We start from the raw sequence: 288,358 nt of genomic DNA, 5'->3' as shown, positions 1-288,358 counted from the left end.
GCTGCGGAAACTACTACTGGTCTTCCAGGAATCGATCAAAGCATAGACGGTTTCAGATATTACTCCCATGGACTAAAGTCAGAATGGTGCCTGTAGTATTGAATTCCGATGCAATTTCTGTGTTCCAGCAACAGTCCGAAGGTCCACAAGGTACAGGAAGCCTCCAGCTGCGCTTCGGAAACTACTACTGGTCTTCCAGGAATAGATCAAAGCATAGACAATTTGAGACAGTACTCTCATGGACAAAAGTCAGAATGGTGCCTGTTGTATTCACTCCCGACACAGTTTCTGCGTTTCAGCAACAGTGCGAAGGTTCACAGATTACAGCAAGCCGACAGCTGTTCTTCGGAAACTACTACTGGTCTTCCAGGAATCGATCAAAGCATAGACAGTTTCAGATATTACTCCAATGGACAAAAGTCAGAATGGTGCCTGTATTATTCAATCCCGCTGCAATTTCTGTGTTTCAGCAACAGTCCGAAGGTCCACAGATTACTGGAATCCTCCATCTGTGCTTGGGAAACTACTACTGGTCTTCCTGGAAAAGGTCCAATCATAGACAGTTTGAGACATTACTCCGATTGACAAAAGTCAGAGGGATGCCTATTTTATTCAATCCCGGTGCAATTACCGTGTTACAGCATCACTTTGAAGGGCCACAGAAAACAGAAAGCGTCCAGCTGTGCTTCGGGAACTACTACTGGTCTTCTGGGAATCGATAAAAGCATAGACAGTTTGATACAATACTCCCATGGACAAAAAAAACAATGGTGCTTGTTGTATTCAATCCCGATGCAATTTCTGTAATTCAGCAACAGTGCGAAGGTCCACAGATTTCAGGAAGCCTCCAGCTGTGATTCGGAAACTACTGCTGGTCTTCCAGGAATCGCTCAAAGCATAGACAATTAGAGACAGTACCCCCATGGACAAAAGTCGGAATGGTGCCTGTTGTATTCAATCCCGATGCAATTTCTGTTTCTCAGCAACACTGTGAAGGTCCACAGGATACAGGACACCTAAAGCTATGCTTCGGAAGCTACTACTGGTCTTCCAGGAATCGATCAAAGCATAGACAGTTTGAGAGAATACTCCCATGGACAAAAATCAGAATGGTTCCTGCTGTATTCAATTCCGATGCGATATCTTTGTCTCAGCAACAGTGCCAATGTCCACAGCTTACTGGTAGCCTCCAGCTGTGCTTCAGAAACTACTACTGGTCTTCCAGGAATCGATCAAAGCATACACTGTTTGAGACATTACTCCCATGGACAAAAGTCAGATGGTTCCTGTAGTATTCAATCCCGATCAGATTTCTGTGTCTCAGCAACAGTGCCATTGTCCACAAATTACAGAAAGCCTCCAGCAGTGCATCGGAAAATACTACCGGTCTTCCAGGAATCGATCAAAGCATAGAGCATGTCAGATATTACTCCCATGGACAAAAGTCTAAATGGTGCCTGTAGTATTCAATCCCGATGCAGTTTCTGTGTTTCAGCAACACTGTGAAGGTCCAAAGATTACAGGAAGCCTCGATCTGTGCTTCGGAAACTAATACTGGTGTTCCAGGAATCGATAAAAGCATAGACAGTTTAGACATTACTCCCATGGACAAAAGTCACAATGGTGCCTGTTGTATTCAATCCCGATGCAATTTCTGTGTTTCAGCAACAGTCCGAAGTTCCACACATTACAGGAAGCCTCCATCTGTGCTTCGGAAGCTACTACTGGTGTTCTAGGAATCGATCAAGGCATAGACAGTTTGAGAAATTACTCCCATATACAGAAGTTAGAATGGTGCCTCTTGTATTCAATCCCGATCCAATTTCAGTGTTTCAGAAGCACTGTGAAGGTAGACAGATTACAGGAAGCCTGCATCTGTACTTCGGAAACTACTACTGGTCTTCCAGGAATCGATCAAAGCATAGACAGTTTGAGACATTACTCCCATTGTTAAATGTCAGAATGGTGCCTGTTTTATTCAATACCGGTGCAATTTCCGTGTTTAAGTAACACTCTGAATTTCCACAGAATACAGGAAGCGTCCAGCTGTGCTTCGGAAACTACTACTGATCATCCAGGAATCGATCAAAGCATAGGCAATTTGAGACATTACTCCCATGGACAAAAGTCAGAATGGTGAGTGTTGTATTCAATCCCGATGCAATTTCTGTGTTTCAGCAACACTGTGAAGGTCCACAGATTACAGGAAGCCACCAGCTGTGGTTCGGAAACTACTACTGGTGTTCTTGGAATCGATCAAAGCATAGACAGTTTGAGAAATTACTCAAATGGATAAAAGTCAGAATGTTGCCTGTTGTATTCAATCCCGATGAAATTTCATTGTTACAGAAACACTGTGAAGGTCCACAGATTACATGAAGCCTCCATCTGTTCTCCGGAAACTACTACTGGTCTTCCAGGAATCAATCAAAGCATAGACAATTTCACATATTACTCCCATGGACAAAAGTCAGAATGGTGCCTGTAGTATTTAATCCCAATACAATTTCTGTGTTTCAACAACAGTCCGACGGTCCAAAGATTACAGGAAGCCTCCAGCTGTGCTTCGGAAACTACTACTGGTCTTCCAGGAATCGAGCAAAGCATAGACAATTTCAGTTATTACTCCAATGGACAAAAGTCAGAATGGTGCTTGTAGTTTTCAATCCCGATGCAATTTCTGTGTTTGAGCAACAGTCTGAAGGTTCGCAGATTACAGGAATCCTCCAGCTGTGCTTCGGATACTACTACTGGTCTTCCAGGAATCGATCAAAGCATAGGCAGTTTGAGACATTACTCCCATGGACAAACGTTAGAATGGTGCCTGCTGTATTGCATCCCGATGCAATTTCTGTGTTTCGGCAATCCTGCGAAGGTCCACAGATTACACGAAACTTCCAGCTGTGCTTCGGAAACTTCTACTGGTGTTCCAGAAATCGATCAAAGCATAAACAGTTTGAGAAATTACTCCCATGGACAAAAGTCAGAATGGTAATTGTTGTATTCTATCGCCATGCAATTTCTGTGAATCAGCAACAGTGCGAAATTCCACAGATCACAGGACAATTCCAGCTGTGCTTTATAAACTACTAGTGGACTTCCAGGAACAGATCAAAGCATATACAATTTGAGACATTACTCCCATTGACAAAAGTCAGAGGGGTGCCTGTTTTATTCTACCCGGTGAAATTTCCATGTTTCAGCAACACTCTGAAGCTCCACAGAATACAGGAAGCGTCTAGCTGTGCTTCGGAAACTACTACTGCTCTTCCACTAATCGATCAAAGCATAGAGAATATCAGATATTACTCCCATGGACAAAAGTCAGAATCGTGCCTGTAGTAATCAATCCCGATGAAATTTCTGTGTTTCAGCAACGGTCCGAAGGTCCACAGATTACAGGAAGCCTCCAGCTGTGCTTCGGAAACTACTACTGGTCTTCCAGGAATCGATCAAAGCATAGGCAGTTTGAGACATTACTCCCATGGACAAAAGTCAGAATGGTGCCTGTTGTATTCAATCCCGATGTAATTTCTGTGTTTCGGCAACACTGTTAAAGTCAACAGAATACAGGAATCCTGCATCTGTGCTTCGGAAACTACTACTGGTCTTCAAGGAATCGATCAAAGCATAGGCAAATTGAGACATTACTCCCATGGACAAAAGTCAGAATGGTGAGTGTTTTATTCAATCCCGATGCAATTTCTGTTTCTCAGCAACATTGCCAATGTCCACAGATTACTGGATGCCTCCAGCTGTGCTTCGGAAACTACTACTGGTCTTCCAGGAATCGATCAAAGCATAGACAATTTTAGATATTATTCCAATGGACAAAAGTCAGAAAGGCGCCTGTAGTATTCAATCCCGATGCAATTTCTGTGTTTCAGCAACAGTGCGAAGGTCCACAGATTACAGGAAGCTTCCAGCTGTGCTTCGGAAACTACTAGTGGTCTTCCAGGAATCGATCAAAGCATAGACAGTTTGAGAAATTACTCCCATGGACAAAAGTGAGAATGGTGCTTGTTTAATTCAATCCCGATGCAATTTCAATGTTTCAGAAACACAGTGAAAGTCCTCATATTACAGAAAGCTTGAATCTGTGCTTCGGAAACTACTACTTGTCTTCCAGGAATCGATCAAAATATACACAGTGTGAGACATTACTCCCATGGACAAAAGTCAGAATGGTGCCCGTCGTATTCGATCGCGATGAAATTTCTGTGTATCAGCAACAGTGCGAAGGTCCACAGATCACAGGACAATTCCAGCTGTGCTTCGGAAACTACTACTGGACTTCCAGGAATAGAACAAAGCATATACAATTGGAGACATTACTCCCATGGACAAAAGTTAGTTTGGTGCCTGTTGTATTCAATCCCGATCCAACTTCTGTGTTTCAGAAACACTGTGAAGGTCCACAGACTACAGGAAGCCTCCATCTGTGCTTCGGAAACTTCTACTGGTCTTCCAGGAATCGATCAAAGCATAGACAGTTTGAGACATTACTCCCATTGACAAAAGTCAGAGGGGTGCCTGTTTTATTCAATCCCGGTGCAATTTCCGTGTTTCAGCAACACCCTGAAGCTCCACAGAATACAGGAAGCGTCCAGCTGTGCTTCGGAAACGACTACTCCTCTTCCACTAATCGTTCAAAGCATAGAGAATATCGGATATTACTCCCATGGACAAAAGTCAAAATCGTGCCTGTTGTATTCTATCCCAGTGTAATTTCCGTGTTTCAGCAACACTCTTAAGCTCCACAGAATACAGGATGCGCCCAGCTGTGCTTCGGAAGCTACTACTGGTCTTCCAGGGATCGATCAAATCATAGACAATTTCACATATTACTCCCATGGACAAAAGTCAGAATGGAGCCTGTAGTATTGAATCCCGATGCAATTTCTGTGTTTCAGCAACAGTGCGAAGGTCCACAGATTACAGGAGGCCACCAGCTGCGCTACGGAAACTATTACTGGGCTTCCAGGAATCGATCAAAGCATAGACAGTTTGAGACATTACACCCATCGACAAAAGTCAGAATGGTGCCTGTTTTATTCAATCCCGATGCAATTTCTGTGTTTCGGCAACATTGCGTAGGTCCACAGATTACCTGAAACCTCCAGCTGTGCTTCGGAAACTACTACTGGTCTTCCAGAAATAGATCACAGCATAGACAATTTGAGACAGTACTCCCTTGACAAGAGTCAGAATGATGCCTGTTGTATTCAATCGCGATGTAATTTCTGTGTTTTATCAACACTCTGAAGGTCCGCAGATTTCAGGAAGCCTCCAGCTGAGCTTCGGAAACTACTAGTGGTCTTCCAGGAATCAAAGCATAGACAGTTTGAGAAATTACTCCCATGGACATCAGTCAGAATGGTGCCTGTTGTATTCAATCCCGATGCAATTTCTGATTCTCAGCAACAGTGCCAATGTCCACAGACTACAGCAAGCCTCCAGCTGTGCTTCGGAATCTACTACTGGTCTTCCAGGAATCGATCAAGGCATAGACAATTTCAGATATTACTCCAATGGACAAAAATCAGAAAGGTGCCTGTAGTATTGAATCCCGATGCAATTTCTGTGTTTCAGCAACTGTGCGAAGATCCACAGAGTACAGGAAGCTTCCAGCTGTGCTTCGGAAACAACTACTGGACTTCCAGGAATAGATCAGAGCATAGGCAGTTTGAGACATTACTCCCATGGGCAAAAGTTAGAATGGTGCCTGTTGCATTGAATCCCGATGCAATTTCTGTGTTTCGGCAACATTGTGAAGGTCCACAGATTACAGGAAGCCTCCAGCTGTGCTTCGGAAACTACTACCGGTGTTCCAGGAATCGATCAAAAACATAGTCAGTTTCAGAAATTACTCCCATGGCCATAAATCAGAATGGTGCCTCTTATATTCAATCCCGATGCAATTTCACTGTTTCAGAAACACAGTGAAGGTCCACAGATTACATGAAGCCTCCATCTGTGCTTCGGAAACTACTACTGGTCTTCCAGGAATCGATCAAAACATAGACAGTTTGAAACATTACTCCCATTGTTAAATTTCAGAAAGGTGCCTGTTTTATTGAATCCCAGTGCAATTTCCGTGTTTCAGCAACTGTTCGAAGGTCGACAGATTGCAGGAAGCCTCCAGCTCTGCTTCGGAAAATACTACTGGTCTTCTAGGAATCGATCAAAGCATAGACAGTTTGAGACAATACTCCCATGGACGAAAGACGTAATGGTGCCTGTTGTATTCAATGCCGATGCAATTTCTGTGTTACAGCAACATTGCGAAGGTCCACAGATTTGAGGAAGCCTCCAGCTGTCCTTCGGAAAATAATACTAGTCTTCCAGGAGTAGATCAATTCATAGACAATTTCAGATATTTCTCCCATGGACAAAAGTCAGAATGGTGCCTGTTGTCTTCAATCCCGATGCAATTTATGTGTTTCAGCAACAGTGCGGAGGTCCACAGATTTCAGGAAGCCTCCAGCTGTGTTCCGGAAACTACTACTGGTCTTCCAGGAATCGATCAAACCATAGGCAGTTTGAGAAATTACTCCCGTGGACAAAAGTGAGAATGGTGTATGTTGTATTCCATCCCGATGCAATTTCAATGTTTCAGAAACACTGTGAAGGTCCTCAGATTACAGGAAGCTTGCATCTGTGCTTCGGAAACTACAACTTGTCTTCCAGGAATCGATCAAAGCATACACAGTATGAGACATTACTCCCATGGACAAAAGTCAGAATGGTGCCTGTTGTATTCTATCCCGGTGTAATTTCCGTGTTTCAGCAACACTCTTAAGCTCCACAGAATACAGGATGCGCCCAGCTGTGTTTCGGAAGCTACTACTGGTCTTCCAGGAATCGATCAAAGCATAGACAAGTTCACATATTACTCCCATGGACAAAAGTCAGAAAGGTGCCTGTAGTATTCAATCCCGATACAATTTCTGTGTTTCAGCAACAGTGCCAATGTCCACAGATTACAGGATGCCTCCAGCTGTGCTTCGGAAACTACTTCTGGTCTTCCAGGAATCGATCAAAGCATAGACAGTTTCAGAAATTACTCCCATGGACAAAAGTCAGAATGGAGCCTGTAGTATTGAATCCCGATGCAATTTCTGTTTTTCAGCAACGATCCGAAGGTCCACAGATTACAGGAAGCCTCCAGCTGTGCTTCGGAAACTACTACTGGTCTTCCAGGAATCGATCAAAGCATAGACAATTTCAGTTACTACTCCAATGGACAACAGTCAGAATGGTGCCTGTAGTATTTAATCTCGATGCAATTTCTGTGTTTCAGCAACAGTCCGAAGGTCCACAGATTACAGGAAACCTCCAGCTGTGCTTCGGAAACTACAATTAGTCTTCCAGGAATCGATCAAAACATAGACAGTTTGAGACAATACTAACATTGTTAAATGTCAGAATGGTGCCTGTTTTATTTAATCCCGGTTCAATTTCCGTGTTTAAGCAACACTCTGAAACTCCACAGAATACAGGAAGTGTCCAGCTGTGCTTCGGAAACTACTACTGGGCTTCCAGGAATCGATCAAAGCATAGGCAATTTGAGACGTTACTCCCATGGACTAAAGTCAGAATTGTGAGTGTTGTATTCAATCCCGATGCCATTTCTGTGTTTCAGCAACACTGTGAATGTCCACAGATTACAGGAAGCCTCCAGCTGTGGTTCGGAAACTTCTACTGGTGTTCCAGGAATCGATCAAAGCATAGACTGTTTGAGAAAATATTCAAATAAACAAAAGTCAGAATCGTGTCTGTTGTATTAAATCCCGATGCAATTTCATTGTTTCAGAAACACTGTGATGGTCCACAGATTACATGAAGCCTCCATCTGGGCTTCGGAAACTACTACTGGTCTTCCAGGAATCGATAAAAGCATAGACACTTTGGGACAATACTCCCATGGACAAATGTGAGAATGGTGCCTGTTGTATTCTATCCCGGTGTAATTTCCGTGTTTCAGCAACACTCTTAAGCTCCACAGAATACAGGATGCGCCCAGCTGTGCTTCGGAAGCTACTACTGGTCTTCCAGGAATCGATCAAAGCATAGACAATTTCACATATTACACCCATGGACAAAAATCAGAAAGGTGCCTGTAGTATTCAATCCCGATACAATTTCTGTGTTTCAGCAACAGTGCCAATGTACACAGATTACAGGATGCCTCCAGCTGTGCTTCGGAAACTACTTCTGGTCTTCCAGGAATCGATCAAAGCATATTCAGTTTGAGATATTACTCCCATCGACAAAAGTCCTAATGGTGCCTGTTGTATTCAATCCCGACGCAATTTCTGTGTTTCGGCAACACTGCGAAGGTCCACAGATTACACGAAATTTCCAGCTGCGCTTCGGAAACTTCTACTGGTGTTCCAGGAATCGATCAAAGCATAAACAGCTTGAGAAATTACTCTCATGGACAAAAGTCAGAATGGTGCCTGTGGTATTCAATTCCGATGCAATTTCTGTGTTTCAGCAACAGTCCGAAAGTCCACAGATTACAGGAAACCTCTAGCTGTGCTTTGGATACTACTACTGGTCTTCCAGGAATCGATCAAAGCATAGGCAGTTTGAGATATTACTCCCATGGACAAAAGTCCTAATGGTGCCCGTTGTGTTCAATCCCGATGCAATTTCTGTGTTTCAGCAACACTGCGAAGGTCCACAGATTACACAAAATTTCCAGCTGTGCTTCGGAGACTTCGACTGGTGTTCCAGGAATCGATCAAAGCATAAAAAGTTTCAGAAATCACTCCCATGGCCAAAAGTCAGAATGGTGCCTGTCGTATAACATCGCGATGCAATTTCTGCGTATCAGCAACAGTGCGAAGGTCCACAGATCACAGGACAATTCCAGCTGTGCTTCGGAAAGTACTACTGGACTTCCAGGAATAGAACAAAGCATATACAATTTGAGACATTACTCCCATGGACAAAAGTTAGAAAGTTGACTGTTATATTCAATCCCGATGCAATTTCTGTGTTTCAGAAACACTGTAAAGGTCCACAGAATACAGGAAGCGTCCAGCTGTGCTTCGGAAACTACTTCTGCTCTTCCACTAATCGTTCAAAGCATAGAGAATATCGGATATTACTCCCATGGACAAAAGTCAAAATCGTGCCTGTAATAATCAATCCCGTTGCAATTTCTGTGTTTCAGCAACGGTCTGAATGTCCGCAGATTACAGGAAGCCTCCAGCTGTGCTTCGGAAACTACTACTGGTGTTCCAGGAATCGATCAAAGCATAGACAGTTTGAGAAATCACTCAAATGGATAAAACTCAGAATTGTGCCTGTTGTATTCAATACCGACGCAATTTCATTGTTTCAGAAACACTGTGAAGGTCCACAGATTACAAGAAGCATCCATCTGTGCTTCGGAAACTACTACTGGTCTTCCAGGAATCGATAAAAGCATAGACACTTTGAGACAATACTCCCATGGACAAAAGTGAGAATGGTGCCTGTTGTATTCAATCCGGAAGCAATTTCTGTTTCTCAGCAACAGTGCAAATGTCCACAGATTACAGGATGTCTCCCGCTGTGCTTCGGAAAATGCTACTGGTCTTCCAGGAATCGATCAAAGCATAGACATTTTCAGATATTACTCCAATGGACAAAAGTGAGAAAGGTGCCTGTACTATTCAATCCCGATACAATTTCTGTGTTTCAGCAACAGTGCCAATGTCCACAGATTACAGGATGCCTCCAGCTGTGCTTCGGAAACTACTTCTGGTCTTCCAGGAATCGATAAAGCATAGACAGTTTCAGAAATTACTCCCATGGACAAAAGTCAGAATGGTGCCTGTTTTATTCAATCCCGATGCAATTTCTGTGTTTCGACACCATTGCGTAGGTCCACAGATTACCTGAAACCTCCAGCTGTGCTTCGAAAACTACTACTGGTCTTTAAGAAATAGATCACAGCATAGACAATTTGAAACAGTACACACTTGGACAAAAGTCAGAATGATGCCTGTTGTATTCAATCCCGATGCAATTACTGTGTTTCATCAACACTCTGAAGGTCCACAGATTTCAGGAAGCCTCCAGCTGAGCTTCGGAAACTACTAGTGGTCTTCCAGGAATCAAAGCATAGACAGTTTGAGAAATTACTCCCATGGACAAAAGTCAGAATGGTGCCTGTTGTATTCAATCCCGTTGCAATTTCTGTGTTTCAGCAACAGTCCGAAGGTCCACAGATTACAGGAGGCCTCCAGCTGCGCTACGGAAACTACTACTGGGCTTCCAGGAATCGATCAAGGCATAGACAGTTTGAGACATTACACCCATCGACAAAAGTCAGAATGGTGCCTGTTTTATTCAATCCCGATGCAATTTCTGTGTTTCGGTACCATTGCGTAGGTCCACAGATTACCTGAAACCTCCAGCTGTGCTTCGGAAATTACTACTGGTCTTCAAGAAATAGATCACAGCATAGACAATTTGAGACAGTACACCCTTGGACAAAAGTCAGAATGATGCCTGTTGTATTCAATCCCGATGCAATTTCTGTGTTTCAGCAACACTCCGAGGCTCCACAGAATACAGGATTCGTCCAGCTGTGCTTTGAAAACTACTAATGGTCTTCCAGGAATCGATCAAAGCATAGACAATTTCAGACATTACACCCATGGACAAAAGTAAGAATGGTGCCTGCTTTATTCAATCCCGGTGCAATTTCCGTGTTTCAGCAACACTCTAAAGCTGCAGAGAATACAGAAAGCGTCCATCTGTGCTTCGGAAGCTACTACTGGTCTTCCAGGAATCGTTTAGACCATAGACAATTTCAGCTATTACTCCAATGTACAAAAGTCAGGATGGTGCCTGTAGTATTCAATCCCGAAGCAATTTCTGTGTTTCAGCAACAGTCCGAAGGTCCACAGATTACAGGAAGCCTCCAGCTGTGCTTCGGATACTACTACTGGTCTTCCAGGAATCGATCAAAGCAAAGGCAGTTTGAGACATTAGTCCCATGGACAAAAGTTAGAATGGTGCCTGTTGCATTCAATCCCGATGCAATTTCTGTGTTTCATCAACACTCTGAAGGTCCACAGATATCAGGAAGCCTCCAGCTGAGCTTCGGAAACTACTACCGGTGTTCCAGGAATCGATCAAAAACATTGGCAGTTTGAGAAATTACTCCCGTGGACAAAAGTCAGAATGGTGCACCTTGTATTCAATCCCGATGCAATTTCTGTGTTTCAGAAACACTGTGAAGGTGCACAGATTACAGGAAGCCTCCATCTGTGCTTCGGAAACTACTACTGGTCTTCCAGGAATCGATCAAAACGTAGACAATTTCAGATATTACTCCCATGGACAAAAGTCTGAATGGTGCCTGTAGTATTCAATCCGGATGCAATTACTGTGTTTCAGCTACAGTCCGAAGGTCCACAGATTAAAGGAATCCTACAGCTGTGCTTCGGATACTACTACTAGTCTTCCAGGAATCGATCAAAGCATAGGCAGTTTGAGACATTACTCCCATGGACAAAAGTCAGAATGGTGCCTGTTGTATTCAATCCCGAAGCAATTGCTGTGTTTCGGAAACACTGTGAAGGTCAACAGATTACAGGAAGCCTCCATCTGTGCTTCGGAAACTACTACTTGTCCTCCAGGAATCGATCAAATCATAGACAGTTTGGGACATTACTCCCATTGTTAAATGTCAGAATGGTGCCTGTTTTATTCAATCCCGTTGCAATGTCCGTGTTTGAGCAACACTCTGAAGCTCCACAGAATACAGGAATGGTCCAGCTGTGCTTTGGAAGCTACTACTGGTCTTCCAGGAATCGATCAAAGCATAGACAATTTCAGATATTACTCCAATGGACAAAAGTCAGAAGGGTGCCTGTAGTATTGAATCCCGATTCCATTCCTGTGTTTCATCAAAAGTGCGAATATCCACAGATTACAGGTAGCTTCCAGCTGTGCTTCGGAAACTACTACTGGTCTTCCAGGAACAGATTAAAGCATAGACAATTTTTAGACAGTAGTCCCATGGACAAGAGCAGAATGATGCCTGTTGTATTCAGTCCCGCTGCAATTTCTGTGTTTCATCAACACTCTGAAGGTCCACAGATTACAAGAAGCCTCCAGCTGTGCTTCGGAAACTACTAGTGGTCTTCCAGGAATCGATCAAAGCATAGAAATTTTGAGAAATTACTCCCATGGACAAAAGTGAGAATGGTGCCTGATGTATTCAATCCCGATGCAATTTCAATGTTTCAGAAACACTGTGAAGGTCCACAGATTACAGGAAGCCTTCATCTGTGCTTCGGAAACTACTACTTGTCTTCCAGGAATCGATCAAAGCATACACAGTAGAGACATTACTCCCATTGACAAAAGTCATAATGGTGCCTGTTGTATTCAATCCCGATGCAATTTCTGTGTTTCGCAAACACTGCGAAGGTCCACAGATTACATGAAACCTCTAGCTGTGCATCGGAAACAACTACTGGGGTTCCAGGAATCGACCAAAGTATAAAAAGTTTGAGACATTACTCCCATTGTTAAATGTCAGAATGGTGCCTGTTTTATTCTATCCCGGTGCAATTTCTGTGATTCACCAACACTCCGAAGCTCCACAGAATACAGGAAGCGACCAGCTGTGCTTCGGAAACTACTACTTGTCTTCCAGGAATCGATCAAAGCATAGGCTGTTTGAGACATTACTCCCATGGACAAAAGTCAGAGGGGTGCCTGTTTTATTCAATCCCGGTGCAATTTCCGTGTTTCAGCAACACTCTAAAGCTCCACAGAATACAGGAGGCCTCCATCTGTGCTTCGGAAACTACTACTGGTCTTCCAGGAATCTATCAAAGCATATACAGTTTGAGACAATACTCCCATGAACAAAAGTAAGAATGGTTAGTGTTGTATTCAATACCGATGCAATTTCTGATTCTCAGCATCAGTGCCAATGTCCACAGATTACAGCAAGCCTCCAGCTGTGCTTCAGAAACTACTAGTGGTCTTCCAGGAATCGATCAAACCATAGACAGTTTGAGAAATTACTCCCATGGACAAAAGTGAGAATGTTGCCTGTTGTATTCAATCCCGAAGCCGTTTCACTGTTTCAGAAACACTGTGAAGGTCCACAAATTACAGGAAGCCTCCATCTGTGCTTCGGAAACTACTACTGGTCTTCCAGGAATCGATCAAAGCATAGACAGTTTGAGACATTACTACCATTGCTAATGTCAGAATGGTGCCTGTTTTATTCAATCCCGGTGCAATTTCCGTGTTTCAGCAACACTCTGAAGCTCCACAGAATACAGGAAGCGACCAGCTGTGCTTCGGAAACTACTACTTGTCTTCCAGGAATCGGTCAAAGCATAGGCTGTTTGAGACATTACTCCCATGGACAAAAGTCAGAGGGGTGCCTGTTTTATTCAATCCCGGTGCAATTTCCGTGTTTCAGCAACACTCTAAAGCTCCACAGAATACAGGAGGCCTCCATCTGTGCTTCGGAAACTACTACTGGGCTTCCAGGAATCGATCAAAGCATATACAGTTTGAGACAATACTCCCATCGACAAAAGTATGAATGGTGCCTGTTGTATTAAATCCCGATGTAATTTCTGTATTTCAGCAACAGTGCGAAGGTCCACAGATTTCAGGAAGATTCCAGCTGTGCATTGAAAACTACTACTGGTCTTCCAGGAATCGATCAAAGCATGGACAGTTCGAGACAATACTCCCATGGACGAAAGTCAGAATGGTGCCTGTTGTATTCAATCCCGATGCAATTTCTGATTCTCAGCAACAGTGCCAATGTCTACAGATTACAGCAAGCCTCCAGCTGTGCTTCGGAAACTACTACTGGTCTTCCAGGAATCGATAAAAGCATAGACAATTTCAGATATTACTCCAATGGACAAAAGTCAGAAAGGTACCTGTAGAATTGAATCCCGATGCAATTTCTGTGCTTCAGCAACAGTGCGTAGGTCCACAGCGTACGAGAAGCTTCCAGCTGTGCTTCGGAAACTACTACTGGTCTTCCAGGAATAGATCAAAACATAGACAAATTGAGACAGTACTCCCATGGACAAGAGTCAGAATGATGCCTGTTGTATTCAATCCCGACGCAATTTCTGTGTTTCATCAACACTCTGAAGGTCCACAGATTACAGGTAGCCTCGAGCTGTGCTTCGGAAACTACTACTGGTCTTCCAGGAATCGATGAAAGCATAGACAGTTTGAGAAATTACTCCCATGGACAAAAGTAAGAATGGTGCATGTTGTATTCAATCCCGATGCAATTTCAATGTTTAAGAAACACTGTGAACGTCCACAAATTACAGGAAGCCTCCATCTGTACTTCGGAAATTACTACTAGGCTTCCAGAAATCGATCAAAGCATAGACAATTTGAGACATTACTCCCATCGACAATAGTCAGAATGGTGCCTGTTTTATTCAATCCCGATGCAATTTCTGTGTATCGGCAACACTGTGAAGGTCCACAGATTACAGGAAGCCTCCAGCTGTGCTTCGGAAACTACTACAGTTTTTCCAAGAATCGACCAAAGCATAGGCAGTTTGAGACATTACTCCCATGGACAAAAGTCAGAGGAGTGATTGATTTGTTCAATCCCGGTGCAATTTCCGCGTTTCAGCAACACTCTGAAGGTCGACAGAATACAGGAAGCCTCCATCAGTGTTTCGGAGACTACTACTGGGCTTACAGGAATCGATCAAAGCATAGACAGTTTGAGACATTACTCCCATCGACAAAAGTCAGAATGGTGTCGGTTTTATTCAATCCCGGTGCAATTTCCGTGTTTCAGCAACACTCTGAGGCTCCACAGAATACAGGAATGGTCCAGCTGTGCTTTGGAAACTACTACTGGTCTTCCAGGAATCGATCAAAGCATAGACAATTTCTGATATTACACACATGGACAAAAGTCAGAGTGGTGCCTGTTGTATTCAATCCCGATGGTATTTCTGATTCTCAGCAACAGTGCCAATGTCCACAGATTACAGCAAGCCTCCAGCTGTGCTTTGGAAACTACTACTGGCCTTCCAGGAATCGATCCAAGCATAGACAATTTCAGATATTACTCCAATGAACAAAAGTCCGAAAGGTGCCTGTAGTATTGAATCCCGATGCTATTTCTGTGTTTCAGCAACAGTGCGACGGTCCACAGAGTACAGGAAGCTTCCAGCTGTGCTTCGGAAACTACTAGTGGCCTTCCAGGATTCGATCAAAGCGTAGACAGTTTAAGAAATTACTCCCATTTACAAAAGTGAGATTGCTGCCTGTTGTATTCACTCCCGATGCAATTTCAATGTTTCAGAAACACTGTGAAGGTCCACAGATTACAGGAAGCCTCCAGCTGTGCTTCGAAAACTACTACTGGTGTTCGTGGAATCGATCAAAGCATAGTCACTTTGAGAAATTACTCCCATGGACAAAAGTCAGAGCAATTATACATGACTGAGCTTAAACTGACACACAATATTTTTTGCGCAACGCAATCTGACTTTCAGTAATCCCCACAAAAGAATGGCCCTGACTAACATTAACCTATACCTTTCACAAATCACTTACCTCACAAAAATCTTCGTTACTCGAACTTCTGCAATACAGCGAGCGCCCCTACTGCCAACTAAATAAAAGATTCATACTACTGAAGGCAATAACTACTGATAGGGATAGTTAGCGAATGAAAGATTTTGATGGAGAACAAACAATGTATTTACCTTAATAGTCATAATATATATAGCAGTTCACGACATCCAGTCTTACAAATTTCAAAACTCCGCCATCTGTCTCCCCACATCCACCACTGCTAACGGCTCACCTCCAACTGCGCAACGGTACGCGCCGCTAACAGCCAACTTCCCAACACTACAATGGCGACTATTACAACAATGCCAACCAGCCACTGATTGCACACAGCACAGCCAGTGATTTTCATACAGAGCGTTATGTGAAGGTCCACAGATTACAGGAAGCCACCAGCTGTGGTTCGGAAACTACTACTGGTGTTCTTGGAATCGATCAAAGCATAGACAGTTTGAGAAATTACTCAAATGGATAAAAGTCAGAATGTTGCCTGTTGTATTCAATCCCGAAGCAATTTCTGTGTTTCGGCAACACTGTGAAGGTCCACAGATTATAGGAAGCCTCCACCTGTGATTCGGAAACTACTACTGGTGTTCGTGGAATCGATCAAAGCATAGTCACTTTGAGAAATTACTCCCATGGACAAAAGTCAGAATGGTGCCTCTTGTATTCAATCCCGATGCATTTTCACTTTTTCAGAAACACTGCCAAGGTTCACAGATTAAAGGAAGCCTCCAGAACTGCTTCGGAAATTACTACTGGTCTTCCAGGAATCGATCAAAGCAAAGACAATTACAGATATTACTCCCATGGACAAAAGTCAGAATCGTGCCTGTAGTAATCAATCCCGAAGCACTTTCTGTGTTTCAGCAACCGTCCGAAGGTCCACAGATTACAGGAAGCCTCCAGCTTTGCTTCGGAAACTACTACTGGTCTTCCAGGAACCGATCAAAGCAAAGGCAGTTTGAGACATTACTCCGATGAACAAAATAGAATGGTGAGTATTGTATTCAATCCCGATGCACTTTCTGTGTTTCAGCAACACTGCGAAGGTCCACAGATTACAGGAAGCCTCCAGCTGTGCTTCGGATACTACTACTGGTCTTCCAGGAATCGATCAAATCATAGGCAATTTGAGACATTACTCCCATGGACAAAAGTCAGAATGGTGCCTGTTGTATTCAATCACGATGCAATTTCTGTGTTTCAGCAACAGTCCGAAAGTCCACAGATTACAGGAAGCCTCCAGCTGTGCTTCGTATGCTACTACTGGCCTTCCAGGAATCGATCAAAGCATAGGCAGATTGAGACATTACTCCAATTGACAAAAGTCAGATTGGAGCATCTTGTATTCAATCCCGAAGCAATTTCAGTGTTTCAGAAACACTGTGAAGGTCCACAGATTACAGGAAGCCTCCATCTGTATTTCGGGAACTACTACTGGTCTTCCTTGAATCGATCAAATCATAGACAGTATGAGACATTACTCCCATTGACAAAAGACCGAATGATGCCTGTTGCAATCAATCAAGATGCAATTTCTGTGTTTCATCAACACTCTGAAGGTAGACAGTTTACAGAAAGCTTCCAGCTGTTCTTCGGAAACTGCCATTGGTATTCGAAGAATCGATCAAAACATAGACAATTTGAGACAAGACTCACACGGACAAATGTCAGAATGGTGAGTGTTGTATTCAATCCCGATACAATTTCAGTGTTTCAGAAACACTGTGAAGGTCCACAGATTACAGGAAGGCTCCATCTGTGCTTCGGAAAACACTACTGGTCATCCAGGAATCGATAAAAGCATAGACAGTTTGAGACAATACTCCCATGGACAAATGTCAGAATGGTGCCTGTTGTACTCAATTCCGATATAATTTCTGTGTTTCAGCAACAGTGCGAAGGTCCACAGATTACAGGAAGCTTCCAGCTGTGCTTCGGAATCTACTACTGGTCTTCCAGGAATCGATCAAAGCATAGACAATTTCAGGTATAACTCCAATTGACAAAAGTCAAAATGGTGCCTGTAATATTCAATCCCGATGCAATTTCTGTGTTTCAGCAACAGTCCGAAGGTCCACAGATTACAATAAGCCTCTGGCTGTGCTTCGGATATTACTACTAGTCTTCCAGGAATCGATCAAAGCATAGACAGTTCGAGACAATACTCCCATGGACAAAACTCAGAATGGTGCCTGTTGTGTTCAATCCCGATGCAATTTATGATTCTAGGCAACAGTGCCAATGTCCACAGATTACAGGAAGCCTCCAGCTGTGCTTCGGAAACTACTACTGGTCTTCCAGGAATCGATCAAAGCATACACAGTATGAGACATTACGCCCATTGACAAAAGTCTGAATGGTGCCTGTTGTATTCAATCCCGATGCAATTTGTGTTTCTCAGCAACAGTACCAATGTCCAAAGATAACAGGATACCTACAGCTGTGCTTCGGAAACTACTACTGGTCTTCCAGTAATCGATCAAAGCATAGACAATTTCAGATATTACTCCAATGGACAAAAGTAAGAATGGTGCCTGTAGTATTCAATCCCTATGCAATTTCGGTGTTTCAGCAACAGTCCGAAGGTCCACAGATCACAGGAAGCCTCCAGCTGTGCTTCGGATACTACTACTGGTCGTCCAGGAATCGATCAAATCATAGGCAGTTTGAGACATTACTCCCATGGACAAAAGACAGGATGGTGCCTGTTGTATTCAATCACGATGCAATTTCTGAGTTTCAGCAAGAGTCCGAATGTCCACAGATTACAGGAAGCCTCCAGCTGTGCTTCGTATACTACTACTGGCCTTCCAGGAATCGATCAAAGCATAGGCAGTTTGAGACATTACTCCAATGGACAAAAGTCAGATTGGTGCATCTTGTATTCAATCCCGAAGCAATTTCAGTGTTTCAGAAACACTGTGAAGGTCCACAGATACAGGAAGCCTCCATCTGTATTTCGGAAACTACTACTGGTCTTCCAGGAATCGATCACATCATAGACAGTTTGAGACATTACTCCCATTGACAAAACACCGAATGATGCCTGTTGCAATCAATCAAGATGCAATTTCTGTGTTTCACCAACACTCTGAAGGTAGACAGTTTACAGAAGGCCTACGGCTGTTCTTCGGAAACTGCCATTGGTATTCCAAGAATCGATCAAAACATAGACAATTTGAGACAAGACTCCCACGGACAAAAGTCAGAATGGTGAGTGTTGTATTCAATCCCGATGCAATTTCAGTGTTTGAGAAACACTGTGAAGGTCCACAGATTACAGGAAGGCTCCATCTGTGCTTCGGAAAACACTACTGGTCTTCCAGGAATCGATAAAAGCATAGACAGTTTGAGACAATACTCCCATGGACAAAAGTCAGAATGGTGCCTGTTGTACTCAATCCCGATATAATTTCTGTGTTTCAGCAACAGTGCGTAGGTCCACAGATGAAAGGAAGCCTCCAGCTGTGGAACGGAAACTACTACTGGTCTTCAAGGAATCGATCAAAGCATAGACAGTTTGAGACACTACTCCCATGGACAAAAGTCAGAATGGTACCTGTTGTATTCAATCCCGATGCAATTTATGATTCTCTGCAACAGTGCCAATGTCCACAGATTACAAGCAGCCTCCAGCTGTGCTTCGGAAACTACTACACATCTTCCAGGAATCGATCAAGGCATAGACAATTCCTGATATTACTCCAATGGACAAAAGTCAGAAAGGTGCCTGTAGTATTGAATCCCGAAGCAATTTCTGTGTTTCAGCAACAGTGCGAAGGTCCACAGATTACAGGAAGCTTCCAGCTGTGCTTCGGGAACTACTACTGGTCTCCGAGGAATCGATCAAAGCATACGCAGTATGAGACATTACTCCCATGGACAAAAGTCAGAATGGTGCCTGTTGTATTCAATCCCGGTGTAATTTCCGTGTTTCAGCAACACTCTGAAGCTCCACAGAATACAGGATGCGCCCAGCTGTGCTTCGGAAGCTACTACTGGTCTTCCAGGAATCGATCAAAGCATAGACAATTTCAGGTATAACTCCAATTGACAAAAGTCAAAATGGTGCCTGTAATATTCAATCCCGATGCAATTTCTGTGTTTCAGCAACAGTCCGAAGGTCCACAGATTACAATAAGCCTCTGGCTGTGCTTCGGATACTACTACTGGTCTTCCAGGAATCGATCAAAGCATAGACAGTTCGAGACAATACTCCCATGGACAAAACTCAGAATGGTGCCTGTTGTTTTCAATCCCGATGCAATTTATGATTCTCAGCAACAGTGCCAATGTCCACAGATTACAGGAAGCCTCCAGCTGTGCTTCGGAAACTACTACTGGTCTTCCAGGAATCGATCAAAGCATACACAGTATGAGACATTTCTCCCATTGACAAAAGTCTGAATGGTGCCTGTTGTATTCAATCCCGATGCAATTTGTGTTTCTCAGCAACAGTACCAATGTCCACAGATTACAGGATACCTACAGCTGTGCTTAGGAAACTACTACTGGTCTTCCAGTAATCGATCAAAGCATAGACAATATCAGATATTACTCCAATGGACAAAAGTAAGAATGGTGCCTGTAGTATTCAATCCCTATGCAATTTCTGTGTTTCAGCAACAGTCCGAAGGTCCACAGATTGCAGGAAGCCTCCAGCTGTGCTTCGGATACTACTACTGGTCTTCCAGGAATCGATCAAATCATAGGCAGTTTGAGACATTACTCCCATGGACAAAAGTCAGAATGGTGCCTGTTTTATTCAATCACGATGCAATTTCTGTGTTTCAGCAACAGTCCGAATGTCCACAGATTACAGGAAGCCTCCAGCTGTGCTTCGTATACTACTACTGGCCTTCCAGGAATCGATCAAAGCATAGGCAGTTTGAGACATTACTCCAATGGACAAAAGTCAGATTGGTGCATCTTATATTCAATCCCGAAGCAATTTCAGTGTTTCAGAAACACTGTGAAGGTCCACAGATTACAGGAAGCCTCCATCTGTATTTCGGAAACTACTACTGGTCTTCCAGGAATCGATCAAATCATAGACAGTTTGAGACATTACTCCCATTGACAAAACACCGAATGATGCCTGTTGCAATCAATCAAGATGTAATTTCTGTGTTTCACCAACACTCTGAAGGTAGACAGTTTACAGAAAGCTTCCAGCTGTTCTTCGGAAACTACCATTGGTATTCCAAGAATCGATCAAAACATAGACAAATTGAGACATTACCCCCATGGACAAAAGTCAGAATGGTGAGTGTTGTATTCAATCCCGATGCAATTTCAGTGTTTCAGAAACACTGTGAAGGTCCACAGATTACAGGAAGGCTCCATCTGTGCTTCGGAAAACACTACTGGTCTTCCAGGAATCGATAAAAGCATAGACAGTTTGAGAAAATACTCCCATGGACAAAAGTCAGAATGGTGCCTGTTGTACTCAATCCCGATATAATTCCTGTGTTGCAGCAACAGTGCGTAGGTCCACAGATTACAGGAAGCCTCCAGCTGTGGAACGGAAACTACTACTGGTCTTCCAGGAATCGATCAAAGCATAGACAGTTCGAGACAATACTCCCATGGACAAAACTCAGAATGGTGCCTGTTGTATTCAATACCTATGCAATTTATGATTCTCAGCAACAGTGCCAATGTCCACAGATTACAGGAAGCTTCCAGCTGTGCTTCGGAAATTACTACTGGCCTCCCAGGAATCGATCAAAGCATACGCAGTATGAGACATTACTGCCATGGACAAAAATCAGAAAGGTGAGTGTTGTATTCAATCCCGATGCAATTTCTGTGTTACAGCAACACTGTGAAGGTCCACAGATTACAGGAAGCCACCAGCTGTGCTTCGGAAACTACAACTGGTCTTCCAGGACTCGATCAAAGCATAGACAGTTTGAGAAATTACTCCCATGAACAAAAGTGAGAATGGTGCCTGTTGTATTCATTCCCGATGCAATTTCAATGTTTCAGAAACGCTGTGAAGGTGAACGGATTACAGGATGCTTGCATCTGTGCTTCGGAAACTACTACTTGTCTTCCAGGATTCGATCAAAGCATACGCAGTATGAGACATTACTCCCATGGACAAAAGTCAGAATGGTGCCTGTTGTATTCAATCCCAGTGTAATATCCGTGTTTCAGCAACACTCTGAAGCTCCATAGAATACAGGATGCGCCCAGCTGTGCTTCGGAAGCTACTACTGGTCTTCCAGGAATCGATCAAAGCATAGACAATTACAGGTATAACTCCAATTGACAAAAGTCAGAATGGTGCCTGTAATATTCAATCCCGATGCAATTTCTAAGTTTCAGCAACAGTCCGAATGTCCACAGATTACAGGAAGCCTCCATCTGTGCTTCGGAAACTACTACTGGTCTTCCAGGAATCGATCAAAACATAGACAGTTTGAGACAATACTCCCATGGACAAAACTCAGAATAGTGCCAGTTGTATTCAATCCCGATGCAATTTATGATCCTCAGCAACAGTGCCAATGTCCACAGATTACAGGAAGCCTCCAGCTGTGCTTCGGAAACTACTACTGGTCTTCCAGTAATCGATCAAAGCATAGACAATTTCAGATATTACTCCAATGGACAAAAGTAAGAATGGTGCCTGTAGTATTCAATCCCTATGCAATTTCTGTGTTTCAGCAACAGTCCGAAGGTCCACAGATCACAGGAAGCCTCCAGCTGTGCTTCGGATACTACTACTGGTCGTCCAGGAATCGATCAAATCATAGGCAGTTTGAGACATTACTCCCATGGACAAAAGACAGGATGGTGCCTGTTGTATTCAATCACGATGCAATTTCTGAGTTTCAGCAAGAGTCCGAATGTCCACAGATTACAGGAAGCCTCCAGCTGTGCTTCGTATACTACTACTGGCCTTCCAGGAATCGATCAAAGCATAGGCAGTTTGAGACATTACTCCAATGGACAAAAGTCAGATTGGTGCATCTTGTATTCAATCCCGAAGCAATTTCAGTGTTTCAGAAACACTGTGAAGGTCCACAGATACAGGAAGCCTCCATCTGTATTTCGGAAACTACTACTGGTCTTCCAGGAATCGATCACATCATAGACAGTTTGAGACATTACTCCCATTGACAAAACACCGAATGATGCCTGTTGCAATCAATCAAGATGCAATTTCTGTGTATCACCAACACTCTGAAGGTAGACAGTTTACAGAAGGCCTCCGGCTGTTCTTCGGAAACTGCCATTGGTATTCCAAGAATCGATCAAAACATAGACAATTTGAGACAAGACTCCCACGGACAAAAGTCAGAATGGTGAGTGTTGTATTCAATCCCGATGCAATTTCAGTGTTTGAGAAACACTGTGAAGGTCCACAGATTACAGGAAGGCTCCATCTGTGCTTCGGAAAACACTACTGGTCTTCCAGGAATCGATAAAAGCATAGACAGTTTGAGACAATACTCCCATGGACAAAAGTCAGAATGGTGCCTGTTGTACTCAATCCCGATATAATTTCTGTGTTTCAGCAACAGTGCGTAGGTCCACAGATGAAAGGAAGCCTCCAGCTGTGGAACGGAAACTACTACTTGTCTTCAAGGAATCGATCAAAGCATAGACAGTTTGAGACACTACTCCCATGGACAAAAGTCAGAATGGTACCTGTTGTATTCAATCCCGATGCAATTTATGATTCTCTGCAACAGTGCCAATGTCCACAGATTACAAGCAGCCTCCAGCTGTGCTTCGGAAACTACTACACATCTTCCAGGAATCGATCAAGGCATAGACAATTCCTGATATTACTCCAATGGACAAAAGTCAGAAAGGTGCCTGTAGTATTGAATCCCGAAGCAATTTCTGTGTTTCAGCAACAGTGCGAAGGTCCACAGATTACAGGAAGCTTCCAGCTGTGCTTCGGGAACTACTACTGGTCTCCGAGGAATCGATCAAAGCATACGCAGTATGAGACATTACTCCCATGGACAAAAGTCAGAATGGTGCCTGTTGTATTCAATCCCGGTGTAATTTCCGTGTTTCAGCAACACTCTGAAGCTCCACAGAATACAGGATGCGCCCAGCTGTGCTTCGGAAGCTACTACTGGTCTTCCAGGAATCGATCAAAGCATAGACAATTTCAGGTATAACTCCAATTGACAAAAGTCAAAATGGTGCCTGTAATATTCAATCCCGATGCAATTTCTGTGTTTCAGCAACAGTCCGAAGGTCCACAGATTACAATAAGCCTCTGGCTGTGCTTCGGATACTACTACTGGTCTTCCAGGAATCGATCAAAGCATAGACAGTTCGAGACAATACTCCCATGGACAAAACTCAGAATGGTGCCTGTTGTTTTCAATCCCGATGCAATTTATGATTCTCAGCAACAGTGCCAATGTCCACAGATTACAGGAAGCCTCCAGCTGTGCTTCGGAAACTACTACTGGTCTTCCAGGAATCGATCAAACATACACAGTATGAGACATTTCTCCCATTGACAAAAGTCTGAATGGTGCCTGTTGTATTCAATCCCGATGCAATTTGTGTTTCTCAGCAACAGTACCAATGTCCACAGATTACAGGATACCTACAGCTGTGCTTAGGAAACTACTACTGGTCTTCCAGTAATCGATCAAAGCATAGACAATATCAGATATTACTCCAATGGACAAAAGTAAGAATGGTGCCTGTAGTATTCAATCCCTATGCAATTTCTGTGTTTCAGCAACAGTCCGAAGGTCCACAGATTGCAGGACGCCTCCAGCTGTGCTTCGGATACTACTACTGGTCTTCCAGGAATCGATCAAATCATAGGCAGTTTGAGACATTACTCCCATGGACAAAAGTCAGAATGGTGCCTGTTTTATTCAATCACGATGCAATTTCTGTGTTTCAGCAACAGTCCGAATGTTCACAGATTACAGGAAGCCTCCAGCTGTGCTTCGTATACTACTACTGGCCTTCCAGGAATCGATCAAAGCATAGGCAGTTTGAGACATTACTCCAATGGACAAAAGTCAGATTGGTGCATCTTATATTCAATCCCGAAGCAATTTCAGTGTTTCAGAAACACTGTGAAGGTCCACAGATTACAGGAAGCCTCCATCTGTATTTCGGAAACTACTACTGGTCTTCCAGGAATCGATCAAATCATAGACAGTTTGAGACATTACTCCCATTGACAAAACACCGAATGATGCCTGTTGCAATCAATCAAGATGTAATTTCTGTGTTTCACCAACACTCTGAAGGTAGACAGTTTACAGAAAGCTTCCAGCTGTTCTTCGGAAACTACCATTGGTATTCCAAGAATCGATCAAAACATAGACAAATTGAGACATTACCCCCATGGACAAAAGTCAGAATGGTGAGTGTTGTATTCAATCCCGATGCAAATTCAGTGTTTCAGAAACACTGTGAAGGTCCACAGATTACAGGAAGGCTCCATCTGTGCTTCGGAAAACACTACTGGTCTTCCAGGAATCGATAAAAGCATAGACAGTTTGAGAAAATACTCCCATGGACAAAAGTCAGAATGGTGCCTGTTGTACTCAATCCCGATATAATTCCTGTGTTGCAGCAACAGTGCGTAGGTCCACAGATTACAGGAAGCCTCCAGCTGTGGAACGGAAACTACTACTGGTCTTCCAGGAATCGATCAAAGCATAGACAGTTCGAGACAATACTCCCATGGACAAAACTCAGAATGGTGCCTGTTGTATTCAATACCTATGCAATTTATGATTCTCAGCAACAGTGCCAATGTCCACAGATTACAGGAAGCTTCCAGCTGTGCTTCGGAAATTACTACTGGCCTCCCAGGAATCGATCAAAGCATACGCAGTATGAGACATTACTCCCATGGACAAAAATCAGAAAGGTGAGTGTTGTATTCAATCCCGATGCAATTTCTGTGTTACAGCAACACTGTGAAGGTCCACAGATTACAGGAAGCCACCAGCTGTGCTTCGGAAACTACAACTGGTCTTCCAGGACTCGATCAAAGCATAGACAGTTTGAGAAATTACTCCCATGAACAAAAGTGAGAATGGTGCTTGTTGTATTCATTCCCGATGCAATTTCAATGTTTCAGAAACGCTGTGAAGGTAAACGGATTACAGGATGCTTGCATCTGTGCTTCGGAAACTACTACTTGTCTTCCAGGATTCGATCAAAGCATACGCAGTATGAGACATTACTCCCATGGACAAAAGTCAGAATGGTGCCTGTTGTATTCAATCCCAGTGTAATATCCGTGTTTCAGCAACACTCTGAAGCTCCATAGAATACAGGATGCGCCCAGCTGTGCTTCGGAAGCTACTACTGGTCTTCCAGGAATCGATCAAAGCATAGACAATTACAGGTATAACTCCAATTGACAAAAGTCAGAATGGTGCCTGTAATATTCAATCCCGATGCAATTTCTAAGTTTCAGCAACAGTCCGAATGTCCACAGATTTCAGGAAGCCTCCATCTGTGCTTCGGAAACTACTACTGGTCTTCCAGGAATCGATCAAAACATAGACAGTTTGAGACAATACTCCCATGGACAAAACTCAGAATAGTGCCAGTTGTATTCAATCCCGATGCAATTTATGATCCTCAGCAACAGTGCCAATGTCCACAGATTACAGGAAGCCTCCAGCTGTGCTTCGGAAACTACTACTCGTCTTCCAGGAATCGATCAAGGCATAGACAATTTCAGATATTACTCCAATGGACAAAAGTCAGAAAGGTGCCTGTAGTATTGAATCCCGAAGCAATTTCTGTGTTTCAGCAACAGTGCGAAGGTCCACAGATTACAGGAAGCTTCCAGCTGTGCTTCGGAAACTACTACTGGTCTTCCAGGAATCGATCAAAGCATACACAATATGAGACATTACTCCCATTGACAAAAGTCAGAATGGTGCCTGTTGTATTCAATCCCGCTGCAATTTGAGTTTCTCAGCAACAGTACCAATGTCCACAGATTACAGGATGCCTACAGCTGTGTCTCGGATACTACTTCTGGTCTTCCAGGAATCGTTCAAAGCCTAGACAGTTTGAGATATTACTCCCATGGACAAATGTCAGAATGGTGCCTGTAGTATTGAATCCCGATGCAATATCTGTGTTTCAGCAACAGTCCGAAGGTCCACAGATTACAGGGAGCCTCTAGCTGTGCTTCTGAAACTACTAGTGGTCTTCCTGGAACAGATCAAAGCATAGACAATTTGAGACAGTACTCCCATGGACAAAAGTCAGAATGGTGCCTGTTGTATTCAATCACGATGCAATTTCTGTGTTTCAGCAACACTGTGAAGTCCACAGATTACATGAAACCTCCAGCTGTGCTTCGGAAACTACTACTGGTCTTCCAGGAATCGATCAAAGCATAGACAGATTGAGAAATTACTCCCATGTACAAAAGTCAGAATGATACCTCTTGTAATCAATCCCGATAAAATTTCAGTGTTTCAGAAACACTGTGAAGGTCCACAGATTACAGGAAGCCTCCATCTGTGCTTCGGAAACTACTACTGGTCTTCCAGGAATCGATCAAAACATAGACAGTTTGAGACATTACTCCCATTGTTAAATGTCAAAATGGTGCCTGTTTTATTCAATCACTGTGCAATTTCCGTGTTTCAGCAACACTCTGATGCTCCACAGAATACAGGATGCGCCCAGCTATGCTTCGGAAGCTACTATTGGTCTTGCAGGAATCGATCAGAGCATAGAATATTTCACATATTACTCCCATGGACAAAAGTCAGAAAGGTGCCTGAAGTATTCAATCCCGATACAATTTCTGCGTTTCAGCAACACTGCCAATGTCCACAGATTACAGGATGCCTCCAACTGTGCTTCGGATACTACTACTGGTCTTCCAGGAATCGATCAAAGCATGGGCAGTTTGAGACATTACTCCCATGGACTAAAGTCAGAATTATGCCTGTTGTATTCAATCCCGATGCAACTTCTGTGTTTTGGCAACACTGTGAAGGTCCACAGATTACAGGAAGCCTCCAGCTGTGCTTCTGAAACTACTACTGGTTTTCCAGGAATCGATCAAAGCATAGACAATTTCAGATATTACTCCCATGCACAAAAGTCAGAATGGTGCCTGTAGTATCAATCCCGATTCTATTTCTATGTTTCAGCAACAGTGCGAAGGTTAACAGTTTACAGGAAGCTTCCAGCTGTGCTTCGGAAACTACTACTGGTCTTCCAGGAATCGATCAAAGCATTGACAGTTTGAGAAATTACTCAAATATACAAAAGTCAGAAGAGTGCCTGTTGTATTCAATCCCGATGCAATTTCAGTGTTTCAGAAACACTGTGAAGGGCCACAGATTACAGGAGGCCTCCGTCTGTGCTTCGGAAACTACTACTGGCCTTCCAGGAATCGATAAAAGCATAGACAGTTTGAGACAATACTCCCATGGACAAAAGTCAGAATGGTGCCTGTTGTATTCAATTCCGATATAATTTCTGCGTTTCAGCAACAGTGCGAAGGTCCACAGATTTCAGGAAGCCTCCAGCTGTGCTTCGGAAACTACTACTGGTCTTCCAGGAATAGATGAAAGCATAGACAATTTGAGACAGTACTCCCATTGAGAAAAGTCAGAGTGGTGCCTGTTTTATTCAATCCCGGTGCAATTTCCGTGTTTCAGCAACACTCTGAAGGTCCACAGAATACAGGAAGCGACCAGCTGTGCTTCGGAAACTACTACTGATCTTCCAGTAATCGATCAAAGCATATTCAGTTTGAGACATTACTCCCATGGACAAAAGTCAGAAAGGTGAGTGTTGTATTCAATCCCGATGCAATTTCTGTGTTACAGCAACACTGTGAAGGTCCACAGATTGCAGGAAGCCTCCAGCTGTGCTAAGAAACTACTACTGGTGTTCCAGGTATCGATCAAAACATAGACAGTTTGAGAAATTACTCAAATAGACAAAAGTCAGAATGGTGCCTATTGTATACAATCCCGATGCAATTTCAATGTTTCAGAAACACTGTGAAGGTCCACAGATTACAGGAAGAATCCATCTGTGCTTCGGAAACTACTACATGTCTTCCAGGAATCGATCAAATCATACACAATATGAGACATTACTCCCATTGACAAAAGTCAGAATGGTGCCTGCAGAACTGATTCCCGATGCAATTTCTGAGTTTCAGCAACACTGTGAAGGTCCGCAGATTACAGGAATCCCCCAGATGCGCTTCGTAAACTACTAATGGTCTTCCAGGAATCGATCAAAGCATAGACTGTTTGACAAATTACTCCCATGGACAAAAGTGAGAATGGTGCCTCCTGTATTCAATTCCGAAGCATTTTCAGTGTTTCAGAAATACTGTGTTGTTCCACAGATTACAGGAAGTCTGCATCTGTGCTGCGGAAACTACTACTGGTCTTCCTCGAATCTATCAAAACATAGACAGTTTCAGACATTACTCCCATTTTTAAATGTCAGAATGGTGCCTGTTCTATTCAATCCCGGTCCAATTTCCGTGTTCCAGCAACACTCTGAAGCTCCACAGAATACAGGAAGCAACCAGCTGTGCTTCGGAAACTACTACTGGTCGTCCAGGAATCGATCAAAGCATAGACAATTTCAGATATTACTCCAATGGACAAAAGTCAGAAAGTTGCCTGTAGTATTCAAACCCGATAAAATTTCTGTGTTTCAGTCACAGTGCGAAGGTCCACAGATTACAGGAAGCTTCCAGCTGTGCTTCGGAAACAACTACTGGTCTTCCAGGAATAGTTCAAAGCATAGACAATTTGAGACAGTACTCCTATCAACAAGAGTCAGAATGGTGCCTGTTGTATTCAATCCCGATGCAATTTCTGTTTCTCACCAACAGTGCTAATGTCCACAGATTACGGGAAGCCTCCAGCTGTGCTTCGGACACTACTTCTGGTCTTCCAGGAATCAATCTAAGCATAGACAGGTTTAAATATTACTTCCATGGATAAAAGTCAGAATGGGGCCTGTAGTATTGAATCCCGATGCAATTTCTGTGTATCAGAAACACTGTGAAGGTCCACAGATTACAGGAAGACTCCAGCTGTGCTTCGGAAACAGCTACTGGTCTTCCAGGAATCGATCAAAGCATAGACAATTTCAGATATTACTCCAATGGACAAAAGTAAGAATGGTGCCAGTTGTATTCAATCCCTATGCAACTTCTGTGTTTTAGCAACAGTCCGAAGGTCCACAGATTACAGGAAGCCTCCAGCTGTGCTTCGGATACTACTACTGGTCTTCCAGGAATCGATCAAATAATAGGCAGTTTGAGACATTACTCCCATGGACAAAAGTCAGAATGATGCCTGTTGTATTGAATCTCGATGCAACTTCTGTGTTTCGGCAACACTGTGAAGGTCTACAGATTACAGGAAGCCTCCAGCTGTGCTTAGGAAACTACTACTGGTCTTCCAGGAATCGATCATTGCATAGACAGTTTGAGACAATACTCCCATCGACAAAAGTAAGAATGGTGCCGGTTGTATTCAATCCCGATGTGATTTCTGTGTCTCAGCAACAGTGCGAATGTTCACAGATTAAAGGAAGCCTCCAGCTCTGCTTCGGAAATTACTACTGGTCTTCCAGGAATCGACCATAGCATAGACATTTTCAGATATTACTCCCATGGACAAAAGTCAGAATCGCGCTTGTAGTAATCAATCCCTATGCAATTTCTGTGTTTCAGCAACAGTCTGAGAGAACACAGATTACAAGAAGCCTCCAGCAGTGCTTAGGAAACTACTACTGGCCTTCCAGGAATAGATCAAAGCATAGACAATTTGAGACAGTACTCCCACGGACAAAAGTCAGAATGGTGCCTGTTGTATTCAATACCGATGCAATTTCCGTGTTTCTGCAACATTGTGAATGTCCACAGATTACAGGAAGCTTCCAGCTGTGCTTCGGAAACTACTAGGGGTCTTCCAGGAATCCATCAAAGCATAGACAATTTTAGTTATTACTCCAATGGACAAGAGTCAGAATGGTGCCTGTAGTATTCAATCCCGACGCAATTCCTGTGTTTCAGCAACAGTCCGAAGGTCCACAAATTGCAGGAAGCCTCCAGCTGTGCTTCGGACACTACTACTGGTGTTTCAGGAATCGATCAAAGCATAAACAGTTTTAGAAATTACTCCCATGGACAAAAGTCAGAATGGAGCCTCTTGTATTCAATCACGAAGCAATTTCAGGGTTTCAGAAACACTGTGAAGGTCCACAGATTACAGGAAGCCTCCATCTGTGCTTCGGAAAATACTACTGGCCTTCCAGGAATCGATCAAATCATAGACCGTTTGAGACATTACTCCGATTGACATAAGTCAGAATGATGCCTGTAGTAATCAATCAAGCTGCAATTTCTGTGTTTCATCACCACTTTGAAGGTAGACAGTTTACAGAAATCCTCCAGCTGTGCTTCCGAAACTAACATTGGTCTTCCAAGAATCGATCAAAACATAGACAATTTGAGACATTACTCCAATGGACAAAAGTCAGAAAGTTGCCTGTAGTATTCAAACCCGATAAAATTTCTGTGTTTCAGTCACAGTGCGAAGGTCCACAGATTACAGGAAGCTTCCAGCTGTGCTTCGGAAACAACTACTGGTCTTCCAGGAATAGTTCAAAGCATAGACAATTTGAGACAGTACTCCTATCAACAAGAGTCAGAATGGTGCCTGTTGTATTCAATCCCGATGCAATTTCTGTTTCTCACCAACAGTGCTAATGTCCACAGATTACGGGAAGCCTCCAGCTGTGCTTCGGACACTACTTCTGGTCTTCCAGGAATCAATCTAAGCATAGACAGGTTTAAATATTACTTCCATGGATAAAAGTCAGAATGGGGCCTGTAGTATTGAATCCCGATGCAATTTCTGTGTATCAGAAACACTGTGAAGGTCCACAGATTACAGGAAGACTCCAGCTGTGCTTCGGATACTACTACTGGTCTTCCAGGAATCGATCAAATAATAGGCAGTTTGAGACATTACTCCCATGGACAAAAGTCAGAATGATGCCTGTTGTATTGAATCTCGATGCAACTTCTGTGTTTCGGCAACACTGTGAAGGTCTACAGATTACAGGAAGCCTCCAGCTGTGCTTAGGAAACTACTACTGGTCTTCCAGGAATCGATCATTGCATAGACAGTTTGAGACAATACTCCCATCGACAAAAGTAAGAATGGTGCCGGTTGTATTCAATCCCGATGTGATTTCTGTGTCTCAGCAACAGTGCGAATGTTCACAGATTAAAGGAAGCCTCCAGCTCTGCTTCGGAAATTACTACTGGTCTTCCAGGAATCGACCATAGCATAGACATTTTCAGATATTACTCCCATGGACAAAAGTCAGAATCGCGCTTGTAGTAATCAATCCCTATGCAATTTCTGTGTTTCAGCAACAGTCTGAGAGAACACAGATTACAAGAAGCCTCCAGCAGTGCTTAGGAAACTACTACTGGCCTTCCAGGAATAGATCAAAGCATAGACAATTTGAGACAGTACTCCCACGGACAAAAGTCAGAATGGTGCCTGTTGTATTCAATACCGATGCAATTTCCGTGTTTCTGCAACATTGTGAATGTCCACAGATTACAGGAAGCTTCCAGCTGTGCTTCGGAAACTACTAGGGGTCTTCCAGGAATCCATCAAAGCATAGACAATTTTAGTTATTACTCCAATGGACAAGAGTCAGAATGGTGCCTGTAGTATTCAATCCCGACGCAATTCCTGTGTTTCAGCAACAGTCCGAAGGTCCACAAATTGCAGGAAGCCTCCAGCTGTGCTTCGGACACTACTACTGGTGTTTCAGGAATCGATCAAAGCATAAACAGTTTTAGAAATTACTCCCATGGACAAAAGTCAGAATGGAGCCTCTTGTATTCAATCACGAAGCAATTTCAGGGTTTCAGAAACACTGTGAAGGTCCACAGATTACAGGAAGCCTCCATCTGTGCTTCGGAAAATACTACTGGCCTTCCAGGAATCGATCAAATCATAGACCGTTTGAGACATTACTCCGATTGACATAAGTCAGAATGATGCCTGTAGTAATCAATCAAGCTGCAATTTCTGTGTTTCATCACCACTTTGAAGGTAGACAGTTTACAGAAATCCTCCAGCTGTGCTTCCGAAACTAACATTGGTCTTCCAAGAATCGATCAAAACATAGACAATTTGAGACATTACTCCCATGGACAAAAGTCAGAATGGTGCCTGTTGTATTCAATCCCAAAGCAATTTCTGATTCTCAGCAACAGTGCCAATGTCCACTGATTACAGCAAGCCTCCAGCTGTGCTTCGGAAACTACTACTGGTCTTCCAGGAATCGATCAAAGCATAGACAATTTGAGACAGTACCCCCATGGACAAGAGTCAGAATGATGCCTGTTGTATTCAATCCCGATGCATTTCTGTGTTTAATCAACACTCTGAAGGTCCACAGATATCAGGAAGCCTCCAGCTGTGCATCGAAAACTACTACTGGTCCTCCAGGAATAGATCAAAGCATAGACAATTTGGGACAGTACTCCCATGGACAAGAGTCAGAATGATGCCTGTTGTATTCAATCCCGATGCAATTACTGTGTATCATTAACACTCTGAAGGTCCACAGAATCCAGGATGCCCCCAGCTGAGCTTCGGAAACTACTAGTGGTCTTCCAGGAATCGATCAAAGCATAGACAGTTTGAGAAATTACTACCATTGACAAAAGTGAGAATGGTGCCTGTTGTATTCAATCCCGATGCAATTTCAATGTTTCAGGAACACTGTGAAGGTCCACAGATTACAGGAAGCCTCCATCTGTGCTTCGGCATCCACTACTTGTCTTCCAGGAATCGATCAAAGCATACACAGTATGAGACATTACTCCCATTGACAAAAGTCAGAATGGTGAATGCAGAACTGATTCCCGATGCAATTTCTGTGTTTCAGCAACACTGTGAAGGTCCACAGATTACAGGAATCCCCCAGATGCGCTTCGTAAACTAGTAATGGTCTTCCAGGAATCGATCAAAGCATAGACTGTTTGACAAATTACTCCCATGGACAAAAGTGAGAATGGTGCGTCCTGTATTCAATCCCGAAGCAATTTCAGTGTTTCAGAAACACTGTGATGTTCCACAGATTACAGGAAGCCTTCATCGGTGCTGCGGAAACTACTACTGGTCTTCCTCGAATCTATCAAAACATAGACAATTTCAGACATTACTCCCATTGTTAAATGTCAGAATGGTGCCTGTTCTTTTCAATCCCGGTGCAATTTCCGTGTTCCAGTAACACTCTGAAGCTCCAAAGAATACAGTAAGCGTCCAGCTGTGCTTCGGAAACTACTACTGGTCTTCCAGGAATCGATCAAAGCATAGACAATTCCAGATATTACACCCATGGACAAAGGACAGAATGGTGCCTGTAGTATTCAATCCCGATGCAATTTCTGTGTTACAGAAACAGTGCGAAGGTTCACAGATTACAGGAAGCCACCAGCTGTGCTTAGGAAACTACTACTGGTCTTCCAGGAATCGATCAAAGCATAGACAGTTTGAGACAATACTCCTATCGAAAAAAGTAAGAATGGTGCCGGTTGTATTCAATCCCGATGTGATTTCTGTGTCTCAGCAACAGTGCGAATGTTCACAGATTAAAGGAAGCCTCCAGCTCTGCTTCGGAAATTACTACTGGTCTTCCAGGAATCGACCAAAGCATAGACAATTTCAGATATTATTCCCATGGACAAAAGTGAGAATCGTGCATGTAGTAAACAATCCGTATGCAATTTCTGTGATTCAGCAACAGTCCGAGAGTCCACAGATTACAAGAAGCCTCCAGCTGTGCTTAGGAAACTACTACTGGCCTTCCAGGAATAGATCAAAGCATAGACAATTTGAGACAGTACTCCCATGGACAAAAGTCAGAATGGTGCCTGTTGTATTCATTCCCGATGCAATTTCCGTGTTTCTGCAACATTGTGAATATCCACAGATTGCAGGAAGCCCCCAGCTGTGCTTCGGATACTACTACTGGTCTTCCAGGAATCGATCAAAGCATAGGCAGTTTGAGAAATTACTCCCATGGACAAAAGTCAGAATGGTCCCAGTTGTATTCAATACCGATGCAATGTCTGTGTTTCGGCAACACTGCGAAGGTCCACAGATTACACGAAACCTCCAGCTGTGTTTCGGACACTAGTACTGGTGTTTCAGGAATCGATCAAAGCATAAACAGTTTGAGAAATTACTCCCATGGACAAAAGTCAGAATGGTGCCTGTTGTATTCAATCCCGATACAATTTCAATGTTTCAGAAACACTGTGAAGGTCCACAGATTACAGGAAGCTTCCAGCTGTGCTTCGGAAACTACTAGTGGCCTTCCAGGAATAGATCAAAGCATAGACAATTTGAGACAGTACTCCCATGGACAAAAGTCAGAATGGTGCCTGTTGTATTCAATCCCGATGCAATTTCTGTGTTTCTGCAACACTGTGAAGGTCCACAGATTACAGGAAGCTTCCAGTTGTGCTTCGGAAACTACTAGTGGCCTTCCAGTAATCGATCAAAGCATAGATAGTTTGAGAAATTACTCCCATGGACAAAAGTGAGAATGGTGCCTGTTGTATTCAATCCCGATGTAATTTCAATGTTTGAGAAACACTGTGAAGGTCCACAGATTACAGGAAGCTTGCATCTGTGCTTCGGAAACTACTAGTTGTCTTCCAGCAATCGATCAAAGCATAGACAATTTCAGTTATTACTCCAAAGGACAAAAGTCAGAATGGTGCCTGTAGTATTCAATCCCGACGCAATTCCTATGTTTCAGCAACAGTCCGATGGTCCATAGATTACAGGAAGCCTCCAGCTGTGCTTCGGATGCTACAACTGATCTTCCAGGAATCGATCAAATCATAGACAGTTTGAGACATTACCCCGATTGACAAAAGTCAGAATCTTGCCTGCTGTAATCAATCAAGATGCAATTTCTGTGTTTCATCACCACTCTGAAGGTAGACAGTTTACAGAAAGCCTCCAGCTGCGCTTCAGAAACTGACATTGGTCTTCCAAGAATCGATCAAAACATAGAAAATTTGAGATATTACTATCATGGACAAAAGTCAGAATGGTGCCGCTTGTACCCAATCCAGATATAATTTCTGTGTTTCAGCATTAAGTGCGAAGGTCCACAGATTTCAGGAAGCCTCCAGCTGTGCTTCGGGAACTACTTCTGGTCTTCCATGAATCGATCAAAGCATAGACAGTTTTAGATATTACTCCCAAGGACAAAAGTCAGAATGGTGCCTGTAGTATTGAATCCCTATGCAATTTCTGTGTTTCAGGAACAGTGCGAAAGTCCACAGATTACAGGAAGTCTCCAGCTGGGCATCGTAAACTACTACTGGTCTTCCAGGTATCGATTAAAGCATAGACAGTTTTTGAAATTACTCCCCTGGACCTAAGTGAGAATGGTGCCTGTTGTATTCAATCCCGAAGCACTTTCAATGTTTCAGAAATACTGTGAAGGTCCACAGATTACAGGAAGTCTCCATCTGTGCTTCGGAAACTACTACTTGTCTTCCAGGAATCGATCAAAGCAGACACAATATGCGACATTACTCCCATTGACAAAAGTCAGAATGGTGATTGTTGTATTCAATCCCGATTCAATTTCTGTGTTTCGGCAACATTGCGAAGGTAAACAGATTACATCAAACCTCCAGCTGTGCTTCGGAAACTACTACTTGTGCTCCTGGAATTAAACAAAGCATAGACAGTTTGTGAAATTACTCCCATGGGCAAAAGTCAGAATGGTGCCTCTTGTATTCAATCCTGATGCAATTTCAGTGTTTCAGAAACACTGAGAAGCTCCACAGATTACAGGAAGCCTCCAACTGTGCTTCGGAAACTACTAGTGGTCTTCCAGGAATCGTTCAAACATAGTCAGTTTGAGACATTACTCCCATTGTTAAATGTCAGAATGGTGCCTGTTTTATTCAATCCCGGTGCAATTTCCATGTTTCAGCAACACTCTGAAGCTCCACATAATACAGGAAGCGTCCAGCTGTGCTTCGGAAATCACTACTGTTCTTCCAGGAATCGATCAAAGCATAGACAATTTCAGACATTACTCCCAAGGACTAAAGTCAGAATGGTGCCTGTAGTATTCAATCCCGATTCCATTTCTGTGTTTCAGCGACCCTGTGAAGGTCCACAGATTACAGGAAGCCTCCAGCTGTGCTTCGGAAACTACTACTGGTGTTCCAGGAATCGATCAAAGCATTGACAGTTTGAGAAATTAGTCCCATGGACAAAAGTCTGAATGGTGCCTGTTGTATTCAATCCCGATGATATTTCTGTGTTTCAGCAACAGTGCGAAGATTCACAGATTACAGGATGCCTCCAGCTGTGCTTCGGAAACTACTACTGGTCTTCCAGGAATCGATCAAAGCATAGACAATTTCAGATATTTCTCCCATGGACAAAAGTGAGAATGGTTCCTGTTGTATTCAATCCCGATACAATTTCTTTGTTTCAGAAACACTGTGAAGGTCCACAGATTACAAGAAGACTCCAGCTGTGCCTCATGAACTACTACTGTTATTCCAGGAATCGATCAAAGCACAGACAGATTGAGACATTACTGAAATTGACAAAAGTCAGAATGGTGCCTGTTGTATTCAATCCCGATGCAATTACTAAGTTTCAGCAACACTGTGAAGGTTCACAGATTACAGGAATCCTCCATCTGTGCTTCGTAAACTGCTACTGGTCTTTCAGGAATCGATAAAAGCATAGACAGTTTGAGAAATTACTCCCATTGACAAAAGTCAGAATGGTGCATGTTTTGTTCAATCCCAGTGCAATTTCCGTGTTTCAGCAACAATCAGAAGCACCACAGAACACAGGAAGCGTCCAGCTGTGCTTAGGAAACTACTACTGGTCTTCCAGGAATCGATAAAATCATAGACAATTTGAGACATTACTCCCATGGACAAAACTCAGAATGGTGCCTGATGCATTCAATTCCGATGCAATTTCTGTGTTTCAGCAACAGTGCAAAGGTAAACAGATTACAGGAAGCCTCCACCTGTGCTTCGGAAACTACTACCGCTCTTCCAGATATAGATCAAAGCATATACAATTTGAGACATTACTCCCCTCCACAAAAGTCAGAATGGTGCCTGTTGTATTCAATCCCGATGCAATTACTGTGTTTCGGTACAGTGGGAAGGTCCACAGATTACCGGATGCCTCCAGCTGTGCTTCGGAAACTACTGCTGTTATTAGAGGAATCGATCAAAGCATAGACAGATTGAGACATTACTCAAATTAACAAAAGTAAGAATAGATCCTGTTGTAATCAATCCCGATGCAATTTCTGTGTTTCAGCAACATTGTGGAGGTCCACAGTCTACAGGAAGACTCCAGCTGTGCGTCGGAAACTACTACTGGTCTTCCAGGAATCGATCAAAGCATAGACAGTTTGAGAAATTACTCCCATGGACAAAAGTCAGAATGCAGCCCGTTGTATTATATCCCGATGCAATTTCTGTGTTTCAGAAACACAGTGAAGGTCTACAGATTACAGGAAGCCTACAACTGTGCATCGGAAACTACTATCGGTCTTCCAGGAATAGATCAAAGCATAGACAATTTGAGACATTACTTCCATGGACCAGTGTCAGAATAGTGCACGTTGAATTCAATCCCGATGCAATTTCTGTGTTTCAGCAACACTGTGAAGGTCCACAGTTTACAGGAAGCCTCCAGCTGTGCTTCGGAAACTTCTACTGGTGTTCCAGGAATTGATCAAAGCATAGACAGGTTGGGAAATTACTCCCATTGACAAATGTCAGAACGGTGCGTGTTGTATTCAATCCCGCTGCAATTTCTGTGTTTCAGAAACACTGTGAAGTTTCACAGATTTCAGGAAGCCTCCATCTGTGGGTCAGAAACCACTACTGCTCTTCCAGGAATCGATCATATCATAGACAGTTTGAGACATTACTCCCATTGATAAAAGTCAGAATGGTGAATGTTTTATTCAATCCCGATGCAATTTCCGTGTTTCAGCAACACTCTGAAGCTCCACCGAATACAGGAAGCGTCCAGCTGTGCTTCGAAAAATACTACTGGTCTTCCAGGAATCGATAAAAGCATAGACAGTTTGAGACAATACTCCCATGGACAAAGGCAGAATGGTGTCTGCTGTATTCAATCCCAATGCAATTTCTGTGTTTCAGCAACAGTGCGAAGGTCCACAGATTTTAGAAAGCCTCCAGCTGTGCTTCGGAAGCTACTACAGGTCTTCCAGGAATAGATCAGAGCATAGACTGTTTGAGACAATACTCCCATGGACAAAAGACAGAATGGTGTCTGTTGAATTCAATCACAATGCAATTTAAGTGTTTCAGCAACAGTGCGAATGTCCACAGAGTACAGGAAGCCTCCAGATGTGCCTGAGAAACTACTACTGGTCTTCCAGGAATCGATCAAAGCAGACACAGTATGCGACATTACTCCCATTGACAAAAGTCAGAATGGTGATTGTTGTATTCAATCCCGATTCAATTTCTGTGTTTCGGCAACATTGCGAAGGTCCACAGATTACATGAAACCTCCAGCTGTGCTTCGGAAACTACTACTTGTGCTCCTGGAATTAAACAAAGCATAGACAGTTTGTGAAATTACTCCCATGGGCAAAAGTCAGGATGGTGCCTCTTGTATTCAATCCTGATGCAATTTCAGTGTTTCAGAAACACTGAGAAGCTCCACAGATTACAGGAAGCCTCCAACTGTGCTTCGGAAACTACTAGTGGTCTTCCAGGAATCGTTCAAAACATAGTCAGTTTGAGACATTACTCCCATTGTTAAATGTCAGAATGGTGCCTGTTTTATTCAATCCCGGTGCAATTTCCATGTTTCAGCAACACTCTGAAGCTCCACATAATACAGGAAGCGTCCAGCTGTGCTTTGGCAATCACTACTGTTCTTCCAGGAATCGATCAAAGCATAGACAATTTAAGACATTACTCCCAAGGACTAAAGTCAGAATGGTGCCTGTAGTATTCAATCCCGATGCAATTTCTGAGTTTCAGCAACATTGCGAAGGTCCACTGATTACAGGAAGCCTCCAGCTGTGCTTCGGAAACTACTACTGGTCTTCCAGGAATAGATCAAAGCATAGACAGTTTCAGATATTACTCCATGGACAAAAGTCAGAATGGTGCCTGTTGTATTCAATCCCGATTCCATTTCTGTGTTTCAGCGACACTGTGAAGGTCCACAGATTACAGGAAGCCTCCAGATGTGCTTCGGAAACTACTACTGGTGTTCCAGGAATCGATCAAAGCATTGACAGTTTGAGAAATTAGTCCCATGGACAAAAGTCAGAATGGTGCCTGTTTTATTCAATCCCGATGCAATTTCAGTGTTTCAGAAACACTGTGAAGATCCACAGATTACAGGAAGCCTCCATCTGTGCCTAGGAAACTATTACTGGTCTTCCAGGAATCGATCAAAGCATAGATAGTTTGAGACACTACTACCATGGACAAAAGTCAGAATGGTGCCTGTTGTATTCGATCCCATTGCAATTTCTGTGTTTCAGCAACAGAGCGAAGGTCCACAGATTACAGGAAGCTTCCAGCTGTGCTTTGGAAAGTACTACTGGTCTTGCTGGAATAGATCAAAGCATAGACAATTTGAGACATTACTCCCATGGACAAAAGTCAGAATGGTGCCAGTTGTATTCAATCCCGATGCAATTTCTTGTTTCAGCAACACTGTGAAGGTCCACAGATTACAGGAAGCCTCCAGCTGTGCATCGGAAACTACTACTGGTGTTCCAGGTATCGATCAAATCATAGACAGTTTGAGAAATACTCCCATGGACAAAAGTCAGAATGGTGCTGTTTTATTCAATCCCGATGCAATTTCTGTGTTTCAGCAACAGTCCGAAGGTCCACAGATTACAGGAAGCCTCCAGCTGTGCTTCGGAAACTGCTACTGGTTTCCAGGAATCGATCAAAGCAGAGACAGTTTGAAATATTACTCCCATGGGCAAAAGTCTGAATGGTGCCTGTAGTATTCAATCCCGGCGCCATTTCCGTGTTTCAACAACACTCTGAAGCTCCACAAAATACAGGAAGCGTCCAGCTGTGCTTCGGAAACTACTACTGGAATACCAGAAATCGATCAAAGCAAGGACAGTTTGTGACAATACTCCCATGGACAAAAGTCAGAATGGTGCCTGTTGTATTCAATCCCGATGATATTTCTGTGTTTCAGCAACAGTGCGAAGATTCACAGATTACAGGATGCCTCCAGCTGTGCTTCGGAAACTACTACTGGTCTTCCAGGAATCGATCAAAGCATAGACAATTTCAGATATTTCTCCCATGGACAAAAGTGAGAATGGTTCCTGTTGTATTCAATCCCGATACAATTTCTTTGTTTCAGAAACACTGTGAAGGTCCACAGATTACAAGAAGACTCCAGCTGTGCCTCATGAACTACTACTGTTATTCCAAGAATCGATCAAAGCACAGACAGATTGAGACATTACTCAAATTGACAAAAGTCAGAATGGTGCCTGTTGTATTCAATCCCGATGCAATTACTAAGTTTCAGCAACACTGTGAAGGTTCACAGATTACAGGAATCCTCCATCTGTGCTTCGTAAACTGCTTCTGGTCTTTCAGGAATCGATAAAAGCATAGACAGTTTGAGAAATTACTCCCATTGACAAAAGTCAGAATGGTGCATGTTTTGTTCAATCCCAGTGCAATTTCCGTGTTTCAGCAACAATATGAAGCACCACAGAACACAGGAAGCGTCCAGCTGTGCTTCGGAAACTACTGCTGTTATTCCAGGAATCGATCAAAGCATAGACAGATTGAGACATTACTCAAATTAACAAAAGTAAGAATAGATCCTGTTGTAATCAATCCCGATGCAATTTCTGTGTTTCAGCAACATTGTGGAGGTCCACAGTCTACAGGAAGACTCCAGCTGTGCGTCGGAAACTACTACTGGTCTTCCAGGAATCGATCAAAGCATAGACAGTTTGAGAAATTACTCCCATGGACAAAAGTCAGAATGCAGCCCGTTGTATTATATCCCGATGCAATTTCTGTGTTTCAGAAACACAGTGAAGGTATACAGATTACAGGAAGCCTCCAACTGTGCATCGGAAACTACTATCGGTCTGCCAGGAATAGATCAAAGCATAGACAATTTGAGACATTACTTCCATGGACCAGTGTCAGAATAGTGCACGTTGAATTCAATCCCGATGCAATTTCTGTGTTTCAGCAACACTGTGAAGGTCCACAGTTTACAGGAAGCCTCCAGCTGTGCTTCGGAAACTTCTACTGGTGTTCCAGGAATTGATCAAAGCATAGACATTTTGGGAAATTACTCCCATTGACAAATGTCAGAACGGTGCGTGTTGTATTCAATCCCGCTGCAATTTCTGTGTTTCAGAAACACTGTGAAGGTTCACAGATTACAGGAAGCCTCCATCTGTGGATCAGAAACCACTACTGCTCTTCCAGGAATCGATCATATCATAGACAGTTTGAGACATTACTCCCATTGATAAAAGTCAGAATGGTGAATGTTTTATTCAATCCCGATGCAATTTCCGTGTTTCAGCAACACTCTGAAGCTCCACCGAATACAGGAAGCGTCCAGCTGTGCTTCGAAAAATACTACTGGTCTTCCAGGAATCGATAAAAGCATAGACAGTTTGAGACAATACTCCCATGGACAAAGGCAGAATGGTGTCTGCTGTATTCAATCCCAATGCAATTTCTGTGTTTCAGCAACAGTGCGAAGGTCCACAGATTTTGGAAAGCCTCCAGCTGTGCTTCGGAAGCTACTACAGGTCTTCCAGGTATCGATCAGAGCATAGACTGTTTGAGACAATACTCCCATGGACAAAAGACAGAATGGTGTCTGTTGAATTCAATCACAATGCAATTTAAGTGTTTCAGCAACAGTGCGAATGTCCACAGAGTACAGGAAGCCTCCAGATGTGCCTGAGAAACTACTACTGGTCTTCCAGGAATCGATCAAAGCATAGATAATTTGAGACATTACTCCCATGGACATAAGGCAGAATGGTGCCTGTTGTATTAACTCCCAATGCAATTTCTTTGTTTCAGAAACACTGTGAAGGTCCACAGATTACAGGAAGCTTCCATCTGTGCTTTATAAACTACTACTGGTCTTCTATAAATCGATTAAAGCATAGACAATTTGAGACAATACTCCCATGGACAAAACTCAGAATGGTGCCTGTTGTATTCAATTCCGATGCAATTTATGTGTTTCAGCAACAGTCCGAAGGTCGAAAGATTACAGGAAGCCTCCACCTGTGCTTCGGAAACTACTAACGGTCTTCCAGGAATAGATCAAAGCATAGACAATTTTAAACACTAGTGCCATGGACAAAAGTCAGAATAGTGCCAGTTGTATACAATCCTGATGCAATTACTGTGTTTCAGCACAGTGCGAAGGTCCACAGATTACAGGAAACCTCCAGCTGTGCTTCGGAAACTACTACTGTAATTCCAGGAATCGATCAAAGGATAGACAGATTGAGACATTAATCAAATTGACAAAAGTAAGACTAGTTCTTGTTGTTATCAATCCCGATGCAATTTCTGCGTTTCAGCAACACTGTGGAGGTCCACAGACTACAGGAAGACTCCAGCTGTGGAACGGAAACTACTACTGGTCTTCCAGGAATCGATCAAAGCATAGACAGTTTGAGACATTACTATCATGGACAAAAGTCTGCATGGTAAGGGTTGTATTCATTGACGATGCAATTTCTGTGTTTCATCAACACTCTGAAGCTACACAGATTACTCGAAGCCTCCAGCTGTGCATCGGAAACTACTACTGGTGTTCCAAGAGTCGATAAAAGCATAGACATTTTGAGACAATACTCCCATGGCCAAAAGTCTAAGTGGTGCCTGTTGTATTCATTACCGATGCAATTTCTGTTTCTCAGCAACTGTGCCAATGTCCACAGATTACAGGAAGCCTATAGCTGTGCTTCGGAAACAACTTCTGGACTTCCAGGAATCGATCAAAGCATAGACAGTTTCAGATATTACACCCATGGACAAAAGTCAGAATAGTGCCTGTAGTATTGAATCCCGGTGCAATTTCTGCGTTTCAGCAACACTGTGAAGGTTCATATATTACAGGAAGCCTCCAGCTGTGCTTCGGAATCTACTACTTGTCTCCCAGGAATCGATCAAAGAATACACAGCTTGAGATATTACTCAAATTGACAAAAGTGAGAACGGTTCTTGTTGTATTCAATTCCGAAGCAATTACTTAGTTTCAGCAACACTGTGAAAGTCCACAGATTACAGGAAGCCTCCAGCTGTGCTTCGGAAACTGCTAGTGGTCTTCCAGGAATCGATCAAAGCATAGACAATTTGGGACATTACTCCCATTGACAAAAGGCAGAATGGTGCCTGTTTTATTATATCCCTTTGCAATTTCCGTGTCTCAGCAACACTCTGAAGCACCACAGAACACAGGAAGTGTCCAGCTGGGCTTCGGAAACTACTACTGGTCTTCCAGGAATAGATAAAACATAGACAGTTTGAGACAATACTCCCATGGACAAAAGCCAGAATGGTGCCTGTTGTATTGAATCCCGATGCAATTTCTGTGTTTCAGCAACAGTGCGAAGGTCCACAGATTACAGGAAGCCTCCACCTGTGCTTCGGAAACTACTAACGGTCTTCCAGGAATAGATCAAAGCATAGACAATTTGAGACATTACTCCCATGGAGTGCCTGTTGTATTAAATCCCGTTGCAATTTCTTTGTTTCAAAAACACTGTGAAGGTCCACAGATTAAAGAAAGCCTCCATCAGTGCTTCGTAAACTACTACTGGTCTTCCAGGAATCGATAAAAGCATAGACAGTTTGAGACAATACTCCCATGTACAAAACTCAGAATGGTGCCTGTTGTATTCAATTCCGATACAATTTCTGTGTTTCAGCAACAGTGCGAAGGTCCACAGATTACAGGATGCCTCCAACTGTGCTTCGGATATTAGTACTGGTGTTATAGGAATCGATAAAGGCATAGACATTTTGAGACAATACTTCCATGGACAAAAGTCAGAATTGTGTCTGTTGTATTCAATCCCGATCCAATTTTTGTGTGTCAACAACACTGTGAACAACCACAGATTACAATAGCTTTAAGCTGTGCTGTGGAAACTACTGCTGGTCTTCCAGGAATCGATCAAAGCATAAACACTTCGAGACATTACTCCCATAAACAAAAATCAGAATGGTGCCTGTTGTATTCAATCCCGATGCAATTTCTAGTTTTCAGCAAAACTGTGAAGTTCCACTGACTACAGGAGCCTTCAGCTGTGCTTTGGAAATTACGACTGGTATTCCTGGAATCGATCAAATCACAGTCGGTTTGAGACATTACTCCCATGGACAAAAGTTGGCATGGTAACTGTTATATTCAATCCCGATGCAATTTGTGTGTTTCATCAACACTCTGAAGGTTCACATATTACAGGAAGCCACCGGCTGTGCTTCGGAAATTACTGCTGGTCTTCCAGGAATCGCTCAAAGCATAGACAGTTTGAGACATTACTCCCATGGACAAAAGTTGGCATGGTAACTGTTATATTCAATCCCGATGCAATTTGTGTGTTTCATCAACACTCTGAAGGTCCACAAATTACAGGAAGCCTCCAGCTGTGCTTCGGAAATTACTACGGGTCTTCCAGGAATCGATCAAAGCATAGACAATTTGAGATATTACTCGCATGGACAAAAGTCAGAATGGAGCCTGTTGTATTTATTCACGATGCAATTTCTGTGCTTCAGCAACACTGTGAAGGTCCACAGATTACAGGAAGCCGCCAGATGTGCTTCGGAAACTGCTACTGGTCTTCCAGGAATCGATCAAAGCATAGACAGTTTGAGACATTACTCCCAATGACAAAAGTCAGGATTGTGCCTGTTATATTCAATCCCGATGCAATATCTGTGCTTCAGCAACACTGTGAAGGTCCACATATTACAGGAAGCCGCCAGCTGTGCTTCGGAAACTACTATTGGTCTTCCAGGAATCGATCAAAGCATAGACAGTTTGAGACATTACTTCCATGGACAAAAGTCAGAATGGTGCCTTTTGTATTCAATTCCGATGCAATTTCTGTCTTTCATCGACACTCTGAAGGCCCACAGATTACAGGAAGCCTCCAGCTGTGCTTCGGAAACTACTTCTGGTCATCCAGGATTCGAACAAACCATAGACAATTTGAGACATTACTCACATGGACAATAGTCAGAATAGTGCCTGTTGTATTCAATAGCGATGCAGTTTCTGTGTTTCAGCAACACTGTGAAGGTCCACAGATTACAGGACGCCTTCTGCTGTGCTTCGGAAACTACGACTTGTCTTCAAGGAATCGATCAAATCATAGACAGTTTCAGACATTACTACCATGGACATAAGTCTGCATGGTGCATGTTGTTTTCAATCCAGTTGCAATTACTAACTTTCAGCAACACTGTGTATGTCCACAGATTACAGGATGAGTCCAGCTGTGTTTCGGAAACTACTACTTGTCTTTCAGGAATCTATCAAATCATAGACAATTGGAGACATTACTCCCATGGACAAAAGTCAGAATGGTGCCGGTTGTGTTCAATCCCGATGCAATTTCAGAGCTTCGGCAACACTGTGAAGGTCCAAACATTACGGGAGGCTTCAGCTGTGCTTCGTAAACTGCAACTGGTCTTCCAGGAATCGATCAAGGCATAGACAGTTTGAGACAATACTCCCATGGACATAAGTCGGCATTGTGCCTGTTGATTTCAATCCCGATGCAATTATTATGTTTCAGCAACACTGTGAAGGTCCACAGATTACAGGAAGCCTCCAGCTGTGCTTCGGACACTACTACTGGTCTTCCAGGAATCGATCAAAGCATAGACATTTGAGACATTACTCCCATTGACAAAAGTCAGAATGGTGCCTGTTGTATTCAAACCCTATCAATATCTGCGTTTCAGCAACACTGTGAATGTCCACAGATTACAGGAAGTCCCCAGCTGTGCTTCGGAAACTACGACTGGTTTTTCAGGAATCGATCAAAGCGTAGACAATTTGAGACATTACTCGCATTGACAAAAGTCAGAATGGTGCCTGTTGTATTTAATCCAGATGCAATTTATGTGCTTCAGCAACAGTGTGAAGGTCCACAGATTACAGGAAGCCGCCAGCTGTGCTTGGGAAACTACTACTGGTCTTCCAGGGTCGATCAAAGCAAAGAGAGTTTGAGACATTACTCCCATGGACAAAAGTCTGCATGCTAACTTTTGCAATCAATACCAAGTCAATTTCTGTGTTTCATCAACACTCTGAAGCTCCACAGATTACAGGAAGCCTCCAGCTGTGCTTCGGAAACTACTACTGGTCTTCCAGGAGTTGATAAAAGCATAGACAGTTTGGACATTTTCCCCATGGACAAAAGTCAGACTGGTGCTTGTTGTATTCAATCCCGATGCAATATCTGAGTTTCAGCAACACTTTTAAGAACCACAGATTACAGGAGCCTTCAGCTGAGCTTCGGAAACTACTGCTGGTCTTCCAGGAATCGCCAAAGCATATAGAGTTTGAGACATTACTCCCATTGACAATAGTCAGAATGGTGCCTTTTGTATTCAATTCCGATGCAATTTCTGTGTTTCATCAACACTCTGAAGGCCCACAGATTACAGGAAGCCTCCAGCTGTGCTTCGGAATCTACGTCTGGTCTTCCAGGAATCGAACAAAGCATAGACAATTTGAGACATTACTCCCATGGACAAAAGTCAGAATGGTGCCTGTTGTATTCAATCCCGATCCATATTTTGTGTTTCAGCAACACTGTGAAGGTCCACATATTACAGGAAACCTCCAGCTGTGTTTCGGAGACTACTACTGGACTTCCAGGGATCGATCAAAGCATAGACAGTTGAGATATTACTCAAATTGACAAAGGTCAGAATAATGCCTGTTGTATTCAATCCCTTTGCAAATTCTGTGTTTCAGTTAAACTGTGGATGTCGACATATTACAGGGAGCCTCCAGCTATGCTTCGGAAACTACCACTGGTCTTCCAGGTGTCAATCAAAGCATAGACTGTTTGAGACATAACTCCCATGGACAAAAGTCTGCATGGTAACTTTTGAAATCAATACCGATTCAATTTCAGTGTTTGATCAACCCCCTGAAACTTCACAGGTTACAGGAAGCCTCCAGCTGTCCTTCGCAAACTACTACTGGTCTTCCAATAATCGATAGAAGCATAGACAGTTTGGACAATATTTCCATTGACAACACTGTGAATGTCCACAGATTACAGGAAGTCCCCAGCTGTGCTTCGGAAACTACGACTGGTTTTTCAGGAATCGATCAAAGCATAGACAATTTGAGACATTACTCGCATTGACAAAAGTCAGAATGGTGCCTGTTGTATTTAATCCAGATGCAATTTCTGTGTTTCAGCAACACTGTGAAGCTCCACAGATTACAGGAGCCTTCAGCTGAGCTTCCGAAACTACTGCTGGTCTTCCAGGAATCGATCAAAGCATATACAGTTAGAGACATTACTCCCATTGACAATAGTCAGAATGGTGCCTTTTGAACTCAATTCCGATGTAATTTCTGTGTTTCATCACCACGCTGAAGGCCCACTGGTTACAGGAATCCTCGCGCTGTGTTTCTGAAACTACGACTGTTCTTCCACGAATCGATCAAAGCATAGAAAGTTTGAGAAATTACTCCCATTGACAAAAGTCAGAAGTGTGCCTGTTGTATTCAAGCCCGATGCAATTTCTGTGTTTCAGCAACACTGTGAAGGTCCACAGATTATAAGATGCCTTCAGCTGTGCTTCGGAAACTACGACTGGTGTTCCAGGAATCAATCAAAGCATAGACAATTTTAGACATTACTCCAATGGACAAAAGACAGAATGGTGCCTGTTGTATTCTATCCCGATGCAATTTCTGTATTTCAGCAACATTGTGTAGGTCCCCAGATTACAGGAAACCTCCAGCTATGCTTCGGAAACTACTACTGGTCTTCCAGGAATCGATCAAAGCATAGACAGTTTGAGACATAACTGCCATTGACATAAGTCAGAATGGTGTCTGTTTTATTCAATCCCGCGGCAATTTCTGGGTTTCAGCAACAGTGTGAAGGTCCACAAATTACAGGAAGCCACCAGGTGTGCTTCGGAAACTATTACTGGTCTTCCAGGAATTGGACAAAGCATAGACAGTTTGAGAAATTACTCAAATTGACAAAAAGTCAGACTGGGGCCTGATTTATTCAATCCCGATGTAATTTCTGGGTTTCAGCAACACTGTGGAGGTCCACAGATTACAGGAAGCCTCCAGCTGTGCTTCGCAAACTACTACTGGTCTTCCAGGAATCGATCAAAGCATAGACAGTTTGAGACATTACTCCCATTGACAAAAGTCGGCATGGTAACTGTTGTATTCAATCCCGATCCAATTTCTGTGTTTCTGCAACACTGTGAAGGTCCACATATTACAGGAAGCCTCCAGCTGTGCTTCGCAAACTACTACTGGTCTTCCAGGAATCGATCTAAGCATAGTCAGTTTAAGAGATTACTCAAATTGATAAAAGTCAGAATAGTGCCTATTGTATTCAATCCCGATGCAATTTCTGTGTTTCAGCAACGCTGCGAAGGTCCACAGATTACGGGATCCTCCAACTGTGCTTCCGAAGCTACTACTTGTGTTAAAGGAATCAAACAAATCATAGACATTTGAGACAATACCCCACTGACAAAAGTCAGAATTGTTCCTGTTGTATTCAATCCCGATGCAATTTCTGTGTTTCATCAACACTTTTATTGTCCACATATTACAGGAAGCCTCCAGCTGCGCTTCGAAAATTACTACATCTACATCTACATGACCACTCTGCAATTCACATTTAAGTGCTTGGCAGAGGGTTCATCGAACCACAATCATACTATCTCTCTACTATTCCACTCCCGAACAGCGAGCGGGAAAACGAACACCTAAACCTTTCTGTTAGAGCTCTGATTTCTCTTATTTTATTTTGATGATCATTCCTACGTATGTAGGTTGGGCTCAATAAGGTATTTTCGCATTCGGAAGAGAAAGTTTGTGACTGAAATTTCGTAAAAAGGTCTCGCCGCGATGAATATCGTCTATGCTGTAATGACTTCCATCCCAACTCGTGTATCATATCTGCCACAGTCTCTCCCCTATAACGCGATAATACAAAACGAGCTCTCCTTTTTTGCACCCTTTCGATGTCCTCCGTCAATCCCACCTGGTAAGGATCCCACACCGCGCAGCAATATTCTAACAGAGGACGAACGAGTGTAGTGTAAGCTGTCTCTTTAGTGGACTTGTTGCATCTTCTAAGTGTCCTGCCAATGAAACGCAACCTTTGGCTCGCCTTCCCGACAATATTATCTATGTGGTCCTTCCAACTGAAGTTTTTCGTAATTTTAACACCCAGGTACATAGTTGACTTGACAGCCTTGAGAATTGTATTATTTATCGAGTAATCGAATTCCAAAGGATTTCTTTTGGAACTCATGTGGATCATCTCACACTTTTCGTTATTTAGCGTCAACTGCCACCTGACACACCATACAGCAATCTTTTCTAAATCGCTTTGCAGCTGATACTGGTCTTCGGATGACCTTACTAGACGGTAAATTACAGCATCATCTGCGAACAGTCTAAGAGAACTGCTCAGATTGTCACCCAGGTCATTTATGTAGATCAGGAACAGTAGAGGTCCCAGGACGCTTCCCTGGGGAACACCTGATATCACTTCAGTTTTACTCGATGATTTGCCGTCTAATACTACGAACTGCGACCTTCCTGACAGGAAATCACGAATCCAGTCGCACAACTGAGACGATACCCCATAGCTCCGCAGCTTGATTAGAAGTCGCTTGTGAGGAACGGTGTCAAAAGCTTTCCGGAAATCTAGAAATACGGAATCAACTTGAGATCCCCTGTCGATAGCGGCCAAGACTTCGTGCGAATAAAGAGCTAGCTGCGTTGCACAAGAGTGATGTTTTCTGAAGCCATGCTGATTACGTGTCAATAGATCGTTCCCTTCGAGGTGATTCATAATGTTTGAATACAGTATATGCTCCAAAACCCTACTGCAAACCGACGCCAATGATATAGGTCTGTAGTTAAATGGATTACTCCTACTACCCTTCTTGAACACTGGTGCGACCTGCTCAATTTTCCAATCTGGAGGTACAGATCTATCGGTGAGCGAGCGGTTGTATATGAGTGCTTAGTAGGGAGCTATAGTATCAGCGTAATCTGAAAGGAACCTAATCGGTATACAATCTGGACCTGAAGAGTTGCCCGTATCAAGCGATTTGAGTTGCTTTGCAACCCCTAAGGTATCTACTTCTAAGAAACTCATGCTAGCAGATGTTCGTGTTTCAAATTCTGGAATATTCCATTCGTCTTCCCTGGTGAAGGAATTTCGGAAAACTGCGTTCAATAACTCCGCTTTAGCGGCACAGTCGTCGATAACAGTACCATCGGCACTGCGCAGCGAAGGTATTGACTGCGTCTTGCCGCTTGTGTACTTTACATACGACCAGAATTTCTTCGGATTTTCTACCAAATTTCGAGACAATGTTTCGTTGTGGAACCTATTAAAGGCATCTCACATCGAAGTACGTGCCAGATTTCGCGCGTCTGTAAATTTTAGCCCATCTTCGGGATTTCGCGTTCTTCTGAACTTCGCATGCTTTTTCCGTTGCCTCTGCAACAGCGTTCGGACCTTTTTTGTGTACCACGGGGGATCCGTTCCATCTCTTACCAATTTATGAGGTATGAATCTCTCAATTGCTGTTGCTACTATATCTTTGAATTTGAGCCACATTTCGTCTACATTCGCATAGTCAGTTCGGAAGGAATGGAAATTGTCTTTTAGGAAGGCTTCTAGTGGCACTTTATCCGCTTTTTTACATAAAATTATTTTGCGTTTGTTTTTGATGGATTTGGAAGAAATGGTATTGAGCCTAGCTACAATGACCTTGTGATCACTAATCCCTGTATCAGTCATGATGCTCTCTATCAGCTCTGGATTGTTTGTGGCCAAGAGGTCAAGTGTGTTTTCGCAACCATTTACAATTCGCGTGGGTTCGTGGACTAACTGCTCGAAATAATTTTCGGAGAATGCATTTAGGACAATCTCGCAAGACGTTTTCTGCCTACCACCGGTTTTGAACAAGTATTTTTGCCAACATACCGAGGGTAGGTGGAAGTCCCCACCAACTATAACCGTATGAGTGGGGTATTTATTTGTTACGAGACTCAAACTTTCTCTGAACTGTTCCGCAACTGTATCATCGGAGTCTGGGGGTCGGTAGAAGGAGCCAATTATTAACTTAATTCGGCTGTTAAGTATAACCTCCACCCACATCAATTCGCACAGAGTATCTAATTCGACTTCACTACAAGATAAACCACTACTGACAGACACAAACACTCCACCACCAATTCTGCCTAATCTATCTTTCCTGAACACCGTCTGAGACATCGTAAAAATTTCTGCAGAACTTATTTCAGGCTTTAGCCAGCTTTCTGTACCTATAACGATATCAGCTTCTGTGCTTTCTATTAGCGCTTGAAGCTCAGGGACTTTTCCAGCGCAACTACAACAATTTACAACTCTAATTCCGACTGTTCCTTGATCCAAGCACGTCCTGTAATTGCCAAGCACCCTTTGACATTGCAGCCCATCCCGCACTTTCGCGAGGCCTTCTAACCTAAAAAACCGCCCAGTCCACGCCACACAGCCTCCGCTACCCGTGTAGCCGCCAGCTGAGTGTAGTGAACTCCTGACCTATTCAGCGGAACCCGAAACCCCACCACCCTATGGCGCAAGTCAAGGAATCTGCTGCCAATACGGTCGCAAAACCGTCTGAGCCTCTGATTCAGACCCTCCACCCGGCTCTGCACCAAAGGTCCGCAGTCGGTTCTGTCAACGATGCTGCATATGGTGAGCTCTGCCTTCATCTCGTAAGCAAGACCGGCAGCCTTCACCAAATCAGATAGCCGCTGGAATCCAGAGAGAATTTCCTCAGATCCAAAGCGACACACGTCATTAGTGCCGACATGTGTCACCACCTGCAGCTGGCTGCACCCTGTGCTCTTCATGGCATCCGGAAGGACCCTTTCCACATCAGGAATGACTCCTCCCGGAATGCACACGGAGTGCACACTGGATTTCTTCCCCTCCTTAGCCGCCGTATCCCTAAGGGGCCCCATTACGCGCCTAACATTGGAGCTCCCAACTACCAGTAAGCCCACCCTCTGCGATTGCCCGGACCTTGAAGGCTGAGAGTGATCCTCTGAAACAGGACAGGCAGCTGCATCTGGCTCAGCCAGAGACAGTGCCTGAAACCGGTTTGTCAGACGCACCGGGGAGGCTTTCTGATCAGCCTCCGGGGACGCCTTTCGCTGCCTGCCACGCCTTGGAACGACCTCCCAATCAACCACAGGCGAGGGCTCAGCCCCACTGCGGGCAGCAACCGGGGCAACCACAGCGGCAGACCGATCTGGGGACAGACGGGACGAGGTTGACATCCCCGTGATACCCGAGTCCGGCTCCCCACAGTGGTGCCCATTGGCAACAGCCTCAAGCTGCGCGACCGAAGTCAGCGCCGATTGCAGCTGTGAGCGAAGGGATGCCAAGTCAGCCCTCATCCGAACACAGCAATCGCAGTCCCTGTCCATTCTAATCGATGTTTAACAACAGTTACCGAAACACGAGTCCGTGCCTAGATAACGCAAGCGGAACACGAAACGAATGTATCAACTAACCTGTACAAATGCCTAACGACTGCGCTACAATCTGCTGAATTTACGATTACAGTAACTAAAACTCGAAATTGCACCTCCTATACGAAACTCAGACGCAATTTAAATAAGAATCTACGAAGTAAACACTAAAGCGCGATGCTAGAACTGTCAAGTACTATAATACGCCCGAAATATATGAATTAAACAATGCAAGTACCCAAAAACACGCAAAGAAATTAATTAAACTATCTAACAAATAAGTAAGCTAGGGTTATACGACTTGCTGCTGCAGCTGCTTATCCAACGGCGGCAGGGAGCACACTGACTGGCCAACCGAAACTGGCTGTTCAAAAGAAAAACAGAAGACAGACGACTACGCCAATTTGCACTATTCAGGTACTAAGGCGCGATGCTACAACCCACAAATACTATAATACGCCCGAAATATATGAATTAAACAATGCAAGTACCCAAAAACACGCAAAGAAATTAATTAAACTATCTAACAAATAAGTAAGCTAGGGTTATACGACTTGCTGCTGAAGCTGCTTATCCAACGGCGGCAGGGAGCACACTGACTGTGACCAACCGACACTGGCTGTTCAAAACAAAAACAGAAGACAGACGACTAGGCCAATTTGCACTATTCAGGTACTAAGGCGCGATGCTACAACCCACAAATACTATAATACGCCCGAAATATATGAATTAAACAATGCAAGTACCCAAAAACACGCAAAGACATTAATTAAACTATCTAACAAATAAGTAAGCTAGGGTTATACGACTTGCTGCTGCAGCTGCTTATCCAACGGCGGCAGGGAGCACTACTGGTCTTCCAGGAATCGATCAACGCATAGACAGTTTGAGACATCACTCCCATGGACAAAAGTCTGCATGGTAACTGTTGTATTCAATCCCGATGCAATTTCTGTGCTTCAGCAACACTGTGAAGGTCCACAGATTACAGGAAGCCAGCAGCTGCGCTTCCGAAACTACTACTGGTCTTCCAGGTATCGATAAAAGCATAGACAGTTTGAGACAATACTCACATTGACAAAAGTCGGCGTAGTAAATGTTGTATTCAATCCCGATGCATTTTCTGTGTTTCAGCTACACTGAGAAGGACCACAGATTTCAGGATGCCGCCAGCTGTGCTTCGGAAACTACTACTAGTCTTTCAGGAATCGATCAAAGCATTGACAGTTTGAGACACAACTCCTATTGACAAAAGTCAGAAATGCGCTTATTTTATTCAATCCCGATGTATTTTTTGTGTTTCAGCAACACTGTGGAGGTCCACAGATTACAGGAAGCCTTCAGCTGTGCTTCGGAAACTACTTCTGGTTTTCCAGGAATCAATCAAATCATAGACAGTTTGAGACATCACTCCCATGGACAAAAGTCTGCATGGTAACTGTTGTATTCAATCCCGATGCAATTTCTGTGCTTCAGCAACACTGTGAAGGTCCACAGATTACAGGAAGCCAGCAGTGTGATTCCGAAACTACTACTGGTCTTCCAGGTATCGATAAAAGCATAGACAGTTTGAGACAATACTCACATTGACAAAAGTCGGCGTAGTAAATGTTGTATTCAATCCCGATGCAATATCTGTGTTTCAGCAACATTGCGAAGGTCCACAGATTACAGGATACCTCCAGCTGTCCTTCGGAAGCTACTACTGGTCTTCCAGGAATCGATCCAATCATAGACAGTTTCAGATATTACTCCCATGGACAAAAGTTGGCATGGTAACTGTAGTATTCAATCCCAATGCAATTTCTGTGTTTCATCAACACTCTCACGGTCCACAGATTACAGGACGCCTCCAGCTGTGCTTCTGAAACTATTACTGGTCTTCCAGGAATCGATCAAACATACACAGTTTGAGACACTACTCCCATTGACAAAAGTCAGAATGGTGCCTGTTGTATTCATTCCCGATGCAATTTCTGTGTTTCATCAACACTCTGAAGGTCCACAGATTACAGGAATCCTCCAGCTGTGCTTCGGAAACTACTACTGGTCTTCCAGAAATCGATCAAAACATGGATAATTTGAGACACTTCTCCCATGGACAAAAGTCAGAATGGTGGCTGAAGTATTCAATCCCGATGCAATTGCTGTGTTTCAGCAAAACTTTGAGGGTCCACAGATTACAGGAAGCCTCCAGCTGTACTTCGGAAACAACTACTGTTGTTCTAGGAATCGACCAAAGCAATGACAGTTTGAGACATTACTCCCATGGACAAAAGTCAGTATGAAGACTGTTGTATTCAATCCCGATGCAATTTCTGTGTTTCATCAACACTGAGAAGTCCCACAGTTTACAGGAAGCCTCCAGCTGTGCTTCGGAAACTACTACTGGTTTTCCAGGAATCGATCAAAGCAAAGTCAGTTTGAGACATTACTCCCATGGACCAAAGTTTTCATGGTAACTGTAGTATTCAATCCCGATGCAATTTCTGTGTTTCAGCAACACTGTGAGGGTCCACAGATTACAGGAAGCCTCCAACTGTGCTTCGGAAACTACTACTGGTCTTCCAGGAATCGATAAAACACAGACAATTTGAGACATTACTCCCATGTACAAAAGTCATAATGGTGAATGATGTATTCAATCCCGATGCAATATCTGTGTTTCAGCAACACTGTGAAGGTCCACAGATTACAGGAAGCCTCCAGCTGTCTTCGGAAACTAGTACTGGTCTTCCAGGAATCGATCAAAGCATAGAAAATTTGAGATATTACTCCCTTGGATAAAAGTCAGAATAGTGACTGTTGTATTCAATACCGATGCAATTTCTGTGCTTCAGCAACACTGTGAAGGTGAACAGATTATAGGAAGCCTCCAGCTGTGCTTCGGAAACTGCTACTGGTCTTCCAGGAATCGATCAAATAATAGACAGCTTGAGATATTACTCAGATTGACAAAAGTCAGAATGGTGCCTGTAGTATTAAATCCCGATGCAATTTCTATGTTTCAGCAACACAGTGAAAAACCACAGATTACAGGAGCCTTCAGCTGTGCTTCGGAAACTACTACTGGTCTTCCAGGAATCGAGCAATGCTTAGACAGTTTGAGACAATACTCCCGTGGACAAAAGTCAGAATGGTGCCTGTTGTATTCATTCCCACTGCAATTTCTGTGTTTCATCAACACTCTGAAGGTCCATAGATTACGGGAAGCCTCGAGCTGTGCTTCGGAAACTACGTCAGGTCTCCCCAGGAATCGATCAGAGCATAGACAATTTCAGATATTACTCCCAATGACAAAAGTCAGAATGGTGCCTGTAGTATTGAATCCCGTTGCAATTTCTGTGTTTCAGCAACAGTGCGAAGGTCAACAGGTTGCAGGAAGCCTCCAGCCGTGCTTTGGAAACTACTACTGGTCTTCCAGGAATCGATCGAAGCACTGACAATTTCAGATATTACTCCCATGGACAAAAGTCAGAATGGTGCCTGTAGTATTCAATCTCGATGCAAATTTTGTGTTTCAGCAACACTGTGAAGGTCCACAGATTACAAGAAGAAGCCAGCTGTCCTTCGCAAAGTACTACTGGTCTTCCAGGAATCGATCAAAGCATAGACAGTTTGAGACATTACTACCATTGACAAAAGTCAGAATGGTGACTGTTTTGTTCAATCCCGATGCAATTTCTGTGGTTCAGCAACACTGTGAAAGTCCACAAATGACTGCTAGCCTTCAGCTGAGCTTCGGAGACTAGGGCTGGTCTTCCAGGTATCGCTCATATCATAGACAGTCTGAGACATTACTCCCATGGACATAAGACGCATTGGTGCGTTTGTTTTCAATCCCGATGCAATTAATAAGTTTCAGCGACACTGTGAAGGACGACAGATTACAGTAAGCCTCCAGGTGTGCTTCGGAAACTACTACTGGTCTTCCTGGAATCGATCAAAGCATAGATAATTTGAGACATTACTCCCATGGACAAATGTCAAATGGTGCCTGATGTATTCAATTCCGATGCAATTGCTGTGTTTCAGCAACACTGTGAAGGTCCACAGTTACAGGAAGCCTCCAGCTGTGGTTCGGAAACTACTACTGGTCTTCCAGGAATCGATAAAAGCATAGACAGTTGGAGACATTACTCCCATGGACATAAGTCGGCATGGTGCCTGGATATTTCAATCCCGATGAAATTACTAAGTCTCAGCAAAACTGTGAAGGTCCACAGATTACAGGGAGCCTCCAGCTGTGCTTCGGAAACTACTACTGCCCTTCCAGCAATCGATCAAACATAGAGAAATCGAGACATTTCTCACATTGAAAAAGGTCTGAATGGTGACTGCTGCATTCAATCCCGATGCAATTTCTGTGTTTCATCAAAACTCTGAAGCTCCACAGATTACAGGAAGCCTGGAGCTATGCTTCGGAAACTATTACTGGTCTTCAGGAATCGATCAAAAATAGACTGTTTGAGACATTACTCCCACTGACAAAAGTGAGATGGCGACTGTTGTATTCAATCCCGACGCAATTTCTGTGTTTTAGCAACACCCTGAAGCTCCACAGACTACAGGAAGATTCCAGCTGTGCTTCGGTAACTACTACTGGTCTTTCTGGAATCGATCAAAGCGTAGATAATTTGAGACATAACTCCCATGGAGAAAAGTCACATTGGTGCCTGATGTATTCAATCCCGATGCAATTGCTGTGTTTCAGCAACACTGTGAAGGTCCACAGTTGCAGGAAGACTCGAGCTGTGCTTCGGAAACTACTATTGGTCTTCCAGGAATCGATCAAAGCATAGACAGTTTCAGACATTACTCCCATAGACAAAAGTCAAAATGGTGCCTGTTTTTATCAATCCCGATGACATTTCTGTGTTTCAGCAACACTGTGAAGGTCCACAGATTAGAGGAAGCCTTCAGCTGTGCTTCGGAAACTACGACTGGTGTTCCAGTAATCGATAAAATCATAGACAGTCTGTGACATTACTCCCATGGACATAAGTCGGCATGGTGCCTGTTGTTTTCAAACCAGATGCAATTACTAAGTTTCAGCAACATTGTGAAGGTCCATAGATTACAGGAAGCCTCCACCTGTGCTTCGAAACCTACTACAGGCCTTCGAGGATTCGATCAAACATAGAGAAATTGAGACATTTCTCACACTGAAAAAGGTCAGAATGGCGAATATTGTATTCAATCCAATTGCAATTTCTGTGTATCAGCAACACTATGACGATTCACAGTTTACAGCAAACCTCCAGCTGTGCTTCGGAAACTACTACTGGTCTTCCTGGAATCGATCAAAGCATAGATAATTTGAGACATTACTCCCATGGACAAATGTCAAATGGTGCCTGATGTATTCAATCCCGATGCAATTTCTGTGTTTCAGCAACACTGTGAGGGTCCACAGATTACAGGAAGCCTCCAACTGTGCTTCGGAAACTACTACTGGTCTTCCAGGAATCGATAAAACACAGACAATTTGAGACATTACTCCCATGTACAAAAGTCATAATGGTGAATGATGTATTCAATCCCGATGCAATATCTGTGTTTCAGCAACACTGTGAAGGTCCACAGATTACAGGAAGCCTCCAGCTGTCTTCGGAAACTAGTACTGGTCTTCCAGGAATCGATCAAAGCATAGAAAATTTGAGATATTACTCCCTTGGATAAAAGTCAGAATAGTGACTGTTGTATTCAATACCGATGCAATTTCTGTGCTTCAGCAACACTGTGAAGGTGAACAGATTATAGGAAGCCTCCAGCTGTGCTTCGGAAACTGCTACTGGTCTTCCAGGAATCGATCAAATAATAGACAGCTTGAGATATTACTCAGATTGACAAAAGTCAGAATGGTGCCTGTAGTATTAAATCCCGATGCAATTTCTATGTTTCAGCAACACAGTGAAAAACCACAGATTACAGGAGCCTTCAGCTGTGCTTCGGAAACTACTACTGGTCTTCTAGGAATCGAGCAATGCTTAGACAGTTTGAGACAATACTCCCGTGGACAAAAGTCAGAATGGTGCCAGTTGTATTCATTCCCACTGCAATTTCTGTGTTTCATCAACACTCTGAAGGTCCATAGATTACGGGAAGCCTCGAGCTGTGCTTCGGAAACTACGTCAGGTCTCCCCAGGAATCGATCAGAGCATAGACAATTTCAGATATTACTCCCAATGACAAAAGTCAGAATGGTGCCTGTAGTATTGAATCCCGTTGCAATTTCTGTGTTTCAGCAACAGTGCGAAGGTCAACAGGTTGCAGGAAGCCTCCAGCCGTGCTTTGGAAACTACTACTGGTCTTCCAGGAATCGATCGAAGCACTGACAATTTCAGATATTACTCCCATGGACAAAAGTCAGAATGGTGCCTGTAGTATTCAATCTCGATGCAAATTTTGTGTTTCAGCAACACTGTGAAGGTCCACAGATTACAAGAAGAAGCCAGCTGTCCTTCGCAAAGTACTACTGGTCTTCCAGGAATCGATCAAAGCATAGACAGTTTGAGACATTACTACCATTGACAAAAGTCAGAATGGTGACTGTTTTGTTCAATCCCGATGCAATTTCTGTGGTTCAGCAACACTGTGAAAGTCCACAAATGACTGCTAGCCTTCAGCTGAGCTTCGGAGACTAGGGCTGGTCTTCCAGGTATCGCTCATATCATAGACAGTCTGAGACATTACTCCCATGGACATAAGACGCATTGGTGCGTTTGTTTTCAATCCCGATGCAATTAATAAGTTTCAGCGACACTGTGAAGGACGACAGATTACAGTAAGCCTCCAGGTGTGCTTCGGAAACTACTACTGGTCTTCCTGGAATCGATCAAAGCATAGATAATTTGAGACATTACTCCCATGGACAAATGTCAAATGGTGCCTGATGTATTCAATTCCGATGCAATTGCTGTGTTTCAGCAACACTGTGAAGGTCCACAGTTACAGGAAGCCTCCAGCTGTGGTTCGGAAACTACTACTGGTCTTCCAGGAATCGATAAAAGCATAGACAGTTGGAGACATTACTCCCATGGACATAAGTCGGCATGGTGCCTGGATATTTCAATCCCGATGAAATTACTAAGTCTCAGCAAAACTGTGAAGGTCCACAGATTACAGGGAGCCTCCAGCTGTGCTTCGGAAACTACTACTGCCCTTCCAGCAATCGATCAAACATAGAGAAATCGAGACATTTCTCACATTGAAAAAGGTCTGAATGGTGACTGCTGCATTCAATCCCGATGCAATTTCTGTGTTTCATCAAAACTCTGAAGCTCCACAGATTACAGGAAGCCTGGAGCTATGCTTCGGAAACTATTACTGGTCTTCAGGAATCGATCAAAAATAGACTGTTTGAGACATTACTCCCACTGACAAAAGTGAGATGGCGACTGTTGTATTCAATCCCGACGCAATTTCTGTGTTTTAGCAACACCCTGAAGCTCCACAGACTACAGGAAGATTCCAGCTGTGCTTCGGTAACTACTACTGGTCTTTCTGGAATCGATCAAAGCGTAGATAATTTGAGACATAACTCCCATGGAGAAAAGTCACATTGGTGCCTGATGTATTCAATCCCGATGCAATTGCTGTGTTTCAGCAACACTGTGAAGGTCCACAGTTGCAGGAAGACTCGAGCTGTGCTTCGGAAACTACTATTGGTCTTCCAGGAATCGATCAAAGCATAGACAGTTTCAGACATTACTCCCATAGACAAAAGTCAAAATGGTGCCTGTTTTTATCAATCCCGATGACATTTCTGTGTTTCAGCAACACTGTGAAGGTCCACAGATTAGAGGAAGCCTTCAGCTGTGCTTCGGAAACTACGACTGGTGTTCCAGTAATCGATAAAATCATAGACAGTCTGTGACATTACTCCCATGGACATAAGTCGGCATGGTGCCTGTTGTTTTCAAACCAGATGCAATTACTAAGTTTCAGCAACATTGTGAAGGTCCATAGATTACAGGAAGCCTCCACCTGTGCTTCGAAACCTACTACAGGCCTTCGAGGATTCGATCAAACATAGAGAAATTGAGACATTTCTCACACTGAAAAAGGTCAGAATGGCGAATATTGTATTCAATCCAATTGCAATTTCTGTGTATCAGCAACACTATGACGATTCACAGTTTACAGCAAACCTCCAGCTGTGCTTCGGAAACTACTACTGGTCTTCCTGGAATCGATCAAAGCATAGATAATTTGAGACATTACTCCCATGGACAAATGTCAAATGGTGCCTGATGTATTCAATTCCGATGCAATTGCTGTGTTTCAGCAACACTGTGAAGGTCCACAGTTACAGGAAGCCTCCAGCTGTGGTTCGGAAACTACGACTGGTGTTCCAGTAATCGATAAAATCATAGACAGTCTGTGACATTACTCCCATGGACATAAGTCGGCATGGTGCCTGTTGTTTTCAAACCAGATGCAATTACTAAGTTTCAGCAACATTGTGAAGGTCCATAGATTACAGGAAGCCTCCACCTGTGCTTCGAAACCTACTACAGGCCTTCGAGGATTCGATCAAACATAGAGAAATTGAGACATTTCTCACACTGAAAAAGGTCAGAATGGCGAATATTGTATTCAATCCAATTGCAATTTCTGTGTATCAGCAACACTATGACGATTCACAGTTTACAGCAAACCTCCAGCTGTGATTCGGAAACTACTACTGGTCTTCAGGAATCGATCAAAAATAGACAGTTTGAGACATTACTCCCACTAACAAAAGTCAGATGGCAACTGTTGTAATCAATCCCGATGCAATTTCTGTGTTTCAGCAACACTCTGAAGCTCCACAGATTACAGGAAGATTCCACCTGTGCTTAGGTGACTACTACCAGTCTTCCAGGAATCGAGCAAATCTTAGACAGTTTGGGACATTACTCCTGTGGACAAAAGTCAGAATGGTGCATGTTTTATTAAATCCCGATGCAATTTCTGTGTTTCAGCAACACTGTGAAGGTCCACAGTTACAGGAAGCCTCCATCTGTGCTTCGGAAACTACGAGTGGTCTTCCAGGAATTGATTAAATTATAGATAGTTTGAGACATTACTCCTAAGGGCAAAACTTGGTATGGTAACTTTTGTATTCAATTCCGATGCAATTTCTGTGTTTAATTAACACTCTGAGGGTCCACAGGTTACAGGAAGCCTCCAGCTATGCTTCGGAAACTGCCACTGGTCTTCCAGGAATCGATAAAAACATAGACAGTTGGAGACATTACTCCCATGGACATAAGTCGGCATGGTGCCTGGATATTTCAATCCCGATGCAATTACTAAGTCTCAGCAACACTGTGAAGGTCCACAGATTACAGGGAGCCTCCAGCTGTGCTTCGGAAACTACTACTGGCCTTCCAGGCATCGATCAAACATAGAGAAATTGAGACATTTCTCACATTGAAAAAGGTCAGAATGGTGACTGCTGCATTCAATCCCGATGCAATTTCTGTGTTTCTTCAACACTCGGAAGTCCCACAGTTTACAGGAAGCCTCCAGCTGTGCTTCGGAAACTACTACTGGTCTTCCAGGAATCGATCAAAGTATAGACAGTTTGAGACATTACTCATATTTACAAAAGTCTGCATGGTAACTGTTGTATTCAATCCCGATGCAATTTCTGTGTTTCATCAAAATTCTGAAGCTCCACAGATTACAGGATGCCTGCAGCTATGCTTCGGAAACTATTACTGGTCTGCCAGGAATCGATCCAATCATAGACGGTTTGAGATATTACTCCCATGGACAAAAGTTGGCATGGTAACTGTTGTATTCAATCCCGTGGCAATTTCTGTGTTTCATCAACACTCAGAAGGTCCACAGATTAGAGGAAGCCTCCAGCTGTGCATCGGAAACTACTACTTGTCTTCCAGGAATCGATCGAAGAAAAGTCAGTTTGAGACATTACTCCCATGGACCAAAGTTGGCATGCTAACTGTTCTATTCAATCCCGATGCAATTTCTGTGTTTCATCAACACTCTGAAGGTCCACAGATTGCAGTAAGCCTCCAGCTGTGCTTCGGAAACTACAACTGGTCTTCCTGGAATCGATCAAAGCATAGATAATTTGAGACATTACTCCCATGGACAAAAGTCACAATGGTGCCTGATGTATTCAATCCCGATGCAATTGCTGTGTTTCAGCAACACTGTGAAGGTCCACAGATTACAGGAAGCCTCCATATGTGCTTCGGAAACTACTACAGGTCTTCCAGGAATCGATCAAAGCACAGACTGTTTGAGACGTTACTCCCATGGACAAAAGTCAGAATGGTGACTGTTGCATTCAATCCCGAGGCAATTTCTATGTTTCTTCAACACTGAGAAGTCCCACAGTTTACAGTAAGCCCCCTGCTGTGCTTCGGAAACTACTACTGGTCTTCCAGGAATCGATCAAAGTATAGACAGTTTGAGACATTACTCATATTTACAAAGGTCTGCATGGTAACTGTTGTATTCAATCCGGATGCAATTTCTGTGTTTCATCAAAACTCTGAAGCTTCACAGATTACAGGAAGCTTGCAGCTATGCTTCGGAAACTATTACTGGTCTTCCAGGAATCGATCCAATCATAGACAGTTTGAGACATTACTCCCATGGACAAAAGTTGGCATGGTAGTTGTTGTATTCAATCCCGAGGCAATTTCTGTGTTTCATCAACACTCAGAAGGTGCACCGATTACAGGAAACCTTCAGCTGTGCTTCGGAAACTACTACTGGTCTTCCAGGAATCGAGCAATGCTAAGACAGTTTGAGACAATACTCCCGTGAACAAAAGTCAGAATGGTGCCTGTTGTATTCATTCCCACTGCAATTTCTGTGTTTCATCAACACTCTGAAGGTCCATAGATTACGGGAAGCCTCGAGCTGTGCTTCGGAAACTACGTCAGGTCTCCCCAGGAATCGATCAGAGCATAGACAATTTCAGATATTACTCCCAATGACAAAAGTCAGAATGGTGCCTGTAGTATTGAATCCCGTTGCGATTTCTGTGTTTCAGCAACAGTGCGAAGGTCAACAGGTTGCAGGAAGCCTCCAGCCGTGCTTTGGAAACTACTACTGGTCTTCCAGGAATCGATCGAAGCATTGACAATTTCAGATATTACTCCCATGGACAAAAGTCAGAATGGTGCCTGTAGTATTCAATCTCGATGCAAATTTTGTGTTTCAGCAACACTGTGAAGGTCCACAGATTACAAGAAGAAGCCAGCTGTCCTTCGCAAAGTACTACTGGTCTTCCAGGAATCGATCAAAGCATAGACAGTTTGAGACATTACTACCATTGACAAAAGTCAGAATGGTGACTGTTTTGTTCAATCCCGATGGAATTTCTGTGGTTCAGCAACACTGTGAAAGTCCACAAATGACTGCTAGCCTTCAGCTGAGATTCGGAGACTAGGGCTGGTCTTCCAGGTATCGCTCATATCATAGACAGTCTGAGACATTACTCCCATGGACATAAGACGCATTGGTGCGTTTGTTTTCAATCCCGATGCAATTAATAAGTTTCAGCGACACTGTGAAGGACGACAGATTACAGTAAGCCTCCAGGTGTGCTTCGGAAACTACTACTGGTCTTCCTGGAATCGATCAAAGCATAGATAATTTGAGACATTACTCCCATGGACAAATGTCAAATGGTGCCTGATGTATTCAATTCCGATGCACTTGCTGTGTTTCAGCAACACTGTGAAGGTCCACAGTTACAGGAAGCCTCCAGCTGTGGTTCGGAAACTACTACTGGTCTTCCAGGAATCGATAAAATCATAGACAGTTGGAGACATTACTCCCATGGACATAAGTCGGCATGGTGCCTGGATATTTCAATCCCGATGAAATTACTAAGTCTCAGCAACACTGTGAAGGTCCACAGATTACAGGGAGCCTCCAGCTGTGCTTCGGAAACTACTACTGGTCTTCCAGTAATCGATCAAAGCATAGACAGTTTGAGACATTACTCCCATAGACAAAAATCAAAATGGTGCATGTTTTTTTTAATCCCGAAGAAATTTCTGTGTTTCAGCAACACTGTGAACGTCCACAGATTAGAGGAAGCCTTCAGCTGTGCTTCGGAAATTACGACTGCTGTTCCAGGAATCGATAAAATCATAGACAGTCTGTGACATTACTCCCATGGACATAATTCGGCGTGGTGCCTGTTGTTTTCAATCCTGATGCAATTACTAAGTTTCAGCAACATTGTGAAGGTCCATAGAGTACAGGAAGCCTCCACCTGTGCTTCATAAACTACTACTGGCCTTCGAGGAATCGATAAAACATAGAGAAATTGAGACATTTCTCACATTGAAAAAGGTCAGAATGGCGACTGTTGAATTCAATCCAATTGCAATTTATGTGTTTCAGCAACACTGTGATGATTCACAGTTTACAGCAAACCTACAGCTGTGAATCGGAAACTCCTACTGGTCTTCAGGAATCGATCAAAAATAGACTGTTTGAGACATTACTCCCACTGACAAAAGTGAGATGGCGACTGTTGTATTCAATCCCGACGCAATTTCTGTGTTTCAGCAACACTCTGAAGCTCCACAGATTACAGGAAGATTCCACCTGTGCTTAGGTGACTACTACCAGTCTTCCAGGAATCGAGCAAATCATAGACAGTTTGGGACATTACTCCTGTGGACAAAAGTCAGAATGGTGCCTGTTTTATTCAATCCCGATGCAATTTCTGTGTTTCAGCAACACTGTGAAAGTCCACAAATTACTGCAAGCCTTCAGCTGTGCTTCGGAAACTAGGGCTGGTCTTCCAGGTATCGCTCATATCGTAGACAGTCTGAGACATTACTCCCATGGACAAAAGTCAGAATGGTGCCTGATGTATTCAATCCCGATGCAATTGCTGTGTTTCAGCAACACTGTCAAGGTCCACAGTTACAGGAAGCCTCCATCTGTGCTTCGGAAACTACGAGTGGTCTTCCAGGAATTGATTAAATTATAGATAGTTTGAGACATTACTCCTAAGGGCAAAACTTGGTATGGTAACTTTTGTATTCAATTCCGATGCAATTTCTGTGTTTAATTAACACTCTGAGGGTCCACAGGTTACAGGAAGCATCCAGCTATGCTTCGGAAACTGCTACTGGTCTTCCAGGAATCGATAAAAACATAGACAGTTGGAGACATTACTCCCATGGACATAAGTCGGCATGGTGCCTGGATATTTCAATCCCGATGCAATTACTAAGTCTCAGCAACACTGTGAAGGTCCACAGATTACAGGGAGCCTCCAGCTGTGCTTCGGAAACTACTACTGGCCTTCCAGGCATCGATCAAACATAGAGAAATTGAGACATTTCTCACATTGAAAAAGGTCAGAATGGTGACTGCTGCATTCAATCCCGATGCAATTTCTATGTTTCTTCAACACTCAGAAGTCCCACAGTTTACAGGAAGCCTCCAGCTGTGCTTCGGAAACTACTACTGGTCTTCCAGGAATCGATCAAAGTATAGACAGTTTGAGACATTACTCATATTTACAAAAGTCTGCATGGTAACTGTTGTATTCAATCCCGATGCAATTTCTGTGTTTCATCAAAATTCTGAAGCTCCACAGATTACAGGATGCCTGCAGCTATGCTTCGGAAACTATTACTGGTCTGCCAGGAATCGATCCAATCAGAGACGGTTTGAGATATTACTCCCATGGACAAAAGTTGGCATGGTAACTGTTGTATTCAATCCCGTGGCAATTTCTGTGTTTCATCAACACTCAGAAGGTCCACAGATTAGAGGAAGCCTCCAGCTGTGCATCGGAAACTACTACTTGTCTTCCAGGAATCGATCGAAGAAAAGTCAGTTTGAGACATTACTCCCATGGACCAAAGTTGGCATGCTAACTGTTGTATTCAATCCCGATGCAATTTCTGAGTTTCATCAACACTCTGAAGGTCCACAGATTACAGGAAGAATACAGCAGTGCTTCGGAAACTACTACTGGTCTTCCAGTAATCGATCAAAGCATAGACAGTTTCAGACATTACTCCCATAGACAAAAGTCAAAATGCTGCCTGTTTTTATCATTCCCAATGAAATATCTGTGTTTCAGCAACACTGTGAAGGTCCACAGATTACAGGAAGCCTTCAGCTGTGCTTCGGAAACTACGACTGGTGTTGCAGGAATCGATAAAATCATAGACAGTCTGTGACATTACTCCCATGGACATAATTCAGCATGGTGCCTGTTGTTTTCAATCCTGACGCAATTACTAAGTTTCAGCAACATTGTGAAGGTCCATAGGTTACAGGAAGCCTCAACCTGTGCTTCGAAAACTACTACTGGCCTCCCAGGAATCGATCAAACATAGAGAAATTGTGACATTTCTCACATTGAAAAAGGTCAGAATGGCGACTGTTGTATTCAATCCCGATGCAATTTCTGTGTTTCATCAAAACTCTGAAGGTCCACAGATTGCAGTAAGCCTCCAGCTGTCCTTCGGAAACTACTACTGGTCTTCCTGGAATCGATCAAAGCATAGATAATTTGAGACATTACTCCCACGGACAAAAGTCACAATGGTGCCTTATGTATTCAATCCCGATGCATTTGCTGTATTTCAGCAACACTGTGAAGGTCCACAGTTACAGGAAGACTCGAGCTGTGCTTCGGAAACTACAACATGTCTTCCAGGAATCGATGAAAGCACAGACTGTCTGAGACGTTACTCCCATGGACAAAAGTCAGAATGGTGACTGTTGCATTCAATCCCGAAACAATTTCTGTGTTTCTTCAACACTGAGAAGTCCCACAGTTTACAGGAAGCCTCCAGCTGTTCTTCGGAAACTACTACTGGTCTTCCAGGAATCGATCAAAGTATAGACAGTTTGAGACAATACACATATTTACAAATGTCTGCATGGTAACTGTTGTATTCAATCCCGATGCAATTTCTGTGTTTCATCAAAACTCTGAAGCTCCACAGATTACAGGAAGCCTCCAGCTGTGCATCGGAAACTACTTGTCTTCCAGGAATCGATCGATGAAAAGTCAGTTTGAGTCATTACTCGTATGGACCAAAGTTGGCATGGTAACTGTTGTATTCAATCCCAATGCAATTTCTGTGTTTCATCAACACTCTGAAGGTCCACAGATTACAGGAAGAATCCTGCTGTGCTTCGGAAACTACTACTGGTCTTCCAGTTATCGATCAAAGCATAGACAGTTTGAGACATTACTCCCATAGACAAAAGTCAAAATGGTGCCTGTTTTTTTCAATCCCGATGAAATTTCTGTGTCTCAGCTACACTGTGAAGGTCCACAGATTAGAGGAAGCCTTCAGCTGCGCTTCGGAAACTACGACTGGTGTTCCAGGAATCGATAAAATCATAGACAGTCTGTGACATTACTCCCATGGACATAATTCGGCATGGAGCTTGTTGTTTTCAATCCTGATGCAATTACTAAGTTTCAGCAACATTGTGAAGGTCCACAGATTACAGGAAGCCTCCACTTGTGCTTCGAAAACTACTACTGGCCTTCCACGAATCGATCAAACATAGAGAAATTGTGACATTTCTCACATTGAAAAAGGTCAGAATGGCGATATTTGTATTCAATCCCGATGCAATTTCTGTGTTTCATCAAAACTCTGAAGGTCCACAGATTGCAGTAAGCCTCCAGCTGTGCTTCGGAAACTACTACTGGTCTTCCTGGAATCGATCAAAGCATAGATAATTTGAGACATTACTCCCACTGACAAAAGTCACAATGGTGCCTGATGTATTCAATCCCGATGCAATTGCTGTGTTTCAGCAACACTGTGAAGGTCCACAGTTACAGGAAGACTCGAGCTGTGCTTCGGAAACTACTATTGGTCTTCCAGGAATCGATCAAAGCACAGACTGTTTGAGACGTTACTCCCATGGACAAAAGTCGGAATGGTGACTGTTGCATTCAATCCCGATGCAATTTCTGTGTTTCTTCAACACTGAGATGTTTCACAGTTTACAGGATGCCTCCAGCTGTGCTTCGGAAACTACTACTGGTCTTCCAGGAATCGACCAAACTATAGACAGTTTGAGACATTACTCACATTTACAAAGGTCTGCATGGTAACTGTTGTATTTAATCCCGATGCAATTTCTGTGTTTCATCAAAACTCTGAAGCTCCACAGATTACAGGAAGCCTGGAGCTATGCTTCGGAAACTCTTACTGGTCTTCCAGGAATCGATCCAATCATAGACAGTTTAAGACATTACTCCCACGGACAAAAGTTGGCATGGTAACTGTTGTATTCAACCCCGAGGCAATTTCTGTGTTTCATCAACACTCAGAAGGTGCACAGATTACAGGAAGCCTCCAGCTGTGCTTCGGAAACTACTACTTGTCTTCCAGGAATCGATCGAAGCAAAGTCAGTTTGACACATTACTCATATTTACAAAAGTCTGCATGGTAACTGTTGTATTCAATCCCGATGCAATTTCTGTGTTTCATCAAAACTCTAAAGCTCCGCAGATTACAGGAAGCCTCCAAATGTGCTTCGGAAACTACTACTGGTCTTCCTAGAATCGATCAAAGCATAGATAATTTGAGACATTACTCCCATGGACAAAAGTCAGAATGGTCCCTGATGTATTCAATCCCGATGCAATTGCTGTGTTTCAGCAACACTGTGAAGGTCCACAGTTACAGGAAGCCTCCATATGTGCTTCGGAAACTACTACAGGTCTTCCAGGAATCGATCAAAGCACAGACTGTTTGAGACGTTACTCCCATGCACAAAAGTAAGAATGGTGACTGTTGCATTCAATCCCGATGCAATTTCTATGTTTCTTCAACACTGAGAAGTCCCACAGTTTACAGGAAGCCCCCAGCTGTGCTTCGGAAACAACTACTGGTCTTCCAGGAATCGATCAAAGTATAGACAGTTTGAGACATTACTCATATTTACAAAAGTTTGCATGGTAACTCTTGTATTGCATCCCGATGCAATTTCTGTGTTTCATCAAAACTCTGAGGCTCCACAGATTACAGGAAGCCGGCAGCTATGCTTCGGAAACTATTACTGGTCTGCCAGGAATCGATCCAATCATAGACAGTTTGATATATTACTCCCATGGACAAAAGTTGGCATGGTAACTGTTGCATTCAATCCAGAGGCAATATCTGTGTTTCATCAACACTTAGAAGGTCCACAGATTACAGGAATTCTCCAGCTGTCCATCGGAAACTACTTGTCTTCCAGGAATCGATCGAAGAAAAGTCGGTTTGAGACATTACTCCCATGGACCAAAGTCGGCATGCTAACTGTTGTATTCAATCCTGATGCAATTTCTGTGTTTCATCAACACTCTGACGGTCTACAGATTACATGAAGAATCCTGCTGTGCTTCGGAAACTACTACTGGTCTTCCAGTAATCGATCAAAGCATAGACAGTTTGAGACATTACTCCCATAGGCAAAAGTCAAAATGGTGCCTGTTTTTTTCAATCCCTATGAAATATCTGTGTTTCAGCTACACTGTGAAGGTCCATAGATTAGAGGAAGCCTTCAGCTGTGCTTCGGAAACTACGACTGGTGTTCCAGGAATCGATAAAATCATAGACAGTCTGTGACATTACTCCCATGGACATAATTCAGCATGGTGCCTGTTGTTTTCAATCCTGACGCAATTACTAAGTTTCAGCAACATTGTGAAGGTCCATAGGTTACAGGAAGCCTCAACCTGTGCTTCGAAAACTACTACTGGCCTCCCAGGAATCGATCAAACATAGAGAAATTGTGACATTTCTCACATTGAAAAAGGTCAGAATGGCGACTGTTGTATTCAATCCCGATGCAATTTCTGTGTTCCATCAAAACTCTGAAGGTCCACAGATTGCAGTAAGCCTTCAGCTGTGCTTCGGAAACTACTACTGGTCTTCCAGGAATCGAGCAAATCATAGACAATTTGAGACATTACTTCGATGGCCAAAAGTCAGATTGGTGCTTGTTGTATTCAATCCCGATGCGATTTTTGTATTTCAACAACACTGTGATGGTCCACAAATTATAGGAAGCCGAATGCTGTGCATCGGAAACTACTACTGGTCTCCCAGGATTCGATCAATGCGTAGACAGTTTGAGACATTACTCGAATTGACAAAAGTCAGAATGGTGCCTGTTTTATTCAATCCCGATGCACTTTGTGTGTTTCAGCAACACTGTGAAGGTCCACAGGTTAGTGGAAGCCTTCAGCTGTGCTTCCCGAAGCTAGGACTGGTCTTCCAGGAATTGATCATATCATAGACAGTCTGAGACATTACTCGAATTGACAAAAGTCAGAATTGTGCCTGTTGTATTCAATCGCGGTGTAATTTCTGTGCTTCAGCAACACTGTGAAGGTCCACAGATTACAGGAAGAATCCAGCTGTGCTTCGGAAACTACTACTGGTTTTCCAATAATCGATCAAAGCTTAGACAATTTGAGACATTACTCCTATGGATAAAAGTCAGAATATTGCCTGTTATATTCAATCCCGGTGCAATTACTAAGTTTCAGCAACACTGTGAAGGTCTAAAGATTACAGGAAGCCTCCAGCTGTGCCTCGAAAACTACTACTGGTCATCCAGGAATCGATGAAATCATACACAATTTGAGACATTACTCCTGTGGACAAAAGTCAGAATGGTGCCTGTTGTATACAATCCCGGTGCAATTTCTGTATTTCAGAAACACTTTGAAGGTCCACAGGTTACAGGAGGCCTCCAGCTGTGCTTCCGAAACTACTACTGGTATTCCAGGAATCGATCAAAGCATAGACAGTTTGAGACATGACTCCCATTGACAAAAGTCAGAATGGTGCCTGTTGTATTCAATCGCGGTGTAATTTCTGTGTTTCAGCAATACTGTGAAGGTCCACAGGTTACAGGAAGCCTCAACTGTGCTTCGGAAACTACGAGTGGTCTTCCTGGAATCGATTAAATCATAGACAGTTTGAGACATTACTCCCATGGACATAAGTCGCATTGGTGCCTGTTGTTTTCAATCCCGGTGCAATTACTTTCAGCAACACTGTGAAGGTCCAAAGATTACAGGAATCCTCCAGCTGTGCCTCAAAAACTACTAGTGGTCTTCCAGGAATCGATAAAATCATAGACAATTTGAGACATTACTCCTGTGGACAAATGTCTGAATGGTGCCTGTTGTATACAATCACGATAAAATTTCTGTGTTTCAGAAACACTGTGAAGGTCCACAGGTTACAGAAAGCCTCCAGCTGTGCTTCGGAAGCTACTACTGGTCTTCCATTAATCGATCAAAGCATAAACAGTTTGAGACATTACTCCCATTGACTAAAGACAGAACGGTGCCCGGTTTATACAATCCCATTGCAATTTCTGTATTTCAGCAACACTGTGAAGGTCCACAGATTACAGGAAGCCTTCAGCTGTGCTTCGGAAACTACGACTGGTCTTCCAGGAATCGATCAAATCATAGACAGTTTGAGACATTACTCCCATGGACATAGGTCACATTGGTGCCTGTTGATTTCAATCTCGGTGCAATTACTAAGTTTCAGCAACACTGTGAAGGTCCAAAGATTACAAGAAGCCTCCAGCTGTGCCTCGAAAAGTACTACTGGTCTTCCAGGAATCTATAAAATCATACACAATTTGAGACATTACTCCTGTGGACAAATGTCTGAATGGTGCCTGTTGTATACAATCACGATAAAATTTCTGTGTTTCAGAAACACTGTGAAGGTCCACAGGTTACAGAAAGCCTCCAGCTGTGCTTCGGAAGCTACTACTGGTCTCCCAGGAATCGATATAAGCATAGACAATATGAGACATTACTCCTAGGGACAAAAGTCAGAATGGTGGCTGTTGTGTTCAATCCCGATGCAATTTTTTGTGTTTGAGCAACACTGTGAAGGTCCACAGATTACAGGAAGCCGCCAGCAGTGCTTCGGAAACTACTACTGGTCTTACAGGAATCTATCAAAGCATAGTCAGTTTGAGACATTACTCCCAATGACACAAGTCAGAATGGAGCATGTTTTATTCAATCCCGATGCAATTTCAGTGTTTCAGTAAAACTGTGGAGGTCCACTTATTACAGGAAGCCTTCAGCTGTGCTTCGGAAACCACAACTGGTCTTCCAGGTATCGATGAAAGCATTGACAGTTTGAGACATTACTCCCATTGACAAAAGTCGTCATAGTAACTGTTGTGTTCAATCCCGATGCAATTTCTGTGATTCAGCAACACTGCGAATGTCCACAGATTAGAGGCTACCTCCAGCTGTGCTTCGGAAGCTGCTACTGGTCTTCCAGGAATCGATCAATTTATAGACAGTTTGAGACATTACTCCCATTGGCAAAAGTCAGAATGGTGCCCATTGTATTCAACCCCGATGCAATTTCTCTGTCTCATCAACACTCTGAAAGTCCACAGATTACAGAAAGCCCTAAGCTGTGCTTCGGAAACTACTACTGGTCTTTCATTAATCGATCAAAGCATAAACAGTTTGAGACATTACTCCCATTGACATAAGTCAGTATGGTTAATATTGTATTCAATCCTGATCCAATCTCTGTGTTTCAGCAACACTGTGAATCTCAACAGATTACAGGAAGCGTTCAGCTGTGCTTCGGAAACTACGACTGGTCATCCAGGAATCGATCAAATCATAGACAGTTTGAGACATTACTCCCATTGACAAAAGTCAGAATGGTGCCTGTTGTATTCAATCGCGGTGCAGTTTCTGTGCTTCAGCAACACTGTGAAGGTCCACAGATTACAGGAAGAATCCAGCTGTGCTTCGGAAACTACTACTGGCTTTCCAATAATCGATCAAAGCTTAGACAATTTGAGACATTACTCCTATGGACAAAAGTCAGAATGTTGCCTGTTCTATTCAATCCCTATGAAATTTCTGTGTTTCAGCAACATTGTGAACGTCCACAGTTTACAGGAAGCCTCCAGCTGTGCTTCGGAAACTACTACTAGTCTTCCAGGGATCGATCAAAGCATAGACAGTTTGAGACATTACTCCCATTGACTAAAGACAGAACGGTGCCCGTTTTATACAATCCCATTGCAATTTCTGTATTTCAGCAACACTGTGAAGGTCCACATATTACAGGAAGCCTATAGCTGTGCCTCAAAAACTACTACTGGTCTTCCAGGAATCGATCAAATCGTAGACAATTTGAGACATTACTCCTGTGGACAAAAGTCAGAATGGTGCTTGTTGTATATAATCCCGTTGCAATTTCTGTATTTCAGAAACACTGTGAAGGTCGACAGGTTACAGAAAGCCTCCAGCTGTGCTTCGGAAGCTACTACTGGTCTTCCAGGAATCGATCAAAGCATAGACAGTTTGAGACATTACTCCCATTGACTAAAGACAGAACGGTGCCCGTTTTATACAATCCCATTGCAATTTCTGTATTTCAGCAACAATGTGAATGTCCACAGATTACAGGAGGCCTTCAGCTGTGCTTCGGAAACTACGACTGGTCTTCCAGGAATCGATCAAATCATAGACAGTTTGAGACATTACTCCTATGGACATAAGTCGCATTGGTGCCTGTTGTTTTCAATCCCGGTGCAATTACTAAGTTTCAGCAACACTGTGAAGGTCCAAAGATTACAGGAAGCCTCCAGCTGTGCCTCAAAAACTACTACTGGTCTTCCAGGAATCGATAAAATCATAGACAATTTGAGACATTACTGCTGTGGACAAAAGTCAGAATGGTGCCTGTTGTATACAATTCCGGTAAAATTTCTGTATTCCAGAAACACTGTGAAGGTCCACAGGTTACAGAAAGCCTCCAGCTGTGCTTCGGAAGCTACTACTGGTCTTCCAGGAATCTATCAAAGCATAGACAGTTTGAGACATTACTCCCATTGACTAAAGACAGAACGGTGCCCGTTTTATACAATCCCATTCCAATTTCTGTATTTCAGCAACACTGTGAACGTCCACAGATTACAGGAAGCCTTCAGCTGTGCTTCGGAAACTACGACTGGTCTTCCAGGAATCGATCAAAGCACAGACAGTTTGAGACATTACTCCCATGGGCAAACGTCAGTATGGAGACTGTTGTAATCAATCCCGATGTAATTTCTGTGTTTCATCAACACTGTGATGTCCCTTAGTTTACAGGAACCCTCCAGCTGTGTTTCGGAAACTACTACTGGTCTTCCCTGAATCGAGCAATGCATAGACAGTTTGAGACAATACTTCCGTGGAGAAAAGTCAGAATGGTGCCTGTTGTACTCATTTCCACTGCAATTTCTGTGTTTCAGCAACACTGTGAAAGTCCACATATTACTGCAAGCCTTCAGCTGTGCTTTGGGAACTAGGGTTGGTCTTCCAGGTATCGCTCATATCATAGACAGTCTGAGACATTAGTCCCATGGACATAAGTCGCATTGGTGCGTTTGTTTTCAATCCCGATGCAATTAATAAGTTTCAGCAATACTGTGAAGGTCCACAGATCACAGGAAGCCTCCAGCTGTGCTTCAGAAACTACTTCTTGTCTTCCAGGAATCAATCGAAGCAAAGTCAGCTTGAGACATTACTCCCATGGACCAAAGTTGGCATGGGAACTGTTGTATTCAATCCCGATGCAATTTCTGTGTTTCATCAACACTCTCAAGTTCCACAGAATACAGGAAGCCTCCAGCTGTTCTTCAGAGAATACTATTGGTCTTCCAGGAATCGATCATAGCATAGACAATTTGAGACATTACTCCCTTGGACAAAAGTCGGAATGGAAACTGTTGCATTCAATCCCGATGCAATTTCTGTGTTTCATCGAAAACTCTAAAGCTCCACAATTTACAGGGAGCCTCCAGCTTTCCTTCGGAAACTACTACTAGTCTTCCAGGAATCGATCAAAGCACAGACTGTTGGAGACATTACTCCCATGGACAAAAGTCAGAATGGAGACTGTTGCATTCAATAACGATGCAATTTCTGTGTTTCATCAACACTCTGAAGGTCCACAGATACAGCAAGCCTCCATCTGTGATTCGAAAACTACTACTGGTCTTCCTGGAATCGATCAAAGCAGAGACAGTATAGGACATTACTACCATTGACAAAAGTCAGAATGGTTCCTGCTGTTTTCAATCACGATGCAATTTCAGTGTTTCAGCAACTCTGTGAAGGTATACATATTACAGGATGCAATCATTTAAGCTTCGGAAACTACAACTGGTCTTCCAGGAACTGATTAAAGAGTAGACCGTTTGAGACATTACTCCCATTGACAAAAGTCAGAACGGTGCCAGTTTTATTCAATCCCGATGCAATTTCTGGGTTTCAGCAACACTGCGAAGGTTGGATACTTCCAGCTCTGCTTCGAAAGCTGCTACTGGTCTTCCAGGAATCGATCAAATCATAGACAATTTGAGACATTACTTCCATTAAGAAAAGTCAGATTGGTGCCCCTTGTATTCCATCCCGATAAAGTTTCTGTGTCTCAGCAACATTGTGAAGGTCCACAGATTACAGGAAGAAGCCAGCTGTGCTTCGCAAACTACTACTGGTCTTCCAGGAATCGATCAAAGCATAGGCAGTTTGAGACATTACTCCCATGGGCAACAGTCAGAATGGTTCCTGATGTATTCAATCCAGATGCAATCGCTGTGTTTCAGCAACACTGTGAAGGTCCACAGGTTACAGGAAGCCTCCAGCTGTGCCTACAAAAGTCGCCATAGTAACTGCTGTGTTCAATCCCGATGCAATTTCTGTGATTCAGCAACAGTGCGAAGGTCCACAGATTACAGGATACCTCCAGCTTTGCTTCGGAAGCTGCTACTGGTCTTCTAGGAATCGATCGACTAATAGACAGTTTCAGACATTACTCCAATTGACAAAAGTCAGAATGGTGCCCATTGTATTCAATCCCGATGCAATTCTGTGTCTCATCAACACTCTGAAAGTCCACAGATTACAGAAAGCCTTCAGCTGTGCTTCGGAAACTACTACTGGTCATCCATTAATCGATCCAAACATAGACAGTTGGAGACAATACTCCCATTGACATAAGTGAAAATGGTGCTTATTGTATTCAATCCTGTTGCATATTCCGTGTTTTAGCAACACTGTGGAGGTCCACAGATTACAAGAAGCCGCCAGCAGTGCTTCGGAAACTACTACTGGTCTTCCAGGAATCGATCAAATCATTGTCAGTTTGAGAAAATACTACCATGGACAAAAGTCTGAATGGTGCCTCTTGTATTCAATCCTGTTGCAATTTCCGTGTTTCACCAACACTGTGGAGGTCCACAGATTACAAGACGCCGCCAGCTGTGCTTCGGAAACTACGACTGGTCTTCCAGGAATCGATCAAAGCATAGACAGTTTGAGACATTACTCCCACCGACACAAGTCAGAATGGAGCATGTTTTATTCAATCCCGATGCAATTTCAGTGTTTCAGTAAAACTGTGGAGGTCCACATATTACAGGAAGCCTTCAGCTGTGCTTCGGAAACTACGACTGGTCTTCCAAGAATCGATGAAATCATAGACAGTTTGAGACATTACTCCTGTGGACAAAAGTCAGAATGGTGCCTGGTGTATACAATCCTGGTGCAATTTCTATATTTCAGAAACACTGTGAAGGTCCACGGATTACAGGAACCCTTCAGCTGTGCTTTGGAAACTACAACTGGTCTTCCAGGAATCGATAAAAGCATTGACAGTTGGAGACATTACTCCCATTGACAAAAGTCGTCATAGTAACTGTTGTGTTCAATCGCGATGCAATTTCTGTGATTCAGCAACACTGCGAATGTCCACAGATTACAGGCTACCTCCAGCTGTGCTTCGGAAGCTGCTACTGGTCTTCCAGGAATCGATCAATTTATAGACAGTTTGAGACATTACTCCCATTGGCAAAAGTCAGAATGGTGCCCTTTGTATTCAATCCCGATGCAATTTCTGTGTCTCATCAACACTCTGAAAGTCCACAGATTACAGAAAGCCCTAAGCCTTGCTTCGGAAACTACTACTGGTTTTTCATTAATCGATCAAAGCATAAACAGTTTGAGACATTACTTCCATTGACATAAGTCAGAATGGTGCATATTGTATTCAATCCTGATGCAATTTCTGTGTTTCAGCAACACTGTGAAGCTCAACAGATTACAGGAAGCTTTCAGCTGTGCTTCGGAAACTACGACTGGTCATCCAGGAATCGATCAAATCATAGACAGTTTGAGACATTACTCCCATTGACAAAAGTCAGAATGGTGCCTGTTGTATTTAATCGCGGTGCAATTTCTGTGCTTCAGCAACACTGTGAAGGTCCACAGATTACATGTAGCCTGCTTCTCTGGTTCGGAAACTACTACTGATATTCCAGGAATCGATCATACCATAGACAGTTTGAGACATTACTCCCATTGACAAAAGTCAGAATTGTGCCTGTTGTATTCAATCGCGGTGTAATTTCTGTGCTTCAGCAACACTGTGAAGGTCCACAGATTACAGGAAGAATCCAGCTGTGCTTCGGAAACTACTACTGGTTTTCCAATAATCGATCAAAGCTTAGACAGTTTGAGACATTACTCCTATGGACAAAAGTCAGAATGATGCCTGTTATATTCAATCCCGATGCAGTTTCTGTGTTTCAGCAACATTGTGAAGGTCCACAGTTTACAGGAAGCCTCCAGCTGTGCTTCGGAAACTACTACTAGTCTTCCAGGGATGGATCAAAGCATAGACAGTTTGAGACATTACTCCCATTAACTAAAGACAGAACGGTGCATGTTTTATACAATCCCATTGCAAATTCTGTATTTCAGCAACATTGTGAAGGTCCACAGATTACAGGAAGCCTATAGCTGTGCCTCGAAAACTACTACTGGTCTTCCAGGAATCGATCAAATCATAGACAATTTGAGACATTACTCCTGTGGACAAAAGTCAGAATAGTGCTTGTTGTATACAATTCCGGAGCAATTTCTGTATTTCAGAAACACTGTGAAGATCGACAGGTTACAGAAAGCTTCCAGCTGTGCTTCATAAGCTACTACTGGTCTTCCAGGAAACGATCAAATCATAGACAGTTTGAAACATTACTCCCATTGACAAAAGTCAGAATGGTGCCTGTTGTATTCAATCGCGGTGCAATTTCTGTGTTTCAGCAACACTGTGAAGGTCCACAGACTACAGGAAGCCCTCAGCTGTGCTTCGGAAACTACGAGTGGTCTTCCTGGAATCGATCAAATCATAGACGGTTTGAGACATTACTCCCATGGACATAATTCGCATTGGTGCCTGTTGTTTTCAATCCCGGTGCAATTACTAAATTTCAGCAACACTGTGAAGGTCCAAAGATTACAGGAAGCCTCCTGCTGTGCCTCAAAAACTACTAGTGGTCTTCCAGGAATCGATCAAATCATAGACAATTTGAGACATTACTCCTGTGGACAAAAGTCAGAATAGTGCTTGTTGTATACAATTCCGGAGCAATTTCTGTATTTCAGAAACACTGTGAAGGTCGACAGGTTACAGAAAGCTTCCAGCTGTGCTTCATAAGCTACTACTGGTCTTCCAGGAAACGATCAAATCATAGACAGTTTGAGACATTACTCCCATTGACAAAAGTCAGAATGGTGCCTGTTGTATTCAATCGCGGTGCAATTTCTGTGTTTCAGCAACACTGTGAAGGTCCACAGACTACAGGAAGCCCTCAGCTGTGCTTCGGAAACTACGAGTGGTCTTCCTGGAATCGATCAAATCATAGACGGTTTGAGACATTACTCCCATGGACATAATTCGCATTGGTGCCTGTTGTTTTCAATCCCGGTGCAATTACTAAATTTCAGCAACACTGTGAAGGTCCAAAGATTACAGGAAGCCTCCTGCTGTGCCTCAAAAACTACTAGTGGTCTTCCAGGAATCGATAAAATCATAGACAATTTGAGACATTACTCCTGTGGACAAAATTCAGAACGGTGCCTGTTGTTTACAATCACGGTAAAATTTCTGTATTTCAGAAACAGTGTGAAGGTCCACAGGTTACAGAAAGCCTCCAGCTGTGCTTCGGAAGCTACTACTGGTCTTCCAGGAATCGATCAAAGCATTGACAGTTTGAGACATTACTCCCATTGACTAAAGACAGAACGGTGCCCGGTTTATACAATCCCATTGCAATTTCTGTATTTCAGCAACACTGTGAAGGTCCACAGATTACAGGAAGCCTTCAGCTGTGCTTCGGAAACGATGACTGGTCTTCCAGGAATTGACCAAATCATACACAATTTGAGACATTACTCATGTGGACAAAAGTCAGAATGGTGCCTGTTGTATACAATGCCCGTGCAATTTCTGTATTTCAGAAACACTGTGAAGGTCCACAGGTTACAGAAGACCTCCAGCTGTGCTTCGGAAGCTGCTACTGGTCTTCCAGGAATCGATCAATTTATAGACAGTTTGAGACATTACTCCCATTGGCAAAAGTCAGAATGGTGCCCATTGTATTCAACCCCGATGCAATTTCTGTGTCTCATCAACACTCTGAAAGTCCACAGATTACAGAAAGCCCTAAGCTGTGCTTCGGAAACTACTACTGGTCTTTCATTAATCGATCAAAGCATAAACAGTTTGAGACATTACTTCCATTGACATAAGTCAGAATGGTGCATATTGTATTCAATCCTGATGCAATCTCTGTGTTTCAGCAACACTGTGAAGCTCAACAGATTACAGGAAACTTTCAGCTGTGCTTCGGAAACTACGACTGGTCATCCAGGAACCGATCAAATCATAGACAGTTTGAGACATTACTCCCATTGACAAAAGTCAGAATTGTGCCTGTTGTATTCAATCGCGGTGTAATTTCTGTGCTTCAGCAACACTGTGAAGGTGCACAGATTACAGGAAGAATCCAGCTGTTCTTCGGAATTATTAGTGGTTTTCCAATAATCGATCAAAGCTTAGACAATTTGAGACATTACTCCTATGGACAAAAGTCAGAATGTTGCCTGTTATATTCAATCCCGATGCAATTTCTGTGTTTCAGCAACATTGTGAAGATCCACAGTTTACAGGAAGCCTCCAGCTGTGCTTCGGAAACTACTACTAGTCTTCCAGGGATCGATCAAAGCATAGACAGTTTGAGACATTACTCCCATTGTCTAAAGAAAGAACGGTGCCCGTTTTATACAATCCCATTGCAATTTCTGTATTTCAGCAACACTGTGAAGGTCCACAGATTACAGGAAGCCTATAGCTGTGCCTCGAAAACTTCTACTGGTCTTCCAGGAATCGATCAAATCATAGACAATTTGAGACCCTACTCCTGTGGACAAAAGTCAGAATAGTGCTTGTTGTATACAATTCGGGAGCAATTTCTGTATTTCAGAAACACTGTGAAGGTCCACAGGTTACAGAAAGCCTCCAGCTGTGATCCGGAAGCTACTACTGGTGTTCCAGGAATCGAGCAAAGCATAGACAGTTTGAGACATTACTCCCATTGACTAAAGACAGAACGGTGCCCGTTTTTTACAATCCCATTGCAATTTCTGTATTTTCAGCAACACTGTGAATGTCCACAGATTACAGGAAGCCGCCAGCAGTGCTTCGGAAACTACTACTGGTCCTACAGGAATCTATCAAAGCATAGACAGTTTGAGACGTTACTCGAATTGACACAAGTCAGAATGGAGCATGTTTTATTCAATCCCGATGCAATTTCAGTGTTTCAGTAAAACTGTGGAGGTCCACACATTACAGGAGGCTTTCAGCTGTGCTTCGGAAACTACGATTGGTCTTCCAAGAATCGATCAAATCATAGACAGTTTGAGACATTACTCCTGTAGACAAAAGTCAGAATGGTGCCTGGTGTATACAATCCTGGTGCAATTTCTGTATTTGAGAAACACTGTGAGGGTCCACAGATTACAGGAACCTTTCAGCTGTGCTTCGGAAACTACAACTGGTCTTCGAGGTATCTGTGAAAGCATTGACAGTTTGAGACATTACTCCCATTGACCAAAGTCGTCATAGTAACTGTTGTGTTCAATCCCGATGCAATTTCTGTGATTCAGCAACACTACGAATGTCCACAGATTACAGGCTACCTCCAGCTGTGCTTCGGAAGCTGCTACTGGTCTTCCAGGAATCGATCAATTTATAGACAGTTTGAGACATTACTCCCATTGGCAAAAGTCAGTATGGTGCCCGTTGTATTCAATCCCGATGCAATTTCATTGTCTCATCAACACTCTGAAAGTCCACAGATTACAAAAAGCCCTAAGCTGAGCTTCGGAAACTACTACTGGTCTTTCATTAATAGATCAAAGCATAAACAGTTTGAGACATTACTCCCATTGACATAAGTCAGAATGGTGCATATTGTATTCAATCCTGATCCAATCCCTGTGTTTCAGCAACACTGTGAAGCTCAACAGATTACAGGAAGCTTTCAGCTGTGCTTCGGAAACTACGACTGGTCATCCAGGAAACGATCAAATCATAGACAGTGTGAGACATTACTCCCATTGACAAAAGTCAGAATGGTGCCTGTTGTATTCAATCGCGGTGCAATTTCTGTGCTTCAGCAACACTGTGAAGGTCCACAGATTACAGGAAGAATTCAGCTGTGCTTCGGAAACTACTACTGGTTTTCCAGTAATCGATCAAAGCTTAGACAATTTGAGACATTACTCCTATGGACAAAAGTCAGAATGTTGCCTGTTCCATTCAATCCCGATGCAATTTCTGTGTTTCAGTAACATTGTGAAGGTCCACAGTTTACAGGAAGCCTAGAGCTGTGCTTCGGAAACTACTACTAGTCTTCCAGGGATCGATCAAAGTATAGACAGTTTGAGACATTACTCCCATTGACTAAAGACAGAACGGTGCCCGTTTTATACAATCCCATTGCAATTTCTGTATTTCAGCAACACTGTGAAGGTCCACAGATTACAGGAAGCCTTCAGCTGTGCTTCGGAAACTACGACTGGTCTTCCAGGAATCGATCAAATCATAGACAGTTTGAGACGTTACTCCCATGGACATAAGTCACATTGGTGCCTGTTATTTTCAGTCCCGGTGCAATTACTAAGTTTCTGCAACACTGTGAAGGTCCAAAGATTACAGGAAGCCTCCACCTGTGCCTCGAAAACTACTACTGGTCTTCCAGGAATCGTTAAAATCATAGAAAATTTGAGACATCATTCCTGTGGACAAAAGTCAGAATGGTGCCTGTTGTATACAATCCCTGTACATTTTCTGTATTTCAGAAACACTGTGAATGTCCACAGGTTACAGCAAGCCTCCAGCTGTGCTTCGGAAGCTACTGCTGGTCTTCCAGGAATCGATGAAAGCATAGACAGTTTGGGACAATACTCCCATTGCCTAAAGACAGAACGGTGCACGTTTTATACAATCAGATTGCAATTTCTGTATTCCAGCAACACTGTGAAGGTCCACAGAATACAGGAAGCCTATAGCTGTGCCTCGAAAACTACTACTGGTCTTCCAGGAATCGATAAAATCATAGAAAATTTGAGACATTACTCCTGTGGACAAAGAATGGTGCCTGTTGTATTCAATCGCGGTGTAATTTCTATGCTTCAGCAACACTGTGAAGGTCCAAAGATTACAGGAAGAATCCAGCTGTGCTTCGGAAACTACTACTGGTTTTCCAATAATCGATCAAAACTTAGACAGTTTGAGACATTACTCCCATTGACTAAAGACAGAACGGTGCCCGTTTTATACAATCAGATTGCAATTTCTGTATTCCAGCAACACTGTGAAGGTCCACAGAATACAGGAAGCCTATAGCTGTGCCTCGAAAACTACTACTGGTCTTCCAGGAATCGATCAAATCATAGACAATTTGAGACATTACTCCTGTGGACAAAAGTCAGAATGGTGCTTGTTGTATACAATCCCGGTGCAATTTCTGTATTTCAGAAACACTGTGAAGGTTCACAGGCTACAGAAAGCCTCCAGCTGTGCTTCGGTAGCTACTACTGGTCTTCCGGGAATCGATCAAAGCATAGACAGTTTGAGACATGACTCCCATTGACAAAAGTCAGAATGGTGCTTGTTGTATTCAATCGCGGTGCAATTACTAAGTTTCAGCAACACTGTGAAGGTCCAAAGATTACAGGAAGACTTCAGCTGTGCCGCGAAAACTACTACTGGTCTTCCAGGAATCGATAAAAACATTGACAGTTTGAGACATTACTCCCATTGACAAAAGTCGTCATAGTAACTGCTGTGTTCAATCCCGATGCAATTTCTGTGATTCAGCAACACTGCGAATGTCCACAGATTACAAGCTACCTCCAGCTGTGCTTCTTAAGCTGCTAGTGGTCTTCCTTGAATCGATCAATTTATAGACAGTTTGAGACATTACTCCCATTGGCAAAAGTCAGAATGGTGCCCGTTGTATTCAATTCCGATGCAATTTCTGTGTCTCATCAACACTCTGAAAGTCAACAGATTACAGAAAGCCCTAAGCTGTGCTTCGGAAACTACTACTGGTCTTTCATTAATCGATCAAAGCATAAACAGTTTGAGACATTACTCCCATTGACAAAAGTCAGAATGGTGCCTGTTGTATTCAATCGCGGTGCAATTTCTGTGCTTCAGCAACACTGTGAAGGTCCACAGATTACAGGAAGCCTCCTTCTATGCTTCGGAAGCTACTACTGGTATTCCAGGAATCCTTCAAACCATAGACAGTTTGAGACATTACTCCCATTGACAAAAGTCAGAATGGTGCCTGTTGTATTCAATCGCGGTGCAAAATCTGTGTTTCAGCAACACTGTGAAGGTCCACAGATTACAGGAAGCCCTCAGCTGTGCATCAGAAACTACGAGTAGTCATCCTGGAATCGATCAAATCATAGACAGTTTGAGACATTACTCCCATGGACATTAGTCGCATTGGTGCCTGTTGTTTTCAATCCCGGTGCAATTACTAAGTTTCAGCAACACTGTGAAGGTCCAAAGATTACAAGAAGCCTCCAGCTCTGCTTCGGAAACTACGACTGGTCTTCCAGGAATCGATCAAATTATAGACAGTTTGAGACATTACTCCTGCGGACAAAAGTCTGAATGGTGCCTGTTGTATACAATCCCGGTAAAATTTCTGTATTTCAGAAACACTGTGAAGGTCCACAGGTTACAGAAAGCCTCCAGCTGTGCTTCGGAAGCTACTACTGGTCTTCCAGGAATCGATCAAAGCATAGACAGTTTGAGACATTACTCCCATTGACTAAAGACAGAATGGTGCCAGTTTTATACAATCCCATTGCAATTTCTGTATTTCAGCAACACTGTGAAGGTCCACAGATTACAGGAAGCCTTCAGCTGTGCTTCGGAAACTACGACTGGTCTTCCAGGAATCTATCAAATCATAGACAGTTTGAGACATTACTCCCATGGACATAAGTCACATTGGTGCCTGTTGTTTTCAATCCCGGTGCAATTACTAAGTTTCAGCAACACTGTGAAGGTCCAAAGATTACAGGAAGCCTCCACCTGTGCCTCGAAACCTACAACTGGTCTTCCAGGAATCGATCAAATCATAGACAATTTGAGACATTACTCCTGTGGACAAAAGTCAGAATGGTTCTTGTTGTATACAATTACGGTGATATATCTGTATTTCAGAAACACTTTGAAGGTCCACAGGATACAGGAGGCCTCCAGCTGTGCTTCGGAAACTACTACTGGTCTTCCAGGAATCGATCAAAACATAGACAATTTGAGGCATTACTCCCATGGAAAAAAGGCAGAATAGTGCTTGTTGTATTCAATCCCGGTGCAATTTCTGTGCTTCAGCAACACTGTGAAGGTCCACAGATTACAGGAAGCCTCCTGCTGCGCTTCCAAAACTACTACTGGTATTCCAGGAATCGATCAAATCATAGACAATTTGAGACATTACTCCTGTGGACAAAAGTCAGAATGGTGCTTGTTGTATACAATCCCGGTGCAATTTCTGTATTTCAGAAACACTGTGAAGGTCCACAGGTTACAGAAAATCTCCAGCTGTGCTTCGGAAGCTGCTACTGGTCTTCCAGGAATAGATCGAAGCATAGTCAGTTTGAAACATGACTCCCACTGACAAAAGTCAGAATGGTGCCTGTTGTATTCAATCGCGGTGCAATTTCTGTGTTTCAGCAACACTGTGAAGTTCTACAGATTACAGGAAGCCTCCTGTTGTGCTTCCGAAACTACTACTGATATTCCAGGAATCGATCAAAGCATAGACAGTTTGAGACATTACTCCCATTGACAAAAGTCAGAATGGTGCCTGTTGTATTCAATCGCGGTGCAATTTCTGTGTTTCAGCAACACTGTGAAGGTCCACAGATTACAGGAAGCCTTCAGCTGTGCTTCGGAAACTACGACTGGTCTTCCAGGAATCGATCAAATCATAGACAGTTTGAGACATTACTCCCATATACTCAAGTCGCATTGGTGCCTGTTGTTTTCAATCCCGGGTCAATTACTAAGTTTCAGAAACACTGTGAAGGTCCAAAGATTACAGGAAGCATCCAGCTGTGCCTCGAAAACTACTACTGGTCTTCGAGGAATCGATAAAATCATAGAAAATTTGAGACATTACTCCTGTGGACAAAAGTCAGAATGGTGCTTGTTGTATACAATCCCGGTGCAATTTCTGTATTTCAGAAACACTGTGAAGGCCCACAGGTTACAGGAGGCCTCCAGCTGTGCTTCGGAAACTACTACTGGTCTTCCAGGAATCGATCAAAGCATAGACAGTTTGAGGCATTACTCCCATGGAAAAAAGTCAGAATAGTGCCTGTTGTATTAAATCCCGATGCAATTTCTGTGTTTCGGCATCACTGTGAAGATCCACACATTTCAGGAGTCTTCAGCTGTGCTTCGGGAACTACGACTGGTCTTCCAGGAATCGATCAACTCATAAACAGTTTGAGACATTACTCCCATTTACATAAGTCGGCTTGGTGCCTGTTGTTTTCAATCCCAATGCAATTACTAAGTTTCAACAACACTGTGAAGGTCCACAGATTGTAGGAAGCCACCAGCTGTGCTTCGTAAACTACTATTGGTCTTCCAGGAATCGATCACAGCACAGACAGTTTAAGACATCACACACACTGACAAAAGTCAGAATGGTGCCTGTTGTATTCAATCCCGACCCAATTTCTGTGTTTCAGCATCACTGTGAAGAACCACAGATTACAGCAGCCTTCAGCTGTGCTTCGAAGACTACGACCGGTCTCCATGGAATCGATCACATCATAGACAGTTTGAGACATTACTCCCACTGACTAAAGACAGAACTGTGCCCGTTTTATACAATCCCACTGCAATTTCTGTGTTTCAGCAACACTGTGAAGGGCCACAGATTACAGGAAGCCTTTAGCTGTGCTTCGGAAACTACGACTCGTCTTCCAGAAATCGATCAAAATATAGACAGTTTGAGACACTACTCCAATGGACATAAGTCGATATGGTGCCTGTTGATATCAATCCCGATGCAGTTACTAGGTTTCAGCAACAATGAGAAAGTTCACAGACTACAGGAAGCCTCCAGCTGTGCTTTGGAAACTACTACTGGTCTTCCACGAATCGATCAGACCATAGATAATTTGAGACATTACTCCTGTTGACAAAAGTCAGAATGGTGCCTGTTGTATTCAACCCCGATGCAATTTCTGTGCTCCAGCAACACTGTGAAGGTCCACAGATTACAGGAAGCCTCCAGCCTTGCTTCGGAAACTACTACTGGTCTTCCTGGATTCGATCAAAGCGTAGACAGTTTGAGACATTACTCCCATTGACAAAAGTCAGAATGGTGTCTGTTTTATTCAATCCCGATGCAATTTCTGTGTTTCAGCAACACTGTGAAGTTCTACAGATTACAGGGAACGTCCATCTGTGCCTCGGAAACTACTACTAGTCTCCCAGGAATCGCTCAAAGCACAGACATTTCCAGGCATTAATCCGTAGACAAAATTCACCATGGTGCCTGTTGTATTCAATCCTGATGCAATATCTGTGCTTCATCAACACTCTGGAGGTCCAGAGATTACAGGAAGCCTCCAGCTGTCCTTCGGAAACTACTACTGGTCTCCCAGTATTCGATCAAAGCACAGACACTTTGAGGCATTACTCTTATAGACAAATGTTGGCATGGTGCCTGATGTATTGAATCCCGATTCAATTTCTGTGTTTCATCAGCACTCTGAATGTCCACAGATTACAGGAAGTCTCCAGCTGTGCTTCGGAATCTACTACTGGTCTCCCATGAATCGATCAAAGCACATAGTATTTGAGGGATTCCTGCCATTAGGAAATGTCGACATGTTGCCTGTTGTATTCAATCCCGATTCAATTTCTTTTTTTCATCAACACTGTGAAGGTCCACAGATCACCAGAAGCCTCCAGCTGTGCTTGGACCTATGCACAGAAAGTTTGAGGCATTACTCCCATGGACAAAAGTCTGCATGGTGCCTGTTGTATTCAATCCCGATGCAGTTTCTGCGTTTCATTAACTCTCGGAAAGTCCACAGTTTACAGGAGGCCTCCACCTGCATTTCAGAAACCAGTACTGGTCTCCCAGGAAACAATCAAATCGTAGACAGTTTAAAACATGACTTCCATGGACAAAAGTCGGAATGGTGAATGTTGTATTCAAACGCGATGTAATATCTGTGTTTCATCAACACTCTGGAGGTCCACAAAATACTTGATGCCTCTAGCTGCGCTTCAGAAATTATTACTGGTCTCGCTGGTCTCGCAGGAATGGATCAAATCGCAGACAGTTTGACGCATTAGTCCCATGGAACAAAGGTTGGCATGGCGCATATTGTTTTCAATCCCGATGCAATTTCTGTGTTTCATCAGCACTCTGAAGGTCCACACATCACAGTATGTCATCAGCTGTGCTTCGAAAACTACTACCTGTCTCACAGGAATGGATCAAGGCATAGGCAGTTTGAGGCATTACTCTCATGGTCAAAGGTGGACATGGTGCGTGTTGTATTCAATCCAGATGCAATTTCCGTGTTTTATCAATTCTCAGAAGGTCCACATCTTACAGGAGTCTTCCAGCTGTACATCGGAAGATACTACTTCTCTCCCAGAAATCGATCAAAGCATAGACAGTTTGTGGCATTAGTCCCATGGACAAAAGTCGGCATGGTGCCTGTTGTAATCAATACCGGTGCAATTCCTGAGTTTCGTCAACACTCTGAAGGTCCACAGATTACAGGAAGCCTCGCGCTGTACATCTAAAACAGCTACTGGTATCCCAGGAATCGATCAAAGCATATTCAGTTTGAATCATTACTCTCATGGACATAAGTTGGCATGGTGATTGTTGTACTCAATCCCGATGCAATTTCTGTGGTTCATCAGCACTCTGTAGGTCCAAATATTACAGGAAGGTTCCAGCTGTGCCTCCGATACCACTACTGGTCTCCCAGGAATCAAAGCACAGACAGATTGATTAATTTATTCCCATGGACAAAAGACTGGTTGGTGCCTGTCGTATTCAATCCCGATGCAGTTTCTGTGTTTCATCAACACTCTGAAGGGACGAAGATTACAGGAAAGCTCCAACTGTGCTTCGGAAACTACTACTGGCCTCCCAGGAATCGATCAAAGCACATACAGCTTGTGGCATTACTCACAAATACAAAAGTTAGTATGGTGCCTGTTGTATTAAATTCCGATGCAATTTCTGTGTTTCATCATCACTCTGAAGGTCGACAGATTACAGTAAGAGTCCAGCTGTGCTTGGGAAACTACTACTAGTCCCCAGGATACGAACAAAGCACAGACAGTTTGAGGCATTATTCTCATGGATAAAAGTCGGCATGGGTCCTGTTGTATTCACTCCCGTTGCAATTTCTGTGTTTCATCAACACTCAGAATGTCCACAGATTACAGGAAGCTTCCAACTGTGCCTCGGAAACTACTACTAGTCTCCCAGGAATCGATCAAATCACAGACTGTTTGAGGCATTACTCCCGTCGACAAAATTAATCATGGTGCCTGTAGTATTCAATCCCGATGAAATTTATGTGCTTCATCAACACTCTGGAGGCCCACAGATTACAGGAAGCCTCCAGCTGCCCTTGGGAAACTACTACTGGTCTCCCAGGAACCTTTCAAAATAGAGACAGCTTGAGGCATTACTCCCATATATAAAAGTCGGCATGGTGCCTGTTTTATTCAATCCCGATGTAATTTCTGTGTTTCATCAACACTCTGAAGGGCCAAACATTACAGGATAGCTCCAGCTGTGCTTCGGAAACTATTACTGGCCTCCCTGTAATCGATCAAATCACAGACAGCTTGAGGCATTACTCAAAAATACAAATGTTGGCATGGTGCCTGTTGTATTCAATCCCGATACCGTTTCTGTGTTTCATCAACACTCTGAAGGGCCAAAATGACAGGCAAGCTCCAGCTGTCCTCCGGAAACTACTACTGGTGTCCCAGGAATCGATTAAAGCATAGACAGTTTAAGACATTTCTACTAAGGGCAATAGCCGGCATTGTGTCTGTTGTATTAAATCCCGATGCAATTTCTATATTTCATCAAAACTCTGAAGGTCCACAAATCACAGGAGGACTCCAGCTTTGTTTAGGAAACTACTACTGGTCTCCCTTGAATCAATCAAAACACAGACAACTTGAGCCATTACTCCCAAGGACAAAAGTCAACATGGTGCCTTTTTTTATTAAATCCCGATGCATTTTCTGTGTTTCATCAACACTCAGAATGTTCACAGGACACAGGAAGCCTCCCTCTGTGCTACCGAAACTATTAATGGTCTCCTAGGAATCGATTAAAGCACATTAAGTTTGACGCTTTACTCCCATGCACAAAAGTCGGCATGGATCCTGTTGTATTCAGTCCCGATGCCATTTCTGTGTTTCATCAACACTCTGATGGTCCACAGATGACAGGAGAACTCCAGCGTTGTTTCGGAAGCTACTACTAGCCTTCCAGGAATCTAACAAATCATAGACAGTTTGAGGTATTACTCGAATGGACAAAAGTCGGCATGGTAATGTTTGTATTCAATCCCGAGGCAATTTCTGTGTTTCATAAACACACTGAAGCTCCTCAGATTACAGGAAGCCTCCAGCTTTGGTTCGAAATCTACTACTCGTTTCCCAGGATCGTTCAAAGCACACACAGTTTGAGGCATTACTCAAATGTACAAAAGTCTGCATGGATCCTGTTGTAATCAATCCCGTTGCAAATTCTGTGTTTCATCAACAATCTGAATGTCCACAGATTACAGGAAGCTTCCAGCTGTGCCTCGGAAACTACTACTAGTCTCACAGGAATCGATCAAAGCACAGACAGTTTAAGGCATTACTCCCATGGACAAAAGTTGCCACGGTGTCTGTTGTATTCAATCCCGATTCAATTTCTGTGTGTCATCAACACTCCGAAGCTCTACAGATTACGGGAAGAATCAGGCTGTGCTTCGGAAACTACTACTGGTCTCCCAAGAATCGATCAAAGCACAGACAGTTTGAAGCATTACTGCCATGGACAAAAGTTGGCATGGTGCCTGTTGTATTCAATTCCGATGCAATTTCTGTGTTTCATCAACACTCTGAAAGTCCACAGATTACAGGAAACCTCCAGCTGTGCTTCGGAAATCACCACTGGTCGCCCAGAAACCGATCAAAACAAAGACAGGTTGAGGCATTACTCCCATGGACAAAGGTCGGGATGGTGCCTGTTGTATTGACTCTCATAGCAATTTCTGTGTTTCATCAATACACAGAAGTTCACATACTACCGGAAGCCTTCAGCTGTACATCGGAAACTACTACTGGACACCCAGGAATCGATCAAGTCATAGACAGTTTGAGGCATTACTCCCATGGAAAGTCCACAGTTTACAGGAAGCCTCCAGCTGCTTTTCGGAAACCAGTACTGGTCTCCCAGGAATCAATCAAACCATACACAGTTTGAGACATGACTTCCATGGACAAAAGTCGGCATGGTGAATGTTGTATCCAATCCCGATGCAACCTCTATGTTTCATCAGCACTCCGAAGTTCCACAGAATACACGAACCCACCAGCTGTGCTTCGGAATCCACTAATGGCCTCCCAGGAATCGATCAAACATAGAAAATTGAGGTTTTACTCATATAGACAAAGGTCTGCATGGTGCTTGTTGTATTCAGTCACAATGCCATTACTGTGTTTCATCAACACTCTGATGGTCCACAGATTACAGGAAGTCTCCTGCTGTGTATCGGAAACTACTACTGGTCTCTCAGGAATCGATCATAGACAGATTGTGGAATTACTACCATGGACAAAAGTCAGCATGGTGCCTGATGTATTCAATCCCGATGTAATTTCTGCGCTTCATTAACTCCCTGAAGGTCCACAGATTACAGGAAGCCTCCAGCTGCTTTTCGGAAACAAGTACTGGTCTCCCAGGAATCAATCAAACCATAGACAGTTTGAGACATGACTTCCATGGACAAAAGTCGGAATGGTGAATGTTGTATTCAATCGCGATGTAATTTCTGTATTTCATCAACACTCTGAAGGTCCACAAATTACAGGAAGCCTCCAGCTGTGCTTCGGAAACTACTACTGCTCTCCCTTGAAGAGATCAAATCAAAGACAGTTTGAAGTAGTACTCCGAAATGCAAAAGTTGGCATGGTGCCTGCTGTATTCAATCACAATGCAATTTTTGTGTTTTAGCAACACTCTGAAGGTCCACAGATTATAGGAGACCTCCAGCTATGCATCAGAAACTACTACTGTTCTAACAGGAATCGATCAAATGATAGTCGGATTGAGGCATTACTCCCATTAACAAAAGTAAGCATGGTGCCTGTTGTATTCAATGCCGATGCAATTTTAGTGTTTCATCAACACTCTGAAGGTCCACAAGTTACAGAATGTTTCCAGCTGTCCTTCGGAAGCTACTACGGGTCTCCCAGGAATCGATCAGAGGACAGACAGTTTGAGGCATTACTCCCATATACAAAGGTCGACATGGTGCCTGTTATATTCGATCCCGATGCACTTCCTGTGGTTTCTCAACACACTAAAGGTCCACATACTTACTGGAAGCCGCCAGCTGTGCTTCGGAAACTACTACAGGTCTCCTAAGAATTGATCAAAGCACAGAATATTTGAGGCATTACTCCCATGGACAAAAGTTAGCATGGTGCCTGTTGTATTCAATCACAGTGCATTTACTGTGTTTCATCGACACTCTGAAGGTCCATAGATTACAGTAAGCCTCCAGCTGTGCATCTAAATCTACTACTGGTATCCCAGATATCGATCAAAGCATATACAATTTGAGGCATTACTCTTATGGACATAAGACAGCATGATGCCTGTTGTATTCAATCCCGATTCAATTTCTGTGTTTCATCAACACTCTGAAGGTCCACAGCTTACAGGAGGCATCCAGCTGTGCATCTAAAACTAATACTGGTATAACAGGAATCGATCAAAGCATATACAGTTTGAGGCATTACTCTCATGGACACAAATCAGCATGGTGCCTGTTGTATTCAATCCCGATTAAATGTCTGTGTTTTATCAACACTCTGAAAGTCCAAAGGTTACAGGAAGCGTCCAGCTGTGCTTAGAAAACTACTACTGGTCTCCCAGGAATCGATCAATGCACAGACAGTTTAATTCATTACTACCATGGACAAAAGACGGCATGGTGCATGATGTATTCAATCCCGATGCAATTTCTCTGTTTCATCAACACTCTGAAGGTCCACAGATTACAGGAAACCTCCAGCTGTGCTTCGGAAACTATTACTGGTCTCCCCGGAATCGATCAAATCATAGACAGTTTGAGGCATTACTCCCATGGACAAAAGTCTGCATGGTGCCTGTTGTATTCAATCCCGATGCAGTTTCTGCGTTTCATTAACTCTCGGAAAGTCCACAGTTTACAGGAGGCCTCCACCTGCATTTCAGAAACCAGTACTGGTCTCCCAGGAAACAATCAAATCGTAGACAGTTTAAAACATGACTTCCATGGACAAAAGTCGGAATGGTGAATGTTGTATTCAAACGCGATGTAATATCTGTGTTTCATCAACACTTTGAAGGTCCACAAAATACTTGAAGCCTCTAGCTGTGCTTCGGAAATTATTACTGGTCTCGCAGGAATGGATCAAAACACAGACAGTTTGACACATTACTCCCATGTACCAAAGGTTGGCATGGCGCCTATTGTATTCAATGCCGATGCAATTTCTGTGTTTCATCACCATTCTGAAGGTCCACAGATCACAGTAAGTCCCCAGCTGTGCTTCGGAACCTACTACTCGTCTCACAGGAATGGATCAAGGCATAGACAGTTTGAGGCATTACTCTCATGGTCAAATTTGGGCATGGTGCGTGATGTATTCAATCCTGATGCAATTTCCGTGTTTCATCAAATCTCAGAAGGTCCACAGATTATAGGAGTCTTCCAGCTGTACATCGGAAGCTACTACTGGTCTCCCAATAATCGATCAAAGCATAGACGCTTTGTGGCATTAGTCGCATGGACAAAAGTCGGCATGGAGCATATTGTATTCAATCCCGATGCAATTTCTGTGTTTCATCATCACCGTGAAGGTCCACAGATTACAGGAAGTCTGTAGCTGTGCTTCGGAAACTACTACTAGTCTCCCAGGGATCGATCAAACCATAGAGAGTTTGAGGCATAAGTCCTGGGTTCAAATTTCGCATGGTGCCTGTTGTATTCAAGTCCGATGTAATTTCTGTGTTTCATCAACACTCTGAAGGTCCACTTTTTTCCAGGTAGCCTATAGCTGTGTTTCGAAAACTACTACTGGTCTCCCTTGGAAGCGATCAATTCACAGACAGTTTAAGTCATTACTCCCATGGGCAAAAGTTGGCATGTTTAGTGTGGTATTTAATTCCGATGCAATTTCTGTGTTTTATCAACACTCTGAAGGTTCGAAGATTACTGGAGGCCTCCAGCTGTGCTTAGAAAAGTACTAATGGACCCCCAGGAATCGATCAATGCATAGACAGTTTGACTCATATCTCCCATGGAAAAAACTCTGTATGGTGCCTATTGTATTCAATCTCGATGCAATTTCTGTGTTTTATCAACACTCTGAAGGTCCACAGATTGCAGGAAACCTCTAGCTTTGCTTCGGAAACTATTACTGGTCTCCCCGGATTCGATCAAATCATAGACAGTTTGAGGCATTACTCCTATGGCCAAAACTCTGCATGGTGCCTGTTGTATTCAATCCCGATGCAATTTCTGCGTTTCATTAACTCTCTGAAAGTCCACAGTTTACAGGAAGCCTCCAGCCGCTTTTCGGAGACCAGTACTGGTCTCTCAGGAATCAATCAAACCATAGACAGTTTGAGACATGACTTCCATGGACAATAGTCGGCATAGTGAATGTTGTATTCAATCCCCATGTAATTTCTGTGTTTCATCAACACCATGAAAATTCACAAATTACAGGAAGTCCCCAGCTGCGCTTCGAAAACTACTACTGGTCTCCCAGGAATCGATCAATGCACAGACAGTTTCACTCATTACTCCCATGGACAAAACTCTGTATGGTGCCTATTGTATTCAATCCCGATGCAATTTCTGTGTTTTATCAACACTCTGAAGGTCCACAGATTACAGGAAACCTCCAACTGTGCTTTGTAAATTATTACTGGTCTCCCCGGAATCGATCAAATCATAGACAGTTTGAGGCATTACTCCCATGGCCAAAAGTCTGCATGGTGCCTGTTGTATTCAATCCCGAGACAATTTCTGCGTTTCATTAACTCTCTGAAAGTCCACAGTTTACTGGAAGCCTCCAGCCGCTTTTCGGAAATCAGTACTGGTCTCTCAGGAATCAATCAAACCATAGACAGTTTGAGACATGACTTCCATGGACAAAAGTCGGCATAGTGAATGTTGTATTCAATCCCAATGTAATTTCTGTGTTTTATCAACACCCTGAAAATCCACAGATTACAGGAAGTCGCCAGCTGCGCTTCGAAAACTACTACTGGTCTCCCAGAAATCGATCAAAGCATAGACAGTTTGTGGCATTAGTCACATGGACAAAGGTCGGCATGGAGCATATTGTATTCAATCCCGATGCAATTTCTGTGCTTCATCATCACCGTGAAGGGGCCGACAGATTACAGGAAGTCTGTAGCTGTGCTTCGAAAACTCTTACTGGTCTCCCAGATATCGATCAAAGCATAGACAGATTGAGGCATTACTCCCTTGGCCAAAAGTCGGCATAGTGCCTGTTGTATTCAATCCCGATGCAATTTCTGTGTTTCAACAACAGCTCTACAATGGCTCTGTGCACTATGGGACTCAACTGCTATGGTCATTAGTTCCCTAGAACTTAGACCTACTTAAAACTAACTAACCTAAGTACATCACTCACATCCATGCCCGAGGCAGGATTCGACTCTGCGACCGTAGCAGTCGCACGGTTCCGGCCTGCGCGCCTAAGACCGCGAGACCACCGCGGCCGGCGTTTCAACAACACTCTGAAGGTCCACGGATTACTCGAAGCCTCCTGATGTTTTTCGGAATCTACTAATTGTCACCCAGGAATCGACAAGAGCAAAGACAGTCCGAGGTACAACTCTCATGGACAGAAGTCGGCATGGTGCCGGTTGTATTCAATCACGATGCAATTTATGTGTTTCATCAACACTCTGAAGTTCCACAGATTACAGGAAGCCACCAGCTGTACATGGAAAAATACTACTGGTCTCCCAGAAATCGATAAAAGGCATACACAGTTTGAGGTATTACTCCCATAGACAAAACTCGGAATGGTACATGTTGTATTCAATCCCGATGCAATTTCTGTGTTTAGTTGACACTCTGTAGTTCCACAGATTACAGGAAGCATCCACATGTTCTTCAGAAACTACTACTGTTCTCCTAGGAATTGATCAAAGCATAGACAGTTTGAGGCATTATTCCCTTATACAAAAGTCATCATGGAGCCTGTTGTATAAGAATCCAGATTCAATGTCTGTGTTTCATCAACACTCTGAATGTCACAGATTACACGAAGCCTCCAGCTGGGCTTCAGAAACTACAACTGCTCTCCCAGGAATCGACCAAAACATAGACAATTTTGTTCATTAACCTCATGGACATAAGTCGGCATGGTGCTTGTTGTATTCAATCCCGATGCACTTTCTGTGTTAGATCAACGCTCTGAAGTTCCACAGACTACAGGAAGTTTCCAGCTGTGCTTCGGAAACTACAACTGGTTTCCCTAGAATCGATCAAAGCATAGACAGTTTGAAGCATTAGTCCCATCGACAAAAGTCGGCTTCGTGCCCGTTGTATTCAATCCCGATGCCGTTTCTGTGTTTCATCAACACCCTGAAGATCTACAGATTACAGGAAGCCACCACCTGTGCTTCAGAAACTACTACGGTTCTCCTAGGAATTGATCAAAGCATAGAATGTTTGAGGCATTATTCCCTTGGACAAAAATCATCATGGAGCCTGTTTTATTGAATCCAGATTCAATGTCCGCGTTTCATCAACACTCCAAAGGTCCACAGATTACAGGAAGCTTCCAGCTTTGCTTCGGAAACTACTACTGGTCTATCAGGAATCATTTAAAACATAGACATTTTGATTCATTACCCTCATGGACCAAAGACGGCATTGTGCGTGTTGTATTCAATGCCAATGTAATTTCTGTGTTGCATCCACACTCTGGTCCACAGATTACAGTAAGCCTCCAGTTGTGTTTCGGGATCTACTAATCTGCTCCCAGGAACCGATCAAAGCATTGACAGTTTGAGGCATTACTCCTACGGACAAAAGGCGGCTTGGTGCCTGTTGTATTCTATCTTGAAGCAATTTCTGTGTTTCATGAACACGCTAAACGTCCACAGATTACAGGAAGCCTCCAACTGTGCTTCGGAAACTACTACTGGTATCCTAGGAATCAATCAAGGCATAGACAGTTTGATTCATTACCCATCATGGACAAAAGTCGGCATGGGCGTGTTGTATTCAATCCCGAAGCAATTTATGTGTTTAATTCACACTCTGAAAGTCCACAGATTACAGGAAGCCTTCACCTGTGCTTCAAAAACTACTACTGTTCTCCCAGGAATTAATCAAAGCATAGACAGTTTGAGGCATTACTCCCTTGGACAAAAGTCGGCATTGTTCCTCATGTATTCAATCCCGATCCAATTTCTGTGTTTCATCTACACTCTGAAGACCACAAATTTCAAAAATCCACCAGCTGCACATCGGAAACTACTACTTGGGTCCCAGGATTCGATCAAATCACTGACAGTTTGAGGCATTACTCCCACGGACAAAAGTCGGCATTGTGCCTGTTGTATTCAATCCCGATGTAATTTCTGTGCTTCATCAACACTCTGAAGGTCCACAGATTACAAGAAGCGTCCAGCTGCTTTTCGGAAACCAGTACTGGTCTCCCAGAAATCAATCAAACCATAGCCAGTTCGAGACATGACTTCCATGGACAAAAGTCGGCATGGTGCCTGTTGTATTCAATCCCGATGCAATTTATGTGTTTCAACGACAATGGTTCAAATGGCTCTGAGCCCTATGGGACTCAACTGCTGTGGTCATTAGTCCCCTAGAACTTACAACCACTTAAACCTAACTAATCTAAGGACATCACTCACACCCATGCCCGAGGCAGGATTCGAACCTGCGACCGTAGCAGTCGTACGGTTCCGGACTGCGCGCATAAAACCGCGAGACCACCGCGGCCGGCGTTTCAACAACACAATGAAGGTCCACGGATTACACGAAGCCTCCTGATGATCTTGGGAATCTACTAATTGTCACCCAGGAATCGACCAGAGCAAAGACAGTCCGAGGTATAACTCTCATGGACAGAAGTCGGCATGGTGCGGGTTGTATTCAATCACGATGCAATTTCTGTGTTTCATCAACACTCTGAATGTCCACAGATTACAGGAAGCATCCAGCTGTGCTTCAGAAACTACTACTGTTCTCCCAGGAATCGATCAAAGCATACACAGTTTGATTCATGAACCTCATGGACATAAGTTAGCATAGTGAGTATAGCACCCAATTCCGATGCACTTTCTGTGTGTCGTCAACACTCTGAAGTTCCACAAAATACAGGAAGCCACCATCTGTACATGGGAAACTACTACTGGTCTCCCAGGAGTCGATAAAAAGCATAGACAGTTTGAGGTATTACTCCCATGGACAAAACTCGGCATGGTACTTGTTGTATTCAATCCCGATGCAATTTCAGTGTTTAATCAACACTCGGAAGGTCCACAGATTCCAGGAAGCATCCAGATGCGCTTCGAAAACTACTAATGATCTCCCTGGCATCGATCAAAGCAAATACGGTTTGAGGCATTACTCCAATAGACATACGTCGGCATGGTGGCACGTGTATTCAATCCCGATGCAATTTCTGTGTTTCATCAACACTCTAAAGGTCCACAGATTACACGAAGACTCCTGACGTTCTTCGGGATCTACTAATTGCCTCCAAGGAATCGATCAAAGCATAGACATTTTGAAGCATTACTCCCATGGACAAGAGTCGGCATGGTGCCTGTTGTATTCAATCCAGATGCAATTTCTGTGTTTCATCAACACTCTGAATGTCACAGATTACACGAAGCCTCCAGCTGGGCTTCAGAAACTACAACTGCTCTCCCAGGAATCGACCAAAACATAGACAATTTTGTTCATTAACCTCATGGACATAAGTCGGCATGGTGCTTGTTGTATTCAATCCCGATGCACTTTCTGTGTTAGATCAACGCTCTGAAGTTCCACAGATTACAGGAAGCCTCCACCTGTGCTTCAGCAACTACGACGGTTCTCCTAGGAATTGATCAAAGCATAGAATGTTTGAGGCATTATTCCCTTGGACAAAAGTCATCATGGAGCCTGTTGTATTGAATCCAGATTCAATTTCTGTGTTTCATCATCATGCCGAAGGTCCACAAATTACAGGAAGCTTCCAGCTTTGCTTCGGAAACTACTACTGGTCTATCAGGAATCATTTAAAACATAGACTTTTTGATTCATTACCCTCATGGACCATAGTCCGCATTGTGCTTGTTGTATTCAATCCAGATGCAATTTTTCTGTTTCATCAACAGTCTGAAAGTCTACAGATTACAGGAGGGCACCAGCTGTGCTTCGGAAACTTGTACCGGTCTCCCAGGAATCGATCAAAGCATAGAAAGTTTGAGGCATTATTCCCATCTACAAAAGTCGGTATGGAGCCTGTTGTACTGCATCCCGATGCAATTTCCGTGTTTCATCAACTCTGTGAAGGTCCACAGATTGCAGGATGCCTCCAGCTGTGCCTCAGAAACTACTACTGGTCTCCCTGGCATCGATTAAAGCATATACGGTTTGAGGCATTACTCTTATGGACATACGTCGGCATGGTGGCTATTGTAATCAATCCTGATGCAATTTCTGTGTTTAATTCACACTCTTTAGGTCCACAGATTACAGGAAGCCTCCACCTGTGCTTCACAAACTACTACTGTTCTCCCAGGAATTAATCAAAGCATAGACAATTTGAGGCATTACTCCCTTGGACATAAGTCATCATGGTGCCTGTTGTACGGAATCCAGATGCAATGTCTGTGTTTCATCAACACTCCGAAGGTCCACAGATTACAGGAAGCATTCAGCTGTGCTTCGGAAACTGCTACTCGTCTCCCAGGAATCGATCAAAGCATAGACAGTTTGAGGCATTACTCCTATGGACAAAAGTCGGCAAGGTGCCCGTTGCATTCAATCTCGTAGCTATTTCTGTGTTTCATCAACACTCTGAAGTTCACAGATAACAGGAAGCACCCTGCTGTACTTCGGGAACTACTACTGGTCCCCCAGGATTAGATCAAATCATAGACAGTTTGAGGCATTACGCCCACGGACAAAAGTCGGTATGGTGCCTGTTGTATTCAATCACAACGGAATTTCAGTATTTCATCAAAATACAAAATGTTAATGTCGTCGGCCAAGTCAAAGGCACCAAAGCCACGTAATAAGTCAATAATCGATAAATAAAACATGAATTGTGCTGTTTCTTACTGGGTGATTACTTCAACTTAGAAGTTTCTTGTGTGTTCTACTGCGATGCTTTTAGTACCTCCGCATTCCGCAGCACGCCACATAAGTTTGAAGAAGATAAATGTAACCGTTTGAGAGAGAAAAGCGGGCAATGTGACGATCTGGCATTACGTCGATACGATAGCAAATGACGAAAACAGTGCGATTTCTCACGTTTTTACTATTTATGGTCACTTTTCACATTCTCTCGTGTAACGTGGCTGCCAGCCGCTGTTACATGCAAAATCTTATGGTCCTCGGTCATGTCCATGACACCAAAGCCGCTAACAAGTCAAATATCGGTACCTAAAACTTGAATTGTACTGCTCCTTACTTTCCGATTACATCAACTTACGAGTTTCTTCTGTGTTCCACTGCGGTGCTTTTAGTGTCTCCGCAATTCGCAGCACGAAACATAAGTTTGGAGAAGATAAATTTAACCGTTTGAAAGAGAAGAGCCGCCAATGTGTCGATCTCGCATTACGTCGATACGATAGCAAATGACGAAAACGGTGCGATTTCTCAGGTTTTTACTATTTATGGACACTTTTCACATTCTCTCGTGTAACGTGGCTGCCAGCCGTTGTTACATGCAAAATCTTATTGTACTCGGTCATGTACAAGACACGAAAGCCGGCTAATAAGTCATTAATCGATAACTAAAACTTGAATTGTACTGCTACATACTGACTATTACATCAACTTGGAAGTCTCTTCTGTGTTCCACTGTCGTGCTTTTAGTGTCTCCGCATACCGCAGCTCTCGACATAGATTTGCACACGATAAATGTAAACATTTCAGAGACAAGAGCGGCCAATGTGACGATCTGGCAGTAAGTCGATTCGATAGCAAATGACGAAATCGGGCGGATTTCTCAGGTTTTTACTACATATGAACATTTTTCACATTCTCCCGTGCAACGTGGCTGCTAGACCTCACTTCATGCAAAATCTTCAGGTTGTCGGTAATGTCCAAGGCACCAAAGCCGGCTTAAATGTCAGTAATCGATAACAAACCTAGAATTGTACTGCTTCTTACTGGCTATTACATCAACTTAGAAGCTCCTTCTGTGTTCTACTATGGTGCTTTTAGTGTCTCCTCGTACCGCAGCATGCGACATATCTTTGTACACGATAATTGTAACCGTTTCAGAGAGAAGAGCGGCCAATGTGACGATCTGGCATTACGTCGATTCGATAGCAAATGACGGAAACGGTCGGATTTCTCAGGTTTTTAATACATATGGACACTTTTCACATTCTCTCGTGTAACGTGGCTACCAGCCGTTGTTACATGCAAAATCTTAAGGTCCTATCTCATGTCCCAAGCACCAAAGCTGGCTAATAAGTCAATAATCGATAGCTAAAACTTGACTTGTAGTGCTTCTTACTGGCCGATTACATCAACTTATTAGCTTCTTCTGTGTTCTACTGTATTGCGTTTAATGACTGCGCATACCACAGCACGCGACATAACTTTGCAGACGATAAATGTAACCGATTCAGAGAGAAAAGCGGCCATTGTGACGATCTGGCATTACGGTGATTCCATAGCAAATGACGAAAACGGGCAGATTTCTTAGGTTTTTACTACATATGAACACGTTTCACATTCTTCGTTTAACGTGGCTGCCAGGTCTCGTTTCATGCGAAATCTTAAGGTCGTCGGTCATGTCCCAGGCACCAAAGCTTGCTAATAAGTCAATAATCAATAACTAAACTTGAATTGTACTACTTCTTACTGGCCCATTACATCAACTTATAGGATTCTTCTGTGTTCTGCTGCTGTGCTTTTAGTGTCTCCGCATTCCGCAGCACGCCACATAAGTTTACAGACGATAAATGTAACCGTTTGAGAGAGAAAAGCCGCCAATGTAACGATTTGGCATTACGTCGATACGATAGCAAATGACGAAAACGGTGCGATATCTCAGGTTTTTACTACATATGGACACTTTTCACATTCTCTCGTGCAACGTGGCTGCTAGGCCTCCCTTCATGCAAAATTGTAAGGTCCTAGCTCATGTCCAAGGCACCAAAGCCGGCTAAAAAGTCAATAACCGATAAATAAAACTTGAAATGTACTGTTTCATACTGCCTGATTACATCGACGTAGAAGCTTCTTCTGTGTTCTAGCGTGTTGCTTTCAGTGTCTCCGCATACCGCAGCACGCGTCATAAGTTTGCAGACGATAAATGTAACCGTTTCAGAGAGAAAAGCGGCCAATGAGACGATCTGGCATTACGTTGATTCGATAACAAATGACGGAAACGGGCCGTTTTGTTATATTTTTAGTACATATGAACACTTTTCACATTCTCCCGTGTAACGGGGCTGACAGACCTCGTTTCATGCCAAATCGTAAGGTCGTCGTTCATGTCCAAGGCACCAAAGCCGGGTAATAAGTCAATAATTGATGAATCAAACTTGAATTTTACTGCTTCTTGCTGGCCGATTACATCAACTTAGAAGCTTCTTCTGTGTTCTACATTGTTGCTGTTAGTGCCTCCGCATACCGCAGCACGGAACGTAAGTTTGCAGACGATGAAGGTAACCGTTTCAGAGAGAAATGAAAAATTCTGTGTTTGTGTCTACTGCCTGCTCATATTGTTTAAAGCATGTTGCTCTAAATGCCCAGTGGCTCTGATTCCCTTGATACATTCTAAACAAACTCGGAATGGGAAAGACCAAGCTCTGCTTATACTTATAGTCTGGAAAGTTGATATATCTTAGACAGTAAAATATGATGGTTAAAGATGTCCACTGAGTATTCCCATATACACTGAAATTAGCTTTGAACAACAAATTATTAATTGGCCACCTACTCATGACTCAATAGCTACTTCACTGGTGAAGGAGGTGACGACGTTGTTACGTCCATTAGAGGCTTCTGTAATTAGCTGAGAATGATGTGATATAATTGTGCCATGTGATTTTCTGTGGAGTTTCAGAGTAAGTTCTATAATGGTGTAGGACATTCATTCCTGCTGTTCTCATTCGAGGCAATCCTGGATGCTGAATCTCAAGCACCGGAAGATTAGAAACAGCAATGCAACCTCTGTCTTCCTGGCTGTGCACTATTTCAAAGTGCTGAGGTTTACTGTCTCTTCCCATTGTGCAGTACTTGTAGATTATTGTAAATAGATTATCTCTGATATTTAGAACATCTCATTCTAAACTTTCTAAAGAATGGGACTTTTCTGTTATGACCACTTTTTGTGTGAGGTGATAAATACCAGAAATTTGGTTGCATTTTGGGAAGCTAATGGTGACTGAGATTAGTGTGTGTGTAAATTAATGGAACTGGATTTTTCCCGATGTCGGCGGTTTTCCGAAGGTCGACGTTTTTCCTGAGGTCGGCGTTTTTCCCCCGAGGTCGGCGTTTTACTCCGAGGTCGGCGTTTTTCCCCGAGGTCGGCGTTTTACCCCGAGGTCGGCATTTTTCCCCGACGTCGGCGTTTTTCCCCCGAGGTCGGCGTTTTACTCCAAGGTCGGCGTTTTTCCCCGAGGTCGGCGTTTTTCCCCCGAGGTCGGCGTTTTACTCCGAGGTCGGCGTTTTTCCCCAAGGTCGGCGTTTTACCCCGAGGTCGGCATTTTTCCCCGAGGTCGGCGTTTTTCCCCCGAGGTCGGCGTTTTACTCCGAGGTCGGCGTTTTTCCCCGAGGTCGGCGTTTTACCCCGAGGTCGGCATTTTTCCCCGAGGTCGGCATTTTTCCCCGAGGTCGGCCTTTTTCCCCCGAGGTCGGCGTTTTACTCCGAGGTCGGCGTTTTTCCCCGAGGTCGGCGTTTTTCCCCGAGGTCGGCGTTTTACCCCGAGGTCGGCGTTTCTCCCCGAGGTCGGCGTTTTTCCCGAGCTCGGCGTTTTTTCCCGAGGTCGGCGTTTTTCCCCCGAGGTCGGCGTTTTACCCCGAGGTCAGCATTTTTCCCCGAAGTCCGCATTTTTCCCCCGAGGTCGGCGTTTTTCCCACGAGGTCGGCGTTTTACTCCGAGGTTGGCATTTTTCCCCGAGGTCGGCGTTTTTCCCCCGAGGTCGGCGTTTTACTCCGAGGTCGGCGTTTTTCGCCAAGGTCGGCGTTTTACCCCGAGGTCGGCATTTTTCCCCGAGGTCGGCGTTTTTCCCCCGAGGTCGGCGTTTTACTCCGAGGTCGGCGTTTTTCCCCGAGGTCGGCGTTTTTCCCCGAGGTCGGCGTTTTACCCCGAGGTCGGCGTTTCTCCCCGAGGTCGGCGTTTTTCCCGAGCTCGGCGTTTTTTCCCGAGGTCGGCGTTTTTCCCCCGAGGTCGGCGTTTTACCCTGAGGTCAGCATTTTTCCCCGAAGTCGGCATTTTTCCCCCGAGGTCGGCGTTTTTCCCACGAGGTCGGCGTTTTTCCCCTGAGGTCGGCGTTTTTTCACGAGTTTTGCGTTTTTGCCCCGAAGTCGGATCGGCGTTTTGTTAACCGAGGTCTAGAAATCTATCGATATATTGAAAATCGAAAGTATTTTCATGTATATCGAACTATACTGATATGTCTTGTCATCTTGATACATATATCAGACCACTAGATACCGATTTTTATCGAGTTAGCAATATTTTTCTATATATATATTTATTTCGAGAATCGTTTTCTTAGAGGTCAGATTTATTTTGAGACATCCATACATTTCACATTATTGATTCATTTCGATATATCGATTTACTCTGAGGAACAAATATATATAGAGTCGATTTTCTCGATATATCGGTCTATATCGAGTAGTCAACGCATTTCGAGATATCGATTCATTTCGAAATACCCGATTTTTGTCGAGATATCGATTTATTTTGATATACCGACACAATACGGGTTGTCTATATATTTCGAGGTATCTATTTATTTCCATGTATAGGTGTACTCCAGATAGCGATTTCTTTCGAGATATCGAAATATTTCGAGATATCACTATATCTCAAGTAAACCATATATTTCTAGATATCGCTATTTTTAGAGAAATCTTTATATTACGATGTATCGATATATTTCGAGATATTGACACAATGTCAATGCCGTTCTATCACATAAAGTATTCTCAGATCGAAATGCTTAGCATTACAAAATCTCCAATGTAGAGTCATCATACCGCAATTAAAATTCTCAAAATAATTTGGAGCTACGTTCAGTGCATATTTAAATGCATCTTTCAGAACAATAACAGAATTATCATTAGATCATCATTATCAGTGGCTAGAGAATTCCTATTATTTCGTCTACCAAAAATCGCGTCTCACTACGGCTTCTTCAGTACGCTGTTTTGTTTTCCACTGCTGACAATAGAAACGATCTGGCAGATGTGGCATTGTAGATGCCCAGTATGCGTGTCTTAATGGAAATAAACCGTCTGGAACATTTACCCTTGAACGTCCCTGGAATGGGATTTCATGGAACGTTATTCCTTTCCTGTGTCCATTTCTATCACACCAGCTGATCGCCACGACTGGGGATGGAGAGGAGGGGGTGGTGTGAAAGTTGGCAGCACTTTGAGTGGCAGAAAAACCGAAGAAAACATAACGTTTTCGTCATTTGTTTTCATAATGACTTAGTGCCAATTCGTCACATCGGACGCTTTTCTCTCGGAAACGTTTACATTCATTGTCTGGCAATCAATGTCGCCTGCTGAGGTATGCAGTCGCACCACTCTGTACGAAATAGAAGCTTAAGTTGATGGAGTCGACAAGTAAGGAGCAGTGTCTGTCTTGTTTTAGATATTGAAAATTCAATTATAGGCCTTATTTGCTGCCTTGTAGTTGACATAGGACCTTGCGATTTTGCACGAGAGACGTCCGGTAGCCACACCACACTGGAAAATGCGAGGAGTGTTAATGTGTAGTAAAAAGCGAAGAAAACCTTACGTTTTCTACATTTGTTTTCCTAATGACGAAATGGGAAATCGTCAGAATGGACGCTTTTCTCTCGGAAACGTTTACATTTATCGTCTGGCAATTAATGTCGCGTGCTGAGGTATGCAGTCGCACCATTCTGTTCTAAGCTGATGCAGTCGACAAGTAAGGTCGAAATATATCGTCACCTCGAAATACATCGACACCTCGAAATATATCAACACGTTGAAATAAATCACCACCTCGAAATGAATCTAAACCACGAAATAAATCGATACCAGGAGATAAATCGAAACATCGATATAAATCGACACATCCTAATCAACCGACACATTGAAATGAGGCGAAATATCGAAATGAATCGACATCTAGGCGCGTTTCGATGTACGAAGTGGATCGATATCTCGAAATAATTAGAGGTCTCGAGATAATTCGTAATCTAGAGGGTAAAGTTAATTTGCCGCCATTAACATAAAATTTGAAACTTCCTGGCAGATTAAAACTGTGTGCCCAACCGACACTCGAACTCCGGACCTTTGCCTTTCGTGGGCAAGTGCTCTACCATCTGAGCTACCGAAGCACGACTCACGCCCGGTACTCACAGCTTTACTTCTGCCAGTATCCGTCTTCTACCTTCCAAACTTTACAGAAGCTCTCCTGCGAACCTTGCAGAACTAGCACTCCTGAAAGAAAGGATATTGCGGAGACATGGCTTAGCCACAGCCTGGGGGATGATTCCAGAATGAGAGTTTCACTCTGCAGCGGAGTGTGCGCTGATATGAAACTTCCTGGCGGATTAAAACTGTGTGCCCGACCGAGACTCGAACTCGGGACCTTTGCCTTTCGCGGGCAAGTGCTCTACCATCTGGGCTACCGAAGCACGACTCACAGCCGATACTCACAGCTTTCTTTCAGGAGTGCTAGTTCTGCAAGGTTCTCAGGAGAGCTTCTGTAAAGTTCGGAAGGTAGGAGACGGATACTGACAGAAGTAAAGCTGTGAGTACCGGGCGTGAGTCGTGATTCGGTAGCTCAGATGGTAGAGCACTTGCCCGCGAAAGGCAAAGGTCCCGAGTTCGAGTCTCGGTCGGGCACACAGTTCTAATCTGCCAGGAAGTTTCATATCAGCGCACACTCCGCTGCAGAGTGAAAGTCTCATTCTGGAAACATAAAATTTATCTCCCATTAACGTAAAATCCATTTTTCACTTCAGATGATTGGACAATTAAAGAGAATTCAAACCGTTATTTTAATAGTATTCGTAGGTCCAATGCAGCATTTACCGTGGACAGTCCCTGAGCCTAGACTGTCAGTTTCATGTAGGAAGCACTACTTTAAAAAAGCACTCCGTCTTCAGGCCACAAGTGGCCAATCAGGACCATCCGACCGCCACGTCATCCTCACTGAGGGTGGAGGAGGAGCTGGCTCTCCCACTCGTTGTGGTAGTTTCCTTTGACTGTAGCCACTACTATTCGGTCGAGTAGTTCCTCAATTGGCATCGCAAGGCTGAGTGCAACCCGAAAAATGGCAACAGCGCATGGCGGCCCAGACGGTCACCCATCCAAGTGCCGACCTCGCCCGACAGTGCTAAACTTCAGTGATCTGACGGGAACCGGTGTATCCCCTGCGGCAAGGCCCTGGCCCATACCACATTTACATGATATTTTTGATCGCAGATCAGGTCCGATGGCTCGAAAGAATGGACGTTTACCATGTTATGCACATTTATATTTTCACTACTTCGACACAGCTGGTCCAGTTTCGACCACAGGTGAAGGTAGCTATAATGATCGTGCCAAGCATCCCGTGTACATTAGTTGCACCCAAGTGTGTGGGCATCACAGAATTCGTGACATTTAAATTTGTTACCTCTTCGCTACTATATTCTCAATAAATTTCGCAGACAGTATCCGCATATGACGCTGAATGTACCTACAAAATTATATCATTGTACGACACATGTTTCAGGAGATACGTCATAAAAACTCAGGACAAGGTCAGACGCTGCATAGTATGGGCGTGGACACACAGCTGTAAATAAATGCCTGGTCAACGACAAGCTTTTCCGTTAGTCATCTATAATGATAAAAAATCCCCAATATCGTCCACCAGCGCATTTTTCAAAAACCTTTATTTTGTCATCCATTATTTTTCTGTAAAAATCGAAAATACCGTGCATCATTGTGTTTTTAAAAATCGTCTCTTATTGTCATCTCTTTTTATGTATTTTAAGCCATCTATCGCTTGTGTAACCTGTGGCTACAAGTCCATTCCCTTTATGGGGGAATCGAAATAATACACAACGGAAAAAAGTGTGGGTCAATTTCTTCCTCATTTTTCGGAACTTCTGATAATAGTAAATCGTTGGCTTTTTGAGGGCGTGGCAGGTAGATACAAGAGATTAGTGTAAGATTAGAATTTGGGATACATACAGTGCCAGGAACTTCTGTTGCTATCTGGCTAGCTTCAGAGTACTTCACCATCTACTAAGTTATGCGTTTCAATGTGAATGGTGTGTTCTGTGCTAGGTCTACCCTTTACTGCACAATGCTGTTCCTTCGATGCTATTAAAACCAGGATATTATCAAAATATATGCACAGTGGCAGACTGGAGTCTGCAGAAGTATTTCCAGTGGAGGGGAGTGCGGGAGGAGCGTCGGGGCTGGAGTGCATGATTCTGAAACTGGCACTGTGTGTACAAATCAGCTGGTCAGTTACGAGATGCAACAAGCTGCAAGACCCTAACTCTATAAGCGCTACAACTGATCAAAGCTAAGGTTTAGCAGTATTGTGGACAAGTCTTATCTGGAAGAGTATGAGTATACTGTAACGAATAAAAATTATTTACTCCAGATTCCAGGGAGGGTTGGGGGCGATGGGTGAAAGTCCCCCTTTGCCTCTCCTCCCCTCCCCACCTCCTCCCCACCCCCTCCCCCTCCCCCTCGAGGACGCCAATGGCTGGCCCGTTCATTTTGAGAACATCAGAGCTGCAGTAACCTTTCTGAGAAACTGTTCTAGATGTCCTTGCGCGTCAATCTTACCACGCAGAACTCCAGTGGGAATGTCGGTTATCGCTGAAACAACTGATTTTCGGCTCACTTTAACCTCATTGTTAAAGCCCGTCACAATACCAGTTCTTGTAATAACCGATTTTCAGTCTTTTTATTTACATTATTTCCTCTAGTAAACGTAGAAATCAAACAAAGATTTAAAAAATTTGACTTTCTCAGATTCTTGATAAATGGAATCAACACGTTAAATTAAATACTTTTATGATGACCTGCAGCCGTCCAGAATGAAATTAGAATTATATTAATAGCGTCAGCTGCTCACGGGTGTCGATATATATCAACGGGGACAGGTGACAATGTGTCCCTCGTCTGGGACTACAGAAAACTGCCAGTATTCTCCTACTGATTTTAGTTTTTAGAAGCTCATCTCAAAAATGATATTGCAATTGGTTATCACAGCACTATGCGGGCGTTACGTATAGTCCAGCGATAAAGGGTGAAAACATCGGCTGGAGAACTCTCTTTTTCGTTTTAATTTCTCTGTTTTCAAGGGCTACAAGCAGATAACGGCATACTACGTAGACACAGGCAGCAGATCAGGCACTTTCTATTTTTATCCCGAAAATTTTAACTTTTTTCCTTGTATGATGTCGCAATTCGACCAAATCGACCATTGTGCTTCACTCGTACCGTATATCGTAAAATACTTCCAGACTTCCAGATGGTGCCATTCTGTGTTACAACTGACGTTCGGCAACAGCGAGAAACTGCGTCCAGTCTCGCGCACTGCTTGTATAACGGGCACAATATTGTCTCGGCAATGCTGGACCAATCCATTTGTTGCTCGTTTCTGTCAGCAGTGTTATTAAAGTGGCATACATCACTTTTCCCATTTTTTCTGTAATAACGCAGTATTTCAGAGCTATGGAAATTTAACGAATAAAAATTACTCGTGTTTTTTAAAAAAGGTTTACTTGAAAACTAAAAATTTTACTACGGCTCTGTGGCTAATCGATATATCTGTTTTTACGTGGTTATCAAGAAAAGATAAAAAGATACTTATTATAGCCGAGAGCAAACAAATACCGAAAGACATCGGTTATTCAGAACTAAACGCCCATATCGTTTTAACTGATCGGTTTTTCTATCTCTAAACTGCAGTGTCGTCATAGAAAAGTGTGTCGTTCCATCATTGTCCATAGCAACTTTGAGATATGTAAGTGTTTATGCGCAATATCGGCAAATAGAAACACGAAGAGGTAATAAGCATCTGAGCGATAGAATTTATTTCACGATCAGAAAAGTCGAGTGACAGACGAGACTGAATCACTGTAGTAGAAGTTATATGGAAAGCTGTGTAAAGGAAAATTTCCAGTTCTTTCGTGGATTCCAAAATTGAATCAAATTCCGGGACATCAAAGTGACATAGTCTTATACGGATAGTATTCCATGACTAACGTAATTGGCCCACATACTGTACTGGTATAAGGATAATATTACACGACTAACGTAATTTACCTGAAATAACTTACAAACATGTTACTATAACATTCGCTACTACTCATTACGCTAATTCACATTCAGCCATTAAGCGCAAGCGCACATCTCAGTTATGATATGTGCGCCATCCAAAAATTTATCAAGGTAGTAACTCAACACAACTACAAACGATCATTGTGTGCAAAATAAATAGGACACCAAATAAGAAGAACATGACGGGTTTGAATCATTCCCACCGCAAAGGATGAAAAATTCAGGCTCGCACACAAGACCACTTGATAACTAACCAGAAATTCAGATTAGTTGTAGCTTCGGTGACAATCGCCTTTTTTACATTTTCCCCGTAAACTAGATAATTATGAAACGTTAGCAACTACTCTAAAATATCTGCGGCAACGGACTTGCCCCGGAGGTTGCATCGGTTCACGTGAGATCACCGAAGTTAAGTGCGTTGTCGGGCGTGGTCGGCACTTGAATGGGTGGTCATCCAGGCCGCCCTGCGCTCTTGCCATATTTCGGGGTGCACTCAGCCTCGTGGTGCCAATCGAGGAGCTACTCGGCCGAATAGTAGCGGCTCCGGTCAAAGAAAACCACCATAACGACTGGGAGAGCAGTGTGCTGACCCCACGCCCCTTCTGTTCGCATCCTCCACAGATGATGACACGGCGGTCGGATGGTCCCGTCCCAGTAGGCCACTCGTGGCCTGAAGACGGAGTGCTTACAAAGCAACTACTCTCCAGTGCATGGCCGACCTACTGAGACCTTGATGCCTGGCATCAACAACACATGGCAGCACACGAGGTTGGCTTACGCCTACTGCCGAATTTTGCGATCTGTCGAAAGTCTGCGTAAGCACGTGGGGCCTTCCGTCTTAAGTGCAAGCATATCCATTGCGTGTTCTGCCGCGTGACTTGAGTGGAATGTTTCATTATTTCTGAAATTTTATAGAAATGTTTTTCGTTCCATATCCTCTCCATCGGTACTGAATTTACTGTAAAATTACTTGCTCACTTTTCAGAACTTCCGTTCATGGTAAATTGGTACTATTTGAAGCTGTGGAAAACACGAGTCTAGTGTGCTTCACCTTCAGCACCTTCTTTGCCAGTCTCGGTTCCTATGTCGCTGATTTCACAACGAACAGTTCGTTATCTACTGAGTATATTGTCTGTTGCACGACACTATCCCTCCTACACTGCAAGGGGGAGACACAGGAAATGATAGGATTTTTGAAACATGTAGCTATTAAGGTAATTTTGAAGCTAGGCATACGAAAATTTGTGTCTGGTTTCTAGGTCAGAAATAAAGTAATATGTGTTCCATTATTATTGGGAATGAAGTGAAATAGTGGGTGAACATTTTATTTTGAGATAAATAATTATGGAAGAACTATGTAAGTATTTTTAAGGCTACATCTACGAAAATTGGTATTTGACTTCAAGGTTACAAATAAGAAAATACTTGTTTTGGTGTTTTTGGAAATTAACCCCTAAGGGGATGAAATAGAGTGAGGTGGTGCGTTTCTGGCGCCAGTTTCCATCGATCGTTGTTTCGATCTTTGAGTCGCGGTCCAGAGGACACTGCTCCCTAAGCGACTGTAGTAGTTCTCTGCACGGCCCCACATCGGGCTTACCGCACTTACACTGGACACAGTTGCCAACAAATCGCCTGACATCGCGATATAGGTTGGACCAAAACATGTCTTCCCGAACTCGGTTCTAGGTCTTGTATAACGCCAAATGACCCCCGACCACCGAATCGTGGATATACGATGCTAACTCGTTCCTGTGGAATACAGACCTTCACTTCACCACGGTTGTCTCCCCCTTTACACAAGAGCCCGCCCCCGCCCCCCCCCCCCCCCCCCCCGAAGGCAACAGCCAGTACCGACGTCGCCATCCGCCTACTGCTGCCTATTCGGTCCCCACCTGGGTCCACAGCCTGTTTGCCGGCTGAGTCGCAGAAGAAACCGGGTGTCTCGGAGAGAAGGAAATTCGCCCCAAGATCCGGCTCCACGTGGCCCTTGCCTTCCCCAGACTCTGCCGCGAACATACGGCTAAGAGCGTCGCCAATTCATTGTCTCTGCCCCTAATATGCCAAACCTGGAGATAAATCTTGTCATCTTAACTTCGGCATGACTTTAAGCGAACTTATTAATCAAAGTTTAAGGGCTGGCACTGTCCAAATAACTCACGGAGGCTCGTTTGTTTCAGTTCAGTTGTAGTGCTCACCTGTTCTCCAGATAAGGTTGTGCAGTATATGTCTCAGAAAATTCTCTGCCCTTGATGTGTGTTGTGTTAGAGATAATTGGCAGCGGTCGACGCTAGCATACTGAGAGCACAGCACCACGGGGGCAGAGAGATATTTAAGGCCATGTCCTCTCCTTTACATCTTGGGTTATGTTGTCACTTCTGCGTGATTCCATCTTTCCGGTGAAGAACTATAGCATCCAAAGTTCAATTGCATTGCCAAGTTGAGTATATTTCTATGTCACTCCCTGTCTCGAGGATCTCTCGTATTGATTTGAATCCTTGGTCTGCTCGCGTCTATCGCCAATTCACACGAAATATTGAAGCAACCTAGTAGTAGTAGTAGTAGTTTTATTCATCCGTAGATCTCTTTTTACAAGGATATAGGACATGTCAAAGTATTTACAAGCTTAGATCAATTTACAATAAGCTAATTCGTATACACATATATTTACAGACTTCTAGTTAGAGACAATCGTTAGATTTTACTCCTGGTATACAATAATTTATTTACAAATAACTCATTAAATAATGTAATGCCACACTATTCACTCATATTTCACTATCAGTCACTGCACACACTATACACACATTGTTTCATAACACTTCACTCACTACATACACACACACACACACACACACGCACACACACACACACACACACACACACACACACACACACACAGGTGATCCTTGGGCCATTTTCTGTACTGCAAGTTCCCATTTGCTATCCTGAAAAACTGAGTCAGCATCCCTTCATAATGAGTGAGATGATGAGCTCAGAAAGAGGAAGAGGTGTTAGTATTGTGCTATGCATAGCTTGAGGGGAGAGTGTCTCTAGAAAGGAAAAAATAAGAAAAATAATAAAGTGAAGTTGTTATGTGGAATATTGGATGTTTTATAATCATCATCATTATTATTATTTGTTTGTATAACATTTTTTTATCAAACCCCTACTCTGCTTTATCTAAGTAATCCTTCAATGTATAAAATGTATTGCATAACAGGTACTTTTTAGCTGCCTTCTTAAATAAGTGTATTTTTGAAATTTCTTTAATCTCTTTTGGTAATTTATTGTACAGTTTTATTCCTTGGTAGAAAATGCTGTTTTGAGTTTTATGTTTATTTTTTCTTGGTAAATGTAAGTTGAGTCTCTCTCTTGTTGCATGGTCATGGACAGAGCTGTTTGTGCAGTAATTGCCAATGTTACTTTTGATGTGTACAACTGACTGGTAAATGTGTTCACATGGAGCAGTTAAAATTCCCAGTGTTTTGAACAGATCTTTACAATGAGCTCGACTACTATTTCTGGTTATTATTCTGATGGCTCTTTTCTGGAGTTTGAAAATTGTGTTCATATTTTGTGGATTTGTTCCCCAAAAAAGAATGCCATAGCTAAGAATTGAGTGTACATATGAATAATATGTAAGTAAAAGACACTGCATGTTACACACAGATGATAGAATTCTAAGGGCATAACATGCTGATGACATTCTGTTTGCAAGTACCTTTGTGTGTTCACACCACTTCAGCTGAGAGTCAATATTCATTCCTAGAAATTTTGCATTTGTTACACAGTCTATAGAGGTGCCATCTACATTTAATTTAACATTGTCATTTTTCCTCTTCAAACTGAAGTTCATGGCATTAGTTTTCTTTATGTTTAATGTCAATTTGTTGCTTATTGACCAATCGTAAACTTCCTTGAGAGTTTCATTTGCTTTCTCGGTAAGGAGTTCTCTTGTTCTCTCAGTGACTATAATGTTGCTGTCATCAGCGAAGAGAATTTTCTCACCATGAGTAACACTACTGGGAAAGTCATTGATGTATATCAGGAATAGTATTGGTCCTAATATGCTACCTTGTGGAACCCCTATATTAATATGTTTTGGTTCTGATAAGTATTTTACTAAATGTTTAGATCTATTTGAAGTATGTGTTATCTCTACTCTTTGTACCCTATCTGTTAGGTATGATCGAAACCAGTCATTAGCTACCCCTCTTATTCCTAATGCTTCTAATTTATTTAATAGAATCTTGTGGTCGACTGTATCAAAAGCCTTAGAAAGATCCAAAAATATGCCTGTGACACACTCATCTTTATCAAGAGCATTAAGTACAACTTTTGTGAATTCTACTATGGCTGACTCCGTATTTTTGCCACTTCGAAAACCAAACTGAGATTTGCTTAAAAGATTGTATTTATTCAGATAATTCATTAATCTGTCTTTCATAATTGCATCTATTATTTTTGAGAATGCTGACAGCAGGGAAATGGGCCGGTAATTTTCTATGTCTTCTGCATTACCTTTCTTAAGCAAAGGTACAACTCTTGCCTGTTTTAGCTGCTCTGGAAATGTCCCTGATGTGAAGGATTCATTTATTATATTTGTTAGTGGGCCTTGTATAATCCCTATGCATTGTTTCAGTACACACATTGGTACATCATCTAAGCCTTCTGACATTTTATTTTTTAGCTTTTGAACAGTTTTATTGACTTCATTCTCTGTGGTTGGAAGTAACATCATTGTATCTAGTGCAACAATTTTTGCAGGTGTTATATTTGTTTTGGGGAATTTTTGCTGTAACTTCTCTGCAATACTTGAAAAATGCTCGTTTACATAGTTTGCTAAGTGTTGTGGATCATTTATTACCTTATCCCCCTCCCTTAGCAGTATGTTATTCTGTGTTTGTTTGCCTCTCCCCGTTTCCTTTTTTATAACATCCCAGACTGCTTTGCTTTTATTCTCTGCATTATATATTATTTTGTCATTAAATGACTTTTTTGCAGCAATCAGCACCTTCCTATAAATCTTTTTGTGTCTATGATATAAATTTAAGAATTCTGGATCATTGTGAATCTTTTTCATGGAACTGAGGTGTTTAAGTGTTTGGGAGGACTTCTTAATACCTGCTGTTATCCATCTGTTTTTGTGAGATGTTGATACAGTCATGCATACTTTTGGAAATGCTGTTTCAAAGTTCAATTTAAACAATGTGGAGAATTTGGAGAATTTCATATTCACATTGGTTTCCTTATACACTTCATCCCAGCTTTGTTTTTCTAGTTCTTTTGAAAAATCTTTTATTTTGTTTTCTGATAAATGTCGTTTATAGGCTTGTAGTTTAGGGAATGATTCGATGCCTGATTTTACTGTTGTTATTTGACAGAGATGGTCTGATAGTCCGAGATCTTTTACAGCTACATCACATTTTTCCCTGTCTATATTTGTGGCCACATGGTCAATTACTGATGCAGTCATTGTAGTAACCCTTGTTGCACTATTGACCAATAGGGACATGCCAAAACTTTGAAGGATATTTATGAAGGTGCTGCTGGATTCATTTATGATATTAGTGTTGATGTTTATGTCCCCACACAGAATTATGTTGACCTTTGTACTTGAGACTTTATCTAGAACTTCTGTTAATTTATTGAAAAAAGTGTCCACACTACCACTGGGAGATCTATACACACACAAAATGATTAATTTCTTGGTGATATCGAGCCCTGATAATTCAATAGCTGATATTTCAATGTGTTTGTCTTCACTTACTGTACTGAGTTCATGTCTAGATTTGAACTGTGTTCCTTTTCTGATATAAATGCATGATCCTCCACCCCTTGAAGTAGTTCTGCAGTAAGAGTTTGCCCTTTCACACAATGATAATACTACATGTTGGATTTCTATGTCTCTACACCAGTGCTCAGTAATACAAACTACTGTGCAGTTCAAAGATTGGAGCTCAACTTCTAATGCTTGTATTTTATTTTTTATTGATTGCATGTTTTGATGGAGGATTGTTAAGTCTGTGAAATGCCCCATGTTACTCTTTCCGATGGTTTGTTTTTCTTTGTGACATCTGGTATGTGTGATTTTTGAAGTGTTATAATCTGTCTTGTGAGTGATTGTTTCAGTATTTTTTGAACTGCTAGAAATACTCTTTAGGCAGGGGAACCTGTTGTCTGGATTTATCCTAAAAAAGACCTACTTTTCCTACCTATGACAACAGGTATTTGACCATGTGTGGCCCGAGATCCACCCCCTATACTTTCATGAATCAGCTGTACCAATCTTCCCTTCCCAGTCCTGTTTAGGTGTAGGCCATGCCTAGTGAAACCCCATCTGTTGATAGTCCCGACGGGCACCAGAGAAACATGAGCAAAGTTGGCCGTCCTCAGAGCCATCCCCAGCCCCACATTGATTCGCCTCACAGCTCCATCAAGGTGTGGCTGATCATGACGCCGGAACAGCTCAACAAAGTGTACATTGGTGCCATGAGTCAGGGAAGCTATCTTGTCCAGGTCACCACCTATTTCATATGCCCCATCCCTGTCCAAACTGTTTCCAACCCCACCCTCTATCACTACATGGTCCTCCTTTGTAAAATCCTTACATAAAGACCCTAGGTCCTCTATCACATGACTTAGCCCTGCATTTGGTTTGAAGATACTGGTGGCCTGGTACGCTGCCCCTAAACTTTCCTGTAACTGAGGGCCTACACCTCGCCCATGGCTACTACCTAGCAGCAGCACTTTCTTCTTCCTAACACTTTGTACATTCCTAGGCTTCTTGGCCTTGGTTGAAGTGTGCTGCACATTTCCCGCTCCTCGTTCTACCTGAGGCTCTTCTCCACTTAACTCTGGCAGTGGCAGATACCTGTTTTTGGTGTTGATGATAAAACTATCAGATCGCGTTCTCTTTCTTCCTATCCTCCTACCAGCTGCCAGTTCCCAACCACCCTCCTCCCCCCTATTTCCCTTGATCCTTATCAGTTCCTTCCTTGCTTCCTCCAACTGTGCCTGAAGGGCACAGATTTTCCTTTCCTGCTCCCCAATCAAAATGTTCCTACTGCATACTCTGCAGTTCCAGGAGAGAGCCTCTTCTGTTCTCCCAACATTCTCCCCACTGCATTCCCCCCCCCCCCCCCCCAGTGAAAATATTTCCTACAAGATTGGCAACAAATCCCTCTACTCACTACCCTATAACAGCTCCCACATTTCTCACTCATGGTCAGTTTCGAAAGAATAGTTAAGTTTAAAGAATGTTTTAAATTTGTCAAGGTCGCGAGATTGTATGTCTGCAAGCAAAAAAAAAAAAAAAAAAACGACACAAAGATCTTATGTGCATTGGTTGTTGTTTTTCTACTGATTTAGAGATGCAAAAACAGAAGAATGAATTTGTAATTACTTTGCTTTTAGAGAATTTAAGTTATCAGGCGTGTTTGGTCAGGTTTTTAAACGTTTATAACTCGGAAAATTTAGACCTAGATCGCGTCTATCTAACTAGTAAACAATACGAAATGTGTTAGTTAAATACGATTTAGAAATGTTTAATTACAATTTTATTGTGACAATAGACACTGATGAAACTAGTAGCTGTCTTTTTTAAAAGATTTTTGCACTATCAAGAAAACTTGAATAGAATTTGTTGTGTTTATGTCACGCAAAATTACGGGTTATGTCGCGATTATCGGGACCTCAGCTAAAGAACAAGTTTTTTCAAGAACAAGCTCTGCTTGGACGCTAATATTCAGTTGTGTGACAAGAACGGACACTACAGCAAGTAATAAAAACAAAGAATATTTAAACTTGGCACTATTTCCTCTTAAATAAGTTATTTTAGAGGACGAAGAAAATACCTGTGATCTCACTCGGCGGCCATCTTGGGTATTGTCATACGATCATGTTCTAGTTGTTATCATTCTAAGAATATTGTTGATTAATCAACTGAGTAAGTAAATTTGAAGGTCAGTTTGGTCAAAATTAAAGCACCTCCTTAATTGCTTTAATCATTTGTATATAGTTTTGTTTAGGAAAGTTGGCTAGCCAAACGTTAAAAAAATCTGTTTCTTAGACTTAATCTGTTTCTCTGATGATTGGAAGTAATGAGGGTTCTGCTGCGCATTCTATGGACATTTGTACTATTTAAGTAAAGCCTTACCTAAGTATATTTACCTAGTCATATCCAAATTTGAAGTTTAACGGGTCTTGTTCCACGAAAAGAAATTTATTTATTATTTGTCCAACTGATCTGGCCTTATAAGGCAATCTCTTGTATTTTTGTGATTTTGATTTTATAATGCTTTTGATTGTAATAAAATATGTAGCAACTACAACGGATTACTATTGTGATTTTGGTGTGTCACTACCACAATCCCATTACATAGAGGATGAAATGTTTCATGAAATATTTAATTATGAAAGCATTTTTAAAGCTAAATATATTTAAACCTGAATTTGGCTTCTCAGTTGAAGTAAAAATTTAAAAAAAAGTACGTGTCTCACTGTTTTTGATACATTCAACCCATAAGGAGGTGGAATATAGGATGAAATGTTTTATGACAATAAATCAGTGTGAAAGAATTTTTAAAGCTAAATCTATGAAAATTCTGTTATTGAAAACTACGTGTTTCACTGTTTTTGGAACTACAACGCCAAGGAGGTGCGATAGGGGCACATGTATTCACTCACCCATCGCCTTCCAGCCCAACCTGCAAAGTATACGGACTTGAAATTTGATGAAGGTGTAAATATTACGCTGAAAGCACCATTTAAGAAGAGATTTTTCGAAATTCCACTCCTAAGGGGGTGAAATATGAGTTGAAAGGTTTTTTAAAAAAATACATGTCCCTATGTCTCTGTTGAAGCTAGAACTACAAAACTACGAAAATTGACATTTGGTTTCTCAGCCAGAAACAAAAAAAAAACAGGTTTTTATCATTTTCCGAAATTCTTCCATTGGGGGGATAAAATAATTAGTGAAGGTTTTTTGAAAATAAATCATTATTAAAGAAAATAGGTATTTGACTTCTCAGTTGGATGCAAAAAAATGCGTTTCGTTGCTTTTGGAAATTTAACTGATTAATAGAGTGAAATAGGGGATGAAAAGTTTTATGAAATATTTCACTATGAAAGCATTTTTAGAATTAAATGGATGAAGATTTGAATTTGGCTCCTTGGTTCTAAATAGAAGAATACATGTTTAATTGTTTTTGAAAACCTAACTCCTAAAGGGTGTGAGATGTTTCTGAAAATGGTTCATTATGAAAGCATTACTAAATATATCTGACAATTCGTATTCGGCTCCTCTGTTAGAATTTTTAAAAACTATGTGTTTCAGTGGTTTTGGAACTTCGATACTAAGGGGATGAAAATTTTAATGAAATATTTATTGCGTTATATTAAAATATTTTAAATCTGTATCTATGAAAACCGGTATTTCACTTCTCAATTATATAAAAAAAATATGTGTTGCGGAATGAAAGATTCTATGTAGATATCACCACAAGAATACAAACGGCTTGATTAACAAAAACCTTCGACTCCAGCTGCTGGCATTGCTTTTTGATCATTCAGTAAAAGACCATGCTTCAATGGCGTTAAGTTTAGAAAGTGTTGCAGTTTATAAAAGACATAAAAAAACGATTAAAGAAAAAAATTCTTTGCAGACGATAAACGGTCCGGTCTATGCAAGTAAAGAAGCGGATGATAAGCTAGCTCTTTATGCAAATGAGTTGGTCAGTTTAACTTCCGAGACATGTCATGCAGCAGGAACCAAATCCTATAGTTGCTACGATTGGCTAAAGGAAAAGTTTTTCAGAATCACGGGAAATCACTTCTGCAAGTGGCTGAGAATCTCGTAATGAATAAAAATTCTGTACCATCCTTCTTTCCCTATGGCAAAAAAAACTACAGAAATTTCCGCTGTGAAACTATTTGCAAACAAGAGAACGGCCCTTGAAATTTAACGCTTCAAAGTTTTTAGCCCTGCTCATTCCGGATATTGATTAGGAACTGTTAATCCACATGTGAAACCTGAGTACATAATCCCTGTGACATTTTATCAACGGTGTTACGTCGGGACAGCTTCTCATTCAAAAAGTTTGAAAATTCAATTTCTTTGTAGTTGCATTTTTTTAAGGTGTACTTGTCCAGACTCTTGGAACGGAAAGGTTTTTTTTTTTTTTTTTTTTTTTTTTAATTCGTGCTTTACAAAAGTTTCTACAGCCCATTGTTTGAAGCAGTGTCACGACTGCCATGAGCCGCGCGGGGTATCCGCCATGTCTCAAACGCCTTGTCACGGTTCGCGCGGCTCCCCCCGTTGGAGGTTCGAGTCCTCCCTCGGGTATCGTTGTGTGTGTTTGTTGTCCTTAGCATAAGTTAATGTAAGTAGTGTGTAAGCATAGGGACTGATGGTTCATATGGCTCTGAGCACTATGGGACTTAACATCTGAGGTCAGTCCCCTAGAACTTAGAACGACTTAAACCTAACTAACCTAAGGACATCACACGCATCCATTCACGAGGCAGGATTTGAACCTGCGACCGTAGCGGTCGCGCGGCTCCCGACTGAAGGGCCTAGAACTTCTCAGCCACATAGGCCGATCTATCATGTATTCTAGAGAAGCTGCCCGGTCGTCAGTGGCGCCTGTCCTTTCGAGAACAGTTGCTATCTTCATATATATGGTTAAACGCTACCCAGCCATTGACCTTCGTCTGTGCGAATGCGCACAGATTGCCCGAAATCTTACGGGAATCGTCACCTTAGTGTGGGCCAGTATTGAGTGGATGGGCAAATACCTATTACGTACATTACGTTTGTGGATTGTGGACGGTTGCGAATGTGAGTCGCACGGGAAGGGTGCAAGGGATAAATGCCTGCAGTGACGGTATTCATCTGTGTCCTCGGTGGCTCAGATGGATAGAGCGTCTGCCATGTAAGCAGGAGATCCCGGGTTCGAGTCCCGGTCGGGGCACGCATTTTCAGGTGTCCCCATCGAAGTATATCAACAACACCTGTCGGCAGCTGAGGGTTTCAATTAACAATCAATTGTGAAGGGGATTCGAAGAACCTTTTGCCAGGCACTTAAATGTGATTTGCAGAGTATCCATATAGATGTAGATCAAAGCTCGTCCCGTGACGCACGTGCACAAAATGATTCATACTGCACAATGCATGCAAACATACTCGCCAAAAACAATGACGAATAACGAGTGCTGCATATCCAGGTTAGACAGATCGGCTTTTCCTGCCAAGAATAACAGGGAGTTTCTATCTAGGAACAATTCCAGCTAGAGGAAGGGTTGATAAGTGCTTCTTGGATTGCACACTAAACGTAAATAACGAAAATGCATTTTTGGTAAAAATTGGTCAAAACATAAACCTGTGCTCTCCGTATTGCATTAGCCGTTTTGAATATTGAAAATCTGACTGCAGATTCGTGTTCAGCGACATTAAAAATATATATATGGAACACTCAGTTCATGCAAATCGAAGTAATAATGTAACTAAAAGGTTTCCCTAGACGTTGAACTTTTTGTTTTTTGTTTTTGGAGATACGATTTTCTCAGAACGGCATGAAGCATTAACTAAAAAAGGTTCAATCTCTTAACTTCTACCTTTGATCCAGAAAAGTAAACACTTTTCTTAGGAGCTTATACCTATAATATATGACATTGATTAATATTAACTAATTTTTGTGAAGGCATAAGAAGTGAAATAAACCCCCAAAAAATCGAACTCAGAGTTCGAATTAGCACCGTATCGTTAAATTTACGGTTGTTTCATTGCGGTTAGGTATGCGCTCCCATAAATTTTATGTAATATCGACTGATGTTTTCCATTTTTAATTTCAGAGAAGTAATTTAGTATCAACTGATGTTATGCATTTTTGATTTCAGGTAACATCTGAGGGGCCACACTGCACGCAGTCTGCGTGATCAAATCATAATTGCGGGCACTATTATTTTTTTTTTTTACTGAAAATCTAAAATAAAGCTCATAGTATGATCACTCGTAATTCCCAAACAGATCCTTCAAATGTATTTTCACCGTCTCAAAAAAAATGTACCATTTTTTGCTCATTTGAATGAGAACCTGGCCGTAACGCCGGAATATAGTCAGGAGATTTTTTTCGGAGACGCTGTACGTTCGCGAGAAGAATTTCGTTCTGCGCGTGTCGATGGGCATTCTACAGATATTACTGTGTGTGTGTACTACTCAGTCGTGCCATTCGAGTGTACATCTTTGCATAGTTTTCCTTTGACGATGTAAACAGTGTTCGGCTCAGTTGCTAACTGGCCAGTGAGTGGTTCCGAAGGTGTCGGACGTGCGGTGCGTTCTGTCTGCTAGGACAACAGCAGACTGGCGTGGTGCGATGGCAGAAGCAGACACTGAGGGAGCTAGCTGCTGGGACGCCAGCGAACAATTTATGACAAGTAAGACGAAGAGGACTATTCTAAAATTATGAGCCGCCTCAATAGTGTTTATCATTAGTAAATCTTGTAGTTGAGACTGACAATCAATCTACAGTAACTGACAGTTTTGCCTAGAGAGAGATTAAAGAGAAATACAGGAAATCCCCCACTCACTGAAATTTTGGTTGTGATGACAGGCCGATGGGCAGTGTAGCCCGAGATCTAAGTTAGGTTGGAAGGGGGTAATTTGATTGAGAGATGTTTACGCCAACGATTATGAATGCCGAGTAAACGTTGTGTGAGCAGATTTCCCTGTAGCGTAACCTAGTGTTTCCGTCCGCTCCATGTTTAACACACTTTCTCTGACTGTGGACAAAAGTCGCACAACAGCGAAGAAAACTACGTTTCTGGTGGGGGGAGGGGAGAGTTCCCTATGTAACTTTCACTACAAATTTTAGTAACCGCCGAAACTAGCCGAATTAGAAGCGTAATTTTAACTATATTTCCGTTTGTGGGAAAATAGTGATTCTCCTCTTTCGTCAACAACTGTAATACGTAGGCGAGTTATTAGTTTTTTTTTTTTAACTCTGAATCATGATCTCAATAGACGCAGTGCTTTTTACGTTACTTGATGCGTGGTCAATAGTAAACAATGCAATGTATTGGTAAATTCTTTGAAGTGTGACGTGTGTTGCATAGGCGACGTTTGCAATGTTCGTAAGGCCAAGCTTGTATATATTCTGTGTCTGTTTAATTAAGGCGAGGAGAATAATGTTCAAGGAGCACTGCATTAGCGGTCTATGGAGAAATTGAGAATTTGGATCTGACGAATGGCATGCTCGGGCAGTTCGTGCTATTATGTTGACCACTGCGTAATTCGGACACAGTGAACATTGCCTCTCCCTAGTAATCAGGAGACTCTGGTGGTAATCCTGGTCTGGCACAAATTTTCAACAGTGCCTATTGTCAGATAATTTTATTAGTTGTTTCGGTCTTAAATTGTGTTTTGTTCACGAAACCTCGTTTAGCTCTTTCTTGGATAACAGCTTTGGAAAGCGTACAGTCTGTACAGGTTACATTGATACTCACTCGTCGTTAGTCCAAGGCAACTACAGCTATTTTTAAACACAGTTGTAGTGCATATTAAGCCTACATACGTATTTGTGTCCTGTGTTTCTTTACCAAGAACTTCTTCGTAGGTAGTTTCCCTGTAGTGGTATTTTGTTCTAGTATTTATAGACTGCAGGCTTATATGAAATATGAAACACATATCCGAAGTTTCTGTTGATGCTGCAGATCCTGTTTTATCCGTACTAGGGGCACAAACACTTCATCTAATACTGGAGAACACAATTTGTCTCGAGATTTAGCAATTTTTCGTAATATAGGCCTAGCTTCGATATATTTTTCTCTAATTCTTGTTTGGATTTAATCTTAAAGCACACTAACTTTTCCACCAATTATTCTATATGTGGTTTCATCCCTTTCGTAGCATAGAGTTCCTAAACGGTCGATAATATTAGTGATTTCCTTTCTCCCTTTGATTTTCTGTAGAATCTCCTGTTTATGGTTATTGATAACCTGTTTCACATTCTCACTTTTATTATTTTTATTTTTCTAGTTTTGTGACTGGTAGCCAAATTTTCTTTGAATTCAGTTTTTAATTCTAAAATAGTAACAGTCAAAGGTCAAGTGAAGATTGCGATCTATTTGAGGAGAATGGTTCGGAGATCTTTTATATTAGACGTACACAGGTCATTGAGATCCTTATCTATATAACATTACTTCGAGTTTGATGTAGCCCATTCTCTAGTCATAATGTCGGCTGTATCGTAGCGTATTGTCTCGATTAGGATGGAGATTTTGGTTGAGAGTTGCCGAAGTCAACGAAAGTGATTACGAAGTCAAGACTGTACTAACAGAACGATCTGTAGCGTAGACCAAAACGCTCTTTCTGTCCTTTTAAAATCTCTTTTAATTAAAAATAACTAAAGCTGCAAGATACAATCACAAAAACTGTGTTACGTAATACAGAAATCCCAGACAATTGTGGTGTATGTTGTGTACGTACACTAATTTTTTGTCCTGAATATATATTTTTTACTCATTTGCTGGATTCCAGTTTCCCGCTTTTTGCGGCGAAAAACCTTTCCCTGCGAAGGGCCCAATAGCATGTCGGTTATATTTGTGTCTTTATCGACGGTCAGTAATTTCATGATAGTCTATCCACCGGCGTCATTGTTAACATCGAATAAAGATTTAAGTATTAGGAAGGCTAATATGAACCTAACGCATGAGTAGGTCTAATGATGAATAAAAAAAAATCGAATGCGGGTTAGCTACTACAAGCAGCATAGTGAACGCGTTATTGTGGCTAAGATAGACACGAAGCCCACACCTAACACAGTCTTAAAAGTAGTCCGCAGATGAGGAAGAAATTGATGAAATGTGCAATGAGATAAAAGAAATTATTCAGATAGTGAAGGGAGATGAAAACTCAATAGTGACAAGTGATTGGAATTTGATAGTAGAAAAAGGAAGAAAAGGAAACGTATTAGGTGAATATGGAATGGTGGTAAGAAATGAAAGAGAAAGCCGCCTGGTAGGTTTTTGCCCAGAGCATAACTTAATCATAGCTAACACTTGGTTCAAGAATCGTGAAAGAACGTTGTATACGTGGAAGAGACCTGGAGATACGGCAAGATTTTAGATAGATTGTATAATGGTAAGACAGAGATTTAGAAACCAGGTATTAAATTGTAAGACATTTCCAGGGGCAAATGTGTACTCTGACCACAATCTATTGGTTATGAACTGTAGATTAAAACTGAAGAAACTGCAAAAATGTGGGAAATTAAGGAGATGGGACCTGGATAAACTGAAAGAACCAGAGGTTGTACAGTGTTTCAGGGAGAGCATAAGGGAACAATTGACAGGAATGGGGGAAAGAAATACAGTAGGAGAAGAATGGGTAGCTTTGAGGGATGAAGTAGTGAAGGCAGCAGAGGTTCAAGTAGGTAAAAGGACGAGGGCTAGTAGGAATCCTTTGATAACAGAAGAAATATTGAATTCAATTAATGAAAGGAGAAAATATAAAACTGCAGTAAATGAAGCAGGCAAAAGGGAATACAAACGTCTCAAAAATTAGGTCGACATGAAGTGCAAAATGACTAAGCAGGGATGGCTAGAGGACAAATGTAGAGGCGCAAATCACCATGGGTACGATAGACACCGCCTACAGGAAAATTAAAGTGACAGCATAGATCGGGGTGGTGGGATCACTCATGGGAAAATTCCTGCAGTAGTGGATGTTAAAGCTACACCGTTTTTAGATTGAAGTCAGCTGATAGGTATTCCTGCTTAAGGGAAGTCTCTCTAACAAAAGATCCACTTTTGACAAAGCTTAAGTATCCAAGTAATGAGAGAATTAGTATATTTCATCAAAATCTACAAGATGTTAGAGATAAAGTTAGTGAACTGCTTATAGATGTTGACTCTGAAATTATTGGTATATTTGAGCACTTCTTAAATAAGGAGATAATTCAGAGGCTTCCTTTACCAGGATACAGGTTGGCTGCCAGCTTTTCTAAGAGCTCTTTTCGGTGTGAGGGAGTAGCCATGTATGTGAAAAACAGCATCCCATTAGAGTCAATTGATGTTTCAAAGTACTGCACTGAAAAGTTGTTAGAATGTTGTGAAGGTATGGTTAAATTTAATGGAGCTAAACTTCTAATTGTTATTTATAGAGCCCCAGACGAAAATTTCACAACATTTTTGCTAAAGCTAGAGGAGGTTTTTGGTACACTTTGTAGGAAATACAAAAAATTATTTATATGTGGTGATTTCAATATTAAATGTAAAGTGATTGTGCAAGTAAAAGGATGCTGGTAGATCTCCTTAATTCATATAATCATATGCAAACTGGTATGGCAAAGTGGTATGCAGGTAGAATAGCTAAGTCTCAGGATAAAATTAAAACCATATGGTCAGTCGTAAAGGAAGTGGGTGGTCTGCAGAGACAGGTCGACGATATAGAATCAGTGCGTAGTGGGAATGTTCGTGTTACTGATAAGTCGCATATATGTACAGTATTTAATAATCACTTTCTGAATGTAGCAGGTGAACTAAATAGAAACCTAGCCCCAACAGGGAATCATATAGCGCTCTTAGAAAAAAGTGTTCCGAGACTGTTACCTGAAATGGTCCTCCATGATACTGACAAGAGGGAGATTGAGTTAATAATTAAATCACTAAAGACCAAGAACTCTCGTGGATATGACGGGATATCTAGCAGAATACTGAAGTATTGTTCTGTGTATGTTGGCCCAGTATTTAGCCATATCTATAACTTTTCCTTTAGCAGTGGTCGGTTTCCTGACCGATTAAAGAACTCTCTAGTGAAGCCACTTTATAAAAAGGGAGACAAGGATAATGTTGACAACTTTAGACCTATTTCCATGCCATCCGTGTTTGCTAAAGTTATCGATAAGGTTTTATATGCAAGGTTACTGGAGCATTTAAATTCCCATAATTTGCTGTCAAATATACAGTTTGGTTTTAGAAATGGTTTAACAACTGAAAATGCTATATTCTCTTTTCTCTGTGAGGTTTTGGACAGATAAAATAAAAGGTTGCTAACGCTAGGTGTTTTCTTTGATTTAACGAAGGCTTTTGACTGTGTTGGCCACAAAATATTACTGCACAAGTTGGACCATTATCGAGTAAGGGAGTAGCATACAATTGGTCCGCCTCTTACTTTAAGAACAGAAAGCAGAAGGTAATTCTCCGCAATATTGAGAGTGGTGGTGTTAATCATTCGCAATGGGGCTCTGTTAAGAGGGCATTCCCCAAGGGTCGGTTCTGGAGCCACTGCTGTTTCTTACTTATATAAATGATATGCCTTCTAGTATTTCAGGTGATTCAAAAATATTTCTGTTTGCTGATGACACCAGCTTGGCAGTGAAGGATCCTGTGTGTAATATTGAAACAGTATCAAACAATGTAGTTCATGAAATAAGTTCGTGGCTTGTGGATAACAATTTGATGCTAAATCACAGTAAGACTCAGTTTTTACAGTTTCTAATTCACAATTCAACAAGCACCGATATTTTGATCAGACAGAATGGGCATGTTATAAGCGAGACGAAACAGTTCAAGTTCCTAGGCGATCGGATAGATAGTAAGGCGTTGTGGAAAGCCCATGTCCCGGATGTTGTTCAGAAACTAAATGCTGCTTTAGTTACCATTAGAACAGTATCTGAAATAAGTGACAGTTCAACATGGAAAATAGTCTACTTCGCATATTTTCATACGCTTATGTCGTATGGTATTATTTTTTTGGGGTAATTTTTCTGATTCAAAAAGGGTATTTTTGGCTCAAAACGGGCTGTTCGAGCTATATGGGGTGTAAGTTCGAGAACCTCTTGTTGTCCCTATTCAATAGTCTGGGAATTCTGACATTGCCCTGACAGCATATATTTTCTTTCATGTTGTTTGTTGTTAGCAGTATTAGCGTTTTCCCAACAGTTAGCAGCTTTCAATCAGTTAATACTAGGCACAAATCAAATCTGTATGTAGAATGCACTTCCTTGACTCTTGTGCAGAAAGGAGTGCAGTATTCTGCTGCATCCATTTTCAATAAGCTACCACAATAACTCAAAAATCTTAGCAGTAGCCCAAAATCTTTTAAGTCTACACTGAAGAGTTTCCTCATGGCTCACTCCTATTCTGTCGAGGAGCTCTTGGAAGAGCTAAAAAATTAAGCAAATTTCAGTGTTACGTTGTTGATTTTCTTTATTTAAACTTACGACTTGTCGCCTGAATATGTTTTTATATTTCATTGTATCTGTTTCTACTATCATGTTATAATTTCATGTATTGACTCGTTCTATGACCATGAAGATTTCTCCTTAATTTGATCCCATGGAACAATAAATAAATAAAAATAAAAAAACTTTGGAGAAAAGAGATCCACTTGTATGCACATCAAGAGCTCAGATGGAAACCCTGTTATAAGCGAAGAAGGAAAAGCAGAAAGGTGGAAGGAGTATATAGAAGATCTGGAAATGGAAGAGCATGTAGATGGAGATGAAATAAGAGATGATATACTGCGTGAAGAGTTTGGCAGAGCAGTGAAAGACCTAAGCCGAAACAAGGCCCTGGGAGTAGACAACATTCCATTATAACTACTGACACCAGTGGAAGAGCCAGCCCTGACAAAACTCTACCATCTGATGAGCAAGATGTATGAGACAGGCGAAATACCGTCAGACTTCAAGAAGAATATAATAATTCCAATCTCTAAGAAAGCAGTTGTTGACAGATGTGAAAATTACCGAACTATTTGTTTAGTAAGTCACAGGCGCAAAATACTAACGCCAATTCTTTACAGACAAATGGAAAAACTGGTAGAAGCCGACCTCGGGGAATACCAGTTTGGATTCCGTAGAAATACTGGAACACATTAGGCAATACTGACCCTACGACTTCTCTTAAGAGCTAGATTAAGGAAAGACACACTTACGTTTCTAGCATTTGTAGACTTAGAGAAATCTTTTGACAATGTTGACTGGAATACTCTTTCAAATTCTGAAGGTGGCAGAGGTAAAATGATGGGAGCGAAAGGCCATTTACAATTTGTACAAATACCAGAAGGGAGTTACAAGAGTCAAGGGGCATGAAAGGGAAGCAGTGGTTGGGAAGGGAGTGAGACGGGGTTCTAGTCTATCGCCGATGTTATTGAATCTGTTTATTGAGCAAGCAGTAAAGGAAAAAAAGAAAACAAATCGAAGTAGGAATTAAAATCTGTGGAGAAGAAATTAAAACCTTGAGGTTCGCTCATGACATTATAATTCTGTCAGAGACAGCAAAGGACCTGGAAGAGCAGCTGAATGGAATGGAGTGTCCTGAAAGAATGATATAAGATGATCATCAATAAAAGCAAAACGAGGATAATGGGATGTAGTCGAAACATGTTTCGTGATGCTGAAGGAATTAGATTAGGAACTGAGACACTTAAAGTAGTAAAGGAGTTTTGCTATTTGGGGAGCAAAATAACTGATGACAGTCGAAGTAGAGAGGATATAAATTGTATACTGGCAATGGCAAGGAAAATGTTTCTGAAGAAGAAAAACTTGTTAACATCGAATATAGCTGTAGGTATCAGGAAGTGTCTTATCCGAGTTTTTTGTATGGATTGTAGCCATGTATGGAAGTGAATCATGGACGATAAAGAGTTTGGATAAGAAGAGAATAGAGGCTTCAGAAATATGGTGCTACAGAAGAATACTGAAGATCAGATGGGTAGATCACTTAACTAATGACGAGGTATTAAATAGTATTGGGGAGAAGAGAATTTTGTGGCACAACTTGACTAAAAGAAGGAATCGGTTGGTAGGACACGTTCTGAGGCATCAGGGGATCACCAGTTTAGTATTGGAGGGAAATGCGGAGGGTAAAGGTCGAGGATGGAGACCAGGAGATGAATACACTAAGCAGATTCAGAAGGATGTAGGTTGCAGTGAGTATTGGGAGATGAAGCTTGCACATGATACAATAGCATGGAGAGCTGCATCTAACCAGTCTATGGACTGAAGACCACAACAACAACAATAAGAAGGCATCTGTCTCATGTGTACCCTTCAACAGAGATGGGACAGACAAGACGGTTAGATTAGACTATATGTAGTTTCCGTTGCAATTGATCCATAATGAGGAGATTCTCAGTGGGAAACTAATATGCTAATTTACCTTCCACAGATCGCAAGTGGACTGATCATGCACGTGAAATGAGGGATGAAAATTTAGACGTACTTCTGATCGTACTCGTATTATTTGAAACCCCCCCCCCCTCTCTCTCTCTCTCTCTCTCTCTCTCTCTCTCTCTCTCTCTCTCTCTCTTTCTTTCTCATTCACTCACTCACTCACTCACTCACTCACTCACTCACTCACTCACTTCCTCCTTCCTCACTCACTCTCAATCGCGCACGCTCTAGTTCTACTAAAAAATTCAATTCGTTAATGGTGTCGGAGGAGATGGTTAAATAAATCCTTTGGGCTGCTCTTAAACTGAATTTTGTCAGTAGTAAGAATTTTTTGGCTGCTGACAAATTATTGAAATTTCGTTTTCCTGAATGATGGAGACTTTCTTGCACCAAAGTAATGAACTTCCAAATTTTTGTGGAGATTATTCATGTTTCTAGTAATGAGTGCATGCAATGAGCTGTTGATTTGAAAATATTCATTTGTTTTTAAAGACAAATTTCACGAAGAGAAGTTATCTTCTTCCTCCACCTTGTTAAATTGATCTATTTCCACGTCCCTAATCTCAAGCTGTGTTATATTAACGCTAAACACAAAACATTTCTTACATGCATTTCCACTATTTTCCAACAAGTTGACTATTTTTCATGAATAATATATTATTAGTAAAATTTTTGAAAAGGTTTAGAAAGACAGGTCTTGTGGGCAAATTTCAAAAATAAAAAGACCACAGAATTCTTTATAATAAAGCTTCTCCATGGATTTTAATTCCTACTCTGATTTTTTCTTTTGTTTCCTTTACTGCTTGATCAACAAACAGAGTGAATAACATCGGGGATAGACTATAACCCTGCCTCACTCCCTTCCCAACCACTGCTCCCCTTTCATGCCCCTCGACTCTTCATGCCCTCGAGTAAGACAACTGACTGTTAGAATTCCATGGTGCTGGGACAAATGGTTTGAGAGGAAAGGTACATTTAGTTAGAAAAGTTAAGGAAATTTTAAAGTTGTATTGCACTTAACGACGTACATGCACTCATTTAAATTCATAGTTTCTTTCACTGCATGTGTCATAGATTTCTCTCCCGAGTATTGAAAGCAGCGCACTGTAATTTTTTTTTTAGTTTTTTACATGGCTTGTAAAGCTTTCCGTTCCTTTCCAATAGTATGCATGCCGTACAAAAGCAAAAATTGGTTTCATGATATTCAATATTTTATTTCTTGCAAGCCTTCTAGGACTTCTCTCGAAAACTTTGTGGGTAGATCTTGGCCTTTGTTTTGTTCAGAAACAAAAAAACACCCCTGATACGTTTTTACAATAGCAAACAAATGACTAAAAGACAAGAAACAGTGTAGTCAATAGGTGAAATCTCAAAGCAGCGGGAAAAAATGTCCCTTGCCTTATCAGCTCAAAGAACAGCTGTCACAGAGAAACAAGTGGGCATGTGTCACATAGCAAGCTGCCATTTAGGACTTTGAAATAAGGATTTGGGCTAAAATGCTTTTATATTCGCACTAAGTGTAAATCAAACAGATACAATGACCAATAGAAAAAATCTTATTTTCATTCTGCTCTAGTGAATAAATATATTGCGAATCAATGGTTCCCCAAACAGGAGAGGACTAGAAACTTTGGAAGTGTGGTGGTGTAGAAGAATGCTAAAACAGTTTAGATCGAATAGCTGATGGGGAGATACGAAATCAGATTAGAGAGCAGAGAAATTAATGGCACAACTTGACAGGAAGAAGCGATCGTGGGTAAAGGTCATATTTCGACTCCGCCCGTCCGCTGTGACCCATGACGTTCAGCATGACGGTCATTAGTTTGCATTTCGAAGGATATCAGTGGCCTTATTAAATGTCACCTGTTATTGTCTTCCTTTCTAGCGCCATTTGTAATGTTCGTTAACTATGATTTTTTTTCGGAATATGTCGTGATGAACGATGGGAGGAACCCAACAACACAGCTTAAATTGTCGTTAAAGAAATGAGTAGCGATTGTATTTTTATCTTTCTTATCCGACACATAGGGGAACCCGGGTAGAATGGGGTACAAAGTTGAAAACTTTGATTAAATGTACAAAAGTGATAAATAAGAGAGTTACCAATTTTTATATGAACACATTATGATGTATTAATCACAAATATACAAGAACATTGCCATAAAATAAAAGAACAATATTTTTTCACTCAAAAATAGAAATGTATGTCATTTCCCCATTCTGCCGTGTGCACGGGGCAGAATGGGGTGGTAAGTACAAGTGATTACAAAAACGTATAAAATCATCGCAAATGCAGAAAATATTGCCTTGCTCGGTATTTGTTTAGTTTAAAGTGAATATTAATGTCAAACTACAGTGTTCGTGTATTGTATCCTTTTCTTAAGGCTGTTTGCAAAATTCACACACGAGGAGACACTCATAATCTTAGCTAGCTATTCGTGCACAAGAATTGTGTGTCCATTTTTTGCACGTGGATAAGCGACCCAACCTTCAACTGATTTTGAATATAACCCATCACAGTATAAACATTCACAGTCAGAACTTTCCTCATAATTACTCTCGTTAGTATTGTATTCTCTCTCCTTTTTTCCATTTATCTTCAGGCCCTTTATTTCCTTTTTGACTTCTTAATTATATTCTCTCTCGCAAATAGTTTTTCCTTTGCACTTCTTTCTTTGGCAAAGTTCTTTTTCTATTTTTCCTTAATAATGGCTTCTAACTCTTTTTTTTGTACGGCGAATCAGTTAAAACAACAGTCTTCCCCCTCTTCCTTTTCGCTCTTTTCTTGCTTTCGTTAACTTTCGGTAATGGCATCAGAATTTCAAGTGAAATATGAAATGAGGAGGTGTTGTCAGTTGTCATCCAAGAGCACCCAAGATTAGAACAATTAGCCTCAATAACATTGTCATTCTTAGGCGGCAGTTCATTGTTACAATTCGCTGAAACCTCTTCCTCTTCATTATCCAGCCTGTTTGAGTCGTATTTTTTAGCTGGTGTGCTAGGTGGAGGCAATTCCAATTGTTCAGATATAATAACCTCTTTATCTGACGGCCTATCTAGTCCACTGTCAGTTGTGTCTGCCGGGAGGAAGTTTGCGTCGTGAATTTCGAAACATTTAATAGGGGTTTTCATTGTTGCACTTTAGACGAAAGCTGAACCAAAAAGCATTGAAATTTGAAAGATAGTTACGACTTTCCCTGCGTGGCTTCGTAGCCATTTTCGAAGCTCATCACTATAACGAAGGCTTAAAGTCTTCATAAAACAAACATCAAGCGGCTAAAGTCTGTGAGAGCAATGTGGTGGTAAAGAAACGCCACTCTCCCTCGCGTAGTCCATAACGTCAGTGTTCGTGGTATGTGCTGAGTGGCCATCTAATATAAAGAGAACTGGGAAGTTCTTTTATGCCTCAGAAAATTCCAAAACTTTCCGAAACCATACAAAGAATGACTCTGTGGCCATACATGCGGTGCTGTGGGCCTCACCGCAACCTCCTGCTGCCAGCCCTAACTCAAATTCTTTGTGCTTCTTCTTTCGTGGAAAAATAAGCGTAGGAGGAATGTCAGCTCCTCTTGCTGATGTACTAATGAAGCTGGTTACAGTTTCGCCCCTTTCTGCAGAGGTTAACGATCCTACTGGACGTTTCCCTTTGCAAGCTGTGATCTTCTATTGGTTTTTAGGATTAACCGAAACGCCTGTTTCATCACAAATAGTTATTTGAGAAGTCTTTAGTTTGTGTTTGTCAGTTACATTTGTTAGCAACGAAAATGATCTATCGACGGCTACTTTATTAAAACCTATGACTCTTGCACCAGATGTTGCTTCGGGTTTGCGAGCAAACTCGCATTTGCTCCTTCATTGTTTCATGATGTAATAAACATTTCGACTCGTTTTGCTCGAAATTTTCGAAAAAGTATCTGAGAAACGTGCAAAAATTGACATTGAAATTGAAAACTGTGCACCTGCCGAAATACGAGTGCGTATACTCATTTGAAAAAAATTTCCTAAACCTCTTCTGATACGCTATAAGTTACAGCACAGTTAACAGCAATTGTAGTTGACCGTTTGCCTGGATCGTATAAAGTACAGCCAGTAACATATTTTTGTAGGGAGGACACAGCATCTCATCTTGAATGGAGGTTCATCTGTACGTGTAAAAGTAGCCACGTGTGTCACAGGGAAGTGTGTTGGGAGCCTTACTGTTCATGTTGTATATTAACATTACAGATAATGTAAGTTAGCTCACATATTTCGAGAATGGTGCAGATATCGACATTGAGGTAACAACGTTCCTGGGAAGAGATATGCACCTACAGGGGATAGGAAAAATAATGTGACCGCCTATACTTGCATCTACATGGATACTCTGCAAATCACATTTAAGTGCCTGGCAGAGGGTTCTTCGAAACACCTTCACAAGTCTTTATTATTCCAATCTCGTATTGCACCTGGAATGAATGATCACCTGTATCTTTCCATACAAGCTCTGACTTCCCTTATTTTATCGTGGTGATTGTTCCTCTCTACTTAGATCGGTGTCAACAAAATATTTTTGCATTCGGAGGGAAAAGTTGGTGATTGGAATTTCGTGAGAAGATTCCGTCGCAATGAAAAACGCTTTTCTTTTAATGATGTCCAGTCCAAATCCTGTATAATTTGTGTGACACTCTCTCCCATATTTCGCGATAATAGACAACGTGGTGCCTTTATTTGAACTTTTTCGATGTACTCCGTCAGTCCTATCTGGTAAGGATCCCACATCTCCCAGCACTATTCTAAAAGAGGACGGGCAAGCGTAGTGTAGGCAGTTTCCTTTGTAGGTCTGTTACGTTTTCTAAGATTCTTGCCAATAAAACACAGTGTTTGGTTATCCTTCTCCACAACATTTTCTATGTGTTCCTTCCAATTTAACTTGTTCGTTATTGTAATACGTAGGTATTGAGTTGAATTTACGGCTTTTAGACTAGACTTCAACTTCTCTGATTGTGATTCGTTTATTCTGCTTCGCCAGGGATTTTTCGGGGTCAGTAACGACCTGATTTGCGGATATTGAGGGCGTACCTTAACTGACTTCTGTCTTCATTGATTAGCGGCTACCTTTGAAATGGTTGTACCACTCCTTATGCCGTGTAGTACCCATTACTTCGTCCACAAACACACGATGATTTCAACTTGAGAATCGCCAAGCTTGAAGCCAAATGTAGTGCAACGTCGACGTTTTGCTCACATTACTAAATCCAACGTGTACCACTTAATAGTGTTCCGAAATAGTGGAGAAAATCAGGTATTTGTGCTATGTATGCCTGAAAACATGAGCCCACGAACGCCCTGATACCATTGTTGATTTCAACAATTAAGAAAGGTCGGATATTTTTTGAACAGCTCTCGTTTGTAGGCCATCGCCAGTGATGTCGGAAGAGCAAGATACCCATAGCTGCGCCATTTGTATTAGGTAGTTCGAATGGAGCGGTCTATTGTCCGACGAATCTCCATAACAGCTCCGAGCCGAATACCCCAAACTTCGTCCTTCGCGTTAGGAATCAAGCTGAGCTCACGAGGGCGTAAGTCCGGGGTGCGTGGTGCGGCGCTTCCCATCCCCATATACCGATCAAATCAGTCACGACTTTAACCAATCGTGCCCGAACATTGTCCTGCAAAATGATGGCCTCGTGCTGCAGAAAGTGACGCCGCTTCTTTCACTCAGTTGTTTTTCTTCTTTGTAGCACAGTCTGTTTCGTTTTCGAGTCTAAACCGCTTAACGGATATTGTTCAAATTTGACATGGCGACCGTTTGAACCCTTAGAAAGAACAAAGCCCACTTCAGAAGGCAAGAAACTTTTTTTTAAGTCAGTGAACGTAAACTAAATTAAAACTTACTTATGTTGGTGTATAACTTAAGAATTCTATAATGCATAAGTACTTCAGTAGTCTCCTCGCGGGATAGTCTCTCAAATGAAATTGCTCCCACGTCCGAGGCCTTTCAATATCACTTCTCCCATTCCGCTTGTACTTCAGAATATTTTGGGAAAGTCTGGGACTTAGCATTCATACCAGACTTTACGATATTTTTGAATTTTTTAGTTTATGTTGAAAATAATTAATTTTTCTCTAGTATCTTCATTTCCAATCATTTCTTGTTCTGCAGCCCTTCGAATTTCTCAGGAACCTCATCTCTGTTGTCTGAATGTTTTTTGTTTTAACCATGTTTTCGCTTTCATAGCATAACACAGGAACCGCGACCACGTTATAGAATTTCGGGACAATCTCTTTTTGTACTTTATTGCCCAATGTTCGGATAATGGTGCCACAGACAGCTTAGAATTTGTGTAATTTATTTTCAATATAAGAGTAAAAATCAGATCTTACAGCGTAGCCTAAATGAAAGATTAAGAGACCTCTTCTAAAGCAGGTTTATTCAAAACTAGTTTTAAACTGACTGAATATTTTCCTCGAAGTGCACTTATTTCGTTTTATTACTAGAAATTTTAAAGTTGTATTCTTTGCATATTTCGTTCAGGTGGTATATAGATCTTTGGAGGTCATTTCATTCACTTGAATCATGTCATCTACAAAAAGAAGCACAATGAGGTGTTTCTCGTGATTCTTAAGTTTCTCCCGGCGTATTTGATAGTCAGAATATCCACGGGTGTACTGCCGATCTACAGTGTCCAACGGGCACAATATTTCGGCGATCATACATGTCGTCATCATCAGGTGAACTGACGGACTGAGGTCCTGTGAGCGTGCCGGCACGGAGATCCATACGGTATGGCTGCTCAGAGGGAACTGGGTTCGGTCGCTGACGCTAGACATACAGGCCTGATCACTGGCCCGAGGTATGGAGTCTACGCTTGGTGCAGCTATTCCTCCAAGATCCTCATTTGTTGGGATGGTGTTCCCTCTCGTTCGGGTTGGTCCTTGGGTGTTGCCTGGTCGTAGATCCTGGTTGCCAGCACGCAGGCATGCTGGCGGTGTCGGTGGATGTTCCTGTGGGACTAGGTTATCTTCCCTTCCCGCGCTATGTTGTTCAGCGCGGACTCCAGCTCGGGTGTGAGCTTCCTCGCGCCATCTCCAACTTCTTTTTCTCAGCCTCGCTACCGCGTCTTCCAAGATGAAGCCCCAGTCCCGCGGCGTGCAGATCGGGTTGGAGTTTATGGTGTGGAGGTCCTTCGTGACGAATTTTCGGTCGCGGCGGCGGCCGATTTAAATACCCTCCGCCCGCAGCGCGCTCCCTCCGCTGTCCGCGCCCCGCGTCACGGTCGCGCGGTGGAACAGATTGCGGCGGGGTCTGAGAAGACGTCGGTGTGATGGCTCTGTCCGCCGTGGTCGTCTCAGCTATACGTTCGCTCGGTTTACTCTCGATTAACCCAATCGTTGGTTCCCAAGCCTTGCTAAGATTATAGCCACAGTCACGGTTTATGAGATCGTCATTAGTGCGTATTTTGATGGCCTCTCTAACAACGCTGTCCCAGTATCTCGACGTCTGTACCAGAATCCACCGATCTCCGTGCCGGCACGTTCACAGTAGCTCAGTCCGTCAGTTCACCTGATGATGGCAACATGAATGATCGCCGAAATATTGTGCCCTTTGGAGCCTGTAGACCGACAGTACACCCGTGGATATTTTGACTAGGTATTTCTCATTAGTTATCCCAATTCCTTTGTCTGCTCGTAGTCCATGCTTCTATTTATGAAGAATGAAGTCAATGTAAATACTAAAAATGCTGACATAACCTACTCATTTAAATGTATACCGAGTGAGCTGGCGCAGTGGTTAGTACACTGTATGATGATGATGATGATTGGTTTGTTGGGCGCTCAACTGCGCGGTTATCAGCGCCTGTTCAAAGCCCTAATCTTTACACAGTCCAATCTCTCCACCTTCACGAATGATGACGAAATGATAAGGACAACTCACACATCTAGTCCCCGGGCGGAGAAAGTCCTCAACCCGGCCGGGAATCGAACCCGGAATCACACGATCCAGAGCAGAAACTCCCATTGGGGAGGACGACGGTTTAAATCCGCGTGTGGCCACCCTCATTTATGTTTTCCGTTATTTTCCTGAATCGCTCGAAGCAAATGCTGGGATGGTTCCTTTGAAAGGGAACGGCGGACTTCTTTTTCCCTTTCCTGACGCAGCGCCAGCTCTTGCTCCTTCTCTAATGACCTCGACATCGATGGCACATTAAATACAATCCTCCTTCCGTTCTTCACTTAAAGGCATAGGTTTAACGCAATAAGTCGGGAGTTAAAAGTTAAAAACTGCGTACTCGTCTAAGGCAGCATATTTTCATGGCGCGAAAATTATCGAGACTATATACACCGAGCATTTGTGAATGGCAGCACGTGGCGACTTACAACAAACTTCACACATAATTTTGAAACTTTGCGAAACATTTTTCCCTCTGACATCCCTGACAGAATGATGAAAGGAAAAAAGACTTCCATCATTTCTACATTTTAGCTGTTCATGCAGTAAGGCGTCAGCATCAGTCATGAATTTTGAATTTATTACTCCTTTACTACTCACTCTATTCGGAATACATTTGTCAGACAGTATTCACACATATCGTTGAACGTACCTGAAAAATTATAGCAACGCCTAGTTCAGGACATAAACATTGAGATGTTCTCGAAAAACTAGCGTCTCTTAAAACAGGTCAAGTTTTTAACACATTAATTGATACGGAAAGTAAACGAACTTCTGAAAGTGGTTTACATATGGGACTTCCAGTTTTCAGATAGCAATTTGGAGGGGAGGAGGGGGCGGTGGTTACGCGGTCTATTTGAAACTTCAGTTTCTCCGCAAATGATGCAGTTGTCTGTAATGAAGTACTGTCTGAAAGAAGCCACGCCCTCATAAGATTTCAGTGTAGTGCAAAGACTGGCAACTTGGTTTAAATGTTCCCGAAATGTAAAACTGTTCTGTTCACAAAACGAAATAGCCTTATCCTACGAGTATAGTGTCAGCGAGTCAAATTCGCAATCGCTGAACCCACACGAATACCTGGGTGTAAAAATTTCTAGAGATTTGAAATGGTACCGAGTCGCAGTCCTAGGGAAAGACGGTCACTGCCTGCAATTCATTGGTAGAATTCTGGGAAAATACAATCAGTGTCCAAAAGAAATTGCTTCGAAATCACTCGAGCACACATCCCCCAATATAGCTCGAGATTCTTGGATCCTAGTCAGATACGACTGCCAGGGGATACTGAATGTACACAGAGAAGGGCGGCACGAATGGTCACAGGTTTGTTTGACACGTTGGAGAGTGTCACAGAGTTTCTGATCAAACTGAACTGACAGGCGCCTGGAAACAAACGAACAATGTCCGGAGAAAGTCTACTTGGAATATTTCCGGAGGAATATAGGCGAATGGTAGTCAACAGAGGGAATGACTGCGAATGCTCGTTCGATTTGCGCTCTCTTCCCAAGGCTGCGATGCAAACTAATCCTGATAATATTCCCGGTGCGAGATGTAGTTGGCAGCTCTGTGAATGCTGACCGGTGAGTTGCTTAAAGCCCAGGCAAAATTAATCTCGGAGGGACACATCACGCTCTCAACCGACTAAGCATATCGCGTAAGGATGTTCTACATCCTGTGACTAGTGTATTGAATATTAATACGGAAAACTGGAACAACTCACTCTTTGAAATATTTTTAATTCCATTAACTAGTTTTGTAACCTTTAAAGACTCATCTTCAAATGTGACACACAGAATTTCTGTCTTTATTTCGATAGAGTGATGCCCGGTACTGGCTCTCTGACAGGGAGACAGAGAACTCTTTAATGTATCGCCACGAGCGACAGTTACATGGTGACATGTGTCGGAAAACCAATACTTCCACTTAGCTTGACAATGTGGGTGGAATTGCAGTTAATATCCACCTGGCAACTGCCGTTGTCATTGTGTATTGACCACAGATTAATCGCCTTTCAATGTAAATATAAATAAGAAATTTTACCATCACCATAAGGTTTACTACTAATGTACATTACAAAGATGTTCAATTGAAAGAATAGCATACTTTGCTCGGAAACAGTCTTTTGATTCTTGTGCACATAACACGAGGGCGTGCTGAGGAGTAGTGACTCCAAATGTTTGATTTGAAAACTGAAAACTTTCCAATTAAAAAACGTTAGTAAAATTCTACATGTTTATTCCACGTATCTGCAGTCCTCTGCTGTTAGAGGGCTCCGATTTGTACCGTGTAACATAGCGGTGTGTGATGTAACTATGTCCGTGCTTGTGAAACAGCTCAAAAAAATTGAAAGCACGAATTGGAAGAGTTGGTTCGCACGTGGAACACCCTCCTCTTCAGCATTGCAACGCCAAACTACAGCCGAGCGCTGCGACGTCTGCAGCACTCCGATGCCGTTCGCTCACTGCCGTCGATTGACCTCCACACGGACCCGACTTGGTCCCACACGATTTTCATCTGTCTCCAAAACTTGCGGAACACATTCGAGGACTTTTATAGTTCGAAGCCGTGCAAGCAGAGGTGAGGTTGAGGCTCTGTTAGCACAGTCAAATACTCTACTGTGACGGTATCGACAAAATCAACATTTTACAAAATGAGACTACGTAGTCCGATGACTACAGCTTCAGTGCGCTGCAGCTGCAATTTGTTAACTTAAGTAAACACTTGAGTGTATAAATTTGTGGGGGTATGAAATGGAACGATCACATAAGCACATTTGTAGATAAAGCGCGTGCGGTTCATTTGGACAATACTGGGGAATTGCAGTCAGTACCAGATAGGACGAACAGGGGATATTGAACTTATACAGAGAAGATCAGTAAAGATTGCTCAAGGTTTGTTTGACCCATAGGAGAATGTCACGAAGGTGTTCAAAGAACTGAACTAACGCACAGTTGATGATAGACACAGACTATACCGCGGAAGATCAAAGTATCTCGAGGAGACCTAATTAGAAAGTTTCTAGAACAGACGTTACGTGATGAATGTAGGAATATATTGAAACCGCCTACGTATGGTAACTGTGGGAAGCGTGAAGACCAGAGGCTTTTAAGCAGTCACATTTCGCACGCTCCATACATCAGTGGAGTGGGAATAAGTCATAATAACTGGTATAATGGCATGTTCCATCTGCCATGCAATTCACGGTCGTTTGTAGAGTACAAATTATAAGCTGCCTATTTTTTGTTTAAATTTGTATTACAAGAAAATGGTGCGTCTTGCAAAATGTCCTAAATAAGTCTCCTCTTCATCGTCGTCATCCTCACCACCATGAGTGTTCTGCCCTAGGGCAGGTCTTCACATGTACCTCTCCATGCAGTCCCATCATTTGTTACCCTCTTGTTTTCTCACAACTGTTTTCTGTCCCTACACTGTCCATCATTTAGTGTGTTCTGCGTCGTCTTCCTCTTCCATTCACTATTTCCTCCATACCATAAATAAACAATCTCTTCTCATTCAGTGTCCATGCTAACTGTGTTTCCTCATCCTGCTACCTTTAAAATTTCTCTCTGTTCTCTCACTCAACACCACCTCATTTCTCACTGTGCCTGCCTACTTTATCCCCTATCAACGCACCCACATAAAAGCCTCCTGTTATGAAACTTCTCGTTGGCAATTGCTGTACGTGTTTTCACCTCCTTATTACTTCCAATGTCGTCCATAATAGCGCGTCGCAGTTATCTAAATGGTTCAAATGGCTCTGAGCACTATGTCACTTACTATCTGTGGTCATCAGTCCCCTAGAACCTAGAACTACTTAAACCTAACCAACCTAAGGACATTACATACATTCATGCCCGAGGCAGGATTCGAACCTGCGACCATAGCGGTCACGCGGTTCCAGGCTGAAACGCCTAGAACCGCACGGCCACACTGGCCTGCAGTTATCTAAAAACACTAAATTGTTCTGTATCTTCCTGCCTAACATTTTAGTTGTGCTTAGTTTTCTTGCACTTATCACCGGACATTTTGCCTTTTTCTTATTATTTCTCATTGCAATTTACTCACGTGTTGTTTAATTCTTTTAACATTTCAGTCATACTTTTTTCGCTCTCTGCCAACACCATATGATCCGCGAGTCTAATACATTCTGTACTCCTAACAACAACCAGCTCCCCTCTATTTCGTTTCATAAGTTTTTGAATGACCTGCTACAAATACATTTACACACTAAGGAAAATAAACGTATCCCAGCGGAATTACCCCAGTGCGATGGAAATAGATGCATGTGATGTGTGTGTAGGGGCAAATGAATGATTAGAGTTGCAGAAAAACTATATGATTAATTCAAGAGAAAGAGCTTCACAAATTGATAAGTCGATGACGTGTTGGTCCACCTATGGTCTTTACGCGGGCAGTTATTCGGCTTGACATTGACTGATAGAGATAGTGGATGTCCTCCTGACGGATGTCGTACCAAATTCAGTTCATTTGGTTCGTTACATCGTCAAAATCGCGATTGGTTTAAAGAACCTGCCCATTGTGTTCCAAACGTTCAAAATTGGTGACAGACATGGCAATCTTGCTGAGCACTGTATTGTCTGGCACGTTCAAAAACAAACACGTGAATACTATCTCCGTGTGTGGTGCGTAAATTGCCGGCAGGCACCTCACTTAGTGTCCCGAGCAGAGTTCAAGACGCCAGAGAGACAAAGGGTGGACACACTGCATATTAAAGTCCACTAATAGGTGTCTACGCACTTACTGATAGCATAGTGTATTTCGAAATGTTAGCAGGGGCCAGAAGTTGGAGCATTTGTCTTTCCGCTTAAAGCTTACGTAGGGCGAGTCGTAGTATCTCTGAAAATAGACACCTCTGACAACACTAGTTGAAAGTAGCCTTCAAGCTAGCCGTGCTGCGCTCTCTACCTCCGGTTATTCTCGTGGCCGTCAGAGCTGCCGTAGCCGAGGCGCCCCCTGGGTAAACGCTGCGGACGTCTGCACTCGCTCCTGACGCTCTGTCACGAATTGTGAAATTTATTCGAAGATACCAATCGTAATACGACAACGGCTATACAATTTACTGGAAACGTACAGGATGTTCCGAAATTGCCGTCACTAACTGCTAGAACTTGTAGAGGGGACTGAGTACATAATACTCGTATTTTAAATTTGTAACCCGCCTCCGGAAACGTACCGTGTGCTACAACCATTTGGAAAAATGTTGATAACGCTGTCACTTTGACAAGTAATTTGTTACACTGAAGAGCCACAGAAATACCGTGTAGGGCCACCGCGAGCACGCAGAAGGGCCTCAACACGGCGTGGCATGGATTCGACTAATGGCTGAAGTCGCGCAGGAGGGATCTGACATCAGGTACCCTGCAGAGCTGCCCATAAATCCGTAAGAGTACGAGGGAGTAGAGATCTCCTCTGATCAACACGTTGCAAGGCATCCCAGATATGCTCGACAGTGCTATATAATGTACTAGAAACGTACAGGATGTTTGGTGGCCAGTGGAAGTGTTTAATCGCGGAAGAGTGTTTCTGCAGCCTCTCTGTAGCAATTGTGGTTGTGTGGGGCGTCGCATTGTCCGGATGGAATTACCCACTTCCGTCGGAATCCACAATGGACACGAATGGATGCAGGTGATCAGACAGGATGTATCTAGACTTATCAGGGGCCCCACATCACTCCGAATGCACACGCCACACAACGTCACAGAGCCTCCACCAGCTTCAACAGTCCCCAGCTGACATGCAGTGTCCATGGATTCGTGAGGTTGTCTTCATACCCGTACACGTCCATACTCTATATACATTTTGAAATGAGTCTCGTCCAACCATATAATATGTTTCCAGTCATCAACAGTCCAGTGTTCGTACCGATGGGCCCAAATGAGGCGTAAAGCTTTGAGCTGTGCAGTCAGCAAGGGTACACGAGTGGTCCTTCGTCTCTGAAAGCCCATATAGATGATGTTTCGTTGAATGGTTCGCATGCAGACACTTGTTGATGGTAAAGCACTGAAATTTTATGTAATTTGCGGAATGATTGCACTTTCGCCACGCTGAACGATTCTCTTAAGTTTCCATTCTTGCAGGATCTTCTTCCGGCAGCAGCGATGTCTGAGATTTGTTGTTTTACTGGATTGCTGATATTTGCGGTGCCCTCGTGAAATGGTCGTACCGGAAAATCCCCACTTCATCGCTACCTCGGAGATGCTGTGCCCCATCGGTGTTGCGCCGAGTATAATTCCACGTTCAAAGTCATTTAAATCTAGATAACCTGCCATTGTAGCAACAGTAAGCGACCTAACAACTACGCCAGGCACATGTCTTACACAGGTGTTGCCGGCGGCATCACCATATCTTTCCTGTTTACATATCTCTGTGTTTCAATAGGCGTTATTATACCAGTTTCTTTGGCATTTCAGTGTAGATGTTACCCAGTACAACTATTATTCTACAGTTTCACTCGTTAATAACCAAAGAAAAAAAAATCGGTCTTCATAGAAACTGTTTTTACAGTAGGGCCCTTTCCAGTTCGAAATTAGAATGATATTAATACCTTCAGCTGCTGACGGGCGTTGATATATATCAAGACAGGTGAAAATGTGTGCCCCGACTGGGAATCGAACCAGGGATCTCCTGCTTACATGGCAGTCGCTCTATCAATCTGAGCCACCGAGGGCACAGAGGATAGTGAGACTATAGCGACTATCTCGCGCACACCTCCTGCGAGACCCACATTCTCACCTTGTATGTCCACACACTACATTCGTAGTGTCCTTTCGGACATGTCCGAAAGAACAGACACCATATCCATATACATATAAATATATTTTCCAATTCGCGTGCGCTGCGTCTCCACAGGGCACCACAGACGCACCTGCTGACGGTGAATGCACCCTTTCTCGAAGACGTTGTGCAATGGTAACGAAAAGCGGCGTGTGGAGAGGAGTCAGATGTTTTGGACAACGATCTTGATAAAGGCGACCAGCAGCTCTTCCAGTACTGTGAGCTTTGGCCACACACAAATCTCGTGTCGGTGTATTCGGCAAAAGTGTACTTAGCAGTGTTTCTCTAACACTCACAGACACATGGACGAGACTCGAACCAGATCAGAGAGGAGACAGCCGTCAAATGACATCATACGATCCGACGTAAGTAACCCACCTCCAGTGACGATTACCCTGTTGCATACCACATTAGCGAAGGTGTATTTATACGACTGTAGCACGGATATACCTTTCCATACATGGGCTCCTCTTCAAAATATCATCACTCAGTTCCCTAGAAGCTTTTAACGGGAATTTTTGAACATCCTGTATCTCTCCAGTAACTATACAGCTGTTTCCAGAATTAGTTCCCTCTGCAGCGGAGTGTGCGCCGATATGAAACTTCCTGGCAGATTAAAACTGTGTGCGGGACCGAGACTCGAAATCGGGACCTTTGCCTTTCACGGGCGAGTGCTCCACTATTCGAGCTACCCAAACACGACTCACGCCCCGTCCACACAGCTTTACTTCTGCTGTACCTCGTCTCCTTCCTACAGCCGTTGTACCACATTCGAAATATACGGATGTATTTCAGGATTTCGGCGTTATGCAACTTCGCAGAAACATAGCTGAAGTTTACTATATATTGTTATCAGTAAACCCTAGCACAGTTTCTGTCTTCATATAAAAAAGTATTAGGTACTATTTTCATCATTTCTTGCACTATTAAAGTTGCTAGGTGTAGGAAAAAAATACTAGTATCATACTAATAATATCGGTAAGAAACGATAGAATTCCTATAAATAACTTGAAAAAAATCATTTTGGGTACTAGGCCATGTCATTATAAAACAGTGAAACAACTAAAATAACGACATTTCGACCATCGTTTGAACGATTCTCTTCAGAGCGGATAAATGCCACAAAATTCAAATCAGCACCAGCGAAATGAAAGTTCGATTTGGAAACAATTTCTATTTCTTCTTTCTTATCCTCGATTAATTTCCCGAATATCTCGTTCGTTTCGTAAGTTGCTTTCTTTATACAAGGTGTTTCACATTTCTAGAGCTTGCAATTTTACCTACTAACTCATGTCTGCAAACGTCATCTAACGAGGCTACGGAGCATCAAGACACAGGTGCCAGCTCCGGCATATGTATGTAAATAGAGTGTGATGCCGTGATTATGTATCAGTTTGAGGTAATGGCCACAGTACTGGAAACGAATGAGTCGAAAGTTACAAGGGAAAATCGTTATCATACCTCTGACGGCGGAATACAAGTTCCGGTACAGTTGTTGATAACTTTCAAAGGTGGTAGTATGGATCAAAGTAAAAAAAAAATGTCCTTTAAACATGGGATACAAAATGCATACCTGAGGAGCTATGAGCACATGTTCGTAGAGATATGTTTCATGCCATCGAAGATGAACAAGTCCTCACAGCTCTTAAGGTATGCATTTTACAGCCCATGTGTACTGGACGTTGTTTTCTTCTTTCGGTCCATATTACCACCTCTGAAAGTTTCCTGCCCTACATTGTAGCTACAACACTACCGGTACAAACTGTCACACATATCAGGGATGTCTTCTCTTCTAATTTTCCGTTATAAGGACATAACCTCAAATTGATACGTTTATCCATCATCATAGAAAATTGGTAATATCTTCATTGGGTCTTCCTGTTTACATACATTGTATACAGACTCCAGAGCTTGTAACTTTGATACTCTGTGCTGTACCGTCGCTGGATGACGTTTTCAGACATCGATTCCTATGTAAAACTTCATCAGCTAGGTCCCCTCTACAGACTCGATGAGTGTGTAGCATGACGTGTGAAACATTCTGTATGCAAAGTGAATAACATGGAAGAAGGAGCTAGAACCCCCCACTCTCTCTCTCTCTCTCTCTCTCTCTCTCTCTCTCTCCCTCCCTCTCCCCTCTCTCCCCCTCCCTCACCCTTCTCAACTATCAACTACCAGCTTCCTTATAAGTCTTACAACTGCTGTCTGATTTCTGGCCGAGTTCTAGATAACATGCCGCTCATCGTATTTTATCGCTGGTTGCATCTTAAATTCAAACTGTGTATTCTGGTCAAAACTGTCAAAAGTTATTTTGTACATCTATTGATTTCATAAATATAGGTGGAATTTCTTCAACTGATCTCTAGCGGCTAGTGTATTCTCTCAAAATTGATTTCCCTGTAGCTCGTCTTCTCTAATGTGTTCCATTCCTGCGTAAATATTTCGGATCAGTATTTTCAGCCACGACGTATGAAAGTGATGGTTCAGTAGTATTCGCACTTATCACTATTTGCCTTATTCGGTATTGGTGTTATTTTTTTAGTTTAGTCTGAAGATCTAGCAGTGACGTAAGCTAGCATAAATGTTGAGGAGTGAAGCAGCAAACGCCGACAGAGTGAGTTCTCGCCGGTGCTGATAGAGCCCTCTGGTGGCGAAGCCCTGCACTAGAGACAACTGAGTGTGTGAGGTACTAGCAGTGTCACCTAGCAGCGAAGTGATGAACCACAAAATGGCCGCGAAAACTGAGTGACTTAAATCTCTAGTTGCTGTTTATTTCTTCCTTTACACTATTATTACAAAACAGACTGTGGCATCACTGCTTTGTTTGTCTGCTACCGTATTTTTGTGTATTTCACACGTTACAAAATAATTCTGTTCTCGTAACATATAATGCAAACTACATATCCAGTGACATTAATGTACGCAGCATGTTACATTCATCATTCCCTCTTCGTAATTTAGTATTACTAAAAGTTTGGTCCACACTTTTAAGGATTAAAGATGGATATGTGGTTCGGAATTTAATAGCAAAAGAAACAACCTTACTAGCTGACAGTCTCTCTCTCTCATTAACAAAAATATGAAATGTAGGTTCAATTTCCTCCGTGCAGTGAGGTACCGGGGCTACTGTTACATAATGGCGCGGTATCATGGGTTAAAGAATTTTGAAGAGCAAGGGCAACTGTAAGTAAGTTTCTTGCAAAGAAACGTTAGTGATATAATTGTACAACAATAATAGACGTTTGACATCCCTTTTCCTTACTTTACAGTTTCGCTCATTACTTATGGCAAACGCCTTGCCGAGAAGGTAACATTCTGCATATTCGGCTACGGCCTTTATAATCTCTTTCATTCAACCAGACTTAACCTGTAGAGGTAATAATATAATTTCTTTTCTATTCCACAAGATACTTTTACAAAAAGTAGAGGCAGAGAGGTTGTCATATAACTATTAATTTAAATATTATATGAAATATATGGAACTGTTAGTAAAATCGCCAAGAAATTCCACTTATTGTTAAGTGTTATCTGTCTGATTCAGCAGTCAGCTCACATAAAACCACGAGAAATATCGTTTTTCATAGAAAAAAAGAGTTAGTGACCTGTGTCACATAAAACATCTCATTTTGACGATAGAATAATTTGAGAAAAAAGAAGGCCTGTGTTCGTTTTGGAAAATGCAATTAGTGAAAGCAATGTATTTTTAAAAGGTATTGTCAACTGTTACGAAACGATTTCTCATACAGAATTTATTTATCACATAGTCAATCATGATACTAAAAAGAACACATTGTTGGCTTGTGTGTTGCTATTGATATAATATTTTCCTTTTTCTTATGACTGAAATAATTTATCCTGTTTTGTCACTGAGAATGTGCGAAGTACAACATGTAATATATATGTCAGTTTTTATAGCCAAATTTTTTTCCAAATACCAATATTTAAGTACAAGAAAATGGAATATGTTTTGGTATTTATCTTAGCATCATTTAGTACACCAAGGAAAAGTTTTTTTTTTTACTAAGGATTTTATTTCATTGTTGTAGACAGTACCTCGAAAATATATGTAGATGTGGTCTGGTGAAGAAAGTGTGCGTATTAAAATTTAATATGTTTGCAGCAGCATAATCAGGTTTAGTTTGCAGTGTGGGAGTGAACTCCACGTAGGATCCGAAGCACGGACCCCACCAGGGTACCCGGCATGCGCCACATGCAAGGGCACAGGTGGAGGCTAGTGTTCGGAAGTCTGAAAATTCCAGCGCCGGCCGGGGATAGAACCCCGGCCCGGCTGGGATGTTCCAGACCCCTTACCACTAGACCACCGAGGACCCCGGCCGTTTCCTTCTCCAGATTCCAGCTAGTGGTCGTAGAGCACTTCCTGCTGTCCTCCGTGTTTACACCGAGGCAGCAGTGGCATGGCGTAATAGGAAGTGTTTACCTACGTCCGCTGGATGTCCACTCAGTGTGCGGCTTATTTACCCGGCTGACGTTCGTGTCGCTGTAATGTCCTTAGTTGCGTTACAATTATTTTCAGGGACCGAAAATCTGCCTATGCAGTTACACGCAGTCGCACCTCACTATTTGAACCTCTGTGATTCGATCATGTTGTCAAGACCCATGTAAGAACTTCTGTTTATCGAAGAAACCTCCTGTGTGCGGTACATTCCATAAAAGGAAGCGATTGGCATAACAGATAACCCCGTAAACATTTTGCAATGAAGTGTCAGCCGGTACATAATACTCGATATCTGGAATGGTTTTATCCGTTATAAGATAATCCTTTCACCCCTTTGCACTTCGAAAAATTCCCGTGTTTTCTCAATAAAGCATAAGCACAGTACATAAATCCGTCGCGAAAATGACATCGAAGAAGTACAAGTGTTCGAATGCCACAGAAAAGAAGTGGGTCCTTGAAGGTGTGGAACGGAGAGCAGAACCAAAATAAGATGTAACGTCGCTGTAGACACTCCAGAAGCAGGAAGATCAGTTTGATGACGTCTCATGACGAGCGAGGAATAAATTCACTCTCAAATAACTACTGTACGAGATGACTCGCCGCCTCTTGAAGGGTGTCATGGGCTTCTGCGGCCGTGGGCTCGGCGACCCGTGAGTCAACGCGGTGTTTCTGGCCACATACACTTTAGCTGCGGGTTCTCCGATCTGCAAAGGAAGCCGCGACAATGGGGAGACTCTGCCTGTCGTTTTGTAATAAGAACGCCCCTCCACATTTTATCTAGGCTTTAGACTGTCTATGCACATAGTGCATAGCAGTGTTTTAAAAATTATTTTTTTTTACCTTTTCCATTCTAGAACATCACTTCCTGACTTATTTTACGAACTTTTCGTAGGAATGACGTAAATCTTAAACGTCTTAAATCCACCCAGTCATTATCTATTCTTAAAATATCTTTTAACTCTTTTTCAACACATATGTATCTTTTATCTCTTTCACTGACCACCGGATTATTTTTTTTTTAATTTCAGGTATTGATTTTATTGCCTTCTCCTTTAGCGTATTGATCAGAAATTGTAGGTTCAGATACCTTTGCCTTATTGAGTATCGTTTGCTATGCCAAACTTCGACAGCATTCATGGTCCTTTGCATCGAATTGATGACGGTAGATAGCTGACCGAAATCACTTCGAAATAAATTCTCTGAACGCAGATAACTTTGATACAGTTGTGTTAGGTATCGAGGTATTACCTAACGCAACTGAGGCCAAGTTATGAGTGAATTTCTTTAGAAACAATTTCTGTTGACTGTCTGTTTTCACCAATTCCACATTTCAGATGGTGTACTAGGATTTTCCATCTATGGACTGACCATATAGTCTACGAATTCGTGATATTTTCGCCACTGGGCATTTGCTATGCTGTTACCTTCCATGCGTCATCAAGGCAGTCCGGTGGAAGATATGCTCTGAGGCATACATGCGGCAAGACAATCGAACTACTTCTTCATCCCTGTATTTCTCCACTAATTCCAGTTCTTGTATGTCTTCCAGAGACATTGCTTGAAATGAAAATTACAACTGGAAATAGATGTCTCGGATAACACTGTTTGCATAGCTTAATTTGCAGCCATTTCGAAGCAAAGCAACGCAGTTTTAAATGACCACCCAGTTATGACATTACTCGGTCTAGTAAAATATTTCACAATTATTTCGACTTTCCCATGGTAGAAAAGCTAGTCTTCCGCTCTTCAGATATCAATATGCAATGCTGTACAGTTGCTCTGAAATGTCCCTCCATAAAAAGAGATTTATTTTCACACATTTTCTCCCCTTCTTCGTAACTGATCACCCGGATTCATTTGTCGGGAACAGATTTACTATCAATTTTCTAAAAAACTTTAGTCACTTTCAAAATCTCTTCGCGCAGCTGAATCCTGAACTAGTGCCATGGTTATGGGGCTTCTAGTAGCTTCCCTTACACAGTGCAGTGTTTCTCATAATTCGTCATACTTGCGACGTAATCTCGCAAATCTTGAAATAATTAGAATGAGATTTTCACTCTGCAGCGGAGTGTGCGCTGATATGAAACTTCCTGGCAGATTAAAACTGTGTGCCCAACCGACACTCGAACTCGGGACCTTTGCCTTTCGCGGGCAAGTGCTCTACCAATTGAGCTACCGAAGCAAGACTCACGCCCGGTACTCACAGCTTTACTTTTGCCAGTACCTCGTCTCCTACCTTCCAAACTTTACAGAAGCTCTCCTGCGAACCATGCAGAACTAGTACTCCTGAAAGAAAGGATATTGCGGAGACATGGCTTAGCCACAGCCTGGGGGATGTTTCCAGAATGAGATTTTCACTCTGCAGCGGAGTGTGCGCTGATATGAAACTTCCTGGCAGATTAAAACTGTGTGCCCGACCGAGACTCGAACTCGGGACCTTTGCCTTTCGCAGGCAAGTGCTCTACCAACTGAGCTACCGAAGCACGACTCACAGCCGATACTCACAGCTTTCTTTCAGGAGTGCTAGTTCTGCAAGGTTCTCAGGAGAGCTTCTGTAAAGTTCGGAAGGTAGGAGACGAGATACTGGCAGAAGTAAAGCTGTGAGTACCGGGCGTGAGTCGTGCTTCGGTAGCTCAGTTGGTAGAGCACTTGCCCGCAAAAGGCAAAGGTCCCGAGTTCGAGTCTCGGTCGGGCACACAGTTTTAATCTGCCAGGAAGTTTCTTGAAATTATTCTTTAACTTTCGGGAAACAGGCATGTATCGGGAGACCAAACCTCCTACTTACCGTGGCAGCATGGGCGGTATTGCAGTTATTATCCATCTGGCAACTTGCGTTTTAGTTGTCTGTTGGTCACTGATCAATCTCTTTCCATTGTAAATATAAATACGAATTGTCACCATATATCACCAGCATAACTTGGTCTGTTTTATTTGATGTAGTCAGTAACATTCTACATCTTTATTATGGATATCTGCAGCCCTCTGCTTTGTACCGCGTAACATAGCGGTGTGTGACGTGACTGTGTTGGTGTGTGAAAAAGAGCTCACAAAACTAAAAGCACGAATTCGAAGACTTCGTCCGCATGTGGACACACTCTTCTTCAGCACGGCAGTGCCATACTACACACGAGCGCTGCGACATCTGCAGCAAACCGACGTCCTTGGTTCACTGCCGTCGATCATCCTACACACAGTCTCCATTTTCGTCTTTGTGCAAAACTAAGAAAAACTTCTAGCACTTCAATTGTTTCAAGTGGTGGAAGCAGAGGTAAGGTTGTGGCTCTGTTAACATAGGCAAACAATATACTGTGACGGTATCAACAAAATAGTATTTAGTTGGGGAAATTGTTCTGGTTCCCGGGGTGAGTGTGTTGAGAGATAAATTTATAGACGTGAATAATACAGATGCAGAATGTTAATGAAGTTTGTTTTATTTAAAAAGCGTTGCGAGTTTTCACGTAAAACATCTGTCGACATTACTTTCCAGTGCGTCCTCGTACGGTGGATGTCTGAGAAAATACGTACATTGATCAAAATAAGTGGTGACATGAGTGCTGTTAACAGCACTACGTTTAAAACATTTTAACTGTATGGCAATTGCAGATTAATTTTATTTGCAGCTAGCGCGATTATATGAGTGGAGGAGTATTAAATTTAATGGTGAGCATTTATGTAATTTTTAAGCATTGTCTGTATTGCCTCGTCCTCCAATAACGCTGCCGATCGGTAGCATGACCTGTTGTCCGTCCATGGTTTTTCAGAACATCGATTCAGTGCTGAACCGAAGCTGCTGGCTTGAGTTATTAAGCCAGGATTATCCCGTGCGTCGTGGGTCACGTATGCCATTAATCTTTAAAAAAAATGGTTCGAGTGGCTCTGAGCACAACGGGACTTAACATCTAAGGTGATCAGTCCCCTCGAACTTAGAACTACTTAAACCTAACTAACCTAAGGACATCACACATCAATGCCCGGGGCAGGATTCGAACCTGCGACCGTAGCGGTCGCGCGTTTCCAGACTGAAGCACCTAGAACCGCTCGTCCACACTGGCCGGCCATTAATGTTTCCTTGAATTATTAATTTCAACAGGTTTTATTTATTTTTGCGGAATTGCGCTACCAAAATAATGGAGTTTTGCTCTCTAGATGCTGTTGAGAATTTCTGCGTCTTCGTACCACCATATTTTTGACTATATCTGTTGATGGTATCCTTAATATTTTTCTATACGACCCTTTCCAAATGCCTCAAATTTTTTGCCTGATACAGTCCATGACTCAGTTCCATAGAGTAGGATACCGAACGTGTAACATCGAAGTAGTCGAGTAGATGTTTGTGCTGGTGAACAGACGTGCCACTTTAGTGCATCTGACCGCCCAGGGGAACAAAGGGCTGCCCCTAAGGTTACTCAACAACGTACGGGCTTCCGCAGTAGGCACATGGTCCCTGCACCCATGCTGACTGCTCTTCATGGGCGTCGAAAGCTTGAATTTGCACGCCGGTACCACAACTGAAAGTCCACTGAGTGCTGCAGGTGGCCTCTCCATATTAATCACATTTTATGCTCCATCGGACAGATTTCCATCGGCGTGTAACGTCTGAAAGCAAACACCCTGCAACCCTGACGGAGCGTTATGGTGTGGGCAATGTTTTCGCGGCGCTCCCTGGGTGATCTCGTTATTCTGAAAGGCACAATGGATCAACCCTAGTACGCACCTATCCCTGGGACCATATCCACTCGTAGATGCACGTGTAACATAGCTCGCAGTGTATGTGCGTGGTTCTGAAAGCTCTAGGAGGAATTTACCGTACTGCCCTCACCGCCAAATTTTCCGCCTTTAAACCCAATCGAGAATCTGAGGGGTCACCTCGATCGAGTAGTTTGTGCCACGGATCCTCAATCGATAAAATTCTATCGCAGCTGGACAGGTACTGGAGTCGGAATGGCTTCTTATCCCTGTCATTGCCTCATTCACTCTATTCCTGTACGTCTCATGCTGCAAAATGCGTTTATTCGGGATTTTAACACATGGTCAGATTACTGCGACTGGACAGTGTAATAATACTAATAAATTTCGCGTATTTCAGTGCCCTCGTTTAAGTCTTTCAATTGGACGGCACTTTGCCGACTTGCTTATCATTAACGTACACCAGTTGTCCAACCGGGGACAGGGGATCGGCAGTTTAGCGTGGAATCCGCACCACATGTTGTTTCTACCGACTCCTCATATCATTGAGAGGTGAAGGCTGGATTAAAAGCAGACTGAAAAATCTATTGGTTCATCTGGGATTCGATCCCGCGATTCTCGATTTGCAGGCACGCGCTGTGCCGGTAGACCAACAGGTCCAACAGACGGTAATCGAACTGTATTTCGTCGTATTTTACGTCAAATAAATGTGCTGTGGTGCAAGCCAAAGTAAATTCACGCTACGGGCATCAGTTCCGAACCCAGAAAAATGTGCAGCCAGGGCAGTATTGTAAGTAAAAATCAAACTCTTCCATCTTTCTTAGCGAATTACAATACATCTAGAAAACAAACCAAAATTGTGAAAACATTTCATACAAGATTACTGAAAAAATTTTTGTGAGCGTAAGTAAACGGGTATGATAATATACATGGAGGTGGATGAAAAGTAGTGGCAGTTCGGTTATAATTCACGCCAGACTTCACTGACCAAAATTCACTTTATGACATTTCCGTCTCGCGTCTCGATCACTTTCCACACCCACATGAAAGATGTCATACACTGTCAGTGCATCCATCTGTGATGATGTCTCGCTCGGACCGCCATATGGTGTCTTATCGTTTGCCGTAAGGCGTGCCACGAAATACTTCGTTCATTTGGGCGATCAGGCCATAATTACTCTACCGGATGAATACGGTGGATGTCCCAGTATGTCCCGATGCCACGTACGCGGTGCTCCTGCACAGGGCTCGTCGTTTGGCGTCGTGCACTGTCGTGAAAGTTGATGGAATGCAGCGCTGGAAGGAAAGATTGTTGCACGCTCCGACCACGTGCCCTTCCAGTCTTGACCCAAGCACGTTTTTCGTGTTTCCCAAACATACTATTAAGGCACTTGAGCTAGCCTCTCCAACTTTGAAGTAGTACACACAGCATCTTACTCAAACACAACCTATGCCGCTTACTTTACTACTTCAGCCCACCATCTATCAGCAACAGAAAGCGTGCGTACCAAATGACTCTCATCCTTCATGTTACGGCACTGTGCTGCTATTTTTTATCCAACACATGTTAAGATGCATGTGTGACTACTTGTTATCTCCCGTCTTGGTAGTGGCCTAATTATTGGGAGGTTTTAAAGTGCGCTATCTATACCGGGTGTATGAAAAACAATAATACAATCTGGCCCGTCTATATTTCTGAAACTAAGAAACATATAGAAATAATTTTGATTTTGATGAACAGAAACTGAAAAAGTTTTTTCATCCTTTTCATTGGTGTTCAATATGCATCGTTGAGATGCACGGTATGTGTCAATGCGGTGTTCAAATTGTACCAACACTGCAGCAAGCTTGTCTGGAGTAACAGTTTCCACAGGTGCTGTTATCCGATGTCTCAGTTCATTTATTGCTGTTGATACTGGAGGTAACGTAGGTACATAAACAGTCTGTCACAAAACCATACATATATAATCACATTTAATCGGGTACGGTGACCTTGGAGGCCAGTAATCTAAGGGTGAGTCAGTTAGTCCAGTGTGACTGACCCATCGTTCAGAAATCGTTTGATTTAGAAATTCCCACACTTCCAAATTCCACTCTCGCGGTGCCCCATCCCATTGGTAAATAAAGTCGTTCGAATCAAACTGTGGGATAAGAAAGTTTTCAAGCATATCGAGATATATGCTTCCTGTAACAGTGTTTTCGGCAAAGAAAAATGAATGATACACCTCTAAACTGCACAATACACATTAAATTTGAGAGAGCCTATTTTATGTTGTACAACTTCATGTGGTTGTCCCGTACCTCATATTGTCACATTATGGAAGTTCACCTCTCCGTATAAATGGAATGTTGCCTCGTCACTAAACACTAACTGTGGGAGAAAATAGCCATCCTCCACCTAGCCAAGAGTGAAATTACGGAACTTCACACGATGTTATCACCATCACGAAGAGCTCGCAGTAGCTGACTTTAATATTATCTGATGCATAAACGTCGACGCATAGACGCCAGACGGACATCGGGGGCGTACTGAGCTGTCGAGCTGCACGGCGAACGGATTTCTGCGGACGCCTCGTGAAACTGTGAAGGATGCGTTCGACGTCTGTGTCAGGCATTCGGGGACGGCCCGGCGATTTGCCTTTCCGCAAACATTCTGTTTCTCTTAATCGTTGATGCCATCATCTAATGCTCTGTGCTGTAGGAGGATCCGCACAGCACCTTGTACGAAAGTCACGCCGAACACTTATTACTGCCCACACTGCGCAAAATGCAGAACACAAAACGCGTTCTGTCGTCGCGACACCAGTTTCACTAGGACTGAAATGGGCGGACAGTGCTGCTGCCATGCGGTAACCATGTGAAGCCCGAGGGTTTGCTCTTTCCAGCAGTACGCCATTCACGCACATATGTCGAATGACATAATAGTTACTTTTTTTAAAAATCGGTTGATTCTTTTTGATACACCCTGTATATTTACACTCTAATCTGTACCACCAAGAAATTACTCCAGTGCGAAGAAAATCGGTAGATGTGATGTACGTGTAGAGGCAAACAAATGATAACCCTTGCCGGAAAATTGGGTGATTCATTCAGGAGAAAGTCATAGCGCGTTGGTGCACCACTGGCCCTTAAGCAATCAGCTATTCGGCTTGATCTTGATTGAAAAAGTTGGTGGATGTCCTCCTGACGGATGTCGTACCATGTTCGGTTCAATTGATTCGTTACATCGACAAAATCCAGACGTGGTTGTAAGGGGTTGCCCGCATTGCTCCAAAATTGGGGAAAGAGGCGGCGATCTTGCTGGCCAGTTTATTGCCTGGTACATACACACAAATGAAACTCTCAACATGTGTGGTGCATAAAATATCGTCGACACTGAAAGCGTTCCCAGCAGAGGTTAACCCCTCGTAATGACATAAAGTGGTCATACCGCATATTGAAGTTCACTACTAGGTGTCTGGATACTTTTGATCGGATAGTGTATTTCAGAATGTTAGCAGTGGCCAGAAGTTGGGATATTTGGCTTTCCGCTTAAGGCTGGTGCGGGTCAAGATACCTCTAAAAATATACACATCTGGCAGCATTAGAGGAAAATATCCATCAAGGCAGCTGTGTTGCGCTCTCTACATACATTTGTTCTCGTGGGCGTCATAGCCGCCGTAGGCAAAACGCCCCCTGGGTTTTATACTGCGGAAACGGTAGTCGCGCCTGATGAGCTCTCAGAAATTATGAAATGTTTTCGCAGATTTCAATTATCGTGGGACAACAACTGTACAATATACCGTAAACATGCAAGGATGTTCCGACATCCCTGTTACAGACTTGTCGTGTAAAGGGGGACCGAGTACATACTACTCGTATTCTGTATTCTAACCCATCTCCTGCAACGCACCGTTTCTTCGCTACAGCCATCGGAAAACACGTTGGTAACGCGACCACTTGTACAAGTAAGTGATTAGGTGTGACCCAGTACAACAATAGTGCCACAATTCCACTCATTAAAAGGAAACTTGATAAGTTTTCAGAAACACTGTTCTTTACAATACGGCCTTTTCCAACTCGGGTGCGCTGCGTCTCTTTGAAGCACTGCAGTCACCCCTGCTGACGGTGAACGCACCATTTTCTCAAAGTCGTTGCGCAGTTGTGGCGAAAAGCGTATGCCGTGAAGTCGGACGCTGCGGAGAACGAACGTGATAAAGGCGACGAGCTTTGCCATACAGAAGGATCATGTCGGTGTATTCGGCAGAAGTGCTCTCCTCAATGTTGCTCTGATACTGAGAGACACGTGAGTGACGCACGAGCCATGTCAGAGTGTCAGGACTGACGGTGAATGACATCCGACGTAAGCTCCTCCCCCCACCCCCTCCGCCTCCCACGATGACTACCCTGCTGCATACCCACCTAGCAAGCATGTATTCAAACGGCTGTAGCACGGAGAGTATACGATTCCGTACGTGGGTTCCAATTCCAAATATTGTCGCTTAGTTCCTTCTAAAAGTGCTAGAATTTCGAAAAAGTTCTGTATCTGTCCAGTAAACTGTACAGCTGGAGTCATTCCACATTCGAAATATCCTATTATATTTCAGGATTTCGGTGTTATGGCACTTTGCAGAAACATTACTGAATTTTCGTGTATATTGTTATCATTAAAGTCAAGTACCATTTCTGTCTCCATAAAATAAAGCATTAGTAACATTTATACAATTTCAAGCACTATTTCAGTTGAGGTTTTAGGAAAAAATATTTGTATCGTTCTGAATATATCGGAGAGAAGGGATATAGTTCCTACAACAAACTTGAAGAAAATCATTTTGGGTACTAGACCATGCCATGATAAACACTGAAAAACCAAACTACCGATATTTCGACCATCTTTTCAGCGATCCTCTTCAGGGCGAATAAATGCCAGGAAATTTCACATCAGAGCACACTCCACTGCAAAGTGAGAGTTCAATTAGGGAACAACTTCTATTTCATCTTCTTCACCTTTCATTAATTTCCCGAATTCCTCGTCCTTTTTGTTTGTTGCTGTCTTTATAAAGGTGTTTCACAACTCATGTTACACATTTTTTGAGCTTGCAGTTTTACGTAGAAACTCATGCCTGCAAACGTAACGCAACGACGCCGTGGAGCATCAAAGTTACAGGCGCCTGCTCCGGAAAATGTATGTATATACAGGATGATCCGTGATTGTGTTACAAATTTTCTAGGATGATGGAAATAGACAAATGTATCGATTTGAGGTAAGAGCCCCTGTACCGAAAGTTGTAAGTGAAAATCGTTATCCTACTTCTGACAGTGGAATACAAGTACTGGTACTGTTGTTTCTAGGACTGTAGGGTAGGCAACTTTCAGAGGCGGCAGTATAGACCAAAACAATAAAAAATGTGCAGTAAACATGGACTCTAAACTGCATGCTCCTGGAGCTATAAGCACTTGTTCAACAGTGGAGATGGGTTTCACGCTAGCGAAGATGAACAAGTGCTCATGGTTCATGATGTATACATTTTACAGCCTATGTGTACTGCACATTGTTTTCTTCTTTCGTTCCGTACCACCCCCTCTGAAAGTTTCCTGTCCTACATCTTAGCAACAACGATAACGGTACATACTGTCAGAGGTAACAGAAAGGTTTTCTGTTATAATTTTCCGGTACAAGGACATAATCTCAAATTTATACATTTATTCCATCTGCATCATCTTAGAAAGTTTGTAACATCTTCGTGGGATCCCTCTATTTTTGTAGGCGCCGATGCCTATAACTTTGACGCTCTGTAGTGTCGCTAGATGACGTTTTCAGAAGTAGATTCCCATGTAAGACTTGATCAGTTAATTCCCCTCTACAGCCCTGAGTAATGTGAAGCATGACTTGTGAAACACCCTGTATATAGAATGAATAACATCAGGGAATGGACTAGAACGCTGTCTCACTCACTTCTCACGTATTTACTTTCTTTTATGTCGTTCAACTCGTACAACTGCTGTCTTGTTTCTGGTGGCGTTCTAAGTAACGTTTCACTCGCTATATTTTATTCCTGGTTGCATCTTAAATTCAAACTGTATATTCTGGTCATCATTTTCAAAAGCTTTTTCTGTATCTAAAGATGTTATAAATATGGGTTCTGTTCCCTCCAAATGTATTTTCCTCTAGATCAGCTTCTGTAAGGTGCTCGATTCCTCTGTAAATAGTTTGTATCAGTATTTTCAGCTACGAGTTATCATAGTGGTGGTTTGACAATATTCGCACTGACCCCGATTTGCCTTATTTGGCATTGGTGCTATTACGCTTCTCGTTTAGTGTGAGGATTTAGCGGTTATTTCAGCTGGCGTAGACGTTCAGGAATGAAGCAGCAAATCCCGGCAGAGTGAGTCGTCACCAGCTCCGCTAGAACGCTCTGGTAGCGTTGCCCTGCGCTACAGACAATTGACTGTGTGAGGGACCAGTAGCGACACCTAGCAGCGATGTGGTGAACAGGAAAATAGTATTGCTAAAAGTTTTATCCACGCTTTTTAGCATTTACAATGGAAATATGGCACGGAATTTAGTAGCAAAAAAAAAAAAAAAAAAAAAAACAGCCATAGTAGCAGTCTCTCTCTTGCAATGCAACGTCAATGATACAATAGTACAACAATAATAGACCAACTAAACCTGTACAGGTAGTAATATAATTTCTTTTCTGACATGCAAGATACTTTGATATAAAGCTGAGCCTGAGAGGCTGTCATGTAATACCAACAGAAATATTATATGAAACATGTAGACCTGTCAATAAAGCCGTCAAGAAATTCGTTTTTTAAATAGTATCTGTTTAATTTAGCATTCAGCTCACATAAAACCAGGAGAATTATCCTCTTTCATACAAAGAAAGAGTTTATCCCATTAGTGACCTGTGTCACATCATAATCTCATTTTGACACTTGAATAACTCAAAAAAAAAAGCCTATGTTAGTTTTGAAAATACACTTAGTGACAATTAGTCTGGTGAAGAAAGTGTGCGTATTAAAATTTAAAATAAGTGATTGCAACAGTATAATGAGGTATATTTTGTAGTGTGGGAGTGAGCTCGACGTGGGATCCGAAGCACGGACCCCACGGGGGTGCCCGGCATGGGGAGGTTAGTGTTCGGAAGTCTGAAAATTCCAGCGCCGGCCGGGGATTGAACCCTGGCCCGGCTGGAGCGAATAGCCCCTGACGAGGCGCTGGAACGTTCCAGAACCCTTACCACTAGACCACCGGGAATCCCGGCCGTTTCCTGCTCTGAACTCGGTCTGGTGGCCGTGTCACAGTACAGCACTTCCTGTTGTCGGCTGTGTTTACATAAGACGCTGAGTGACGTAGTGTAGTCGGCAACATTAGAACGATGTGAGGGGGAAGTGTTTACCTCCGACTGGTATCTGTCCTCGTAACCCAGCTGAAGTAGCTTTACAGTTATCAAAGACATTTGAAATCAGCCTTTGCGACTGTATGCAGTCGACGCTTGTTAATCGTTTGTTTCAACCTGTTCCCAAATGCCTCGAGAAAACCGAAGAAACTTCACTAATCGAGGCGACTGTCATAGCAGAACGACCCACAGACGTTCTATAATTACAATTCAACGCTTAGCTTACACCGGATAATTCTATTTTTTTCATTAGTTGTTTTAACAATGCACGAAATACCAAAGCAAATTAATCAGTTGCAAATAAATTTCTATGTGTGCAGTTCATGTCCACATCGTAGATTTTTCGTGAAAACGTCGGGATAAAATCGTAACAGGTGTTTCATATTAAATTACATATTAATTATCAATATCTGTAATACAGTGGCCACACGGTTACTCACAGTTTTGGACTTTCGTAACACAGAAACGAGTTTCGACGCTGTGAAATGCAATAAGAAGTAGCAGGTAACGAATTGTTTCGGGGTTCCACCATCCATGCTGCAAACGATCATCGAGCGGAAAGATAATGTTTCTGATAATTATTAAAAGGCGAAAGCAAGCAGACCGGCGAGGCGAGTCGCCGCATCTTGCTAAAAGCTTATGGAATTGGCTTACTCAATGCAGGGTACAAAAGGTATTTGTTGGAGGTTATAGCTTAACGGAACGCTAAATCATTAACGGTTAGTCTGGGAACCGAAGTCTCAGATACAAATAAGGAGTGACACGCCAGGTCCAAAGGCATAAGGTCGTTTATAAAAAATTTACTTCCCAAAATTCATCCATTCCTGAGTTTATTCAGCATTGAAAAATGAATTTACGTATTTTCGAACATTTGTGTGTGCCTTCCGTTTCAAATACAAAAGCAAATAACATGAAAGAAAACTGGGAATACAAAAGAAAAAAAAGTCGAAATTTTATTTCGATTTTCCCTGATTTCATCTAGAGTGAAGTCGAGTTAAATAGAATTAATTATTCTAACTTTTTCTCTTAATTATTCGAACTTTTTCTTAGATCCTTTGAACTTCGAATTATGCATACTTCATTGTAACGGTCCCTTGAGCTTCGAATTTTCTAGAGTCTGCAGTAATGTCTAAAAAGTAAAAATAAATCTTCTCGTGCTATTATCCACGTTTCAGTGGATGCTGATTTGGTTGTCCTTTTCAGTATATCTCTATGATTATAGAGTCCTAATTAACGTACGCAACGCTGTTACAGTATAAACATACGTTTATTTTTACCAAAGTTGCGTAAGAATGCGCTTCTGCCATGCATCCCCACTCCCTAAATGCGCCATCAGGCAAAAGAAACTGAATACTCTTTCCTTTGTTTTTCACCCTTCATCGATGAGAAGTGATAATGACTTGGCAGCCGAGACCTGCTTAGCCTGAGTGAGTGCTTAAATGAAAGGCATGGACGAATAAAAATACAAAACAGATATATATGTAACGTCACGTAACCATGAAGAAAAGCAGACTTCGTTTAGTTTACCATATCAGTTAATTCTTTTAAAACATCGTAAGCGGAATTTACAATTTTGGTCGCTTTCAACATCTAGGAACGTTCTTTATAATAGATAAGTTTCTGATATTTACTTACAGCATTCTTGTGTCTTTTCCCCTTGCATTTGGAATTGTCTTCTCAGACTGCAGATTTCTGAGCAGCACTGATGCCATTAGCCTAAATTTATGTTGGTCTACAGCGCTGAGGTTGATCCCTCACCTGTTGTCTACTGAGAGATCATTCCAAAGTCTGGCAGGGAGCCAGAGGCTTTGCGAGGGGCCGATCGTAGGGCGTCCAGAGGAAGCTTCTTGGAACGCAAATTCAGGGCGTTCACAGAAGGTGAGTTTGCTCGTAGTGTGGAACTCTAATAATAGGCGTGTAATTGGGCCCCCTTAGTAAAATGGCTGCCAAGGAGGGGAAGGACGGCAGTGTGCACAAGGTGGGGGAGTCACTCCTGATTGCTTCCGGATGCCATGAAGAGTACAGGGTGCACCCAACTGCAGGTGGTGGCCCAACTCGGTGCCAATGGCGTATGTCGCTTTGGATTGGAGGAGATTCTCTCTGGTTTTGGTTAGCGGATATGGTAAAGACTGCCAGTCTTGCTTGCGAGATTAAGGCGGAGCTCACCATCTGCACCACCATCGACAGAACCGACTGTGGTCCTTCGGTGCAGAGCCAAGTGGAAGGTATGAATCATACGCTCAGGCGGTTATGTGACTGCGTAGGCCTCAGATTCCTTGACTTGAGCCACAGGGTGGTAGGTTTCCGGATTCCGCTTAATAGTTGAGGAGTCCACTACAAGGGTAGCGGTGGCGGCGTGGGTGCATTTTTAGGTTAGAGGGTCTCAGGAAACCATAGCAATGGCTCCCGTCTAAAAGGGGTCAGGGAACACACAGTAAGGTGGTTGTAGAAACGATCGGTGTTGTAAATTATCGTGGCTGTGTTGGGAAAGAACCAGATCTCCAGGCCCTAATAGAAAGCACTGAAGCTCAAATAGTTATAGGTACGGAAAGCTGGCTACAGCAGGAAATAAGTTAAGCCGAAATTTTTTCAAACGACATAACGACGTTCAGAAGGGATAGATTAAACACAGTTGGTGCTGGAGTATTTCTTGCTGTCAGAAGTAGTTTACCTTGTAGTGAAACTGAAGTAGATAGTTCCTGCGAAATAGTATGGGTAGAGGCTATACTTGTCTATCGGATTGAACTGGATCGTTTTACCGACCCCCGACTGAGAGGATATAGTTGCCGAACAGTTCAAAGACAACTTCAGTCTCATTTCAAATAGGTAGCCCACTCACACAATTATAGTCAGTGGTGATTTCAATCTACCCTTGATATGCTGGAAAATTTATACGTTTAAAGCCGGCGGCAGGCATAAAACGTCATCTGAAATAGTACTCTATGCTTTCTCAAAAAAGTATTTTGAACTATTAGTTCGGGAGCCCACTCGAAGCATAAATGTTTGCGAAAGCGTACTTCACCTCTTAGAAGGAAATATTCCTAGATGAATAGGTAGTATCGTGACGAATACAGGGATTGGCAACCACAAGGCAGTTGCTGCTACACTGAATACTGTAACACCTACAACCATCTAAAAGAAACTCAAAGTACATCTACTTAAAAAAAAAGCTAATAACGCTTTTTAAAGAGGCAGCCTCCACTCCTTCCGATCTGATCATGTAAGCGTAGAAAAGATATGGAATGATTTCAGAGATATATATATACCACATAAATTAATATGTGATATACTGATCCCCCATGGACAAAACGGGTCAAATGCTGTTGCAGAAGCAACGAAAAGGAATGCGAAATCTGAAAGAATCCAAAATCCGCAAGACTGGCGAAGTTCTAAATATAGCGGCTACTTCAGTGCGAGATGCTCTTAATAATTTCTGCAACAAAACTCTGTTTCGAAATCTGGCGAAAAAGCTGAAGAGATTCTGGTCATACATAAAGTACACCGGTGTCAAGACGCAATCAGTACCTTCACTGCGCGAAAATAACGGTGAAGTCACTGATGACAGTGCCACTAAAGTAGAGACATGGTTTTCCGAAACTCCTTCATCAAAGAATACGAAGCAAGTATTCCCGAAGTGCAGTCAACAGAAAGTGCCAAGATGAGTAGCATTGAAGTAAATATCCTCGGAGTAGCAAAGTAGCTTAAATCACTTGATAAAGGCAAGGCTTCCGGTTCAGATTGGATAACAGGCAGGTTCCCCCGAGTGTGATGATACAATAGCTCCATATTTAACAATTATATACAACCGCTCACAGAAAGATCCGTACCTAAAGACTGGAAAATGGCTCAGGTCACAACAATTTCTTAAAGTACTGCCTTTTGTGAAGTTTAACAAAACTCTTAGCAAGCGTACTTGTTATACAAATGGGTACAGCAAACGCTTCCGGTCGTAAAAAAATTTCAGCGTTAAACTGGAAATAGTTATAGGAAAGTATCAGAAGTAATAACCTAATGACATCTTTAATTTCTTGTACATGAGGTTTTTGTGTTGGAGAAGATGCTCTCTGGTTTTGTAACGGTGGGCACCAATTGTCGGCTGCGACTGGAAGCACACTTACACTCGAGTGGCCGCACGACTCACGGTGGATGCAGCAGCAGTGACCCTGTCGCGGTTGTGTGCACCACCTGCTATAGTGTCTCGTGTGCACGAAGGACCTCTGCGGACCGAGCTGCAACTTTCTTAGCTCGCTGGACTGTGCAGTTAATGATTTACAGGGGCTGTGCTCCATGCAGCCCGCCTGGCAGAGGTGTGTTGCAGGGTGGCGTCAGCGCCTGACGGCTTCCACGATTGGAAAAATGTACTGGCGGTAAAAAAAAAGTCACAGCAACTTTAGATTTCTGACAAAGGCTGTGGCCGAAAATTTAGTTATAGAGTGTGATGGTCTTTTCTATGTGCCTGAGCGATCATCCTTACAGTGAGTTGCTGTCTACTCTGAGTATTTGCTCCAGTTACCTGTTGCGTGTGTGATCACCGCGGTCTCATTTCATCGATGTGGTGTCTGTGTCACGTGAATGGCTGGCCACCTGAATGGACTTCCGTGGCGGGCCAAAATTGCAGGCCATTTCTGTGGGTATCTCTAACGGATCTGGCCTGCCGATCCAAAGCCCATAGTTTGCCACTAATGTGCGGGCTCTGTCCTCTGACTTGGTCTGTGTGTGTGGCGTGGTACCACGGACCTAAGACTGTGGTGTCCTTCCTCGGCCCCAGGCGATGTGTTTCGGGAACCGTGACTGTCTCACAGCAAGTACACTGTACAGTGCGGCGTTTGATACAAATTTTATTTATTATAGTATCTTTTGGCACTTAGAAAGTAGTTTATATATTTCAAAGAATGGACGATAAGAAAAAAAATTGTGGCAATCGCAGGCAGTTTGTACACTATGACGTCAAGTATTTCTTAAAAGAAAAAAATCACAGAATACATGTAGATAATAGACATAACGCATACCATCACTGCTTTCAGGAATGTGTCTCGCAACTCCAAGAAAATGCATATTTTTGACACCAAATGGGTTTCGCTTTATGAAAATAAAATCAGTGATCTTAATGAAACATGTCTACCATTGGGCTTCCTTTCTCCATCTACAAGCAGTTCATTACACAACATTTTGATGTTAAGTACTTACGATTTTTGTTCAGACGTTTAGAAATAGAGAAGTCATTACTTTTTTTTACGTCTTAGGTCTGCACTTAGACTTGATACCTCAAAATTTGTCAGAGAAAAATGCTAAAACTTGCCTGGAAAAAAGGGAATGTCACTTGGGCGAAAGTTGTGACAACCCTGTAATAGGTCTCAATTTTCATTCTCATTGCAGCATTGTTGTTTAAGATAAGGCACAAGAATTTAATGGGTTTGAATCATTGAATGTCAGTCATCCATGAACTGCAAAACCTTACGTCATTAAGACACATTTTCGAAAGGAAGAATAGGTACATTGCATAACATAAAAAAACGAGACTTGCTCTGTGAGGATGTTATACAAACTTAATTATGTATGTAGACAGTTCATACGTTCCGGGAATAGAGAATCTCGACTATTTTCCCCAATTATCGACATTGATCCTGTTGCCAGTTACAGAGCAGTAAAACGCCAAACTCGCATCAGAAACTCAGTATATTGCTTTATTTGTGTTATCACATATTCGAGCACAATTTTCATCTGTTCTTGTGTAAACTTTTAAGAAGCTAATCGCCATAACTACGCTAACGTCTTTGGTAACGAGATATTTTTTGTACTGTCAAACTCTGTGTTACCTTTTGCGTCGGTAATCACGTGCTGATTATCTACACTCCTGGAAATGGAAAAAAGAACACATTGACACCGGTGTGTCAGACCCACCATACTTGCTCCGGACACTGCGAGAGGGCTGTACAAGTAATGATCACACGCACGGCACAGCGGACACACCAGGAACCGCGGTGTTGGCCGTCGAATGGCGCTAGCTGCGCAGCATTTGTGCACCGCCGCCGTCAGTGTCAGCCAGTTTGCCGTGGCATACGGAGCTCCATCGCACTCTTTAACACTGGTAGCATGCCGCGACTGCGTGGACGTAAACCGTATGTGCAGTTGACGGACTTTGAGCGAGGGTGTATAGTGGGCATGCGAGAGGCCGGGTGGATGTACCGTCGAATTGCGCAACACGTGGGGCGTGAGGTCTCCACAGTACATCGATGTTGTCGCCAGTGGTCGGCGGAAGGTGCACGTGCCCGTCGACCTGGGACCGGACCGCAGCGACGCACGGATGCACGCCAAGACCGTAGGATCCTATGCAGTGCCGTAGGGGACCGCACCGCCACTTTCCAGCAAATTAGGGACACTTTTGCTCCTGGGGTATCGGCGAGGACCATTCGCAACCGTCTCCATGAAGCTGGGCTACGGTCCCGCACACCGTTAGGCCGTCTTCCGCTCACGCCCCAACATCGTGCAGCCCGCCTCCAGTGGTGTCGCGACAGGCGTGAATGGAGGGACGAATGGAGACGTGTCGTCTTCAGCGATGAGAGTCGTTTCTGCCTTGGTGCCAATGATGGTCGTATGCGTGTTTGGCGCCGTGCAGGTGAGTGCCACAATCAGGACTGCATACGACCGAGGCACACAGGGCCAACACCCGGCATCATGGTGTGGGGAGCGATCTCCTACATTGGCTGTACACCTCTGGTGATCGTCGAGGGGACACTGAATAGTGCACGGTACATCCAAACCGTCATCGAACCCATCGTTCTACCATTCCTAGACCGGCAAGGGAACTTGCTGTTCCAACAGGACAATGCACGTCCGCATGTACCCCGTGCCACCCAACGTGCTCTAGAAGGTGTAAGTCAACTATCCTGGCCAGCAAGATCTCCGGATCTGTCCCCCATTGAGCATGTTTGGGACTGGATGAAGCGTCGTCTCACGCGGTCTGCACGTCCAGCACGAACGCTGGTCCAACTGAGGCGCCAGGTGGAAATGGCATGGCAAGCCGTTCCACAGGACTACATCCAGCATCTCTACGATCGTCTCCATGGGAGAATAGCAGCCTGCATTGCTGCGAAAGGTGGATATACACTGTACTAGTGCCGACATTGTGCATGCTCTGTTGCCTGTGTCTATGTGCCTGTGGTTCTGTCAGTGTGATCATGTGATGTATCTGACCCCAGGAATGTGTCAATAAAGTTTCCCCTTCCTGGGACAATGAATTCACGGTGTTCTTATTTCAATTTTCAGGAGTGTAAATAGCAGCCGACAGTTAATAAATGTTTTACTTTTTATCAATGGACCTTGTATTCACGCATACGACTGTGTGCAGTTCTCAGAGATTATCAGAATTAACCTCCAAGCCATCCACAAGGAATCAAGAGTGGCATTAGAGCCACCCTGAAGTCTATGCTGGTCTTCACGGTGGCACGAAATCTTGGTCAAGCAGAAAATTTATAATTCTGAACTCAGGCGTAACGAGGTACCTCAGACTGAATGAGCCCCCCCCCCCCACCCCACCCCCCCACCCCCTTCTAAGCAGCATGGATTTCGAAAACATCGATTACGTGCAACCCGACTCCAACGACAGTCTGAAAACCACGGATCAAGGCAGACAGGGGAAAACGGTGTTTACTGATTTCCAAAACGCATTTCGCTCACTAGCACAACTGTGCTTTGCACTATCTATATTCTCGAAATACATGCTGGTTGGCGTTGACCTAAGAATATGTTCTAAGGTACTACAGCAAATCGATAGCGAAAAATAAAACTGTGCACTTAAACAAGCGAAAAAATGCCGTTCCCTATTACCGTGATGCCAAAGAGTCGCAGTTGTAACAGCTGAAATCATACAAATACATTGTTGCAACACTTAGTAGGTATAAGGAATGTCACGACCACAATAGTCTGAGTTGTAGGTAAAGCATCAAACCAGTGCAGCTGATGATCGCCGTGAATTTCCGCCAGCAAGCGGGCAGAGCCCTTGTAACTCAGGGCAGGCTGCCGTTTCTTGTGGTCGAACAGCGAACCCCTTACTGCATTCCACAATTACGCCCATGGCGAAGGCTGTGATACTGAGACGAGAAGAATTTAGTGCACGAAGGCTGATGACTTACACATCCACACTATGTTCGTTTAGGACTTAAGCTCACGTAATCTAAACACTCCCATAGTGGCAAATGATGAAAGGTTTCTGTTCCAGCAGTGTGCTGCAGCGTTGGCTCTTGCTATACTGTGCCCAGTTGACTGTGTTTTGCCTTGCAATGCATAACACACTCATCCACTCGCAGCTGCAACTTTTATTTATCATCATCCCAATAAACCATGAACCATGGATCTTGCCGTTGGTGGGGAGGCTTGCGTGCTTCAGCGATACAAATAGCCATACCGTAGGTGCAACCACAACGGAGGGGTATCTGTTGAGAGGCCAGAAAAATGTGCGGATCCTGAAGAGAGGCAGCAGCCTTTTCAGTAGTTGCAGGAGCAACAGTCTGGATGATTGATTGATCTGGCCTTGTATTATTAACCAAAATGGCCCTGCTGTGCTGGTAGTGCAAACGGCTGAAAGCGAGGGGAAACTACGGCCGTAATTTTTCCCGAGGGCATGCAGCTTTACTGTGTGGTTAAATGATGATGGCATCCTCTTAGGTGAAATATTCCGGAGGTAAAATAGTCCCCCATTCAGATCTTCGGGTGGGGACTAATCAGGAGGACGTCGTTATGAGGAGAAAGAAAACTGACGTTCTACAGATCGAAGCGTGGAATGTCAGATCCCTTAATCGGGCAGGTAGGTTAGAAAATTTAAAAGGGAAATGGATAGGTTATAGTGGGAATTAGGGAAGTTCGGTGGGAGGAGGGACAAGACTTTTCGTCAGGCGAATACAGGGTTATAAAAACAAAATAAAATAGGGGTAACGCAGGAGTAGGTTTAATAATGAATAAAATAATAGGAGTGGGGGTAAGCTATGACAAACAGCATAGTGAACGCATTATTGTGGCCAATATAGATGCGAAGCCCATGCATACCACAGTAGTAGAAGTTTATATGCCAACTAGCTCTACAGATGATGAAGAAATGTATGATGAAATAAAAGAAATTATTCAGATAGTGAAGGGAGACGAAAATTTAATAGTCATTGGTAACTGCAATTCGGTAGTAGGATAAGAGAGAGAAGGAAACGTTGTAGGTGAATATGAATTGGGGGAAAGAAATGAAAGAAGAAGCCGTCTGGTAGAACTTAGCACAAAGTGTAACTTAATCATAGCTAACAATTGGTTCAATAAGCATAGAAGAAGGTTGTATACAAGGAAGAAGCCTGGAGATACTGACAGGTTTCAGATAGATTATATAATGGTAAGACAGAAATTTAGGAACAAGGTTTTAAATTGTAAGAAACTTCCAGGGAGAGATGTTGACTCTGACCACAATCTATTAGTTATGAACTGTAGATTAAAACTGAAGAAACTTCAAAAAGATGGGAATTTAAGGAGATGGGACCTGGATAAACTGAAACTACCAGAGGTTGTAGAGAGTTTCAAGGAGAGCATAAGGGAACAATTGACAGGAATGGGGGAAAGTAATACGGTAGAAGAAGAATGGGTAGCTTTGAGGAATGAAGTAGTGAAGGCAGCAGAGGATAAAGTTGGAAAAAAGGCGAGGGCTGCTAGAAATCCTTGGGTAACAGAAGAAATATTGAACCTAATTGATGAAAGGAGAAAATATAAAAATACAGTAAGTGAAGCAGGCAAAAAGGAATACAAATGTCTAAAAAATGAGATCGACAGGATGTGCAAAATGGCTAAGCAGGGATGGATAGAGGACAAATGTAAGTATGTAGAGGCTTGTCTCACCAGCGATAAGATAGATACTGCCTACAGGAAAATTAAAGAGAACCACTTGTATGAATACCAAGAGCTCAGATGGAAACCCAGTTCTAAGCAAAGAGGGGAAGGAGTATATAGAGGGTCTATACAAGGGCGATGTACTTGAGGACAATATTATGGAAGTGGATGAGGATGTAGATGAAGATGAAATGGCAGATACGATACTGCATGAAGAGTTTGACAAAGCACTGAAAGACGTGAGCTGAAACAAGGCCCCCAGAGTAGACAACATTCCATTAGAACTACTGACACCCATGGGAGAGCCAGCCCTGACAAAACTCTACCATCTGGTGAGCAAAATATATGAGACAGGCAAAATACCCTCAGACTTCAAGAATAATTCCAATCCCAAAGAAAGTGGGTGTTGACAGATGTGAAAATTACTGAACTATCAGTTTAATAAGTCACAGCTGCCAACTACTAACGAAAATTCTTCACAGATGAATGGAAAAATACTAGAAGCCGACCTCGGGGAAGATCAGTTTGGATTTTGTAGAAATATTGGAACACGTGAGGCAATACTGACCCTACGATTTATCTAAGAAACTAGATTAAGGAAAGGCAAACCTATGTTTCTAGCATTTGTAGGCTTAGAGAAAGCTTTTGACAATGTTGACTGGAATACTCTCTTTCAAATTCTGAAGGTGGCAGGGGTAAAATATAGGGAGCAAATGGCTATTTACAATTTGTACAGAAAGCGAATGGCAGTTAAAAGAGTCGAGGGACATGAAAGGGAAGCAATGGTTGGGAAGGGAGTGAGAAAGGGTTGTACCCTCTCCCTGATGTTATTCAATCTGTATATTGTGCAAGCAGTAAAGGAAACAAAAGAAAAGTTTGGAGTAGGTATTAAAAGCCATGGAGAAGAAATAAAAAACTTTGAGGTTTGCCGATGACATTGTAATTCTGTCAGAGACAGCAAAGGACTTGGAAGAGCAGTTGAACAGAATGGACAGTGTCTTGAAAGGAGTATATAAGATGAACATCAACAAAAGCAAAACGAGGATAATGGAATGTAGTCGAATTATGTCGGGTGATGCTGAGGGATTTAGACCCTTAAAGTACTAACATAGTTTTGCTATTTGGGGAGCAAAATAACTGATGATGGTAGACAGGATATAAAGTGTAGACTGGCAATGGGAAGGAAAGCGTTTCTGAAGGAGAGAAATTAGTTCACATCGAGTATAGATTTAAGTGTCAGGAAGTCATTTCTGAAAGTATTTGTATGGAGTGTAGCCAAGTATGGAAGTGAAACAAGGACAATAAATAGTTTGGACAAGAAGAGAATAGAAGCTTTTGAAATGTGGTGCTACAGAAGAATGCTGAAGATTAGATGGGTAGATCACATAAGTAATGAGGAGGTATTGAATAGGATTGGGGAGAAGAGGAGTTAGTGGCACAACTTGACTAGAAGAAGGGATCGGTTGGTAGGACATGTTCTGATGCATCAAGGGATCACCAATTTAGTATTGGAGGGCAGCATGGAAGGTAAAAAACGTGGAGGGAGACCAAGAGATGAATACGGTAAACAGATTCAGAAGGATGTAGGTTGCAGTAGATACTAGGAGATGATGAAGCTTGCACAGGATAGAGTAGCATGGAGAGCTGCATCAAACCAGTCTCAGAACTAAAGACCATAAAATCCCAATGATCCCTTTTGTGCTGTTTCATATGAATTTATCTTATGTTTAATACAATATACAACAAATAACTGTTTTTATAACACAAGAAATTATGTGCTGGAGAGATCTATTCCTTGATGTTGTGATTCCATTTGTCACATCATATATTTTTGTACAGTTGAGCAGAGCTATTCACTTATACTGTAGTGACATTTGTTAAACATGTGGTTATTGATCTTCTTATGGGCTTGCCAGACATATTCATTGATGAAATTTCATTTGTCACATGAAATTAAATCCTTATACAGTTTTGCAGAGCTATTCACTTATTACAGCATAACATTTGTCAAGCATGTGGTTCTTTATAACAGTTTTAAATTTATCCCAATTTTCCAGCTCTTTGATATGTTTTGGTAGTGCATTAAAATGTTTGATGCCTTGATTACATACATGCTTCTGACTTTGGGTCCTTGTACCAGCGTGTAAGTGGAGAACTTTACATTGCTGTGTATGGTAATCTGTATTGGTTTTAATTTTGTCCTGCTTTGTTTTGAACACCAACAGACATTTCAGAATGTATAATGATGGAATTGATAAAATTTTCAATGCATTAAAATGGGGCCTACAACGTGTTTGATGTGGGTTCTGGGTCATTATCTGAATAGCACATTTTTGTAATTTGAAAATCTCATTTAGGCGACAATTTCTTTTACCCCAGGATACTATCCCATAGGCCGCAATTGACTGAAAGTATACTAATCTGATACAGTCAATACTACAAACTCTTAGAATAATTCTAAGTAGAAAACATGCAGAATTTAGTTTTAGTGCTTAACACACCACACGACATTTCCAGTTCATCTTCTCATCAGTGTGCACACCCAGGAATTTTGCACACTGTACTCTTTCAAGTTGTTTCCCTCCATAGTGGGATGTAGGTCATCATGTTCACTTATTCTTCCATATTGCTCATAATTAGCTTTTTTGCATTCAGGGTTATCTTGTTTGTGCTGAGCCATTTTTGTGTATCTTGTAGGAGATGGTCCACAGCACTGTGCAATGACAGCTTAATATAACACATAATTAAACTAGTATCATCAGCAAGTAACATGATTCTAGCTTTTCTCTCTGACACCTGAATATAATTAATGTAAATGGGGAACAGCAAGGGGCCTAACACACATATTTTGGTGCTGTAATTTCAACCACGTGCATCCTCTTTTCCAGAAACAACTCATGCCACTTTTTTTTCCAGTCCTCTGATACCTATAGGTTCAAACTTTTCCAAAAGTATGCTGTGGTCAACAGTGTCAAAGGCTTTTGACTGATCTAGATTTATCCTGAAAACACTTTTTGCCTCTTCCAATTTATTATTTATATCTTTTGTGTATTCCAGTACAGCTGTTTCGGTACTTCTCCCAGCTAGAAATCCGTACTGATTACTGTTTATCAGATTCCACAATTAAGATAATGTATCACTCTATACATCATTAGTATCACTAAAACCTTAGAGAGAGTTGGATGAAGTGAGACAGGTTTGTAGTTTCCTGTTTTAAACTTATCAATCTTTTTCAACATGGGAATGAATCAACAAATTTTCAGTTTCTATGGAAAAAACTTGCATATTGTGTGACAGAATACAGTTCATGTGGTACACTGGGTTTTTCTTTATTGTGTAGATACATGGTCCGGTCCATCACATTATTGTGATCAAAATCGACATGCAGTGACCACTCACAGAAGGAGACAAGATGATGTCGAAATGTGCACAGCCATTGGCGTTTGGGGAAAGGGTGCAAGCATTTTGGAAAGACTAAGTCTGTAAACTGTTCGCATGTCAGTGTGGTAATGGAAAGAGCTTTTACTGCTTGTCTCTATGCTTTCCGAGACCTGCCATGCCCAATTGAGAATGGAGTGGTATGGGCAGGGCCCTCCAAACATATTGAGATTTCAGTGCCCCAGTCCACAATTTAGCCAGAATTTAGCCAGAATTTGGCATGATATCCCCCAGGAGCACATCCAACAACTGTATCAACCAATATCAAACTAAATTACTGCTTGCATATGGGCTACAGGTTGTCAATGCATTAATGACTCCCTCAGTTTGTGATGCTCTTCCTGTTGACCAACTCATCCAAGCGTTCTGAAATTGTAATCATTTGTTTCTGTGTACATGAACATCAAATCTACTCGTTTCAACCCTCTGGATAATTTCTGTGTTGTGCAACTTTCTTCTTTCCTTAGAGTGTACTATCTTAAAAGAGGACACAGGTCCCTTTGAAGTGCTGTAGATGGAGTGGAACTGATACCTGTCAGTCATCTGAGCTTTCACTGCTGACATAAGCCACATCATTGAAGAGGTGTGTATGTGCCAGTCAACTATAAGGAATCAGTGTAGTACAATGGATTGAAACCACAGATTAGAGCTATTGCCTTTGGATGTGCCAATGAATTAAGCTGCCCAATTTGTTGGTGTGTCAGTGAAGACTGTCCGGTGTGTCTACAAGGAATGCTGTACCACTTGCAACCACATAATGTGGCATAATAATAAAAGTGGCCACATTAAGATCTTAACTTGTAGTTAGTCATAGAGATGAACGTTGTAAATTGCCATTGACAGTCAGTCTCAAACACAACAGGAATCGCTGCAGACCCATGTCTACTAGTTTTCAGTCCAATATTGTGATGGCAAGTTGCATGCAGTGGGACCCTTGCAGAAGACTACTGAGGCATAAAAATGTACATGTTGTCAGTGGAGCAAACACCACACAAACTGGACAGTAGGTGAGTTGAAATGTGTGGTGGTTTTGCCTCTTTCTGAGAACATATCAAAGGCTCTGACAGCACAATAAGGTTTTTGACCTGCAATGGGCAGAGGATATACAGAGTGTCTCAGAAGTTACAGCATCCAAACTAATTAGACCTAAGGTATTCACACCATGTTTGGCTTATGTGACGTAGTGTCACAAAGTTTTTATGGAGTTTAATCAGTTTCAGCATGTGTGCACCAGTAGTGGTGGGCACAATTTCCAGTCTGTTATCAGGGTCTATCATCATTCAGCACATTATATCTGCATCACCTGTGGCAAGGGCAGATATGATTTTGTTCATTAAATTTTTGATGTGGTTGACAGCTGCTTGGCCGACTCTGTCCTTGGTATATGCTGATAGAAACAATCCCACCTTTCTAATGCCTGGTGGCCTAGAACACCAGGGAATAGGACTACCCTTGCCAATTCAGCATACCTCGTAACACCTGGTCCACAACATCTGCCACATCCTGAGCCCATATTACTGGAAAAAGACTGCATCTCGGAAGTCAGCTATTCATAGTAACAGCTTGAGCATATCAAGGTAACTGTTATTATTTATTTATTTATTTTTATTTGGGAGGGGGGGGGGGGGGTGGTCCCAGAATACCATCAACCGCCAAACAACACAACACATTCCCTACCATGTACCTCTTCCATCACAGTATGTGGATTGGTAATATATCATTATCTTCTCACAGGATATGTATGTACTCTGAATTGCCAACAAAACAGGCATAAGCATGCATATTCAAATACCGGGATATGTAAACATACAGAATGTGGGACTGCAGTAGGCTATGCCTATATAAGACAACATGTGTCTGGCACAGATGCTAGATTGCTTAGAGCTGCTACAATGGCAGCTTATCAAGATTTACGTGCATTTTAATGTGGTGTTATAGTTGGCATATGAGCAATGGGGCTAAGCATCACCAAGGTAACAATGAAGTGGTTATTTTCCCATATGAGCATACAGTGAATATCAGGAATCTGGTAAAACATTGGATCTCCAACATCGTTGCAGCCGAAAAAAGATCCTCCAAAAACAGGAGCAACAACTGAAGAGAATCGTTCAAAGTGACAGAAGTGCAACCCTTCTGCAAATCGCTGCATACTTCAATGTTGGGCCATCAACAAGTGTGAGAGTGTGAACCATCATCAATATGAACTTTTGTAGCTGAAGGTCCACTTGTGTACCCTTGATGACTGTACGATGCAAAGCTTTTTGCCTCACTTGGGTCCATCAACACCGATATTGGACTGGAAACATGTTGCTTGGTTGGATGAGTCTAGTTTCAAAGTGTGTCGCGCAGATGGACACGTACATGCATGGAGACATCCTCTTGAATGGACACTGTGTTGTGGTCAAAATGCACGCGTCTCAGCTCACGCAGGCTGGCGTGATGTCTGGAACATGACAAGGGAATTAGAATTGAGAAAAATGGATGTATCTGGTGGAATACTTAACTTTAATCCATTAATGGAGAACTTCGCTCTTTATGGCACATGATTCACAATATCAATAGTACGGATACTGGCGCCTTGCTAGGTCGTAGCAAATAACGTAGCTGAAGGCTATGCTAACTATCGTCTCGGCAAATGGGAGCATAGAAGTCAGTGAACCATCACTAGCAAAGTCGGCTATACAACTCAGGCAAGTGCTAGGAAGTCTCTCTAGACCTGCCGTGTGGCGGCACTCGGTCTGCAATCACTGATAGTGGCGACACGCGGGTCCGACTTATACTACCGGTCCACGGCCGATTTAAAGGCTACCACCTAGCAAGTGTGGTGTCTGGCAGTGACTGTTGAAGCTGGTGGAAGCTCTGTAATGGTGTAGGAGGCGTGCATTTGGAGTGATATGGCTAGGTATGACACTGAAAGGTGACACATACATAAGCATCCTGTCCATTGGGGATTCCGATGGATTGGGCAATTCCAGTAGGACAATGATACACTTGGCATGTTCTGAATTGCTACAAAATGGCTCCTGGAACACTCTTCTAAGGTTAAACACTTCCAATGGCCACCAAACTCCCCAGGTTTGAACATTGAGCATATCTGGGATGATTTGCAATGTGATGCTCAGAAAAGATACTCACATAGCCCTCTATGCAGCATTCACAGTGTCAATTTCTTCCATCACTACTTCAGACAATAGTCGAGCCCATGAGACACAATTGATTACTAAACTCAGCCAGCATCCAGCATGCACTATACAACTGATGCGTGTTATGAAGATATAATATACTTTGCTCAGAGACAATAAAATTGTGTGGGTAAATACTTTATTCAAAACTGAACATGAATGCCCAAAAATAGAGAAATAGAGTGAAGTTCCAATATTTGCAGCTCTTTATATGTACATGAACTTTACTTTTAAAAACAAGAGTAGAAGGTTTAGATATATCATGCAAGATTTTATATAGTGATATCAATGTAGGTAACATGCAAAGAGAGATTGAGAGGGGGCAGTTTTTTTAATAGTAAGTCTTCATAATTGTGAAGGCAAGACTTTTCATTCATTGAGTTGGTAGACTGGTGCTGTATCTGTGTTGAAAGATATTTCAGTTCCTTCAAGAAAGTCAAATTTCTTGCCTGGTTCTTTTCTACACAGTTTGCCACAATTCTTGCCCAGTAACTCATTCTGCAAAGTTGGATTTGTTCTGTATGTTAAGACAGAGTGCATCCCTGTGCTTCTACCAGTTTGTTTATTGCAGAAGTTTGGACATACGTGACTTTTGATATTCTTGCTTAGTGCTTTCAGTACTGTGGATGATATTATTCTGTATTTTGTTGCTTGCGAAGAAGATTGTTTGTATGACATACAACTTGAAGAGGTTGGAAATTTGGTATGAAATCTTCCTTGAGGAAAGTCAGTTTATTACAAAGATGGTCTTCCAGTTTGTGGGTGGTTGTCCAGAAACTGGTTGGTTTAATTTATGTATTACAGTGGGATTGTATTCATAACTGGAGGCAGCTGATTTTACAATTTGTGTTTATTTTTATCTTTCACTTGTATCCATTGGATCTTTAAGCATGTGATTAAACATTCTTCTGAAGAACACTTTTTTATTGTGATCTGGATAGCAAGAAGAGTTATGGATGGTAACACTGGTAATTGTTGCTTCATGGAAATTTGAGCAATTTTATATAAAGGTTTGTTAATGTTTTCTGGTGTTTCATTTCTACAGTGATGTGAAGTGAATTGAATTTTGTGGTATAATTTATTAATTTCTTCAGCTAGATTTTCTATTTCCTTTGGTTGTTCTGCTGAAAAGAATAAAATGAGAGTGTTGCAATTTTCTGTATTTACACTGAATAAACTTAATCTAGGTCCCTACCGCTGTTGTGCTATAATCTAGTATAAATTCCTGCAGATAAGAAAGGGATTTTCAACTCATGTTCATATAGTTTCCATAAGCTGCACTCATATGCAATACTTATAGAAATGCTTCTGGTTGTTATTCAGTACAGTGGTTCTACTTGACAGCAGTTTCTAGTGACTTAATGCATTACTGTCCCAATAGTAATTTTTGCCACACTTTGTGTGTTTCAGGACCTTCCAAGCAGAACACTGCCACCTCCTGACAGTTCTCTCAAAACCTGGCGATGTAGCATGGGGAGTGGAATGCTTTCAAGTCTCACAGCCAGACCACTAACAAGGTTTTGCCTCCTGCTGAACACCAAACCCACAGACAGTCTGGTTTTCATTTTGTGAAAGTGAAAATTGAACCATTGTGGTTGCTATGATTGTCAGTTTCTATTAACATGACACAGGCAGAGTGGTGGGTATTATAAAAAAAAGAAAAGGAAAGAAGTCCCATATCTTGGCTAACTGTTGTTGACTTCTTTGATTTGTTCAGCAATGCAGTTATCACAGCAGAATGCCAAAGTTACAAACTGTATGAGGTGAAATGAGATATTACGTTTGAAATCTTTACAGCCCACTATAAACTAGTGACTGATTTTCACAAGTGATCAAAATGTGGTCCATAAAGAAACCTTCATTATTCCAGTAGGCAGCGGGTCATTGATGTTTAGTATGCTTGAGAGCTGTTCTTTGTTCACACAGTGTTGTTCATGAACAATGACATCTTAGGCATGTATTGACCTAACAAAAACTCCTATGTAATGAGCAAAATATATATGTCTTTAAAGATAATTAATTCCAAATGCAGTCATTTAAACTTTTTATTCACTGAGGCAAGAATTCCTCTAAGGTTTGAGATGGATGATCTTCTGTGGTGGTGGTGGTGATGGTGGTGGGAGGGGGGTGGGGGGGGGGGGCACTTGTTCTCTCATGCCCCTAGTCAAGAGGACCAACTGTCATGCCTTGATTGTCATACATAATCCTTTCTTTGTGCTATCAGTGTCACTAGATCTTTCAAAGGAACATAAACAGTCCACTTCATTTTTCTGTCTCTTCCCAGCCTTTAGAACCCAGTTCCATGCAACACCAAGATTATATAGCCACTGGCCTGATTCTCACACATTCTAATTCCTCGTAACAGAAACCCAGTCTGTACAGGTACAGGGGTCAAGATTTTATTTTCTTAAAATATTGTTCTGTCTTTGGTGTTCCACACAGCAGTCAAAAGTGGTTTGGCTGGATTCACCAGTGTAGTTACGTCTGTATTCACAGGGTGTACTACACATCACAGAGACCCTAAGGCAATCAGTCCATAATATTTGGTTTATCCTTTAGGGCCCTAGGACAATGCCTATTTTACTATTTGGAGAACCATAAGTAGTTTATCCCGATTTTTCACTTCTGCATTTCTCGATATGTCCCAGCTATATATCACTTGATCCTTAGGTTTGGAATCCAAGTGGATCTCGTCACAAACAGTTACAGCTCTTTGTATCATTCTATTTGAAACACCTGCCTTCTGAACTGGATGGTCCAAAACCCTGCACCCTGAGACATACACGAGAATGTGGTGGCTTGTGGTACACACCTCAGCCCATCTGATTTTCATTTTACCAAAACATCTAGGATTGGCAACCTTCCTTCAGTCACAGTTGACATGAAATTGATCATGGTAAATGTTGAAACCTTGAGGCTTTACTCAAATCTGAAGATATTGTCATGAGAAACTTTGTTCTCACTCAGAAGATTTCTTAACATCACAATATTTAAACACATTGTTCAGTGTATAAAAAGGAAACTTTGTTGCCATTGTGAAGGAACTACCCTGAGACTAGTTCCAGGCTACCTGATGTGTGTCACACAAAAAGAAACAACTATTAAAGTGTAGCATACATACTCACCGTGTATCGTAACATGAGAGACAAAGAGCAAATTATAATATATATTTCTAAATACTATTTCCATAAACCTTCAAGATACTTTCATTCTGTAACAATATGTTGTCTTCTCAACTAAAAGTATTTAATTTCTAGCTAAACAGATATTGCTTACATGCCTGTAACAATATTTGCACTAAAAAAAAAAAAAAATAAATAAAATAAAAACTTTAATCCAATTTCTTCTGCACATATAAAGCCACTGGCTCAGTGCTGCAGTAAGTATTATTGACATGGCTCAGTAAAGCACTTGCTGGTTAGTTCCCCATCTAAACATTATTTAGCTCACACAACCTCCCAAATGTGCACACAGTATTCTCAGTGGAAATATGTACTGAATTGCATGTTGACTACCTGGCCTGTCTTTTATCTGAACTCTACATCAAAATAGAAATGTTATACATTGGGCCTGCCATAACCTTGTAACACACATCTCTCCAGCCTCCATTCTTTCCCCCCAAAATATGTTGTGCCTCTTTAACTCATTAATTTCAGCTCTTGTGGAAAATTGCTCCCTGACTTGTGTTTCCCCTTTGGAAACAACCAGTGGACAGTGCAAATACATATGGAGCCACATTTTCCCATGTAATAAATGAGTGGATGAAATTTGTCTTCTTGTTAGATACATTCTTCTGAAGCAGAAATGAGGTATTGGTTCTTGCTAACTTGTCACTACTCAAACAAAGTTTTCTTCTAGTGGCTTTGGATAACAGCTCAAGTTTTTATAAGTTGTAATCTTAATTTCTATCATAAATGTGTATTGAGAATTCCTGGTGTGACTGGGTGAAGTAAAATAAACGTCTCATTTCATTGACATCTGTTATACTGTACTTGTTTGGACCAAGTTTATTTCTACAGTGTCTGCTAGGATGCCATTGTTTATCAATGAACAATGTAAACCATGTGAAAGTAGATGAGAACAACAGGGTTTAGGAGCATACTTTTCACAACCATTGTAGTGGATGTGCTTCTGTTGTGACTAACATTGTGTGAATGTTTCCAACTGGATGATAATAAGACCATGGTCAGTACTGGAACCTGCAATATTGGTAATTACTTCTACTTGCCAGTCATTCCCTGAAAGTACCTCATCTTGCTCCTGCCCTTCTGCAATAATATAGAAATGAAATAGAGTGTCTTCCAGTGTAGAGCCTCTTGTAGAATTTTAACATTTTAAAGTAGTTCCTAGAACATGTTTCAGTATTCAGGTTGCAAAAGAAATTTTAGGAGCATCTTTCAACGTTTTCAATTGTATAACTGTGTCAAAATGTACATACATGTTGTTCAACATTATTCCATTTGTAAATATTTCAAGAGAGATGCTCTTTCTAATTTATGAAATCCCACATCAGTAAAGTGGCAAATGCTCTGAATACTTAAACATTACAGTTTTAATGTTGAGACTGATAAGGCTTACAGATGGACTACTGGTTATTTGTACTAAACACAAGACTTAGAACAAAATGAATAGCACTGAATGTAAACAAAATTTGAAAGAGGTTTTTTTTTTTAATGATTAAGTGCTGGCACAGATTGCATTGACTTGTTTATCAAGTTTTGTATTGTCATCAAAGATGATAAGAGCTAATAAAGTTATTGGCAATAACAATGAACATGAAGGAGTTACAAGACAGACTTATATCAATTGGCCAAAATTGAAAACTACAATCAGATAATGCGAGAACAAGGGGACAAAAGTGACAACATAATCTGGATCTTGGTGAAACAAACTCAAATGAATACATATATTATTTAGTTAGATTTATTAGCTATTCTAGTTCCCCACAACAATGTACAATTGCCTTTGGCTATGAGCTTAAGCATTATTGCAGCAAGAGAGAAAGGATGTAAGGAATTTCAGTGTGTACTACAAGTATTTTGATGAATTTTCATTTTCAGCAAGCAGTACATTCTGGCTGTAGTGTTGCTTGCTGTAGGCATACAATTTTAAATGTATAGGACCTAATTATTGTTTCTATTGCAAACATGACTAGTGTTAGTGTTCATGTAAAAACAGTAGCACATATTGTGTAGCTCTACTAGCTGAAGAGCTACTCCGGTCAGAATATTACAACCTGTTTGTAGCCCACCTTATTGATGAAATTATTGTAGATATGAAGTTTCATTTAAGTTGTCATTTGGAACAGAAGCGCACAATAAAGTTTTTTGAACCCAGCAGAACTGCTTTTCACCCATGTATGTATGTAGTTCTAAAAATTTTTCGTCCAGTGAGTCTTCCACCTAGCCTATGGTTTCAACACTATGTAGCAGTGACAGACTGCAAAGTAACCATCAGCATACATCGATGTTTCTTAACCTAACTGTTTCTGTAAGTTTATGATAAAATTAACATTTAAGTAATATTGTGCATGTTGAGTAATAAAAATAATCATGTATATAGCTGCACATTAAATAGTGTTCCATGGAACTGTAGTGCCAAATAATATATATAATGCATTGTCACAAATTATAGCACAGTGTTTGCTAATGTTGTAACATCCCTACGAAATGGTTGAAATTTACTGTTCCTTTCTGTAAAAGATAGATGAATTTGAAAAAATGCTAATGGTCTTCTTAATTTTGTTGGTTCCGTTGTTCCGATTACCTATTACATATATGAGAAATATTAACAGTGAGGCTGTTTTTTTTTTTTTTTTTTTTTTTTTTTGTATGGCATGGAGTAATTACTTCGTAGCTTATCCCAGAGGTTAAAAATGTTGTACTGCATGAAAGACACTGTAATTCTGCAGAGTTGTAGTTGTACTACCTTTGAGCTGTGTACATTTTTAAGTTACAAGTGAGTATTTGCTTTATGCTGTAAATGTCTTGCTAAGCTTTCCACTGGAACAAGCAGAAATCTGTGTGCAAATTAACACCATGTAAGCAGTGTAGGTAATGGTGACAGCTCTTTTCATATACAAGGTGTATGAAAACAAAAAACTACATACACACACTTTTCATGTCTTTAGGAGAGAAAAAGAAGCTTTTTTTTATGTGACTGCCTCTAAATTTCTTTTTTTATAGGGGGAGACGATGTTGGTATATGAAGCACTGGTTACCAGTTCAGCTGAATGGATTGTCATTATTCACACTTGGTTGTTTTGAGCAAGCATATTCCAGTTGTGCCATAATGTAGACAGGTGATATTTTCAGAAATGCCCCTATACCAATAGTCACACCATATCTCGAGCATTACTAACATCAAAACTTTAACGGATCCATATCAGTAACATGGTTCACACCAGTGACATGTAATTAAGTGTATCTCTATCTCCTCTGACCCCACAAATTCTTTGTAAATGTATTTTTTTCACAATGTATGCAATGTTTTTAGGAGCAGCTGCAGGCCAGAGAGTAACAACCTCAGGATAAAAGCAAGTAGCTGTACAGGGCAAAAGAGTTGGAGCTTGACTAAGGCAACCCAGAAAGTACCTCTGTCCTTGAATCACATTATCTGTCATGACTAGAGAGAGATAAACAAAACACACTGTTTCAACATAGTTTCCATCATAATCAAAAATTTACATTAAAAGGTGACAGGCACTTCTATTGAAGTTCAAAGTATGAGGTGCATCCTGAAAGTAAGTATCAAATCATTCAACTGCCACTGCAGCACTTGTGTTGTACGTTCACACATTTCTCTGGTTCATTGTCTTCCCACAGTTGACTCTGCAGCTGAATTTTGTGGTATTTATATTTCTTAGTGATCAGTCAAAATCTTTAAGACAGCCTTTGAGCCCAGTGACTGTGAAGTGTGCTCTGTTATGTTTTGTTTCAACACACAGAACATTAAGCCAGCTGAAATTCATCAACTTGTAGACATTTATGGTGAGGAAGTGGATGAGACAGTTGAAGAAACACTCACGATGAAGCATGTGTTGGACAGCCTTCTGTTGTCACTGATGTTATGGGTGAGAAAAATTCATGAAAACACATGGTTCACAATATGAATGTATTTCAAAAACTGTTTTGCATGACTCAGTTATAAATTGCTTAAATTTTTGTGAATTGTGTTTCAAAAATGCTTACAGAATCATGTACCTTGGCAGGGTTTTGACATTTCAGCACTGAATACAGTGATAAGGAAGATGAATTCTTAAATAGAATTATGACTAGTGATGAATCTTGGGTTTTTCATGACACTCCAAAACAAAAACAACAATGTATGGAGTGAAGGAACTCAGAATTCAACAATATTCCTCTTCCCATCCCCCACCCCACCACCCCCAAAAAGAGAAATCAGAATGAAGTTGTCAGTGCAAAAAATCTGGTGCTATGGGTTCTATGACCAACAAGGCATTCTGCTTGTTGAGTTCCTTCTCCAAGCTGAAATCATAAAAGTGGTATGACACTGCAAAACAGCGAGAGAACTCCATCACACTATTCAAAACAAAAGATGCAAAATTCTCAATCAAATTATTATGTTGCTTCATGACATCACGTTTCATTTCTGCTGGTGGCACTGAAAACCTTATTAAACAATTCAGTTGGGAACAGTTCGACCACCTGATCTCACCTCTTTTACTTCAACATCAAGCAGGATGAAGGTGCTTCCACGCCAATGATGATGTAAGAAAGTGTGATCAGTATTGCATGTCTTCACCGGTGGTATCTTTCTATGAAGAGGGCATAGAAAAGTTGGCTTACTGCTATGATAAATGCCTGAACAATGGTGGCTGTTATGTAGAAAAAGAGTATTTTTTCAAAAAACAAATTTTGGTCTGAAGAAATGATTTCATGAGTCCTTTTCCCCCCACAATGGTACTAAATTTTCTGGCATGCCTTGTATATTTTAATGTCTTTTTGCTTACCAATGTGGGTACAAAAGTTGACAGAGAACATCCCACATCCTCTTCTTTACTGCAGTCACAAAATAGGGATACACAAAGCCAATATGAATCACCTGTTTTCTATCAGCAGCCATATTTGACCATGAGATGTATTAAGAATGTTATTGAATCTTCTGGATCATACACAGGGTTATTCGGCTACCCCTGCAACATCAAGAACCACACCCATGATTTTAATCTTCTCTCCTCCCTACATGCACACTGTTAGGCCTACAAAAACAATGAACAGGACCTTTTTGTATGAAAATTAACTACATTAAATTTTGTACTGGAATAATTTTTTGTTTATCAAGAAAAATGCATTTGGGCCTCTAGCAAAAATGTGCACCGCCTCTCCCCCCCCCCCCCCCCCCCCCACCAAAAAAAATGGCTACATTAAATTTCCCACAAAAAAGATCCTGTTCATTTTTTATGTAGGCCCAGTAATTTGCATGTAGTGGATGTCAGAAAAGAAAATATTGCCCATAACATTTCTAGGCATTGCAAGTTGCATAAAACCCACGGTAGGGGAGATTAATCATCCGGTACAGGTTTTTTATGCCAAAAGAACTAATATAGGATTTCTCTGGCTTCATAAACAGCTCAAGAAACATTTTACACCACATTAATGTATAGTGTTTGCAGTTTTCTTTATCAGAAAATCCTTTTTCATTGCTTTCCTGACCACAGAAAATTCCTACATACAGCCAACTGTTTTTGTTGTTGTGGTCTTCAGTCCAAGGACTGGTTTGATGCAGTTCTCTATGCAAGCCTACATCTATTTGAACCTGCTTACTGTATTTCCCCCTAACTCAAATCCCACCAATACCAAATTGATGATTCCTTGATGCATCAGGGTATGTCTTATCAACCAGTTCCTTTTTTCACTGAAGTTGTGCTGAAAATTTCGCTCAGTACCATGTCCCTAGTAATTTGATCTGCAACTGCATAATTATTCCATAAGCCACCTCTAGGTGCATCGCAGAGGGTATCTAGTAGCAGTCATAGTCATCTATCCACCTCCGTAACTTTGTGTTCACTGTTGCTGCCTATCATGGGGAGGATGCAGGTTCAGATACCCGGACTGTCAGGGATTTTTCCTGGGTGAGAGGGCTGGAATGGTGTAAATTCACTCTTGCGATGCCAACTGAGGAGCTACTCAAGCAAGCAGGGCTCGAGGTCAAGAAAACTGACACAGGCAGGATAGTGGTGTGCTGGACATCATTGGCAGACGATGACACGATGGTCAGCCAGTACCAATAGACAGAGTTTACCTTTATATTTTATCCATTCAATCATCAAAAGTTTTGTTCCCAGAAACACATTTCAAAAGATTCTATCCTTTTCTAGCTTGAACTGCTTGTTGTTCACATCTCGTTTCGGAGGAAGGCCACATGTCTAGCAGATACCTCTAGGAAAGACTCCTCCACTCTTGACATATTCCTCTTTTTCTGATACTCTGTCCATCAGACAGTCAAGCCTGTTTTTTATATCCCCTCTGTGTCAGCCATTATCAATAGTTTTGTTACCCAAATAACAAAACACATCTATTATCTTCAGTGTCTCATTTCCTAATCTACGAGGTTTGCCCGGAAAATATGTATAAAAGTTGAATAATAACTTTATTTTACAATTATTCAGGTATTACAATATGGCCTCCTTCAAAGTACTCACCCTGAGACATGATACATTTCTGCCAACGCCGTTTCCACTGTTGATAACATTGCTGAAAGTCTTCAGTTGTGATGCTGTTCAGTTGACGTGCCGTTCCCACCTTGATGGCTTCCACCTCTCCCAAGTGCCACCCCCGAAGCACCATTTTGGGAACATGAAGAAGTCACATGGAGCTAAATCGGGTGGTTTGTCATGGTGATTAGGCTTCGGGCCAAAAACTCGCGCACGACGAGTGACGTGTGAGCAGGCACATTGTTGCGAGGAAAGATCCACCTGCCCCCTTTTGCCAACTCCGGTCGAACTTGGGCCACACGAGCTCTGACATGTGTCAGAAGTTCTACGTGAAAATTTCCACTCACTCTCGGGCAGGGAGGGACAAATTCCTTGCGAACAATGCTCCTAGTATCAAAGGAAACAATCAACATTGTCTTCACATTGGACCTTGATTTTCGCGACTTTTTTTTTCTCAGTTCTCCGGCTAGTTTCCATTCCTTGCTTTGAAATTTGAGCTCCACATCAAATTTCTAAAACCGGTTGAGAAAGTCCCCTCATTGTTCTGCTTCCAACCAATCATCACAGCACTCAACACTCTTTGCTTTCTGTTCTGACGTCAAGAGCTTCAATACAAGTTTTGCACACAATTTCTTCATTTCAAGTTTTTGTGAACGATTGTTTTGGGGATTGACAGCTTGTCAGCAATCATTCTGACTGTCAATCTATGGTCTTTAAGAACACAAGCTGCTGCACACTCCCAGCTTCACGCAGAGTGCTCTGACTTGAACTGGGCATTGATGGGATTGATTACAGCAGTAGTCCCACCTGTTGGTGACTGCAACCTGTAACATAAAGACATTATTCAACTTTTATATGTATTTTCTGGACAAACCTCATGTAATGGACAATCAAAAACTTCCCATTCAAGGGTGTTGCCACAGAGTGTGGTTACAGAAGCACTGACATGTAAGCATTGTGTGGCATTTGTGCCTTTCGTAAATGTAGAAATTGGGACTACGGCAGTGTTATTACCAAATATGTCCACATACTGTTGTTATTTTCTCAGCTGCTGGAGAACAAACACTGGTAGACATCCATCATACATGGAAGAATGTGTATGAAGCAGCACTTCTGTTGAAAGCCACCATTGTGCAATGGTGCATCAAGTTAAATAATACACATCCCCATAATGCAGACACCAGCTAAAGTGGGAGACACTCGAGTAGCCACCCTACAGTCCTGATCTCTACCTGTGTGCTTATCATGCCTTTGGTCCCTTAGAAAGGTCTTGAAGAATCAATGACTCCTGTTGCAAGAGGGTGTGCAGCAAGCAGTGATGGACTTCTTGACAAAGCAGGACACAGTGTTCTACCAAATGGGCATCTTCAACCTGGTGCACTTGTAGGATGATTGCTTCAGTTCTCATCATAATTTTTCCTGATTGGCATATGAGGGGTGGCTGAAAAGCTTCTAGCCCCAGATAGTTGCTGTAATGTCTCACACAAACACCACCAACTACTTTTATGGTGACCCTTCATGGGTACGCAAGTCAAATGTCGCAGCTCCACCTTCATTAGTGTAGCCACTAAGATGCATTGTACACTGTAGTGTAAACAAAGTGGTGAATATTGGGAGAATCAAGAACTGTGTAGTGGTTGAATACCTTCATTTGAAGGGAATGATGTCCAAGGAAATTTTGGAGGGCATGTGGAATACACTTACAGACAGTGTTCCGTCTTGCGCAACAGTGAAAAACAGGGCATATGACTTCAAACACAGAAGAATGAGTGCGAGAGAAGCACTGAGGAATGGAAAACCTGCCACTAATGAAACAGTAACTACAATTCATGATGCAGGTTTGCAGGATCATTGCAGCACATTGAAACCACTTTTTGGAATCTCTCACAGGCGTGCTCATGACACTGTTGAGGATATTTTGGGAATGCTGAAAGTTTCATCTCGGTGGGTCCATGATGACTCAAGTGGAGATCAGATACAGGAACAGGTACAGGTGCAGTGTTGTGAAGAAATTATCTGCCAATTTGAAGTGAATGAAGATGGCTTTCTTGCAAGGTATGTCACAATAGACAAAATGTGGGTTCACCACTTTGATCCTGAGACAGAACAACAGTCACAGCAATGAAAACGTCCTTCACCCTCTACACACACAAAAAAAACCACATGCAGAAGTCAGCTGGTACGGTGATGGCATTGGTCTTCTGTGGTGCAAAAGGGGTAATTATGGTGGATACTTGCTAACGGTTGCAACTATCAATGCTTTATACTGTTGCAACCTCCTGTGCCATTAGAGAGAAGAGGTAAGGAAAACAAGGTCTAGAAAATTGGCTCACTGAACTCTTTAGCATTAGGACAATGCACCGGTGCACAAAGACCTCGCAACATTGGAAACTCTGCATGACTTCGGGTTCGAATTCCTGCATCACCTGCCATATTTTACAGATCTGACTGTGTCAGCCTTTTCCTTTTCCCAAACCTAAAAAAATACCTCAAAGGATGATAATGCAGTGACTGATGCTTTGTTGGACTTGAAATCAAAGGCCTTTCATTTGAATGGTTTGCAGAAGTTATCTGAGCATGCCTTCAAGTGTATTAGGGTACACAGGTGTCATGTAGACAAATAAATTGATATTATGAAATTTCTTTCATTCTGTATTTGTTAGGGTAGAAGCTTTTCGACCCCTTCTCGTACAGCTTCCAAATGGAAACTCGTTGATCATCCCTTGTAACTCCCTCCGCATCTCTCGATACGACTTGACTACATTCCATTATCCTTGTCTTATGTTCATCTTAGAACTACTCTTTAACAAACTATCCTTTCCATTGTCTACCTCCTTAGCTGTCCCATTCAACTAACTACAATTTGGCGGACCTGGGTTCGATTGCTGGTACTGCCAGTGATTTTTCCTCAGTGGGGAGTGACTGGTACAGAATACACTCAGTCTTGTGAGGTTAGCTGAGGAGCTACTTGACCAATTAGCAGTGGTTCCACATTCAAACAATCCCAGGAGAGAGGTGTGCTGACCAGTTGCCCCTCCATGCTGCATCACATTACAACATGTTGGTTGGTGGAATTTTACCATTTATAAAACAACCAACGGAAATTCCAGGTAGGAATGCCATCAATGTATGATTTTTATCCCTTCCATTCCATTCAACTTATCTTCCAAGTCATTTCCTGCCCCTGATATCAAGAGCTTTATCTCTTCTCTCTGAACATTAATTCCTTTGTCTTCTTAGAGTCCTGTTCCTCACTCCAAACAACAAGAAATTATTGAAACGATGTAATTAAAACTGTATCATTTCTCTGTCTGAAGTTTAACATTGGAATATGACACTGTCAGATAGAGTTCCAACGACATTTGTTGCATAACCTAGAAAACAGTATCAACAATCGTTGACATGATTTGAAGTATTTTGTGGCTCAGCTCACCATCCAAACATATTTAGCAGTACAATTCATTGTGGGCTCTAGGTCGTATAGTTTCAGTTAATATCTTGACATGCAGATGAAAGAACAGTGTAGTTTTTGCTAAGCCCAATTCTCCAAATGTAATCAACAATTAACACCATGTTTTTAAGGCTTTGGCAACTGGCTAAAAAGAGTAACTTTTAAATGGACACTGATTTCAAAGTTGTAGAATTATAAAAACAAATTACAGTTCATGATATACACTGAGTTCACTTTACTCAGTCCAACAGATAAAACTGCACTTGGTTCCATATGACGTCAAATCCAACACAACTATTCACATTCAGTAACCTCACAAAAACCATTGAGAAAGTTAACAACGATAGCACAATCCAACTCACTGGTGCAAAGCATCAAAGGCACATTTTTACAATATTAAATTCAGGGACTGTTCTAATGTTTATGAAAAATTATAACGGTTTTTATTTGATAGAGAAGTGCTATGAGGCATTTTCATAACCAAATAATTTCAAAATGTGAGACACATGCCATTTTGCAGTTGGAAAATAAATGAAATGTGTAATGTATATAATATTCTCAATCATCATTGAAAAAGAAAGAAATTTCAAACAAATTATCACAAACAAAATATCAATCCAAAAGGTTTCCATTTTTGAACAGCATATTTGAAAAACATAGCTGAAAAAAGAATGGAATCAGATACTGCATTAACCAGAATATTTATCATAATCTACTATTGAACAGAAGTCTCTGTGAGACAGATTCCTTAAAACCTTTAACTTTGTGCACAGTGTTGTCTGTAAACATGCTCTGAAGGATCATTTCAGGCTTATCCACATTATGAGCCTATGGCAGGAAGGTTGGCAGCATGGTAAGTTGCCTGTCAATTTGTCATACACCACGGTGACTTCATTGAAACAGAGAATCACTACTTTGAGACAAACCATCTGCCATTGGTAGCCTGGAGTCAACAACCTGATTACAGCATAAGAGTGGTGGCTCATAGGCACCCACAAGAAAATGCAAAAGAGCTGTGCACTGCCCATTTAGATGGCAACTGTATTAGTACAGACCAGTCACCAAGTTTTTTTCTGAACTAAATCAGGTCATTTTTTGAAAACCAAGACAAAAACACACACAGGCTACAATTCAAAAATCAGTATAACAAATCACTGTTTTCTACCTTATTGAGATCTCCTTCATAGAATTTCCTTTTCTTCCTCATCAAGAAAGCAACAAAACTGGAGACCTGTAAATCACTAAACCATCTCCATTATTATTTCAGCTTCTAATGTTGCTGCAGGGAAAAGGTTCCTCTCAGCTCACCAAGTGTTCATCATCAGGCTGAAAACTCATCTGAAGGAGAATGGAAAAGTCTGAAGAATTTGTCATAGTTTTCATATCAATGAAAAAAAAATTCCTTCCACTAATCAGATTTCAGTTTAAAATGTTCTTCTCTTCTTCCTTGAGAAAGGTCTTTAACTGCACACATTCTTCAAACATCAAATCCCCATCTACAAGAAATCACTTATACAAATCCTGAAAAATGAGCTCTGTTTCACTGTCAGTGAATATGGTTAGAAAGTCCTGTAGACACTTTCTTCAAAGTCAAATCACTTTTCAACATAGTTCACACTGTGCTGCAAGTAAACTGCCATTTTGTTCTGGTTTGCTTACTTTGTTTCTTTGTTGTCCTCAGTGTCAATGTACTGACTGAAAACATAGGGGGTGGACGTCCAGTACTGTCTACTGTAAATGATGTAGCCAACAGATGCACAGTTGCGTTTCACAGTCTTTTACTTTCACTTTCACTTTTCACAACCTCTCAATAACACACGGTTATATATGCCCAGTGCACAACTTCCCATAAGCTTCATTACTAGTTTCCAGGCAAACATCCACATACTGCTACAATAGTTTACTGTTGAACATCTACAAGCCATAAAAAAACATAACCAAATAAATCAGTTCTTTCGGAATAATCAGATACGTATGGAACAGACACTGTCATTGCTTCAACACATGGCCTATTCGTTTACCACCTACATCACTGTTAAGGTGATGCATTGTGGTTGTTCTAACCAACACAGCTTCCTCGTCTAAACTTGGCCAAGAACTGACTGTCTCATGACCCTTATACATCACCACAATAATAGGTACCGAAACTACACATTGTTCGAAGTTAAATTTACAGAAATTGCAATTAAAATCAGTTAACTCAATACATCTAAAAATTCCGTCTTTTTAACAGTTTCTTCTAGTGCAAGAGTTAGACTGAATTATTTGTTTTAATCATGAAATTCACATATACAGTTATGCAATACTTTTTCAAATCTGTTAATTAATTAATTCTAAGCTAAGGGCTGGCTTTGCTAACATGTGTCCAACTAGACACAAATAGATACTTTACGAATACTAGCATTTCATATTCCAAATGTTTGCAATTATTACAAGATTTATATTTGTTTACAAGTCATCAATAGAATTCTGAGTTACATAAAAATTACTGAGTTTGCCCTATAATAAAAGATACTAACTAGGAATGTTCAATATAAATTAGAAAATCAATTACATACACAAAATTTTACCTGGTGTTATATTCTTTAAAACTGAGGGCCAACCTTTGTCTTTTATGAAAATGCAGATTATATTCACATATGTTAAAAGTAATTAGTTGAAAGTGAAAAAACGAATTTTAAGGAGGCATATGGCAAAACAAGGGGGAAGTAAAAATTATCCCAGCTTCCTCCATCACAACCTCTGTTTTGAATGTTTTGATACGATCATCATTTATTGGCATCAAGACGACTAAGGCTGACACAGTGGAAGGAAACTGCACAACCCTATTCAATTTTTCCAGCAGAGATTTACAAAGCACTGGCACGATTGACCTCTGATGCGCTACTCAAAAACAACGGCTGTTGAGTCAAGTATGGCAACTTAGAGCTCTTAATAAAAGCAGAAGTTTAAAGTCAGTAACTCTTACAAGACTGCCCCTCAATTGAAATCGGTAATGAACAATTTAAAGTGAAAACCACAACATTATACAAAATGTTGTCCATTTTTATGTAACCAGGATTTTTATCCACACCAACAAAGTACAGGTGGGAGTTGGGTTTCCAACCAGATATTGGGGATGATCCCACCTAAACTGGGATATCAGGCAACCATGGTCAGGACGGAATCCAAGTCTCCACATTATCAATGTGGGCTCCATTACAGATGATGCTAATATCCCTCTCCCAAAGCACTGGTCTGTGGAGATGGGTACCGGAAAACACAGAATGGGTGCTCAATCAGTGCGGTAGGATTCCATTCACTGATGCACCCAGGAGTAACCTGACATCTGATGATCATCAAAGAAAGGTGTGGAAGCAGCAGGAAACTATGAGACTTCAAAAAGAAAGCTACACGTTACTATGACAGACTGAGTAACTTTCACTGTATGCTCAATACAATTCAAAGTGATGCAGATACTACTTTTCTTTACAGTCACCATGGTGCATGGTGCACGGAATGGCAATTGAATCTCAATGTAGGGAAGTGTAATGTGATGCGAATACATAGAAAGATAGGTCCCTTATCATTTAGCTACAAAATAGCAGGTCAGCAACTGGAAGCAGTTAATTCCATAAATTATCTGGGAGTACGCATTAGGAGTGATTTAAAATGGAATGATCATATAAAGTTGATCGTCGGTAAAGCAGATGCCAGACTGAGATTCATTGGAAGAATCCTAAGGAAATTCAATCTGACAACAAAGGAAGTAGGTTACAGTATGCTTGTTCGCCCAATGCTTGAATACTTCTCAGCAGTGTGGGATCCGCACCAGGTAGGGTTGATAGAAGAGATAGAGAAGATCCAACGGAGAGCAGCGCGCTTCGTTACAGGATCATTTAGTAATTGCGAAAACGTTACGGAGATGATGGATAAACTCCAGTGGAAGACTCTGCAGGAGAGACGCTCAGTAGCTCGGTACGGGCTTTTGTTAAAGTTTCGAGAACATACCTTCACCGAAGAGTCAAGCAGTATATTGCTCCCTCCTACGTATATCTCGCGAAGAGACCATGAGGATAAAATCAGAGAGATTAGAGCCCATACAGAAGCATACCGACAATCCTTCTTTCCACATACAATACGAGACTGGAATAGAAGGGAGAACCGATAGAGGTACTCAGGGTACCCTCCGCGACACACCATCAGGTGGCTTGTGGAGTACGGATGTAGATGTAGATAGATGTAGATGTACCTCAAGTACGTCTCTCGAATAAATCAGTAACCATCCAAGACCATTTCTTCAGCAATTCTTTTAGCTCAGTGCTCATTGTGTAGAAGCAGAAGAAGATACACACATGGATGTGAGTGAGGAGGCAATGGTTCAAATCTGTGTCCAACCTTTAATCAAGTTAAAGAAATTATGCCTTCCCTCTGCAACAGAAAATTCTCTGGAATTAAGCAATGCTAACCTGCATTTTGTTCTGTAGGTAGTGCAACATTCTTTAATAATTCTCCTGATACTGTGTTACTATCACGTTTTTACTGTTAAATGATGTTTGCTGATCTCACTTGGTAATGGGGTGGTAGGGTCAACCAATAACCTACTGTAAATTTATACAGTGAGATAATCACAAGCCTATTTGGTCCCAGGTAGGGAAATTGGGGCCCACCCAAACAGAACCCTGCTTGCCTCAGTACAGCATATTCCATAGCAGTTACTCAGTAATGATTGTTTCATTTGAATAGCCAATCCCCTCAACCCTTATTGACAAATGGTGCATCTTCAGATTTATTTTTCTCCTAAAATTTTCACAGTTCAGCCAATAAAATCAAAATCCCATGCACTATGACGTACAATGTTCCATTACTGTGTCATTGGATGGTAGGCAAAAGCATGTCCAGAGCTTAGAGTAGCAATGGACTGTTTGTATTAACAATACCCCAGCTCATGAAATCCATGTTTGACAAATGTGCACCCAATCAATGGGACTGATCTCATCAACATGTTCAACATTTGTCATGATCCAAAAATCAAAAGTGTCATAAAGAATAATGAGGGCATTTAACATGCACCCTGCTCCCCACCAAGTGTTTTCTGGAAGCTGAGGAAGACAATTGTAACCTGAGAGCTATTATCAGCTGCTTTTCTGGGGTTCTCATTCCACAGCATTAGTTCATGCTGCCTATTTACTGAACTTTGTTGCTTTTTGTGTCAGTCTTAATCTTCAACAAAATTTTATGTGTGTGACCCAGCCACATATGAGGAGCTTACGTGCAAAGGCAAACATGTCCGGAATTTAAAATAAACGAGACACACAATGGAACAAAACTAACAGGATAAGCAGAACCTAAATAATCATATAATTTTAGTGAGATCAAACATTTGCTAAGATACAAGCCTAAGAAAATACACGTGTGTCCACATACACATTTTGTGTGAAGATAACTAATCCATTACATCCAGGCGAGTAATTTCCATTGGAGTCACACTGTTGTTCTCATCCATAGCAACTGTTTGTGCTTCTGTCCTCCCTCATAATATGTTGCATAGTACTAATATTACAAGGACACAGTTACTTATCCACTGACTGCATTTTTGATAGAATAGGAAAACTTCTAAGAAAAGGCCAACAATTGTAACAAAAGAGGAATACAATCAGTGACTGAGCTAAGAAACCTTGCTGACAGATGCGAAATCCCTGTCTAAGGGCATACAAGATCTACATTACAAAGGCGAAATAAAATGAATTTCCATACACAAGTACAAAGCTATGGGAAACATGGGAAACACTCATACTGATGTTGAGGCAACTGCATTCTAGAAGTCCCAGCTAGATGTAAAAGAGCAGATGAACTGTTACAAAACCCTTTCCTTGGAGAAAAGCCAAAGTACTTTTCATCCATCCAGTCTAAGATAACAGGAAAAAAGATGTTGATGGTTTACAATAAACTATTTTTTTAAGAAGACTGGAGATGGTTGTGTTCCAACTTAAGTCCTAGTGATTACTAGGACTTAAGTTGGAACACAACCATCACTGATGATATTTCCATGTTGCTTGTGATTATTAAGAAAATTATTCTGGTTTGCATGTTTAAATTATGTCAAAGAATATTTCTAAAGATAGTTAATGCCACAGTTATATCATTTTATTCTGGTATGGTGATCTGAAACATTTCAGATAATTGTGAGGTAACAATAAAATATTGAAAACGAATATTAGTACTATAGTGGCCAATTTACAGTTTTTTTCTATGGTATCACATACTACACTATAAAAATATGTGAAATGATATGGTATAACAAGCATTATGCAGTAAGAGGTAAGTTATTTTGAAAGAAAGAAGGAAGAAGATTTTTGCTTTTGAAAAACACTCATGGTTCATGTAATGAGAACATCTCCATATTTAAATGTGCTTTTTAAAGGAATATTTCCATTTTAGATTTGATTTACAGATATGAACTGCCTTTTGGCCTAAAAGTAAAAGTCACTCACATTGCAATATGCTATTTTCATTCTTATGTATGCCCAAAATAAGTTTCATGTTGACTGCGAAAAATTGCATTTAGTAAATATGTTCATTTTTGGATGTCACCGTCTCATTATTTACTTGGGCCTTTGGCCCACTTCAACACGGGGTTCGACCCTGTTACTATGGAGTTGGCAATGTTAGTGTCAAAGTCTGGCCAGATGCCCTTCCTGTTGCCATCACGTACCCCCCAGGACAGAAGTAATGTACCCTAGCTGTCTACGTCTAGTGTAAGCCATGAAATACTGCGAATGTTTTTCAAATGTCTGCAAGTTGTGTAACTGAGGTCGTACATGGGGACCAGCCCAGTATTTACCCTGTGGGATGTGGAAAACTGCGTAAAGACTACATCCAGGCTTGCCGGCACACCGACCCTCATTGTTAACCTGCTGGGCTGATTCAGTCTGGGAAGCAGCGCATCAGTGCTCGTGCCTTACCTGTTGGATCCTTCTTAGAAATTGTCAACTTTCATTATCAGCCAGCACCTTGTTAATTAAAGGGAGCATTGCTACTTATGGCAATCACATTTAGAGCAAATGTTGCTGCACTCAGTTGTTTGAAAAGTTCCTTAATATGTGATTTATAATTCAGGTTCTCATCACTATGTACCCCCAGGAATTTTTAACAATCAGTTTTCACATTTTTCTTTTCCATCATGCTTCATTATTAGTGATGATTTGTCTTTCCTTGTACAAAACAGAATAAGAAGCCTTTTCTTTGTAAATGAAGTGCTAGACCATTTATTGAGAACCAATGAATGGCACTTTTGAGTGTTTCATTTATTGCTCCATCTGATATTGAGGTTGGTTATCATGCTTTTGAGGTGAGTAAAGAGAACTATTTTGCCTTTATCAGCAAAGTTTCAGACTATTACCCTTCATCAAATTCATGTTGAGACCTAGAGAAGACAATTCTGGTCTACAAAGAGTGTCACAATTCACAAGTGTTAACTGTGTCCTTTAATGCTTCAACAGATTGTTATCTATAATATAGGCCTGCAATTATGTGCATTTGCCTTACAACCATTCCAGAAAATGGAAATGGTGTGTCATTTTTAGTTGCTCCAGTGATATACAATAAACTGCCACAAGAGGAGGGGCTCTCAGATTAGATTAGATTAATTATTTATTCCATAGACCCAGAAAAGAGGGTATCCTCCTGGGTGTGGAACATGTCCAACAGTATTGGAATAGTACCTCAGAATCAAACAAAGCAGGAGATCATGCCTGTAAACCCAGGTATAGCTGCTTTCATTAAATGAAACTACATGGTTCCAGAGAGGAATCCCCATTTCATTCAAAACTGTGGTGCTATTCCATGACAATTTAACAACCTCCGTGGTGCTCTTTTTGTTTTGGGGGAATAAGTGGACTGAGGAGGGAGGCATGCTAGGGCAAACAGTGCAGTTGTGCAAAGCCACTGTGCCAGGGTGGGGTAGTGGTTCATGCATCTGCCTAGTGAGCAGAGGATCTGGGTTCAGATCTCGGCCTTCGGGCAAATTTTCATTCATCTCTTCAGTTTGCATATATACAGTCGGTATATAGCTGGTTGAGACTTGTAAAGGCCCCTGGAACCGTAAAGTTTCTTATCTTTTTGGTGATAATTTGTATCAATGTTATTTTTAATTTCAAGTGATGACTGAAAGAACAAACTAATACTTCTAACTCCCTTAATAATACACTTTTTGGCGACAGAGAGAATACAGTCAAATGACTTCAGAGTGAGTCATCATCATTAAATGCATCAGTCATCTAATCAAAGTCAGTCAGTAGGATAAATGTTCTATGGATCATTTTGTATGATAGATCATAATGATGTGGAATGAGTCATTTTACATTCATTTGCAAATTAATTTATGCAAATGGTTACATTATGAACCTTTCTAACTTTGGGAATATCATCATTTTTTGTGTATTAAAATATACAAGGTGTACATAAAGTCCAGGAACACTTTCAATTAGTTTCTGCACAAGAACTAGTGTACAGCTATCATACATATGTCATTTCGAAGAGACCCTGAAAGTCTTTTTTTAGGTGTATGCCACCACAGTGTAGTTTCATAACATACGGATAGTCAGCAAAGGTCACAAATGTGGTGAGTTCAGGTGTGGAGCGAGCTTTCTGTGTGCTGGCATTCGACGGATGTAGAGAACTGAGTGTGGTAAGAAGCCACCAACATGGAAGGCCATTTACCACTGGCACAACAAATTTCTCATGACGGGTTGCTTGTGCCCGGCAAAGAGAAGCAGATGTCCCAGTGTGAGTGAAGTGAATGAGGAATGCATACGAGAGACATTCATAAGGAGTCCAAGAAAATGTGTGCATCATGCATCCTGTGATCTCAAAATGGCTCCAATGATTTTGTGGAAAGTACTGCTACAGAAGTTGTCAATGAAATCAATCAAATTGGGGCTAGTGCAGGAGCTCAATGATGATGACAGAGACAAGCATTGTGAGTTTTGTTCAGAGTTGCAAAAACTGAATGAGGATGGTAATGGCTTTGATTACATAATATTGAGGAGGGATGCCACTTTCCACACTCTGGGGTACAAAGCATCCACACGAATGCATCGAATTTGAGCATGATTCCCCAAAAGTAAATGTTTTTTGTGCCTTGTCATGCCAAAAACAGTACAGGTAATTCTTCTTCACTGAGAGCACTGTTACTGGATATTCCTACTTTGATGTGTTTCATTGTGAAGTTTGTGGGTATCTGAACAAGAGCTGCTGCATCGATGGATCGGCCTTGTTACAGAAGAGGACAGGTGCTTCACTAAATGGCCTCTCCGGTCACCACATCTCACTTTTCTGTGGGGACACATTAAAGATTTGGTGTATGTACTGCCTCTACCACATGATGTAGCACAGCCCTGTTTGTTTGAAAATTTTTTTTATACAGAGTTTTTCTTCAGAATGGAATATGTATGATATCTGTACAGTGTTTAGCTCTTGTGCTATAATTACTTGAAAGTGTTGCTGGACTTTATGTACACCCTATACAAATGTATGATAGGAGTGGCAGGCTTGTTAACATGGTGCTGAAACGTACAATGGTAGCTAACGAAAAGCACTGTTTGATGTGTTGCAGACACTACTGGCTATAACAACTCCCACATTTAGGTATTTAAATATTATTTTAATGTTATCATAAGATAAGGCATAGTATTCATTATACTACTGTTAAAAACAGCATTGTTTATTAAACATGTTATCTTCTATATGAACAGTAAAAGTTATATACATTTCATTTAGATTTATTGCCACAAGACATACAGTCTCTTCAACTTAAAAATATAAGAAAAAGGAGACATAAACTTTTTTTCAAGGCAGTTTCTTGATCCTAAATTACCACGGCATTACATGTAAATGTTTAGCAGCCAATACAATTTTTCACAGCACCTATCATTTCTTGTAACTGTACCCAAAATGTAATCTGGAATGTCTGAACAACCATAATCATTATTTACCCTTATAATTCAGTCAATATATGTATTAATATGTATCATTTTTTTAACTTTAAAATGCATTTGGCAAAATAAAATGAATTAATTCTTTAGCAACAGTCCTTCTCACACAGGCAAGGGAATCCACAAACATTTCATCCTGGTTACTGTAAATACACTCCCTGAACTAGCAAATGAAGCAAACGCACAATCAACCTCTACTTTGTGCAGTACTCTATTTCACCCATAGCAGTTCAATATACTAGACAGCAGTTCACCACATCTTGTACTTTTTCTGTAAAATATTTGTGTTTCTGACCCTGCACAATTTGTCAGATACTCCAAGCAGTACACACTGTTTAGCATTAATCAATTCCCAGGGTAGCTTGCTAGGAATCATTTCAGTTCAGATACTAATCCCATGTTCCCTGTGACCTTAACTGTCTTGGGGTGATTTCCATGCTCCAATGTAGCAAGCTATACAGTGATAACTGTAACTGAATGCAGAAAAGTATGAAATGGAAATGTAACAATAACAGACACAGTGTAATCCAATGAGCAATTGTACGTTCACTCACTCATTTATATTTCAGCTTTGTATTCAATTGGAGGCTGTTTTCCCCCATCATTTGTACTGGATAACCATGTCTCTGAGATGGCAATTATAATACCAACACTTTTAGGGATATCAGTTGTGACATTTCACACCTTCCAAAAGCAAATGAAAATATTCTGAATTCAAATTTTGGCACTACATAGGCACTGTAATACGCAGATGGAACATGATTCAGCAGCAGAAACTTATTACAAAATTAGATACTGTTATAAAGAGGAAATCCCTGATTTTGTTTATATTTTGCTGTAGCAATTCAATATGATCCCTGTGTTTAGACACATCTCTACCAATTCAGTTACAGTTACCTTGACAGAGAGAACACTTAAAATAGCAGAATGTCTGTGCTAGTAGCAAGTGGCACACATTCTAATCTTTCACATCAGATGAAACAGATTTCTTACAGAGGTTGAATTGCAATCACACAATTCCATTTCTGAGATTTAGAAGCAGTTTATGCTGGGATCACTGTAAAACTACTTACATGCTACTTTGGCCCTCGAGATATGCCAACACTCATTCCTATGACTTGGATGGCTTGTTGTCAGACACATTTTGATCTTTTTTGGTGTCCAAGAGCTTTGGTCATCATGTGGTAGTTTGGTTTCAATAATCTTGTTGCTCTCTTGTGATCCAGATGATCATACTCATTGTCTGTGAGTAACATTGTAAAGCAAATATTAGTTCATATGTGTACAGAGTAAATGTGAGGACTCTTCCTGCACCTGAAATTAACAACAAAGTAAACAATGTGTGAGAAGCTCCAACCTTTGTCTCAGCAGAGCAATGCCATTTATGTGACCTTGACTTAAATGGATGGATAGAAAGAAGTTGAACTGATTGCAATGGGCACAGCAACATAGAAACTAGAGAAGGCAGCAATGGTCCAAGGTGGTGTTCATGGATGAATCAAGTTTGAAATTTGGAAGCCTTCACTGAATGTTTACTCATTGACTTCATGGAGAAAATATGAAGTCAGTATGTAATGCCAATGACAAAGAGTGGTGGAGGGTTGGTCACTGTGTGGGGATGTTTTGTGGGTGATAGAATCAGTTTTGTAGTGAGAATTAATGGAACATTAAAGATGGAAGGATATGATAAGATACTGATCAACAATTCAGTTCAATCTGCCAAGAGACATATTAGTTGTGGGTTGTTCTGCAGCAATGATCCCAAACAGACTTCTAAATTGAGCTGACAGTAAATCAATAGAGGAGAGAAATTTGAGAAACTGAAGAATATGGTCTGGTGTAGTCAGCCACCTCACTTAATTCCCATCGAATACTTATGGGATGAACTTGAGGGAGGGAGGAAGGAGGTTAGTGTTTAATGTCCCGTTGACAACGAGGTTATTAGAGATGGAGCAGAAGCTTGGATTGGGGAAGGATATTGAGGGAAGTCAACTGTGTCCTTTCACATGAACCATCACAGCATTTGCCTGAAGCAATTTAGAGAAATCACAGAAAATGTAAATCAAGATGGCTGGACACGGATTTGAACCATTGTCGTCCTGATTGCAAATCCAGTGTGCTAACCACTGCACCACCTCAACCACTGGGATGAACATGGCAGGGAGATCAGGGAACTGAGGTCATATAATGTTGAAAATCTATGGATTATGGATGTATTGGACTGTAAGCTCTGCAAAAATATTATCTCCATAATGCCAACAGTCTGTGTAGCTGTTCTTAGCATGAAGGGTACTTAATGACAGAGAGAGAAATTTTTTTTATTGTTAACCTATTTAGTTTGAACAGTGTAGTTGTCAATTAAAATAAAGTGTACAGATTTTTCATAGGTGATCAAATACTTTTGACCTGTGGTATATACTTGTTGTTGTTGTCATTGTTGTTGTTGTTGTTGTTGTTGTTGTTGTCTTCAGTCCTGAGACTGGTTTGATGCAGCTCTCCATGCTACACTATCCTGTGCAAGCTTGTTCATATCTCAGTACTTACTGCAGCCTACATCCTTCTGAATCTGCTTAGTGTATTCATCTCTCGGTCTCCCTCTACAATTTATCCCTCCACGCTGCCCTCCAATACTAAATTGGTGACCCCTTGATGCCTCAGAACATGTTCTACCAACCGATCCCTTCTTCTAGTCAAGTTGTGCCACAAACTCCTCTTCTCCCCAATCCTATTCGACACCTCCTCATTAGTTATGTGCTCTTCCCATCTAATCTTCAGCATTCTTCTGTAGCACCATATTTCAAAAGCTTCTATTCTCTTCTTGTCCAAACTATTTATCGTCCACGTCTCACTTCCATACATGGCTACACTCTATACAAATACTTTCAGAAATGACTTACTGACACTTAAATCGATACTCGATTAACAAATTTCTCTTCTTCAGAAACGCTTTAATTGCCATTGCCAGTCTACATTTTATATCCTCTCTACTTCAACCATCTTCAGTTATTTTGCTCCCCAAATAGCAAAACTCCTTTACTACTTTAAGTGTCTCATTTCCCAATCTAATTCCTCAGCATCACCTGACATAATTCGATTACATTCCATTATCCTCGTTTTTCTTTTGTCGATGTTCATCTTATATCCTCCTTTCAAGACAATAACCATTCTTTTCAACTGCTCTTCCAAGTCCTTTGCTGTCTCTGACAGAATTACAATGTCATCAGCGAACCTCAAAGTTTTTATTTCTTCTCCATGAACCTTAATACCTGCTCCAAACTTTTCTTTTGTTTCCTTTACTGCTTGCTCAATATACAGATTGAATAACATCGGGGATAGGCTACAACCCTATCTCACTCCCTTCCCAACCTCTGCTTCCCTTTCATGTCCCTCGACTCTTACAACTGCCATCTGTTTCTGTACAAATTGTAACTAGCCTTTCGATCCCTGTATTTTACCCCTGCCACCTTTAGAATTTGAAAGAGAGTATTCCAGTCAACATTGTCAAAAGATTTCTCTAAGTCTACAAATGCTAGAAACGTAGGTTTGCCTTTCCTTAATCTTAGTAACAACAATAAACAGAAAATAATCAAATATTGAGGTCCTTGTCAAGGAAGGTGATTTATTTACTAAAATAGACAGGTTACAATGAAATGCGTACCATGTACTCTGTAACACCCTCAAAGAAATGGTCAGTTTTTGTCACATGGTGTGACATCATTGTAATTCAGGTCAAATGAAACACTTGTCACAGTGAAGGATGTGCTGTTACATCACTACAATGCATACCACTCTCTGATGGCACTGCAGGTGTATATTTTCACACACATAGATGATCATAAAGGTGCCCAATGGCATCCTGTGATACATTGCCCCACAGCATCTTGGGCTGTTTGTTGCAACTTGGCCATGGTCCTTGCAAGCTCTGGAGAAAAAGTATGTTACCAGACAGACAGCCTGCAGAATCAAAAGAGAGGGTGCACAGACAGCCCTCATGACTACAATGAATGAATAACTGACACTAAAACCCCTCAGTATGCACTTGCTATACCCAGGTGCCACTGAATACAGTCCTTTCGAGTTTTGCATTTGTTTCCTTGTTGCATATATTAGGATCTTCCTGTTGTGGTTTCCTGGCAGAAAACAGGTTTGATATATCTATTCACTTTAGTCTATTCTCTGAAGTTCTCTTCATATCTCTATGACTACTGCAACTTATATATGTTTCCAAACTGAGAAAACCTCAGTGCCTTGGAATGTGTCCTATTTATTATTATAATTTTTTGTTTTTACATGAAGTTGTACCACAAATATCTCTTTTCCCCATATTGATTCAATTGCTTCCCAGAGTTTATTCAATCCACCCATCAAATTTTTAGCATTCTATTCTTGTCTGAACTGCTTATCATCCAATTTCACTTCTACACGGCTTTACCCCAATTACCTTCAGCAACTATTTCTTAACACTTAATGAAATCCTTTTTCCAGAAGTGCTTTTTGTGCTATAACAGTCCTTCATTTTATGAGGGGCACTCAAATAACAACCTAACACTTACCGCAAGTGGACCATTGGAACAGTTCCATTCAGATGTAATCACTGCACATGTTAAGGCATTTACCTCACTCGGTGAGAAGATGATCAACTCTTGTTGTGAGGAAGGCAAATGGCTGCTGATGATTCCACAACTGCTATCAATTTAGCACTTCCTCTTCCAACTGAAACTGACATTCATGCATATCTTTCTTTCTCCACATAACCAAAGATATGAAAATCACACGGAGAAAGATTTGGGCTGTGTGGAGGATGATGCAGCATTTCCCAGCAAAAGCAGAGAAGCATACACTTCATCCAATTGGCATCATGTGGGCAAGCATTATTATGCAACAGGACGATTACACCTGACAGGATTCCACTAGCCTAAGGTAAAGTGGCAAAGCCAACAGTGGAAACATTGCATGTCTCCCCCACCAAAGCAGTTCACACAAGTTCTGTTAAGGCCACGATGACTTAATGCATGAGGATGCCCACCTGCCACGTTTTGAATTGGAGAAAGGCTACACTTCAGCGACTTGTAATGTTTCCCAACCAACATCCTCCATAATGCCTCAATCTTTCACTGTGTGATTCTCACATCTTTGACAGTCTGAAGAAAGACATGCACGGATGTCAGTTTCACCTGGACAAGGAGTGGGGTGCTGTTGTGGATCCATCAGTGGCCGACTGCATTCTACAGAACAGGGATTGATAGTATCATCTCCCAGTGGGATAAATATCTTAATTTGTGTGATGACTGCTTTTTAATGGAACCACTCCATGGTTCTGTCATGTCAGGTGTTTGGTTCTCAATTGACTGCTCCTTATATAGGGTGTTACATAAAGAACACAATTCCTAATTCAATAACAAAGCACCTAATTTATTTGAAAATTACTAGTATTACTATGTTAATACAAAACACAAATACTACAATTAAACATGAAACAAAATATTGGGCAAATGTCATCCATGGCTTTGTCCACACACATTCATTCTTTGGGCAAAATGTTTGATTACTCTAGAGCAAAGTTCCACATGAATTTGAACCATGACATATCTAATTTCTACCTTGAGGTGTGGTATGGTTCAACTAAGTGCAAGATCTGACATGCCTCCACAAAACAGTCATATGGTGTCATATCACATGACACCAGTGGCCAGTTCAGATGGCCATTGCAAAGATGAAACAAGCAGGAAATCTTTCTGTTAGAAACCTAGTTGTTTCAACAAGCATTGTGGCAGGTTGCCCTCATCCTGTTGGTGGATGTCTTTCACATTCACATTTCATTCTTGCCCTTGCAATTGCACCCATAAAAACTGTGTTATCATCTGGCAATAACAATCACCAGTCACTATCACTGCATTTCCAATCTTGCCTTCAAAAAAATATGGCCCATTAAGTCAGCCAGCCCACAACCTCACAACCTGCACAAAACAGTGACTTGTTCTGGATAAAGACACTTCTCACTGACTTTGTAAGGATTCTCTGTGCCCCAAACCCAGCAATTTTGTTTATCCACATAACCTTTAAGCCAGAAAGGTGCCCTGTCACAGAAGATTTTTTTTAATGAAATTCTTGTTTTATGAATACCCAATTAGCAAATACTTGTCCATTGATCTCAGCTCATATTTTGTTTGGATCATAAAGGCATGCAAATGCAGATCTTTTGTTAAAATTCAATGCAAATTCCTTCTCAGAAGGACTCACCATTGAGAATAGTGGTGAATTCGGTTCACTGCACTTGTAGCACTGGGACACTGATAACCGAGACATTCCCTACCAGTTGACAAGAATGAGGACATCCATGTGATTTTATGTTTCCTGTATCTTCCAATTTCCTTACCAGTCTCTGCACTGTTGACACATTAGGCACATTTCGTGTACCAACAATTACACATCTTCAAATGGTCTCTGCATGGCATTCAATGTACTTGAAATGCCCTTTCAAAATCTGGATTGTGGATCCATCATGTATCACTCTATTTTAGCTGATAACAATACACACAAATGCCAATTGACAATGACAGTCAGTGATTGCAATATCATCAGATAACAGTAGCTTAAAGTTCATGTCTGGCAACCCAACAAACTGAAAAACGTGCTCAATTTAAAAACTGCATTCCTTATGGGACACCCCTTATATACTCTCTACTTCAGCCATTGTCAGCTACTTTACTGCTCATTTACTACTTTTTGTGTCTCATTTCCTAACCTACTACATTTTAAAAGAACATTAATTGATGCTTATCTTATAAACTCTTTCCAAGATATTACTAATCCCATTCAGCTGCCCTTCATCCTTAGTCTTCACTGTCATAATACATTTTTTTAAATTTCTTTTTCCTGACCTGTAAGCCACTCTGCAAATTTGTCTTTGGTTTCCTTTATTGCCTGCTCAGTGTAGAGACTGAATAACATTTGGGATAGGCTGCAGCCCTGTCTCTCCTCCTCCTCAGTTGCCACTTCCCTTTCATGTCCTTTGACTCTTGTAATGGCAACGCCCTTTGTGCACAACCTGTACACTGCCTTTTGCTCCCTGTATTTTATCACCATAGTTTCAGAATTTTAAATCTGTGTTCTTGTCATCAGCGTCAAAAGCTTAGGTTCTTCGTATGACCATCAATTTTGAAGACTGCATAATTTTCATTGAGTGTACAACCATTATAAATCTACAGAATCTTAAAATTTTCTTTTTTCAGCAATTCCAAGCCTAATATATGCTACAGACAGCTTGTTAACAGAAAGAAAATTCAGAACTTTTCCACTTGTGTCCTGACAGGAACAGTACTCGACTAAAAAATAAGACATTATTCCAACTTGACAACAAGTTATGTCAAATACCTCCTAATTCACATTCCTGCTACAAAAAATGCTGATTTGGCACATTAATATGAAAATGTGTGTGGCCTAATTACATGTAGAAGATTGAGCAAAGAAATTCTTCAATAAACCATGACAACTGGCAATTAAAAACAAGTGATTTGCTCTAAGTAAAGCAAATATGCAAACTTTCTACTATCTAAAATTTTATTTCTTTTGAGTCACCCTTCACATGTTGTAATGCACACATAACAAAATGAAGTTTAAAATTCTGCTAACTGTACTTTACTTTCATATTCCATGCTATGATCCTCCTTTCTCCCAAAGCTCTTCAATCTGTAATTCCAACCGACTGCTGTAGCATTAAGAGTTAAATGTATCTCCTTATCTTGAACTCTTTTCTGTTTAATTTCATCATAGATGTGGAGATCTCTAATACTGTGGTAAACATTCACACTGGCATTACTTCCAACTGCTTCGTTGTTCTCCGTCAATACTGTATAGTAATACAACAGTCTGCACATAAAGCATATTATTATCCACATTCATTGCTTCATGTAACAGTGTATCACACAATTTGTAATACCCAATGAAGCATATTTACAGTCTATATGTTTAACAACATGTCATAAATCCACACATCAATATACTATGTGCAATTTGCAGCTAACACAAGCCAATTACAATGCATGTTGTCTCATGATGATTTAGTTAGTTTAAGGTTGAGACATACTAGGAATTAGGCCCAATCCAACAGATTCATGTGTAGTATCTTGCAAATAAATGATTTTAAAGAACAATTTATCACCCTAGTACTGGGTGACTATAATTAAAATGCACCTGCTCCCAGAGGTCCAGTGTGTGCTGTACTTATCCTGTGGCAGCAAAACTTGGTAGATATTATAATGCATAAATACAGAAGCGATTTTTTTTTCCAGAGTTAAAGTTCCAATTTTGGCCGATGAGTGCAAATCTGGCACTGTGAATGCAAGAAAGATGTATAGACATGCTTGCACATTAAGTGGATTAGGAACAGGACACGAGTAGAAAAGTTTGGACAAGACAGAAGGGAATAATTGTCAGTTTATTACTAAGCACTTCTAACACAATTTGCTCAATATAAGCACTGAAGATGTCTACAAAATGCTGTATGGGATTAGATTTGCACCTGGTGGCAAAAATTGAAATTAATTTTTTCCCAATGTAAATTGGTTCTGCATTATCCCATTAGTGTATCTACCAAGTTTCACCACCATATGGTAATTACAGCCCACACTGGATCTCCCTGAGCAGCTGCACTTCAGTTGTAACCACCCAGCATTTTACTCGAGTTCAGAATCAGACATCCCCAGCTACAATAACAAATAAGTTATATTGCAAAGTAAAGAATAATAATACAGTACTTAACTACAGTATTTTGATGATTTGTAAGTAATTCTTTGAAAATCATGATAAAACACAGTTTTATGTTTCTATTCTTTATTGAAGCCACACAATTTCAATTTTACAACAGACTGTTTGCAGGTGTCTACCAACAAAGTGAACAGAAACAATATAAATAAGGGAAATGGCCTTGTCATTGGATGTGACCGGAGTGTCACATTATAAATGAGGAACGAGTTGTAGAAGGGCACAAACTGAGTCATTTAGCAACCAGTATACGAGTATTAGATGATAATATTTTTCATTTATACTTTATTAGAGGGCTTTGTAGTTTAGTGATTAAGTGCATGCATGGAAATCTTTTTTGTGACTGTACAAGGTATATTATTCATGAAATCTCAATCAAAAAAACAAACATTAACTTCTCATAGTTAAGAACTACAGTCATGAAAGAGTTTGTAAATTACAATATGTTCACCTTTTGATTGTAAAACTGTTGATTTGTTAATCCCAATATTGCAATTTTGATCATGTGGGAATAACTGCACTTTAGCACATGTCAAAATCCAACAAGCATCTGACATGACAAAGAGAGATGGTTTCATCACATTGTGTTCCTGATTACAACTTTTTGTATGTATTGCACTGTTCCATAACATTTTGTGGGCTAAATGATTTCATATAAAATAGAAGCTGGTTTTACTGCATGCTTTTCTGTGGGCTCACATACATTTGTTCCTGCGTAGAAATCTGCATGTGAATTACTTGATTTAAATGCATTTTAATATGTTGTGCATTTTGTACTTTATGTTCACACCATTCTTCTGTACTTTCTTGCATTTAATGGAGAACTTCATGCTAGCAAGCTTTTGACAAAATTTGTATTTAACTTTTTTACATCGTGTCATTGAATGACTATGCAATTCTGCTTTGAATACTATTGCTTTTTGCCACAGACTATGTTTTGTAGTCTCAGTGACTAGAGAACTCTTCCTCACAAATACTAAAAAATTCAACAGCAGCTACAAATATTTTTTCACACATTATTGACAAGTACTAAGAACAATACATTTTAGCAAAAATTGATGCACTAGAATCATCCTCCCACTCCAATGAGTTCTCCATTAAATGCAAGAAAGTATGGAAATGAACACAAACAAAAATAAGGTAGAATATGAGCAATATACTTACAATTTAGCAGTTCATACATGGATTTGTAAGCAGAAACAAATATATATGAGCCTGCAAAAAATCATGTGATTAAAGTAGCTTCTATTTTATCTGAAACAAAAACACAATATGAACAATATTATGAAAAAGATGGACTGCTATTCACCTCAGTGGGCTGCAGACAGGTATAATGAAAAGAGTACTAAACATTTAAGCTTTTGGCTGAAAGGCCATGTTCAGAGATAGAAAGCACTTATATATTCACACACTCATGGCCAATGCCACCTAATGTGGAATCATTTACACCCTGCAATATTACTGGTATTAGCAAAAATCAGACAGAGTAGGAGTAACATATTTACAATACGATTTATGGGAAAAGGATACAAGTAGCAGTGTATGGAATAAACTGCCCACAGTAATATTTGCACATACATATATTTCGACAATTATCATACACATGCATACAGTACAAGGTATAAGAACAGTCTGAATTAAAATGGCGGTTCGGATGAGCGACCTGAGTCCCAAAGATTAATGTTGTCTATCGTCAACATGACCTATCAGTGCCACACAGGGCCCCTCCAACCCCTGGCGGTATGGAGTACTGTATATGAGTCTTAAGGGGAAACCATGTGGGCATCGATGTTGCTGGTATTCATATGAGCTGGTAGCCGCACAACCAGGACCTCCACCCCTACCGTGGTGGATTTCGGAGGCAAAGCAACTGGAGGCAGGTCCACCATGAAGTCATTGAGCCAGCGAGGGTGGGTGATGCGGCAGCCAGCCTGAGAACAGGTGTATTGAACAGCGAATGGTGGGGTGTGGTAAGCCAGGATGCTGATCAAGCTGTCCAGTGAGATGAAGGTGCGAATTGCCATCAGGTCACACTCACAAGGGAGGGTGAGGCTATGAACAAGACTGATGTTTAACTGGTTGTCGGGTGGCGGGGCTGTGGTGTCTGCGAGTCGAATGAGAACTCAAACATTGAGAGTGGTGACTGAAATGTCATCCACGCAGTGTGGGGGTACATTGCAGAGCAGGGTGACTATGGGAGAGGGTGTCTCCATAGTCGATGAGGTAGCAGCAAAACCTGCACACGAGGTGGATGGTGACGTGTCTGAGAAACCCGCAAAAGGTGGCATGGAGGTGTCAGGTGAATAAAACAGTGTGGTGGCCCAAGGAGATACAATGTCGGACTCCACAGTGGGAGGGAGACTGGCAGAAGAGTCATTAGGAGGATCAGACTGAGCCAGCAGAGGGACAAAGTGGTCCACGAATGCTGGTTTGAGTTGGTGTAACAAAACAGTTTGAAGACTGTCTTTGACGCTGATGTTGAAAGTTGTAACGCCCCACTGGAGGACTTTAAAGGGGTGGAGATAAGGTGGTTGCAGAGGTTGTCAGACTGAACTGTCTCTCAGCATTACATGGGAGCAAGAGCTGAGAGTGGTTGGCAAGTAAGTGTCTGGTGGGAGTCGCTGATAGGTGGGTGCAGACAGCCATGTTTGAAGTGGGTGTGCATGCAACTTATGACATCGGGGGAGGGGGGGGGAAGTCTTCAGGTACTTGAGGCTGCATGAATTCCCTTGGTAGGATGGGGTTCTCCACAAAAACGAATTCTGAGATGGTTCCGTGTAAGTTGGGCTTGAAAGTTGAATGGAGGCTGAGCAGTACTCATGGAAGTGCGTCAGACTAGAGGCAGTTATGGCACCTGAGCGCTGTTTTTAGTGTGTGGTGCCACCACTCCAGTAGCCCATTGCTTTGTGGGTGGTAGGCTGTGGTGTGAATTTTCTTTATGCCACAGATGTTACATAAAATGGTGAACAGCAAGACTCAAACTGCCGACCTCGGTCAGTGGTGAACCTAGCAATCCATGAGGAGATAAAACCCTTGGCCACAGTCTCGGCAGTGGTGTTAGGTAAGGGGACTGCCTCTACTCGGCGGGATGTGTGGTCAGTTGTGGATAGAATGTATCTGTGGCCCTCCCTGACAGTGGAAGAGGATCGATAAATACATGACGAAATCGTCCTGGAGGGATGTTCAACTCGCCCAGTGGTGGGGCAGTATTGCGGCTGACTTTGTTGCATTGGCAGTGGATGCAGCTGTGTGCCCAGGTCTGACAGTCCCATTTTATATTTATCCAAATGAAACGCTCAGAGATGAGCTGTGTACTGGAGCAAACACCAGGGTGAGCGAGGTTATGCAGAGTTCGAAGGCCTGCTGGCGCAGGAGGGGGGAGTAACAGGCGTAAGGTACTGGTAGAAGAGTCGCACCACACTTTGTCCACATTGCTGGGGAATTTAGCACACAAGGGGTGTTCGAGGGTCCGTGAGGAGAGCTTGAGATTCCTCGTCAGAGGCTTGTAGAGTGGCCAGGTTGGATAAGTGAATGATGCGTGAAACAGTATAGATCTGCAGCGATATTTGATATAGCAAACATCGGTTATGAATTGGGAAACTAGATCAAAGTGACAGGGTAGGTCCTCGGGATGGTCGGGTGGGCAGGGGGTTTGCTGAAAGCATCTGTGACTGGTTTGTGATGTGTGAGGATGAAGAACGAGTGACCTCCACATCAGGACGGGAGTGTTTGACAGCCCTGTAGACCACAAGGAGTTCTCTATCGAAAGTGGAGAATTTCTTCTGAGCTGTTTATAGCTTTTTAGAGAAGAAATGAAGAGGGGAAACCATGTCTATCTTGCGTTGCTGTAGTACCGCTCCCACTCCAATGTCACTGGCGTCCGTAGTGATGAACAGCTCAGCCAAGAGGTCAGGGTGGGTGAGTGTCATGGCTTGAGCTAAAGAAGTCCTTAACGCATTGAAAGCCTCCAGCGTGGGTGCAGTCCAGTGAACGGGTTTGAGTCCTGAAGTCTGTTTACCCAACAGCGAGTCTGTCAGTGGGACCTGCAAGGCAGCAGCAGAAGGCAGAAGGCAGGTGATGACGGCAGTAACTTATTGTGCCCAGGAAACATCTGAGTTCTTTGTAAGTAGCTGGGGGTGGCTTGCACACTAGATTTGGGAGGCTGTATTATGTCAGTGGAGATGATGTGACCCAAGAAAGTGACAGAAGGCTGACGCAACTTGTTGACCTCAATGCTGTTGGATAAAGAATTTTCATGTTCCTCAGCTGACTTGCTGAAAATCAGTATATCATCCAGGTATACGGGGCAAAACTCTATCGTAGGATGGAGTCAATGAAACGCCACTGCATTTCTTAGGCCGAATGGCATGAGGTGGTATTGGAACAAACCGAGCAGCATGATAATAGCTGTTTTAGGGATGTCATCCGATGCTACGGGAATCTGATGGTAGGCATGTTACAGTCGATAACACTGAATATTATAGTACCCAGTAATATATGAGTGAAATAATTTATGTTAGGCATGGGGTAATTGTACATGACAGTACAAACAGTGGTATACGAAATAAACTGTTCCCACCCATATCTGCACATATGTATATTTCGATAATTATCATACACATGCACACAGTACAAGATATAAGAACAGACTGGATTAACATGGTGGCTCAAATGAGTGACCTGAGTTCCAAAGATTACTGTTGTCTATGGTCAATATGACCTATCGATGCCCAAGATTCAAAGAGTGCAATAGAAACAAAAAGTAATAATCAGGAACACCATGGAATGAAACCACCTTCTGTTTACTATGAAACAAAAAGCAATATTGAATACTTTAAATTACTTAACAAGAAAATGATGTGTGCTTGGCAGCAAACCAAGGTGATGTTACCCAAAATCTCTACTTAAGTTTCATACCCCTGGTAGCACCAACTGAATAAAATGACAAAACTTGTGTAACATTACAACAAACATAAGGCTGTAAGTGAACCTGTCCATCACAGCTTCTCATATCATTATATCATATGAAAGTAAATGCATAAATAATAAAATTCCTACCACCTACATCAAATTATTATGCTACTTTAGAATCAAGTTGCCTAATCATTTGGATATACCATCTGATACTTGAAAGATATATTGGTCCACCAGAAGAAAAGTGAACTGACAGTCTAATGTTAAGAGATATTTATCATTCAGTGAAGAATGGAATAAAGTAATGTAATTAAGAAAAAACAAGAGAAAAAGGAAATACATTTGATATTAAACTACAGCCACTCATTTCAGTTTACAACATTGGTGAGTAGGTAGTCTAATGCCTAAAGAAAATTCACCATTCCTCTGTTGCATAAATATATTGACAAAATTATTACTGTATTGAAAATGCTGATTAACAACAATTGTGAATCATACCTACTGCAGCTGTTGACTGTAGCTGATGGTGACTGAGTGCATGTCTGTTCCATGAACAGTGATGAACTATTTGAAGAGTTAAAGCAAGAACTATTGCACATAAAGCAATACAACAGCTGTAAGAACAACCATGCATGTAAAAGCATTATAATGTAAGCAGGCATTCATTAGTACAATTAAATGCTGTTATGAATATAATTGCACAGAACAACAAGAATTAGCAGTGTTTCATACCTTGTACAAGGATGATTGGTTTTAAAAATCTACTAGTCAACTTTGACAGCCAATTTACATACATCATAGCTGGAAAGGAGAAAAAATGAAGCACCTGTAGTATGTACTAGCTATGCAAATACTTGTGCTAAACAGGAAGTTTTAGCAGAAATGAAATTTTCTATCCTCTAGAAGACAGAAATGAGTATTAACCACTTTTGTTTATTAACAGTTATGAAAAGAGTAGATTGCTACTTACTGTAAAGATGACACATTGAGTTGCAGACAGTCACATGAAATAGATTGTTTTACACTGAGTTTCGGCCAAAGCCTTCTCCAAAAAAATAAAAGAAATTACACATGCTTATGCAGCACAGACAGGTTAAAATATTCCATTGTCAGGCCTCTCTACAAAAAGGGGGACACCTCAAATGTAAATAATCATCGGCAAGTATCCTTGCTTACAGCATTTTCAAAAATCCTTGAGAAAGTAAGGTACTCAATAATCGTTAGCTATCTCAACAGTAATGGGATACTTAGCAAATCACAGTTCAGATTTCAGAAACGCTGTTTCACTGAGACAGCAAAATACAATTTCACTGTCCACTTTATAGAGTCTTTAAATAGTAAAACGTCACCAATAGGAATTTTCTGTGACTTGTCCAAAGCATTATGTTATAGGAATTACAATTCTATGGAATAGCATATGAGTGGTTTAAGTCACCTACAGAACAGGAACCAAAAAGTTTCCTTATATGGATCAAGTGATTGAAGTAAGTTTACCACTTCATCAAACTAGTGTTACATTACATTAGGCTTTCAACAGGATTCAGTCCATCAGTCCCCTTCTGTTCTTGATATGTGTGAACAACCTCCCTTCTTATCTGAAATAGGAAGCTGAACTGGCACTGTTTGTGGGTGACACAAGAATCATTATTAATCCAGTAGAAGAAAGTCCAATTGAAAATGATACAAATAAGGTCTTTGGAAAAGTCATTAATTGGTTTTCTGCAAATGGGCTTGCTCTAAACTTCGAAGAAACACAATACATCCAATTTTCTGCTGCAAAAAGTACAATTCCTTCAACAAATACAATACATCAACAGAAGTCAGTAGACAGGGTAGAACACACTAAGATTTTGGGTGTACATGTAGATCAGAATCTTAATTGGACAATTCATATTTTGAATCTTCTAAAGTGACTAGGTTCAGCAACTTTTGCACTCAGAATAATTGCCAATTTTGAGGATATAAAAATTAGTAAGTTTGCATACTTTCACTCTCTGATATGATGCAGAATAATATTTTGGGGTAACTCAACATTTAGACAAAAAGTATTAATTGCTCAAAAGAAAGTGGTTACAATAATGCGTGAGGTTCGTAGTCACACATCTTGTAGGCATCTTTTTAAAAGATGTTCGATACCCTTTTTATAATGAGAACTTCCCAACTCCTCAAAATATCCATTAACTGCTGTCATCATTTGTAGAAAATTTTCGACCACCAATTATTATTATTTTTTTTTTTTTCAAGTTTGAGAACAAAACAGAGTGCATTAATTTTGGCCATTGTAATGTGAGCTGGTGCATTGTCCTGAAGAAACAACACTTTCTTCTTGGCCAAATGTGGCCATTTTTGTTTGATTTCTTTGCCCAAATATTGCAGTAAGTTTGCATAATACTCACGACTGATAGTTACTCCTTTTTCAATATAGTCAATGAAAACTATCCCACGTGGATCCCAGAAAAACTGACGCCATGACCTTGGCTGCAGATGAAACAGTCTTTGCCTTCTTTGGAGTCTGTTCTCCAATTTGTAACCATTGCTTTGATTCTTTTTTTTTTTTTTTTGTCTCAGGAGTGAAGTGGCAGACCCATGTTTCATCCATAGTTATGAAAAGGTTCAAAAGATCAGCTTTATTATTCTGAAACTTCTCTAAACACTCAACTGAAACATCTTTATGGCATTGTTTCTCCTCGAGTGTGGGCAAATGTGGCCTAAACCTTGCACACAGTTTTCTCATGTCCAAGTTTTCAGACAATATGTGATGTACCACACATTCTGAATTGCCTGACAGCTCATGCACTTAGTAGACAATCATCCAGTACTGCTTTGTGGATTTTTTCACCATTTCTGGAGATATCACCTCATTTGGTCAACCACTGTGATGCTCATATTGGCAGCTAATACGGCCTTGCTTAATCTCAGGCACCCAAATTTTACTGTTGTCAACAAAGGAGCAGACACTCTCAAAGTAGAAGCTTTAATATTGGTTGCACTGAAGCGTTTCAAAAAATATACTGCATCGGGTAATAATGACGAATTTTCTCCATTTTACCAAGTTCACACAACATTCACTACTGGTGGCTGCAAAACAAACACTAATCAATGTGGCGTCTTCAGACTTGAAAGATATGCCTCATAGAGCATATACTTTCTAATTCAAAGGTATTTTTCAACAACAATTGCCATTCTCAGTCAGTTCAGGTACTTATGGGACCACCCTCGTATATGGGCTTCATTTCTGGATCCTGATAAATGTGTAATGAAATTATAAGATCTTGTTAGAATATTTAATTTTCTTCCATTTAGCCATTCCAATTTTTCATAAAAGAAATATGCCCTCTTGATTTACTATTTCCTGTGATATTCATGATTTTCTGATACTTCTTTTTCCATTCCTCAAATATGACCAATTTAAAATTCTCTTTCTCTTCATTGTCAGGAACTTCATCACTCAGTTCAAGGAACTATTCCAGTCAGACATTAAGATTGCTGCTAAACTCTGTCCTAGTTTTCTTTTATCTAACATGTTTATTCCACAAACTAGAGGTTTATAGAGCATTATCTCTTAGGTAAGTATTCTATGTAAAAAGCAAATTAACTGTAATTAGCTTTGATGTACATAAAAGTTCGAGTGAATGTAGGAAACCACTGAATTAATGTTCACTTTGTTTCAGATTCTAGCATCTGTGCTCGTGCAGATGACAAGTGTCCTCCAAACTACAATAATGTTTCACAAACAGCTCAACCCAATGTAACTGGAAGCCAATGATGGCTGAAGCTTACAGATAGATAGTTAAGGGCATGAACTCCATCCACCTGAGACAAAGTACAGATGGGAAAATCATGTGGAATGAGTGTGACCCGCACAAGCAATGGAGGGTTAACAGAGGAGCTGGTGTCTGCATGAAGCAAACACTCAGACTGTAACAAATGGAAGACAAGCAGCATCAGTAATACAAATGGGTAGCGTGCGGGAATATTAAGATGAACTAGCAACACCTATTACAGCACCTCAATGATGGAAAGGTACAATGCTGATGTGGCAGCTGAGCATTCCACAGCCATAACCTACCGTGTTGATGCTCTTGGGTACCTCGAAGATTCTTTACATGTGTTTGAGTGCTTACTGGCAAATGATATTTTAGTGCAGAGTCATGCTACAATTACCAGTATATTTAGAGATTTCAGTGAAAAACAAGTGTCTGATCACAATTTGTACTAACCACTGCAGACATCATAAAAATTAAGAGTTAAGCATCATATATTTCCTAAGAACAATTACACCAAACAAAAATGATTAAAAAGCCTATAAACATAATGATTCACTTTCACTTGGTAATGCTTTTGCATGGTTTATGAATAGGATTTGACAAGCAAATTATTGAATCGTCCTCTGAAACACAAGTTGGGATCTGATGATGTGCTAGCTGCATGTTTCCCAACCTACTGAAAGGATATAGCTGGAAATAATGAGCGTAATATCAGGATGCTAAACTGGATATACAAACGAAATTACTGTAAAGAAGTAGAAGAGATTCTTCAAGTAAAGACAGGGTGAATCATCTAAAACTCTCACGGCAAATCTTGTAGAAATGGGAAGAGGTGCAGTTTTCACAAAATGAATTGGTAGTCAGGGGCTCACATTGTTAACCAAGAAACAGATCATAATAATACTTGTAAAGCGTATTGTTTGTGCAAACATACAACTTTTTAAATGGGTCAATGCCTATTGACATTACGAAACTAAAAGTGGTATACCTCAGAATGTCAGTGGGGTTTGTTGCAGGAATCTAGTATGAGTAATTCATGCATTATTATATTGTACACAGTTTCCACACTGACACTTGTCTGTGCCATTAAACCTGCATTTTTCTAGGTACAATGTTCTTATGTTTGCTTGTATGTGTCTTGGGTGCATAAAGACTTGCTAATCAGTTAATATGTGGCAGTCCAAGCAGTAGGTCGTGAGTGGTTGACAGGATTTTCTAATGCATAAAAAGCAGACATACTCATGATGTACAATGAGTTTCATAAGATTGCAGTTAATTCTTGTACAGTATACGAGTCAAGATATCCCAATAGATGTCGACCATCTTGGCAATTATTTATCATCTTCAATGAGTAACTAAATGTGGTAGTGTAACACCTGAACCTTGAATGGAAATAAACAAATTAGGACAGAAGATGGGGAAAATAATATTCTTGCTGCTGTTTGCAGTTGATCTGCACATTAGTTCCTGCAGAATCACAGGAGGAGGTGGCACGAGTCAGACAAGTGTCCTACACATTCTTCACTGACACAACTTCCATTCCTCTCACATCTCTAAAACATTACTATGAATTAATTTTGATTTAAGTTAAAATACTCACCATTGCTGGTGATCTGTCACAGCAGAAGTCCCAGAAAACAGCAACTGTAGGATTTAACCATAAAGTTAAATGAATTTTTAATCTAGTATAATGTTTCAGCTGAATATTTATTATCATCTCAAAGTAAATGCATCTTGTCAAATCTAAAATAAGTTGTAACTTACTTACAATAATGAAATATGCTCAACAAGCAACAGACTTTCTGTCCAAATACACACAAAGTACTGACGCCCTATGTATAAATTCCAAACAATCTGCAGCATTGTTTACGATCATTTTTTGATTTACCAACAATTAAAATTAACATATAAAAAACTGAAAATACATATATAATCGTATATTTACTCCAGAACAGCAAGTACAATTCTATGTTGGGTCATATTTGTGATACTATTTGAGTATAATTTCTCGAATACATAATTGCAATAATGCATTTACATATATCTTTAAGTACTTGAGGCTCCCTTCATGTACAGAGCTTCTACACTTTGAAGTAAATGAAATCAAGCAGTTATTATTTTTTCTAGATGAGATGCATATTTTTTGTATGCATATGTAATTCTGAATTCATCTGGAGAATGCATGCTTTAAGTGAGTCTGTTATGTTTCAACACACCCAAAAGGATTTTTGAAACTGAAAGTTGAACAAATCTTTTTCTGACATATGGAGGAACAAGAATTTTACTTATGGTATGAAATAAATCCACTATTTGATTAAATATGTAAATTAATATGAAGCATAATACAAAATTATTACTCAACAGCAGAAGGAAAAAACAAGTTGTTTCTTAACTATATGAGCTAATATGTAACTTAGAGTTTAAAAGCTAGTAAAAATTCCTAAGTGTAAATGCACTAATCTCTGTACTTTACATAAATGTAAATAGTCTTGATATTTGCAGTATGCAGACTGCTTTATAAGATGACATTCCTGACCAAGTATCTCCAAGAGTTCAGAAATACTAGCTTGTTTCCCAGATCCTACCGTAAAATAGGCTTTTGTCAACAATGGCAAGTGTTGACACGGTAAGCTAGACGGATCTCAGCAATAGAGGCATATGCATGTTGTAACATTACAGGACATATTGGGACATATTGAAGTATTCGATACTGTAGACTTTTAGGGGATGTCGATACAGATATGCAAAATGTAAAGGGAAACTTTGGTGATGTTTAAATATTGTACTGTGTCAATATTAGGACGTTTTGCACAGAAAGAACAAAAATAGAATTAATGTAAATATATATTAGTGTTAGTAACCTACTTTTATTCAATTTTGTAATTATATTTCATTTTGTAAAAGAAAGACTCACTGTTTGCTGTAGCTCTGATTAATTGTATAAATTATCAGTTTTGAGCTAAATTATTTCGTATAATATGGACAAGATACTTTTAAAAACTCACCAGCTAAAGAGAAAGTCTGTAAATGAACGTTTAATGCACACTTCTGGAACTTTCTATGGAGAAATTCTATATTATGATCATAAAAATACGAAAACTTGTGAAAACTATTTCATAACCTAATTTCGAAAGACGATTTGTATCAAGAAATATTGCTAAAAAGATTTATTTACGTTTTGAAACACGATTTAAATCATTTTACATATAAATAGTTGTTCTAAATCACTCAAGAAATATCAATAATCATATGTCAAGATATGGTGAAGGTTATCCAGAAGCTGGTAGAAAAATGTTATAAAATCTATTTGGAAATTATGCTTGTAAGAATTTATATGTACTGATCCTTTTACTTACTTTAATCTGTACTAAAATTTTGTAATGTCTAATTTAGTTTTAAGACATGAATTGCTAGCATATTGTAAACAAAACATTGTCAAAGACTCTCATTGTTTGGAAAGGTATTAATACACCTAGGAGTTGTCAGTTGCCAGTTCGGATATGCAGTGCGGTTAGCTCGGAGAATCAGTTGTTGACTCTGTGAAGTTTGTCAGTTCTGTTTGTAAATAAATGTCTGTAATGAAGAATTACTTGTTGTCATCAATATGAACTCAAGACCTTTTGCACGAAGCAGACACCTCCTAATGCAACGTTTTAATTTGGTGTTGAGGAGCTGAAATGTTTTAATGTGGACAGAGGGAGAGAGAGCTTGGTACTCTGATGATAAGTAAGAAATTAAATAGAAGATTCAGAGTGTTGGAGTTGAAGAAGAAAAGATGACAGACCCAAAAGACAGGACACCCCCTACCCAGGACCCCCACTGTTCCAGAACTTCACTGTCATGCTGGAGAGAGAAGAGTGTTCAGCATTCCCTGCAGAACGGACTTGCCACAGCTTCACATTCCCAGTCCTCGAATATTAACCCCAACACTCCCTACTGACTAATCAACAAAGGGTGAACAACTAGCATTCTACAGGAGAGAGTAAATGATGTGTAAAACGCCGTATTGGTTAATTCAAGTAAGAAATGCTAGATACTACCAACTGACTTACAAGCAGCCCCTCTAATATCTGGGTTTGATCTTACATAAACATGAAATACTAAAACATCTGAGACATAAACATGAAAATAATAAAGGGAGGTACAGAATTACTGTGTTCATATGATATCTGTTGCTGCTTAAACGTAAATTAGTACATAAACATGAAAATATAGAAATAAGGTAGCCAAATGCATTGAATTACAACTTACCCCACATCAATTAATAAAAGTCAACTAACTGCCTCATTAGACAGATCACACAAATGTAAAATGTTCATGTTATAAGAAGTACTTTAGCAAACATATTGATGCATGACAAACACCATAAAATCAAGTATGAAAATATTCCAATCCCGGGAGCGGAAAGACTCACCTTAGGGGGAAAAAAGGATAGGTATATACTCGCACGCGCGCGCGCGCACGCCCACACACACACACTCACACACACACACACACACACACACACACACACACACACACACACACACACACACACACACACTACCTATCCTTTTTTCCCCCTAAGGTAAATCTATCCGCCTAAACAGTCGTTAGCAGAGTGATGGAATTAATTAAGTCAAGATATTGTTGTTAATAACTGCTAGGGGTATGCTGTACACAACAAGAAAGCAGTTCATCACTTGGACAATGAACAGTTACAGAGAATTAGACTGTATGTGACAGCACATCATGGTATAATATATGGCAATACATTGCTAGTTCTAACTTTGTTCCCATAAGTTGCAGCTCTAGAGAAAGTAAATATATTTATTTTTCTTTCAAAAGAGCATTGATAATGAGCAGTTACTGAGAACCGCATTGCACTTGATAGAAGATATTTCAAGCAGCAGTGCGTATCAATACATTGACAATGGGTGATTATAAAGAATTACATTGCATGTAGCAGTATATCTTTGTATTAAGTCTAGATAGACCAAATCAAACAGATGATTATAGCATACATTGTATCATGTAAAGGTAGTTGTTAAGCAATTTACAAGAAACAATAATTGTTAGCCTTTCAGACATCTATTTTCATGGAAAAATTATGTTAGTTTTCAACTGTTGAAATGTGCCTAGACATAATGACTGTACCACTTGTAGGACCAAAAGGCATTACTTCTTTACAAGACAAACTCAGACTTTATAGCAACTGAACTGGCATGAACATTTAAGGTCTGGAAACCACAAGGACGAATTGAGGAATTTTCCCACAATAATTGTCAAAGGCACCCTGTTCTCGTATTTAGAAAGTGACCAGATGCCACTGTAGAATCAGGTTTACATGGGTAAGTTAAGTACCCACAGGGTACTTCCAGAACATACCTGCTCAATAACCAGTTGACAGACTTCTCATTGATCACCACCACACTAGACATGGTGTAGCAACATCACATCCGACAGTAAATAAAACTGGCCACATTTAAAGGTAAATTCCAACATAGATCAATTTAAAGGGTGAAAGTTATAAAATAATGAATTAACTAGACTTAAGTTGAAAGTAGATGTATGCAGGAACAATAGCTGTACCATGAATACAAATCTTCGTGGGCTGCAGACAAATACCAAATCTTTCAAACATTATTTTATCATAGATTTGCCTTGTGCTACACATTACATTGCAATTGCTTATGACTGTCAGAATACAAATGATGCAATAATATAATATTGGACTGGTTTTCATTAAGTACACATTAGTGAAAAGCATTGGTTTGCTGCAACATTGAACAGCACCAAACCTACTTTCTTCATCATTACAAATTTTCTGTTCAAACATCCTACGTCACCGGAGATTTATAGCTGAGCAGACAATTATGACAAAAGTAATATGCAGAACACCTTATATATATATATATATATATATATATATATATATATATATATATATATATATAGTTGATGTCTGCTTGTGTCTGTGAATGTGCGGATGGATATATGTGTGTGTGTGTGTGTGTGCGAGTGTACACCTGTCCTTTTTTTCCCCTAAGGGAAGTCTTTCCGCTCCCGGGATTGGAATGACTCCTTACCCTCTCCCTTAAAACCCACATCGTTTCATTTTTCCCTCTCCTTCCCTCTTTCCTGACGAAGCAACTGCCAGTTGCGAAAGCCCGTAATTCTGTGTGTGTGTTTGTGTGTTTTGTTCATGTGCCTGTCTGCCGGCGCTTTCCCGCTTGGTAAGTCTTGGAATCTTTGTTTTTAATATATATATATATATATATATATATATATATATATATATATATATATATATATATATATAACAGAAAGAAACTTCCACATGGGAAAAATATATTAAAAATAAAGATTCCAAGACTTACCAAGCGGGAAAGCGCCGGCAGACAGGCACATGAACAAAACACACAAACACACACACAGAATTACGAGCTTTCGCAACTGGCAGTTGCTTCGTCAGGAAGGAAGGAAGGAAGGAGAGGGAAAAATGAAAGGGTGTGGGTTTTAAGGGAGAGGGTAAGGAGTCATTCCAATCCCGGGAGCGGAAAGACTTCCCTTAGGGGAAAAAAAGGACAGGTGTACACTCGCACACACACACACATATCCATCCGCACATACACAGACACAAGCAGACATATTTAAAGGCAAAGAGTTAAGGGCAGAGATGTCAGTCGAGGCGGAAGTACAGAGGCAAAGAAGTTGTTGAAAGACAGGTGAGGTATGAGTGGCGGCAACTTGAAATTAGCGGAGGTTGAGGCCTGGCGGATATCGAGAAGAGAGGATATACTGAAGGGCGAGTTCCCATCTCCGGAGTTCGGATAGGTTGGTGTTGGTGGGAAGTATCCAGATAACTCGGACGGTGTAACACTGTGCCAAGATGTGCTGGCCGTGCATCAAGGCATGTTTAGCCACAGGGTGATCCTCATTACCAACAAACACTGTCTGCCTGTGTCCATTCATGCGAATGGACAGTTTGTTGCTGGTCATTCCCACATAGAAAGCATCACAGTGCAGGCAGGTCAGTTGGTAAATCACGTGGGTGCTTTCACATGTGGCTCTCCCTTTGATTGTGTACACCTTCCGGGTTACAGGACTGGAGTAGGTGGTGGTGGGAGGGTGCATAGGACAGGTTTTACACCGGGGGCGGTTGCAAGGGTAGGAGCCAGAGGGTAGGGGAGGTGGTTTGGGGATTTCATAGGGATGAACCAAGAGGTTACGAAGGTTAGGTGGACGGCGGAAAGACACTCTTGGTGGAGTGGGGAGGATTTCATGAAGGATGGATCTCATTTCGGGGCAGGATTTTAGGAAGTCGTATCCCTGCTGGAGAGCCACATTCAAGGTCTGATCCAGTCCAGGGAAGTATTCTGTTACAAGTGGGGCACTTTTGGGGTTCTTCTGTGAGAGGTTCTGGGTTTGAGGGGATGAGGAAGTGGCTCTGGTTATCTGCTTCTGTACCAGGTTGGGAGGGTAGTTGCGGGATGCGAAAGCTGTTTTCAGGTTGTTGGTGTAATGGTCGAGGGATTCAGGACTGGAGCAGATTCGTTTGCCACGAAGGCCTAGGCTGTAGGGAAGGGACCGTTTGATATGGAATGGGTGGCAGCTGTCATAATGGAGGTACTGTTGCTTGTTGGTGGGTTTGATGTGGACGGATGTGTGCAGCTGGCCATTGGACAGATGGAGGTCAACATCTAGGAAAGTGGCATGGGATTTGGAGTAGGACCAGGTGAATCTGATGGAACCAAAGGAGTTGAGGTTGGAGAGGAAATTCTGGAGTTGTTCTTCACTGTGAGTCCAGATCATGAAGATGTCATCAATAAATCTGTACCAAACTTTGGGTTGGCAGGCTTGGGTAACCAAGAAGGCTTCCTCTAAGCGACCCATAAATAGGTTGGCATACGAGGGGGCCATCCTGGTACCCATGGCTGTTCCCTTTAATTGTTGGTATGTCTGGCCTTCAAAAGTGAAGAAGTTGTGGGTCAGGATGAAGCTGGCTAAGGTGACGAGGAAAGAGGTTTTAGGTAGGGTGGCAGGTGATCGGCGTGAAAGGAAGTGCTCCATTGCAGCGAGGCCCTGGACGTGCGGGATATTTGTGTATAGGGAAGTGGCATCAATGGTTACCAGGATGGTTTCTGGGGGTAACAGACTGGGTACGGATTCCAGGCGTTCGAGAAAGTGGTTGGTGTCTTTGATGAAGGATGGGAGACTGCATGTAATGGGTTGAAGGTGTTGATCTACGTAGGCAGAGATACGTTCTGTGGGGGCTTGGTAACCAGCTACAATGGGGCGGCCAGGATGTTTGGGTTTGTGAATTTTAGGAAGTAGGTAGAAGGTAGGAGTGCGAGGTGACGGTGGGGTGAGGAGTTTGATGGAGTCAGGTGAAAGGTTTTGTAGGGGGCCTAAGGTTCTGAGGATTCCTTGAAGCTCCGCCTGGACATCAGGAATGGGATTACTTCGGCAAACTTTGTATGTAGAGTTGTCTGAAAGCTGATGCAGTCCCTCAGCCACATACTCCCGACGATCAAGTACCACAGTCGTGGAACCCTTGTCAGCCGGAAGAATGATGATGGATCGGTCAGCTTTCAGATCACAGATAGCCTGGGATTCGGCTGTGGTGATGTTGGGAGTAGGATTAAGGTTTTTCAAGAAAGATTGAGAGGCAAGGCTGGAAGTGAGAAATTCCTGGAAGGTTTGGAGAGGGTGATTTTGAGGAAGAGGAGGTGGGTCCCGCTGTGATGGAGGACGGAACTGTTGCAGGCAGGGTTCAATTTGGATAGTGTCTTGGGGAGTTGGATCATTAGGAGTGGGATCAGGATTGTTTTTCTTCGTGACAAAGTGATATTTCCAGCAGAGACTACGAGTGTAGGACAGTAAATCCTTGACAAGGGCAGTTTGGTTGAACCTGGGAGTGGGGCTGAAGGTGAGGCCTTTGGATAGGACAGAGGTTTCGGATTGGGAAAGGGGTTTGGAGGAAAGGTTAACTACTGAATTGGGGTGTTGTGGTTCCAGATTGTGTTGACTAGAATTTTGAGATTTTATTCAAAAATTTTTTTCGAATTTTATTTTTTCGCAAACCATTTTTTCGAAACTTTTTTCGAAAAAATTTTTTGTCGAAATTTTCTTGAATTTCTCGAAATTTTCTTGAAATTCCCCACCCTTTAACGTGATCTGGAGACAACATAACTACCCAACCTTTGCACCCATTGTTGTTCACCAACCTAAGTTCAGCACATGATCAACATAGCTCATCTCAAACCAACACTTTTTCGACTTTTTTCACACCTTTATCTCTCCCTATATAAATCTCTCTTTACTTTCACTTTAACCTCATATTACCCTTTCCACCTACCAATACCATGTCAACCTCACAACATCCCTACAACGACCCCATTAAATTTTATTTACATTCCCTCCGCAAACATGCCTTCACCCTAGCCAGATTACGCTCCCATATTTTATTTACTCAGGCTTGTCTGACATTTGGCATTACTCCCAAAGGCCTCACACTTAAAGTTCCCATCTCTGGCTGCAATCCTTCTTTCCATCAGTCCTTATACCAGTTCCAAACAGCACAATCCATAGCCCTCACCCGCCTAATCCTTCACCTATACATCGACTCGGCCAATGAACACACCCGTCAACTCCTATCCCAAATCAAAGTCCTCAATCTTTCCTCTCCCGCATCCACAACGGCTGTACATAGCATCCTCCTACAGGCCAACCGCAAATTAGAACAACATGCCACCCTCCACCTCAAAAAACTATCCAATCTCCTGGTTTCCCACCTCCGGAAAGGCAACTCACTCACCTTCCACAACCTTTCCAACAAACCTCAACCTCCTCTCATTGCATACAGACCCAGTCTCTCCCATCTACTCAATCTCCCACTTCCAGCTCCACTCCCCCCAACACCTCAAAATTCTAGTCAACACAATCTGGAACCACAACACCCCAATTCAGTAGTTAACCTTTCCTCCAAACCCCTTTCCCAATCCGAAACCTCTGTCCTATCCAAAGGCCTCACCTTCAGCCCCACTCCCAGGTTCAACCAAACTGCCCTTGTCAAGGATTTACTGTCCTACACTCGTAGTCTCTGCTGGAAATATCACTTTGTCACGAAGAAAAACAATCCTGATCCCACTCCTAATGATCCAACTCCCCAAGACACTATCCAAATTGAACCCTGCCGGCAACAGTTCCATCCTCCATCACAGTGGGACCCACCTCCTCCTCCTCAAAATCACCCTCTCCAAACCTTCCAGGAATTTCTCACTTCCAGCCTTGCCTCTCAATCTTTCTTGAAAAACCTTAATCCTACTCCCAACATCACCACAGCCGAATCCCAGGCTATCCGTGATCTGAAAGCTGACCGATCCATCATCATTCTTCCGGCTGACAAGGGTTCCACGACTGTGGTACTTGATCGTCGGGAGTATGTGGCTGAGGGACTGCGTCAGCTTTCAGACAACTCTACATACAAAGTTTGCCGAAGTAATCCCATTCCTGATGTCCAGGCGGAGCTTCAAGGAATCCTCAGAACCTTAGGCCCCCTACAAAACCTTTCACCTGACTCCATCAAACTCCTCACCCCACCGTCACCTCGCACTCCTACCTTCTACCTACTTCCTAAAATTCACAAACCCAAACATCCTGGCCGCCCCATTGTAGCTGGTTACCAAGCCCCCACAGAACGTATCTCTGCCTACGTAGATCAACACCTTCAACCCATTACATGCAGTCTCCCATCCTTCATCAAAGACACCAACCACTTTCTCGAACGCCTGGAATCCGTACCCAGTCTGTTACCCCCAGAAACCATCCTGGTAACCATTGATGCCACTTCCCTATACACAAATATCCCGCACGTCCAGGGCCTCGCTGCAATGGAGCACTTCCTTTCACGCCGATCACCTGCCACCCTACCTAAAACCTCTTTCCTCGTCACCTTAGCCAGCTTCATCCTGACCCACAACTTCTTCACTTTTGAAGGCCAGACATACCAACAATTAAAGGGAACAGCCATGGGTACCAGGATGGCCCCCTCGTATGCCAACCTATTTATGGGTCGCTTAGAGGAAGCCTTCTTGGTTACCCAAGCCTGCCAACCCAAAGTTTGGTACAGATTTATTGATGACATCTTCATGATCTGGACTCACAGTGAAGAACAACTCCAGAATTTCCTCTCCAACCTCAACTCCTTTGGTTCCATCAGATTCACCTGGTCCTACTCCAAATCCCATGCCACTTTCCTAGATGTTGACCTCCATCTGTCCAATGGCCAGCTGCACACATCCGTCCACATCAAACCCACCAACAAGCAACAGTACCTCCATTATGACAGCTGCCACCCATTCCATATCAAACGGTCCCTTCCCTACAGCCTAGGCCTTCGTGGCAAACGAATCTGCTCCAGTCCTGAATCCCTCGACCATTACACCAACAACCTGAAAACAGCTTTCGCATCCCGCAACTACCCTCCCAACCTGGTACAGAAGCAGATAACCAGAGCCACTTCCTCATCCCCTCAAACCCAGAACCTCTCACAGAAGAACCCCAAAAGTGCCCCACTTGTAACAGAATACTTCCCTGGACTGGATCAGACCTTGAATGTGGCTCTCCAGCAGGGATACGACTTCCTAAAATCCTGCCCCGAAATGAGATCCATCCTTCATGAAATCCTCCCCACTCCACCAAGAGTGTCTTTCCGCCGTCCACCTAACCTTCGTAACCTCTTGGTTCATCCCTATGAAATCCCCAAACCACCTCCCCTACCCTCTGGCTCCTACCCTTGCAACCGCCCCCGGTGTAAAACCTGTCCTATGCACCCTCCCACCACCACCTACTCCAGTCCTGTAACCCGGAAGGTGTACACAATCAAAGGGAGAGCCACATGTGAAAGCACCCACGTGATTTACCAACTGACCTGCCTGCACTGTGATGCTTTCTATGTGGGAATGACCAGCAACAAACTGTCCATTCGCATGAATGGACACAGGCAGACAGTGTTTGTTGGTAATGAGGATCACCCTGTGGCTAAACATGCCTTGATGCACGGCCAGCACATCTTGGCACAGTGTTACACCGTCCGAGTTATCTGGATACTTCCCACCAACACCAACCTATCCGAACTCCGGAGATGGGAACTCGCCCTTCAGTATATCCTCTCTTCTCGATATCCGCCAGGCCTCAACCTCCGCTAATTTCAAGTTGCCGCCACTCATACCTCACCTGTCTTTCAACAACTTCTTTGCCTCTGTACTTCCGCCTCGACTGACATCTCTGCCCTTAACTCTTTGCCTTTAAATATGTCTGCTTGTGTCTGTGTATGTGCGGATGGATATGTGTGTGTGTGTGCGAGTGTACACCTGTCCTTTTTTTCCCCTAAGGGAAGTCTTTCCGCTCCCGGGATTGGAATGACTCCTTACCCTCTCCCTTAAAACCCACACCCTTTCATTTTTCCCTCTCCTTCCTTCCTTCCTTCCTGACGAAGCAACTGCCAGTTGCGAAAGCTCGTAATTCTGTGTGTGTGTTTGTGTGTTTTGTTCATGTGCCTGTCTGCCGGCGCTTTCCCGCTTGGTAAGTCTTGGAATCTTTATTTTTAATATATATATATATATATATATATATATATATATATATATATATATATATATATATATATATATCAGACAGATAGCATAATATATATAGATACCAGACATGGAGCAATCATCCATGTATGTCTGAATATACAGTGCACCAAACACTTCTAACTATGGGCCTCTGCAGACAATGACCCGTGCATGTGCCATTCTTAAACCACAACATTGGCAACTACAATTGAAATGAGCATGTGACCATTGGCACTGGAAATTAGTACAGTGACAGAGCATTGCTTGGTCTGGTGAATTGTGATACTTTTTTAATCATGCTGATGGGAGGTCGCAAAGCCTTTGTCTTGCAAAGGAACAGACGGCGGTGGCTCTATTATGCTCTGAGGACATTCAAGTGGCCATCCATAGGTCTGATGGAGCTCATGCAAGGAGTATTGTACACCCCTTCATAACAATTATGTTTTCCAACGGCAGTGGCACTTTTCAGCAAGATAATGCACCATGTCACAAGGCCAGGAGAGAGTGATGGAGTGGTTCGAGGAACACAGTGTCAAGTCCAGTTGATGTTCTGGTCCCCCAACTCACCAGATCTGAAATTGGTCAGGATGTGACTGAACGTGGCATCAGAGATCAGCACCCCCTCCCTGGAATTTGTGGCCAACTCCCTACAGCTACCTACCAAGATCTCACTGCTTCCATACCACAATGCATTGCCACTGTTGTCCCTGTCGGAGGTGGCCATACCAATGATTAGGTAGGTAATCATGCTGTTCCAGTTAATCAGTGTATCCATAAGAAAATTACGTGTATTAATGACCTTGCGGACAATATTAAAAGTAACCTCAGGCTCTTTCCAGTTGATGCAGTTACCTATAATGAAGTACTGCCTCGAAGTACTGCCTCAATTAATCTTAAAGCACACACACACACACACACACACACACACACACACACACACACACACACACACACACACACACACACGTTGCGAAAGCTCGAAATTTTGTGTGTGTGTTTTATTCATTGTGCCTATCTACCGGCGCTTTCTCGCTTGGTAAGTCTTGAAATCTTTGTTTTTAATATGTTTTTCATAAATATTGAGTTAGATCTTGATAAGATTTGAAAGTGGTGTTCTTTAACTTGATTTAAATGTTCACTAGTGTAAAATTGTGCACTTCACAAAATGGAAAAAAACGTAGTAATCTGTAACTATAATATCAATGAGTCACTGTTGGAATCAGCAAACTTATACAAATACCTGGGTGTTAGACTTTGTAAGGATATTAAAAGGGGATGATAACTTGGGCTGTGTCATGGGTAAAGCAGGTGCCATACTTTGATTTATTGGAGAATGCTGAGGAAATGCCCTCAGTCTACAAAGGAGATTGCTTACAATTCACTCATGTGACCCATCCTAGAATATTGCTCCAATGTGTAGGAACCATACCAGATAGGACTAACAGGGGATATTGAATATACACAAGCAAGGGCAGCACAAATGGCCACAGGTTTGTTTAATCCATTAATCCAAGGGAGAGTGACACAGAGATGCTTAAGAAATGGAAGTGGCAGGCTCTTAATAACAATTACAGCACACATGAAGGTATCCAAACAATGATTCATCCTGCACTCCATATGTAAATGAAATGGGAAGAAATCCCTGTACCTGGTATATAAGGATATCACCAAGAGAATCTTGTAAAATCAGATTCAGACAATTTACAATTTTGACAGTTCTATCTATGTACCATATTTACTCGAATTTAAGCCACACTTTTTTTCCGGTTTTTGTAACCCAAAAATCCGTCTGCGGCTTAGAATCGAGTGCAAAGCAAGCAGAAGTTTTGAAAAATGTTGGTAGGTGCTGCCACAACTAACTTCTACCGTCGAATATACGTAGCGCTATACAGGCATGCTTTGTAGGCACAAAGATAAATACTGGCGCCAAAACCGCTGTGTCAGTAAATAAATTTAAAAAAAAGATTGAAGACGAGCTTTTGTTTCTCCGCCCCGAGTTTCCACCACTGCATTGTCATACATTATCCAATGAAGTAAATACAAATTCCGTATTGTTCATCTTCGAATGTAGCAGCATTTCAATGTACTACGAAAATCCGACTGGCAACACTGGAATGTTTGTCAATATGGCCAACTCTACATTCTGAATTTTTTCCTACCTGTGAGAACAGATGATTGCTAATAGGAACCTGATGAAATGTGAATCACATACAGTATTCCCTTCACCATAAGAATAATATGAATAAAATTTTTTTGCCATGTAATCTTTTGTGTTTGCTACTATCTCATTTAAATCCTGTCTGCCTAATAAACTAGGAAAGTAGAGTGAGACAACAAACGCGGAACAATATACGAGTCGTGTCATGTTTATATTCGTATTATTCTTATGCCTTATAGTGAGACAGTCAGAAATGAAGTACGGCAATTGACTAGATTTTTATATCTAATATGACTCAAATGTCTGTGCAGAATTTGATGTACTAAAGAAGCGGCTGCGAAGATTTTCAAACGGAGAAAAGTTTTCACCTAACTCTCGTTCAGAACATGTTCTATCATACGCAGACTATTATTTGGTTCTTGTTGATTATTATCAAAGAAAGCAGCAGTGTAAGTAACAAAAAATAGCAGTCTCTTGCCATTGTTTCGCTAATGAGACTATTCTCTCTCTCTCTCTCTCTCTCTCTCTCTCTCTCTCTCTCTCTCTCTCTCTCTCTCTCTCTCTCTCTCTGTTTTTTTTTTTAATTTGTAAGGGGCGGCAGCGTGCACAAAAGGAAGCCATGCCGCAAGCGGCGACAGGTTGTAAACATGCACTATCAGAATGCGTCAAACAATGCATGACACAATACAGTAATGCATTTTCAGCTTAGAGTGACGTAAACACCTATAACAAAGAAAACGGCACTTACCAGATAAAAGCAAAATCAGCAATCGATTCAAACCAGACGAAGCACGTGAAAAAGGAAGGGTACCAGTATAAATTCGGACGGAGCGCCTGACGTGTAGCAATGGCTACCTGGTAAAGCTTAACTGCTAAGCTTACGACTCGAACCAAACTACTGTAGCTGTATCGTCATTCATTCGACCTAAATTGTGTCTCATATTACAATGGACCAACTTTGTTTCGATTTGGAGGTGGTGCCTAAAACTGTTCTGTCCCCTTGAATTTCGAGTCTCAAATCTCAGGTGGGGCTTAGATTTGGGAATTTTTTTTTTCCTCTATTTCGAGCCTCATTTTTTAGGTGCAGCTTAGATTCGAGTAAATACAGTATGTGAAACTATCATGTATGTCAAAGCAAACTGTGCGCTAATGCTAAATTGAGAGGTACACATTTGTAGCACAAAAGTTAAAGTTTGTTATCACATCAATGGTACTTGAATACAACTGGCTGATAAAGGTCCTGCTAAAGCTGCGTGCTTATTACACAACAGGCTACCAAAGTATACAAAACACAAAAGCACTACCAGTCTTCGAAACAAAAGTAAGAGAGTTCTAGACAATAGTATGGCTGTACAAAGTTAAGGAATACTTTGGGACTAGTCCAAAAGAATCAGAAAGAAATTGCTCTACTATGGCAATTTCCTGACAAATGTGTTACATATAAGGAGTCAATGACAAATAAATATGAAAATTTTCTTATGTTTTGTCAACACTCAAGTACTGTGACTGAAAGCAAAGCCGAGTGCCTATATTTATGAAATTAAATTAGAAATAAAGTTTTGGTTTTGCCTTTTCATTAATTATTATATGTATCTACACAAGTAAGGCTACTGTAAAATAACCTGCATGCTCAGTTTCTAATTCGCCCTGTAACTGTAATTGTAAATGATATTGATGCATCCAATATCATTCTAAACACTGGCCATAAATAAGTAAATATTTGTTGAAAAGGAACACACACACTGTCTGTCTGTGTGGTTTCAGTTGTCTGAGATGCAGTCATTGTGGAAATCTGTAACTCAGCATCTCTGCTATATGGTGAGTAGCAACTTTCCTGTTCATAGCACTGTTACATTTCATCCTGGATTTTACATCATTGAAATATTTGGCGATTTTAATATAGATGCAAATCCAAAGAATGTAGTAAATTTGAAGCTCACTGACATATTAAACTCACAAAATCTTGTAAATATAATACATCTACATCAATACTACACAAGCTACTATATGGTGTATGGTGTAGGATGCACTGAACAATTAAGGAGTAATTCCTTTCCTGTACCATATGCAAACACAGTGAGGGGGAAATGACTGTCTTCATTCTTCCATGAAAAATCCTTATTTCTCTCATCTAATCTTCATTATCCTTGCATGAAATGTAAGTTGGTGACAGTAGAATCGTACTGCAATAAGCCTCAGATGCTAGTTCTCTAAATTTTCTCTATAGTGTTCCTAGAGAAGAATGTTTCCTTACCTCCAGGGTTTCCCATTTGAGTTCCCTAAGCATCTCCACAATACTTGCATGTTGACTGAACTTACCAGTAACAAATATAATGGCCCACCTCTGAATTGCTTTATGCCTTCCTTTAATGTGACCCAAAAACCCAATAGTACCATGGGTTTCACTAGTATGTCATCTTCTTTACAGCTGAACCATACTTTAGTAAAAGTCAATCATTCACCTTCCCTACTACAGTCCTCAGATGCTTGTTCCATTTCACATCGCTTTGTACCATTATGCTTAGACATTTAATCAACATGAATGTTTCAACCATTACACTAGTAACACTTATTCAAGCATTTCTGGTTTGTTTTTCCTACTCATGCACATTAATTTACATTTTTAGACATTTAGAGGTAGCTGAGATTTTTCTCACCAAATAGATATTTTTGTCTAAGTTATCTTGTATTCTAGAAACAAAGATGATGTGACTTACCAAACAAAAGTTCTGGCAGGTCAATATATACACAAACGTACACACAAAATTCAAGCTTTCGCAACCAATGGTTGCTTCTTCAGGAAAGAGGGAAGGAGAGGGAAAGACAAAAGGATGTGTGTTTTAAGGGAGAGGGTAAGGAGTCATTCCAATCCCGGGAGCGGAAAGACTTACCCTGGGGGCAAAAAGGGACATACAGACACAAGCAGACATATGTAAAGGCAAAGCGTTTGGCAGAGATGTCAGTTGAGGCGGAAGTACAGATGCAAAGATGTTATTGAATGACAGGTGAGGTATGAGTGGTGGCAACTTGAAATTCGCAGAGGTAGAGGACTGGTGGGTAATAGGAAAAGAGGATATATTGGAGGGCAAGTTCCCATCTCCAGAGTTGTGATAGGTTGGTGTCAGTGGGAAGTATCCAGATAACCCGGACGATGTAACACTGTGACAAGATGTGCTGGCTGTGCACCAAGGCATGTTTAGCCACAGGGTGATCCTCATTACCAACAAACACTGTCTGTCTGTGTCCATTCATGCGAATGGACAGTTTGTTGCTGGTCATTCCCACATAGAAGGTTTCACAGTGTAGGCAGGTCAGTTGGTAAATCACATGGGTGCTTTCACACGTGGCTCTGCCTTTGATCGTGTACACCTTCTGGGTTACAGGACTGGAGTAGGTGGTGGTGGCAGGGTGCATGAGACAGGTTTTACACTGGGAGTGGTTACAAGGGTAGGAGCCAGAGGGTAGGGAAGGTGGTTTGGGGATTTCTTAGGGATGAACTAAGAGGTTACAAAGGGTAGGTGGATGGTGAAAGGAAACTCTTGGTGGAGTGGACAGGATTTCATGCAGGATGGATCTCATTTCAAGGCAGGATTTTAGGAAGTTGTATCCCTGCTGCAGAGCCAGATTCAGAGTCCGATCCATTCCCGGAAAGTATCCTGTCACAAGTGGGGCACTTTTGTGGTTCTTCTGTGGGAGGTTCTGGGTTTGAGGGGATGAGGAAGTGGCTCTGGTTATTTGCTTCTGTGCCAGGTCAGGAGGGTAGTTGCGGGATGCGAAAGCTGTTTTCAGGTTGTTGGTGTAATGGTTCAAGGATTCCAGACTGGAGCAGATTTGTTTGCCACAAAGACCTTATCTATAGGGAAGGGACCGTTTGATGTGGAATGGGTGGTAGCTGTCATAATGGAGGTACTGTTGCTTGTTGGTAGGTTTGATGTGGACAGGCGTGTGAAGCTGGCCATTGGACAGATGGAGGTCAACGTCGAGGAAAGTGGAATGGGATTTGGAATAGGACCAGGTGAATCTGATGGAACCAAAGGAGTTGAGGTTGGAGAGGAAATTCTGGAGTTCTTCTTCACTGTGAGTCCAGATCATGAAGATGTCATCAATAAATCTGTACCAAACTTTGGGTTGGCAGGGCTGGGTGACTAAGAAGGCTTCCTCTAAGCGACCCATGAATAGGTTGGCATACGAGTGGGCCATCCTGGTACCAATGGCTGTTTCCTTTAATTGTTGGTATGTCTGGCCTTCAAAAGTGAAGAAGTTGTGGGTCAGGATGAAGCTGGCTAAGGTGATGAGGAAAGAGGTTTTAGGTAGGGTAGCAGGTGATCGGCTTGAAAGGAAGAGCTCCATCGCACCGAGACCCTGGATATTTGTGTATAAGGAAGTGGCATCAATGGTTACAAGGATGGTTTCTGGGGGTAACAGATTGGGTAAGGATTCCAGGCGTTCGAGAAAGTGGTTGGTGTCTTTGATGAAGGATGGGAGAATGCATGTAATGGGTTGACCTACATAGGCAGAGATACGTTCTGTGGGGGCTTGGTAACCAGTTACAATGTGGCGGCCGGGATGATTGGGTTTGTGAACTTTAGGGAGAACGTAGAAGGTAGGGTGCGGGGTGTTGGTGGGGTCAGGAGGTTGATGGAGTCAGGTGAAAGGTTTTGTAGGTGTCCTAAGGTTCTGAGGATTCCTTGAAGCTCCACCTGGACATCAGGAATGGGATTACCTTGGTAAACTTTGTATGTCGTGCTGTCTGAAAGCTGACGCAGTCCCTCAGCCACATACTCCTGACGATCAAATACCATGGTGGTGGAACCCTTGTCCGCCGGAAGAATGACGATGGATCAGTCAGCTTTCAGATCACAGATAGCCTGAGGTTCAGCAGTGGTGATGTTGGGAGTAGGATTAAGGTTCTTCACGAAAGTTTGAGAGGCAAGGCTGGAAGTCAGAAATTCCTGGAAGGTTTGGAGAGGGTGATTTTGAGAAAGAGGAGGTGGGTCCCGCTGTGATGGAGGATGGAACTGTTCCAGGCAGGGCTCAATTTCGATAGTGTCTTGGGGAGTTGGATCATTAGGAGTAGGATGAGGATCATCTTTCTTCATGGCAAAGTGATATTTCCAGCAGAGAGTACGAGTGGACAGTAAATCTTTGGCGAGGGCTGTTTGGTTGAATTTGAGAGTGGGGCTGAAGGCGAGGGCTTTGGATAGGACAGAGGTTTCGGATTGGGAGAGAGGTTTGGAGGAAAGGTTAACTACTGAATTAGGGTGTTATGGTTCCAGATTGTGTTGATTGGAATTTTGAAGTTTTGGAGGAAGTGGAGCTGTAAGTGGGAGATTGAGTAGATGGGAGAGACTGGGTTTGTGTGCAATGAGAGGAGGTTGAGGTTTGCTGGAAAGGTTGTGAAGGGTGAGGGAGTTGCCTTTCCAGAGGTGGGAAAACAGGAGATTGGATAGTTTTTTGAAGTGGAGGGTGGCATGCTGTTCTAATTTGGGGTTGGCCTGTAGAAGGATGCTCTGAACAGCCAGTGTGGATGTGGGAGAGGAAAGATTGAGGACTTTTATTAAGGATAGGAGTTGACAGGTGTGTTCATTGGTGATGTGTAGGTGGAGGATTAGGTGGGTGAGAGCAATGGATCATTCAGTTTGGAACTGGTATAGGGACTGATGGAAAGAATGGTTGCAGCCAGAGATGATAACTTTAAGTGTGAGACCTTTGGGGGTAATGCCAAATGTCAGACAAGCCTGAGAAAATAAAATATGGGAGTGTAATCTGGCTAGGGTGAAGGCATGTTTGTGGAGGGAATGTAAATAAAACTTAATGGGGTCGTTGTGGGGTTGTTGTGAGGGTAACATGGTATTAGAAGGTGGAAAGTGTAACATGAGGCTGAAATGAAAATGAAAATATAAATATATGGGGAGAGATAAAGGTGAACTAGAAAGCAACTGGAGATCTGATGTGAAAAATGGCGAAACAGTGTAAGGCTGGGCTATGTTGATCCTGTGGTGAACTAGGGTTGGTAGACAACGATGTGCACAAAGGTCAGGTGGTTGTGTTGCCGCCAAACACGTTTAAAGGTGGAGAAATTCGGGAAAATTTCGAAAAAACTGCGTGTAAATGTTTTAAAAGGAGTGGTGGCAGATTATAAAAATGAGGCTAACAATTGTCTGACAAAGAAGTAATGACGGTAAAACCTGTGGAAAGCGGCTAAAAATTATCAGTGATGTGGGGAAAATGGAAATGGAAATAAAGCGAAAGTTATTACAACTAGCCAAAATGGTTGTTCAGTAGGTGAAAGGAACTGTTCGTGAACTAGAAACGGTGGATTTTAATGCGGCGGTAATGCTGAAATAGGAAGAAAACAATTTTTTGGTTACAGTTTGGAAGTGGGTTACGTATTATTGAGTATATATAGGCGGGATAAAATTGTATAGTAGATTACGGTAAAAAAGAGAAGGTGAGTACAAAGTGAAACTATTGGCAAAAACAGAAAGAAAAAATATAAGACGACAGAAAAGATTTCGAAATGCAACAGTGACAATAACAAACGTAATTGTTGGTTTCAAATTAATGATATCAATATAATAGAGGGGAACATTCCACGTGGGAAAAATAAATCTAAAAACAAAGATGATGTGACTTAGCCCAATGAAAGTGCTGGCAGGTCGATCGACACACACACAAAATTCAAGCTTCGTCAGGAAAGAGGAAAGGAGAGGGAAACCAACATTCTTTCGTCTTTCCCTCTCCTTCCCTCTTTCCTGATGAAGCAACCGTTGGTTGCAAAAGCTTGAATTTGGTGTATATCTATCGACCTGCCAGTGCTTTCATTGTGTAAGTCACATCATCTTTGTTTTTTGATGTGTTTTTCCCACGTGGAATGTTTCCCTCTGTTATATTCTTATCTTGTATTTTCCTAGAGTCACTCAATGATGACACCTTCCTGTGCATGACAGCATCATCAACAAATGGCTGCAGATTGCTGCTCACCCTGTCTGCCACATCATTTGAGCATACAGAAAAAAATAGCAGTCCTTTCACATCTCCCTGGGGCACTCCATACAATATCCTTGTCACTGACTGGCACCAGCCCTCAAGAACAGCACATAGGTCCTGTTACTTGAGAATTCTTTGAGCAACTTTCATATATGGAGATCTATTCTTTATGCTCATGCCTTAAGTAACAGTCTGCAGTGGGGCACCATATCCAATGCTTTTTGGAAATCTGAGAATATGAACTCTTCCTGTTGCCCTTTTTCCATAGTTTGCAGTATATCATGTGAGAGAAAGGCAAGCTGAGCTTCACATGAGTAATACTTGCTAAAACCATGCTGATTTGTGGACATAAGTTTCACAGTATTTAGGAAATTTATTGCATTTGAATTCAGAATGTGTTCTACAATTTTGCAGGAAACCCAATGTTAATGATACTGGTCTGTAATTTTTTGGGTCATTCTTATATACAAGAGTCAGCTGTGCCTTTTTCCAGGCACCTTTAACTTTTCAGTGGATGAGAGATTCATTAATTCGAGCTAAGTAAGAGGGCAATGCCATAAACTACTCTTTGTAAAAGCTAATTAGGATTCCATCTGGACCTGTGACTCATTTGTTTCTTACTCTTTCAGTTGTTTCATTATGCCAGGGATGACCAACACTGTGCCCCCCATATGAAAGTCTTTGCAACTGGTCAATGTTTGTATGATTGTCCTGTGTGGATGATTTCTTAAACACAAAATTTAAAACTTCAGCTTTCTTTTTGCTGTCTTCTACCTGGCGAGTGACTGGATAAAAGCCTAAGACTTGATTAGCAGTCTTATAGATGACCAGAATTTTCTTGTGTTCTCAACAATATCTTTTGCTTAGGTATGACAGTTGTATGAATCACACATTTATCTTTTTACAGATGCTTGAATCTCTACTAACTTTTTCCTGTAATCATTGTTCATTCTCTTTTGAACTGAGAGTACCACAGCCTTTACTTTCTCAGTATTTTCCAGTGGTAAACCTCAAAGGATATTTTCTGTCCTTCATCCACTTAATGAGTACATACTTCTCCAGAGCATGATATACAGTCCATTTAAAATTTTCCTATAATTCCTCTACATCCATCACATACTGGATGAAACATGGTACCTACCAGAATTAAAGAAAACGTGGAAGGAAGGACCCAAAAATATAACTTACTTTTCACACAACCTGTACATTTAACAATATGTCTCTAACATTTTATAAAGACCTAAATGCCCTCCTACTTGAGAGTCATGAAAGTACCGGAGGACCAGAATAACAAAGGGTCAAGGGAGATAAAGTCTAGCTTCCCCAAACCTACCCCTGCAGTTACACAGAATTCCATTCTTCAGAAAACAGTCACTGGATTCCTGTCCATCTCGTATTTGCTTCCTGAGCCCCCCCCCCCCCCCTCCCACACACACACCAAAATGAGTATTATTCTTGTTCAGTTTACAAACTATTAAACAGTTTGGGTACCTCAGTAAGGATAGTACATACTAGGTGACTTTCTGGCATTTCCTCATCAAGCTCGCGCTGTTGGAACATCCCGCTAAGGGCATCAGCAGCCTGATTATCAGAGCCCTCAATGTCCTGAACCTTAAAATGGAGAGCCAAAATGTGGACCACCCATCTTGCAATATGCCCTGTCTTCCTAGGATAAGCTAGGTTCCAACTAAGGACCTGATTATCCATCTCTAGATCAAATGCATGATGTTTCACATAGAACCAAAATTTTTCCAGAGCAAATAACACAGCTAACATTTCACACTCGTATACCGAGTAATCGAGTTCAGGCCCCTCCAGATGTCTGGAAGCAAATGCTAACAGATGCCTGATATCTTGATCTTTCTGTAAAAGAACTGCTGCCATACCAGTATTGCAAGCATCAGTGTGGACCACAAATCATTTCTTAAGGTCAGGTACGGCTAAAACCAGTGGGTTGGAAATCACAGTTTTGATTCCTTCAAAGGCTGCCTGCTGACTTTCAGCTCACATGAATTTCTCATTATTTCTGCATAACAAATTTCATGGAGCTGAAGGTTGCACAGAGTCTGGGACAAATTTGTGGAAATAATTAGTAATCACTACAAATCATGCAACCTCCCTCTAATTTCGTGGCTGCGGAAAACTCCTCAATGCCTTAGTTCATTCTCGATCAATGCTAATTCCATCACCAGATACCAAGTGACCCAAAAAATGACACTTGGTGCTTAGCCAAGGTTATCTTTGAGGGTTTCACAGTCAGGACCACATCCATAAGCCTAGAGAGTACCTTCCAGATGTGCTCTACATGCTCTTCAAAGGAGGCACTGAATATGACTGCATTCTCCCAATAACTGAAGACACAATTAAACTTTAAATCATCTAAAATTTCTTCCAATAAATGGGATAAACTGTTGCACTGGTTGACAAAATGAATGAACTCGTATAAATTCCAATCCAGGGCGAAGGTGATGAGATGCTTAGATTTCTCTGTTAAGGGTATCTGGTAATAAGCCTGATTAAGATCAAACACAGTAAACCAATATGCTCCCTAAAACCAGGTCAAACAGCTGTGAAGATCGGGGTGTGGCATCAAATCCAAGATCACCTTTTAATTGAGAAGCCTGTTATCAACCACAGGTCAGAAATCCTGCCCCTGATCTTTAGGTACTAAGAAAAGGGGGGTACTAAGAAAAGGGGGAGGTGGCTGGTCTTATGACTCCATCTTCTAAGAAGATGACAAGTAATGTGGTGACTGGCAAAGCAGCACATCATCCATAACATGAATATGTTATCAAATGATGTCTGTGACTCCCAACCTGTCATGAAGTACCTCAGGAAATTCTCCCAAAAGTTCACTTATTATTTTCCAATTAAGGAGGGCAGGTAGGCAATGACACAAATAACCATGAGGATTACAGAATGTTACTTCCCTTTATCAGCAAGCAGTTCCATGGATCCACAGTGCCGCACTGTACTTATTGAGTGTGCCAATGAAAGGTCACAAGTGGTCATCTGACATAAATAATGATAACCACCCGACAAAATGTCAGCTTGCTGCTTGTAGTTGATGCTGACCCCGGTGAAGTACTCTGCTATCTTCACTTTGTGCAGGTCCTCCTTGCATAGCTCATGGCTTTGGCTGCTCAGACCTCGTGACCATCTCTTGTCGCAATGCTACCACCTATCTCCAAACTGTGTGCCTCCCTTCTCAGGCCAGTGAACCCGATGTATATATCGGCAAGCACAGACCTTCTAAGGACACAACCCACAGATACCCACTCTTCCTCATAGATATTGACAATGGGGTTGCACGAGGGACAGTTGATACTACCCTTGAGCCAGTGGCTCCACTCTACTAACTCAATGGCACCACAGCTCACTGGAACAAAATGATGTCAGTTCATTATCTAAGTGGGGATGTGAACAACTACTTACACTATGTGATGAAAAGTATCCAGACATCTGGCTGAAACTGAGTTGCAAGTTCATGGTGCCCTCCAATGGTAATGCTGGAATTCAATATGGTGTTGGCCATCATTGCCCTTGATGACAGCTTCCACTCTCTCAGGCATTCATTCAACCAGGTGCTGAAAGTTTTCTTGGGGAATGGCAGCCCATTCTTCACAGAGTGTTGTTCTGAGGAGAGGTACTGATGTCGGTCAGTGAGACCTGGAATGAAGTTGGCGTTCCAAAACATTCCAAAGGTGTTTTACAGGTTTCAGGTCAAAACCCTGTGCAGGCCAGTCCATTACAGGGATGTTGTTGTCATGTAAACATTCTACCACAGACAGTGCATTATGAACAGGTGCTCAATCATGTTGAAAGATGCAATCACCATCCCTGAATAGCTCTTCAACAGTGGCAAGCAAGAAGGTGCTTAAAACATCAATGTAGCTTGTGCTGTGATAGTGCCACACAAAACAACAAGAAGTACAAGGTCACTCGATGAAAAACATCGCCTCCATATTTTACTGTTGCCACTGTACATGCTGGCAGATGATGTTCACTGGTCCTTCACCATATCCAAACCCCACTATTCGATCACCACATTGTGTACCATGATTCATCACTCGGCACAACGTTTTTCCACTGTTCAATCGTTCAATGTTTATGCTCCTTACACCAAGCGAGGTGTCATATGGCATTTACCAGTGTGATGTGTGGCTTATGAGAAGCCGCTCAATCATGAAACTGGAGATTTCTCACTTCCCACCTACCTGTCATAGTACTTGCAGTGGATCCAGATGCAGTTTGGAATACCTATGTCATGGTCTGTGTAGATGTATGCCTACTACACTCTTTGACTGTCAGTCAACAGAAGATGTCGGCGTGTGCGCTTTTGTGCTGTACATGTTCCAACTTCACTGTCACATTGAAAACAGTGGTCCTAGGTATGTTTAGGAGTGTGGAAATCTGGCATAAAGATGTCTGACACAAGTGATACCCAATTACCTGACCATGTTCAAAATCCGTGAGTTCTGCAGAGCGACCCATTCTCCTCTCTCACGATTTCTAATGACTACTGTGGTTGCTTATATTGAGTACTTGGCAGAAGGTGGCAGCACCTAATATGAAAAACGTATGATTTTGGGGGTGTCCTGACACTTTTGATCACATAGTGTATCTGCTGTTTCTAGCAGAAACACTCTTCAAGCTTTCTTGATTGATTCATTTTGTAACCCTAGTTACTAAGATGACATCATAATCACTAATCCCCAACTCTATAGTGATGCCATCAACAAAGCCACACATGTTTGTAGATACAAGGTCTAAAATATTCCCATACCATGTGGGCTGTTGAATTAGCTGCTCAAGACAGTTTTTGAAAAGTACTTTGCAAGATTGTCCATCTGTACCCCTGCAACGAATCTGTATGTACTAGTCCATACTCAGTAGGTTAAAGACACCTAAAACTAATATTGTATAATCTGGGTATTAAGGTGCTTCTGACTGAAGACTTTCTTGAATGACTAGAACTGTCACAATGTAATTGTGTAACCAGTAAAAACATGCAACAATTAATTTGATTTCATCTAGACCTGTTAAACATGACCAGGAAAATTCACATTCGAATTCAGCATCAGTAGAGTCAATATTTTTGTTAACTGCAATGAAGCCTCAGCTTCCTGTTGCATCAGGTACTAGAGTAAATGCATATACTCCACTAAAATGGATTATTCTATAACCACCATGAAATTTATAGGTCAGGTGGCCTAGCTTTAAATTATTCTGATCACTTTTGTCACATGGTAGAGTACATAAATTCAGCCATAGAAAAATAACAAAGGATGTTCTGCTGAAATTAATTCCGAATAGATTGAATAGTAATGCCTTTAAATACAATCAGAGGAGAAATGAGGTTCTGTGTACCAGGTGTGAGAAACTGATGATAAATGGAATAAGTTCTATTAAACCCTGATGAGACATTATGACTATTGCCACTCTTTCAGAGAAACCCCTCAGGTAGTTAAACATTACCAAAATGGAAGTAATCCTAGACTGAAACGCCCTAAAGTCTGATTAGGCTCAGTCACATATACATCTAAACCTATTTTATAAACCTAATGCTGCACAGCTTTTGAAGGAAAAATGAAATAACGCAAACAAAACTTTTAAAACTGAAATTGCTAATCTTAGGAAATAAATTAGCAACAAAACAATAGAGCAGTCTGGTAATAAAAGTAAAGCTTTCTGAGAACTAATTAAAGAATGAATTTAAGTTCAAAGATGATGAACATGAACCATTTAGCACAATATATGATAGTGAAACATCCGAACACAATCTCTATATATATATCAGTCTATAATGCCCTGACTGACTGCCTCATCATTGCCAAGTCCAATGACAGATAGGGCAGAAACTTGAAATTTGGAGGCGTGGATCTTATACTGTCGGTGTCATTTAAAAAGGGATTTTTTGAAATACCAACATCAAGGGGGTGAAATATGGGATGAAGGGTTTTTCTCAAAAATGTTTCTATTAAGGCAATTTTGAGGCTAAACTTACAAAAATTGGTATTTGGTTTCTTGGTCAGAAATAAAGAATTAAGTGTTTCAGCATTTTTAGAAATTTAACAGAGACTTGACTGTAGTTTCAATTGTTAAGGCTTTCTCTTAACTGGTACTTGTATTACTGTCCATGTTTAACACCTCTTGTAGTTGTCTCGCCAAATATTGTTTATACTTTACTTGGTTCATTTATTTAATGCAAACTGTTACATAGGCACAGTTTTGAATATAATGTTAATGTCAAAGTGCTGTACTGCCACACTCTCAAAGGCTGCATTTACAGTATGTTCCCTCAAATGCCTCCATTTTCCTGCATCTATTTACTCCTGTTTATCTTATTGATATTGCTTATGTTCCTTATGTATTCAATAGATACATTAGTAGTAGTAGTAGTATCTTTATTCGTTCGTAGACTGCTTTTTTACAAGGATATAGGACATGGCAAAGTATTTATAAGTGTACATCAATTTAAAATAAGCTAATTTGTATACACACATGTTTACAGAATTCTAGTTAGAGACAATCATTAAATTTACTCCTGCAGTGTTATTATTAGTAGTACTATAACATTTTTTTTATCAAACCCCTACTCTAAGTAATCCTTCAATGTATAAAATGTATTGCATAACAGGTAATTTTTAGCTGCCTTTTTAAATAAGTCTATTTTGGCAATTTCTTTAATCTCTTTTGGTAATTTATTGTACAGTTTTATTCCGTGGTAGAAAATGTTGTTTTGAGTTTAATGTTTATTTTTTCTTGGTAAATGTAAGTTGAGTCTTTCTCTTGTTGCATGGCCATGGACAGAGCTGTTTGTGCAGTAATTACCAATGTTATTTTTGATGTGTATAACTGACTGGCAAATGTATTCACACAGAGCAGTTAAAATCCCTAGTGTTTTGAACAGAGCTTTACAATGCGCTTGACTAGTATTTTTGGTTATTGTTCTTATGGTTCTTTTATGGAGTTTGAAAATTCCATTCATATTCTGTGCATTTGTCCCCCAAAAATGAAGGCCATAGCTAAGAATTGAGAGAACATATGAATAATATGTAACTAAAAGACACTGCATGTTAGACACTGATGATAGGATTATAAGGGTATAGCATGCTGATGATTGTTTCTTCTTTTAATTTGTTTGTGTATCACTCGTCATTCTTTATACCTCCTGATGAAGGCTTGTCAAGTACTAGTTTTATTTTATTAGTTCTGTTTATTAATAGAAACTGTTATGTAGGCATGCTATTCCTATTTTGTGAGGACCAAGCGAGGTGGCAGACTGGACTTGCATTCAGGAGGATGACAGTTCAATCCTGCATCCAGCCCTCCTGATTCAGGCTTTCCATGATTTCCCTAAATAGCTCCAGGCAAATGCCGGAATGTTCCTTTGGAAGGGCACGACTGACTTCCTTCCCCAATTCGTTGAGACCAATGACCTCGCTGTCTGGTCTCCTTCCACAAAACAACCCAACCCCTATTTTGTGTTAATAATGGACTAAACAGGAAAAACTTTATCTATTTACTTCGCATTCTTCAATGCACTACCACCACACTGTCAAAGATGTTGCTTGCTTTATGTTTCTGCTTCAGTCTCAATGTGTTACTTCTCTTTCAATGTTGTTTGCAAACATTGTTACTTCTTTGGTGACAATACACAGTAAATGTCTCAAGATGGCCTTGTAAGCCGAAAACCGGTTAACACAATAAAAGTAATGTTGTAGAGCAAAAACAAACTGGTGCTTTTCATTTATTACAATGTTGTTTTACCAAGAACCAATGGAAGATTCTGTTAACATGATATTTTGTTAATGTTATTACTGTCATATTATTATTTATGACATTTACAAAATCCATCTTTCCGCTGGCTCTATGCAAATAAAATGTAACTACCTAAATAAATCTTCAGCCCAACAGTGGCCCAAACTCTTTGGGCTTCCAGATTTATGTTTCCCATTATACCCATTGCTTATAGTGATTGCCTGGGTTGTTACTTTGAAAGGACACACTCAATTTCTCTGTCCTTCCTTTCCCAATCTCTGATGACTTCATCACTGATAGCACATTAAACACTTATATGCCATGGTGTCCTGAAGACTGGTATAGCAGTTTGCCTCTTCAGGAACTGACAAATATTCTCCAACCACAGAATTTCAAAAAAATGCAAGCTTCCCAATCTGTTCAGTAGGGATAACATGTCAACAAAAATAACCAATGTTTGAAAATATTATTAGACAGATACAAGATCTACTTGCCAAGTGTTGACTGGAGAAAACACATACAGAGAACATGGAAATACACAAGCATTTGGAGCCATTGGCTCCTTCTTCTGGCAGAAGGACTGAAGGGAAAGGTAGAGTGATGAAGGAAGAAGGTGGGTGAGATTTAGGACACAGTGAGAGTTATGGAAAAGTTGCCCCGAACCTAGGGTCATGGGAGGCTTTATGGATGGGATGATGGAGAATAGGGTACTAAGCAAGATAGAGATTACTGAAAAATAAATCATGCAAGAGTCAATAAGAGCAGAAAGTAAAGTGCATTATACATGCTAGACAGGTGTGGGAGAAGGCAGTGGGGTGGCGGAATAGGCTGGTTGCAAAATTAAAGATATAGAAAAACGGGAGGGGAGTCAAAAAGAGCAACAATTACTGAAAATAAATGCTGAGATCATGGAAACTAGCACAAATGAAGGCCAAGTGGCTGGTGAGAACCAACCCTATGTTGTAATGGCAGTCCCAACATGCAGAATTCTGAGAAACTTGTGTGAGGCACATATCTGGAAGCAGGCACTGCGGTCATAACTGTCATGTTGTAGAGCATGCTCTGATACAGGATATTGTGTGTTGCCAGTATACATCTTATGTCATTGTAACTCATAACTTGGGCAAACAGTGTTCATCTATATCTACATCATACTCCAAAAGCCACATATAGGTGTACGGTTGAGGGTACTCTTTGTATCACTAACTTAGTCCTCCATCCATGTTCCACTCATGAACAGCACTTCGAAAGAAGCCTCTTATTGGCTCTGGAGAAAGTAGTATGTTGTCTGACTCTTCCTGGAAAGCACTCTTTCAAAATTTCAACAGTAAATCTCTCTCAGTGATGCACAATGTGTCTCTCATAACATCTGCCAATGGAATTTGTTGAGCATCTCCATAACTCTCTCATGCAACTAGGTGGTGATGTAATGAAACATGCAACTCTTCATTGGATCTTCTCTATCTCTGCTATCAGTCCTGTCTGGTAGGGATCCCAGACAGAAAAACAATACTCAAGAATCAGTCAAACAAGCACCTTGTAAGCCACTTCCATCATGGATGAGTTAAATTTCCTTAAGATTATTCGTATGAATCTAAGTTTGGCTTCTGCTTTTCCAACTACTTGTTTTATGTGGTCATTCCCCTTAAGGTTGCTCCGAATAGTTACTCCTAGATATTTTGTGGCAGGTACTATTTCCAGTGGTTTTACATCAATAGTGTAGCTACAGTATAGTAGATTTCTTTTTCTATGTAAGAACAATATGTTACATTTATTTACATTCTGGGTCAACTGCCAACTATTTGTACCTTCTCTGAAGCTCATTCTGCAAATCATTACTGCCTTATGGCATTGCTACTTTGTTATAGACAACTGCAACATCAATTAAAGGCTACCAGATCATATATATATATATATATATATATATATATATAAACAAAGATTCTGTAACTTGCCAGACGAAAGTTTAAAGCTTCCACAACCCATTGTTGCTTCATCAGGAAAGAGGGAAAGATGAAAGGATGTGGGTTTTAAAGGAGAGAGTAAGGAGTCATTCCAATCCCAGGGAACAGAAAGACTTACTCTGGGGGGGGGGGGGGGGGGAGGGACAACTATACACTCGTGTGTACACACACACATATACAGACACAAGCAGACATATGTAAAGGCAAAGAGTTTGGGCAGAGATGTCAGTCGAGGCAGAAGTACAGAGGCAAATATATTATTGAATGACAGGTGAGGTATGAGTGGCGGCAACTTGAAATTAGCGGAGGTAGAGGACTGGTGGGTAATAGGAAAAGAGGATATATTGGAGGGCAAGTTCCCATCTCCAGAGTTCTGATAGGTTGGTGTCAGTGGGAAGTATCCATATAACCTGGAACCTGGACGGTGTGACACTATGCCAAGATGTGCTGGCCATGCACCAAGGCATGTTTAGCCACAGGGTGATCCTCATTACCAACAAACACTGTCTGCATTCATGCAAATGGACAGTTTGTTGCTGGTCATTCCCACATAGAAAGCTTCACAGTGTAGGCAGGTCAGATGGTAAGTCATGTGGGTGCTTTCACAGGTGGCTCTGCCTTTGATCGTGTACACCTTCCGGTTTACAGGACTGGAGTAGGTGGTGATGAGAGGGTGCATGGGACAGGTTTTACACCGCAGATGGTTACAAGGGTAGGGAAGGTGGTTTTGGGCTTTCATAGGGATGAACCAAGAGGTTACGAAGGTTAGGTGGACGACGGAAAGACAATCTTGGTGTAGTGGGGAGGATTTCCTGAAGGATGGATCTTATTTCAGGGCAAATGACAAAAACGGTGCGATTTCTCCGGTTTTTACTACATATGGACACTTTTCACACTCTCTCGTGTAACATGGCTGCCAGACCTCGTTTCGTGCCAAATCGTAAGGTCGTCGGTCATGTCCATGGTACCAAAGCGGGCTAATAAGTCCACAATCGATTACTAAAACTTGAATTGTACTACTTCTTACTGCTGGCCGATTACATCAGATTAGAAGCTGCTTCTGTGTTCTACTGTGTTACTTTTAGTGTCTCCGCATACCGCAGAAAGCGACAGACGTTTGCAGACGATATATGTAACCGTTTCAGAGAGAAAAGCGGCCAATGTGACGATCTGGCATTACGTCGATTCGATACAAAATGACGAAAACGGGTATATTTCTATTGTTTTTACTACATATGAACACTTTTCACATTCTCTCGTGTAACGTGGCTGCCAGACCTCGTTTCATGCATAATCGTAAGATCCTCGGTCATGTCCAAGAAACAAAACCCGGTAATAAGTCAATAGTCCATAATAAAACTTGAATTGTATTGCTTCTTACTGGCTCTTACATCAACTTAGAAGCATCTTCTGTGTACTACTGGTTGCTATTAATGCCTCCGCATACTGCACCACGCGACATAAGTTTGCAGACGATGAATGTAACCGTTTCAGAGAGAAAAGCGGCCAATGTGACGATCTGGCATTAAGTCGACTGGATAGCAAATGAAAAAAGCGGGCGGATTTCTTAGGTTTTTACTACATAGAAACTCTTTTCACATTCTCTCGTGTAATGTGGCTGCCAGAGTTTGTTTCATGCCAAATAGTAAGGTCCTCGTTCATGTCCAAGGCACCAAAGCCGGCTAATAAGCAATAATCAGTAACTACAACATGAACTGTACTGCTTCTTACTTGCCGATTACATCAACTTAGAAGCTTCTTCTGTGTTCTCCTGTGTTGCTTTTTGTGTCTCCGCATACCGCAGCACGCGACATAAGTTTTGCGGACGATAAATCTAACCGTTTCAGTGAGAAATGCTGCCAATGTGACTATCTGGCATTACGTCGATTCCATAGCAAATGACGAAAACAGAGGGATTCCTTAGGTTTTTACTACGTATGAACACCTTTCACATTCTCTCGTGTAACGTGGCTGCCACACCTCGTTTCATGCAAAACCTTAAGGTCTTCGGTTATGTCCAAGGCACCAAAGCCGGCTAATGTCATTAATCGATGACTAAAACTTGTATTTTACTGTTTCTTACTGGCCGATTACATCAACTTATAAGCTTCTTCTGTGTTGCTATTAGTGCCTCCGCATACCGCACCACGCGACATAAGTTTGCAGACGAGAAGGTAACCGTTTCAGAGAGAAATGTCAAATTCTGTGTCTGTGTCTATTGCCTGTTCATGTTGTTTAAAGTTGGTTGCTCTAAATGCCCAATGGATCTTCTTCCCTTGATACCCATTCTAAACAAACTCAGAATGGGATGGACCAAGCTCTGCTTATACTTATAGTCTGGATAGTTGACATTTTTTAGACAGTAAAATATGATGGTTAAAGATGTCAACTAACTATTCACTGAAATTATCTTTGAAAAAAAAATTAATAATTGGCCACCTACTCTTGACTCAATAGATACTAAGAACTTTCCCTACTGAAGGAGGTGACGAAGTTGTTACGTCCATTAGAGGCTTCTGTAGTTTGCTGAGATTGATGTGAAATAATTGTGCCTTGTGATTTTCTGTGGAGTTCCAGAGTAAGTTCTATACTGGTGCAGGATATTCATTCCTGCTGTTTGCATTCGAGGCAATCCTGGATTCTGAATCTCAAGTACTGGAGGATTAGAAACAGCTATGCAACCTCTGTCTTCCTGGCTGTGCACTATTTCCAAGTGCTGAGGTTGACAGTCTCTTCTCATTGTGCAGTACTTGTAGATTATTGTAAATGGATTATCTGTAATATTTAGAACATCTCATTCTATACTTTCCAAAGAATGAGATTTTTTTGTCATGACCACCTTTCGTGTACGGTGATAAATACCAGAAATTTGGTAGCATTTTGAGAAACTAATGGTGACTGAGATTAGTGTCTGTGTAAATTAATGGAACAGTATTTTTGGCGAGGTCGGCGTTTTTCCCAAGGTCGGCGTTTTTCCTCCGAGGTCGGATCGGCGATTATTTTCCTGAGGTCTAGAATTCTATCGATATATTGAAAATCTAAAATATCTTCATGTATATCGAACTATACTGATATGTCATGTTATCTTGAACATATATCTGACCACTAGATTTCGTTATTTATAGAGATCCCGATATATCGTTTTTTCCAATAGACGTACTTCGAGATATCGATATATATCGAGTTACCAATTCACACAGATATATCCATTTATATCGAGGCAGAAAATTTATTTTGAGATGCCTATTTATTTGGGGATATCGATACATTTTGAGGTAATGATTTAATTCGAGATGTCGATTGATTTTGTGATATCGATATATTTAGAGGTATCCATTTATTTCGCGATGCCAATTGATTTAAGGCATTTATGTCCAGTTATCGATTTATTTCGATATACGGGTACTGTTCGGGTTACCTATATATTTCGAGGTATCGGTATACCTCAGATATCGATGTAGCTCGGTATGTCGATATATTTTGAGATGTCTCTCTATATAGTGTAAATCATAAATTTCGAGGTATCGATATGACGATAAATCCGAGACGTGGATTTACTTCGAGATGTCGATTTATTTTGAGATATCGATTTCTTTAATTGCCAGACGATAAATGTAAACGTTTCCGAGAGAAAAGCGTCCATTCTGACGATTTCCCATTTCGTCATTAGGAAAACAAATGTAGAAAACGTAAGGTTTGCTTGGCTTTTTACTACACATTAACACTCCTCGCATTTTCCCATGTAGTGTGGCTACCGGACCTCGGTCGTGCAAAATCGTAAGGTCCTATGTCAACTTCAAGGCAGCAAATAAGGCCTATAATTGAATTTTCAATATCTAAAACAAGACAGACACTGCTCCTTACTTGTCGACTCCATCAACTTAAGCTTCTATTTCGTACAGAGTGGTGCAACTGCATACCTCAGCACATGACATTAATTGCCAGATGATGAATGTAAACGTTTCCGAGAGAAAAGCGTCCGATGTGACGAACTGGCACTACGTCAAACAAATGACGAAAACGTTAGGTTTTCTTCGGCGTTTCTGCCACTCAAAGTGCTGCCAACTTTCACCCCACCCCCTCCTCCCCCTCCCCAGTCGTGGCGATCATCTTGTGTGATAGAAATGGACACAGGAAAGTAATAACGTTCCATGAAATCTCATTCTAGGGACGTTCAAGGGTAAATGTTCCAGACCGTTATTTCCATTAAGACACGCATACTGGGCATCTACAATGTCACATCTGCCAGATCGTTACTATTGTCAGCAGTGGAAAACAAAAGAAGCCATAGAGGTTAACACTGGCTGTGCTTAACGTTTTTGGCAGACACATTTCCATTTACTTTTGTCTAATGGTAAATGGAATTAACGTTGTATTGATTTGTTGCCGTTACCATAAAATTTGAAGTACATTCCTACTTTTCAATTTTTTCATTTCTAATAGCTACAAATTTTTATTATAAGATAGAAACTATACTTAACTTATGATATGCCTGGGGTAAAAAAGTAACGGTTCGGGCCAAAAGACGAAGAGCTAGTGAGATGCGGTATTTGGTAGACGAAATCAAAGGAATACTCTAGCCACTGATAATCATGATCTACTGAGAATTCTGTTATTGTTTTGAAAGAGGCTTTGAACATAGCTCCAAATTATTTTGAGAATTATAATTGCCGAATGATGAATCTACATTGTACATTTAGTAATGCAAAACATTTCGATCTGAGAATATTTTAGGTGATAGAACGGCATTGACCTTGTGTGTCATTAGGGTAAAGTTAATTTGCCACCATTAACGTGAAATCTATTTTTCAGCGCACTGTAATAAGGACTCACTTCAGATAATTGGACAATTAAAGAGAACTCAAACCGTTATTTTAATAGTATTCGTAGGTCCAATGCAGCATTTATCATGGACAGTCCCTGAGCCTAGATTTTCAGTTTTATGTAGGCAGCACTACTTTAAAAGAGCACTCCGTCTTCAGGCCACAAGTGGCCAATCAGGACCATCCGACCGCCATGTCATCCCCACTGAGGGTGGGCTCTCCCACCCGTTGTGGTAGTTTCCTTTGACTGGAGCCACTACTATTCGGTCGAGTAGTTCCTCAATTGGCATCGCAGGTCTGAGTGCAACCCGAAAAATGGCAACAGCGCATGGCGGCCCAGATGGTCACCCATCCAAGTGCCGATCACGCCTGACAGTGCTAAACTTCAGTGATCTGACGGAAACCGGTGTATCCACTGCGGCAAGGCCGTTGCCCCTACCACATTTACATGATATTTTTGATCGTAGATCAGGTCTGATGGCTCGAAAGAATGGACGTTTACCATGTTATGCACATTTATATTTTCACTACGTCGACACAGGTGGTCCAGTTTCGACCACAGGTGATGGTAGCCATAATGATGTTGCCAAGCATCCCGTGTACATTAGTTGCACGCAAGTGTGTGGGCTTCACAGCATTCGTGACATTTAAATTTGTTACTTCTTTGCCACTATATTCGCAATAAATTTCGCAGACAGTATCCGCATATGACTCTGAATGTACCTACAAAATTATATCATTGTACGACACATGTTTCAGGAGATACGTCATGAAAACTCGGGACAAGGCCAAACGCTGCATAGTACGGGCGTGGGCACACAGCTGTAAATAAATGCCTGGTCAACGACAAGCTTTCCCGCTAGTCATCTATAAAGATAAAAAATCCCCAATATTGTCCACCACCGTATTTTTCAAAAACCTTTATTTTGTCATCCATTTTTTCCTGTAAAAATAGTAAATACCGTGCATCATTGTGTTTTTAAAAATCGTCTCTTATTGTCATCTCTTTTTATGTATTTTAAACCATCTATCGCTTGTGTAACCTGTGGCTACAAGTCCATTCCCTTCATGGGGGAATCGAAATCATAAACAACAAAAAAAAGTTTGGGTCAATTTCTTCCTCATTTTTCGGAACTTCTGGTAATAGTAAATCGTTGGCTTTTTGAGGGCGTGGTAAGTAGATACAAGAGATTAGTGTAAGATTAGAATTTGGGTCAGATACAGTGCCAGGAGGTTCTGTTTCTCTCTGGCTAGCTTCAGAGCACTTCACATTCTACTAAGTAATGCGTTTCAATGTGAATGGTGTGTTCTGTGCTAGGTCTACCCTTTACTGCACAATGCTGTTCCTTCGATGCTATTGAAACCAGGATGTTATCAAAATATATGCACAGTGGCAGACTGGAGTCTGCAGAAATATTTCCGGTGGAGGGGAGGGGGGGGGAGGAGCGTCGGGGCTGGAGTGCATGATTCTGAAACAGGCACTCTGTGTACAAATCAGCTGGTCAGTTACGAGGTGCATCAAGCTACAAGACCCTAACTCTATAAGCGCTACAACTGGTCAAAGCTACGGTTGAGCAGTATTGTGGAGAAGTCTTATCTGGAAGAGTATGAGTATACTGTAACGAATAAAAACTCTTTACTCCAGATTCCAGGGAGGGTTGGGGGCGATGGGTGAAAGTCCCCCTTTGCCTCTCCTCCCCTCCCCCCTCCTCCCCTCCCCCTCCCCCTCGAGGACGCCAATGGCTGGCCCGTTCATTTTGAGAACATCAGAGCTGCAGTAACCTTTCTGAGAAACTGTTCTAGATGTCCTTGCGCGTCAATCTTACCACGCAGAACTCCAGTGGGAATGTCGGTTATCGCTGAAACAACTGGTTTTCGGCTCACTTTAACCTCATTGTTAAAGCCCGTCACAATACCAGTTCTTGTAATAACCGACTTCCAGTCTTTTATTTAAATTATTTCCTCTAGTAAACGTAGGAATCAAACAAAGATTTAAAAAAATTTGACTTTCTCGGTTTCTTGATAAATGGAATCAACACGTTAAATTAAATACTTTTATGAAGACCTGAAGCCGTCCAGAACGAAATTAGAATTATATTAATACCGTCAGCTGCTCACGGGTGTCGATATATATCAACGGGGACAGGTGACAATGTGTGCCTCGTCTGGGACTCGAGCCCGGGATCTCCTGCTTACATGGCAGACGCTCTGTCCATCTGAGCCACCGAGGGCACAGACGATGGAGTGACTGCAGGGACTATCTCGCGCACGCCTCCCGCGAGAATCACATGCTCACCTTGTATGTCCACACACTACATTCGTAGTGTCCCACACCAACACACTCATTACTCGTGGAAGACATTCTTACCAAGTCCCGTAACAGTTCGGGGAATACGTGTGCATCTTTACTGAAGAAGGTCATGGCTCGTATTGCCAGAACAATATACTTATATGGATATGGTGTCTGTTCTTTCGGACATAATTTAAATTAAATAGTCAAATAAAACTTTGTCCGCTGTTCGCTGCTTCTCTCAAAATATGGCGAGTGCTTCTGTACTACAGAAAACTGCCAGTAATCTCCTACTGATTTTAGTTTTTAGAAGCTTTGCTCAAAAATTATATTGTAATCGGTTATCACAGCACTATACGAGCGTTACGTATAGTCCAGCGACAAAGGGTGAAAACTGCGGCTGGATAAATTTTTTTTGTTTTAATTTCTCTGTTTACAAGGGCTACAAGCAGATAACGGCATACACAGGCAGCAGATCAGGCACTTTCTATTTTTATTCCGAAAATTTTAACTTTTTTCCTTGTATGATGTCGCAAGTCGACCAAATCGACCATTGTGCTTCACTCGTACCGCATATCGTAAAATACTTCCAGACTTCCAGATGGTGCCATTCTGTGTTACAACTGACGTTCGGCAACAGCGAGAAACTGCGTCCAGTCTCGCGCACTGCTTGTATAACAGGCACAATATTGTCTCGGCAATGCTGGACCAATCCATTTGTTGCTCGTTTCTGTCAGCAGTGTTATTAAAGTGGCATACATCACTTTTCCCATTTTTTCTGTAATAACGCAGTATTTCAGAGCTATGGAAATCTTACGAATAAAAATTACTCGTCTTTTTTAAAAAAGGTTTACTTGAAACCTAAAAATTTTACTACAGCTGCTGTGGCTAATTGATACACTCCTGGAAATTGAAATAAGAACACCGTGAATTCATTGTCCCAGGAAGGGGAAACTTTATTGACACATTCCTGGGGTCAGATACATCACATGATCACACTGACGGAACCACAGGCACATAGATACAGGCAACAGAGCATGCAAAATGTCGGCACTAATACAGTGTATATCCACCTTTCGCAGCAATGCAGGCTGCTATTCTCCCATGGAGACGATCGTAGAGATGCTGGATGTAGTCCTGTGGAACGGCTTGCCATGCCATTTCCACCTGGCGCCTCAGTTGGACCAGCGTTCGTGCTGGACGTGCAGACCGCGTGAGACGACGCTTCATCCAGTCCCAAACATGCTCAATGGGGGACAGATCCGGAGATCTTGCTGGCCAGGATAGTTGACTTACACCTTCTAGAGCACGTTGGGTGGCACGGGGTACATGCAGACGTGCATTGTCCTGTTGGAACAGCAAGTTCCCTTGCCGGTCTAGGAATGGTAGAACGATGGGTTCGATGACGGTTTGGATGTACCGTGCACTATTCAGTGTCCCCTCGACGATCACCAGAGGTGTACAGCCAATGTAGGAGATCGCTCCCCACACCATGATGCCGGGTGTTGGCCCTGTGTGCCTCGGTCGTATGCAGTCCTGATTGTGGCACTCACCTGCACGGCGCCAAACACGCATACGACCATCATTGGCACCAAGGCAGAAACGACTCTCATCGCTGAAGACGACACGTCTCCATTCGTCACTCCATTCACGCCTGTCGCGACACCACTGGAGGCGGGCTGCACGATGTTGGGGCGTGAGCGGAAGACGGCCTAACGGTGTGCGGGACCGTAGCCCAGCTTCATGGAGACGGTTGCGAATGGTGCTCGCCGATACCCCAGGAGCAACAGTGTCCCTAATTTGCTGGGAAGTGGCGGTGCGGTCCCCTACGGCACTGCGTAGGATCCTACGGTCTTGGTGTGCATCCGTGCGTCGCTGCGGTCCGGTCCCAGGTCGACGGGCACGTGCACCTTCCGCCGACCACTGGCGACAACATCGATGTACTGTGGAGACCTCACGCCCCACGTGTTGAGCAATTCGGCGGTACATCCACCCGGCGTCCCGCATGCCCTTTATACGCCCTCGCTCAAAGTCCGTCAACTGCACATACGGTTCACGTCCACGCTGTCGCGGCATGCTACCAGTGTTAAAGACTGCGATGGAGCTCCGTATGCCACGGCAAACTGGCTGACACTGACGGCGGCGGTACACAAATGCTGCGCAGCTAGCGCCATTCGACGGCCAACACCGCGGTTCCTGGTGTGTCCGCTGTGCCGTGCGTGTGATCATTGCTTGTACAGCCCTCTCGCAGTGTCCGGAGCAAGTATGGTGGGTCTGACACACCGGTGTCAATGTGTTCTTTTTTCCATTTCCAGGAGTGTATATCTGTTTTACGTGGTTATCAGGAAAAAATAAAAAGATACTTGTTATAACCGAGAGCAAACAAATACCGAAAGACATCGGTTATCCAGAACTAAAATACCCATATCGTTTTAACTGATCGGTTTTTCTATCTCTAAACTGCAGTGTCGCCATAGAAAAGTGCGTCGTTCCATCATTGTCCATAGCAACTTTGAGATATGTATGCGTTTATGCGCAATATCGGCAAATGGAAACACGAAGAGGTAATAAGCACCTGAGCGATAGAATTTATTTCACGGTCAGAAAAGTCGAGTGACAGACAAGACTGAATCACTGTAATAGAAATTATATGGAAAGCTGTGTAAAGGAAAAACTTCCAGGTCTTTCGTGGATTCCAATATTGAAGCAAATTCCGGGACATCAAGGTGACATAGTCTTATACGGATAGTATTCCATGACTAACGTAATTGGCCCACATACTGTACTGATATACGGATAATATTACACGACTAACGTAATTTACCTGAAATAATTTACAAACATGTTACTATAACATTCGCTACTACTCATTACGCTAATTCACCTTCAGCCATTAAGCGCATGCGCAGATCTCAGTTATGATACGTGCGCCATCCAAAAATTTATCAAGGTAGTAACTCAACACAACTACACACGATCATTGTGTGCAAAATAAATAGAACACCACATAAGAAGAACATGACGGGTTTGAATCATTCCCACCGCAAAGGATGAAAAATTCAGGTTCGCACATAAGACCACTTGATAACTAACCAGAAATTCAGATTAGTTGTAACTTCGGTGACAATCGCCTTTTTTACATTTTCCCCGTAAACTAGATAATTATGGAACGTAAGCAACTACTCTAAAATATCTGCGGCAACGGCCTTGCCGCCGTGGTTGCATCGGATCACGTGAGATCACCGAAGTAAAATTGCGTTTTCGTGCGTGGTCGGCACCATCCAGGCCGCCATGCGCTCTTGCCATTTTTCGGGTTGCACTCAGCCTCGTGATGCCAATTGAGGAGCTACTCGACCGAATAGTGGCGGCTTCTGTCAAGAATACCATTATAACGACCGGGAGAGCAGTGTGCTGACCCCACACCTCTCCTGTTCGCATCCTCCACGGATGACGACACGGCGGTCGGATGGTCCCGTCCCAGTAGGCCACTCGTGGACTGAAGACGGAGTGCTTACAAAGCAACTACTCTCCAGTGCATGGCCGTACTACTGAGACCTTGATGCCTGGCATCAACAACACATGGCAGCACACGAGGTTGGCTTACGCCTACTGCCGAATTTTGCGATCCGTCATAATATTTTGCATTTCTTTTGACATTGGAATAATTTATCCGCTTCCAGCACTGAGAATGTGCTAAGTAAATATATATATATATATATCAGTATTATAGCCAAACTTAGATATCCAATTACTGATTGTTAACTACAAGAAAATGGAATCTGTTTTGGTATTTATTTTAGCAGCATTTAGTACAAAAACGAAAATAAAATGTATTAGTTTTTTTACTAAGGATTTTATTTCATTGTTGTAATCCTACATATGTTCATGACACTATGCAGTTTCTTGTGACACTGAGATATATTATGTAGAAAGTACATCGAAAGTATATGTAGATGTGATCTGGTGAAGAAAGTGTGCGTATTAAAATTTAAAATATTTGCAGCAGCATAATCAAGTTTAGTTTGTAGTGTACAAACTCGTGAAGTATGTGTAGAGGCTATACTTGTCAATCGGACTAAACTGGATCGTTTTACCGACCCCCGACTGAGAGGACATAGTTGCCGAACATTTGAAACAAAACGTGAGTCTCATTTCAAATAGGTAGACCACTCACACAATTATAGTCGGTGGTGATTTCAATCTATCCTCGATATGCTGGAAAACTTATACGTTTAAAGCCGGCGGCAGGCATAAAACGTAATCTGAAATAGTACTGAATGCTTTCTCAAAAAAGTGGTTTGTACAATTAGTTCGTGAGCCCACTCTACATCTACATCTACATCCATACTCCGCAAGCCACCTGACGGTGTGTGGCGGAGGGTACCCTGAGTACCTCTATCGGTTCTCCCTTCTATTCCAGTCTCGTATTGTACGTGGAAAGAAGGACTGTCGGTATGCTTCTGTGTGGGCTCTAATCTCTCTGATTTTATCCTCATGGTCTCTTCGCGAGATATACGTAGGAGGGAGCAATATACTGCTTGACTCTTCGGTGAAGGTATGTTCTCGAAACTTTAACAAAAGCCCGTACCGAGCTACTGAGCGTCTCTCCTGCAGAGTCTTCCACTGGAGTTTATCTATCATCTCCGTAACGCTTTCGCAATTACTAAATGACCCTGTAACGAAGCGCGCTGCTCTCCGTTGGATCTTCTCTATCTCTTCTATCAACCCTACCTGGTGCGGATCCCACACTGCTGAGCAGTATTCAAGCATTGGGCGAACAAGCGTACTGTAACCTACTTCCTTTGTTGTCGGATTGCATTTCCTTAAGATTCTTCCAATGAATCTCAGTCTGGCATCTGCTTTACCGACGATCAACTTTATATGATCATTCCATTTTAAATCACTCCTAATGAGTACTCCCAGATAATTTATGGAATTAACTACTTCCAGTTGCTGACCTGCTATTTTGTAGCTAAATGATAAGGGACCTATCTTTCTATGTATTCGCATCACATTACACTTGTCTACATTGAGATTCAATTGCCATTCCGTGCACCATGCGTCAATTCGCTGCAGATCCTCCTGCATTTCAGTACAATTTTCCATTGTTGCAACCTCTCGATACACCACAGCATCATCTGCAAAAAGCCTCAGTGAACTTCCGATGTCATCCACCAGGTCATTTATGTATGTAGTGTACAAACTCGTGAAGTATGGGTAGAGGCTATACTTGTCAATCGGACTAAACTGGATCGTTTTACCGACCCCCGACTGAGAGGATATAGTTGCCGAACATTTGAAACAAAACGTGAGTCTCATTTCAAAGCATAAATGGTTGCGAAAGCGTACTTGACCTCTTAGCAGCAAATATTCCTTGATGAATAGGTAGTATCATGACGAATACAGGGATTAGCGACCACGAGACAATTGCTGCTACACTGAATACTGTAACACTTACAAGCATCAAAAAGAAACTCAAAGTACATCTATTTAAGAAAAGTTAATAACGCTCTTAACGCTTTTTAAAGAGACAGCCTCCACTCCTTCCGATCTGATCATGTAAGCGTAGAAAAGATGTGGAATGATTTCATAGAATTAGTATCGATTGCAATTGAGAGATATATATACCACATAAATTAATAATTGATGGTACTGATCCCCCATGGACAAAACGAGTCAAATCGCTGTTGCAGAAGCAACGAAAAAGCATGCAAAATCTGAAAGAATCCAAAATCCGCAAGACTGGCGAAGTTCAAAATATAGCGGCTACTTCAGTGCGAGATGCTTTTAATAATTTCTGCAACAAAACTCTGTTTCGAAATATGGCGAAAAACCCGAAGAGATTCTGGTCATACATAAAGTACACCGGTGTCAAGACGCAATCAGTACCTTCACTGCGCGAAAATAACGGTGGAGTCACGGATGACAGTGCCACTAAAGTAGAGTTAAGAAACATGGTTTTCCAAAACTCCTTCATCAAAGAATACGAAGCAAGTATTCCCGAAGTGCAGTCAACAGAAAGTGCCAAGATGAGTAGCATTGAAGTAAATATCCTCGGTGTAGCAAAGTAGCTTAAATCACTTGATAAAGGCAAGGCTTCCGGTTCAGATTGGATACCAGTCAGGTTCCTCTGAGTGTGCTGATACAATAGCTCCATATTTAGCAGTTATATACAACCGCTCACAGAAAGATCCGTACCTGAAAATTGCTCAGGTCACACCAATTTCTTAAAGTACTGCCTTTTGTGAAGTTTAACAAAACTTAGCAAGCGTACTTGTTATACAAATGGGTACAGCAAACGCTTCCGGTCGTAAAAAAATTTCAGCGTTAAACTGGAAATAGTTATAGGAGAGTATCAGAAGTAATAACCTAATGACATCTTTAATTTCTTGTACATTAGGTTTTTGTGTTGGAGAAGATGCTTTCTGGTTTTGTAACGGTGGGCACCAATTGTCGGCTGCGACTGGAAGCACACTTACACTCGAGTGGCCGCACGAGTCACGGTGGATGCAGCAGCAGTGACCCTGTAGCGGTTGTATGCACCACCTGCTATAGTGTCTCGTGTGCACGAAGGACCTTTGCGGACCGAGCTGCAACTTTCTTAGCTCGCTGGACTGTGCAGTTAATGATTTACAGGGGCTGTGCTCCATGCAGCCCGCCTGGCAGAGGTGTGTTGCAGGGTGGCGTCAGCGCCTGACGGCTTCCGTAACTGGACAAATGAACTGGCGGTAAAAAATGTCACAGCAACTTTCGTTTTCTGACAAAGGCTGTGGCCAAAAATTTAGTTATAGAGTGTGATGGTCTTTTCTATGTGCCTGAGCGATCATCCTTACGATGAGTTGCTGACTACTCTCAGAGTATTTGCTCCAGTTACCTGTTGCGTGTGTGGTCACCGCGGTCTCATTTCATCGACATGGTGTCTGTGACACGTGAATGGCTGGCCACATGAATGGACGTCCGTGGCGGGCCAAAATTGCAGGCCATTTCTGTGGGTATCTCTAACGGATCGGGCCTGCCGATCCAAAGCCCATAGTTTGCCACTAATGTGCGGGCTCTGTCCTCTGACTTGGTCTGTGTGTGTGGTGTAGTACCATGGACCTAGGACTGTGGTGTCCTTCCTCGGCCCCAGGCGATGTGTTTCGGGAACCGTGACTGTCTCACAGCAAGTACACTGTACAGTGCGGCGTTTGATACAAACTTTATTTATTATAGTATCTTTTGGCACTTCGAAAGTAGTTTATATATTTGAAAGAATGGACGATAAGAAAAAAATTGTGGCAATCGCAGGCAGTTTGTACACTATAACGTCAAGTATTTCTTGATATATAAAAAAAAAATCACACAATACCTGTAGATAATAGACATAACGCAGTGGGTAATAACCGAAAATTAGGAGCATAGTAGAATCATAATTTTATTTGCAGTCACCTACAGTGTTGGTTGACACACCTCTTCCCCACCTTGTACATTTATTTCGAGAGGCCTACTGTTTTCTTATTATTTTAAATACCAACACTGCTTTCAGGAATGTGTCTCGCAACTCCAAGAAAATGCATATTTTTGTCACCAAATGGGTTTCGCTTTATGAAAATACAATCAGTGATCTTAATGAAACATATCTACCATTGGGCTTCCTTTCTCCATCTACAAGCAGTTCATTACACAACATTTTGATGTTAAGTACTTAAGATTTTTCTTCAGACGTTTAGAAATACAGAAGTCATTACTTTTTGTTTACGTTTTAGATCTGCACTTAGACTTGATACCTCAAAATTTGTCAGAGAAAAATGCAAAAACTTGTCTGGAAAAAAGGGAATTTCACTTGGGGGAAAGTTGTGGCAATCCTGTAATAGGTCTCAATTTTCAGTCTCATTGCAGCATTGTTGTTTAAGATAAGGTACAAGACTTTAATGGGCATGAATCATTGCATATCAGTCATCCATGAACTGCAAAACCTTACGTCATTAAGACACATTTTCGAAAGGGAAAAAAGGTACATTGCATAACATAAAAAAACGAGACCCGCTCTGTGAGGATGTTGTACAAACTTAATTATGTATGTAGACAGTTCATACATTCCGGGAATAGAGAATCTCGACTATTTTCACCCGTTAGCGACATTGATCCTGGCAAGATACCGATCCCAGTGATTAAAAGATTTTCGAGAATGTTTTCATTTTAATAGTGTAAATATGACAAGGTCATGCAGGAAGCAGTCGACCAGTATTATTTTCATTTTAATAATGAACAGCCTCAGTTGCACCGCTTACCTAGACTTTACCCAGGTTTCAGTAAGGATAACCCAACCTTCTTCAGAATAACAGTGTCTACTGTTTGTCCATAGTGGAGATCCAGTAGAGCACTCGTGGCTGCCGTATCGCGGTCGCGAAGTGGGGCCGAGGCAGTGCCAGATAAGTTTTACAGTCTGGCGATAGTTTATGAATTTGTAGTTTTAACTTGGCGATGTCCACTATGAACAAACAGTAGATACTGTTATTGTGAAGAAGGTTGGGTTATCCCGACTGAAACATAGGTACATTCTAGATAAACGGTGCAACTGAGACTGTTCATTATTACAATTAAAATTTATACAGTTGCTGACAGGGCCGCTAAATGTTCAAGATATTTAAGTATTACTATTATTAGAGTAATTAGAAGTTCTGCATTGAGGCTGACTGCGTCTATTCTATGAATTTTTGCTTCACATGCAACTTTGAACGACATATGCACATGCAGTAATAGCATATGGATATCTGATGACGGCTAAATTCCGAAACGCAATACTGACATTCCTTGCGCGATATCTGACGTTTAGTATTGCGACCCAGTCAACACGAACGCAGAACTACTGATTGTTGTAATTTCAAGTTCGATGTTAGATAACAATTTCCGTGTGATATAATTACAAATTGCCAGTTTTCGGACTTTTCCTTTACGTGTATTATAAAACCTTGCTTCTTGCCAATTTTCATTAGTGTAGGTCAACAGAAAGTGCCCTATAGGTCTGTATATTTTACACCGTGAAGGGAACACAACCTCAGTATGTGAAAAAAATTTCAATTTGATACATCTCCCCGTTCCTGAAGCAAAGGATGTGCAACAGACAGACGAAAAACAAGGGTTCCGTTTTTTTCCGATTGAGGAACGGAATAAAAAAAAAGACAAAGTATTATTAGTTTGAGAGCATATGGTAGCTCCCGTTATAAAAGCTTAAGTGGTATATTTAGACAAAAACATGGCACACTACACTTAAAAATACAAAAAAGAAAGGCACTGAGATTCGAACTCGCGACTTTTACTGTTCCTGCAAGCTCATTATCGCTAGACTACCAAGCCCGACATTAGCTTTTTTATGCTTATGGGGGGGGGGGGGGTGGGGGGGAGGATTTATTGTAATGCCCAGACAACATACACGTAAACGCGATCCTGTTGCCAGTTACAGAGCAGTAAAACGCCAAACTCGCATCAGAAACTAAGTATATTGCTTTATTTGTGTTATCACATATTCGAGCACAATTTCCACCTGTACTTGTGTAATCTTATAAGAAGCTAATCGCTATAACTACCCTTACGTCTTTGGTCACGAGATATTTTTTTGTACGCCTACTGTCAAACTCTGTGTTACCTTTTGCGTCGGTAATCACGTGCTGATTATCCGAGTAGCTGCTGACAGTTAATAAATGTTTTACTTTTTATCAATGCACCTTGTATTCACGCATACGACTGTGTGCAGTTCTCAGAGATTATCAGAATTAACCTCCAAGCCATCCACAAGGAATCAAGAGTGGCATTAGAGCCACCCTGAAGTCTAGGCTGATCTTCACGGTGGCACGAAATCTTGGTCAAGCAGAAAATTTATAATTCTGAACTCAGGCGTAACGAGGTACCTCAGACTGAATGACCTCCCCCCTGCTAAGCAGCATGGATTCCGAAAACATCGATTACGTGCAACCCGACTCCAACGACAGTCTGAAAACTACGGGTCAAGGCAGACAGGGGAAAACGGTGTTTACTGATTTCCGAAACGCATTTCGCTCACTAGCACAACTGTGCTTATTAAATTAATTGGATTTTGCACTATCTATATTCTCGAAATACATGCTGGCTGGCGTTGAGGTCGGTCTGTTTGACCTCAGAATATGTTCCAAGGTACTACAACAAATCGATAGCGAAAAATAAAACTGTGCACTTAAACAAGCGAAAAAATGCCGTACCCTATTACCGTGATGCCAAAGAGTCACAGTTGTAACAGCTGAAATCTTACAAATGCATTGTTGCAAACACTTAGTTGGTATAAGAAATGTCATGACCACAATAGTCTGAGTTGTAGGTAAAGCAGTAAAACAGTGCAGCTGATGGTCGCCGTGAATTTCCACCAGCAAGCGGGCAGACCCCTTGTAACTCATGGCAGGCTGCCGTTTCTTGTGGTCGAACAGCGAACCCCTTACTGCATTCCGCAATTACGCCCATGGCGAAGGCTGTGATACTGAGACGAGAAGAATTTAGTGCACCAAGGCTGAGGGCTTGCACATCCACACTATGTTCGTTTAGGACTTAAGCTCACGTACTCTAAACACTCCCATAGTGGCAAATGATGAAAGGTTCTGTTAAAGTAGTGTGCTGCAGCTCTTGCTATACCATGCCCAGTTGACTGTGTTTTGCCTTGCAATGCATAACACACTCATCCACTCGCAGCTGCAACTTTTATTTATCATCATCCCAATAAACCATGAACCATGGATCTTGCCGTTGGTGGGGAGGCTTGCGTGCCTCAGCGATACAGATAGCCATACCGTAGGTGCAACCACAACGGAGGGGTATCTGTTGAGAGACCAGACAAATGTGCGGATCCTGAAGAGGGGCAGCAGCCTTTTCAGTAGTTGCAGGAGCAACAGTCTGGATGATTGACTGATCTGGCCTTGTATTACTAACCAAAATGGCCCTGCTGTGGTGGTACTGCAAACGGCTGAAAGCGAGGGGAAACTACGGCCGTAATTTTTCCCGAGGGCATGCAGCTTTACTGTATGGTTAAATGATGATGGCGTCCTCTTGGGTAAAATATTCCGGAGGTGAACTAGATCCCCATTTGGATCTCCGGGCGGGGACTAATCAGGAGAATGTCGTTATGAGGAGAAAGAAAACTGACGTTCTACGGATTGAAGTGTGGAATGTCAGATCCCGTAATCGGGCCGGTAGGTTAGAAAATTTTAAAAGGGAAATGGATAGGTTATAGTGGGAATTAGTGAAGTTCAGTGGCAGGAGGAACAAGACTTTTGGTCAGGCGAATACAGGGTTATAACTACAAAATCCAATAGGGGTAATGCTGGAGTAGGTTTAATAATGAATAAAAAAATAGGAGTGGGGGTAAGCTACTACAAACAGCATAGTGAACGCATTATTGTGGCCAATATAGATGCGAAGCCCATGCATACCACAGTAGTAGAAGTTTTATGCCAACTAGCTCTGCAGATGATGAAGAAATGTATGCTGAAATAAAAGAAATTATTCAGATAGTGAAAGGAGACGAAAATTTAATAGTCATTGGCGACTGCAATTCGGTAGAAGGAAAAGGGAGAGAACTAAATGTAGTAGGTGAATATGAATTGGGGGGAAGAAATGAAAGAAGAAGCTGTCTGGTAGAATTTTGCACAGAGCATAACTTAATCATAGCTAACAATTGGTTCAATAAGCATAGAAGAAGGTTGTATACAAGGAAGAAGCCTGGAGATACTGACAGGTTTCAGATAGATTATATAATGGTAAGACAGAGATTTAGGAACAAGGTTTCAAATTGTAAGAAATTTCCAGGGACAGATGTGGACTCTGACCACAATCTATTGGTTATGAACTGTAGATTGAAACTGCAAGAAGGTGGGAATTTAAGGAGATGGGACCTGGATAAACTGAAACTACCAGAGGTTGTAGAGAGTTTCAAGGAGAGCATAAGGGAACAATTGACAGGAATGGGGGAAAGAAATACAGTAGAAGAAGAATGGGTAGCTTTGAGGAATGAAGTAGTGAAGGCCCCAGAGGATAAAGCAGGAAAAAAGATGAGGGCTGCTCGAAATCCTTGGGTAACAGAAGAAATATTGAACCTAACTGATGAAAGGAGAAAATATAAAAACACAGCAAGTGAAGCAGGCAAAAAGGAATACAAATGTCTAAAAAATGAGATCGACAGGATGTGCAAAATGGTTAAGCAGGGATGGATAGAGGACAAATGTAAGTATGTAGAGGCTTGTCTCACCAGGGTTAAGATAGATACTGCCTACAGGAAAATTAAAGAGAACCACTTGTATGAATATCAAGAGCTCAGATGGAAACCCAGTTCTAAGCAAAGAAGGGAGAGCAGAAAGGTGGAAGGAGTATATAGAGGGTCTGTACAAGGACTATGTACTTGAGGACAATATTATGGAAATGGAAGAGGATGTAGATGAAGATGAAATGGCAGATACAATACTGTGTGAAGAGGTTGACAGAGCACTTATTTCGATATTTCGAAGTAAATTGATGCGTCAAAATATGTAGACAAAGCACTGAAAGACCTAACTCAAAACAAGGCCCCCAGAGTAGACAACATTCCATTAGAGCTACTGACACCCATGGGAGAGCCAGCCCTGACAAAACTCTACCATCTGGTGAGCAAGATATATGTGACAGGCGATAAACCCTCAGACTTCAAGAGGAATATAATAATTCCAATCCCAAAGAAAGCAGGTATTGACAGATGTGAAAATTATTGAACTATCAGTTTAATAAGTTGCATCTGCTAAATACTAATGCAAATTCCTTACAGATGAATGGAAAAACTAGTAGAAGCCGACCTCGGGGTAGATCAATTTGGATTCTGTAGAAATATTGGAACACGTGAGGCAATACTGACCCTATGATTTATCTAAGAAGCTAGATTAAGGAAAGGCAAACCTACGTTTCTAGCATTTGTAGACTTAGAGAAAGCTTTTGACAATGTTGACTGGAATACTCTCTTTCAAATTCTGAAGGTGGCAGGGGTAAAATACAGGGAGCGAATATCTATTGACAATTTGTACAGAAAGCGAATGGCAGTTAAAAGAGTCGAGGGACATGAAAGGGAAGCAGTGGTTGGGAATGGAGTGAGACAGGGTTGTACCCTCTCCATGATGTTATTCAATCTGTATATTGTGCAAGCAGTAAAGGAAACAAAAGAAAAGTTCTGAGTAGGTGTTAAAAGCCATGGAGAAGAAATAAAAAACTTTGAGGTTCGCTGATGACATTATAATTGTGACAGAGACAGCAAAGGACTTGGAAGAGCAGTTGAACGGAATGGACAGTGTCTTGAAATGAGGATATAAGATGAACATCAACAAAAGCAAAACGAGGATAATGGAATGTAGTCGAATTAAATCGGGTGATGCTGAGGGAATTAGACCCTTAAAATACTAAAGTAGTTTTGCTATTTGGGGAGCAAAATAACTGATGATGGTCAAAGTAGAGAGGATATAAAGAGTAGACTGGCAATGGCAAGGAAAGCGTTTCTGAAGGAGAGAAATTTGTTCACATCGAGTATAGATTTAAGTGTCAGGAAGTCATTTCTGAAAGTATTTGTATGGAGTGTAGCCATGTATGGAAGTGAATCATGGACAATAAATAGTTTGGACAAGAAGAGAATAGAAGCTTTCGAAATGTGGTGCTACAGAAGAATGCTGAAGATTAGATGGGTAGATCACATAACTAATGAGGAGGTATTGAATAGGATTGGGGAGAAGAGGAGTTTGTGGCACAACTTGACTAGAAGAAGGGATCGGTTGGTAGAACATGTTCTGATGCATCAAGGGATCACCAATTTAGTATTGGAGGGCAGCATGGAAGGTAAAAAACGTGGAGGGAGACCAAGAGATGAATACAGTAAACAGATTCAGAAGGACGTAGGTTGCAGTACTTACTGGAGGATGATGAAGCTTGCACAGGATAGAGTAGCATGGAGAGCTGCATCAAACCAGACTCAGGACTAAACATCACAAAATCCCAATGATACCTTTTGTGCTGTATTCATATGAATTTATCTTATGTTTAATACAATATACAACAAATAACTGTTTTTATAACACAAGAAATTATGTGCTGGAGAGATCTATTCCTTGATGTTGTGATTCCATTTGTCACATCATATATTTTTGTACAGTTGAGCAGAGCTATTCACTTATACTGTAGTGACATTTGTTAAGCATGTGGTTATTGATCTTTTTATGGGCTTGCCAGACATATTCATTGATGAAATTTCATTTGTCACATGAAATTAAATCCTTATACGGTTTTGCAGAGCTATTCGCTTATTACAGCATAACATTTGTCAAGCATGTGGTTCTTTATAACAGTTTTAAATTTATCCCAATTTTCCAGCTCTTTGATATGTTTTGGCAGTTCATTAAAATGTTTGATGCCTTGATTACATACATGCTTCTGACTTTGAGTCCTTGTTCCAGCGTGTAAGTGGAGATCTTTACATTGCCGTGTATGGTAATCTGTATTGGTTTTAATTTTCTCCTGCTTTCTTTTGATCACCAACAGACATTTCAGAATGTATAATGATGGAATTGTTAAAATTTTCAATGCTTTAAAATGGGGCCTACAACGTGTTGGATGTGGGTTCTGGGTCATTATCTGAATAGCGCATTTTTGTAATTTGAAAATCTCATTTAGGTGACAATTTATTTTGGCCCAGGATACTATCCCATAGGCCGCAATTGACTGAAAATATACTAATCTGGTACAGTCATTACTACAAACTCTTAGAATAATTCTAAGTACAAAACATGCTGAATTTAGTTTTAGTACTAAGCACACCACACGGCATTTCAAGATCATCTTCTCATCAGTGTGCATACCCAGGAATTTTGCACACTGTACTCTTTCAAGTTGTTTCCCTCCACAGTGGGATGTAGGTCGTCATGTTCACTTATTCTTCCATATTGCACATAATTAGTTTTTTTTTTTTTTTTTTTTTTTTTTTGCATTCAGTGTTAGCTTGTTTGCGCTGAGCCATTTTTGTGTATCTTGTAGGAGATGGTCCACAGTACTGTGCAATGACTGCTTCATATAACATACAATTAAACTAGTATCATCATCAAGTAACGTGATTCTAGCTTTTCTCTCTGACATCTGAATATAATTAATGTAAATGGGGAACAGCAAGGGGCCTAATACACTTCTTTTGGTGCTGTAATTTCAACCATCTCCATCCTCTTTTCCAGATACAACTCATGCCACTTTTTTTCCAGTCATCTGATACCAATAGCTTCAAACTTTTCCAAAAGTATGCTGTGGTCAACAGTGTCAAAGGCTTTTGACTGATCTAGATTTATCCTGAAAACAAATTTTTGCTTCTTCCAATTTACTATTTGTATCTTTTGTGTATTCCAGTACAGCTGTTTCAGTACTTCTCCCAGCTAGAAATCTGTGCTGATTACTGTTTATCAGATTCCACAATTAAGATAATGTGTGACTCTATACATGATTAGTATCACTAAAACCTAAGATAAAGTTGCGTGAAGTGAGACAGGTTTGTAGTTTCCTGTTTTAAACTTATCACTCTTTTTCAACAGGGTAATGAATCTAGAAATTTTCAGTTTCTGTGGAAAAAACTAGCATATTGTGTGACGGAATACAGTTGATGTGCTACACTGGGTTTTTCTTTATTGTGTAGATACATGGTCCGGTCCATCAAATTAATGTGACCAAAATCGACATGCAGTGACCACTCACAGATGGCACCACTAGCAGTCAAGGGTATATAAAGTGTGTTGGGAGCCACAGAAAAGAGTGCAGTTGTCCTTGTAAGTAGGAGACAAAATGATGTCAAAATGTGCACAGTCATTGGTGTTTGGGGAAAGGGTGGAAGCATTTTGGAAAGACTAAGTCTGTAAACTGTTTGGATGTCGGTGTGGTAATGAGAAGAGCTTCTACTGCTTGTCTTTATGCTTTCCGAGTCCTGCCACACCCAAATGAGAACGGAATGCTACTGACAGGGCCCTCCAAACATATTGGGATTTCAGTGCTCCAGTCCACAATTTTGACAGAATTTGGCATGATATCCCCCAGGAGCACATCCAACAACAGTAACAACCAATATCACACTGAATTATTGCTTGCATAAGGGCTACAGGTTGTCAATGCATTAATGACTCCCTCAGTTTGTGATGTTCTTCATGTTGAATAACTCATCCAAGTGTTCTGAAATTGTAATCATTTGTTTCTCTGCACATGAACATCACATCTACTCATTTCAACCCTTCGGATAATTCCTGTGTGGTGCAACTTTCTTCTTTCCTTAGAGTGTACTTTAAAAATTGTGTTAACAGCCTTATAAGTTCACCATCTTAGAAGAGGACACAGGTCCCTTTGAAGTGCTGTAGATGGAGTGGAACTGATACCTGTCAGTTATCTGAGCCTTCACTGCTGACATAAGCCACATCATTGAAGAGGTGTGTATGTGCCAGTCAACTATAAGGAATCAGTGTAGTACAATGGATTGAAACCACAGATTAGAGCTATTGCCTTTGGATGTGCCAATGAATTAAGCTGCCCAATTTGTTGGTGTGTCAGTGAAGACTGTCCGGTGTGTCTACAAGGAATGCTGTACCACTTGCAACCACATAATGTGGCATAATAATAAAAGTGGCCACATTAAGATCTTAACTTGTAGTTAGTCATAGAGATGAACGTTGTAAATTGCCATTGACAGTCAGTCTCAAACACAACAGGAATCGCTGCAGACCCATGTCTACTAGTTTTCAGTCCAATATTGTGATGGCAAGTTGCATGCAGTGGGACCCTTGCAGAAGACTACTGAGGCATAAAAATGTACATGTTGTCAGTGGAGCAAACACCACACAAACTGGACAGTAGGTGAGTTGAAATGTGTGGTGGTTTTGCCTCTTTCTGAGAACATATCAAAGGCTCTGACAGCACAATAAGGTTTTTGACCTGCAATGGGCAGAGGATATACAGAGTGTCTCAGAAGATACAGCATCCAAACTAATTAGACCTAAGGTATTCACACCATGTTTGGCTTATGTGACGTAGTGTCACAAAGTTTTTATGCAGTTTAATCAATTTCAACATATGTGCACCAGTGGTGGTGGGCACAATTTCCAGTCTGTTATCAGGGTCTATCCACATTCAGCACATTATATCTGCATCACCTATGGCAAGGGCAGAAATGATTTTGTTTATTAAATTTTTGATGTGGTTGACAGCTGCTTGGTAGACTCTGTCCTTGGTATATGCTGATAGAAACAATCCCACCTTTCTAATGCCTGGTGGCCTAGAACACCAGGGAATAGGACTACCCCTGCCAATTCAGCATACCTCATAACACCTGGTCCGCAACATCTGCTACACTCTGAGCCCAATGTGGCAGAGCATCATATTACTGGAGAAAGACTGCGTCTCGGCAGTCAGCCATTCATAGTAACAGCCTGAGCATATCAAGGTAACACTTTTTTTTCTGAGGAAAAAATGGTCCCAGAATACCATCAACCGCCAAACAACACAACACATTCCCTATCATGTACCTCTTCCATCACGGTATGTGGATTGGTAATATATCATTATCTTCTCACAGGATATGTATGTACTCTGAATTGCCAACAAAACAGGCATAAGCACGCATATTCAAATACCGGGATATGTAAACATACAGAATGTGGGATTGCAGTGGGCAATGCCTATATAAGACAACATGTGTCTGGCACAGATGCTAGATTGCTTAGAGCTGCTACAATGGCAGCTTATCAAGATTTACATGCATTTTAATGTGGTGTTATAGTTGGCATATGAGCAATGGGGCTAAGCATCACCAAGGTAACAATGAAGTGGTTATTTTCACGAGCATACAGTGAATATCAGGAATCTGGGAAAACATCAGGTCTCTGACATTGTTGCAGCTGAGAAAAGATCTTGCAAAAACAGGATCAACAACTGAAGAGAATCATTCAAAGTGATAGAAGTACAACCCTTCTGCAAATCGCTGCATATTTCAATGTTGGGCCATCAACAAGTGTCAGTGTGTGAACCATCATCAATATGAACTTTCGTAGCTGAAAGTCCACTTGTGTACCCTTGATGACTGCACGACACAAAGCTTTATGCCTCACCTGGGTCCATCAACACCAATATTGGACTGTTGATGACTGGAAACATGTTGCCTGGTTGGACGAGTTAATTTCAAAGTGTGTCGTGCAGATGGACACGTACAGGCATGGAGACAACCTCTTGAATCCATGGACACTGCATGTCAGTAGGGAACTGTTGAAGCTGCTGGAGGCTCTGTAATGGTGTCTCTGGTTCATTGTCTTTCCACACTTGACACCGGAGGTGAATTTTGTGGTATTTATATTTGTTATTGATCAGTAAAAATGTTTAAGACAACCTCTGAGCCCAGTGACTGTGAAGTGTGCTATGTTATGTAGTGTTTCAACACACAGAACATTAAGCCAGCTGAAATTCATCAACATGTAGACGTTTATGGTGAGAAAGTGGATGAGACAGTTGAACAAACATGCATGATGAAGCATGTGTTGGACGGCCTTCTGTGTTTCACTGATGGTATGGGTGAGAAAATTCATGAAAACAGATGGTTCACAATAAGAATGTATTTTAAAACCTGTTTTGCATGACTGAGTCATAAATTGCTTGAATTTTTGTGAATTGTGTTCCAAAAATGCTTACAAAATTATGTACCTTGGCAGGGTTTTGATATTTTAGTACTGAATACTGTGATAAGGAAGATGAATTCTTAAATAGAATCATGACTGGTGATGAAACTTGGGTTCTTCATGACACTCCAAAACAAAAACAACAATGTATGGAGTGAAGGAACTCAGAATTCAACAAAATTCCTCCTCCCCTCCCCCACCAAACCCACCAAAAAAAAAGAAATCAGAATGAAGTTGTCAGTGCAAAAAATCTGGTGCTATGGGTTCTATGACCAACAAGGCATTCTGCTTGTTGAGTTCCTTCTCAGAGCTGAAACCATTAAAGCGGTATGATACTGAAAAACACCGAGAGAACTCCATCACACTATTCAAAACAAAAGATGCAAAATTCTCAATCGAATCATTGTGTTGCTTCATGACATCACGTTTCATTTCTGCTAGAGGCACTGAAAACCTTACTAAACAATTCAGTTGGGAACAGTTCGACCACCTGCCAATCAGTGCTGATCTCACATCTTCTGACTACCACTTTTACTTCATCATCAGTCATGATGAAGGTGCTTCAACATCAATGATGATGTAAGAAAGTGTGATCAGTATTGGAGGTCGTCACTGGTGGTATCTTTCTATGAAAAGGGCATAGAAAAGTTGTCTTACTGCTATGACAAATGTCTGTTATGCAGAAAAAGAGTATTACTTCAAAAAACAAATTTTGGTCTGAAGAAATGTTTTCATGAGCCCTTTTACCACAATGGTACTTACAATTCTGGCATGCCTTGTATATTTTAATGTCTTTTGGTTTACCAATGTGGTATAAAAGATGACAGAGAATATCCCACTTCCTCTTCTTTACTGCAGTCACATAATGGGGATACGCAAAGCCAATATGATTCACCTATTTTCTATCAGCAGCCATGTTAGGTGTGTTAAGAATGTTGTTGAATCTTCTAGATCATACACAGGGTTAGTCAGCTGCCCCTGCCATAAAGTTTTATGGAACCTGCAACATCTTCAAGAACCACACCCATGATTTTAATCTTCTTTCCTCCCTACATGCACACTGTTAGGCCTACAAAAACAATGAACAGGACCTTTTTGTATGAAAATTAACTACATTAAATTTTGTAGTGGAATAAGTTTTTGTTGGAGACAACAGTTTTTGTGTTATTCAAGAAAAATGTAAACCCCCCCCCCTCCCCCTACTCTCAACCAAAAAAAATGGCTATATTAAATTTCCCACAAGAAAGATCCTGTTCATTTTTAATGGAGGACTAGTAATTTACATGTAATGATTGAGAGAAATGGAAATCTTGCCCATGACATTTGTAGGCATTGCAAGTTGCATAAAACCCATGGGTAGGTGTAGTTTAATCATCATGTACAGGTTTCTCATGCCAAAAGAACTAATATAAGATTCCTCTGGCTTCATAAACAGCTCAAGATACATTTTACACCACATTAATGTATAGTGTTTGCAGTTTTCTTTAACAGAAAATCCTTTCTCACTGCTTTTCTGGCCACAGAAATTCCTACATACAGCCACTGTTTTTGTTGTGGTCTTCATTCCAAAGACTGGTTTGATTCAGCTCTGTATGCTAGTCTGTCATATACAAGCCTACATCTATTTGAACCTGCTTACTGTATTTCCCCCTCAACAGTTTTTCCTCCCCTCTCTCAAATCCCACCAATACCAAACTGATGATTCCTTGATGCATCAGGGTATGTCTTATCAACCAGTTCCTTCTTTTAGTCAAATTGTGCTGGAAATTTCTTTTCTCCTCAGTTTCATTCAGTACCATCTCCCTAGTAATTTGATCTGCAACTGCATAATTATTCCATAAGCCACCTCTAGGTGCATCACAGAGGATATCTAGTAGCAGTCATAGTCATCTATCCACCTCTGTAACTTTGTGTTCACTGTTGCTGCCTATCATGGGGAGGACACAGGTTTAGATTCCCGGTACTGCCAGGGATTTTTTTTCTAGGTGAGAGGACCGGAATGGTGTACATTCACACTTGTGATGCCAACTGAGGAGCTACTCAAGCAAGCAGGGCTCGAGGTCAAGAAAACTGACACATGCAGGATAGTGGTGTGCTGGACGTCATTGGCAGACGATGACGTGGTGGTCGGCCAGTACGGATGGACAGAGTTTACCTTTACGTTTTATCCATGCAATCATCAAAATTTCTTTATAGAAACACATGTCAAAAGATACTATCCTTTTCTAGCTTCAACTGCTTGTTGTTCACATCTCGTTTCCGAGCAAGGCTACACTTCAGGCAGATACCTCCAGAAAAGACTCCTTAACATATAAATTTATATCCACTCCTAACATATTCCTCTTTTTCAGATATTCTGTCCATCAGACAGTCCAGCCTCCATTTTATATCCTTTCTTTATCATACATCATAAATAATATTGTTACCCAAATAACAAAACACTTCTATTATCTTCAGTGTCTCATTTCCTATTCTATGAGGTTTGTCCGAAAAGTATGTATAAAAGTTGAATAATAACTTTATTTTACAATTATTCAGGTATTACAATATGGTATCCTTCAAAGTACTCACCCTGAGATGTGATACACTTCTGCCAATGCCGTTTCCACTGTTGATAACATTGCTAAAAGTCTTCAGCTGTGATGTTGTTCAGTTTCCGTGTCATTTCCGCCTTGATGGCTTCCACACCTCCCAAGTGCTGTCCCCGAAGCACCATTTTGCATTTCAGGAACATGAAGAAGTCACATGGGGCTAAATCGGGTGAATAAGGCGGGTGGTCTGTCACAGTGATTGAGCTTCAGGCCAAAAACTCACACACAACGAACGACGTGTGACCGGGTGCATTGTCGTGATGAAGGATCCACCTGTGCCCTTTTGCCAACTCTGGTTGAACTCTTGCCACATGAGCTCTGAGATGTGTAAGAATTTCAACATAAAAACTTCCGTTCACTCTCTGGCTGGGAGGGACAAATTTCTTGTGAACAACGCTCCTAGAATCAAAGAAAACAGTCACATTGTCACATTGGACCTTGATTTTTGCGACTTTTTTGTTCTCAGTTCTACTGCTAGTTCCATTACTTGCTTTGAGATTTGAGCTCCTCTGCTTCCAAACAATCCTCACAGCAATCATCCCTCTTTGCTTTATGTTCTGGCGTCAAGAGCTTCGGCACAATTTTCACACACAATTTCTTCATTTCAAGTTTTTGTGAGCGATTGTTCTGGGGATTGACAGCTCGTCAGCAATCATTCTGACTGTCAATCCATGGTCTTTAAGAACAGAAGCTGCTGCACTCTCCCACCTTCATGCAGAGTGCTCTGACTCGAACTGAGAATTGATTTGATTGATTACAGCAGTAGTCCCACCTGATGGTGACTGCAACCTGTAACATAAGGACATTATTCAACTTTTATACATATTTTCCTGACAATGAAAAACTTCCCATTCAAGGGTGTTGCCACAGATTAAAAGCAATGTAGCATGACTCCGGTGTGGTTACAGAAGCACTGACATGCAAACAATGTGTGGCATTTGTGCCTTTCTGAAGTGCATGTAGTAAATGTAGAAATTGGAACTATGGCAGTGGTATTACCAAATATGTCCAAACAAGATCACATACTGTTGTTCTTTTCTCAGCTGCTAGAAGACAAACACTGGTAGACATCCATCGTACATTGAAGAATGTGTATGAAGGAGCACTTCTGTTGAAAATCACCATTGTGAATCAAGTTGGATAATACACATCCCCATAATGCAGACACCAGCTGAAGTGGGAGACACTCGAGTAGCCACCCTGCAGTCCTGATCTCTACCTGTGTGCTTATCATGCCTTTGGTCCCTTAGAAAGGTCTTGAAGGATGAATGCCTCCTGTTGCAAGAGGGTGTGCAGCAAGCGGCAACAGACTTCTTGACAAAGCAGGACACAGTGTTCTACCAAATGTGCATCTTCAACCTGGTGCACTGGTAGGAAGATTGCCTCAGTTCTCATCATAATGAGGGGTGGCTGAAAAGTTTCTAGCCCCAGATAGTTACTGTAATGTCTCACACAAACACCACCACATACTTTTGTGATGACCCTTTATGGGTACGCAAGTCAAATGTCACAGCTCCACCTTCATTAGTGTAGCCACTAAGATGCATTTTATACTGTAGTGTAAGCAAAGTGGTGAATATTGGGAGAATCAAGAACTGTGTAGTGGTTGAATACCTTCATTTGAAGGGAATGATGTCCAAGGAAATTATGGGGGACATGCAGAATACACTTACAGACAGTGTTCCATCTTGTGCAACAGAGAAAAACTGGGCGTCTGACTTCAAACACAGAAGAATGAGTGTGAGAGAAGCACTAAGGAATGGAAAGCCTGCCTCTGATGAAACAGTGATTACAATTAATAATACAGTTTTGCAGGATCATTGAAGCACATTGAAACCACATTTGGAATCTCCCACGGGCATGCTCATGACACTATTGTGGATATTTTGGGAATGCTGGAAGTTTCATCTTGGTGGGTCCACAAAGACTCGAGTGCAGATGAGATACAGGAAAACATGCAGTGTTTTGAAGAAATGATCTGCCAATTTGAAGTGAATGAAGATGGCTTTCTTTCAAGGTACTTGTTAACGGTTGCAACTATCAATTCCTTATACTGTTGCATCCTCCTGTGCCATTTGAGAGAAGAGATAAGGAAAACGTGTGGAAAATTGGCTCACTGAACTCTTTAGCATCAGGACAATGCATCGGTGCACAAAGACCTCACAACATTGGAAACTCTGCATAACTGAGTGTTCGAATTCTTACACCACCTGCCATATTCTCCAGATCTGAATGTGTCAGGCTTTTTCCTTTTCCCAAACCTAAAAGAATACCTCAAAGGATGATGATGCTTTGTTGGACTTGAAATCAAAGACCTTTTATTTGAATGGTTAGCAGAAGTTAACTGAGCATGCCTTCAAGTGTATTAGTATGCACAGGTATTACAAAGAAAAATAAATTGATATTCTTTACTTGTTAGGGTAGAAGCTTTTCAACCCCTCCTCGTACAGCTTTCAAATGGAAACTTTAGCACTCTATCCATTTCATTGCTTGCCTCCTTAGCTGTACCATTCAACAAACTGCCATTTGTCGGACCTGGGTTCGATTTCGGGTACTGCCAGTGATTTTTCCTTAGTGGAGGGTGGCTGGTACAGAATGCACTCAGTCTTGTGATGGTAGCTGAGGAGCTTCTTGACCGATTAGCATGGTTCCACAGTCAAAAAATCCCAGGAGAGAGTTGTGCTGACCAGCTGCACCTCCATGCAGCATCACATTACACCACTGGCAGGGGGCTACATGTTTGTTGTTAGTTGTGACAACCACGGCGGACAGAGCCATCACACCGACGCCGTCACAATCTGTTCCACCGTGCGACCATGGCACAGGGTGCGGATGGAGCACGGCGTGGGCAAAGGGTATTTAAATTGGCCGCTGCCCTGACCGAACCCAGTTCCCTGTGAGCAGCCATAGTGCATGGATCTCCATGCTGGCACGTTCACAGGAGCTCAGTCCGCCAGTTCACCTGATGATGGTGACAGGTTTGATCGCCGAAATATTGTGCCCGTTGGACACTATATACCGGCAGTACACCCATGTATATTTGTATTAACATGTTTGTTGGTGAAATTTTACCATTTTTAAAACAACCAACAGAAATTCGAGGTAGTAATGACAACAATGTATGATTTTTATCCCTTCCCCTTAACTTATCTTCCAAGTCCTCTCCTGGCTCTCATATCAAGAGCTTTATTTCCTCTCTTTGAACATTAATTCCTGTGTCTTCTAGGAGTCCTATTCCTCACTCCAAACAACAACAAATTATTGAAATGGTGAAATGAAAGCTGTCACATTTCTTTGTCAGAACTGTCTGAAGTGTAACGTTGGGATATGACACTGTAGGATAGAGTTCCAATGACATTTGTTGCATAACCCAGAAAACAGTATTGACATGATTTCAAGTATTTTGTGGCTCAGCTCACCCTCCAAATATATTTAGCAGTACAATTCATTGTGGGCTCTAGGTCGTATAGTTTCAGTTAATATCTTGACTTGCAGATGAAAAAACATTGTAGTTTTTGCTAAGCCCAATTCTCCAAATGTAATCAACAATTAACACCACATTTTTAAAGCTTTGGCAACTGGGTAAAAAGGGTCACTTTTAAATGGACACTGATTTCAAAGTTGCAGAATTATAAAAACAAATTACAGTTCATGATATACACTGTGTTCACTTTACTCAGTCCAACAGATAAAACTGCACTTGGTTCCATATGATGTCAAGTCCAAGACTTGGTCCAACACAACTGCTCTCTTTCAGTAACCTCACTAAAACCATTGAGAAAGTTAACAACGATAGCACAACCCAACTCACTGGAGCAAAGCATCAAAGGCACATTTTTACAATATTAAATTCAGTAACTGTTCTGGTGTTTATGAAAAATTATAACAGTTTTTATTTGATAGAGGAGTACTATGAGGCATTTTCATAACCAAATAATTTCAAAATGTGAAACACATGCCATTTTACAGTTGGAAAATAAATGAAATGTGTAATGTATATAATATTCTCAATCATCAATGAAAGAGAAAGAAATTTCAAACAAATTATCACAAACAAATTATCAATCCAAAAGGTTTCCATTTTGGAACAGCATATTTGCAATTATTCAAAAAACATAGCTGAAAAATGAATGGAATCAGATACTTTGTTAACCCGAATATTTATCATAATCTATTATTGAACAGAAGTCTCTGTGAGACGGATTCATTAAAATCTTCAACTGTGTTGTCTGTAAACATGCTTTGAAGGATGATTTCAGGCTTATCCACATTGTGAGTCTATGGCAGGAAGATTGGCAGCATGGTAAGTTGCCTGTCAATTTGTCATACTCTATAGTGACATCATTCAAACAGAGAACCACTTCTGTGAGACAAACCATCTGCCAGTGGTAGCCTGGAGTCAACAACCTGATTACAGAATAGGAGCTGTGAGTCATAGGAACCAACGAGAAAATGCAAAAGAGCTGTGCACTGCTGATTTAGAAGGCAGCTGTACTAGTACAGAACACTCACCAAGTTCTTTCTGTACTAAATCGGGATTTTTTTAAAAAACCAAGACTAAACACACACAGGCTTCAATTCAAAATTCAATATAACAAATCACTGTTTTTTACCTTATTTAGATTTTTGCTCACTTTTAATCTCCTTCATAGAATCTTCTCTTCCTCCTCATCAAGAAAGCAACAAAACTGGAGACATGTAAATCACTAAACCATCTTCATTATTATATCAGCTTCTAATGTTGCTGCTGGGAAAAGGTTCCTCTCATCTCACCAAGTGTTCATCATCAGGCTGAAAACTCATCTGAAGGAAAATGGAAAAGTCTGAAGAATTTGCCATAGTTTCCATAACAATGAAAAAATTCCTTCCACTAATGAGATTTCAGTTTAAAAAGTTCTTCTCTTCTTCCTTGAGAAAGTTCTTTAACTGTGTACATTCTTCAAACATCAAATCCCCATCTACAAGAAATTCATATCAAGAAATCACTTCTACAAAATTCTGAAAATGAGCTCTGTTTCGCTGTCAGTGAAAATGGCTTGAAAGTCCTGTAGATACTTTCTTCAAAGTAAAATCATTTTTCAACATAGTTTATACTGTGCCACAAGTGAACTGCCATTTTGTTGTGGTTTGCTGCTTTGTTTCTCTGTTGTCCTTGATGTTGGCATACTGGCTGAAAACATAGGGGTTGGGCGTGCAGTACTGTCTACTGTAAATGATGTACCCGACAGATGCACAGCTGTGTTTCACAGTCTTTTACTTTCACTTTTCACAACCTCCCAATAATACACGGTTATATATGGGCAGTGCACAACTTCCCATAAGGCTCATTACTAGTTTCCAGGCAAAGATCCACATACTGCTACAATAGTTTTCTGTTGAACATCTACAGCAATTAAAACATAACCAAATAATTCACAGTTCTTTCGGGATAATCAGGTGTGTATAGAACAGACACTGTCATTGCTTTAACACATGGCCTATTCGTTTACCACCTACATCACTGTTAAGGTGATGCAATGTGGTTGTTCTAACCAACACAGCTTCCTCGTCTAAACTTGGCCAAGAACTGACTCTCTCATGATCCTTATATATCACCACAATAATAGGTACCGAAACTACACATTTTTCGAAGTTAAATTTACAGAAATTGCAATTAAAATCAGTTAACTGAATACATCTAAAAATTCTGTCTTTTTAACAGTTTCTTCTACTACAAGTGTTAGACCGAATTATTTGTTTTAGTCATGAAATTCACATATATAGTTATGCAAGCAATACTTTTGTCTAATCTGTTACTTACCTTAGAATTAATTAAGGGCTGGCTTTGCTAACATGTTTCCAACTAGAGCCAAGTAGATACTTTACAAATACTAGCATTTCATATTCCAAATGCTTGCAATTATTACAAGATTTATATTTGTCTATAAGTCAACAATAGAATTCGAGTTACATATAAATGACTGATTTTGCCCTATAATAAAAGATACTAACTAGAAATACTCAATATAATTTAGAAAATCAATTACATACACAAAATTCGACCTGGTGTTAAATTCTTTAAAACTGAGGGCCAACCTTTCTCTTTTATGAAAATTCAGATTATATTCAGATATGTTAATAGTAATTAGTTGAAAGTGAAAAAACAATTTTAAGGAGGCATATGGCAAAACAAGGGGGGAAGTAAAAATTATCCCAGCTTCTCTTCGTCACTACTTATCTTTTCAATATTTTGATATGATCATCATTTATTTGCATCAAGATGACTAATGCTGCCACAGAGAAAGGAAACTGCACAACCCTATTCAATTTTTCCAGCAGAGAATTACAAAGCATTGTCAAGAATGACCTCTGATGCACTACTTGAAAACAATGGCTATTGAGTCAAGTATGGCAACTTAGCACTCTTAATAAAAGCAGAAGTTTAAAGTTAAGACTGGCCCTCAATTAAAATCAGTAATGAACAATTTGAGGTGAAGAGCACAACATTATATAAAATGTTGTCCATTTTTATGTAACCAGGACTTTTATCTATCCCAACAAAGTGCAGTTGGGAGTTGGGTTTCCAACCAGATATTGGGGATGATCCCACCAAAACTGGGATATCAGGCAACTATGGTCAAGACGGAATCCAAGTCTCCACATTATCAATGTGGCCTCCATTACAGATGACACTAACATCCCTCCCCCAAAGCACTGGTCTGTGGAGATGGGTACCGGAAAACACAGAATGGGTGCTCAATCGGTGGGGTAGGATTCCATTCAGTGATGCATCCAGGAGTAACCTGACATCTGATGACTGTCAAAGAAAGGTGTGGAAGCAGCAGGAAACTATGATACTTCAAAAAGAAAGTTACACGTTACTATGACAGACTGAGTAACTTTCACTGTATTCTCAATACAATTCAAAGTGATGCAGATACTACTTTTCACTACAGTCACCAAGATCTGTGAACAACAATTGTAACATCCCACCAACTGTTCAGTTTCTTGACAACGTAAATCTGCCCCTCAGTCATGGAGCAATTTGAGGACTGCTGTGTGAATTTCCTCTTTGATGGAATATCTCTTTCCTGCTAGATATCCACCCAGCTTGCTGGAAAGACTGAATGGTCTTCACCAGATTGTTGGCACTGTTTCACTACAACTGGATGCTACATTGCATTGCACCTCATTTGGGCCATACACTGCCAGAATGTCATGGGGAATTTGTGTGCAATATAGATGTTTTGCCAACAAGAACCATACTGTTCCCTGTACTTCAACTTTGGAGTGCCATTTCACTCCCACAATGTGATGAACCTGTTGTCCATACTGCAGCAGAATTATCTCTGCAGGAAATTGGTAACACGCCCACTCTTCCAACAAAGTGCTGTGCCTGTTGCTTAATGGTCTTAGCGTGGGATGATGTGTAACTTAATTTCAGAAGTCCCTATACCTCAAGTACGTCTCTTGAATGAATCAATAACCATCCAAGACCAATTCTTTTAGCTCAGTGCTCATTGTGTAGAAGCTACACACATGAATGCGAGTCACAAGGCAACGGTTCAAATCTGTGTCCAACCTTTGCTCAAATTAAAGAAATTATGCCTTCCCTCTGCAACAGAAAATTCTCTGGAATTAAGCAATGCTAACCTGCATTTTGTTCTGTAGGTAGTGCAACATTCTTTAATAATCCTTCTGATACTCTGTTACTATCACATTTTTACTGTTACACGATGTTTGCTGATCTCACTTGGTAATGGGGTGGTAGGGTCAACCAATAACCCTCTGGAAATTTATACAGTGAGATAATTACAAGCCTATTTGTTCCCAGGTAGGGAAATTGGGGCCCACCCTGCTTCCTCAGTACAGCATATTCCACAGCAGTTACTCAGTAACGATTGTTTCACTTGAATAGCCAATCCCCTCTACCCTTATTGACAAATGGTTCATCTTCAAAATTATTTTTCTCCTACAATTTACACAGTTCAGCCAATAAATTCAAAATCCCATGTACTATGATGTACAATGTTCCATTACTGTGTCA

The 288,358-nt window shown here is 41.6% G+C and overlaps 2 non-coding genes across 2 annotated transcripts; both read left to right on the top strand.

Moving 5' to 3' along the window:
• Positions 1-122,908: 122,908 nt before the first annotated feature.
• On the top strand, positions 122,909-122,982 carry Trnat-ugu (transfer RNA threonine (anticodon UGU)). The gene has a single exon. It is a non-coding gene; the product is annotated as a tRNA-Thr (tRNA).
• Positions 122,983-153,985: 31,003 nt separating this feature from the next.
• On the top strand, positions 153,986-154,060 carry Trnal-caa (transfer RNA leucine (anticodon CAA)). Its single transcript has one exon. It is a non-coding gene; the product is annotated as a tRNA-Leu (tRNA).
• Positions 154,061-288,358: the final 134,298 nt, after the last annotated feature.

Source organism: Schistocerca gregaria, chromosome 11, assembly GCF_023897955.1.
Source record: "Schistocerca gregaria isolate iqSchGreg1 chromosome 11, iqSchGreg1.2, whole genome shotgun sequence".
Lineage (NCBI taxonomy): Eukaryota > Metazoa > Arthropoda > Insecta > Orthoptera > Acrididae > Schistocerca > Schistocerca gregaria.
This window is presented reverse-complemented; position numbering and strand designations above follow the sequence as displayed.